The 286,148-nt window shown below is 48.3% G+C and overlaps 7 protein-coding genes across 13 annotated transcripts in view; 3 read left to right on the top strand and 4 right to left on the bottom strand.

Annotated features, from left to right (window-relative positions):
- The first annotated feature begins 20,237 nt into the window (after positions 1 to 20,237).
- On the top strand, positions 20,238 to 43,126 carry FOXN4 (forkhead box N4). Its single transcript, XM_036277105.1, has 10 exons — positions 20,238 to 20,397; positions 21,253 to 21,341; positions 35,104 to 35,249; positions 37,125 to 37,249; positions 37,353 to 37,463; positions 37,780 to 37,907; positions 38,535 to 38,631; positions 39,674 to 39,881; positions 41,925 to 42,317; positions 42,867 to 43,126. The coding sequence occupies exons 2-10, from the start codon at positions 21,256 to 21,258 to the stop codon at positions 43,124 to 43,126; spliced, it is 1,554 nt and encodes a 517-aa protein (XP_036132998.1). The 5' UTR covers positions 20,238 to 20,397; positions 21,253 to 21,255.
- Positions 43,127 to 48,907: 5,781 nt separating this feature from the next.
- On the bottom strand, positions 48,908 to 151,260 carry ACACB (acetyl-CoA carboxylase beta). 3 transcript variants are annotated; one of them, XM_036276378.1, is made up of 54 exons: positions 151,204 to 151,260; positions 144,401 to 145,044; positions 119,445 to 119,577; positions 117,175 to 117,313; positions 113,933 to 114,042; positions 113,645 to 113,726; positions 112,336 to 112,434; positions 110,413 to 110,522; positions 110,199 to 110,309; positions 107,944 to 108,153; positions 107,478 to 107,648; positions 105,261 to 105,422; positions 103,658 to 103,821; positions 101,460 to 101,610; positions 101,262 to 101,365; positions 100,174 to 100,255; positions 97,821 to 97,966; positions 96,578 to 96,728; positions 93,951 to 94,085; positions 92,105 to 92,251; positions 90,254 to 90,442; positions 88,805 to 88,905; positions 86,666 to 86,754; positions 86,456 to 86,580; positions 85,594 to 85,707; positions 85,301 to 85,414; positions 85,014 to 85,055; positions 84,738 to 84,827; positions 81,931 to 82,049; positions 80,208 to 80,345; positions 79,334 to 79,433; positions 79,142 to 79,249; positions 77,952 to 78,008; positions 77,677 to 77,718; positions 76,487 to 76,702; positions 74,951 to 75,106; positions 73,966 to 74,169; positions 72,972 to 73,127; positions 66,976 to 67,098; positions 66,614 to 66,883; positions 65,127 to 65,224; positions 63,774 to 63,894; positions 61,611 to 61,721; positions 60,653 to 60,796; positions 59,975 to 60,095; positions 58,399 to 58,495; positions 56,753 to 56,849; positions 56,102 to 56,237; positions 54,627 to 54,804; positions 53,779 to 53,891; positions 53,356 to 53,510; positions 52,581 to 52,751; positions 52,348 to 52,484; positions 48,908 to 50,365 (listed from the first exon to the last, which is right to left on the bottom strand). In XM_036276378.1, the coding sequence occupies exons 2-54, from the start codon at positions 145,033 to 145,035 to the stop codon at positions 50,239 to 50,241; spliced, it is 7,401 nt and encodes a 2,466-aa protein (XP_036132271.1). In that variant the 5' UTR covers positions 145,036 to 145,044; positions 151,204 to 151,260; the 3' UTR covers positions 48,908 to 50,238. The 3 variants fall into 3 exon arrangements, with proteins under 3 accessions (XP_036132271.1, XP_036132272.1, XP_036132273.1); XM_036276379.1 differs by lacking the exon at positions 85,014 to 85,055; XM_036276380.1 differs by lacking the exons at positions 144,401 to 145,044; positions 151,204 to 151,260 and adding an exon at positions 133,888 to 134,072.
- A 13,783-nt stretch (positions 151,261 to 165,043) lies between these two features.
- Positions 165,044 to 173,852, bottom strand: UNG (uracil DNA glycosylase). The gene is made up of 6 exons (XM_036276738.1): positions 173,385 to 173,852; positions 172,681 to 172,776; positions 170,103 to 170,200; positions 169,067 to 169,155; positions 167,920 to 168,098; positions 165,044 to 165,858 (listed from the first exon to the last, which is right to left on the bottom strand). Exons 1-6 carry the CDS (start codon positions 173,703 to 173,705, stop codon positions 165,718 to 165,720), a joined length of 924 nt encoding a protein of 307 aa, XP_036132631.1. The 5' UTR covers positions 173,706 to 173,852; the 3' UTR covers positions 165,044 to 165,717.
- Positions 173,853 to 176,660: 2,808 nt separating this feature from the next.
- On the top strand, positions 176,661 to 181,113 carry ALKBH2 (alkB homolog 2, alpha-ketoglutarate dependent dioxygenase). Of its 3 annotated transcripts, XM_036276931.1 has the most exons (4): positions 176,661 to 176,675; positions 177,237 to 177,675; positions 179,117 to 179,315; positions 180,564 to 181,113. In XM_036276931.1, exons 2-4 carry the CDS (start codon positions 177,399 to 177,401, stop codon positions 180,868 to 180,870), a joined length of 783 nt encoding a protein of 260 aa, XP_036132824.1. In that variant the 5' UTR covers positions 176,661 to 176,675; positions 177,237 to 177,398; the 3' UTR covers positions 180,871 to 181,113. The 3 variants fall into 3 exon arrangements, with proteins under 3 accessions (XP_036132824.1, XP_036132823.1, XP_036132825.1); XM_036276930.1 differs by lacking the exon at positions 176,661 to 176,675 and having other exon boundaries at positions 176,732 to 177,675; XM_036276932.1 differs by lacking the exons at positions 176,661 to 176,675; positions 179,117 to 179,315 and having other exon boundaries at positions 176,732 to 177,675; positions 180,564 to 180,757.
- A 259-nt stretch (positions 181,114 to 181,372) lies between these two features.
- USP30 (ubiquitin specific peptidase 30) lies at positions 181,373 to 205,342 on the bottom strand. Of its 3 annotated transcripts, none has more exons than XR_004961350.1 (14): positions 205,260 to 205,342; positions 202,337 to 202,446; positions 200,945 to 201,127; positions 197,983 to 198,086; positions 194,584 to 194,682; positions 193,718 to 193,763; positions 192,276 to 192,370; positions 188,048 to 188,107; positions 187,463 to 187,549; positions 186,397 to 186,477; positions 186,082 to 186,301; positions 184,276 to 184,396; positions 182,188 to 183,645; positions 181,373 to 182,094 (listed from the first exon to the last, which is right to left on the bottom strand). XR_004961350.1 is itself a non-coding variant. In XM_036277239.1 (13 exons), exons 1-13 carry the CDS (start codon positions 205,340 to 205,342, stop codon positions 183,381 to 183,383), a joined length of 1,554 nt encoding a protein of 517 aa, XP_036133132.1. In that variant the 3' UTR covers positions 181,373 to 183,380. The 3 variants fall into 3 exon arrangements, 1 of the variants encoding a protein (XP_036133132.1); XR_004961349.1 differs by having other exon boundaries at positions 181,373 to 182,187; positions 182,719 to 183,645; XM_036277239.1 differs by having other exon boundaries at positions 181,373 to 183,645.
- An 8,177-nt stretch (positions 205,343 to 213,519) lies between these two features.
- Positions 213,520 to 280,178, top strand: LOC118640030 (SV2 related protein). Its single transcript, XM_036276805.1, has 16 exons — positions 213,520 to 213,657; positions 228,793 to 228,953; positions 233,857 to 233,942; positions 235,437 to 235,535; positions 238,047 to 238,118; positions 248,274 to 248,398; positions 259,469 to 259,532; positions 261,545 to 261,670; positions 263,998 to 264,126; positions 265,936 to 266,009; positions 268,133 to 268,209; positions 271,648 to 271,755; positions 273,318 to 273,429; positions 274,327 to 274,408; positions 277,085 to 277,174; positions 278,690 to 280,178. Exons 1-16 carry the CDS (start codon positions 213,623 to 213,625, stop codon positions 278,894 to 278,896), a joined length of 1,647 nt encoding a protein of 548 aa, XP_036132698.1. The 5' UTR covers positions 213,520 to 213,622; the 3' UTR covers positions 278,897 to 280,178.
- Positions 280,179 to 285,843: 5,665 nt separating this feature from the next.
- DAO (D-amino acid oxidase) overlaps positions 285,844 to 286,148 on the bottom strand; it is a 12,139-nt gene continuing 11,834 nt past the window's right edge. The window contains exon 10 of the mRNA XM_036276975.1: positions 285,844 to 286,013. Within this exon, the coding sequence (XP_036132868.1) occupies positions 285,882 to 286,013 (132 nt within the window). The 3' untranslated portion in view covers positions 285,844 to 285,881. The remainder of the gene's footprint in view (positions 286,014 to 286,148) is intronic.

Raw genomic sequence — 286,148 nt, 5'->3', positions numbered from 1 at the left:
ATTAGCAAAAACGAGTCCCTTTAGATAAGGAAGATTGATCCATGGCATAACGCCATGCCCAAAGTTGCATTTAAATGATTCTTAAGTGAGCAATCTGTCAAATTATGTCCAGTGTTATAATATTCATTAATTTTGAAGGAGAAATATACAACTACTATCACATGCTAAAAAAAAACACCCTCTGGCATGAACCTGGACAGCCCCGATCTGATGATTATTTGTGACTTAGCTATCCAAGACTACAACTATAAAGCTCGCTGAAACCAAAGGACAGAATACAGCGCGATTTCCTGGAAATCCTACAACGCAATTTCACTTTGAACTTGCAAGCAAATATCCAGGCATGATCTGCATGAAACTGGGTGGCGTTTTGTTCTAGAACCATGGGCCCCAATTAAAAATAATGAGGCCTGTCTCCAGCCGCCAGACCCAATTAGAGGTAATGAGGACTGATAGCTCCTGAAATAGATTCATTTTTCTCTGATGGACGAATTGGGACAGGGGTCTTGGAAGGGTCATTGGGAGAGGCTTGGCAACAAAGCCTGGGTCACCCAGGCTGAAGAAACCCTCACGAATTCAGTTATTAAACAAGGAAGTAGGAGTAACCCCGTAAGACATGCGCCCACCAGCCACTTCCACTCGGCCCCGTTTGGATACACACTGTTAGGTGTGTCTATAAATATTGAAAGCTAGTTATTTTATTAATTTATTTTTGTTACAGATGTTTCTCCTTTTCTCTCATTGACACCCTCCACCATATCCTGCCCCTCCCCCATCGAAAGCCTTTTAATAATGACAAGAACATTTAAATGGTTGTTTAAGAAAACTGAAAAGTGGGTGTGGCTAACTTCATGTGGATGCATTTGTGTGTGTGTATGTTTGTGTGTACGTGTATACACACTTTTTATTGGAAATAATTTAGACTTAGAAAAGTTACAAACACAGTACAGAAGGATTCCGTATACCCTTCACCCAGTTTACCCTAATGTTAAGATCTTTTTTTTTTAATTTATTTTTTTTATTGATTTTAGAGAGAGAGGAGGGGAGAGGGAGAGAGAGCTAGAAATATCGATGAGAGAGAACATCAACTGGCCGCCACCTGCATGCCCCCCGACACTGGGCATCGGGCCCACAACCTGGGCATGTGTCCTGACTGGGAATCGAACTGACGACCTCTTGGCGCATGGGTCGATGCTCAACCACTGAGCCACACCGGCCAGACCTAATGTTAAGTTCTTATATAACCTGGAACGCTGTCACAACTAAGAAATGAAATTGACGTTCCTGCCAAGTAAACTGCGTAGCCTAGAAATGGGAGGAGAGAGATCAAGACTGATGGGATGGATGTAGGGGCAGAGGGATGCAGTAGGGAGTAATGCAGAATATACAATGTGCTGGGACCCGCTCACCTGGACAGGTACAGACAGACAAGCAGGTTGTGCCCAAGGAGCCGGATCAGCCTCTTGGGCAAGGGTCGGTGCATGCCAACAGGACCTCAGACAGCACAGAAATGTTTCTAGACAAGGGCTTTACCCGGTAATGAAGAAGAGTTATCCAGAATGAACCTTTGTGTAAGCCTTAAGGAGAACTGAGGGTCTCTCAGATAGGGTGACACATTTGGAAAGAATGCATTGTTAACCATCATCTTCGCTGCTGGTTCCCTGAGCAAGATGTTAAACTCTAAAAAAAAAAAAAAAAAAATGGACAAGCTTAATATTGTATAAGATGCATTGAAAAGGTGTTATAGCCCTGGCCGGTTTGGCTCAGCAGTTGGAGTGTCGGTCTGCAGTACAGAGACCCGGGTTCGGTTCCCGCTAAGGGCACGTACCTCAGTTGCAGTTTGTCCCCGGCCCTGGTTGGTCGTGCAGGTGGCAGCCACTCGATGTGTCCCTTCACATCGATGTTTCTTCCTCTCTCTCCCTCCCGCTCTATCTGAACAAAAAATGGAAAAATGTCCTCGGGTGAGGATAAAAAAAAAAAAGGTGTTATATTTTGTCAAGAAAAAAATATCTTAATAATAAAGAGATCAAAAGTTTTATAAATAAGTCTGGCAGATTAGATTTTCCAAAGATGATCACAACAGTATTTCCCATTCCATTTGCCCTTCTAGAACTTTCCATTCCCCTATAAAAAGGCTGAGCATAATCCCCTCCCTTGAATCTAGGTAAGCTTGTAACTTGCTTGTAACCATCAAAATGTGACAAAACAGATACTGTGTGGCTTCTGGGGCTGGGTCAAAGCCACAGCTGCCCAGAGGCCGCCATGCTGGGAGGAAGCCCAAGCTACATAGAAAGGCCAAGTGCAAGCATTCCGGTCAACAGCCCTCGTCCCCCAGTCCTCAAGCCATGAGCCAGGTGTGAAAGTGAGCGAGTCTTCAGATGGTTTGAGCCTAGCTGTCAGCTCACTCCCACACCAGGCTTCCAGGCTTCTCAGCTGAGGATCATGACATCAAGAAGCAGACAAACCCACTCATCTGGGCCCTGCTCATCTGCCCTGCGGGAATTCATCACCCACAGGGTGAGTGAGTGTAAGAAAAGGCTGCTTGCTTTATGCCACTGAGTGCGGAGTGGTTTGTTACCTCCAATAGAAACTAAAACGTTGAGGGATATACTCTCTTAACTGACCTCCATGAACCAGATCCAAAGACTAGCCATTGCTTTCATACCCTGATGAACACAATGGCACCCACTCCTGTGGAACTCTCAAAAGCAGCAGGACACCTTCTAGAACCTTGCTATGTATGGTCCAGGAACCAACAGCAGCAACACCATCTGGGAGCACTTAGAACTGCCCATCCTCAGATCCCACACCTAATTTACTGGGTCAGAGTCTGACTTAAGATCCCCAGGGACTTATATGCACTATAGGGCTCTCTGGGACATCCATGCGTTTTTGTCCCCATCATTTGAACAGAATGACTAAGAGTCGCCTGAGTTTGTTCCCAAACCTATTTATGCTTCTTAAACTTGCTATTGTAACTAAGTAATTTATTTGAATATCCGGTAAACTGATAAAACTCAAACTCATGAACATCTCTCAGTATGTCTTACAGATAACAAGGCCTGGGGGCTAATGTTCATCAAATTAGCTAAGGAAAGAAAACTGTAAAGGATTTAGGATAAAAACCTAGATGGATTCTATACGAGCTGCATGTCTATGCCCTCTCCAAATTCATAAGCTGAAGTCCTGAACCCCAATGTGATGGCATTTGGAGGTGGGGTCTTTGGGAGGTGATTAGGTTTAAATGAGGTAATCAAGGGTAGAGCCTCATGTTGGAATTAGTGCCCTCATAAGGAGAGGAAGGGAGAGAGAACGGCCATGTGAGCACAGAGCAAAGGCCCTCACCAAGAACCAAATCTTCCAGCACCTTGGTCCTAGACTGCCCAGGCTCCAGAGCTATGATGTTTTAGTTAAGCAGCCCAAACAGACAAAGACCGATTCTACACTCTGATCCTCAAAGGGTAGTTCCCTGCCATATGGGGCAGCAATTCCACTTCTGGGTATAAGTTCAAAAGAATAGAAAGCAGGGAATCAAAGATATTTGTATACCCATGTTCATAGCAACATTATTTGTAACAGACAAAAGGCAGAACAGGAAACTCTGACACATGCTGTAATATAAATGGACCTTGACGGCATTATGCTGAATGAAACAAACCAGTCACAAAAGGACAAATACCACATGATTCCACTTATATGAGGTTCCTAGAATAGTAAAAAATTAGAGAGACAGAAAGTAGAATAGTGGTTACCAGGAACTGGGGGAGGGAGGTAGTGTTTGATGGGTACAGAGTGTCAGGAAAGTTGAAAGTTCTGGAGGTGGATGGTGGTGATGGTTGCCACACAATGTGAATGCACTTGATTCTACAGACTATGTTTTAAAATGGTTGAGATGGCAAGTTTTATGTTATGCATATTTTACCACCATAAAAAATTAATTCATCCACAAAAAATATCTCTCCATTTATTCATCTTCTTTTGAGACTTTAAAGACATTTTAAACTTTTCTCCGCAAGTCTTTTTCAACAACAATCTATCAGAAAAATAAATTAAGAAATCAATACCATTTACAGTTGCATCAAAAAAAATAAAATAGAATACTTAATAAATCTAACCAAGGAGGTAAAAGATCTGTACTCTGAAAAATATAACACTGATGATAGAAATGGAAGAAACACAAATAAATGGAAAGATGTTCCATACTCATAGATTAGAAGAGTTAATATTGTTAAAATGTCCACACTACCTAAAGCAATCTAGAGATTCAATGCACCCCCTAATAAAATTGCAATGGCATTTTCCACAGACAGAAAAAAACAATCCTAAAATTTGTATGGAGCCATAGAAGACCCTGAATAGCCAAAGGGAGAAAAAAACAACAAAGCTGGAGGCATCACACTTTCCAATTTCAAACTACATTACAAAGCTATAGTAATCAAATCAGCATGGTACTGGCATAAAAATAGACACACACAATGAAATAGAATAGAGAGCTCAGAAATAAACTCACATACATAATAATTTACAACAAAGGAGCCAATTAATATACGACAAAGGAGACAAGACTATATAACAGGAAAAGATAGTCGCTTCAATAAACAGTGCTTGGAAAACCACATGCAGAAAAAAGAAAGAAAGAAAGAAAGAAAGAAAGAGAGAGAGAGAGAGAGAGAGAGAGAGAGAGAGAGAAAGAAAGAAAGAAAGAAAGAAAGAAAGAAAGAAAGAAAGAGAGGGGACCATTATCTTACACTATACACAAAAATCAACTCAAAATGGATTAAAGACTTGAACATAAGACGTGAAAGCATAAAACACCTAGGAAAAAAATAAACAGAGGTAAGCCCCTTGACATTGGTTTTAGCAATGATTTTTTTTTACACCAAAGCAAAGGTCACAAGTATAAAAATAAACAAGTCAGACCACATCAAACTAAAAAGCTTCTCAATATAAAAGGAAACCATCACAAAATGAAAAGGCAACCTACACAATGGGAGAAAATATTTGCAAACCATATATCTGAGAAGGGGTTAATACACAAGGAACTCATACAACTCAATAGCAAGAAAAAACGGGGGGGGGGGGAAGACCTGAATAAACATTTTTCCAAAGAAGACATACAAATGATCAACAGGTAGATGAAAAGATGTTCTACATCTTTTAATCATCAGGGAAATGTAAATCAAGAACACAATGAGATATCTATCACCTCATACCCGTAGGGATGTCTATTATGAAAGAGACAAGAAAGCCTTGGCCAGGTAGCTCAGTTGGTTAGAGCATCATCCCAATACACCAAGGTTGTGGGTTCGATACCCGGTCAGGGTACATATAAGTATCAACCAGTGAATGCATAAATGAGTGGAACAACAAAATCAATGTCTCTCTCTCTCTCTCTCAAATCAATTAAAAAAAAACCCAAAAAAACAAACAGATGAGATAATAAGTGTTGGTGAAAATATGAGAAAAAGAAACCATTTTGCCTTTCAATGGTAAGCAAAGGTTTTCCTAATTTGTACAATTGCTATATTTATTTCCTTGATTAAAGAAAAAAAATGTTAATTTTGGCAAAAATAAAAAACACAACATAAAAATTATCATCTTAACCATTTTTTATTGTTGTTAATTCTCACTGGAGGATATTTTTATTTTATTTTATTTTATTTTTTTTTATCCTCACCTGAGGACATTTTTCCATTTTTTGTTCAGGTAGAGTGGGAGGGAGAGAGAGGAACAGAGAGAGAGAGAGAAACATCGATGTGAAAGGAACACATCGAGTGGCTGCCACCCGCACAACCAACCAGGGCCGGGGACAAACTGCAACCGAGGTACGCGCCCTTAGCGGGAACTGAACCCGGGTCTCTCCGGACCGCAGGCCGACGCTCCAACCGCTGAACCAAACCGGCCAGGGCGAGGATATTTTTTAATTGATTTTTTTTAAAGAAAGAGTGGAAGGGGGTGGGGTGGGGGAGAGATATATTAATTGGTTGCCTCCCACAAGACCCCAGTCAGGACCAGGGATTGAACCTGCAACCTAGGTATGTGCCCTTGACTGGAATCGAACCTGTGAACTTTCGGTCCATGGACAAACACTCTAACTGCTGAGCCAAACTGGCCAGGGCTTAATCATTTTAAGTATCCAATTCAGTAGTGTTAAGTATGATCACATTGTTGCACAACAGATCTCCAGAAGTTTTTCAGCTTTCAAAACAGTCACTCTATACCCATTTAATGGATATAGACGGAACAAAGCAGAAATAAGGACCAGTCACAAACCACCTCTCAAATAATCCTGAGAAGCTTACCAGTGTCCCCTTGAGACAGGAGGCCAAAACCCTTCTGGGATGGTAAGTAATTGGTTCGATAGAGAGGACACAGTTGTTATCACTCAGCTGGCCCAGCACAGTCACAAATCCCTGGGTTTGGGAAAAGCAATACCAGGACGGGGTGCAAATGCCGACCAGCAAGACAGTTTCACCAGTCAGACACGGCCTCCACGTGTACTTCTTCCTTCTCTTTTTCTCTTTATTGATGTTAGAGAGAGAGGAAGGGAGAGGGAGAAAGAGATAGAAGCATCGATGAGAGAGAACATCGATTGGTCGCCCCCTGCATGCCCCCCACTGGGGATCAGGCCCACAACCTGGGCATGTGTCCTGATGGGGAATCGAACCGGTGACCTCTTGGTGCCTGGGTTGACATTCAACCACTGAGCCACACCGGCCAGGCTCCACATGTACTTTAATGAGCTCTACCACAAAACAGTGTTTGGAAAAGGAATACTGAAATACTTAGGATAAACAGTTAATTTAGATAAAGATTGTTTAGCTTTTGAGAAACATGCTCTAAAAAGCCAAGACAATGTGTTAAAACCTTTTAACAATATTTTTTATTGATTTTGAGAGGAAGAGAGAAAGAAAAACATCAAGATGAGAAGGAAACTCGATTGGCTGCCTCCTGCATGCCCTCTACTGGGGATCAAGCCTGTAACCCAGGCATGTGCCCTGACCAGGAATCAAAATGACCACCTTTTGGTGCACAGGACGATGCCCAACCAACCGAGCCACACCAGCCCGGGCAGTGTTAAATTCCATTAAGCAGCCCAGCTTTTTGGTTCTCTTTTGAGACAACTTATTCTGATTGGGAAGTTATTTCTCACCTTGACATCTGAAATCAAGCCAGTGATTCAGGGGAATATCTTTGCATATATCTAAAAGGTGCATGTAAATCTAAATTACTGTTGAAATGGCTGTTATTTAAATTTGCAGCAAACAGTTATTTCAAAATAGAAAAAGTCTTAGTCGCTTAGTTCAGAGACTCAGGCACATGCTGGCTGTTCACTTGCTCTAACACGGTCTGTACTCAAGACTTTAGGTATGAGTGTATCATCTTTATTCTCAAAGTCAAGTACATCATGGGCTTTTCGTCTGTGGCTTCGAGAGATGACAGTTTCAAAATCAGGGGCATTGTAGTTTTCATTTCGGTGCAAATTAATTTCTGATTCATAGAGCTCTCTCCAGCCCCCAGGCCAGCGAATAACTTTCTTTCCGGTGATTAGGGAACGAACGGCAGATACTGGGCACATCTGCCGCATCCTTCCAGCCTGCCCCACTGTGAAGTTTTCTTGGAGACAAATCCTCATGGAATTTAGAAGGGTTAGGTCAAGTATACTGAGAGAACACTTCTGTATCCTCAGTAGGTTTCAAAGCCCACAGAAGTCACTGTGGAATCTTACTTTGGGTAGGTGATGAAATATGGGCATTCTTAGGGACCCGAGCATCCCAAACAAGTCAGGCGCTAGGACCTCCACTGTATTCTCCAGCCGAAGTTGGGGAGGTCTTTTTGTCCGTTACACCCAGGCATGTAATCAGTGATTGTTCCTATTGTGAGTCCCAGATTCACCATCTGTATGCTCCAAAGGGCTGGGTGATTGTTAATACCCCATCCCTATGGGATTAATCTGCAATTTCACACTGAATGATTTTTAAGTATAATTTGTTACAATGATACAACATTACCATTTCTAAAACAAACAGCCAGGATCGTTACCTTGCACAGGAAAAGTGTCCAGGGAATGTTACATTGGAACAAGTTTGTGCTACTGTTTTATATTTACTTCACATTAGACACAAATGGAAAGATATAGGGAAGAAGAAGAAGAAAAAAACCCATCCAGAACCTTGGGAAGGGGTCTTAAGAAACACGTTGCTTTTTGTTACTGGGGGACAGGAGCCGAAGCTGCAATAGCATTAACACAGAGCTCTCTGAGCAGTTGACTCAGGGTTGGTTGGTTGGGGTTTGCAGGATAAAGCTGTTTGCAGTGAAAAATCTGAGTCTGGATTCTTTGTTGAGCAAAGAACTGTTAAAGGCCTTTTTGTGGACAAAGGAGGAGCCCCCCAAACCAGTCTGTGCTGGCTTGAAGCATGCAAAGAATGTAACCCTTATCATAAGGCTCTCTTCTTTTTCACGTGTTAAACAAAAATCAACATCTACAGCTGAAAGTCTCTTTTTAAAAGAAAAGGTTTATTAGGCACGAGAAGACCAGGTCCTGGGGCATGAAGTCCGAACCACAAGCAACATGGCTAGGTGAAGAGATGAGTCCGCCCTCCTGGAGTTGTTGAGCATTTTCATACATCGAGTAGGGGTGGGGGGAGATGAAGCCATTCTGAAAGAATTTACATCAGCGGCAGACAAAGAGGGTAGGAGAAGGTGAAGGGGGCCAGCTCTAGGAGAGGCACAGAGTCAGCGAAGAAGTGTCCACTCCTGTGAATTCGCTGTGGGCAGCAGATTGGAAAATTCATGTGCAAATAAGAAGCGGAGGCTCCTGGGGTCAGGATAGGGAAGGCTTCTGGGGTTCCGGCATGCCTGCCTGTTCTCTTTCAGAATCACGGAAACAGCCACCTGAAAGTTAATCCTCAATCCCAGCAGATTTTCAGGACTGTGAGCGGTCTTTTATCAGAGCTGGTCCGCCGCTATTCACAGGCTCACTGTTCCCCCTCTCTCTCTCCAGCTACTGGGATTTAGAACACCTCGGGTTTCTTTTCTTGTCACATGTCTTAGTTTATGACACAAAAGGTATCACTGTAACCATAACAATGAATTTCAAAACATAGTAGCCAAAAAAGTATTCTTATTTGAAATCAACCCTAACCAAAGCAAAGGATTCCAAACATTGAGACATTTTTTGTCTACTCTGCCAAGAATGAAGACTTACCATTAGATTATGACAAACATCACAATTTTATTATCCCAGACTTTTTATTGTGGGTCCAAATATTCCTTTTGATGGATGAGACAGTTGGGAAGTTAGATCCAGTGCCTTAGTTTTATTTATCTTTAATTTTTTTAATCCTCGCCCGAGTATATTTTTATGTCTATCCTCAGACAGAGTGGAAGGGAGAGAAAGACAGAGAGAAACATCAATGTGAGAAGGACACATTGATTGGTTGCCACCCACACGACCCCAGCTGAGGCTGGGGACCAATCACAACCGAGGTATGTGCCCTTGGCTGGAATTGAACCCGGGACTGTTTGGTCCATAGGCTGACACTCTAACCACTGAGCCAAACCGGCCAGGGCCAGTGCCTTAGTTTTAAAGTGGTCTGCACAGTCAATTTGTTCAACTCTTTTTTTTTTTTCCCCCACTATAATCTACCCCAGAAGCTAAATGTGTGACTTTTATAAGGCCAGTGTGGGTCAGCAATTCCTTGGGAATTGTCCCAAGCCACACATCATAAAAAGAGATGCCTAAAGTGTCCTGCCCATGGGAAGCCACTCAGAGCGGGAAAGCAGGAGGGAGGGGTCCACACACTACTCTGCCCATCCCGTCACCACCAAGCAGGAAGGTCAAGTGAACCACATGGGGTCCTGTCCTCACTCTCCAGGGGGGACAGGAGCACCAGCCTCACAGCACTGTAGGGAGAACTGGCAAGATGTCCGAAGCACTAGGCCCCTGCTGAGCAGAGTGAATTGTCTTAGTATTTGTATTAGTTACTGACAATCTTTCTGAGGGTTTGATAGCAACATGGGCATAAAAACTTTACTTTTGTCTTCACTCTAGCGCAAGAAAAAAAGACCAGTGAGAAACACGTTCAAAGACAAATGGGTCAAGGCTGAGGCACTGGACTGGGTGATGAGGGGCACTAGGACCGGGGGAAACAAGAGCAGGTGACCAGCCCTCTAATAGGGGCAGCTGCAGTCAGTCCTGGCTGACCATGGGGATTGTGGGCCTAGTGTGGGCAACTTTTTACTTTTTTTCAAGAAAAGCAAGAAATCCCAGATGAAAGGATTTGTATTTATTTATTTTTTAATCCTCACCCAAGGACTTTTTTTTTTTTTTTTTTTTGCATTTATCGTCAGATAGAGTGGGAGGGAGAGAGGGAGGAAGAGAGAGAGAGAAACATCGATGTGAGAGAGACACATCGAGTGGTTGCCACCCACACAATTATAACTGGGGCCGGGGACAAACTGCAACCGAGGTATGTGCCCTTACTGGGAACTGAACCCAGGACTCTGGTCCATGGGCCGATGTTCTAACCGCTGAGCCAAACCAGCCAGGGCAATCGAAGGATTTTTAAATGCTGGCTTCTAATTCAGATTCCTTTTGTTTTGTTATAAAGGCCTGGAGCCAAACAAAGCTGTGTGTGGCCTGCAGACCCCTGGTGCAGGATTCCTGATACAAACCAATAGAAAAACAAACGAGGAAAACAGAATATAGAATAGATTGATAGTCACTGTTCTCTCTAATAATGTAGACTCAGAATAGATGTGGGATTATGAATTGTGTCCATAACATAGAGGCAGAGGCTGGAACAATATGCTGTGTATAAAGCGAGCTGTAATCCTTTTGCTGGTGAAGGGTCTTGCCTTCATTTGGTAAAACATGTGACATCTATGCAGCATGAAAAAGCAGAGCGCAACAAGACAGGGTCCTCCGGGCCCATGTGGCTCAGGGGTTGAGCGTCGACCCATGCACCAAGATGTCACCGGTTTGATTCCTGGTCAGGGCACATGCCCAGGTTGTGGGCCAAATCCCTAGCGGGGGGCATATGAGAGGTGGCCAATCAATGTTCTCTCTCATCGATGCTTCTATCTCTTTCTCCCTCTCCCTTCCTCTCTCTCTAAAATCAATAAAGGAGCCCTGGCCGGTTTGGCTCAGCAGTTGGAGCGTCGGCCTGCGGACCAGAGAGTCCTGGGTTCGGTTTCTGCTAGGAGCAGGTACCAAAAACCAACCAACCAACCAACAAACAAAAAAACAATAAAGGAAAAAAAATAAGACAAGGTCTGCCTGTACATGAAGTAGCCAGATTAAATCAATTACAGAATTCAAGGACAAGACAGCTTTCCCCAAGTGGTGATTGCTGAATGGCATTTCCTGGTGGATAAAGCAAGGAAAGGGTTTAAATTAAGGAGGATTGTGGATTGAGGTAGAAGGTAAGGATCTTAAATAGTTAATACCTAAATCAGCATTGTCTTCAGGGAGCAGAAGCTAAGTTCTCCCTGGATGCCAGGAAAAGGCCGGCTCAAACCTTTCCAATGACCAGAGAATGGTTTGGTAAACCCACATTCTATTGGTTTAAAAAGTTGGGACAGCCAGGCAGGTGTGGCTCAGCGGATTGAGCGTCCTCCGGTGGACTGAGAGGTCCCAGTTCGACTCCCAATGAGGGCACATGCCTGGGTTTTGGGCTCGATCCCCAGCAGGGGGTGTGCAGGAGGCAGCTGATAGATGTTTCTTTTTCTCTCTCCCTTCCTCTCTCTAAAACAAACAAACAAAAAAACAAAAAAAAAATAAAAACATATTTAAAAACAAATAAATGAAACATTGGGACAGCTTCCTAAAGTAACTGGATTCTTTATTTTCTCCAGGGGAATCTACCTACACAATGAGAAAAGCCCTTAGAAATGCAAAACCACCTGAACCACAGCCCTTGGGGTGCTACCTCCAAACTTCACACAGCCCTGAAAGATGGATGTTGTTATTCCTTTTCCAGAGAAGAGAGAACAAAGGTATGGGGAACAACACCCACAGCTCCTCCGCAGAGAAGCAAGGGCGGGATTATGTGGAGGCTTGAATCCTGGTTGGCCTCCCAGCCAGGCCCTTCTCCCACGGTACTGCCACCACACTGAAAGAATCTGCAAAACTGGTGCAGCCACTATGAAAAATATTGAGGTGCCTCAAAAAATTAAAAATAGAACTATCTTCTGAGCCAGCAATTCCACTTGTGGGTATATATCCAAGGAAATCTGTAACACTAACTTGAAAAGATACATGCACCCCAATATTCAATGCCAAATGGTTTACAATAGTCGAGATAGAAGTGACCTAAGTGTCCATCAATAGATGAATGGATAAAGATATGGTACATATATACAATGGAATATTACTCAGCCATAAAAAAGAATGGAATCTTACCATTTGTGATATGAATGGACGTAGAAGGTATTATGCTAAATGAAATACGTCAGTCAGAGAAAGACAAATACCATAAGATTTTACTTATATGTGTAATCTAAAGAACAAAATAAATGAACAAATAAAACAGACTCATAGACACAGAACAATTGATGGTGGTCAGATTGGGGGTTGGGTGGGGGGCTTGATGAAAAAGGGGAAGGGATTGAGAAGTACAGATTGGTAGTTACAGAACAGCATGTGAATGTAAAGTACAGCATAGGGAATATAGTCAACAATATTGTCATAATTATGTATGGAGCCAGGTGGGTACTAGACTTATTCAAGGGACCATAAATTATATAAATGTCTAACCAGTATATTGTACATGCGAAACTAATATCAAATAATATTGACCGTCAAGTGTAATTGCGACAGAAAAAGTAGTCTGCAAGAAATGGGTGGTTCTGAATAAATATTCTAATTCGTATGGAATTGCTGTGTTAAGACAGAGATTATTCACTTTCCAAAAATAAAAGATGCTAGTGGTTAAGATTATGCCAAACAATTTGGCATATCTTGATTCAGGAGGTATCAGGGCTGGTGAATATCCACTAGCATTATAATAATGCAGATAATCGGTAACACCAGCAAAGAGACGGCCCAGTTTTCAAATCCATTTTCACTGCAGGAGCCTGTTTTAGTCTCTAAATTCTTTGTTCTGTGCCTTTCAATGTAAGCCAAATAGAAAGATAACTGCCCAATAGTTCCCACAGGGTCATTACTGCGATAAGAGGTATTGAAATGAAATAATCCTGTATCAAGGTTTTTCTCAAAGCACTCATTTTTGCACTGCTTTGCTTTAGTACAATCAGATGTAAATATAGTATTTGTTAAAGCAGTAGAAACTTGACCATCCACATTCGACAGAAAATCTTTGTGATATCAAAGGAAAAGAAAAGACAACCTACTGAATGGGAGATCTTTGTCAATGGAACATCCAACAAGGGGTTAATATCCAAAATTTATAAAGAGCTCATACAACACAACTCTAAAAACAAATGAAAAACAATCCAATTAAAAAATGAACAGAGGACCTGAATAGACACTTCTCCAAAGAGGACATGCAGATGGCCAGTAGACACATGATAGGGTGCTCAATGTCACTAATCAAATCTAATTAAATTAAATGCAAATTTGAACTAGAATGAGATGTCACCTCACACCTGTCAGAATGGCTACTATCAATAAATCAATAAACAAGGGTCGGTGAGGGTGTGGGGGAGCAAAGGGAACCCTCATGCACTGTTGGTGGGGATGCAGATTGGTGCAGCCACTGTGAAAACAGTATGGAGGTTCCTCAAAAAATTAAAAATGAAACTGCCTTATGACCAAGCGATTCCCTTTCTGGGTATATATCCAAAGAAACTCAAAACACTAATTCCAAATAATATATGCACCCCTATGTTTATTGCAGCATTATTTATAATAGCCAAGATATGGAGGCAACCCACGTGCCCACCACTAGACGAGGAGATAAAGAAAGATGTGTGCTGTTAACCAGTGTCATTCCAATAAATTCAATAAAAGGGGGGAAAAAAGATGTACATATATACAATGGCATATTACTCAGCCATATAAAAGAATGAAATCTAATCATTTGTGACAGCTTGGATGGACCTAGAGTGTATTATGCTAAGTGAAATCAGTCAGAGGAAGACAAACACCATGTGATTTTATGTATATGTGGAATCTAAAGAACAAAATAAATGAACAAACAAAACAGACTCATATACACAGAACAAACGAATGGTTGTCAGATGGGAGGGAGGTTGGAGGACTGGGTGAAAAAGGTGAAGGGGTTAAGAAGTACAAGTTGGTAATTACAGAATAGTCATGGGGATGTAAAGTATAGCACAGGGAATATAGTCAATAATATTTATGTCATAACTATGTATAAAGCCAGGTGGGTACTAGACTTACTGGAGGGATCACTTTGTAAATTACAGAAATGGCTAACCAGTATGTTGTACATGTGAAACTAATACCAAGTGATATTGACTGTCACCCTGGCTGGTTTGCCTCTGCGTTAGAGCAACAGCCTGTGGACCAAAGAGTCACGGGTTCGATTCCAGTCAAGGGCACGTACCTCAGTTGCGGTTCAGTTCCTGGCCCTTGTGGGGGTCGTGCGGGAGGCAACCAGTTGATGTGTCTCTCTCACATCAATGTTTCTCTCTCTCTCTCTCCCCCCTACTTCCCACTTTATCTGAAGATAAATGGAAAAATAGCCTCGGGTGAGGATTAAAAATAATAATAATAATATTGACTATCAAGTGTAATTGAAAAAAATACAATTATAAAAAATTTTCTATTTATAAACATGGGCTTGGCATTGAAGTCCAAGGAATACCCTGGCATTTCAGCACTGGGCGGGCCTCAGAGGTGGAATCCAACTTGTCTCTGTTGTGAATCCCCCTGCACCTGTGCTCATTCTCCGCTGGGTCAAGGGCACTTGCTACCATCAGAGGAGACAGGCCGGCCTGGTTATGGCTCTACTAGTTAGAAAGGTGTTTCTTATATTCACTAGAATAAGTCCTGGATCTAAAACCCGGTGATCTTCATCAAACAACAAGTGCTGGCGAGGGTGTGGAGAAAAGGGGACTCTAGTACACTGCTGGTAGAGATGCAGACTGGTGCAGCCACTATGGAAAACAATATTAAGTTTCCTCAAAAAATTAAAAATTGATCTGCCATTTGACCCAGTGATCCCACTTCTAGGACTATATCCTAAGAAGCCTGAAACACCAATCAGAAAGAATATATGCACCCTTATGTTCATAGCAGCACTATTTACAATAGCTAAGATCTGGAAACCACCCAAATGTCCATCAATAGAAGAGTGGATAAAAAAGCTGTGGTACATATACACAGTGAAACACTATACAGCTGTAAGAGAGAGATCCTTTGAGACGACATGGAGGGACCTGGAGAATGTTAACGCTAAGAGAAATAAGCCAATCAGAGAAAGACAAGTATCACGTGATCTCACTTATTTGTGGAATATAATGAACAAAATAGACTCAGACACATGGAAGTAGGGATCAGACTGACAAGCCTCAGAGGAAGGAGTGGGGAGGGCAGGAAGAGATAAACCAAAGAACTGATATGTATATATGCATAACCAATGGACACAGACAAGACTGTGAAGGAGGGGGAACAGGACTGGGGAGGAGGGTGTCAATGGGGTGAAAAAGGAGAAACATCTGTAACAAAAATAATTAATTAATAAAAAATAAACAATATGGCCCTGGCCGGTTTGGCTCAGCGGTTGGAGTGTTGGCCTGCGGACCAGAGAGTCCCGGGTTCGGTTCCCACTAGGGGTAGGTAACAAATAAATAAATAAATAAATAAATAACAAAACCCCCCCGATATTAGTAAAGATATTGCAGCATAGGCACCAAGTTAGACAAATAGGAAAAAAACCCGTTAATTAATTCTTTTTTGTGGAGTCACAGACCAAAATAAGCCTCTGGTTTTTATTCCTTTCACACACACACACACACACACACACACACAAAATCCTCAAAATAAAAAAACCTTTTTCATAAAGAAATGCCTGGACATCTTGCCAAAACTGACAACTACAATGAGGTTATTGTAAAGGGAAGGAGAAAAAATTTGCAAAAAAAAACCTCCCAAACCAAAGCTCCTGCAACTTGCTAGGTGCACATTCCCAGGTCACAGGCTTGAACAGGTTTAATTGCATTGCCTGCTAACCACCTTTCTGAGGACGAAACAATGTCTGAACTGGGCGGAGGCGGTAGGATATTATCAAGAATCAAAAGCAGCACAGTATTCCCTCCCTGGTAACATCCCAGGGTTTAGCATCCTCGTGTAAATAAGATGTGTGACAATTATAAGTGGCAGTTCCTCTACAAGCGCGCTCCCAAAGAGAACCATAATACACTCATCAGTCATGCTAACGGAGCAAAGGAGATCAAGGCCCGTCTTCTTTCATGGTCGCCCACAGGAGAAAACGCGTTCCGTACTCCCGTCCTCAGAAGCTGGGCTGGCATCACGCATGGATTTGCAATGCTTCTGAACCTCCCATCTCAGGAAACCGCAATCAGAAATTCCCTGGAAAGGTGGCATGAACCTTGCAGAGTGAAGACTGGGTAAGCTCTCCGTTGAGAACTTTCTTGTAAGAAATTGCCACTTCACTAGTTTTTAGCAATCGACAAAGCAAGAAAAAAAAATTTTTTTAACCCTGTTAATCTCCAGAGTATCCATTATGTGCCAGCCCTCCCCCACCCGGGGAGGATGACTATGGCCTAAAAGCAGGGGAGGGGTGTTCTAATATAATCATTCATGAAAAAGCACTGATATTTCTGCTTCGTAAACATGGCCTTCAGCTCACTGTACCATCCAGTGGTCAGAGGCGAAGAACGAGAACTGTTTGTTTATTGCTACAAATCCTGTAGTCCTGGTCACACTCCCCTCCCCTCATTACCAGCATGTCAGAACAGCAAGCAAAGCAAAAGTCAGGAACTTAGGAAAATGAAGAAAGGGTTTCGGCCTGTTATAAAATAGAGCTTCTTCTCAAACAAACCCTCCTTTAAACTTGCTAAGTGAGTCAGTAGTTTTTACCCTTACAGTACAAACACTGCCTACACAATGCCTCTGAGGAACTGGTCTTCCCACTTATAACTGAGTTGTTTTAAGCTCATCGGCAACATGGTAAATATTGCTTACAAAGCCACAGGTATCCCAGCTCTGAACAGACCAGGCAGATAACCTAACCGTACCGCCCAACTATTAAAACTTCAGCAACACAGGTCCAGATGAGAGCACTTTCTACTACAGCGAACCACAGAGTAAACAGAAAAGCCATACACTTATTGCTTTTGCTGCCTTCCGCAGAGGTCTGGTGGCCTGGGTTTCTGTTCAGCCTCGTGGAAATCTTGCTAGCACCCAAGCAGCTACTTCTGCAAAATCAGGACCAATCTGAGACTCCCCCTTGCCAGGAGCCAATGCTAAGGTGCTAGTTAGCTATGGAAACAGGTGAGCTCCACCTTTAATTTAAAAAAGAAAAAACGGTGTTGGCCATCTTGACCTTAGTAAGGAGATCACCTGGTACAGGTGCCCACACTTACTTGATCCTAGAATCAGCTGAGATGCTTATTAAAAAATAAGCATCTCAGCGGAGCATTTGAGATCTTGCTTCCCAGCAATTGCCACCAGTTTGGCTCAAATAAGCTCATATAACATTTCTCTACAGGTTTGGATGTTTCTCATGTCGACAACCAGTAGGTGTAAGTTGCGAGATTTCTGGAAGATGATCTATCATTACATTAAGTACCCTTTTATTGGTTACTCTCACAGTGACTGCTGTTTTCCTAATCTTAGATTAGTTAACTTTACATGTTAGTTTCTACCAGGAAATAGTGTTACTTGCCAAACAACATTTGGGGGTTTGTATTCTCTTACTTTGCTATCTTTTTTGCTGGAGAGTCCTTAGAATATGATTGATTGCTTTGATCAATCTACCTTTGAAAAGAGATTAGTGTATCTACCTCTTGATATTGATAGTTAACATCTGAGCCAGCTACTCCAGCTCAACCAACATGCTCAAAATGAATGCGAAATAAGTAAATGACTAAAAAGGATTCTCAGCTCTTCCGTTTTATGTTTCTGATTTCACCCCAGGTGACTTACAATTCAGCAGGCTTGAGAACACCATACATTTATAAAAGGCGAAAAATACTTGAATCTAACAAAAGAAGGGTTTCTGCTATGATACCTGGGTTTTCTGAAAAACTCAACAGTAGATGTTTGAGTGGCAATATTCTCGCCACCCAATTCTGAAGCAAAGCACTCAAAACCTCAATTGTTAGTGAAATGACCATGCTTGCCAACCAAAAAATCCATGCAGAGAAACCAAGTTTGCAAGGAAAGTGGAGCTTTTGAGGACTGCCCAGAACATGCTGAATCTCTTTCTCTTTTTTAAAATGAAGGATCCTTGCTCTTCTTTTCCATAATGCATGTGTCTACAGAGCTCACAGACGGAATGCCTTTTATTTTGAAAACTTTATGGAATCCATCAGCTTTCAGAAGACTTTCTTTCCAAACCGCTCTAAAAGATACAAAATGATCCCGTAATGAAAAGGGCTGTGACTTCAAAAGGAGGTTGTCAAGTCACCCGTTTACTTACAACTCCATTAAAGATTTAAAGAAATAAACCCAAATGCTTTAAATTCCTACAACTTAACCGGTGAATTAATTATAGGTCATTTAGGGATACTGAAGCATTGGAAACGACCTTTATAACCAATTAAAAGACAAAATTTAAATATATACAGGTCGGAGAGAGATGAAAACTGAGAAAGTTTCATGACCAGGACCTTAACTAACATCTGTAAATTGCTTCCCCCACTCCACCTCCTGGAGAATGCAAGCTGATCTATTTACTCCGGGCCTGAAGAAAGGCGTGAGGGAGCCCAGGTGCTACAAGAAAACCATTCAGGACCTGGACCGGTGCCAAGGGCACAACCCACCTGAATGATAAATGAAATCCAGGTACACCCAGCCCAGGGAGCCCCTACCGCAAATGCGGAGTCACATTCCCCTGATCGCTACGCAACACATAACGCGAGGACAGCCTCCAAAAGCTCCAGAAGCCTCGGGTGCTGGGGCCTGAGGTCGCCAGAGGCAGGCGCAGGGGCCTTAGCCTGGTTGGAGTCCGGCCTCCGCCACCTCCTGGCCATGCGCCCTTGGCCCTCTCATTAGGGCTCAGCGCTTCAATTTCCCCGTCTGCAAAAAAGGGGACCATCCGAGCTCCGAAGGGGCTGGTGTAAAGAATAAACGAGGCGGCAGAAATAAGTAAATAAATAAAGGGTGACTATGACTATTATTATTGTTGCGACCATGGCAAATTATTCCAACAGAGGCTCAGAAGTGAGGGGGCCGGAAATGCGAACTTTCTCAGGGGATCAAACTCATTAAGCCTGCTAAGGGGACGGGGGAGACCTTTGTCCGCGCTCGGCCCCGCCCGCCGCGCTCGGTCCGCGCCACCTTTCCCGCGCCGGCTGCGGGGCGGGGCGGGGCGGCCGACACCGCGGGCCCGGCGGCCGGGAAGGCGGGAGCGCGGGCGCACCGGCGGGCCGCGGCCCCCAACGGCTCGGCTGGCTCGGCTCGCGGCTCCGGACCCGGCGCGCCGCAGCCTCCGCCGCAGCTGCTGGCGGGGCCACGACCGAGCCCCGCGGCGCTCGCGGGCCAGGGGGCGCGGCGCTCGGACCTGGGGCGCCCCCGGCGGGCACCGCGCGCAGCCCGCCCCGCCCCCTCGCTGCCCCGGCAGGTGGAGGCGCCCGGCGCGAGCGCTCCCGGCCCCGTTGTCCCCTCCCGCTCTGCGCGCCAGCCCGCGCGGGCGCAACTTTCTTAAAGGGACAGGTGGCCGGAATCCGCGTCTACCTGGGGCCCCGACTCGGCCTCTTGGCCGGTCCCCACTTTAGAGGGGAATAGGGGTTGCAACAGATCTCTCCACCCACCCGCCTCCCTTCCCGCTGTGCAGCGACGGATTGCAAGTTTTAATGCACCCAGAATCCTTTTGCAATTAAATTCTTTTGGCCTAAATCGCCCTCCCACTGCTCCTCAACGCAGGCTTGCGGGCATGCAGTTGTTGCCACTGTGGGCAAAGTTTGAAGAGGGGTGTCCCTACCCCTGCGCCCCACCCCACCTGGAGCCCCGGGGCGTGCAAGGCTCGCTGCTGCTGGGAAACGCCGCTGCAATCCCCTTGACCCTGCCCTGTAACTGACCCTAGGGGAAAAGACGCCCCGCATGGCTACTGCGCATGCTCTGAGCTGGACAGCTCCAGAGAGGGAAATTTAAAAACGGTTCTTGCTGCGACCGCGGCCAAATTGCAGAACGCGAGGGGCGAGCGCGAGAGAGTCCCCCTCGGAAATCCTCGCCCGCCCCAAGAGCGCGGGTGGCGGCGGCCCCGCGAGGATCCGCTCCAGGTACCGCCTTGCAAGGTCGGCTTTGCTCCCTCCTCCCGGGAAGTGCTCCGCATTGCATTTCCAGGGTGGAGACCCAGGCGCGGGGGCTGCCTTATTCTGCTCTTTTTTTTTCCTTCCTGGGAATCCCTGAATGACTTTGGGGAGGATCTGAGAGTCTTTGGTGGGTTTCTGGTTACGTTTCAGGCTTCGAGTTTGAGAAATTTAGGGAAGGTTTCTCTCTCTCTCTTTCTTTCTTTTAAGGCTGTGTTTGTGTGTGGCAGAGGTGGAGGGTTAGGTTGGTTTTCCGACCAGGGCATGTGGCATTTCTGAAGGTATTTACAGGGCGGGAGCCATGTGGGGATTATTCCTTTGGCAAGTGGGAATTTTGCTCCCCCAGAGAAACGTACAAGACACATTAAGATGTCCTTTTTTTTGCTTTTTATTTTCCAAGTAATCATAACTGAGCTGCGCTTGAAAATATTTGGCTTGGGAGGGAATCAGGTTTTTCTGATGTCTAATTTGCTAGTCCAAGTCTTGACTTTTAGATTCTAGAGTCTTCCTCTGCCCTTCCCCCATTCATTCTAAAGAACCTGGAATTTAATTCCATTCTCTTCATTGGCTTCTTAAACCCTGTAGAATTGCCCTGGGAAAGTGACCTGTGATGCCCAGCAATCCTCTAGTATTTTTTTTTCCCTTTCTTCTTTCCTCCGTCTCTTCCTCTCTTCCTCCTCCTCCTCCCCCTTGTTCTCCTTCTTCTTCAGTATACTATTGGTTGTTAGAGCTCCATCCTTTTGAATTGTGGGAAAACTGTGGGTTTCTGCCCTGTCCACATCATTGCTCATGGCAGCTTTGTTTTCTGCTTGTCTTTTCTCTAAGGAGATGATAGAAAGTGACATCTCATCCATAATGTCAGGAATTATTCGAAACTCAGGGCAAAATCATCACCCCTCTCCACAGGAATACAGGTGAGGGCTTCAACAATAACAACTGATATATTTTGCAATTGTTTAAAGTGTATATGTGCTGTTTATGGCTCTTGAAAACTATTGCTACATTAAATTCTGCGATTCTGCAGGAGAGCTAGGAAGTCTTGATTTCAAGGCTGGTCTCTGAGGGTGTTGGGCTTGTGGCCTGGGGCAGTGGGATCACTAAATGCCTGCGGTCTTTTGTCCTTTCCAAGAGAAGTCCTGTCCTGGGTTCGAGACTGGACATCCTGGTGAATGTTAAGATGACAAAAGCAGCTATTGCTTCCCCTCCAGTGGTCCCAGTAGTGCTCCAGGAAATCCCCCCTCAAACTTGAGGGGTTGGCTTCCATCCTCCTTGGGTGAACTCCTGGGCTAAGTCTGGCTATATGACTTGGAGCAAGTCCCTTTCCTCTCTGGGCTTCATTTCCTCATCAGTTAAATGATGCGCTTGAATTAGATGGTCTTAAGGTCCCTTCTAGGTCTCATGTATTTGAAGAATAAATTAGGTGGAGACTAAGGCCAAAGGAAATTACTTCTTGAGACAGGATGAAGGGATGAAGGGAAATACAAGTATGTGTGTGTGTGTGTGGGGGGGGGTGCTCACCTTTTTCTCTTCAAACCTGAGACCTAGAAAGGCCCTTCGGTGGGTCAACTAGTCCTGCCCCCTTCTTTTACAGATGGGGAAACTGAGGCCAAGAGAGGAGAAGGGGTTGTCCAAGGTCACACAGCAAATGGGAGGGATTAGAAGAAAAAAGGAAGGACCTGGAGTCCCCTCCCAGTCTCTCTCCCTTGAGCCCTGGGGGGCCTGACATGGTCCCCAGCCCCACCTCCATGGCAAGTGCCATGTCCATGCGTTGAGGGGGAACAGCTCAGATTAGGAGTTGGAGCATGACAGGGGCTGGCCTGAGAAGAGCACACTGTCACCTCATGTCCCCCTATCTGCCACCAATGCCTTGTAGGGAACCCCTTAGGGGAGGCTGCCTCCTGAGGGCTGTGGATCAGGAGGCTGCTTTCTGAGACCCGGATGAGACACAAATTCAAGCAGATATTTGCTGGGAGCCTGCTGTGGGTGGAGCAGGGACCCCAGATACGGGCCAGGCACACGGCGATTTGTGAGCACCTACTGTGTGCCGGCCCTTCTCTCCCCATTACTCACCTCAGCAGGGAGGCTGCACTGATGAGTCCTGTTGAACAGGTGGGGAAACTGAGGCTCAAAGAAATGAAGTGGCTCTTCCCAAGATCATACAACCAAAGACCTCTGGGTTTCCGTCCAGTGCTGAAAGGGTCCAGGGGCGGGGAACGTCCGGCCCATGGGCCGTATAAGTGCTGTGAAATCAATACCAGCTAACATCATAGGCCTCGCCAAATTAGCCTGACCAAATATAGCAGGCTAATTTTTAAGTTGATAATTTTGTATGGCCCTCGAATGATGCTATAAATATCCAAACAGCCCTTTGCAGAAAAAAATGCTGCCCACCCCTGGAATGGCAGGTGGAGTGGGTAGGGTTCGGAGCTTGGGCTCTGGAGTCAGTTAGAATCCCAGCTTCTCTGGCTGCATGGAGGTCTCTGAGCCTCAGTTTCCTCATCCATAAAATGGGAATGGAAATAGCACCCACTACATGGAGTTGTTCGAAAGATGAACAGTTTCTGACGCTACTACTTGCCAATTGTATGATCCTGGAACAATGGGCACCCGGCCTTTCTTATTCACATGGATTCAGGGTTGTTTTCTTGCAAACAGCTAACATATCCAGAAGGCAGAATGACATTATCATCATCATAATAACTGACGGTTTCTTAACCCTTTATGACCTCTGACCTGTGCCACAGCCACTCCACCAGAGTAGCACTATTGTGCCCATTTGGCAGATGAGAAAACCGAGCCTCAACCAGATTAAGTGGCTTCACAAGATGATTATGGGTAAAGTGAGAATTTGAACCTGAGGCTATTGCACCCACAGGGTATTGTGGCTCCACCCCCTAAACCCCACTGGTGAAGAGGATAGACTATGTGATCCTGGACAAGTCACTGTCCCTGTCTGTTCCTCAGTTTCTTCATCTGGTTAGTGGAGCAATGAGAGAACCAAATTTTGCAGTTACTGGGAGGGTTCTGCGCTCCATCTAGAAAAGGTGTTTAGCCAGGCCTGGGACGAAACATTTGGAGGGAAGTCTTTATGATCATGCAGCAACTCCCCTGCCCCTTCCAACAAACCCCAGTTTTCCTCCCACATAATGGCCCTGGAGAAGTTTACGGGCTTCTCGTTCCCCCTCCCGCGCTTCAGAGAATGGATCCGAGGACCACTCTGGCTGCTGGTCCAGCCTGGCTCCAGCCCCCATGCAGCCCTCCATGAAGCCGTCTGTCTTCCATCCCTAGGGGCTGAGTTTGGCCGTTAACTTTCAATGGTTGTGTTTGGGGGGGTAGGGGAGTGGGCAACAGCTGGAGGCCGCTGCCCTGTCCCCAGGGAGCTGTGGAGAGTCAGTGGCTGGGCCTAGACAGCAAATTGGCAGCAGCCTCCCCGCCTGCAAACTGTGGCCAGGGGCCAGGGGTTGGGGCAGCCCTGACCTCCCGGGCAACGGCAAACAGCTTGTGCTCAACCAGGGTTAGGTGGTTTCCCTTTGGCTCCAAGGCTGGGAGGGACATCCACTCTTAGAAGTGCTGAGAAGTGAAGTCATTAAGCACCTACTGTGTGCCAGGCGCCTGCTAAGCTCCTTAGCAAGTGCACCATCCCATCTCATCTTTATGGTGACAACTGTGAGAGAGGTGCTGGCGTTATCCCAGTTTCTAGACAAGGATGCAGCCAACCAGGGCCACAGCGTGCCCAAAGGCACACATTCAGGAAGCGGCCACACTGCAGATTTTAACCACCTGCCTCGACTTCTGGAATTTATCCTAGAGGTCAAGTCCAACAACCTCCTTCTACAGACTGGGAAACTGAGGATCAGAGAGGTGCGAGAAGGCTGGTGGCTGGCTCCTCGGACCCTCACCTTTTCCCAGGGCCATGCGGTTCAGTGGTCCTCCTTATGATCCTGTGCCAGACCCTTTGTCCCTCCTCCAAGAAATTAGGTGACCTTGGGCAAAACGCCTTCTCTCTGGATGGTGGTTTTCTCATCTGTGAGCCACAGTGCGGGGCACACAGTAGAAGCTTAATAAATATTCACTGGGTGGATGGATGGTTGGGTGAATATCACGTGAGCTATAACACGTCCACGGAAATGCAGGAAGCTATATGCTCGTGATGACAAAATCATGTCGCGTGGACGGGAAACACCACCTGCCTTTCTTCCAAGCCTCCCACTGAGCAGTGTATGGGGCTGGTTTAACCCCCGTGTCAGTGTGGCTCCACCCATCAGTGGTAACCTCCTTGCAGGGGGTGTGGGGGCTCCATCTGTCAGGGGCGGTGACCATCCCAACATCCTTACAATCCTTCACCCTCGCGGTGCCAAAACACCTCCCAGTCTACACTGTGGGCAAGGAAGACAGACAGCTTTCCTGAGGGCTAGCCCTCCTCAGGGTCCAGTGGCTCCACCCCTAGAAACACCCCCCCACACACACACACACACACTCACCAGGGTCCAGTGGCTCCACCCCTAGAAACACACACACACACACACACACACACACACCCTAAGCCAAGTTCTAGAAAGAGAAGATTCTCTTTTCCAAATTCCTACCATAACCATTTCACGTTACACTCGCTCTTGGCCCAGTTGGGAATCTCTGACCTTGCTAAATTGCTTTTAATTTTCTTTTTCCTGGAAACGGTTACAAAAGATATGTTAGCTAAGTAAACACCTCTGTGAGATGCTTAGTCCCTTTTGTGTAAGGGTTAGGTTAGAAACAAGAACAGTTTGTGGTGATGTAACAGTTTCTTGCCGCATCTGGGGGAGGCAGGAGAAACTGCCTCTCGTAACCAGGGTGGAGGTGACCAGACCATCCAGGGAAGCCAGACGTGCCTCTGCACTGCTGGGTGGTTATCTGACCCCCTAGTGACAATACTTTCTGGCCACAGCCCTCCCAGTGACCGTGCACGGCAAGAGGAGAGAACACAAGGAAGAAAGAGGCATGGTTTGAGCACCTCCTGTATGCTGGGCCCTGTCTTTTTTTTTCACTCCTCACCCAAAGATATTTTTCCACTTATCTTCAGATAGAGTGGGAGGGAGGGAGAGAAAGAGAGAAACATCAATGTGAGAGAGACACATTGACTGGTTGCCTCCCAAATGACCCGGACCAGGGCCGGGGGCTTGGCGGCAACCGAGGTACCTGCCCTTGACCAGAATCGAACCCATGACTCTTTGGTCCGCGGGCCGACGCTCCAACCACTGAGCCAAGCCGGCCAGGGCTAGGCCCTGTCTTACAGTTTATCTGCCCTCTATAGTGGGAATCATTATTATTAATCCATTTTACAGATGAGGAAACTGAGGTGCAGAGAGGTGAAGTGACTTGCCCAATGTCCCACAGCTACAAAGAGGTTGAGATGGGATTTGAACCTCCAGCCAATGTCCTTTCCACTGCTCAATTGCTATATCAACTCTTAGGAACCCCAAGATGGGAAATAAAGGGTTCAAGGTGGGCTCCAGACTTCAGCTATGTAGGTGAAGATCCCCACAGAAACGAATCCATCCACAAATACGTGTGGCCCACGCAGGCACCTGCCAGGCTGTTTTGCAAGTACACCATCACATGTCCCCTTTACAAACAGGGCAGTGGGCGTGGGGTCCAGTTCCCCTTGGGTGGACAAATATTCGTCACGTGAAAGAATGAAACCCTGGACTGGTCTTTCTGAGTCTGTATTCGGGTGTAAGACAAAGTTGTCCCTGACTTCCAGGAGTTTAGTGTCTACACGGCAGATGTAGATGAGAAGAGATGCCCGAGTAAAAATAATGGATGCTCTTGGGAGTCTGTGCTCTGTGTAGACATTAATGGCACAAATTATCCCAGGGGATGAAAGACTGGGAGATGCTGGTCTGATCTGGGAGGGCTTCCTGGGGGCAGTGGTATCTCAGCTGGGCAGAAAATGGATAGAGATTGGGGAAAGCAAGATATATTGGAGCTGGGATGGGGAATCTTTCTTCCCCTTTCTAATCCAGCAGGTATGTAATAAATACCCACAGGCTGCCAGGCCTTGTTCTGGGTGCTGAACGAAATACAGGGCTCCCGATCCTTGCCCTCCTAGAGTAAGATGGAAGCGTGTATAAATGAATACCTCACTGCAAAATGAAGGACCACAAGGGTTGAGGGGTGGCCAGGGAGAGCCTCTCAGAGGAAGGGACATTTAGGCTGAGACCAGAAGCATGAGAAAGAGCTAGCCGGGAATGAGGGCATGGAACAGCATTTCAGGCAGAAGGAACAGCATGTGCAGAGAACTTAGACTATTTGAGGAACTAAAAGATAAACAGGTTTGTTAGAGCAGAGGGGATAAGAAGGGAAGAAAGGGAAGGAGAGAGCCAAGGGCCAGGTCATGGCAAGGAGCAGGACTCTTACTCCCCTGACTGGTTGTAAGGACAGTGACAGGTTCTGCTGTCCCTTTTGAAAGGCCACTCTGGCTGCTGGGTATTTCACAGAACACTTCTCTAGCACTTGAGTCAAACACTGCTATATACTCTTCTCATGGTTTACCTACCCTGAACCAAGAAGCAGGCCCTGTTATCATCTCTATTCTGCACAGGAGGAAACTGAGGCTCAAAGACATTGAGTCACCGGCCCAATGACACTCATTGGAAGTGGAGCCAGGACTTGAACCCAGGTCTTCCTGGGCTCTCTCCTCTACTGCCCTGCTCCCCTGGCTTGTCCTCCATTCCTCCAGCAACATGACTGACTGAGGACATTGTTAATTAACGTTGTCAGGTTGGTCCCCCGGTCAGTGTAGGATAGCAGCCATGGATTCCAAGGGTGTCCTACTTTACCCAGGGCCACACAGGGTCCTCCGACCATGGCTCTGTCACCATAGAAGCACCTAGAAGATTCTTCTAAAAATGGTATGACAACGGTTTGCCCTTCTTGTCCCCAGCTTGGTTTATTTCAGCCAAACTGGCAGAGTGGCTGAGTGAAGAGACTCCAGGGTGGGTGGTTTAAATGCTAGCTCCTTTGCTGACATGCTGTATGGCTGACGGGCATCTCGTCCCCTCTCTGGGCCTCAGCCATCCCGCCTGTGAAATGGGTATGATAAGTAGCCACCCCACAGGCTGTCCGGAGACGAGGAAGGTGCAGAGCTTAGAGTTCCAGCAGGAAGGTGGGAGGGGTTGTTCTCTCTCCTTTATGTTCCTAGGTCAGTTAGAAAGTGAGCTCCTTGGACAGAGGAGTTTTGTCTACTTCCCAGAACAGGGCCTGGCAAGTGGACGTTCAGGAAATATTTGTGGAATGAAGCAGATGTTTACTGAGTGTCAGACAGGCTACTTCATGCTGCATCCATCCTCTTCAGAGGACGTTTGCAGTAATGTAGACCTCCGCTGTGCAATGCTCGGTGATGAGCTGGGCACCCTGCATGGTCTCATTCAGTCCTGAAAACAAACACCCTAGGAGATGGGATAGGTGTTAGCACCCCCATTTTGCAGATGAACAAACTGAGGCTCAAAGAGGCAGATGATGGCAGAAGGCTCACAGCTACCAAGTGGCTGGGTGGGATTCAAACCCCGGCCTGGCCGACCCCAGAGCCCACACTCATAACCACTTCCCTGAAATGCCACAAAGAGCAATGAGGGGGGATGTGAGCGGGGCTCCCCGGCTGGGATGGGCTCAGAATGTGGCATTGTGCAGGGCCGGGGCCTTCTGATGATCCCAGAACCTTCTGAGCAAAACCCAGCAGGGCACACAGGAAACGTCGTGATAAGCACACGGGGAGCCCTTGGGAAATGCCGGCTGGTTCCGATGGGGATGATGTTACTCTGGTGTTGATTTTCCTAGGGTGCCACCTCGCTCCTAACCAGGCTCTGCCCTCCAACTAGGACTCTCCATGCTCCGACCCCTTCAGAATGGGGTTGTACCCTTCAGCTTCCCCCATTTCCTGGCAGAGGTGGGCTGCCCACTTCCATAGTCCCCACCCAGGGTGGCCCTGCAGGTCATGGGTCCCAGGGGCAGCCCCACAGAGATGAAGGGGCTCAGCCCCTTGCATTCCTGGTGGGGAGAGGCAGGTACCTGGGGCTGCTGCTGGAGGCTGCAGAAGCACGTTCACCTGGCTCGACCTCACCCTTCCTGTCTGTGAAAGGGGGTGATGATGGCCCATAGGGGTCTGTGTGTGTGTGTGTATGTATGTATGTGTGTGTTTGTGATTGTTTGTGTATATGTGTATGTGTATGTGTGTGTACATGTGTGAGTGTGTATGTGTGTGTGTATGTGTGTTTGTGTGTATATGTATGTATGTGTGTATATGTGTGTGTGTTTGTGTGAGTGTGTATACATGTGTGAGTGTGTATGTGTGTTTGTGTATATGTGTGTTTGTGTATGTGTATATATGTGTGAGCATATGTGTGTGTTTGTGTGTATATGTATGTATGTGTGTTTGTGTATGTGTGTATGTGTGTGAGCATATGTGTGTGTGTTTGTGTGTATGTGTGTGAGCATATGTGTGTGTGTGTGTGTGTTTTAATAAGGAAAAGATGGATATGGCAGGGCTTTGGAAAGAAAGTAGTGCCCCCCAGTGTGGAGTGGGGAGCTGTAGGCGAACTACTGAACTCAGGAGGGAACTCCGAGTACCAGATAGGTCTTTTTCTTTTCTTTTGCCCAACAAGCTGTCTGCTCACTGATGAGAACCCCCGTCTGTGACAAATCCCCTACTTGGTATGAAAAGCACATTGTCGGGGGTCACTCTTGAAACCCTGAGCTAACAGTTTAACCTGCTTTCTCAGCAGAAGACTGGGTGCCTCGCCGAACTGTTCGTGAACAGTTACCACGCTGTCAGCAGCCACGTTAGTGTAGGGGCCGTTCTTATTCCCATTTCGTACACGGGAAGACTGAGGCCCAGGGAAGGCGTTCCCAGGTCTCCCAGCCAGGGAGAGTTCAGGCCCAGGCCCGCCTGCCTTGGGGCCCATGCCTGCTTCCAACCATTGTGCTACTCTGCCTCCCTAGAGCCCCAGCGCCAGGGGTGCCCGGAGGGGACCTCTGCTTTACCAGTGGGGAAACTGAGGCCTCGAGAGGGAAAGGGGCTTGCTCGGGATGAGAAGACTAGCAATGCAATTAGGGGCTTTACCTGCAGGCTACTGCCAAGGGCCACAGGGTCTTTGTGTGAAAAGGGACCTTGGAGGCTGCTTGGGCTCATCTTTCACCCAACAGGCGCCTGACAGGTCCCTCAGCTCCTGCTTGCATGCCCCTGGGACAGAGAGCTCACTACCTTGTGTGTCACCTCAGCACACAGCTCCCGTCTTGGAGTCCTTCCCTGTCACGCCGTCACTGGCGGGGGTGGGCCGGGGAACTCATTAACAAGGAAACATACAAAAACTCAAAATCCGGTGAAATCAGCTCCTGAAATGTCCAAACCTAATTCAGATATTTACTTGTGATAAGGCAATGTAGACACACCACGGATTATTCCATTAAGACTGAAAAGAATGATCCAAACCATTGCCACTTGGCAGAACTTTCTCCACTGTCCACAGTGGCAGCCACTGTCCTGCGTGGCCACTGAGTACTTGGACTGTGGCTGGTGTGAGGCAGAAGCTGAGGCTGTACTCTCTCTTTCTTTCTTTCTTTCTTTCTTTCTTTCTTTCTTTCTTTCTTTCTTTCTTTCTTTCTTTCTTTCTTTCTTTCTTTCTGTTGTTAGTCCTCACCCAACAATATTTTTCTATCGATAGGGAGGGAGAGAGAGACAGAAACATCGATGTGAGAGAGACACATCAATCAGTTGCCTCCTGCCCATCCCGGACCTGGGCCGGGGATTGAAATTGCAACCCAGGTACATGCCCTTGATTGAGAATTAAACCCGAGACTTTTCTGTCTGTGGGCTGATGCCTAACCACTGAGCCAAATCGGCCAGGGCCGAGTCTGTAATTGTAATTTTAGTGAATTTAAATAACCACATGTGCCCTGGCTGGTTTGGCTCCGTGGTTAGAGCGTCAGCCCGCGGACCAGAGGGTCCCAGGTTCGGTTCCTGCTAAGGGCACGTACCTTGGTTGCAGTTTGTCCCTGGCCCCGGTTGGGGTTGTGTGGGTGGTGGCCAGTTGGTGTGTCTCTCTCGCGTCGAGGTTTCTCTCTCTCTCTTCCTCCCTCTCTCCCTCACTCTATCTGAAGATGAATGCAGAAATGTCCTCAGGTGAGGATAAAATAAATAGGTAGGTAGGTGATAGATAGATAGATAGATAGATAGATAGATAGATAGATAGATAAAAAATTAAAAATCTATCTCAAGATAAATACAAAAGTGTCCTCGGGTGAGGATAAAACAAAATAATAATAAATAACCACGTGTAGCTGGTGGCTACCTACGGGCTGGCACCGTGCTAGGGTTGTCTGGATTCACAGAACATAGACCTTCGACCACCCCTTGTAGGGCAGCGGAAGGGACAGTGGGGCTATAATTAACCCTGCCTGTGGCTGGGGTCTCCTGGGCAAGCCTGTGTCCTCCCTGGCCTCAGTGCCTCCATCTGGCAAATGGGAAGGCAGTGATAACAATACCTGCCTGATCAGGCTCTTGTGAATTTAACACGAGCCCAAACACATAACCCACTGTAGCTCAGGGCTGGCCACACATCAGGGGCGTGCCCACCCCAGTCCGTGTCCACAGGCTGCGCCCTGCCTGGCCCTGGGGAGAATAGGGGCGGGGCATCTGGAAACTGGGACTGTCTGCTCATTTGTCCAGTTGTGAGGCTTACTGAGCACCCCTGTGTGCCCAGCTGTGTGGAGCTCTGGGGGCGCGGCTCCTCCCTCGGGGTGCATGGTTCCTGCTTCATATCAGGAGCTACCTGCACCCACAGTGGGCTCGCCTGTCCTGGCTCCCTCCCTGCCAGGCCTGGGGTCCCCAAGACCGGGGGTGCAGCCCGGTCCTCAGCCTGGCTCAGGAGAAGGTGGGGGTTTGTGGCCAAGCAGGGTGCTCCCTGGGGCTCAGAGAAATGGGGGCTCAGGCGAGGGGACACTGACGGTGCAGAGAGGGAAGTTGAAAGGCCTCTGTGAGGGAGCAGAAGACATGGAGGAAGGCACAGCGGAGGTGTGTTCGAGGAGGTGGGATCCATGTTTGGCCCCATCAGGGGCCGACAGTGCACCTGGGCTGCAGGGCCAGTCACCTGAGCTGCTGGAGGGTGGGTGGGGCTGGGGCTCCCAGCACTGGGCATGTGGGCATCATGGCGTGGGAGGGGGCTTAGGTGCAGGCATTGGCCTCATCCCCAGAAGGTGTAACTCGGGGGCTCCGGGCAGCCTGGTGGGGGGCTTAGGACTGACAGTGTGGGATGGAGACAGGTCCAGGGGAGACTCAGAGGCCCCGGGTGCCCACCCGGGGAGACGGCGGGTGTGTATGAAGAGCCTGCTGTGGGCTCTGCCTCCATCGTTGTTACCCCCACTCTGCAGACGAGGACACTGAGGCTCAGGAAGGTCCAGAAGCACATCTGATGTCACCACACAGGGAGGGTGGGGTCAGGGCTTCATCACAGGGACCCTCAGACACGGTGACAGAAAGAGACAGAGTCACACGTATGAAAACACAGAGACGCATTCACAGGGACAGAGCTGTGCCCAAGCCCCTGCCACCCCCCGGGGCTGCCCTTCCCCCAGGCTTGGAAATTCAGCTTTCCGGGCCCCACAGCCCACGGGCGGGACTCCAGGGCCTGGGCTAGCCCTTGGCCTAGGCACCGGGGAAAGGCTAGTTCACACAGCCCTGGCTGAGAGCCCCGGACTCAGCGCAGGGGTGTCTCCCCCGGGGAGTCATAGGAACAACCTGAGATCGGAGCAGGCAGACCCAGGTTCGAGTCCTGATCACGATTTTGCCTTCATCGGTCTGGCCTCAGCTTTCCCGTCTGTGAAGTGGGGCTGCACAGCCCTGTCCCTCTCCTGAGGCTGTGGCAGGAGCTCGAGGAGACAGGATGGCTCTACGGGCACTCGAGGTGCTGCACATGGCGTCCTTGCCACTCTCCACCTTGTGGCTTGGGTCCCCCGCGCAGACACGCAGGCGCTGTGTGTGGGGACACGGGACGGCGGGCTCGGGGCCAGGCCTCAGGGAGGCCGGCGGCAGGGAAGGGCAGAGAGATGGCCCCGGTGAGCTGTCAGCACGCAGGGCGTCCCGAGCCCGGGGCTGGGTGCCGAAGACTCCCAGAGATTCCGGGGCTGGGAGGGCCCACACGGGGAGCCCGGAGCCCCAGGCTGGTCCTGTCTGGTCTGTGAAATTCAGACAAACTGCTTCCCTCCCGCCAGCCTCCGTTTCCCCGTGGCTGAAATGAGGTGGGGTCCGGTAAAGCCTGAGGGGACTTTGGCATCAAGAGGACAGAGGACAGACTTTGAAGTAGCCTTCAGACGGGCAGGTTTGAGTGGCGAAAGGAAGCACAATGGTGTTCCCAGCAGGGCGCCAGCCGCGGCAGTGTGGTGGGGGCCGTGTCAGTGACGGCGGACGGACGGACTCCGACGGCTGCTGCACCTCACGTGTTGGGGGTGGGGCTGACGGCATGGGGAGCCTGGGGGGCCCACGCAGAGCGAGGAGAAATCAGGACAGCACCGCCCACACAGCCGCTGTGATGGGTCAGCCGTGCACGGCCCGCGTGTGGTCCTCACTCTGAGGAAACCAGCTCAGAGCGTTCACGGGGCTGCTCAGGGCTGTTTCTCTCTGCACAGTGGTCGAAGCATGTGGCCCAGGGTCTGGCATACAAGAAGTACTCAATAAATGTTAGCCACTAGAGGTAGCCCAGCATCAGAGCCCAAACCTTCGAAGTTCTTCCAATCCCCTGAGGACCTGAGCCTACCATGAACATTACTATTGATATTAACATTAATGACAGCTAATGACACTGTTCCAAGTGCTTTATGTGCACTAACATTTAATCCTCACAACACCCTGGGAGAGAGGAACTATTTATTCCCATTTCACAGATGAAAAGCTGAGGCTCAGAGAGGTTAAGTCAGTGACCCAAGGGCACACCGGTAAGTGGAGACCAGGATTAGAACCCAGAGCCCAAGCCCTTAACCACCATGGGTACTGCCTATGAGATTTGTTCCACAGTGGTGCCCAGGACCTTGGTTTGTTTACAAGCCACCCCATTGCCATCCGGGGCTCTGATGGGGCCCCCACCTTGAGAAACCTGCCAGCAGTCACTTCACCTCCACTTCTGGGCGTGGCCCCAGCACCAGGCAGAGCGGTGAGGGCAGTGGGAGCTACAGCAGGTTACTGAGCAGGAGTGGGGCTCGCACCACCAGATGCTGGGAGGTTGGCTGGCCTTGGGCATTCCTGACAGCAGGTGGCACACCAGGCTCTCTCTTAGCCTCACTCCATGGTCTCCAGGGGCCCGAGGGGACAGATGGCATCACCCAGCCCTGGGCCCTGGCTGTCACTCGACCAGATGAGTTACATGGGGGGCTGAAGGGGCGGCAGCTGTGGGGGGGCACAGAAACAATTGCATTGAGACCCCAGGACAATGGGGGCCACGTGCCACGGGGGCAACAGTCGTTCGTCACACAATGGGCTGCAGGGGGACAGCAGCCGGGCCAACTGCTGCTGTGACACAGGCTGGCCGAGTTTTCAAATCATTTCCAGGCCCTGTTTTCCTGCAAGGCAGCCAATCGCCGGGGCAGCTGAGTGGTCACCTGATGCCAGCTTGGTGGGCGGAGGGCCCAGGCCCTGCGACAACTGAGCAGCAGTGGCCATGGCAACGCTAATTGTGGCCCTAAAACACAAGGAGAGGGAGAGCAGGAGAGATGGGAAGACAGGGAACACCAGACTGAGGTGGCCCCACAGGTGGCAGGAGGGCGGAAGCGGATGCCCCTCGGTCCACGGTCAGGCACAGAAAAGCAGAGGCTGCGTTTCTTCTTTCTCTCTCCCTCTCCAGCTCTGTGAGGCTCCGAGGCTTAGAATTTGGACCATGGACCTCAGGGCAACAAACCAGACAGACCGTGGTCTGCAGGGTGGCAGGCGCGTGGGCAGCTACTGATGTGGGGCCCCGTGCTGGCAAATTGGCATCCTCGATGGGCAGCCTTGTTCCTTCCCTGGAAAGTGCTGTTTCTGCTCAGGAATCTGTTAAGGGCTGGGGGCCACGGGTCCTACCCGGAGCCTCCGGGCACTGCCTGAAGTCGCGGCGAAGAGCCCGGGCTTCAGGCCACGTGGCCTGAGTTCCACCCACCACTTCCTGTTCCGTGTGGCCTTGGCCTAGTGACTCGGTGCTCTGAGCCTCAGTGTCCCCACCTGTAAGAGGGGAATATGGGCATGTCCCACCTCTCAGCGTTGCTCTGGGGATTGAATGGGACTCTGCTTTTTAAGCACCGACCCCAGTGCCTCAGTTTCCCCACCTGTGAAATGGGAATAATAATACCTGCCTTATGGATTAACTGGAAATGTCAAATGGTTAATACCTCTGAAGGACTTGGTATGGTGCTTGGCACCCAGTAAGTGTTCAGCAAACACTAGTGTTGATTATTTGGGGGTAGGAGTAAGGAGCATGCGCTAAAAGAGTAAACGGAGGAATGATGTGAGGATGTGTGATCTGGCTACGCAAGGGAGGATCCTGGGACCAGGATGGGCAGGTTGAAGGGTGGGGGTGGCTTGGGTGGTCAGGGGCTAAGGGGGAGACTCCAGAGGTAGGGAAGCCCCCTGGAGCTGGCTTGAGCTCCCCGCCCCTCCCGAGCTCCTGCCCCTCCCTGCAGGCTCCTGGCCACCACCAGCGATGAGGACCTTCCTGGGGACCTGCAGTCACTGTCGTGGCTCACAGCTGTGGACGTGCCTCGGCTACAGCAGATGGCAAGTGGCCGCGTGAACCTGGGTGGCCCCAATGCGCCACACCCACACCCAGGTAGGCTCAGGGGCAAGGTGGGACCTTGTGAGGGTGGTACAAGGGAGGGGTGACACCTAGAAATGCCACCCACCAGCTGTGTGGCCATGGCCAGGCCATTTTCTCTCTGGGCTTCAGTCCCTACATCTGTGCCATGTGACGAGTCCTGTCTTCGCCAGAGGATGTGATTCATTCATTTGCTCACCTCTACGTGCCAGACCCCGAACGAGCTCCGTTTCAGTGAAGACTAGTCCGACCTGCCCCTATCATCTGGAGAAGTCTGCAAACTATGGCCCGCGGGCCAAAGGCAGTCTATGGCCTGTTTTTGTATAGCCTTTGTGTTAAGAATGGTTTTTACATTTCTCAAGGGTTGTAAAAATACCAAAGAGGACAGAACAGTGTGCTTGGCAAAGTCTAAAAGATTTGCTATCTGACCCTTTATAGACGTTTACTGACCCCATCTAGAGGTTAAAAGAGAATACCTAGAAAGTGCTGAGCACAAGGCCTGACACACAGTAGGTGCTCAATAAACAGCAGCTACTGCAGTTGCCATTATAATAACAAGTGTTTTAACTGCCTAGAGACACAGAAAGTGTTGGACAGAAACAATCAACAAAAGCAATCATCACAGTGCATTAAAAGTATTAATAGTTGAAAAGTGAGAGTCTAGGAGTATTTCTTTCATTGGACAAATTGTTCTTGGCCAAAACATCTGTAGCAAAGGTCAGCAAACTTTTTCTGAAAAGGAGCAGGTAGTAAATATTTTAGACTCTATAGGCCGTCTGGCCATTGCAGTGCAGAACCAGCCACAGGCAATATGTAAATGGATGGATGTGCTTGTGTGCCAGTAAAACTTTATTCACAAAAGCACGCTGTGGGCCGGATTTGGCCTGCTGGTCCTTGTTTGTCAACCCGTGATGCAGAACCCCTGAGGGGACAGTTGTGTGACCTAGGGCCTGTTCCCTCAGACCTGTTTCCTCGCCTGTGACAAAAGGGTAACAGAACTGTCCTCATGGGGTGTTGTGAGGATTCAGTGAAGTAAGTACCTTGCACACAGTAGGTGTTCAGCAAAGGGTCAGTGAACATGGGGCAACCCCTTCCTTCACTGTGCTGCCCCTGCCTCCCGTGTGCCTGTCACTGTGTTTGGAGCACTGAGACACACACATGTGGTCCCGGTTCTCATGGAGCGGAGGGTCCCAGAGGCTTCCCGGAAGAAATAGCCCCGGGGCAGGATCACCTTGCGGGTCAACTTTGCTTGATTGGAGGCAGCTGCCTAAAATCAGGCTGGTGCACTGCAAATCTGTGATAGATTAGCAATGCCTGCAGGCCCAGCACAGGATGGGGGTGCCTGTACACCTGCTATTCCTGAGCTAATCCTTGGCAGAGGAGCAGGGCTTGGCAAAGGGGCAAGGAGGCACAAAACATCTGGACCTAAACCTAGAGGCACTGGGGAACCAAGGCATGCTTTGGAGGAAGAGAGATGAACAATGAATGGATGTTTTAGCTTCATGAAGGACAGGAGCCAAGGTATTAATCACGTCATCATTACCACGATTATTATTTGTGACTCATATTTACTAAGATATTATCACGGGCCCAGCAGTGTGCTAAGTACTTTATAGACATTATCTCACTTATCCCTCACAAGAACATACGTAGGTAATGTCAGTAGCCTCATTGTACAGATGAGGCTGTACAAAGGGGAAACTGAGGCTGGCCCAAGGTTACACAGCCGGTAGGAAGCCACTCTTCATAACAACACCCCAGGAAAGTGATTTGCCAAGGACCTACTATGTGCCCACCCCTATCCGCTGGAGGTGCCCGAGGGATGGGATGTCCCTGCCCAAGGTCACAGTTCCTCCAGCTCAACGGTGTCTCTCTGTTTCCCTCTTGCAGGTTCCTTGGCTGGGGTGGCTGACCTCCATGTGGGAGCCACCCCAGGGCCCCTGCTCCATGGCCCGATGGGCATGGCCGCCCCAGGCGTGCTGGGCCTGGGCCCCATGGCGAGCCACAGAGCCGGCGTGAGTGCTGCCGCGTGGGCTGGGGAGCAAAGTGGTGTCTTGCAGGTCTGGGGTCTCTTCTGTCACTCTGACCCTCTGTCTCCTCCTCTCCCTGCCCCAGCAGATGAACCCGTTCCCTGTGGGGGGCCAGTCCTCCTCCAGCCTGCAGGGCCCACCACAGATGTACTCTCCAACTTCCCCAGCTCAGTTCCCGCTCGCCCCGGGCACCCCGCAGGTACCAGGGGCTCGGAGGGGCCCTGGACTCAGGAGCAGACACCCCTGACTTCGACTGGCCAGGGACCCCTCTGTGCCTCAGTTTACTCACCTGGAACATGCGGATAACATTCTCTACTGAGTCCAGGTCATGGGGTCCTTCCTTCAGTTCTCCCTAAAACCCTGCTGTGGGTGGAGACCAGACCGTCTCCTGGGGTTGTCAGCCCCACATCTCAGCTTGCTTGTCTAGACTGGGGTGGGGTGGGTTATGTGAGTGACTTATGTTCTCTCTCGCCTTCTCTCTCTGCTACCTGTCCCCTGTCCCTGTCTGCGGGAAGTGCCCTCCTGTGGGCCTCTATGGCTCCCCATTTGGGGCTCGACCTCCCTACCCCCAGCCCCACATGGCTGTGCGTTCATCTCAGGAGCTGCACCCCAAACACTACCCCAAGCCCATCTACTCATACAGGTGAGTCCAGGGTGGGCAGTGGCTGAGGGAGGCTCGAGGAAGAGAGGGGGGAGGATGGCTTTGGGGCGCCGCAGATAGTTGGATGTGATGGCCAGATTCCAAGGGGGAGGTTTGGGGACTGGGGGACCCCCAGGTGTGATATGCTCTCGGGAGGAACCATCATGTGGTCAGTCAGCCCCCAGGGTTGAGAATCCACTCCAGAACTGGGCCCAGGGCTACACTCTGTCGCTCACAAGCTGTGTGGCCTTGGGGAAGTGGCTTGGCCTCTCTGAGCCTCAGTTCCCGCTGATGTCTAAAGTCATCAAAATAGTAGTATTGTGTGCCTCACAGGATCTGGGGAGGGGAGTAAACAGCCTAGTTAAAGTCCAGAGGCCCATAGGCATGAATTGTGGGGAAGAGAGGAAGAAGGAGGTTTCTCAAATCGGTACCAATGTCTGGGCTCAGGGTCAAGGCAAAGGGCAGGGGCTGGGAAGATGCAGGGCCACGAGAAGGCATCTGTAGCTAAGAGCGTATGAGTGTCGGGGCTGGTACCAGTGGGGTCAAGCAGGGCAGGCTTCCTGGCAGAGGGAACCTTAGGCTGTCAGCCTGAGCTGCCTCCATGCCTGGCCTGCCCCCCTTTACCCCCAGCTGTCTGATTGCCATGGCCCTCAAGAACAGCAAGACGGGCAGCCTGCCCGTGAGCGAGATCTACAGCTTCATGAAGGAGCACTTCCCCTACTTCAAGGTGAGGAGCCAGAGCCCAGGGCGGGGCTGCCAGAGCTTCCTTGACAGCTCCCTACCCCTGTCTGCCCAGAAATGTCCCTGAGCCGAATGAGCCACCCTTTTAGGGCCCCCGTTCCGTCTGTAGACCTGTGCGTGTGTGCATACACAGACACGGGCAGAAAAATCCAGAAAGAGAGGAAGTATTTGAGCTGGGCTCTGAGGGATGAAGAGGAGTTCGCTAGGCATCCCAGGGGCAAAGCTGGCGGGGTCAACCTAGTTATTCAGCACAGACTCAGTCAAATATAATGATGCAAAACACAAACCTGGCCAGAGTCTTTGCCTCTCTGAGCCTCCGTTTCCTCACCTGTAACATGGGGAGAATAATAGGTTAGTGAGGATTCAGCATGTAAGGGGCCTGGCAGCTCCTGGCACGTGGTTGGCCATTAGTAATGTTATCCTTGTCGGCATCAAAGCCAAAAAAAGGAGCAGAAGGTCAGAATGTACCAAGCTGTGGGGTCCCTGACCTGGACAGTGTCCTTAGCAGAAATACTGTAGCATAGTGTTGTGTGTGTGTGTGTGTGTGTGTGTGTGTGTGTGTGTGTGTGTGAAGGGGGAAAGGGGGAGGGAGAGAGAGAGAGAATAGGGTAGGGTATGAGGTGCATTACAGTATCTGATTACCTAACAATAAAGTAGGAGCATTTAAAAATGACTGGAATGTGATACACTTGACCAGTCATCCATGTCTTAGCATCATCTCGCTGGCTTGCTTCCTGGGTGGGAGGGACAGAGTGGAAAATCCAGCAGCCTTGGGCCTTGTTCTCGTGTCATAACCAATGGCCGGAGCTGACCTGGAGCTGCCCCTTTAATCAGGGCACGGACCCTCCAGTTTGCCGCAGTCCCCACCACTCTCTCTCGTGTCCTCCCAACTGAAGGTTGAGTTGGACACTGTCACCCCTGCCCCCACTGCACCCTGCCGCTCTAGGCCAGAGCGTGGGGTCCTCCTGGAGAGGCAGGGTCCAGAGGGAGGTCTGGAGGGGTCTCCTGGGTGCCCACTTCTCCCATAGACGGCGCCCGACGGCTGGAAGAACTCAGTACGGCACAACCTGTCCCTGAACAAGTGCTTCGAGAAGGTGGAGAACAAGATGAGCGGGTCCTCCCGCAAGGGCTGCCTGTGGGCCCTGAACCTGGCCCGCATCGACAAGATGGAGGAGGAGATGCACAAGTGGAAAAGGAAGGACCTGGCCGCCATCCACCGGAGCATGGCCAACCCCGGTGAGGCCTGGGCCCGCGCTGGCACCCCCACACCGCCAGCAGGTCCCAGCCCCCCGCGGCCGCGACAGGGCGCCTGGGGACTTCCCTCCCCCCTCCCGGGAAACACCTGCCGTCCCCACCCTCCCCGCGGCTGCTCAGCTGGGGGTTGAAAACGTGAGAAGCTGGTGAATCTCACTGAGCAGTCCCTAGTTGTCACCCAGGAATGCTGGCCTAGCAAGCTTGGGACAGCACCCCTTCTCACCTTCCCCAGCAGACACGCTAACAGCGCGTGGGCCGGGGGGGAGAAGCAGGCCCGCACACGCCCGAGGTGGGGTGGGAGTTGTTCCGCTTTTCCAGGGCAAAGAATAGATCAAAACCCTCTCAACTGGACCCAGTTAGCGGTCCGGCTGTTCCAGTTCCAGCAACTTATGCTGAAGAAATCAAAGCTACGTGTGTATGTGTATATATAAACATGTGTGCATATCTCCGCACTCATTTCCATGTACTTGTATGTATGTGTGCGCACACACACGTCTGTATATCTATATCTATCTAAATATATAGAGAGAGTTGTCCAGCCCAGGTTGCTTGGTGGTTGAGCGTTGACCCGTGCACCAGGAGGTCACCGGTTCGATTCCCGGTCAGAGCACATGCCTAGGTTGTGGGTCCAATCCCCAGTGGGGGGCATGTAGGAGGCGGCCAATTGATGTTCTCTCCATCAATGTTTCTCTCTTTCTCTTCCTTTCACTTTCTCTTGCAACAAAATCAATAAAGAAAAAAGAATTTAAATTTAGAGAGAGAGAGAGGCTGGAAGAAATATACCAAAATCTTTACTGTGAATAGAGAGCACTGATAATTTTTAGATTCTTCATGTTTCTGTATTTTCCAAATTGTCTACCCTATTCATGAATTTCTTTTATATTAAAAAAAATATTGCATCTGCTTCTTTGTAAATTAAGAAGTGTAGCGCTGGCCAGTTTGGCTCAGCAGTTAGAGTGTGGGCCCGCAGGCCAAAGAGTCCTGGGTTCAGTTCCGGTCAAGGGCACGTACCTCAGTGTGGTTCATCCCTGGCACCGGCTGGGGTTGTGCAGGTGGCAACCAGTTGATGTGTCTCTCTCACTTCGATGTTTCTCTCTCTCTCTCTTCCCCTCCCCCACCCCTCCCCACCACTTCCCCCTCCCCCACCCCTCCCCTTCCCCTCCCCCTTCCCCTCCCCCTTCCCCTTCCCCTTTTTTTCCTTTCCTTGCTTTCTTTCTCTCCCTTTCTTTTTCTTTCTTTTTGTTAATCCTCACCAGAGGATATTTTTTACTGATTTTTAGAAAGAGTAGAAGGGAGGGAGGGAGGGAGGGGGACAGAGAGAGAGAAACATTGATGTGAGAGAGGCACGTCAATTGGTTGCCTCTCGCATGTGCCCTGACTGGGAATCGAACCCTCCACCCTTCGGTGAGCAGGCTGACGCCCTAACCACGGAGCCCCGCTGGCCAGGGCTAAGTGTTCTCATTTCTAAAATGGGTGCAACCCAAATAGACCTTGGGGCCCTAGTGGTCTGGTCTCAAAGTGTGTTATAGTCCACGAGATACGAGCCAACAATAAAAAAGAACTGGAGAGTAATTCAGCCTCTTACTCCAACAGCAGTAAGCAGGAGCCGACTGAACCCACAGCAACACCTCTGAATGTCTCTTTAGGAGCAGGGGGGCTAGGGCCCCGTGCGTGTTAATTGTGTCCCAGCCTCATGGGACTTGTAACCCCTGCCTTACCTCCCTCTTGCAGGGCCGTCATGAGGTTCAAGTGAAGTCCTAGTTACAGGGCTACCCTGTAAGGCACTGTCCCCTTGACAGGAGCCACTATTATTACCTGGGGCTCCTCTCAGTCCTCAAAGTTCCTACACCGTTTGTGATTTCACTACATTTCCACAGTAGCCCTCTATAGTCTATGATGCCATTTCACAGACGAAGAGACTGAGGTCCACAGAGTCCAAAAGGTGGCTAAGGTCACACCGGTGGTGATGCTGGAGCCCTGGCACTGCCCAGTGGCTTCTAAGTGACCTCTCCCACTTGCCTGCAGAGGAGCTAGACAAGCTGATCTCGGACCGGCCCGAAGGCTGCCGACGCCCTGGCAGACCGGGAGAGCAGGAGGCCCCGGTGCTGACCCACGCCACCACGGTGGCCATGGCCCGTGGCTGCCTGGCCGTCTCCCAGCTGCCACCCCAGCCACTGATGACTCTGTCCCTGCAGTCAGTCCCCCTGCACCACCAGGTCCAGCCCCAGGCACATCTTGCCCCAGACTCTCCCGCCCCCGCCCAGACCCCACCCCTACACGCCCTGCCGGACCTGAGCCCCAGCCCCCTCCCCCACCCGGCCATGGGAAGGGCTGCTGTGGACTTCATCAACATCAGCACCGACATGAGCACCGAGGTGGATGCCCTGGACCCCAGCATCATGGACTTTGCTCTGCAGGGTGAGGCTGTCGAATGGGTGATGGGAACAGAAGGGGGAGGGGCGGAGCTGGGGGTGGGGCCAGAAAGACAGGAGGACCCTCTGCTTTTACCCCCAGCTCATCCTTCAGCACACTCCCCAGCCACCTATAATAACAAGCGACATCAAGGGTTTAATGAGCGCTTGCTCTGTGCCAGGCCTCTTGCCAAGCATTCACAGGTGGCATCCCCGTTCACCCCACAAAGACCCGTGAGGCCACTGCCACTCCTATCCCTGCTCTGCCAGGGAGGAAGGGAGGCCCAGAGGCCCGAGGTCGCCTGGCGAGAGCGGCTGAGCCAGGCTCAGCCCAGGTGCGTCTAACCCCAAACACTCGATCAGTAACTGCTTCAAGTGACATGCGCCAGCCTCATGCTGGGTCACACTGACCTGCTGCCTGACACAGGGTCATCCCGATACGTAGGAACGAATGAAGGAGTGAACGAGGGGCGTTCAGGTTTCTGAAACGGCTCATGATTCGGACCTGGGTCTGTCTGACGTGAAGCTGGCCCACCTCTGCTTTTGTCTTTGACAGGAAACCTCTGGGAGGAGATGAAGGACGAGGGCTTCGGCCTGGATACGCTGGGGGCCTTTGGAGACTCCCCGCTCGGCTGTGAGCTGGGGGCCTCGGGCCTGACCCCCGTCTCTGGCAACGGCGATCAGCCCTTCCCAGACTTGCAGGTGACGGGGCTGTACACTGCGTACTCCACCCCGGACAGTGTGGCCACGTCAGCCGCCGCCTCCTCCTCGCAGTACCTGGGTGCCCCAGGGAACAAGCCCATAGCCCTGCTTTGAGCCGATGGCCTCGCCTGGCCCAGAACCTGGACCTGGGCAGAGAGCTGACCGAGCCAGGTGCTCCTGGAGGAAGGGCCCCTCACCCTCCACAGGCCTCTGAACCCCTGGGGGGGCTGTTGTCCCCCATGTCCCCCCCACCTCCACAGGAAGCCTGTGGGGCCTCCCAGGTCAGGACAGAGGAGAGGGGACACGCATCCTGACCTCCCCCACTCCCTGACGCTCCTCCGAGACCTGAGGCCTCCATCCACGACCTGCAGCCCACTCGGGGACACCTTGGTGACCATGGAAACACCCTGGTGGGAAGGACGGCCCTTTAATTTATTCTTCTTGGATGAAACATCTGCCGCAGCCTCGAGTGGACAGGTCCTGAGGCCCGGAGCGGATCTGGAGGCCTGTGTAACTTATTCCTCTAGGACTGGCAGAGGCTGAACTCAACGGGCGCCGCCCCAGCAGCCAGAGCGCTTCTCCTGTAGTCAGTTAGGAGGTCTCAGGGCGGTTCCTGGGCCACGCCGGGCACGCTGCCCTTGTACATTTATTTATATTTATTGGAGCCCGATCAAACCACCTCTTCGAATCCAGCCCGCGGCCCTGGAATGAGACCCCTGGACCCTTCCTGCAGCCTGGAATCCTAACACCGAAATGACCCGTGAATCTCGTCCCCAGAATCTCGTCCCCAGCGGGCTCTTCACCCCCTGGCAGCCCTGGGCTGCTATTCAGAACAAATGAGCACTTTTGATACTGTGAAACATCCTCCTTTGAAAAACTCGAGACCAGATAGTTTTCTAACCGTTCAGTCACGATTCAGCCTCTCCCTCTGTGGACCCAAGAGGGGAGGTGCCCTAGCCTGGGGTTCCCGGGGCTTCCTCGGGACAAGTCGAATGGGAATTAAAGGAACAGTGGGGGGCGCTTTGTGCTGGAATTGAAGACGCCCCTCTGGAAAGAAAGCAAACAGCGCCACGGGAAGCTCGGCCCACGCAGCGGGGGGCACGACGCGCCCACACAGGGTACTCACTGGCACTGGTCTGTTTCATCGCCCTGGGCCCCTTCTGATGTGTTTTCTTTTTCCCTTGTGGCCGATTACTGACTCCAAGTGGCAGGTTCTGCACCCAAGTGGGTTGGAGGGGAGCCAGGTGAGTGGCTTGCAGAGAGGAGAAGGTAATCGGGGGTCTCCTAGCTAAGCGGAGACGAGAGACCCAGTAGTGGCTTGTACCACTGTCCCCTCTCAGCCGACTGGATGTCTGAGGGGTCCCGTGGGGGGAGTTCCCCAACCCCAGAGCAGAACTTCCCCGTGGATCCGCGGGTCAGCCAGCCACTGGGGAGAGTTGGTGCTCAGCCCTGCCTTGAAGAGCCATCTGGAACCTCCCACTGAGCACCACTCTGTGTAGACAAGTGCTGCTCTGCTGCTTTGTGGAACACGACCCCCGATGCTAAGACGTTTGAGTTGTTAATGAAGACCCTGTGTTCGGGTGACGCCGGGACTATGAGTGTTAGTATTGGAGAACTCTTCTGTCAATAAAGGCTGATGGCAGCTCTGTGGCTCCAGGGAGGGAGGGGCAGGGAGGACGGCATCAGCACCCCTCAGCGTGGGGAAACTGAGGCCCAGAGAGGCGACACCTCAGTCACACTGAATCCGGGTCTTCTGACGCCAGGTTCCCATCACACCAGGAACTGTCATTGTCAATAAAATCAGCACGGCTGCCATTTACTGTCCCTGAGTGCCAGGCCTGTGACAGGCAGGCTCAGGCAGGGATGTGGGCCCCGCTCACTGCTCAGAAAGTGGAGGCTCAGGAGGTTGGGAGGACTCCAGGCCCATTGAGGAGGCACTGAGCCCACCGTGCCAGGCTGCGGAGCCACCTCGTTGGCGACAGCGGGGGTCAAAGAAGGCTCCAGGTATAAGCAGTCGGACCTTCCCAGCACCAGGCTCGCGCAAGTCCCTGCTGCGAATTAGCTTGTCCCACCTGCATTACAACCCAAACAGGTGTGTTGGTAATTACCCCCATTTTGCAAATGAAGAAACTGAGGCTCAGAGGAATTAAGCAGGTGACTTGCTACCCAAGATAACAGTAAGAAGGGTTAGTAATTAGGAGTCTGTCTAACTCTTAAATCCACCCGGGAAGTGGCTTTCAGCCTCACTGGAGGCCAGGTTCACACCCGTGACAATCAGCGAGGAAGGAGGGTGTGGGGTGAAGGGGCTGTGGGGGGCACTGGGACGTGCTGAGCGGGGCCCCGCAGGGGAGGCCGGGCAGATGGCAGGGAGAGTGCCTACAGCCACCCTGAGCTGCCCTTTCCTCCCAGCACCCGCTTCTCAGCTTGGCTCCGGGTGGCCCTGTGACCCAGGTCACCGAAGGGGGCATCATAGCCTCCAGCTGCCCCCAGTGATTGACTGGGGTCCGAGGGCAAGTTTCCCAGGCCATGTGCATCAGTTAGCGAGCATCACCCCGGGGACCTTGTAGAAGTGATGGGGTGGGGCACCCTCCTGGGGTGCTAAAGTGGGGAGAGGAAGCCTGAACTACGGGGTCACCATGAGAAGAGGGCTGGGGAGCCGAGACTTGACATCCACTCCTCACACAGGCGAGTGGGGCCAGGTCTGCGGAGTCAAGGCAGACACGCCAAGGTCACAGTCCCAGGCGGGGACCGTGCTGACACCAGGGGGCAGGGAGAGGCAGGAGGAACAAGCTTCACTGAGGTTCTCTCGGGAGCCGGGCAACGCACAGGAGACACACACATCGCCTCGTGTGCACCGACTTCCACACGCATCAGGCCGCCTCTCCCTGCAACAGCTCAACCGCCCACACGGTGCGGGTCGGTCCCATTTCCCAGAGAAAACAGGCTCAGAGATGGCGGCCATGCAGCCTTCCCTCCCGCTCCAGAGAAATCATCCACATACTAACAACAAAAGTAATCATGCATGGCTTACTCCATGCTACACACATCACATGTGTCACCTACGCCCCCTGGGCAAAGCTGTTATTAACCCCTGTGGTGGGCAGAGTAATGGCCCCCAACCTGGCCACATCCTAATGCCCAGAACCTGCAGCCGAGTTGTCTATGGGGCACTAAGTGTGCTAGTCGGCTGCCGTTGAGGTAGGGAGAGAGTTCCGGGTTCCCCAGGTGAGCCCAGTGTAACACGGATCCTTATCAATAAAAGGGAGGCAGGAAGGTCAGGATCGGCCCTGAAGGTGGAATGGGGCCGCTAGAAGCTGGAAAAAGAAAACCCAAAAGCAACCAACCAAACAAAAAGAGCTAACGAATCCTCGCAGGCGTGGGGGACATCCGGCCAGCGGGTTGTATAAGGGCCGCGACATCCAGACCAGCTGACGTCACAGCCTCACCAAATGCGCTGAGCAAACAGAGCAGGCCGGCTTCTAAGGTGGTGGTTTTGTATGGCCCTCCAATGATGCCCCAAACCTCCAAATGGCCCTTGGCGGGAAGAGGGTGCCCCACCCCTGCTAGAGCCTCTGCAATGACCACAGCCTGCCAGCAGCGACGTGAGCCCCGCGAGCCCCCTTCTAGACCCCTGGCCTCCAGGACTGGGGACCAATGTGTGGTTTCTAAGCCACTATGTTCATGCAATTGTGATGGCAGCCACAGGACACAAACAGGGGCCCTCTTCCCACCTGTGATGGGTGGCAGAGCTGGGGGTCCAAGGACGCTGCCTTCCCACCTCAGAGGGCCCGCCGGCGGGGCTGCTTGCTGGTCTAAGGGAGCCAAGCCCCGAGTGAGCCTGCCGGGATCCAAGCCCGGGTCTGCGATCTGCCGTCTTCCGCGGCTGCCGCGTTGGCTCAGTAACGCCGGTCAGGGAAAGGGTGGACGCTACGGTCCCAAGTAGGGCTCGAGGTACTGGATCTCAGGGCATCCACGCCAGAAGCAGTACCCCGAAGAGGGGGGGTGGGCCCGCACTGCTTGGGTGCATAGAGCCTTTCCCGTGCCTGGGGATCACTGGGGAAGACTTTCTGGGGTCTGAGTGACCCTAGTTTCCTTCTCTATCACAGTGGTCCTGAAAGATTGCTCTGTCCCTGAAAGAACCAGGACCTTAAAATGCAACCGACCCTGGGCACTTGCAGGTGTAACGCTGTTCTGACTAGTCGTGACCCTCGAGGCCCCCTGTGGTTAACCACGTACAATTTCTACCTGCTGGGGACACTGGGTGTCAGCTCTGGAGGGCAGGAGGGGGCTGACCCGCCGTGGTGCCCCTCACACGGTGCGTGGCACACGGGACGTGCTCGATAGAGCTGGTGAAATACTCGGCTGGGTCCCTCGCTGGCCACTTCATCTCCGCTCAGCTCTGGGGTCCCCGCTGTACTCGGGTGCAGAAGAGCTCAGGACGTGACTCAGAGAGGAAAGCTTGTTTTGAAATGCAAGATAACCCTAGAGAAGCGTACGGATGTCTGCAATCTGCTCTGATGGGTCAAAGAAGATGGACGGACAGAGGGGGGGATGGATGGACGGACAGAGGGGGGGATGGATGGACGGACAGAGAGGGGGCAGAGCAAAGACAGAACCCATCAGTGGTCGCGGGCAGCGGTGGGGACTGACTGGGTGGGTGCGGTAAGTCATTCCACTCTTTGGTGTTTAGAAAATGTTCATAATTCAGTGTCAGGAAAACAGTGACCCTGGAATAAAAGGCCAACTGCCTTTTGGAGCCGAGGAAGAGAATTGGGGGGTCTGGGGGGCAGAAAAGGATGAAGGAGGGGAGGACCAAGCGGGGGTGTGCCACGTTTGGGAGCACCTCACATTCATGATCTGGACAAGCCGTAGGTGCAAGAACACGGGGTTCATCTGAGTGGTTTAGGGCACTCCAGAGTCTGCGTATCCAGGGAGGGAGAGACTTCAGTGACATGAGGGCAGCTGCCCAGCCCCTGGCATGAGGCCTGGCAAGAAGCGTGAGGTTCTGCGGAGGATCTGAGTGACGCTGGCTGAACTAGCCAGGAGGGAGGAGCGGAGCCTCTAGGTGCTCTTCTCGGGGTTCAGAGCAGAACCCCTGCAAAGGCTCAGGATTTATGGAAAGGGAGCAGCACAGCAAGACTGAATCTGGGTCAGCCTGAGAGCTTGGCCCTCCTCTTACCAGCTGTGTGCCCTCGGACAAGTCTGTTCCCCTCTGAGCCAAGGTTTTTCTGTCAATGAAAATGAGGACACAGGGCAGCATGCACCTCGGTGGCTCACGAGGACTGCAGGGGACGGGTGCCCAGTGGCCAGGACACAGGGCGGCACACGCCTCAGAGGCTCCTGAGCACTGCAGGGGACGGGTGCCCAGAGGCCAGGACACAGGGCGGCACACGCCTCAGAGGCTCCTGAGCACTGCAGGGGACGGGTGCCCAGAGGCAGCACCCTGAGCGTTCGGCTCGGACCTGAGCTGCTCACCAAGGCCTCAGTCCATGCTCAGCAGCCTCATTCATCCTCCTTCCCTTTCCTGGAGGCCACCTGCTAAGCTCCCCTGAGGGAGGCGAGTCGCCCGTCAGGGAAGGGACCGTCAGCCGACTGCCAAGGGGCTGAACCCAGCAGCTTGTCCATGTTTGTGACCAAGCTGCAGAGACGAAGGAGCCCGCGGCGGCCTCTGGGGAGGGAGTGGAACCCCAGCTGTCTGAGGGGGTCGCTGCACATCTCCGCTGTAGCAGGAGGATGGCGAGCTCGGGGAATCGCCCAGGGAGGCGGCCGCCTTTTCCCACCCAGAGACTAAGTCAAGGCCAAAGTGCTTCCTTTAAAAAATAATTTATTCCACACATCTGAGGGCAGGTTCCTCTGCCCCTGCTCCCGGTAGCAGCTAGTCATCGACTGGTCTTTCCCTCGGGAGCCAGGGGCGTCCCCCGCACAGAAAACATTCGGTTCCCCAAGCAGCATGGATCCCCCTCCCTAGCCTTGGGATGGGACAACGGATAATTCGCCTGTCTCCCACCCCTCACTGCCCCCTCGCCAGGGATGTCATTAGCTGATGACCAGACTATTTGTTGTTGTTGAACTATGACAGCCTCAAGCATCTGGCTTGCGGGGCTCCCTGGGCAGCCATTGTCCTCCGAACTGGCCAGGCACAACGCTGGGTGTTCTCAGACACTGCCCATCACCGCGGTGGGGGTGGCCAACCCCCTCAGGGCCGGCGCCACCGACGGAGGGGGCGGGAGGGGCAGGCCCAACGCTGTGTGGCCTTCAGAGCCGGGTGCTGGTGTGCGTGTCGAAAAGGCCTCCCTGAGCAAATCGGCGTGGTCCTTGTGGTCCAGTCCCTGGAAACCCACAGCTCTGCCCCTCGGGCTGGATCCCGCCAGGGACATCAAGGCGACAGATGAGAGGGTGGCGGTGACTCGAAGGGGCCTCCCGAGGTGGTGGCAGTCACGGCGGTGATGCTGGTGCGCAGGCTGGGCTGTGAGTCTGGGCAGGGCTGCCCTCCACCTCTGCAGTCCCGACGGGGCAGGAGGGTGCAGGGCTGGCTGGCCCTGTGGTGGGAGAGGGGCCAGTCCGTGTCCGCAGAGGGAGGGGGGGCAGAGGGCTGCGGCCACACAGCAGACATCTCTGCAGCCCCTCGAAGCACCGCTGCAGGAGCACGGAGCGAGGCTGCCCACGGGACACCCCGCCACCCACCGGGCACAACTGAGGAACAGGATTCCGTTTTATTCTTTAATAAAAATCACTGGCACCCTTTCTGGGTGTCTCGATAGTCTCCAAATAGCATTGTTACAAAAATAGGTTTCTCTTCATCTCTCTTCATTTCCTTCCTTGGCCTCTTTGTTCTGCTTAAGTATACAAGATGCTTACAGCAAGAGCTGGTCTCAGAGTAAGAAATAAATAAAAGATTCCATGATCTGGTATAAAAAGGACACCTGGACCCTGCACACCGGGCACTGGAAGGAGAAGGGAACTCGGGCTTGGGTTCAATTCGATTCAGCGATGCAGCAAGTGTCTTCAGAGACAAAACTTCTCGACAACAGCGAGGCGGCTCTTTCTGCCTGGAAGGGGGCGCTCCTGAGCGGCTTGTTGGGACAGGAGTGAGTTGGGAGCCAGCAGCCCTACAAAAATGCCCAGGGGTTTTTTTTAAACGCAAACCCAAGGTCCTGGTGAGGGCCTGCAGCCGGTGGTGCGCGTGGTCTCTCCAGCCCGTGTGCTGCGAGTGGCCGGGGCGGGGCTCAGGTGGAGGCGGGACTGTCCATGGTGGACAGGAGGTGAGCCACTTGAGCCCGCTCGGCCGGGCCGATGTGCTGGCTCATGTACATGATGCAGTCCACGGCCACCTCGGGGTTCTCCTGCACCAGGCTGCGGGGACAGGAGGGAGGGCTGGAGTCACTGCCGCTGTTAGTGCCAGGGGCCCCCGGGCAGCCCGCAGACAGAAGCTCTGCAGGGCCATGTCACCCTCCCGGGGGGACAGCAACCCGGGGCTCCTGAACCTCCCCCTGCTGTGGTCACCATGGGGGGGGGCAGCAACCCGGGGCTCCTGAACCTCTCCCTGCTGTGGTCACCATGGGGGGGACAGCAACCCGGGGCTCCTGAACCTCCCCCTGCTGTGGTCACCATGGGGGGGGCAGCAACCCGGGGCTCCTGAACCTCCCCCTGCTGTGGTCACCATGGGGGGGGCAGCAACCTAGGGCTCCTGAACCTCCCCCTGCTGTGGTCACCATGGGGGGGGACAGCAACCCGGGGCTCCTGAACCTCTCCCTGCTGTGGTCACCATGGGGGGGACAGCAACCCGGGGCTCCTGAACCTCCCCCTGCTGTGGTCACCATGGGGGGGACAGCAACCCGGGGCTCCTGAACCTCCCCCTGCTGTGGTCACCATGGGGGGGGACAGCAACCCGGGGCTCCTGAACCTCCCCCTGCTGTGGTCACCATGGGGGGGGCAGCAACCCGGGGCTCCTGAACCTCCCCCTGCTGTGGTCACCATGGGGGGGGCAGCAACCCGGGGCTCCTGAACCTCCCCCTGCTGTGGTCACCATGGGGGGGACAGCAACCTAGGGCTCCTGAACCTCTCCCTGCTGTGGTCACCATGGGGGGGGACAGCAACCCGGGGCTCCTGAACCTCTCCCTGCTGTGGTCACCATGGGGGGGGACAGCAACCCGGGGCTCCTGAACCTCTCCCTGCTGTGGTCACCATGGAGGGGGACAGCAACCCGGGGCTCCTGAACCTCCCCCTGCTGTGGTCACCATGGGGGGGACAGCAACCTAGGGCTCCTGAACCTCCCCCTGCTGTGGTCACCATGGGGGGGGGCAGCAACCCGGGGCTCCTGAACCTCCCCCTGCTGTGGTCACCATGGGGGGGACAGCAACCTAGGGCTCCTGAACCTCTCCCTGCTGTGGTCACCATGGGGGGGACAGCAACCCGGGGCTCCTGAACCTCCCCCTGCTGTGGTCATCATGGGGGGGGACAGCAACCTAGGGCTCCTGAACCTCTCCCTGCTGTGGTCATCATGGGGGGGGACAGCAACCTAGGGCTCCTGAACCTCCCCCTGCTGTGGTCACCATGGGGGGGACAGCAACCCGGGGCTCCTGAACCTCTCCCTGCTGTGGTCATCATGGGGGGGGACAGCAACCTAGGGCTCCTGAACCTCTCCCTGCTGTGGTCACCATGGGGGGGACAGCAACCCGGGGCTCCTGAACCTCTCCCTGCTGTGGTCACCATGGGGGGGACAGCAACCCGGGGCTCCTGAACCTCCCCCTGCTGTGGTCACCATGGGGGGGGGACAGCAACCCGGGGCTCCTGAACCTCTCCCTGCTGTGGTCACCATGGGGGGGGACAGCAACCCGGGGCTCCTGAACCTCTCCCTGCTGTGGTCACCATGGGGGGGGACAGCAACCCGGGGCTCCTGAACCTCCCCCTGCTGTGGTCACCATGGGGGGGGCAGGCCCATGGGTGACAGAGAATATGGCCTGGGGATCAGATTGGCTCGAGGAATACAGTGGACCTCATTCGTCACTAGTGGTGTGACCTGCGACCTGAATTTCAGCTTCATGCCCCAGACGGAGTCCCAGGTGATCTACTACCTTCCCGGGGACCCCATGGGAACTGGGGGAGCAAATCGTCTAGAAAGGCAGATACCCAATGGGAGCAGCAGCCCAAGGCCTACCGGTTCAGAATATGGGTCCTTTAGCTGCACACCCCGCACAGCATCCCCAGGGCTCTTTGCTGGGGGGCCGGGCCCAGGGCTGTGCTGGGGACCCTGCAGTGTGGTGGACTCCAGTGGCCGCTCCGAGGACCGGCGGCGGGAGGCCGACCCTGCTCCGCACGCTGGGCGGCCCACTCACCCTCGGATGGTCTTGAGGACAGAGTCGCGCTTCAGGCACTTGATGTTCTCGCCGATGGTGGAGCGCAGGCCGTCCCCCACCTGCCAGTGCTGCTCCAGCCACTGCACCACCATCTGGTTGTTGTCCCACAGGTAGGCCTGGGGGGGGGGGGAGGCTGCCTCAGCGAGGGCCCGGGCGGTGCAGGCCCACCCTCTGCACCCTGGCGCCCACCCCCTGCGGCTCCAGCCCCGCACCTTGACGGCGCCCTCCGTCTCCACGAACCAGCGGCGCAGCATGGACTGGATGTGCACGTGGTTCAGCTCGCCGCTGACCCGCAGGATCTCCTGCTTGACCTGGTCCTCCAGCAGGAGGCGGCGCAGGCGCCAGTACAGGAAGGTTCGTGAGGTCTTCCACTCCAGGATGTCCTGCCGACAAGCCCCCGGCCTGAGTCCCCAGAAAGGGCAGGAGCACACACGGGGCGCTGCCGGGCTGAGCCCTGCAGCGGGAGCAGGCTCTGTGACCGTACCCATTTGACAGGACAGGAAGCTGAGGCTTGGGGAGGTGAAGGCACCTACTGGGAAAGTGGCAGAGCCAGGACTCTAGACTGGCTTTCCAGAGGCACGGAGGGCTTAGCACGGGACATGGGGGTCAGGTGACTACAGGATGTCCCCTTGAGGGGAGGGCAGTGGGGCAGGGGTTGTGATGGTCAGTGGCGGGTGAACTCAGGGCAACAAACAATACTTCCCAAACCTTGCTCAGTAGTTAGACACAGAGGTCAGACTGGTGGTTCCCAAACCCTGATGCCTTATTGAAATCTCTTGTGGATTTGAAAAAACAACAACTGATGCCTGGCTCCCACTCCAGAAATTCTCATTTCCTAGGTCTGGAGAGCCACCTGGGCACTGGGATTTTTTGAAGCTCCCAAGGTGATTCTAACATGCAGGGTTTGAGCCCAAACTCTTCCGTGTGTTGGAAGCCATGTGACCTTAGGATGGGCCATTCCCACGGCCCGAGGCTGCAGGCTCTTACAGAGATGACGCCCTTCTCCAGCATCCTGCCGGGCGTGTCGTGGAGGTCGGCGAACTGCACCGCCACCTGGTGGTAGATGGGCAGCAGCAGGTCCTCCCGGGCCTTCAGCCGGCCCTCCAGGTCCTTGCGCTCCTTGTCAGAGAGATCAGACTTTCCTGCGGCCAAGGGCACAAACCAGAGTTTACAGGGCAGTTAACTCTGCTAGCACCCCCAAAGCAAGCTGCCGGTGCAGTGTCAGAAATACACCCACAGTTGCGAGATGGGGCTGACTTGCTACTTGTGAACATTTAAAATAGCTCACAACTTCGTAGCTGGGTTTTGGTATGTCTTCACTTTGTTTTTCCCGTCCGAGCACCCTCCAACAACGAAATGGGCTGGGCCTCTCCTGACCTCCGAGGGGTGGTGCATTTTGGACCCTCTCACCTAATTGTTCCACGAGCTTCTTGTAAGCTGGGTCGATCCTCCTCATGGTCTTTATCAGATCTTTCTTTCGGAACTTAATCTCCACTGTTCCCTCTGGCTCCAGAACACCCCCCCTGAAAAAAGAAGCGGTATGGGTGAGGTGTGAGGGGTCCCGCAGCAAGCGACAGCCAGCCAGGAGACATGGGGGTTGAGGCCAGAGAACCAGGGAGTCTGGGTATCGGTTCTTAGCTCTTTCACTGACTCACTACGTGACCTTGGGCAACTCACTTTCCCTCTCTGGTCATTTGCTTCTATATCCAGAGAATAAGGGACTGAGCCAACTCTAAAATACAGTTTCCTGAACTCTAGGAGGCCCCCTCAGCTCTAAGAATGGACGACTTTCTCCAGCACAGCATAACCTTTCCACTGCTTGGCCACTAGGAGTCACTGTGCTAGGCCCTGGGCTATAAAATGGGATAAAATACAGCCCCTACAGGAAGTCATAGCTTCAGGAGACTCGGAGTATAGAGAGAACTAGATGAACGGTTACGTTTCCCTTTTCATCCTGGCTGCCAGGAAGCTCAGGTGCTTTGGTCTTTCCTTACTTGATCGCACACTTCCTTGGGAAGCAGATGAGTAGAAGATGTGGAAGAACAGACAATTCCTCCACCACCTCTGAGCTTCAGCCACTTGCTCTTCTGAGAAAATCCAACTGAACACTGGATGCTAGTTTCAGGGAACACTGGAAGCTTGCCATCCTTCAGAAACTCAGAGCACCCCGAGATCCCCAGCCAGTGGCCCCCAGGTGACGGGGCCTCAGGTCTGGTAGTGAGAACAAGGCTAAGCCAGGTTGAGGGCGACACACGCACCTGCTCTCTTTGTCTGCGTACAATTCTATGCACAGGGGGTTGATGGTGGGGTCCAGGACCACCCAGGAGCCTCCCCGCAGCTCCGCGTAGGGCGGGATGTAGATGAGGATGGGCTGTTTGTACTGCCTGAGGCTGTCAACGATGTAAGCTCCGAACTTCAGCACCTGGTCATACATGTCTAAAAAGCAAAGCAACTGCCCAGTGAGATGACGTCGGGCCCTGGCACTTGTCCACAGGCAAAGCCTTCGCTGTCCTGGGGGTTCTGGGAAAGCGTGCTTAGCCGGGATGCTTCCTGGCGCCATGAAAAGAGCACGGGGCTGAGGTAGGAGCCGGCCCAGGCAGATGGCTCGACCGTCTGTTTTATAACAGGGAGCTAAGTGTCCGTGTGACCTTGGGAAAGTCACTCTCCCTGCCTGGGCCTCCATGCCCCCATCCAGAGAGGGAAGTGGAGAGCAACCGATCCTGAGATCCCTTCTGGCTCCGACTCCGCCCACTACCCTGTGCCCACCACCCTGTGCCACCGTTCCTGGCACACAGAACCTCGCAGCCCCTTCCTCCTGCCCAGAGGCAACATGGCTCTTATTTCCCAAGGGCCACCAACGTGTGTCCCTCCAAGTGCCAAGCACCCTACATGGTAACAATAATGCAATAATAAAATCAACCATAGCCACGTGCCAGAGATCGGCTCATTGAATCCTTACCTTATCCCCCTTCACAGAGGTGGAAACTGAGGCTCAGAGAAGTCACCCAGCTAGCAAGGACTCATACCAGGTCTGCCCACCTCCCAGGCCAGCTTTCCTGAACACCCCGCTGACAGCCACTGTATCTTGAGACATGATTGGAGACTTAAAAAGCTCTCTTACAGCCCTGGCCGATTTGGCTCAGCATCGGCCCACGGACCAATGAGCCACGGGTTCAATTCCGGTCAAGGGCACGTACCTCGGTTGCAGTACGTCCCCAGCCCTGGTCGGGGTTGTGCAGGAGGCAACCAGTCGATATGTCCCTCTCATAAGAATGTTTCTCTCTCTCCCTCCCTCCCACTCTATCTGAAGATAAATAGAAAAATATTTTCGGATGAGGATTAAAAAGAAATATGACAAAAAAAAAAAAAGGCTCTTACAACGGCCAGGTCATGGAGGCTCAGCAGCCCTTTGAAGAAGGCAGGACAGTCACACCTCCTCATCCTACCTAGTGGGGGTGGGGTGCTGACTGCCCAGGTCCCTTGACAGCTCCTGGGACTGCCCCCCCCCCAGCCCTGCCATTCATGGTGTGACCTCAGGCAAGCCACACCAGGAACCCTGTTTCTTATCTGTGAAATGGGCTGTCACCTGGACTGCTCCCGTCCTCAGGGTTGTGTGGGGGACTCAGCGAAGACGACAATGGGACCATACATGGGAAAAATGGCACCACTGCCCCAAGGGGCTGTCCTGGGTGCTGACGTGTAGCCTCAGGGCACCCACAGGGTGGTGCCTTACCTTTCGTGCCACCAGAGAAACCCCTCCAGTTGGCAAAGATGATCAGGGGCAGCTTCTCCTGGTTGAAATCCTTGATGACCTGGGCCGTCTTGTAGGCCGAGTCCGGGAACCACACCTGGCCCGCCTGCTGGATTATCTGGAACAGAGCCAGCTGCATGAGACTCCTCTGGGCTGGAGCGACCTCGGGACGTGGTTACAGGTGGGCAACCTGCCCAGCATCGGCACCACACCCGAACCAGGGTGCACAGGAAGGGCCCAAGGCTGGTCTCTCAGGGTCCTGCTGGGCCGGCACACTGCAGCCCAAATAGGTTCCTACGGCCCCTTTACAGGCTCAGAGGGGCCCTGAGCTAGTCAAGGCACAGAGTCGGATCCCAGGACCCGCCTCGCTCTGAGCGCCTTCCAGAGGCCCAACCTAGAAACATCCACAGGGACGGGGCGAGAGGAGGACGGACTCCGGGGGAACGGGTCATCCTCGCAGGGAGGAGGAAGGTGGGGTAAAACATTCTGCAGCCCGCAGAGCGCGCTGGGGAAATGGCACTGAGTCCCCAGGCCGGGTCTCCTCCGAGTCTGAGCTGGGAAGGCAGGTAGCGACCACCAGGACCCACTCCTGTCCTGAGCCGCTGAAACAGCAGCCCGGGCTCCCGCCCTCACCTTGGCCTCCGAGTCCAGGTTGGCGGGGTCTGCAGGCACCGCCACCTCCACCGTCCGCGTCTCCACAGCGATCACTCCGACAGGGATGCCCCCCAGCCTGCAAGGCGGAGCACAGGTGAGCCAGGTGCTGGGCGGCAGCCCAGGCAGATCAGGGGGCGGTGGGTCCCCAGCCCCAGCTGACATTCTGCGGGTGTTGTGGGAGTAGGTAGCAGCGCCCGGGGTGGAGGCAGGACAGCGCTGGGGTCACTGGCAGGTTCCTGTACTGGAAGGCAAAGCAGCAGGAGCCTCCCGAGTGGGCAGGCTGGGAAGGTCCCGTCAGTGCCCCTCGCAGGGCCACCATCGCGGGAGGGAGGACCAGGCCGTGTACGTCTGACGCAGCCAGAGCTTTCTGTGGCGATGGCCACGTTCCCGAGCTGGGCTGCCCAGCGCGGCGGCCACGAGCGCACGTGGCCACTGAGCACCGGGAAGGTAGCGAGCACACCAGAGGGACTGATGACCGTCCTCTTCACTTCAGTTCATTTCTACTTGAACTGTCGCGTGTGGCCAGCAGCTACCACACGGGACCGTGCAGGTCTGGGCGCCGGGTCGCAAAGGGGCTTCAGCTCAGGGATGCTGTGACAGCAGTAACTGTCACCACCGGACTGGGCCGCGCCCTGCTGTGTGTCACTGGACCCTCCGTCTTGTCGCCCAGCAACCCCGCGAGGCAGGTGCGGGGAGAGCAGCCTTCAAACAAAGGAAGGGCTTCCCGAAGGAAAAAGGACATTTCGTCTCAGGTTTTAAAAATGTTTTTAAAATGAAACACTTCTGGAGAAGCGACCGGTACCAATACTAGGCTTAGTATTTTAATATTTATGACCAGGAGGTAAATAAGAATAATCATAATCATGATCAATAGCAGCTGCTAACCACTAGGGAGCATTTACGATATTTTTAAAGTGCTTAACACACGTTATTGCTTCCAATCGCAGAACAATCTTTGGGGGTAGGATGATCATCCCCATTTTACAGGTGAGGATATGGCAGCCCAGAAAGGGTCAGCAACAGAGCAGGGGCTTGACCTTGGGGCCACCCAGAGCCTGGACTTGTAGAAACGACATGGTGCCAGGCATCTGAACGGTAGATCGTGAGGGTGCTGCCGAGGGCTCCATAAAGGAGTCACTCTCAGGCCACTGGAGTGACCTAAGACAACGATGGCTACACCGCTGAGGAGTGAGATGCTCAGCTCCGAAAGCAACCAAGCATAGCCTTTCACTAGCTATGGCTACAGCAGGATTCCTGCCCGTGGCCCTCCTGAAATGGAATACAGTGTGTCACTGCAGTTTCCTAGTGAGAGCTCCTAGGGCCACTTGAGTCCCAAAGCGGTCTGTGGCCCCCGTGGCTGGAGAACTCCCTCCCAGGGGTGGACGCCTGGGGCAAGATCCCAGCTCCCGGCATGAAGTTGGCTGAGATGCCTTCCAAAGCCACAGACAAATCTAGACTTCCTGAAGATGTTCACCATCCGGAAAACCATCCCCCAAATTAGTTTTTCTTTTGGAAAATCTTGAGGCCAAGAAAACAGCGTCCCTGGGGCCGCCTGTGCGCGTGCCTGGGCATCCCAGTGGCTGGCGAGGCCAGGTGTGTGCAGCCTGCCCCGCCCTCAGGGTTACCTTGCTCGTCCCGTCACCACGGTCTGGGCCCAGGGCGCCAGGATTTCCTTGAAGCTGCCCTGGTCGAAGAATCCACTCTGCCAGGACCCCTTCAGAGCTGTGGGCGGGAGGCAGAGGCCAGGCTGAGGGGCCAGGGGATGAGGACCCCGGACCCACGGGGGAGGGTGGACTGCTCTGCGGTTTCTCTAAGGATAACCTGACAGCCCAAACATTTTTCTCCCTGAAAAACCACACAGATCCCAACCCCTTGCAAGCCACCACCCACCCCGCCAAAAACAAAAACAGAGTTGCAAAAAAAGCACTAAGTCAGGAATTCGGTTCAAAGAGAACATCCACATCAATGCCCATCAATCCCATCAATGCCCATCAATGCCAACGCATGGACTCTGCTCACAGCCTCGGCCTTTCCTTCCCAAGCGGCGGACCTGATGGCCGTCAGAGGGTTCAGAAAGGGACCCTCTGCCCTGAAAACTCATCCGTGACCCCTGGCCTGCTGGCTGTAGCTTAAGAACCATTTAACGTCCCATTTAACAGAGAAGGTGTTCAGTTCCCCAGTGAGAGAGAGAGAATGTGATGATGCCAGCCACCTCCCTGGACAGGAAGCAGTGACTTGAATCCACACCACGGTGTACATGACTGCAGGCTGGGCACGAACAGCCAGGCAGCAGGGGGGTCTCAGGTTGCAAGTGTGGGGGGCTGGGCACCTGGGAACAGGTGGCCCAAACTCAATGTCGGCCTGAGGGCCGGCCCGCCCAGATGGGGAAGACCATCGGTAAGAAGTTGAACATTTTAAAATCAAGACAAACCCAGCCCCCTTGGTGCTCACAGGTGAGAAAGGCCAAGAGGAATGGAAAAGGGGGGAGCAAGCCCAGGCTGCCAACAGGTACCCCGCCTGCACCCCGCAGCGGGACGAGCGGCTGGTTTCTAAGGTGCAGCCTGTGAAATTCTAGACTCGGGATGATGGTCACAGGGAGCTCAGCTTTCCTGTCTGTTCTGGGTGCTCAGCATGTAATCACATACCTGCAGGGGACAGAGCTGCTGCTTTCGGACAGGGAGACTGCGTGTGTGCAAGTGCATGTGTTAACACGAGTACATGAGAATCTGCACACGTGTGCGTGCGTGTGTAGAAGAGATTAGTGGCTTGTCCTGGGTAAACTCACGGAGAGCTCCCTTGTGAAGGTTTAACCAAGGAGAGAGAGAGAGAGAGAGAGAGAGAGAGAGAGAGAGAGAGAGAGAGCGCGCTAGGGAGAGGGAGAGAGGAAGAGGAAAGTCTCTGAAATTCTGAGGTGTCAGCCCTGGACCTTCCACTATATAACCGTGGGGAGTTGGGGAAGGAGGTCCCGACCTCCGCTGCCCTGCATCTCCATTCATCAGCTCCAGGAACCGGAGGCTGGCCCCATCGTCCCTTGGTTAATAGCTCAGGAAAGGCACAGAGCAGAATCTCAATCCCTTGCTCTCTCTGCCCTTGACCTCGGATGCACCCCCTAAATACCAGTCTTCTAACCCAGTGCTCCTTCATCTCAGGCCCAGAAAGGAAACCCGAGACCAGGTCTCAGGCCAACGCTTGGGGACTTACTTGGGTGAGGCCTTCCTGCAAGCATCCACCGGGGGTCGTAGGGGGCTCTCGATGGGGAAAATTCAATTTCTCTGTCAATGGGGTCAGTGGGTGTGATGATAGGGACGGGGCTGTGGTTATCCTGGAAAAGAAAGCCAGGTCTCCAAGTGTTGTCCGTGCTTGTCAGCGAGGCCTGCGACCTGCCGTGTGAGCTCCTCTCCTCTGACTATGATCGCGGCTGTGTGCACTGGAAGCCCAACCCAAGCGGGCTAATCGTCACAACTCTGCGCAGCACTTGGTGAGGGCTCCAAACGCCACGTCACTTAATCATCACGATAACACTCTGGGGGTAGGACCGTTGCTATGCCCATTTCACAGATGAGGAAACTGAGTCTGTTTCCCCAGAGGGGGAAGTCAGGAATCAAATCCAGCCTGACTGCAGTTTGAGGATTTGCTGGTGTCCAATTACCTCTTGCTGAGAGGTGATGCTATCCCTTCCTAAAGGATCACTCGATAGCACCCGTGGCCATTTTTTTTAAAGCCAAGAACAACTAGTGGGTGTCAGAGAGGAAAGGAGGGAGGAATAAAGGAAAAGTCACCCCGCAGCTGCAGGGCTCCCTGCTCCCTGTGCTCCCACACCACGCAGATGGACTTAGCAGGAGTCTCCAGGCTCTAAGCTGCAGCAGAGGGGTACTGCACCTTTGGCATGTAGGACAGCCACTCCAGGATGGTATACACGCCCTCGAAGTCGTCAGGCACGGTGACGTGGGAGACGCCATTGTTATGCATGATCTGCACGCCGCCCAGCTGGTTGTTGGACGTGTAAACTTCTCTGCCCAGGACCTGCTTCGACACAGCACGGTTAGCAAGGGCGGACCGGGGCCCTTCCTTCCGCCTGGAAGTCATTTCCCTCAGCGGTCCTCAACCCCGGCTGCACGTTAGAATTACCTGGGAGCTTTCAAAATCCCAGATGTCTGTGCTGCACCCAGACTGATTACATTAGAATCTTTGTTTGTTTTAACTTCTAAATAATTCTAACATGCAGCCCAATTTGAGAAGCAGTGTCTTTTTTTTATTACCTTGATTATGATTACTTATGATGACTTGGTCATCTCCAAAGCAAAACCCCACCTCGTGTTTCTGACTCAGCGGGTCTGGGGGCGAGGGGGCTGTTAAGAATCTGCTTTGTACCCAGTTCCCTGGGGGTGCTGATGCTGCTGGCCCAGGGCCCGGCTTTGAGGCCCTCAGAAGGGTTTAGCAGGCACTGTATTATGGAAGCTTTATAGCAATGAGGAATGTTCTCACGGAGTGAAACGAGTAGTATAGCAAACTGCACATTCACTGAGGTTCTAACACGGAGAGAGAGGAGATGTGAGGGAAATACACCAAAATTATAGTTGGAGCGCTGTTACTTTTTTGGATCTTTTCCAATTTTCTGCAAGGTGTAATGCTGTTTTAATCATTTTAATAATTCTCTGAAATTTAAATGTCAGTAATATAGAGCCTAATCCTTTTTTTTGGAGGGGGGGACTCCTAAACGACCCAGATATTTGCAATTGGAAAAACAGCTCTTCCATCAGTAGGAATGACACCGGTTTCACACTGAAACCATCAGGGGACAGGGGACGCGACAAGGACCCCGGGCCCCTCAGGTCACCTTGTTGAGAGCGCTGGCTCCCGTCAGAATGATGTGGGAGTTGTCCACCTGGATCACTCGCTGGCCCAGCCTCACCAAGTATGCCCCGATCCCCAGGGCTCGGCAGGTCACCTGTGGAGACAGGACCCCTCTGAGTCCCTGGGGGTGCCCCGCCCCCACAGCGGAAACCCGGTGGACACAGACAGAAGCCACAGCTTGGCCACTGGCAACCTGGCTCAGGGCCGAACAGCAGGGGCTTGCCTGACCGCGGCCTGCTCTCCGGGAAGAACGCGGTCACCCAAGGAGTGTTTCCGACCGACGGCAGACATGGGGCGTCTGGTTCTCCTTCGGGGGCCTGTGGGGAGCTCTTGTGAGCTGGGCCACGCGCGCTGCGGCAGCCGCTCACTCCCACAACCAGCAGGACGGCTGGGCGGGCGTGTGAGGCGGGGAGACCCAGTGCCGTCTGCAGGGGGCTCCGAGCAGGGCTGGCGTCAGTGTCCTGGTTCTGACAGTGCACTGTGGTCACGTGTGAAAGGCGCCGTCTTGGGGGAGGCTGGGGTGTTCGCAGGACCTCTCTATACTGTCTTGTAACTGGTGAGTCCGAAACTACTTCTAAATAAATAAATATGTACACACACACACACACACACACACACACAGAGCTGACCCCTGAACAATGCAGGAGATAGGGAGCTGACGCCCCTCCCCGTCAAAAATCCACAAATAACTTTCAGCTGCCCCCAAACAATTATTAATAGCTTACTGTTGACCAGAAGCCTTACCAATAACACAAACAGTGGATTAGCACTTATTTTGTATGTTATATGTATTATATACTGTATTCTTACAATAAAGTAAGCAAGAGAGAAAAAAAGTTAATAAAATTGTAAGGCAAAGAAAACACATTTACAGTATTTATTGAAAAAATCTGGTATAGCCCTGACCGGGTTTGCTCTGTGGTTAGAGCATCAGTCCGCAGATCAAAGAGTCGCGGGTTCGATTCCGGTCAAGGGCACGTACCTCGGTTGAGGTTTGTCCCCGCTCCTGGTTAGGGTCGTGCGGGAGGCAGCCAGTGAATGTGTCCCTCTCACGTCGATGTTTCTCCCTCCCTCCCTCCCTCCCTCCCTCCCACTCTACCTGAATATAAATAGAAAAACATCCTCGGGTGAGGATTAAAAAGAAAATCTGGTGTACAAGTAGTTCAAACCCAAACTGTGTAAGAGCCAACTGTGTATATATAAAAGATATATAGGTACTATATTTAAGATATATGATATATACCTTTTGGAATAAACAACGTGTTTTTTGAAATATACAAATATATACTTTTATATACACATATCTTTTTAGTTTATATACTTTAGGTGTATACATGACGTCTAGAAAATAAGCCTATGGGATTCTCCACCTTGGAAACTAAAGATCCACCTTGGAATTCTCCACCTTGGAAACCAAAGATCCAACACTGAATGTAAAAATAACATCCTGAGGAACAGTTGACCCTGAAAGGTTACTATTACTACCACTGTTACTAAAAATGGGGAATACTGTTAGAAAGGCCAAGGGAGGAGGGGGAAGATGTTCATCCAATACCAGTTAAAACTGGACAAAAGTTCTAAATACGCAACACCTTTTAAATTAAGAGGAGATTGGACACTCATTCAAACAAGCCAACTATTAAATGGCGATGGAGGGAGACTTGACTTGGGGTGGCGAACACACAAGACAGTGTACAGATGATGTGTTGTGGAAGTGTGCCCCTGAAACCTGTATAATTTTGGTAACCAGTGTCACCCCAACAAATTCAATAAAAAGGAAGGAAGAAAAGATATTTTTGAGATAACTGTTAGAACTGAACCCAGCTGGGTTCTGATGATATTAAAGAAGCGCCGTTGATGTTGTTGGGGATAATAATAGTACCGTGGCTCTGTAAATTAGGGGGAAAGGCTTCAGCAAAGAGCCACGCTTCGAATTTACAGGTGCAAAGATACGAGAGGGAGTTCGCTTTACAATACTCCGTCGGGGCAGAGGGGCCGAGGGCACAGGAATGGCCACACGTTGGTAATTGCTGGAGCCACGTGATGGGCACATGGGGCTCGGTATCAATTCCCTGTCCTTTTGTGACTACTTTAAAGTTTCGATAATAAAACGCTGAGACAGAAAATAAAGCAAGAGGAGACTCACCAGGCTGATGGTGATGATCTCGTCGTAAGCCAGGGAGGACTCCCCTGCAATCATGCCCGAGCCCCTCAGGTTCTCCACGCCCAGGCCGTCGTCCTTCCCAATGATGTCCGTGATCACATACCTTTGAACCAAACATGAGTTAAAGACCACGATCTAGTCCAGAAAAATCCAAGGTGGGTGGATTTTCCAAGGACCTGAGGCAGGGGGGACAAGCGTGGGGGGGACTAGAAGGTGATGAAGCAGCCAGAGGAGAAATGAAGGCGGAGCCCCAGAGCCCTCACGGGGGGCCCTCGAGTTTCTAGAACACCGTGCGGAGGCTGGCTTCATGAAATGTCACCCCCATGGTGCAGTCCTCCTAAAGCGATCGAGAATACCGTTTGGTCTGCAGAGAGATCACGCTACACACGGGAAGCCACTTAGCTCACAATCAATCAATCAAGACTCCACAGCCATGTAAGTGTGAGAGACACTGTACATCCCAACCCGTGAGAGAGACACACGGCACTTCAGCACATCCGAGGTTCCGGGCAGGCCCTTAGTAAAGATGCTGATGAGTTCTCATGTAACCTAGTTTTTCCTAAACCTATTTGACTACAGACATTTTTCCTCCTTCCCACCTATCACCAACCAACATTCCAGAAAACAGCCTGGGAAATTCTGATTTGGTCAACCTCACTAAAAAAAAAAAAAATCAACCCACAACTTTTGCTGGAAGAGACAGCAGGTAGACCTGATGTTCTCATGGAGCCCACCCTGCCCTGCCCACCCCTGCCCAGCTTGCCAAATCACAGCTGCATCAGTTTGGCTAATTTGGTCATAAAACATGAGCCTGCAGCCCTGGCCAGTTTGGCTCCGCAGTTAGAGCGTCAGCCCAAGGACCAGAGAGTCCCAGGTTCAGTTCCCGCTAAGGGCATGTAACTCGGTTGCAGTTTGTCCCCAGCCCCAGTTGAGGTTGTGTGGGCGGTGACCAGTCAATGTGTCTCTCTCATATTGATGTTTCTCTCTCTGTCTTCTCCCCTCTCCCCCCACCCCTGCTCTATCTGAAGATAAATGCAAAAAAAACAACAACAAAAAAAACAAAAAACCATGAGCCTGCAGCCCTGGGGACATCATGGGAATTCAATCTAATTCTCCCTGTGTAATGTGCTATCTTTGTGAGAGGCGTGGCTTATTCGGGGACGACAAAGTTGGGTTCCCCTCAGAGAACACCCAGGAAGCTCAGGGGTCCCATGTACACACACCACCGCCCACTTGGAAACACCACCAACAGCCAGGAGGCCGAGAGACAGATTCCCCAGTTGTCACTGAAACTGACCCCAGGCAAAACGAGGGAGCCCCTGCTAAGACATTTACCTGGATTCTCCTTCTTCCTCGATGTGCTTACAATGGACGGAGTTTAGGGAGCTGATTCTGGTGTATTCTTGAGGGGTCAGGTACAGGTATTTAAATCCCTTAAAAAAAAAAGACTACAGTGAAGCTATGAATCCAGTTTCCTACCCCTGGCAGCCACTGTATTTTTTTTTTTTATCCTCACCCAAGGACATTTTTCCATTTTTTGTTCAGATAGGGTGGGAGGGAGAGAGAGGAAGAGAGAGAAACATTGATGTGAAAGGGACACATTGAGTGGCTGTCTCCCGCACCACCCAACCAGGGCCGGGGACAAACTGCAACCGCGGTAAGTGCCCTTAGCGGGAACCGAACCCGGGTCTCTCTGGACCACACGCTGATGCTCTAACCGCTGAGCCAAACCAGCCAGGGCAGCCACTGTATTTTTTAAAATATAAATACTGTGGGGTGAATGTTAATAACATGTTAATGTGTTAACAACAGGTTAACATGTCTGACATTAATACCATGTTAACAGCTATAAACTCAAGATCTACTCTAAGTGCTTTCCACTCTTCCGTACACCATAACTCACTTTTTCCTGTCTCTGTTTCTCAGTCATTTCACTATTGCTCCCCTAAGGAGATGTTTCAGACTCTTTTCCTTATTCCCAGCCTCCGCCCCCTCCCACTCTATTGTAGTATGGTGTGTGGTATATATGTGTGTATGCTTTTTACATGAAAATAATGTCTGCCCCCTTTTGGGGGGGCACCATCGTCCTGATGGAAATGCACAATCTGGTTGCAAAGAATGCCTCTGTCCCCTGCATTTTCACATCGCAAAATGTGCTCTTTGCTCTTATATTGACTTTTATTGTAGCTGGTATCTCCACATCTCCTGGACAAACTTGAGGAAATCTCCAAGGCCGGGGACTACGTATCCTTCATCTCTGCCTTCTTAGTTCACCGCATTCGGGAGATATATACTATGTACCTGTGTCTGTGATACATTAGCTCAGCGTCCATGAACTTTGTTCATCACTGTCCCCTAAGGAGCCTTTTTAGACATGTTTTCCTCGTTGCCATCCCATCCCATGAAATTTTTTTTTTTTTTTTTTATCCTCACCCGAGGATATTTTTCCATTTTTTGTACAGATAGAGTGGGAGGGAGAGAGAGGAAGGGAGAGAGAGAGAGAAACATCGACGTGAAGGGACACATCGAGTGGCTGCCACCCGCACAACCAACCAGGGCCGGGGACAAACTGCAACTGAAGTACGTGCCCTTAGCGGGAACCGAACTCGGGTCTCTCCGGACCGCAGGCCGACACTCTAACCGCTGAGCCAAACTGGCCAGGGCTGAAATTTTACTAGCAATGTGCCGCATGCCTGTTTATGTAGGAATATCTGTGCGCTATACAGAAGAAGAGTAATAAGACTCTTCCCGCCCCGCTTGTGGGCGCGATCACCCCCACTGAAAACACAAAACACAAAACACCACGCCGCTTCCTGACGTACTTTGTGGGGGTCTTCTGGGTCCACCCAAGCCACCTGGAACATGTGTTTGATCTCCTCTGCAAGGCCGATCCGGGCCCCGCTGTTGGCTGCGAAGTAGATTTTGGGGATGCCCTCCGCCCGCGCCATCTCGGACGCCCGCAGGTACAGCAGGTCTTCCCCCACACCGAAGGACCCGATGCGGAAGGTGATGTCGTTGCTGATGATGATCAGGTCCCGCCCGTCCGGATACTCCCGGGTCTTCAGCCTCATCTTGAAGGCCACCATGCCCACCTGGTGACAGCACGAGTGCAGGGGAACGGATTGTGTCTTCGGGGGGAATGTTCTGAGAGGGTGACGACAGCAAGGGCCCTGCGAGCTCTCACCTCGTTTCCTCCGGGGAGTCGGTTCATCTCCACCAGCCGGCCCTGAGGGCCCAGCACCAGCTCCGTGTAGGTCAGGATGTCTTTGGGGTACTTGTCTGGGGAGCCCCACAGCTTAAAGAGAGCCTGGGGAGAAGAGAGGAAAAAGAAAAACCTGAGTCATCAGTAGAGAGGCACACTTTCTAGTTCTTTCTCTCTCTCTTTTTTTTTTTTTTTGCATTCGTCTTCAGATAGAACAGGAGGGAGAGAGGTGGGAAGAGAGAGAACATCGATGTGAGAGAGACACGTCGACTGGCTGCCACCCACACGACCCCAACTGGGGCTGAGGACAAACTGCAACCAAGGTACATGCCCTTAGCGGGAACCGAACCCGGGACTCTCCAGTCTGCAGGTCGATGCTCTAACCACTGCGCAAACCAGCCAAGGCTCTTTTTCTCTCGTTTTTTTAATCTTCACGAAGACATTTTTCCATTTTTTGTTCAGATAGAGTAGGAGGGAGAGAGAGAGAAACATCAACGTGAAAGCAACACATCGAGTGGCTGCCACCTGCACGATCCAACCAGGGCCGGGGACAAACCGCAACCGAGGTATGCGCCCTTAGCAGGAACCAAACCTGGGACTCTCTGGACCACAGGCCGATGCTCTAACTGCTGAGCCAAACCAGCCAGGGCTCTTTTTCTTTTTTTAACCACGAGCTACTTAGAGCATAGAAAAACATGCAGAATAATAAATACCCCATCACCCTATCTCATGGTTTTGTCAAATCATAATTTTTCCTTCGTTGCTTAAGATTTAACAAACATATGAATGAACAAACAAACAAACAAACAAACCAACAAAGATGGCCCTTGTCGGTTTGGCTCAGCGGTTAGAGCGTCAGCCTGTGGTCCAGAGAGACCCGGGTTCAGTTCCCGCTAAGGGCATGTACCTTGGTTGTGGTTTGTCCCCGGCCCTGGATGGGTTGTGCGGGTGGCAGCCACTCGATGTGTCCCTTTCATGTCGATGTTTCTCTCTCTCTCCCTTCCTCTCTCTCCCTCCCACTCTATCTGAATAAAAAATGGAAAAACATCCTCGGCTGAGGATAAAAAAAAACAATCAATCACGGATGGCCCAGGCTGGGTGGCTTGGTTGGAGTGTCATCCGGTACACCAAAAAGGTTGTGGGTTTGATTCCTGGTCAGGGCATATACCTAGGTTATGGGTTCATTCCCCAGTCAGGGCAAGTATGGAAGACAATTGATGCTTCTCTCTCACATCAATTTTCTCTCTCCCCGCTTCCTCTCTTTCTAAAAAAAAAAAAAAAAATTATATATATATCTCAATACAGATAAATATATATATCCCCCCGACTGTCAGGTGAAGATTTAAAAAATAAAGATGTGGTTGGAGCCCTGAGTGTACCCCTCCTCCCCCTGTCTCTCCTCCCCGCACCGACCCCAGGTAACCATTACCTGAATTTAGTGTCTACCAGCCCTCTGCATACTTGCATGTTTTTATTTCATGATGTATGCATACATTTAAAACAGGCAGTATTCTCTTGAATGACTCAAACTTTAAATAAGTGGTATCACACTGGGCACATCCTTCTGCACTTGCTTTTCAACTCCCTGATGTGTTCGGGAGATGTATCCATATTCATAAATTTAACTCTGCTTTATTCATTTTTCCCCGCTATTCAGTTGCCCATGGTGTGATATATCACAATGTATATATTCATAACTCTTTTTAGGAACATTTACTTTGCTTCCAATTCTACAGTGTTAGCAATAATGCTGTAATGAACATTCTTAGAGTCTCTTCTTATGAACACATATTTTCACCAGGTATATATACCTAGGAATGGAGTTGATGGGTCACATGGTTTGTGAAATTTCAACTTTACTTGATGTTATCAAATTGCTGTAACATTTTTGGAGACCCTTTAGAGTCCTGGTAAGACTGTGTAAGAACTCCTTTGCTCCACACATACTTGCCAATACTTACTGTTGTCAAATACAGTGATACCTCGGTTCTCGAACATAATTCGTTCCAGGAGGACGGTCGAGAACCGAATTGTTCGAGAACCGAAGCAATGAAACCAATAGGAAAGCGTGACTCCACAAAGCGTGACTCTCTCTCTGCACTCACACTGATGACGCAAGCAAGGCGCGCTGGGCCGAATGAACGCCATTCGGCTCATCTCGGAAGTTCGAGTTCCAAATATTTGTTCGGATTCCGAGACAAAAGTTTCTCGAATCTCCATTTGGTCGAAAACCGAGGCATTCGAGAACCGAGGTATCACTGTATTTTAACATTTACCCATCTGCTGAGCATAGAACTGTATTTCAGAATTGATCTGTACTTCACTGATTATTAGTGAGGTGAGAATACATCATCTGATCCGGTGAGTTTCTTATTTTTTTATCCTCTGTTGAGATAGAGCGGGGGAGGGAGAAAGGGAGGGAAGGAGAGAGAGAAACATCGATGCCAGAGAGATGCATCGAGTGGTCACCACCCACACGACCCCAACCGGGGCCAGGGACAAACTGCAACCGAGGCACATGCCCTTAGCACCAAACCCTGGTCTCTCTGGTGCGTGGGCTGATGCTCTAACCACTGAACAAAACCGCCAGACCCCGGCGAGTTTCTTTTTTGCCAATTTCCTATCTATTTCTGCCTTGGCTTTTAAATAGTTTTGCTTTTTTTTTTTTTTTCTCTCATTGACATATAAGCACTCTGTAGATAATGTAGTTCTAATCCCTTGCTGGGATTAGAGAAATAAGCAGAGAAATGTGTTCTCCCAATATGGGGCTGGTCTTTTCTCTTTTGCAAAAAGAACTTTTACATTTCAAGTATTCCAATGTACAGGTCTTTTCCTGTATACCGTGTGCTTTTTTTAACTGACCCCAAATAGTGTTAATCCTCTTGAAATTTATTTTCGTAAATGAGGCAGAAATTGAAATTTATTTCTTCAGTTAAATGAGCAATGTCCTTGTACCTTTTAGTGAAGTTTATCCCCTTGACTTACAATCCCACCTCTTCATTCTAGAAAGCTCTGCTTATGAGTGGGTCCGAGTCTAGGCTCTATTCTGTCCGTTGTTCTATTTGTCTGGCTCCATTACAATCATACTACACTGTATTAAGTACTGTAGCTTTAAAATCAGCAGTGGTATCTGCTAAGGCGAGTCCTTTGACTTTGTTCTTTTTAAAAATTGTTTTTGCTATTCATGGGCTTTTGCTTTCCCATATGAATTTTTAGGTTTCACCAAAAAATTATGGAATTATACTGAATGTGTTAATTTGAATAGAACTAATACCATTACAATACTGAATCTTCCCATCATTCACAAGCATAATATATCTCCCCATTTATTTAGGCTTGAAGTATTTCAATAAAGTTTTTAAATTCCTTCGTAAAGGTCTTATATGTCTTATTTATTCCTAAGTAATCTTGTATTGATCTTACTATTCTGGCTTTTTTTTTTTTTTTCTAATTTCATTTTATATTTACTACTGATCTATAAGAATGCAATTAAGTTTTATATATTGATCTTGTATCTAGCAATCCCACTGTATTATCTAGTTCTATAGATCCTCTTGGATTCTTATAGACATTTATATTATCTGTAAAAAACACATTTTGCTTTTTTCTTTCTAGTCTTTATATGTTTTTTTATCTTTTTCTTGTCTTATTACATTGGATAGGACCTCTAGTAAAAAATGTTGAAAAAACTTGTGATAATGGCTAATTCTGTCTTCTACCTGTCTTTAAAGAGAATGCCTTTAATATTTTACCATTAGGTTTTATTAATTTTAGGTTGATATCATTGATCAAGATAAATTCCCTTTTATTCCTAGTTTATTAAAAGTTTTTATTATGAACACATGCTGTCTTGTCAAATATGTTTTTTATACCTATTAAGAAATTTAAGTTCTTTCTTAATCTATTAAAGTGGTAAATTATATGAACAGACTTCCAAATATCAAATCATACATGCAGTCATAAGATAAACCTTAGTCTAAATTTTATTTTAGAAATCATTGCTGGATTTTATTTGCTAATATTTTATTTATGATTTTTGTGTCCATGTTCATAAATGAGATTACAAATTTGCCTTCTCCTAATGTTCCTATCTGGAATTAATACTAAGATAATAACCCGATAAAATGAATAAAAAAGCATTCTCTTTTTCTTTTCCTACTCTCTAAAGAATGTGTATGCAAAAGGAATTATCTATTTTTGAAGGATAAAAATTGTTATGAAACCATCTTGGCCCAATTTGAGTGAATAGATTTTTTAAACTGTTAATTCAATTTCTTTCATGTTTATAACCTGTTTAGATTTTCTATTTCTTCTTGAGTCAGTTTTGACAAGATATATTTTTCTTTGAAATTTTCATCTCATCTAAGTTTTCAAATGTATGGGTTTCCTGTAGCATTTGGTTTCCCTATATAAAAGAATGGGGATGGATTTGGCCTGATTTGTCTGTTTCTGATCCTATGGCCCTTGAGGTCAGAGGCAAAAGGATACAATGACATACTTACTCACAAAAAAGTTTCCATTTATTAAGCATCTACGAAATACTTTACATAAGTCTCACAACAACTTTGTGAGGTAGGACTATTATATAAAATGAGGAGCACCCTGAAGCCCAGAGAGGTAAAGAAACTTGCCCAGAGACACACAGGGAGCACAGGACAGATCCAGGATTCAAGCCCAGACCTGTGTGACCTTAAACAGCAGCTGTTCCTACTACTCTGCACCTCCTCTGCCTGAAGGGAAGCGATGCTTCCTGTCTGCAGTGGACCTGGGTTTCAGGAACATCATTCACAAGGCAGTGGAGGGGATGTAACAGACATCCACGCCAATAACGCCAGTGTGTTCAGTCTCCTTAACAGGCCCTAACTCATTAAAAAATAATAATAATAAAGTAGGAAAAATCCTTGAAGGAAACACACTAAAATGGTACTGCAGTCATCAATGGTGGCTAGATTACATATGGGTGAAATTTTATTTGCTTATTCCTATTTTTCTGTATTTCCCAATGTATACCTTAACAATCAGAAAAATATAACAGAGCATTATTTTAAAGCAGTCTAAAAATTCCTCACAGGCGGTGACCCCAGCCCCTTCCTCGTGGTCTATCTTCCCTTAGGAATTCTGCCCTGAAAGTAGCAGGTACTTAATAAGCTGTAGAAAGACCAGAAGGAAACACATTAAAATGTTCAGCCATCTGTCTTTAGGACGTAGAATGATATGAATCACTTTTTTCTTCTATAGTATATTCTGAAGTTTCTATATTATATTCCTTTATCATTGGGATGAAATTGGGTTTATTTTATTTTATTATTATTATTTTTTATCCTTACCCGAGGACATTTTTCCATTTTGTGTTCAGATAGAGTGGGAGGGAGAGAGAGAGAGAAACATCGATGTGAAAGGCACACATCGAGTGGCTGCCACCCGCACGACCAACCAGGGCCGGGGACAAACTACAACTGAGGTATGCTCCCTTAGTGGGAACCGAACCCGGGTCTCTCTGGGCCGCAGGCTGATGCTCTAACCACTGAGCAAAACCGGCCAGGGCAAATTTGGTTTATTTTAGAAAAAAACATACTAGGAAGTCACTGCAAATATCACAGTTGACCCTTGAACAACTGAACCACTTATATGCAGATTTTTTCCAATAAATCTATCCAATAAATACTATAAATGCATTTGCTCTTCCTTATGACTTTCTCAATAACATTTTCTTTTCTCTAGCTTACTTTATTGTAAGAATACAGTATCTAATACATGTAACATACCAAATATGTGTTAATTGACTACGCTATCAGTAAAGGCTTGTGATCAACAGGCTATCAGTAACTAAGTTTTGGGGGAGTCAAAAGCTATATGAGGATTTTTGACTGCACAGGGGGTCAGTACCCTCACCCTCATGTTGTTCAAGGGTCAAACGTGATTTCTTTTTCTTCCGAAGAAGACCCAGGCCCGTGCTGTGTCTCAGCCTCAGGACTTGCCTGCCTGAACATTTCCGGGAAGTCATACACGTAGGTGGTCCCCAGGGACTGGGCCTGGAACCGCTTGGCCTGAAGCAGATCCTTGGTGACGTAGGGAGTGTTGATCAGCATCCCGTGCTGGGGCCCTTGTTTGTTGCCAAAGGAGTTAAACATGATCTGGACCAGAAGGGAAGAAAAATGGAACGTGAGGGAGGCTCATCTCAGAGAATCACACTCCTGGCTGAATTTATTTCTCCCTAGTCCTCAATGAAAACGCAGTGCGGGGAGCAAAACAGGTTGCATTACGTGACAAAGTGAGTGCCTGGGAGAGATCATCTCTTTCCTGCCACTGTGGACAACCAGGAGGAGGGGCAGAAGGAGCTATGCGAGCACAGCCCTCAGAATATAACTATTATAGTACCACACACACACGCAAAACCAGAGAATCTCAAAACTGATGGAACCCAAATGGAGTCTGCATCTGTGTGAACAGTACCGGACCTGTGGCAATTGCCTATCTTGCCAAGGTCCTATGCTTACGCGCAATGTGATCATTGGAGAGTTGGGTGAAGGGTATACGGGAACTTCCCGTACTATTTTTTTCTCTCTGTATTATTTTTACAACTTCTTGAGAATATTTCAAAATTAAAAGTTTATATGTATATATAAAATGATAGTCAATAGGAGGTTTGATTCACTTGATGGAAGTCTGTTCTGAAACATGGCTGGGGAAAAGACCTATTTCCCTACATGAAGCAACGGGAGGCTCGGTCATAATCAGCCATGGCATCACACAGCTCATCCCGAATACGGCCCTGATGGATTCAACGCTGGAATCCTTCTCCTTCCAGGGCAAGGAATAACCTGCATTCAGAGGCTACCACGTTTGTGACAGCTCGGAGGGGCTACCCTGGTCTGGCACGGCAGCCGCTGAGGCTGCTTTCAGCTACGCCTCGCTCGCCCGAGCTGCCCGCCCCTGCTTTGCCGTGGCCTCCGTGACCCGGCCCGGGCTTACATTGCCGGATCTGGGGTCGGTGACTTCTTTGTAGAGGCTGATGTCCAGGTAGTAGCCTGACTCGTTGGTGATGAACAGGCGGATGGGAACGGCGCTGCCGGTGGTGGTCTGGCGGATGTTGATCTTGACCTCGGCCTGCAGCACGCGGAGTTTCCACAGCCGGCTGCCGTAGCGCATGACCATGGAACGCACCGACTCCTCGATCTGCCCAGATCAGCAAGTCCAGCGTCAGTCCCCACTCTGCACACACTCACGCCAGTTCTAGCACTGGTAACGGGGGACGAGGATGCGCTGAATGCAAAGTGCCTGGGACATAGTATGGCTCCAACAACTCTTAGCTAATAATAACCAAAGGCACTTTGCTAAGCATTGAAAGCTCATTGTCTCTTACGTCTCATAATGACTCAGAGAGGCCAGCATTTTTATTCCCCATTTAGATGAGAAAACTGAGGCTGCTAACTGATAGCTAGTGTTCCTCTGGGGCACCACCTAGATCTCCACCAGGCATCTCAAGCCTATGCATCTTCTCTCTGGGAAGTGGGTGGACCGGTGGAGGTGGGGAGCCAGCATGGGCCCTTGGCACCCCACAGATGCCAGGATGAGGTACCAGGACTTCTTTCATCCACAATCACTACCATAAACTCTGCCTGCTCATGAACAGACAGCCAGTGGAGTCTCCAACAGAGCCTGTTTTGCAAGACATTTGGGGCATCCGTGTTGCCCTGAAAGTGAAGCACATTCACGGAGGGTGAACGTCGGAACAGGGATAGTCCTAAGGGTGGTGGCTAAAGCATGGCTCTAGAATTAAACCATGAAGGGTTTGTCTTCCACCTGCAGCAACCGAGGCTCCAACGTGCACAGGCGCATCCTGTAACTCGGGTCTCGAGTGCCAGGAGACAGTACCCAAAGCAGCAAGGCACGAAGAGCCACTGGTCTCCGGGAAGCTGAGCCCAGAGCCGGGTGAGGGCCCCCCCCAAGACCAGACCTTGTAGGGGTCCATGATGACGGTGGGCACGAAGTTGAGGAAGATGTGGTTGCAGTCGGTGCGCACGCTGGTGTTGTTGAACGCCACCTCCAGCTCGTCCATGGCCTCCAGGAGCAGCCGCTCGCCCTCATTCTGCAGGTACTCGAAGGAGGCTTCCTGCCGGAAGTGGGAGGGGCAGCCGCTAAGGCGAAGGGCACGGGCCCGCTCCCAGCTGGCCTCAGAGAGGCAGGGAGAGAGGAAAAGACTCTTCTCCCGAAAGTGTGCCAGGCGAGAACAGCAGAGCCCTGTCTCCAAGGGTGAAGGAGTGCCGGACTGCCTGGAGCATTCACCGTTTTTTAGTTTCTGTTCTGATGCTTTGACACCTGGAGCCTTGCTGACCCTGGAGGGACTGCCCCTTCCAGAGTTAGCCAGGTCCTAGACAGTAAACCCCTCACCTGTGAGCATGCCTTCCGAATGCAAACCAACAAACCCAGAGCCCACACCCCGAGCACCTCCTTCATCAGGACCCACACTCCAGGACACCACCCCCGACCCTCACGGTGCCAGGCTCAGGTACCAGACACCCAGAGAGAGCCCCTGTGCTCGGAGCCCTCCGAAATTACTCAAACTGGCCAATCCCAGGCCTGTTTACCCTGCCTCAGCCACTCCTTCCTGCAAAAACCACAACAAAGGCTCTTGCCCACAGTTCCCCCTTCGCCTTGCTCCTGCCTGACCCCGGTGCTTCCCCTGTGGCCCTCCATGTGTGGCGAGCCCCCTCCTCTTGGGCTCTGGGAATCACAACCTTTCCAATGGCAACTGTCTCCTGATCTGTTGGCCTTACTGTGCCTCAATCACAATAAAACCAATGAAAATACCTACTTGACTGAGGCAGCAAAACACTGAGATCAGGTTAATGTCCATCAACCGGGGATCACTACAAAATTACACACATGGCTACATCCACGCAAGGAACCAGCATAAGTGCATCATCTTCGCTAACGTGGAAAAAGGGCTGTAACTGACTGATCAGTACAGAAACAACACTCTCCACGTGGTTTGTCCCCCTGAGCTCCGTCTGGGACGTTAAACCTACAGTGCTATGTATGGAGGTGTGCCTAGAAAGGGTCACCAACAGGCTGAGCCCTGAGTAGCAGGATAGGACTCTAGGTCCTTTTCTTTGATTTTTAAAAGTAGTTTTCAGTATTGTTTGAAATTTTCACAACATAATCATGAGTTACTTTTCTAAATGCAAAAAAAATAATAAAAATAAAGATCACGTATTCAATCAGCAAATGTCACTTAACAAACCCGTATCTTCTTTCTACCCTCTCAGTTCCCTCTCATGCAGAGATCCACGTGACCGAAGAAATCAATCCACGTGCCACTAGCCAGGGCATGGAGAGGCCACTTCAATGTCCACCTCCTGCCCGCCAAGACTGGCGTGTCACAAGGGCCAGGCTGGGTGTGCTCAGCGCACTGTGATCCCCGGCGTACGGCCCAGAGCCCGGCCCGACAGGGGCTCAAGGAAGGGAAGGCCGAGCGTGGCGACACTTTTACCTTGGTGATCAGGTCCGAGTGTCTGATGATGGCGCGGATGAAGAACCTGTGGTCTATCACTTCCACGCCCTCCTTCACCTTGGCAGCGCCCAGGTAAAGGTGCATCTTGTGGTTGGCGCAGGGCACGGCGGTCAGGTCGAAATTGCGCATGCGGCTGAGCTCCAGCTGGAAGGCCAGAGCGGGCTCCAGGTGACGGTAAATGCGATCTTCTGCAAACTGCAGAGGGCAGACAGACACACAGACATACACCGAGTCTGACACGGGGACCATGAGCCTGCTCGGTCCACACCCTGTCCTGCAGACCCCTGGTGTTTGCGGAGTTAGCATCGGAAATGGAGCAGTTATTATATTGTCTAATTGTGAGCAAACCCCGGGGATCAAGAGATCTGGGACTTTGCAAAGAACCAGCTGTGCAGGTCTGGGTGCTGGCGGAGGCTCTCGGCTCCCAGGTGAGCCCAGCTCGTCCCAGCACCTGCCAGCACTACCAGGCTGTCCCCTCTCTGTCACAGTGCAGTGCTGCTCAAGAAGTCACTGACCCTTGATGTCCTTATGCAAACTGGTCCTCAAAAAAAATAAATAAATAAAAAAGTACTGATAGTGCTTGAGACTGAAGAGAAAATAAAGATGCTAGAGAAAGGACAGGTCTTACCCAGAGAAGGCTTTGGGTAAATTAAAATAACAAATTCTGAATTTGGAGGAGTCTTGAATCTATGCTGGGAACAAGGTCACCTGTTCTGGAAGAGGGATCAGCAAACATCTCCTTAAAGGGCCAGAGGGTGTATCATGGCTGCTCGATTCAGACGCTGGGGTGAGAAAGTCACAGCAGTGACCAAGTGGGCGTGGCTGTGTTCCCATCAGCCTTTGTTTATGAAAACAGGCAGCCGGCCAGCCTGCAAGCCACAGTTTGCCAACCACTGTTCCAGAAGAACGTAAGAAAACCAGGTTGGGAGGACCGACCAACCTGAGTCCCCCAGCAAGTACAGAAGTTGTCTCGTGAGAGGGGCACCTGCAGTGAAGGCTGAAGGGCGTGAGGTGGGGGGTCTGAGCTCCACATAGAAATTCGAGGCTCTCATTGGAAACGTCCCCGAGGAAGGTGGGCGTCCACATGACAGTTGCCTTGTTCTAGAATTTGGGGATCTCCTAAGGACCGGGACAGTCTTCCCGAATGTCAAAGACGCTTTTGGTCCTACCTCATCTCTCGCTCTGAACGTGAAAAACTTGGGAAATTCTTTCTGCAAAAAAGAAAATCCACACAAAAGATAATTAAATCAGGCAAGACCCATTTAAACACACGTACACTTGTTTCTAACGATAACCCCGTCTGCTTCCAGAACGCATCCTTTGAAACGCTGGCTTCTCCAGCGGTGATCCCCTCCACCCCCAGCGGCAGCGAGAACGTCCCGGGAACGGCACCGAGTCTGGGGAATGGAGAAGACTCACTCGACGCACTGAGAATCGGACTGACCTCCTGGGCAATCAGGAACGTGATTCTTCGGAGCCCGTATTCCACGAGGATGTTTTTCTGCATTAAAAACCAGACACATGAGGGAATAGTCTTCAGCCACCAAATGGAATGAAGTCCTGACATGTGTTCCCATGAGGATAAGCCTTGAAAGCCTTATGCTGACCAAGACGCCAGTCACAGAAGACCTCACACTGTATGGTCCCATCTTCGTGAAATGTCAATAAGCAAATCCATAGCATCGGTACGTCAGTGATCTCCTCGGGCAGAGGAGGAGGGGTGGAGTTGAAGAAAAATGGGGAGTGACTGCTAATGGGTAGAGGGTTTTGGGGGGGTGGTAAAAACGTTAAAAAATATAATTATAATGATTGCACAAGTGTGACTATACCAAAAAGCACTGAATATTACACTTTAAATGGGAGAATAGTGTGCTATGTGAATTATATTCAATGTTATATTAAAATATACTTTTAAAAAACATTTTTAATATTCATGAAATCTTTAGTGAAATTGGGGTGGGGAGGACTGTTATATTTAACAAAAAAAAGAAAAAGATGAGTAAATGATTTCATTTATCTTAAATTTAAGAACAGACAAAACTCATCGGTATTGTTAGAAGTCAGGAGAGTGGTCGGTTATCTCCGTGGGGGAGGACAGAGACTAGAAAGGGGCTTGGGAAGGGGCAGAAACCTACGTTTCTTGATCTGAATGCTGGTTGCATTTAAGAATTCACTTTAAAAATTCATCAGGCTACCCATTTATGACTTGTACACTTTTCTGTTTTGTTTTTGTTTTTTTATCCTCACCTGAGGACATTTTTGCATTTATCTTCAGATAGAGTGGGAAGGAGAGAGGGGGGAAAAGAGAGAGAGAAACATCGATGTGAGAGAGACACATCGATTGGTTGCCACCCACACGACCCCAACCGGGGCTGAACCAAGGTATGTCCTCTTCGCGGGAACCGAACCCGGGACTCGCTGGTCCACGGGCCGACGCTCTAACTGCTGAGCCAAACCGGCCAGGGTTTGTGCACTTTTCTGTATGTTAGACTTCAGGAAAAGTTACCCAAGAAAAGCACAAAACTGTTTTTAGTGGCTCTGAAATACTCGCAGGTCTCAGGTGCATGGGACACCTCCCCAAGGCAGCCCGTGCTTCTCCTCTCGGACCCAGGACCAAAGACATGCCCAGTGTACCTTGGACTGTACGAAGGTCCGCAAAATTGGCACCAGCTCATCGTCCTCCAGGTGGTCGGCGCACTGGATGGCCACGTTCAGGATGTGGATGGGCTCTTCTCTGGGGTTCTGGGAGAGAAAAACAAGGGCAGGTGTAAGGACCTGGGGCCCAGCCTGCCCCCTCCTCGGCTTGCTCCCTGCTCAGACACTCACCTTGTTTTCTTCCTCAGAGTACACAAAAGTCTGGGCCTTGCTGAAGAGGGGGGCGTCCTTGGGCACATTGGCAAAGCAGGAGATGACTTCATCAAAGTTCCTGGGGACGCGGGGCAGAGAGGAAGGACTGAGGGGCTGCTCTCCCACGGTCATGGGTCAGGCCTGAGTCCTCCCTTTTTCCCAAACACTACTCAGAGGTCATTCTGTTCCTGACCAGGTCCTCGGCACCACTGATGGGGTCTTTCCCGAAAGGGAAGAATAAGCCCATGTGTTCTGAGATCAAGAATAACAGAAAGGCTGACCGAACCCTGGGGCATCCGCTGGGCCCCCCTTTTACCAGCCAGGAGACCCTCCTACCTCACCCCACCTCTCTGAGTCGACTGAGGACAACAGCAGGAATCACTACAGCTCCTAGCGCTGTGGTGAAGATACAAGATAATCCAAGCACAACGTGAAACACGCAGGGACCGGCTAGAAAAGGGCAAGGATTACAGGACGGACCACTGCCATTTATGGAGCGTGTTAGTAACACACCCACGATACTTGAAATACAGTGTGAATGTACTCTCTCACTGACTTTTTCTGGTGACCCTGGAAGTAGGTCCTTCTCTTACTCCCATTATACAGATGAGAAAAGTAAAGTACAGAGAGAGGTCAGGAGTCTCACAGTTAGGAAGCGCAGAGCCAGAACTTTCGTGCAGGTGGGCCGATGAGCAAGCCCACACTCTTGGCTACAATATTATTAAACTGTGTTATTTGCTGTGTTATGTGTCTGGGCTGCCCGTCCCCCCATCCCATGTGACAGCAGGGATTCTGAAGCAGCTCACTCGACCCCTCTCCTCGGGTATCTGGGAGACCGGGCCGCACTGGGTACCTGGTGAATTCCTCGAATCTCCTGAAGGCGACCATGGCACCCATCCGCTGGCACAGTGGGGAGAAGCCGCTGTCCATGAAGAGCTCAGTGCTGTGTCGCAGCAGGTCGGGATTGGTGATGCTGATGGGCACCGCCATCCTGCAGGGGGACGGGGAGCGGGGATCAGGCTGCTGCTTGCAGACCTGGCCCCAGAGCTGTTCCTGCCCTGGAACCTTTGGTGAACCAGCATTAGACTCTCCCAAAGAGGGGGGCATAAAGTTGGAGGGGGAGTGGACTGAGGTCAGGGCCAGGGCTGAGGACTAAGAGCTCAACAAGCGGATGAATGAATGAATGGTGCATGCATACTAGTCTAGTCCCAACAGGGTCCCCAGGTGGATCCAAAGCAGTGAACTCAGCCGAACAAAATGAACACTGGCAGCGTCAGTGTCTCCTGGGGAGCCCCAGGCCTGGAAGCCTGGTGAGGGGCAGGCTGTTCTGAGAGACACTCCAGCCTCTGCTCCCCTAATCCCTCCTCGGCCACCACACCTGCCAGAAACTAAAACTGGCCCCAACAGCAGCTCATTAGAGTTCAGCTGGCCACTGTCCTGGACTGGCTGCACACCAGGAGCAGATCCAATGGGTGGCTGGGGTCACTAGAACTGGACCCTGGAACCCAGCGAGGAGGGGGTGTTTATCAGATGGGGTGCAGGCACGAGTCAACAGAGCAGACCTGAGGCCGATCTGGAGAGGAGAGCTGCTTACAAGGCTGGCCCTTGGCTGCACCTTCCCTAAGTGACCAGGGCGGCTCACTGTGCCCAAACTGTCTGCAGTGTCGTTTACGCTGAGCCCCTTTCTCTCTGGACTGGGTTTGGGAATGTGCTCAGCAGAGGGCACCGCCCTAGCAGCTCCCACTGGAAACCCTGGGTACTGAGTCTAACCAGCTGCCAGACAGCACTTCACACACGTGGTCACGACTCGCTGCTGGGGGAACGAAGCGTCCCGTGTGACCGCACTGGGAGGAGACTCTGGAAGCGTGTGCCTGGTTTCCTCTGGACTGGGCCCCCTGCCCCTTTATCTTTGCTGACTGTATCTTGTGCCCTGCACTAAGTCAGAGTGGTGAGCATGACTATCTACTGAGTCCCATACATCTTCCTAGCCAATCAGTGAACCTGGGGGTGCTCCTGGGGACCCCCCAACTCAGGTGGGGCAGGGCTTGTGTGTGCCTTCCTGCTGGGTACCTCTGAAATCATCATCCAGGCCCCCTTGTCCGGAGAGTTAAATGCACAGGTAACAAACTGGCACTTGAGCCTAACAGCCTAACTGGTCCAGGGAGCCTTCTTAACAGACAGGGTGGGGCAACAGTAGGTTTACAGTTGTGAGTTTATGGAAGTTTATTCTTGTTATTATTTGTTACTGTATTATTTTCCATATAAACTGTAAACCTCCTTTGTCCACACAGTGGCTGCTACGACAGAGGAACGGAATTTGCAATTTTCATTTGTTTTCATTTAAAGAGCCCACATGTGGGTAGTGGCTACCATACTGGACAGGGCAGGTGTACAAGGCAGGCATTGCTTATCTCCATTTTGCAGGTGACGGAAAGGAGATATAAGGAGATCCCACAGTGGGGAAGTAGTGCCCCTGATGTCTCCCCACACATACTTGCTGGGTCCCTCCAGAGACAGGATGATAGTGGTCAGGGAGAAATGAAACATAAGACCCCCAGGTGTGGACCGCTCCATACCGGTTGGGGTGGGAGGAGGGCAGCATGAACTGGAATTCCACCACACAGGTGCCGTCTGGGAGCTGCCGGTGCTGCAGGCTGTTCAACTCGTAGGCAATGTAGCCCCTCCGCACATAAACCTGATGGAACAGGAGCACAGAGGACAATCCCTCAGGCGTACCGTGGAGTGCCCTCCAAACCTGAGAAAATTCAGGCTGGAATGATCTCTAAATAATCTCTAAGCAGTAGTTAAGAGCAAATTTGCTCACATTTCAGAATGTTATTTTCTCTGCAAAAGGCTGGGTAGTAAATATTTTAGGCTTTGGGAGATATCTGTGTTACAACTACTTAATTCTGCAGTGGCAGCCTAGAGGCAGCCATGAATAATATGTAAATAAATGGGCAAGGCTGTTCCAATAAAACTTTATTTACAAAAACAGGCAGGGGGCCGGATGTGGCCCACTGGCTGTAGTTGACCAACCTCCTGCAGTAGTGCTGTCCAATAGAAATGGAACACAAGCCACGCATGCAATTTTAAATTAATGAAAAATTTTCTAGTAGTCACTTAAAAAAAAAAGGCATCAGGTGAACATAATTGTAATAACTTCATTTTGCCCCCAACACCTAAAATATCATCCTTTCGACAAGTAATCAATATAAAAAATTACTGAGGTATTTTAAATTCTTTCTTCATACTAAAACTTGGAATCTACTTATCCCCCCCACAAAGCTCATCTTACGTCATGGAGAAAAGGTTGGATTACATTCCCTAAATCTGCCGAACAAAGTGATAGAATATGTAAAGCACCCTGGAAGATTCTCTAATGGAAATAAATGGAATTTATTTATTTAAAGAAGGTGGGCTGCCCGGCTGGTGTGGCTCAGTGGTTGAGCACCAGCCCATGCACCAAGAGGTCACCGGTTCGATTCACGGTCAAGGCACATGCCCAGGTTGTGGGCCCGATCCCCAGTGGGGGGCATGCAGGAGGCGGCCGATTGATGTTCTCTCTCATGGATGTTTCTATCTCTCTCTCTCTCTCCCTTTCTCTCTCTCTAAAATCAATCAATCAATAAATAAATAAAAAATAAAAAACAGCCCTGGCCGGTTTGGCTCAGCGGTTAGAGCGTCGGCCTGCGGTCCTGAGAGACCCGGGTTCGGTTCCCGCTAAGGGCGCGTACCTCGGTTGCAGTTTGTCCTCGGCCCTGGTCGGTTGTGCGGGTGGCAGCCACTCGATGTGTCCCTTTCACATCGATGTTTCTCTCTCTCTCTCTCTCTGTTCCTCTCTCTCCCTCCCACTCTACCTGAGCAAAAAATGGAAAAATGTCCTCGGGTGAGGATAAAAAAAAGAAAAGTAAAAAAATAAAATAAAATAAAAAACACCAAGCTGATCTTTAAAAAAAGAAAAAAAGAAGGTGGGCTGCTGCGTTCCATCTGACATAGCCTCCCCTCCCCCAAACAGCCGAGGTGCCTCCACAGTGATCAATATTCACTTCAGGGGCCTGCTCACTCACTCTCGAATCCCCCTGTGAGGTAGGTATTACTGCCCCTACTAAAGCATGAGGATCTCAAAGTCCAGAGAAGGAAAGCAACGTGCCAGAGGTCACACAGCTCCAAACATGCATATGTTGTTCCTAGAATCTCTGCACTTCGCCCTCCCGCCAATTCCACTCACTTTTCAGATGCCTGCTTTCATGCCACCTTCTCACCCCAGCCTGAGCGGACTCCTGGCAAGATCAGGGCCTGCCGCCCTATTCTCACCGTGACTGTGCCCCCGCAGCCCTATCCCACGCGTGATTAAAGACATATTTACTGTGCGTCTCTCTCCAAGCAGAGGGACGCTCCGCTAGGGCCGACACTATGGCTGTTCCTGCTCTATCCCCAAGCCTGGCACACAGTAGGTCTCAACAAATAGTGGCGAAAATTGGAGAGAGAAAAAAAATAAGTACTGAACTGCCGTACTGGGTCTCGCTAATGGAATCAGTGTGGGACCTGAGACTGATTCTTTGAGTTGAAACCAGGGAGGGGTAAAAACTGCAGGCCCAGGAGACTGTATGGCTCTAATATGCTCACAGCCCCAGTGGTCTCCGTGGAAACTCAGTCAACACGGGCACTAGGATGAGGACGCCCCCCCAGAGCCTAAAGGATGTCAGAAAAGGGCGTGGGGACCCCAGAGGACCAGAACTCTAAGATCAGAGGGTGAAGCCACCAGGGGAAGAGTCGGGTAGAAAACGCAGGACATCATCACTGACTTCCTTGAAAGGATTCTGGAAGAGCAAATATCGTGATGCCCTGAAATTAACAAAAACCCTTAGCCCCTGGCTTCAGGCAGACCAGAGCGGAAGCAAGACGACCTGACTCTCATCTTCTCATCTGGCTCCTGCTCTGCCCCGTCACACAGGGCGTTCAGCCTAAACTGTCACCTAGGCTCCTTCCAGCTCTCGAAGTTCCAAACGGAAAAGTCTTTCAAAGGCATTTGGCGCAGCTGAGCTGGGGAGCTTGGACGAGGCGCCCTGGACTTGGATCACAGGGGTTAGTTTAGCTGCGCCCCACGTGGAGGAGGCAGGTATGGCACGGAGACAGCAGGGGCTACCAGCAAGGACTCCGGATAAGGACAGACCTAGTGTGAACCCTGGTTCTGCCACTTCCTAGCTGTGTGACTTTCAGCAAGTTGCTTCACCTCTCTGAGCCTCAGTTTTCTCCTCTGTAAAACGGGGATAGAAACGGTACTACCTTGTCACGTTTCCAAGGTGCGTGGCCGGGTGAGGTGCCCGGATGCTGGGACTAGCGTGTGCGGGACTGTGCTGTTCTAGGGGCCTCTCCCACTTACCTCCAAGGATGCCATGCAAACAACTTTGTTGGCGTGATAGAAGAAAGTGGGCAGGACGTCAAATATGGTCGTTTCCGAGAGTATTAATTTCTACCGGAAGTGGAAGGGCAAAAACAGAAAGTAAATGTTGGTAAGTTTTAATCAACAATCAGATGAGTGGGAGGGGTGGGGGAAGAGCGGTGTTGCTACCCCAAACGCTGCCCGCTGCCCGAAAGGCCTGCCGGTGGGAGCAGCTCTGAGCTGGTGGCAGGGGGCTCCCAGACGCAGAGGGCGTACCTGGAAGCTCGTGAATGAGGCGGAGCAGGAAAACGGGGCGCCCTGGGAAGACGAAGCCCTGACTCAGCCACCTGAGGCTGCAGCTGCCAAAGTTCCATCACACCTGGATTTTAAAACCATCCTCCCGGGCGAGCCTTGCTGCCTGAGCCTCCCGAGGCCCCCGGGCAGCCCTGGCCACACTGGACTAAAACGCTGGTGTTTGTGACTGTGCCCTGCACCCGAGAGCCAGCACACCGAGGCTGGGGAGCCTCGCTCTGTGGAAGGTGGAGGGATGGAGACAGGCTCACCTTGAGGTTTTCCGGGCAGAACTGGTGGCCATACCTGTCGATGGCGGACAGGAAAATGGACTCCACCTGGTTGTGCCTCAGCTCATAGGAGGGGAGGTGGGAGGCAATCAGGACCTGCAAGGAAGGGATGGAGGCGCTGGAGAGCGCCACCCTCATGGGGAGAAGCCAAGGCCCGGCCCATCGGTTTGGACATGGACAGCAGCAGAGGGGCGGTGCAGGTGGGGGCTGAGCATGGTGGGGAGACCGTACCCCGTGACCTCCACGCATGGTGGGGATCTGACCCGCAGCCCTACCTGTCTGGCTCTAAGGGCTACTTTGCAGTGCTCGCTTTTGCTCAGCTGAGTGAGCTCGTTGAGGATGGAGGTCAGTTCCTCCGACAGGGAAGGGTCTGGGCCACAGAGTTCATCCTTTGGGGGACAAAACAGAATCTAAGTGGCTCTTGTCTGCCAGAAGAAAACATGCCAGCACTCATCCTCAGCCAGGGATGCGGCTGCCCTGGCACACCAGACAGCTGCCCAGGCCTCTGAAGACACCTTCTGCAGCTGCTGCACACGCCCTGCCCCTCCCTCCATCCACCAGACAGCTGCCCAGGGCTCTGAAGACACCTGCTGCACACGCCCTGCCCCTTTCCACCGTGCATCTCCCTCCCTCCCTCCATCCATCTATCTATCCATCCATCCATCCATTCATCCACCCAAAACATGCCCCAAACACCTGGTAAGAAAAAAACAAAACACATCCAAGGCTGTGCCTGCATCACTACTAATGGCCAACAATTATGGGGTGCTTACTATGTGCCAAGCAAGCAGCTAGACCCTTGACATTCATCTCCCCAAATTCTCCGAACCCTTTAAGGAGTTGCTATCATGACCCCCACTTTACAGATGAGGAAACTGAGGCTCAAAGAGGCAATATGCCTTGCCCCAATCCTGTCAGGAGTGCCTGGCACACAGCAGGTGCTCTGGAGGTGTTAGTTATGATGTCCCCGGGACACAGCCACGCACATTCACTTACACTGCACGGTGGCAGCTTTGAACAGTCCGGACAGAGACCGTATGACCAGCAAAATCTAAAATATTTACTCTGGCCCTTTCCAGAAAAAGTCTGCAGACACTTGGGCTACCCCTCTGGGCACACGGGCCCTTTCCTGCTTACAATCAGCATGATCACCAGCTGGTTCTTCTTGGCCACCTGTGCGTGGGAGAAGATGCAGTCCAGCACCTGCGACATGTCAGGCTTCAGCTGTTCCCTGAGGTTTATCACGCACTTGTCGTAGTGAGCTAGAGGGAGACAAAAGGCGCACGAGGTCAGGCTCGGCCCCTCCCATCCTGCAGGCTTGTCACCAGCGCCAACGGCGACTCTTGCCTTGTTGGAAATGGTGCTCAACTTGTAAGTATCTTTTCAGGAGATCCAACACCACCGCCTTCATGTAGCCGCGGGTCCCGCTGCGGTACCTGGGGAGGAAGGGAAGGCGGCCTTAGTGATCCGGCCCAGCCCTCGGCACGCCTGACTATTGACTGCCAGGGCTGTTAGGGTTTCAAAAAGCAGAACGCCGATCAAGTACGTGGAGCAACCATGCTCCTCGTCCTCAAGCCTGGGAGGGGTGTGCAATTAGTTCATTTGCACTGACTTTGTGGGACAGAGAGCAGTGACTTGTCCAAGGTCAAACATCAGCCCTGGCAGGTTTTGCTCAGCGGTTAGAGCATCGGCCTGTGGACCGAAGAGTTGCAGGTTCAATTCCAGTCAAGGGCATGTACCTTGGTTGTGGTTCAGTCCCCAGCCCTGGTCAGGTCATGCAGGAGGCAACCAGTCGATGTGTCTCTCACATCAATGTTTCTCTCTGTCTCTCTCTCCCCCTCCCTTCCACTCTATCTGAAGACAAATAGAAAAAATATCCTCAGGTAAGAATTAAAAAATAAAACATCAAACGAGAGGCCAAGCCTGAGCCTTTAGAAGGCACCTGCTCCATCCCCAGAGAGAAGAAAAACCACTTACAGAATTGGGATGCTGAACGGGGTCAGCCTTGTATGTACAATTGAAAAGAAAAAATGTTCAATTAACTACCCAATGTGTAAAGACAGTTTGGGAGAAAAAAAACAACAACAAGACTTGAAAGATATTTACCAAAAGATCTCTGCGTAAATTTCACTTCCCTTTTAAAACCAAATTTTAACCTGGACGTTCCCTAAAGCATTTCCTCTTCTCGATCATTTCTGAACACAGGGAGTGGAGTTTCCTAGGAGGCATGATGCTGAGTTGTAGAGAAGTGGAAACCAGCTTAGCCCCAGCATCACCAAATAACAACAAAAGAGAAGAAAAACCTGTAATGCTCATTTATTCAAATATGATTTTTAAAAATACACAACATAGCCCTGGCCGGTTTGGCTCAGCGGTTGGAGCATCGGCCTGCGGTCCAGAGAGACCTGGGTTTGGTTCCCACTAAGGGCACGTACCTCGGTTGCAGTTTGTCCCCGGCCCTGGTTGGGTCGTGTGGGTGGCAGCCATTCGATGTGTCTCTTTCACGTCGATGTTTCTCTCTCTCTCTCTCTCTCTCTCCCCCTCCCTCCCTCCCTCCCACCCTATCTAAACAAAATATCAAAAAATGTCCTCGGGTGAGGATTAAAAAAAAACAAAAAACATAACATAGCCCTGGTTTCTGTTGCTCAGTGGTTAGAGTGTTGGCCCGAACACCAGAGTCGAGAGTTCGATTCCCAGTCTAGGGCACATACCTGGGTTGCAAGTTCTATCCCTGGCCCTGGTCAGGGCATGTGCAGGAGACAACCAATGAATATGTCTCTCTCACATCGATGTCTCTCTCTCTCTCCCCCTCCCCCCTCCTTCCACTTTCTCTAATAATCAATTGTCATTACAAGTCCCTGGGAGCCAGGGAGTCCCCAGAAAAGAAGGGCTGTCTCCCAGAGTCCTACATTCTCTGCGCCTCTGTTTCTGGAACATGGTACGCACGAGCTTAATTAACTTGTTCCAGTCAGATCTTTGGATTCTGTCTTTGTAAGTCAACTTTTCTTGCTGGGTAGAGTTCTCATGTAAAATGGCATTTCTTTTTATCATCAGAATAGTTCTTCCTGTTCAACAGCTACTTCAGAAAGAATGTAAAATCTCCATTGACTCTCCTTTGCAGTGATGCCCCAAACTGCAATGATCACGTGTAAAGCCCTTCGGGCATGGGAAGCCCCTCCCCCTTTGTCCCGCAATCAGAGCTGCCACAAGGACGCTCCATCAGTACTGCACAAAAACCCATCTCCTCAGAACTCAGGAAGACTTGTTGCGCGTGTTTTCACTCCCAATTTACAAACTGGCAAACTGAGATCCACAAAGTCGAGCGCCTTGCCCGGGGTTCTGCCGTCAGACATGGCTGTGCCGGGACTGTAATCGGGATCGCCCAGTTCGAGCCTGTCCTTAAGAGAACCCCGGAGCCCCACCCTGGCGCAGTACACGGGACCATTCAGCGTGACAACCGCGCCCCACCGCGGGCCCAGCATTCACCTCTGGACCAACTGCACGATGCTCTGTGTGTTCATGAAGAAGACTTCCCGGTCAGCCTTCCGCTGCAGGGTGGCCGCATGGCAGTCCAGGATGGTGGCTATCTGGACGGGAGAAGAGGACAAGTCTGACCACTCACAACCACACAGTCCGGTCACCACACAGAAGTCACCCACGGGACCCACCACAGGCTCCCGTGGAAGTCCTGTCCGAGGCTCATTTGAAAAAAGAATATTCCAACCCCAAAGCCCTCCTGACACCCAGAAACAGCTGTTCACCCCACTCAAGGTACTGCTTGAGGAATTCAAGCGGCCAGAATGATAATGATCCATGAGGATGGACACCCATGCGCATTCTCTCTCCACGAACAGGAAAGTCTGCCAGGAGAGGGCATTTCCAAACCCGGGGAGCATGAGGGCGCTGGGGGGGGGTCCTATTTTTATAATTCGATTGAATGTTATTGGCATATTGCCTTTGGCAACAGAAGTACTTTTAATGGAAAAGACCTGCATCGATGACAAAGTCCTGAAAGGGCCACACAGGTACTTTTCTCAACTGGGGACCTTAGAGCTTTGCTTTGTTTTTGGTTGCTATGTAATTCATCTATCATAACAGTCCCCCGCTTAAAGTATACAATTAATGCTACAAACTAGCAAGACAAACTCACAACTTCCTCTATTATTTCAGCCAGCGTATTTTTGGAAAACACCCACTGTCTGTACCAACTGCTTACTCCTGTTCTGAATCCAAGTTTTCTGGAGTGAGGCCTAATAACTGTTTATGCTTATCAGGGGTGGGGAGCCTTTTTTCTGCCAAGGGCCATGTGAATATTTATAACATCGTTTGCGGGCCATACAAAATTACCAACTTAAAAATTAGCCTGCTGGCCCTGGCCAGTTTGGCTCAGAGGTTAGAGCGTTGGCCCTCGGACCAAGGAGTCCCAGGTTCGATTTTAACCAAGGACACGTACCTCGGTTGCAGTTCGCCCCTGGCCCCAGTTGGGGTCGTGTATGTGAGGCAACCAATCAATGTGTCTCTTTCACATTGATGTTTCTGTTTCTCTCTCTCTCTCTCTCTCTCCCCTCCCTCCCTCCCTCCTTCCCGCTCTATGTGAAGATAAATGGAAAAATATCCTTGGTGAGGATTAAAAAAAATTAGCCTACTGTATTTGGTCAGGCTAATTTGGTGGGGCGTGTGATGTTAGCTGGTACTGATTTCGAGGGCCCTATATGGCCCTTGGACCAGACGTTCCCCACCCCCGAACAGCTGTTGCTTGGGGGAAATGCTAGGTGTCTACAGAGAAGACTCGAAAGAAAACTCCGAACACCTGGGGCTCTAAGTGGGTTTCAAGAAGCCCAACTCAGAGGACAGATGTCCAGCCTACTGGGAGCTGAGTTCCCGAGGAGCCACCTGGCCTGGCGAGGCAACCGGGGGGTGGGGTGGGGCACATACCTGCTGGCTGGGGAACTGGCAGAGCACCGAGGTGATGTTGCTGGCGTACTGGGCCATCACCCTGCGGACGGACTTCTCCACAGGGGCGGGGATACGGCCTGACACGCTGGTCATGATCTCCTGCAGCTCCAGCAGCGGCAGCGACGGGTGTCGGAGGGTCATCATGAGCTTTTGCACCCACTCCTTCAGCTGCAGCGGGGACCACAGCGTGGGCTGAGGCCCTGGAGGGACATGGGCACTGCCACCACCAGGGGGCGCCCAACACAACCCACCCAGGCCCCACGCACTTGAGTGGCCAAAGACCTGGACCCAGCAGACTCTGGAACAGTCCGGAGTGGAAGGGTCCCCTGACCACTGCACTACCCAGTTTCCCCACCTAGGAAGGCCCCACTCCCCCTGCGTGCATCCAGACAGCCGGCGCGGTGTGAGGATGAAACCCAAGGCCACGTGAAGAGCTGTTTGTGGGGGACACCTTGTGCCGGACACTGTCCTAGCACCTTTATCTGCACATCCTCATTCAATCCTCAGAAAAGACCCTACAAAGCAGGTATAATCACTGTTTCTGTTTTACAGACGAGGGAACTGAAACACAGAGAGGCTAAGTAAGTCACCCAAAGGCACCCAGCTAGTAAGAGCAAAGCTGGGATGCTAACGCAGGCCATCTAGCTCCAGAGACTCCCAACAGCTGCACTGCACTGCTTCTGGGCATCCAGGGAGCTGAAGTGTGGACGGTTTTTAAATGAAGAACATAATGGTGCCAACCCCATAATGTGGTTCTGAGGTTTAAAAAGGAAATGCTGGCCCTGGCCGGTTTGGCTTGGTGGTTAGAGCGTTGGCCCACGAACCAATGAGTCTCGGGTTTGATTCCGGCCAAGGGCATGTACCTCGGTTGCAGCCCAGCCCTAGTTGGGGTCATGCGGGAGGCAACCAGTCGATGTGTCCCTCTTACGTCAATGTTTTTCTTTTTCTCTCTCTCTCCCTCCCACTCTATCTGAAGATAAATAGAAAAATATCCTTGGGTGAGGATTAGAAAAAGAAATGCTGCATGCACTAGCAAGTGCAAAGACTAAACAAATGTCGCAATGACAGCAATCGCAACTAAGCAGCCTGGCAGAGGGGTTAAGAGCGTGGACTCTGAAGCCAGATGGCCAGGGTTCAAATCCCATCTTTGGTGCTTTATGGGTGAAACACGGCAAGCTTCTTAGCCTCTCTGTGCCTCAGTTTCCTCACCTGCAAAACTGAAGTAGTAAGAGTTCCTACCTCATAGGTTGTTGGGAAGATGAATGACAATACATTTTAAGTGCTCAGAGTTGTAGCTGGCATAGGGTATACACGAGACAGGGTTGGCCATGTTACTATCTCCACGACTTGCTGTTCAGAGATTGGATGTGACGCTGTATTTATCTCTACTGATGTTGGGCTTAGTAGCATGGGCGCTTCATGGAGGTCTGCAAACGTGAGAACTTACCTCTCTACAGAGTGAGCAGACAGTAGGACCCTGGGATGGTGAACCACGAACAGAGCGATGTTTCTGAACAAAGAGCCTTCCTCCTCCTCTCTTTAAAGGGTGACCCACCTGGACTCCTTTCTTAACTCATTACCTGGACATGCTCAACATTGAGCTGAACTGTCAGTTTAACAACAGTTTATAATCAAAGAGAAAAGTACCCTGATGTGTACGAGCACATTGAGGAACGGGTCTCCTTTATGGAAGCAATGGAGGACTGGCCATTTCCTTGTTCCTTACATCAGTCAGGACCTCTGATCTCATGGAGTAAATCCTGCGAGCTCATCACATGCATCTACACACTTGTGTCGAGTTCACACACCCACCCTTCACACGTGACCTACCTTAATGCTGAAAAAGGGCTCCGGCAGACAGTAGCCGTTCATGATGTTAGTCAGGTTTTCCAGGACAGTGTGGAAGACCTGGTTCAGCTTCTCCCCCATGATGGGCAGAGTTTGCTGGGGAGGGAGCTCTCCTGTGAACGGCCTGGCCTGATGAGACACGAGAACCAGAAGTCAAGGACACGTGGCCTCTCGCCTGGGACAAGCGGGGGCCGAGGCATATCTACCAACATGCACTATGTACAATATTCTTAAGGAGGAAGCCTGAGAACACGAACAGACGAAAACGTAAGTTAAAATTGTTAAATTCACACCCCTGCTCGCGTTTTCCACATGTTCCCCTTTGCAAACATCATAGTGATGTCCCCCAAGTAATTTTGGAGGGGTTAGATGTCTTTGTTTTGCTCTGCTTTCTAACAAGATGATCAGTCTCCACTGTCAGTCTCTCCTGAGTCCCAAAGATAAACACCTAGCAGAACAGACATTTATAAACCTCTCCGACAAAGCTACCTGATTTTTGTAAATCATAACTTTTACATTAGAGGATCAAAACCTAAAACACTTCCCAAGGCCCTGGCTAGGTAGCTCAGTTGGTGTCATCCTGGTACGCCAAAGTTGCAGGTTCGATCCTTGGTCAGGATGCATACAAGAATCAACCAATGTTGTTCCACTTATTTACACATAAATAAGTGGAACAACAAATCAATGTCTCTCTCTACACACACACACACACACACACACACACTCTTTCTTCTCTCTAAAAAAAAAACAAATCAATCAATAAAAATTCTTAAAAAGCTCCCCAAAGGGAGCTCATCTGTCTACGAATTCATTCTGTAAGTACCCACTGAACACCTACTATGTATGAGGCACTGGACCCAGAAGGTCTGGGACATCCATTCTGCTCAGCTTCCTGCCTCTTGCCCCCACCCTCCTCCTCTCATCCTTGAAGAGCTAACTGGAGGGTTTCCTTCTCCACAGTCTGATGCTGGCTTCTGCATCTGGCCGCCCACACCAGGGCCCGGGGCAGTCTCCCTTACGGGACTTCCCGAACCGAATCACCGGGGCTTATCTCCCAGGCGCATGTGCTGCAGGGACTGGCGGCCGGGCCCACAGGACATAGCCCAGCAAACGCTGGCCCCGAGGACTCCGGCTGCTGGCGCGCGGCCCTTCCCAGGGATCTACAAAGGCTCAGTCTGCTTCTAGCTTTGGGAACCCCCGAAAAAGAATAATGAAAGAATGAGAAGAAAACAAATGAAACTAAGGGGATGGTCTGGAGAAAAAAAAACCATTTGACTTTTAAAAATACTTTTCTAGCTTTTTTCCTGGGCATATGTACTAATGATCGTAGAGAGAACAACAATACACGGATGAATGACAACCTACTTCCTGTCTGCGTGGCTTACTTAGAAGGGTGTAAACAGTCATCAGCAAGACCTGTTTTTTCCTGAGTACCCACTATGCCCCAAGCACGCCTGAGAGCTCACTGGAGGGAAGAGGGTGAGCCCTGAAACATCTGGGGGAAGGTCCTCCCAGGCGGAGGGATCTGGCCTGTCTAAGCAAGAGGGAAAGTGAGAGACAATAAAGCCAAAGAAATTGGGGACAGCTTATCTGGGGTCTTGTAGGTCATCAGAAGAACTGGGTTTATTCTGCGTGGGATGGACTGCTGCTGAGAGGGGTCCGAGCAAAGGAGGGCATGTTTGCACCTGTCACGCCAGCTCCGAGGGGGACACACGGGGAGTCAGGAGAAGAGCAGGGAGCCCCGAGTCTGCTCAGCTCACTGAACAGGAAGGTGGAGGCCACGAGCGGATCTGAGCCAGCCTGGGTGGCCGTGCCAGACGCGACGTACCGGGTGCACTTTAGAAGGGTCATCAAGCTCCAGCCTGGCTATCACGCAGCCCGCTTCCAGCACGGCCCCCGGGCGCTTGATGTACTTCACCTGGCCACTTTCCTGCACATTCAGGGTCATGACCATCTTCATCACCTGTTTTGCAGAAAGAAGACATGAGATGGAGCCCACCAGGGTTGGCCTGTGTGTGTGACACCCAGAGTCATTCAGAACTAGTAACTCTGGGGCAGGGCCCGAGCCATTTAAATAGAATGACTCGTGGGCAGAGCCGAAGCTGACAGGGTAGAGGGAAGTAGTGGTTACCAGAAGCCAGGCACAGAGCCCGTCACAAATCATCTCCATCTGCAAAGCCCGCAGAAGGTAGGTTTCACGTGCGCATTTTACAGTCGTGGAAACTGATCTTTATTTTGGAAGTAAAGCCTCCCTCTTAGAACTATAGTTAAATCATATTATGTAGGGGGATTAACACATGTTCCTGCTCCTTTTCTCAAGGCGGCGAGAAAACCCTCCGGGAACTCTGTGAAACGAAGAACGTGCTCACAGTACAGGGCATCGGCTGCCCCTTTAACTGGCCCGAGAGCCTGGACATGTGGACACGATGAGTTTTGTTACTGTGGGTGGACGACACTCAGCACAGCACTGCCCTGGCTCTGCAGGTCACAGTGTGGGCACCCATGTCAGCCAGGCCCAGGCTGCAACCCCAGCACCCCACGCATCACCCTGCACCTCCACTTCCCCTCTTGTAAAGTGAGGGACAACGACAGTCTCTCCTCATAGGACTCTCATAAGAGTTCAGCAAAACAAAGACCGTGGCCCAACGTTCCTGGATTCCCATGGCCATTATCTGTATTACTGTCCTTGGCCGCCAGGAACAGAGGCCGGGATTGAATACTGGCTACACGTGACCTCAAGAGTTGCTTGGCCTGCGAAAGATACAATCATCAAAATGGAAAGGCTACCCACTGTATGGGAGAGCATAATTGCCAATGATATATCAGACAAGGGGTTAATTTCCAATATATAGAGAGTGCTCATACAACTCCACAAAAGGAAGATAAAGAACCCAATTAAAAAATGGGCAGAGGAACTAAATAGACACCTCTCCAAACAGGACATACAAATGGCTAAGAGACATATGAAGAAATGCTCAACATCACTAATCATCAGAGAGATGCAAATTAAAACAACAATGAGGTATCACCTCAAACCTGTCAGAATGGTTGCCATCAACAAATCATCAAACAACAAGTGTTGGCGAGGATGTGGAGAAAAGGGGACTCTAGTACACTGCTGGTGGGAATGCAGACTGGTGCAGCCACTATGGAAAACAGTATGGTGTTTCCTCAAAAAATTAAAAATTGAATTGCCATTTGACCCAGTGATCCCACTTCTAGGAATATACCGTAAGAAGCCTGAAACACCAATCAGGAAGAATATATGTACCCCCATGTTTGTAGCAGTACTATTTACAATAGCTAAGATCTGGAAATAGCCCAAGTGTCCATCAGTAGACGAATGGATAAAAAAGCTGTGGTACATATACACAATGGAGTACTATGCAGCTGTAAGAAAAAAAGATCTCTTATCCTTTGAGACTACATGGAGGGACCTGGAAAGTATCATCCTAAGTGAAACAAGCAAAACAGAGAAAGACAAGTATCATATGATCTCACTTATTTGTGGAATATAATGAACATAGCAGTCAGGAATGGGGTAGTCCCAGAGACATGGAAGTGGGGTACAGACTGACAATCCCCAGAAGAGGGGGTGGTGGGGGAGAGATAAACCACAGAACTTATATGCATGTGTGCATGAACAATGGACATGGACAACAAAGCTGGGGACAGGGCAGGGAGGGGGAGGGGGGAATCAGTGGGGGGGAAAAGGAGAAACATCTGTAACAAAAATTAATTATAAAAAAAAAGAAAAAAAAAAGAGTTGCTTGACCTGCTTGAGCCCTGTTTCTGCAGGTGTCAAATGGGGTCAGAGCAGTGCCATCTCCTAGGATGGCAGGGAAGATTAAAAACTGTCATTAACAAAGGAAAATGCTTAGAATAGAGCCTGCCACGTGCTAAGAGCCTCCCAAGTGTTGGCTGAAGACTTTAATTGCCATTATTAATCAGTTCTCACTCATTTCCAAGGGAGATGTACATTTTGAGGTTTTCCCTTTAAATACTGAAGGGAGCCCTGATCATTCTGGCTCAGCGGGTAGAGTGTTGGCCCGAGCACTGAGGGGTCTCGGGTTCGATTCCTGGTCAAGGGCACATAACTGGGTTGCAGGTTCCATCCCCAGCCCTGACTGGGGTCGTGCAGGAGGCAATCAATCAATGTGTTTCTTTCATATCGATGTTTCTCTCTCTCTCCCTCCTTCCCACTCTCTCTAAAAATCAATGGATAAATATCCTCAGGTGAGGATTAACCAAACAGACAGATACATACACACACACGCGCGCAGGAGATCTGGGCTGAACCCCACACACTGGCTCTCTCAGGCATCTGCAGCCGGTGGCCCAGGTAAGAGGTGAGGCCCATTTGCAGAAGCAGTGTCCAGTGGCCCCACCTCAGGGAGCAGAGGCGGGGGCGCAGGGGAGGCCGCGCTGACCCCCGAGGACCTGCTCTGCACTCACCTCCATCTCAGCATAGCTGTCCCCGGCCTCCACATGGCCCCCGTCCTCCACTGTGTACTGAACCAGCTTCCCCGCCGAGGGCGACCTCAGGACCGTGGGATCATTCTCCTTCTCAAACACACACGTCTTGTTGCCGATGGTAACCCGGTAACTGGGAAAGAGGAGGAGCAGGGAGGGGGAGGAGACTGGAGGGACCATCGAAGCCATGTGCCCAAGTCGGGCTTTCTACAGTATGTCTCTTCCTAAAGGCAGCCCTGAGTGTCACCGAGTTGAGGGGACTCCACTTTCCCAAATGGTGGCATCTGACAGTCACCACAAATATATTAGGAGTGAGTTGGGGGAACAAAGGGTGAGACCCTTTCTGACTGAAAACTAGTTCCTTTTACTGACAATTCCAACTGGCATGAAGAAAGCAATCAATCAATATTGTTCGATAAATATTTACTGACTATAACTCTTCACCTTCTAACTGAGCTGGGGTGAGCACGCGCCATGGGTGGAGCCTACAGCAATCTTGAATATTCTCGGCAGACAGAACATGGGTTAAAGAAAGGAAATAAGTCACTGCTCTGGGATGACTCTAGCGTGCTTCTTGGATTAAGAATTGGGGAGGGAGACTCCATTCTCTAACAGAAGCTTTTTCAGACATGGGGCCTCTGGCTCCCCCAGCCCTCCCCACCTTGTTGGTCACGTGAGCTCAGCGTGGTCAGATTCGCTAGAGCTGAGGGTCTCTGGGTTGATCTCACGATGCCCCTGGGCCAGGTGCCTCCAGGGTATCCTGTACGGCACCCACCTGGGCACACGGTGACCTTCCTGCCACCATCTGCTTGATAGGCTCCACGAGTCATGACCATGGTTCTATCCTAACACCTGGTCTAACGTCCAGTACAAGCAGATGCTCAGTAAACAGGGAGGGCAGCATCTCCTCCAAGCCTGTGCCACAGGGCTGCGGACACGGCAGCCAGACCCGGGCAGCGGCCCCTCGTCACACCCCTCGCAGGCCACGGAGCTGAGCCACACCCTACTCAGCTCTGAACCCTCCCGTTAGCAGGAAGAGCCTTCTGGGCGCCTCCCGTAAATGTCTGCCAGTGCATGGGATTCCAGCCAGGAGATAACCTCTCTCCGGCCCAGAATTACGGGACAAGGCACCTCATCTACGAGCTGGGCTGCACAAAGGGGGGCTTTGTGTTTTCACCCCACAGGAGAGCTGGCCCAGACCCCGCCGGCCTCGCGCCCCACACACCTGTCGACTTCTTCCTTCATGTAGGTCGTGTAGCTGTTACCGTTGTAGGACAGCAGGAGCCCGCCATCATTCAGCCGGTGGGCGTCGATCTCGATGTGACAACCGTTCATGATGAGGACAAACATGGTCAGAGACTGCCGGGCCACCTGCAGGGACAGGTTCAATGCCCCCACCTGACTCAGGATGTCTGCTTGTCCCTGTGCACCCAGGACAGCATCTGCCCCCGCCCCCGCCCCAGGCCAGGAGCTAGAGCTGATGTCCACAGTGGGAGCGCCGGCCCGGGCGCCCTGCCTGTCTGGTCCTCGCTCTCACTCACCGGAGGGAGGAGCTGACGGGACGGAGCCTGGAGAGAGTGACTCCACCTGCCCTGTGGTGGGCTAATGGTTGCACACTAGCTGGTCCCACCAGCCATCTCACCAACGGTGTGCTCTCCTGATTCCTGCTCCCCGCTCCAGCCCCAGCAGGCTGCCCTGGGTAGGGAGGTGGGGGGTGTCTCCCTCCAGGGGAGGCAGCCCTGTGGACTCCACCAGGGTTGTGGCCTAGGGCTCTGCCTCCCAGACACACGAGGGATCTGGGACTCTCGAAGGCGGCACAGGCGGCCAGGCCTCGGCTTTGCCTTTCGATCTGACACACTGGCCCCATCTGGCCCTTAGTGCAATGTGTGCATTCTCGCTCAGAACACAATCGCCCAAAAGGGCTCTCAACCTGTAGAAGACAGATTTTGAGACCAAAGAGAGCAAGAAATATAGGATCACTTACATTCCTATAAGAACCAAACTAGCTATCTAACAACCTCGCAATGAAATACTCTAGGCCTGCACCATGGAATACGGTAACCCCTCGCCACTCGTGGTTACTTACATGTAAATATGAAAAGTAAATAAAATGTAGAACTCAGTTCCTCAGTTACACTTGCCAACAGTTCAAGTGCTCAGACCCTCAACTGCCATTAGAGACAACATGCTAATAACACGGGAAATGATGTGCTGAGATAACATCACATCAGTCCAATGGTATCTGCACCATGATGTCGACTTTGTAAAATCAGTGCATGAAGGAAGGTAATAAATAACTGAACGGAGATGCTACAATGTTAACAGGGGTGCACCTCCAGGTGCCAACGCTGTGGCCTGATGCTGGATGCTTATTGGAAATGTTGAAATGTCCTATGAGCATGTGCACATTTCATGGGGGGACCCAGGCCCCCAAAGGTGGCCAGAAAGCCTTGGAGGCAAAAGGGAAGTGGTTTTTTAGCACACCCCCAAGGACAACACCCTGGTTTGGCTGAACCAAGGCTAAAAATGTCCAAAGCTTGGACGTTCAACCCGTGCTCAGCAGTATTAAAAATAAATTAGAAGAAAATAAAAACTCTGTCTCCAAAGCAGATTTGAACTCCATCCTCTTCCCTCTTAGAATGTGAGACTAGGAAGCCCCAGGGAGGCCTTGGCTTCTTGGGGACACTTTGCCTCCCAACTTGGACCCGGGGCCTCACCCTGCACCTGCACCTCTCAGATGCTCTCTAACCCTCTCTGCTCAGCTGACCTCGATGGCCCAGGAAACTGAATACTTCTGCCAGCAGCCCTGAGGAAGCTGCAGGGACGCCAGAGGTGGCCAGGAAGAGGTCAGAACCCCGCACACTGATTCTTGGGGCAGAAACGCAGGACAAAGCCAGCTTCCCAATCCTTGTGAATGGACCCGGACACCGTGCCAGCTCAGCTCCGCAGTGGGTTCAATAGTGTCCCCCCAAATTCCTTCCCAGCACCTCAGAGGTGACCTTATTTGGAAACACGGTCTCTGCAGATGTGGTTGGTTAAGATGAGGTCGTACTGGAGGAGGGTGGGCCCTCATCCACCTGCCGGGTTTCCTTCCAGAGGAGGGCCCAGGCGCAGGCACAGAAGGAAGACCATGCGAAGACAGACACACGGAGCTGGAGGCGGAGCCCGGGGCGAGGTCTACAAGCCAGGCCCGCCAAGGACTGCCCACAACCATCAGAAGCTAGCAACGTGGGAAATGGGCTCCCCTGGAGTCTTCAGAGACCGGGCCCAGCCACACCTTTTGCGCTTCTGGCCCCCAGAAGTGTGAGAGACTAAATGTCACTACGAAGCCAGCAATTCGTGGTCCTAGGTTACGGCCGCCACCGGAAACTAATACACCCTCCATCGTGCCTCGTGCAAAACGCTCAAGCCTGTGTGTTCTCAAACCCCAAGTGTTCGGGTTCCAAGGTCGTGGGCTGTGTGGGGCATCCTGGGACCCAAGCATGAGCAGATCCACTCCCAGGACGGCTCATCACAGGAATAAAAACGCCCTCCAGACTCCGGAGTGTTGGAGACAGCCAAGAAGCACGGGGCGTTACCTTGAGAATGTACTTAATGCCTCCGTAAATTAATTCCACGTCCACAGTGTTCAGCAGGGAGTCTGCAGGGAGGACCTGGCCCCTGAAAGAGAAGACAGACCAGCAGTCAGATCCAGAGTGCTGACCATTGGTGCCTTGGGCGCGACTGAGAACTCTGCGGCCAGCCCCAGGACTGAGGCACCCGTGCGCCTGGCTGTACCGAAAAAGCGGAATCTGATTAAAAGACAAGAAAACAAGGATCATCCCAAGGAGGCTGACATTCCTCAGAACGAAATGAAACGGCACTTTCCGAAGGATGTGAAATTTCAAAGGGGCTTTACCGGAAGCTAAATCTATGTGGCTCCTTCTCATAAAATTCTGTGTGTGGAAATCCTACTGGCTGCTTGTGATTCTGTCTCCATTCAAAAGCATGACAGCCAAGCTAGAAACTTTCATCCTTTTCATTTCTTTTGGGTATTTTCATTTGCCTATCACAGTGATTCTCAACCGGGGGCAATTTTTACCTCTACCCTTGGGACATCTGGCAACATCTGCAGACACATTTGAATGTCACGAGGCCCCATAATGGTCAGCACTCTGGATCTGACTTGGATTCTGGGAGGAGAGAGGGCACTCTGAATGGCACCAGGGGAGCTGCTAACATCCCGCACTGCACAGGACAGCCTCACAACAAAAAAAAACCCGGCCCAAAATGTCAAATGGTGCTGAGGCTGAGAAGCCCTGGCCCATCCTGCCAGTGAGCACCTGGCCACCTCCGTGCCAGTCTATTGCACTAGGCACCTCCAGATTCAGGCGAGGTCCGGGAGAGACAGAAATACACACCCTATGACTCTGATCGCCTGAGGACGAGGATGTACCGGACACAAGTCCCTATGAACAAACACATGGCTGCCTGTATTTTAACTGCTGCCTTGACCTTGACCATCCAGTCCCCCTCTTCCAGGGCAGCCCAGATTTCTCCGAGGAATGTCACAGGGGCCAGCCTGTCGGAGGGGCTCACGCATCTCCTGGTGACTGACTGGCACCCAAATAAAGCATGTTCTGCTAACACATATCCCAAAAGGGGAGAAGTTACCCACGTGTCCTACCTTTCCAGGGAGTGTAAGAAATCCGTCATGCAGGTTCGGAACATTGCGTCGGCCACATTCAAGGCGCCACACACCACCCCCAGCATGATATCCGGCTTCTCGGCCTAGGAAAGACCCTGCACTTCAGTCCCCGCGGCACCGAGTCCCCAGGGAGCTGGGGCGGGTCTGAGTCAAGGGGAGATGTGCGCAGCGCCTCACCTGCACCTTCTCCGCGATGAGGTGGTCCAGCCATCCGGTGTCGATGTCATTGTTCTGGAAGCTCTCCGTCTCCAGGAGGTTGATGAGATATTCCACTGTGGTCCTGAAGTCGCCCCGGATGGACAGTTCCTTCAGAGCCACCACCATGTTCCTGGAGGGGAAAGGCACACAGATTGCTTTCCAAATTAAGATATGGGGTTCCCACATGGTTCCCAAAGAGCCAGAACAGCACAGGGGTCAAGAGGGTCCTGAGTCAGACATCCCGGGTCAATCTCAGCTTCAGCATTTACTGGTCAAGTAATCTTGGGCAAGTAACTTAACTGCCTGGGCCTCAGTTTCCTCATCTGGAAAATGGGGAAGTAACCCTGACTTCACACAGGTGCTTGTGGATTAAAAATGAAACAATCCAGCCCTGGCCAGTTTGGCTCAGCGGTTAGAGCATCAGCCTGCAGTCCAGAGAGACCTGGGTTCGGTTCCCGCTAAGGGCACGTACCTTGGTTGCAGTTTGTCCCTGGCCCTGGTTGGTCGTGCGGGTGGCAGCCACTCAACGTGTCCCTTGCACGTCGATGTTTCTCTCTCTCTCTTCCTCTCCCTCCCTCCCACTCTATCGGAACAAAAAATGGATAAATGTCCTCCGGTGAGGATAAAAATAAAAATGAGACAATCCATGTAAAGCACCCAGTCACCGATCAAAAACTGTCAACTGCTATGCCCATGATTAGTTACCATGATTATAATTCTAGTCAAGCAAGCCAGTCTCTGCCCCTCTCTCCCGCGGGACCTGTTCAAACCCATGTCCCGGGGCTCCTCTGTCTGGTGTGCCCGGGATGCATCTTCGGACAATTAACAGTTAACCCGCTCAGGGCTTGGCAGTCACCAGCCAGCACGTGCCTGGCTCGTAACCAACTCCCACTTCCCAGAGGGGCTGCCTACCCCTTAACAGGGCTCCAGTCCAATGGGCTGAAGCCTCCACTCCCTGGGAAGTCACAGGGACAGTGTTTTGGGGGAGATGGGCCAGAGTGAGGTGGCCTCAGAGGCTCCTTTTCCTGGGAGAGCAGTTTCACACCTGTCATGGCATTTCCTGCCTGCTGGGGCCATAACTACCCCATTTGGGGGGTGAGAAAAATGGAAATGCAGGGAGCTCAGGTAAGGGTGTCAGTAGGCTACGGCTGTGGAGTGGAACCTGCATCTCAGCGCTAAGCCGCTGGCCTCAGGGTGACCAACGTGTCCCAGTTTGCTCAGGACTTGGCCGGCCTTAGCTCTGAGAAATCCCACAGCCCAGGAACTACCAGACAACTGGTCCCCCCGGACTCTGACTGCGGCACGAAAAGCTGGAAGTTCTCTCTCTGAATCCTGCTTAAATTGCTACTGGTCCTTCATTTACAGCACGAAACAAGCCACAGGCCATTTCATCTGAAGTGAGCGGGCTGGCTGGCCTCCTCCCACCCCGTCAATTCTCAGGTGCTGCCATCCTCCCTGAGGCCAAGGGCCTCCATGTCCTTGCTGAGCATGAGCAAAACTAAGTATTCGAAGCTGTCAAAGAAAGACTGCTCATCAAAACCACCAAACTCAATTTAATTCATGGCGGCTAAGGGCCTGGGCCAGACAGATTTTAATGTTTTTTAAATAAAACGTCCACAGTGCCTTTTGGATTTTTCACTGCAAAGGACACCCACTGACACGAGAATGTTGAATTACAGTGTGAACTGGTTTTGACCTTTTGGCGTCCAGGTCAAGGCAGGAAAAAGGTAAAATGTGTTTCATAACTCGGGGACCCCTTTGTTAACACAGGTTTCTCCATGAACTTCACGTGAGATTTAAATGGAAAGGAGCCCCCTGCCCCCAGTACACACACACACTTTTTTATAAAAAGCTATGGTGCTCAGCACCTTTTAAACTTTTGGAATCACCTGGAACCTTCTTTGGAGCTCCTTCAAGTTTAACCTGCAATAAGCTACAAGAGCAATGACCTTGGTGCGGTCATTTTACTTCATGGATCTCAAATACAGGAAGAGGGCAGACTGAGTTCCTGGACTTCAGCTCAGGGTTTAAACAGGGTCTGCTGTGTGATGCACCTCCCCGGACCTCCTAACCACCTACTGCGTCTGAAGCCACAGGCTGACTTTGAGTTTTTCAGAGGAAGAAGGGGCAGGAGGAGGAGGGAAGGAAGGAGAGAAGGGACGAGGGGAGACACTGACGAAACGGCCTCTTCACGGTTCTCTCCCCAGGAGAAGCAGTGTCCAAACTGGGAATCGGCAAACTCGTGCAAGCCACCCGCGGCGGCCACGCTGAAATAACCCCACACGTTCTTGCTGCTGCGGAAATTCAGTTCCTGGACTGTTCCGGAGCTTGGCTTAAATCCCTGGAGCCCAGGGGAAAAAAAAGAAAGACATCATTACTTCAGATCTATTTTCATCAGAACTAAATCCTAGGAAAACCCAAGAACCCCTGCCACAACCCGAACTTCGCGTGATCAGGAAAACACTGACAGCTCTCACCAGGGCAGTGGGCGGATCTACCCCGTGGGCACGTCATGTCAGCATGCCAATGCATGCAACTATTCCTTTACAAAAACTATTTTTAAAAAATAACAACCAAGTCACGACGGGGAAAGGATGTACAGATATAATAGGGGAAGACAGTGATCGCTGATGCAGCTGAGTAAAGGTACATCCTGATTTTATATGCTGTCGATAATAAAAGGTTTAAATGAAAGAGGACTGGATTTCTAATCCTGGATTATGCAAATTCCAGCAGATAAAGAAATCCAGTGTTAGCCTTGCTGATACTAACACACCTAATTCCCTTTGGGGGGCCCATCCCCACTCTGAGTGTACTCTTGGTAAGGGGGGGGGTGGACCTGGACCCTCTCTCTGGGATTAGGGTTTCTGAAGTGAGTGATGGAGACCTCATTTTGGTAGAGGTGGCTGGAGGTGAGAGACAGAGAGTTCCAGGTGCCCGGGAACTCCATCACCTGGTCCTCCATGCTCCCAGGCACCTGTGAACAAACCACCATCCCTCTGAAAAATTCCCGTGTTGCTTGCTACCACCAGAGTCGGCTGTCTGCCTGCAGCCGAAGATCTCCCTGATACAGCCACAATAGTTTAAATTCTACAGTTAAAAGGGGGAAAGGACAAACCACAACAACAACCTCTCTTACCCCAAGTTTCTTGAACGTAATCATTAAACAATTAGGTGGTGGGAGATTATGGAGATGACGTGAGAATGAATAGTAGGGCACGTAACCTGGGACAGATGACAGCGAATTGGGGTTTTTTTTGTATGTAACCCTAACGGGAACCCAACCCGGGACTCTCTGGTCCGCAGGCCAACGCTGCAACCGCTGAGCCAAACTGGCCAGGGTGTTTTTTGTTTTTTTTAAATGGCACAAGAACAAGTCACAGGGGGACTCCTTACATCGGGCCAGACTGCTTTTAAAGGCAGCAAAACCCCAAGGACCCAGGCTCTTAGCCAGGCTGCTTGCTCATCAGTGGACATGGTTGGCCAGGACCTCAGCAGGTCCCAAGCGTGAGGCATTCGGCAAGTTACCCCAACCTCCTGATGTGCAATTCCGGGTACCAAGCCCAGCGGCAGTAGTGAGCAGCGAGGCAGGGAAGGAATCTGCCTGGCAAACTACGCGTCAATGAATGAACGGTGACCTGGCCCCTCCTACACCTTAGTCTCCTTAACTGCAAACAGAGGAAGCCTGGGGGCGTGGGGGGTCTTGTCCAAGGCTAATGTTGGGGTCTGCTCTACACTGGGAGACAGGAGAGGGCGGAAGCGTGGGCCCCCCCAACTTGCCTCATCGGGGTTTTCACTGGTTATTCTGGCTGCAATGACGTGGCCGCGGGCCAGCGGTGGGTTGGAAGGGGTTTCAAAGGCAATGGGCGTCACGGCCCACGGCGACTCTCCGTACAGAAGGCGGATGTCTTTCAGCCGGTGCAGCGGCACCCCCATGGCGATCTGAAATCAAGCAAGCCATCCCGCACCGTCACTGCCGGAGACCCCTACCCGCAAGCATCCAGTGAGTGACACCTGATACACAGCACCTGACATGCGCACAATGCTGCACGAGGGGGCGGGGAGGCGGAGGGAGAAAACCAGGAGGGCTGGGCTCCGCCTCCGCATTGCAAATTGTGCCACTGGGAACAGAAGCAACATTGTAAAACATCCCCACATGGCAAGAAAATGCGCGTGTTACATACAAGTTACAGATTTTGGTGCTATGGAAGGTGAGAAGGAAAGGTGCCCAGCTCTGGCCAGGTGGCTCAGTTGGTGAGAGCATTGTCTCCATACACCAAGGTTTCGGGTTCAGTCCTCAGAAAGGGCACGTACAAGAACCAACCGATGAATGCATAAATCATCTCTCTCTCTCTCTCTCAAAAATAAATAAATAAAAAATTTCAAAATACTACTGTGGCCTGGCTGGTGTGGCTCAATGGACTGAGCATCAGCCCAGGGACGGAGAGATCCGGGTTCGATTCCAGTCAGGGCACATGCCTGGGTTGCAGGCTCCATCCCCAGTAGGGGGTGTGCAGGAGGCAGCGAATAGATGTTTCTCTCTCACATCGATGTTTCTCTTTTGCCCTTCCTCTCTAAAAAAAAAAAAAAAAAAAAAAATCAATAAAAACATATTTTTAAAAATACTATTATTTAAAAAAGAGAGAGAGAAATAATGAAAAAAAGAAGACTGAGGAACAGTCCCAGATTAGAGACTACTGGATGTGACACTGAAATGGAATGTGTGGTCCTGCATTTAAAACAACAGCCCTGGCCGGTTTGGCTCAGCGTCAGAGCAGCCGGCGTCAGCCCAGGACCGGGCAGCCCATCGGGGTGTGTGTGTCTCTCCCTCCCTCCCTCCCTCCCTTCCATTCTACCTAAAAATCAATGGGAAAATATCCTTGGGTGAGGATTAACAACAACAAAACAGCTACACATTTGGGACAACTGGGGAAATGTTAACGTGGGCTCCAATATTAGCGAGGCGGTGGCATCCATGGTGTATTTCCCGTGTCGTTTTATGGTGGTGTTTGTAACAAAATGCCCTTCTCAGGAGGTCCTCACACTCAAGTACTTAGAGGCCTAGTGGCACAGAGGTGCAAGTCAAAACATTGCTCAAAAGGTTGAGTCAAAAAAAAAAAGAACTTATGTGCAGATATGCACAACCAATGGACACAGACATTAGGCTGGGGAAAGCAGGAGGGAGGGAGCGGGAAGGAGGGGGTCGATGGAGAAAAAAGGGGGACATCTGTAATACCTTCAACAATAAAAATATATATATTAAAAAGAAATTACATATACACACACGGAGAAAGAAGCAAGTGTGGCAAAATGCTAACAACGGGTAGATCTAGGCACAGAGGACGGTGTTAACGTGTATTGTCCTTGTAACTTTTCTGAAAATTTCCAACCACAAAAAATGAAAAGCAGAATGCAAATTCTGGTAGAGGAAGGAAGAATATATTAATTTTTTTAAAAATTGAGTTCCAATTAATGCAAGCATTCCTGCCTCTGGGTCACAAGTTTTCAGTGGGGGTGATACTGCCCCCAAGGGTGCAAATATTTACTCTTGGGGGTGAAAAGAATCTGACTCGTATGTATAGAGCACAGATGCATCTATGGTTCCCAAACAGATATACAGTATATCTAGGTATTAATATTTCATGGGGGGGAAATTAGGGCGAAACTGTCTAAAAAGGCTCCTGAGGGGGATGATAATGAAGAAGAGATGGAGAAACACTTCTCTGGGGCTATCAATGCCCTGAAATTGCATAGAATCTACTTCTCCAGGGAGAAGGCCCATGACTTTTGCCAGTTGTCAAAGGACTACATGGCAGACAAAGGTGACAAACCACATCACGGAACATTCTCAACCTTGGTGGCTGTCAGTGCTACTCACCTATCGAAACAGTCGCTCCCCAGGGACAGCCAGGAAGAAGGGCAGGAAGGTCTAATCAGAGTGGAACAGGGGACCCCGTCCTGGGCAGAAGACCCAGGGCCTGGCGCCCGTTTCCTCACCTGTAGCTGGGCAGCCGGCAGGTTGACGTCAGCAATCATTTCTGTGCAGGGGTGTTCCACCTGCAGGCGGGGGTTCAGCTCCAAGAAGTGGAAGCTGCCATCCTGGCTGTACAGGTATTCAACAGTCCCTGCGCTCACGTAGCCCACGGTCTTGGCCAGGCGGACGGCACACTGCAAAGCAACAGAGACTGAGGGGTTTCCAGTGGTGTTCTCAGGAGTTGTAATAGTGGCTTATAGTTCTCCAGCCAAATGCACACTGAGGACCTCCTACATGTCAGTTACTTTGAGACCACGTAGCTCATACTCCAATAAACCTATGCCAGGCTGAAATTATGTCCATGATGGGCCCTCGGTCTCTCTGTGGGCTCCCACCCCACTTTGGCCACATGGACCATAGGGAGCTTTTGCTGGCTGAGCTGAGACGGCTTCCCTGCGGCTGACCCACACCCAGCTCTGCAGAGCCCACCTGCTCCATGAACTCGAACACAGACGGCGTGGCGATGGTGGCGGGTGCCTCCTCGATGATCTTCTGATGCCGCCGCTGGATGGAGCAGTCTCGCCCAAACAGGGACACAGCATCCCCGTACTGGTCAGCGAGGATCTGCACCTCCAGGTGACGGGCGTGCTTGGCCAGCTTCATGAGAAAGATGGGGGAGCCGGGGATCTCACTCTGTACCTGCAAGGAAGGCAAAGTGGCTAGAACGGGAAGTTCTCCAAAGACAGCAAGGTCAGCCGCGACCTTCTAGTTTTGTTTAACCTCTCTCAAAGACACTGTGTTCTTGTCGTTTTCAACATGTAATGTAGAAAGCGACATTCCCCACAATCCCATCTCCTAAAGATAATATGCTGTTAAGAGTTGGGTACAAGCTGGTTTTAAGAAATTAAGGTGCTGTTAAGAGTAAATGTGGCTGAGAATTAATGCTGCCATGGTACCCAATGGGTACTAGACGTATCAAGGTGATCACTTCATGAGTCATATAACTGTCTAATCCCTGTGTTGTAACCTAAAACTAATACAACATTGTATGTCAACTATAATTGTAACAATTTTTAATTATTTAAAAAATGCCCTGATTGGCCCTGGCCAGTTTGACTCAGCGTTGGAGCGTTGGCCTGTGGACCAGAGAGTCCCGGGTTCGGTTCCCAGTAGGGGCACGTACCTCGGTTGCAGTTTGTCCCCGGCCCTGGTTGGGTTGTGCAGGTGGCAGCCACTCGATGTGTCCCTTTCGCGTCGATGTTTCTCTCTCTCTCTCTCCCTTTCTCTCCCTCCTGTTCTATCTGAACAAAAAATGGAAGAATGTCCTCGGGTGAGGATAAAAAAATAAATAGAAATATATTAAAAAAATAAGATAAAATAAAATAAAAAATGCCCTGACCAGTGTGGTTTAGTTGGTTAGAGCATCATCCCATGCACCAAAGGGTTGTGGGTTCAATTCCCGGTCAGGGCACATACCTAGGTTGTGGGTTTGAGCCCCAGTTGGGGTGCATATAGGAGGCAACCAATGAATATTTCTTTCGTATTGATGTTTCTCCTGCTCTCTCCCTGACAGGCAATTAAAAAAAGTCCTCGGGTGAGAATTAAAAAAAAGAAGAAGACTGTCAGCATAATTTTTTTAAACATTGCCAAAAACAGGCATAATGTTTAATAGCAGAAAACCAGCTATAATTAAGTAAATACGCAATTACAGTTGACCCTTGAACAAATCAGGGGTTATGAGTACCAAACCCCCATTGCAGTCAAAAGTCTGTGTATAACTTGATTCCTCAGAAACTTAACTACTAATAGCTTACTGTTGACTTCACTGATAACATAGTCAACTAGAACATATATGTGTATATTTTATGGTAGTAAATGATAAAATAGACTAGCATCTACATACATTTTATGCATTCGTCACATACTAACTTTCTTAATTTTTTGGTATTTCTAGGTTACACAGTTTGTCTGTGAGATTTTTTTTTTTTTTTAATCCTCACCCAAGGACATTTTTCCATTTTTTGTTCAGATAGAGTGGGAGAGAGAGAGAGAAAGAGAGAGAGAGAAACATCAACACAAAAGGGACACATCGAGTGGCTGCCACGCGCACCACCCAACCAGGGATGGGGACAAACTGCAACCGAGGCACATGCCCCCAGCGGGAACCAAACCCGGGTCTCTCTGGACCCCAGGCCGACACTCTAACTGCTGAGCCAAACCGGCTAGGGCTGTCTGTGAGATTTTTCAAAAGTTGTTGAAAATCTCCAAAAAAATTATTTTAAATAATTATTGGAAAAAAAAAATCCACATGTAATTCAATCCATGCAGTTCAAACCCATGTTGTTCAAGGTTCAACTGTGTAGTTCCTGCAATAAAAACTGATTGTCTAGAGACATTAAAAATACCAAGACTGCTGCCATTTACAAAACATCCCATCTCTCGATAGACAAATATAGTCAGAAACTGACATTCTGACCCTGTATCTCCGAAACCAGTTATAGACACACTGATTCATAGACTTGAACATCAAAGGGAATGGTCCACCGAGGAACACACACCATGGACTTCCAAGTAAAATGCACACGTTTGCTTTGAAATGTAACACAGCACAGCCATATTCCCCGCCTGCACATGTCCTCTCACAGTCGGGACACGATAATGCTAACTGATATCACCTGCTTCCCAAGAACTGCAGAAAGACAATTCCCAAAGCCATGGAAAACGATGCAACAAGATCGGCTCACTTGTCTGAAAAGGATGGGGAAGTCCTCAGCGCTCTCTGCCTTGCGGATTCCCTTCCCTCCGCCGCCTTCAGAAGCTTTGATCATCAATGGAAAACCAATTTTTTCTGCTGCCTGGGGGGCAAAGGACAAACAGACCCCTTAAGGTTAGACATTTGCTGCCACCGCCAGGACAGAAGAAGGTTCTGGCGCCGTGGTCCCCAGGCTCTGTGTTTACCTCCAAGCCCTCGTCGACGTCTTTCACACAGCCTTGCTCATACACGTCTTCCGGGACGCTGATTCTTTTCCCCTGCTGCATGCCGTCTTCTTCCCACTCCACCATCAGACCTGCAGGGTCACAAAGAAGGTCGAGTCCCCCAAGGACGGCAGGGACACACACAACACAGAGACCACAGGGCCGCTCCTCCCAAAGCTGCTCTAGACCCGCCTCTGGGCCACCAGAATCCAGACACAGTTCTTCAGCTTCATTAATTACTGGCTTTTCATTTTCTTAAGGGCTGCCTCAACCCTGAATGGGAAATCAAGCTTAAGAAATTCAGACTGAGCCCAGCTGGTGTGGCTCAGTTGGTTGAGTGTCGACCCATGCACCAGGAGGTCGACGGTTCGATTCCCGGTCAGGGCACAGGGCCGGGTTGCGGGCTCGATCCCCAGTGTGGGGCATGCAGGAGGCGGCTGATCGATGTTTCCCTCTCATCAATGTTTTTAACTCTCTTTCTCCCTCTCCCTTCCTCTCTCTGAAATCAATAAAAACATATTTTAAAGTATTTTTGTTGTTGTTAACCCTCATCCAAAAATATTTTTCCATTGATTTTTAGATAGAATGGGAGGAAGGGAGGGAGAGAGAGAGAAAACACTGATGTGAGAGAGACATCGACTGGTTGCCTCCTGAGACCCCAACCTGGACCAGGGATCAAACCTGCAACCCAGGTATGTGCCCTTGACCAGGAATTGAACCCAAGACCTTTTGGTCTGCAGGCCAGCACTCTAACTGCTGAGCCAAACCAGTCAGAGCTAAAAACATTTTTTTAAAAAGAAAGAAATTCAGATTCAGTCTACCCAAAACACCATATTAACCTGAATCTAAAAAAACAAAAACAAAAACACCCCAGCTAATTCATTTATATGTGAGTCATTATTTTCCAATACCCTATTAAGATTTAAAAAACACATACATGCCTGGCCAGTGTGGCTCAGTGATTGAGCGTCGTCCTATGGACTGAGAGATCCCGGTTCGATTCCAGGTCAGGGCACATGCCCAAGTTTCGGGCTCGATCCCCAGCAGGGGGCATGCAGGAGGCGGCCAATTGATGTTTTCTCTCATCAATGTTTCTCTCTCTCTCCCTCTCCCTTCCTCTCTCTTTAAAATCAGTAAAGAAAAAAAATCAAATTGAATAGGAAACTCCTGAGACACTTCCTATTTATTTATTTAATTTTTTTTGGTGTTTATTTTTATTTTTATTTTTTTGTATGTGCCCCTAGCAGGAACCGAACCCGGGACTCTCTGGTCTGCAGGCCGACACTCCAACTGCTGAACCAAACCGACCAGGGCTATTTTTTAATATTTCTTAGAAATTCCACTTTGAGAAATTTATCCTAAGAAAATGATTAAAATGTACACAGAGATTTAGCCATAAGATGATCAAGGCTCCATTACTTTTCATAGTTTTTAAATTAGAACAAAATAAACTGGAAACCACCTAAATGTATAACTCAAGAGGACTATTAAGTAAATCATGGTACATCTATATGATAAAATCCTATGCAGACATTTTGAATGTTGCAAAGTGTATTACTGACATAGGAAGATTAGTGAGAAAAATTAAGCCTCAAACTGGTAAATACAAGATCTCTTTGTTTTTTGTTTTTAAAGGATGTGCTTAGAAAAAAGGCTGGAAAGGTAGATTGATACCTCAAATGCAACAAATGTTCAACACTGAGTCATACGATTACAGATTATTTCTATTTCTTTTTTGTATTTCTCATATTTTCTAAGTTGTCTACAATAAAATTGTGCCGCTTGTTCAATAATTTTAAATTTTTAAATGAAAGAATAAAAAAAAGCATACTCTTGTCACCCCTCTGTTCCCATTAGCAAGATGTGCCGAGGAGTCCCCCAATGTGGAGCTCGGGGGTCCCTTACCGCTTCCACTCCAGGGCAGGGTTGGAATCTGCAGCGTCTGGGCCACGATGGTGGAGGCGATCTTATCTCCCAGGGCCCACATGGCCTCACTGGGAGGGCCTGAGAGGTCAGGGACAAGGGGGAAGGCAGAATGGAGTCAGCCACAAGTCCCTCACAGCCGAGTGCCGACCGAGTGCACAGGGAAAGAAAAGCATTCAGGTCCAAGCTCCCAAGTTTAACATCAAGTCAGGGAAGAAGAAAGTCTGTTAGTCTGCTGCTTCATCAGTCAACTTTCAACACATGTGGACTGTGAACCTGGTCTGAGTTATAACCTAAGCTATGTGGCATACACAAAATCCACTTTGAGCAGGGGAGGCAAAAAGCTAGACCAAGAGGGCAGGCTAGCACCTCAGAAAACTAGACCATGGGTGAGTGAGCTTTTCCTATAACGAACCAGATAGGAAATATTTTCAGCTTGTGAGCCTGCTGGTCTCTGTCACAAATATTCAACTTTGCCAGTATAGGTGAAAGCAACCATAGGCAATACATAAATGGATGAGTAGGGCCGTGTTTCAATAAAACTTTATTTACAAAAGCAGGCAATGGGCCAGGTTTGGCCTGTGGGCTGGACCACCAACCTCCAGAGGAGCTAAAACTGAAGGATAAGGAGAATCCTGTGTGACAGCCAATCAAAGACCATACAGTGAGCACAGGTCACCAGGCCAAGCCTTGGAATATCAGGTGTTGATTTGCACTGAGCGGCTTCATACGCAAGTTGTGCTGTGGGCCCAGAGGAAAGTGGATGGTAAATGAGTCCCCTAAACCACGAAAGGATGTCAGACAGCATAATTACACAAAGTTTATAAATGTAAGTTCAAATCCTGAACCAAACAGATGCCATAGATAATAAGTATCATTATATCTAATAAATAGCAGAGATGAGCGGCTCTGGTCCCAAGGGGATAGAGCATTCCAAAGGCCTAAGAACAACCTAACAAGGGTGTGGCCTTATCAGAAAGGTGCCCTCCAAACCCAGTGATAAATCTGAACGTGGCTGGCATCTCAGTGCCAACAGGAACACTAGCAGAGGTCTGCTTGCCCCAGCATCATTCTGCTGTGGTAACCATGGTAACGGCTCCATTTCCCTGGGCTGACGGACCTACCCTGGTGCCCTCCCACCCCTAAACCCACTCACTCCTGACAATGAATATGAGGTGGAAATACCAAACTGACTGCCACCTTCCAGGGTTGCGCCAGAAAGAGAATCTGACCCAGAGGAGTGCCCCATCAACACCCCAATTCCCACGTATCTGATGGACACACACTCTACCTAAGAAAGCAATCTCGTGCTTGCACAGGAGCTCTGGAAGTTTGGGGTTTTCGGAAGCATGGCCCCAGCCAGCCCACACCGCCTGCGAACACAGAGAGGGGTAAACGAAGATCTGCCTTCACAACCCGCCCCGTCGCACGCTGGCAGCTCTTTGCTGGGTCCTGTCAGCCCTGGATTTCAGTCTCATAGGACCCGGCTCCTCTGCCCCTTCTGAGTGCGGAACTGAGCTGCTCCAGAGCTCAGGGCATCCCCCACCGTGGGCAGACTGGGGAGCCCCCTCCAACATACCTGCACGGGGATTCTCTTGGCAATGTCCACGATCAGCTCCACGTTGGCGTAATTGTTGTTGTTGGGCCCCCCTGGGACAGGGACGTACTGATCTGCCATCTTGATATACTCTGAGGTAAATGGGAGAGGAAAGAAAAGAACAGAGAGGGACTGAAGTCGACGGGAGGGAATCTACGAGACACAACCACGTGTGGCCAATGAAAGAACAACCATGACGATGCTAAGGCAACGATGGACAGACATGGGGGACACTTAGAGGAAAACTGAATATGACTTTAACTATGTAAAAATATGTGTCTGGCCCGGCCGGTGTGGCTCAGTTGTTGAGCACTGACCCAGGCACCGAGAGGTCGCCGGTTCAATTCGCGGTCAGGGCACATGCCCAGGTTGTGGGCCCGATCCCCAGTGGGGGGCGTGCAGGAGGCAGCCAATCGATGTTCTCTCTCATCGATGTTTCTATCTCTCTCTCCCTCTCCCTTCCTCTCTGTCTCAAATCAATAAAGAAAAAAAAAATGTATGTCTGGCCCTGGCCGGTTTGGCTCAGCGGTTAGAGCGTCGGCCTGCGGTCCGGAGAGACCCAGGTTCGGTTCCCGCTAAGGGCACGTACCTCGGTTGCAGTTTGTCCCCGGCCCTGGTTGGTCGTGCGGGTGGCAGCCACTCGATGTGTCCCTTCACATCGATGTTTCTCTCCTCTCTCTCAGTTCCTCTCCCTCCCACTCTACTTGAACAAAAAATGGAAAAATGTCCTCGGGTGAGGATAAAAAAAAAAAAAAAAAAAATGTATGTCTGGACTAGGCCTAGAAGGAACAAAGAGAGAAGGAAGAAAATTATCAAGATAGTGAGATTAGAGGTAGGTTTTTGTTTTTTTTTTAATTCCTAAACTCTACTTTTACATTGTTTTGCCATTTAAGAATCCTCAGGTGAGGATTTTTAAAAAAGACTACTACTGTGTTTGTTTTTAATCATGGTAAAAAAAATAACATAAAGTTTACCATCTTATTCATTTTTGTGTGTATGGTTCCGTAGTGGAAAGTACATTCATATTGCTGTGAAACAGATCTCTAGAAAATTGCATCTCACAAATTTAAAACTCCGTACCCATGAAATAACTCCCTTCCCCCCTCTCCCCACCCCTGGCAACCACCATTCTACTTTCTGTCTCTAAGATTTTGACCACTGTATGGACCTCACATAAGTGGAATCAGACAGTACTTGTCTTTCTGTGACTGGTTTATTTCACTCCCCATAATGTCCTCGAGTTTCATCCATGTTGCAGCATGTGAAGGCCATTCCTTCCTTTTTAAAGCTGAATATGATACAATGTTTTGATTTTAAAATATCCATGCTCTTTAAGCCAGAAATTCCACTTGAAAGAATATGTCCTGAAAACAAGCCCCTGGGGAGGTCCCAGAGATTATAAAGTGAGAAGTCAAACAAGCACCGTCTCCTGGCCAAGTCTCCCTCTACTGTTGGAGAAGGTGAACAAGAAAACTCACAGACTGTGGTCCCCCTGGGCCAGGGAGATCTGAAAACGGGGCAGGCAGGGGTGGGGCCTGCTGTGCAATGAGCTTCCGGGAAAAATACAGTCAGAAGGACCAGCATGTCCCAAGGCTCTGCAACAAGAGATGGCGAGGCCAGCGCAGGAACCGACAATGCCAGAGCGACTAGGACCCGGGGATGAAGGGCGAGAAGCATGAGATAGGACCAGGAGGCCAGCAGGGGTTGTCATGAGGGGCCTTAACCGGACTAGAGAGGGTCTGGAATTTTAGTCTGAGCATGATGGGAGACCCCACAGGATAAGGCTATAGACTCAGACAGCCCTGGGTTCCAAACCTTGTCATGTCAAAAATAATAATAAATGGAGCCACTTTCAAATGGAGTAGGAGCTGCCAAGCCAGAGGAACTGCCCAGCATGTCTTCTGCCTCAAACCTTTGGAATGTTAAAAAGACCAAAATAACCTTTGGACTGGGCCTAGACAACACTGTGTCCCCAAAACTGTTTGCAAAGATAAGAAAGTGGTTACTATAACTACTGGACTAAAAATTAAAAACATTGTTTAGAATTAATATCACTATACTATCTGCACCAATAGAAATGCCTTCCTTCTATTGATACAATTGTTCCCCTTCCCTTTCTCATAAATACTCCTCGCTTTTGTCTCCTAATCTGAACACTATTCGGGCTTCAGTCTGAATCAGTGTATCCAGAACAGCTATTCTTACTGATCTCAAATGCATGCCGTTTGTATGACCCTGGGTAAGTGATTTATGTCCCCATGCCTCAACTGTCTCATCTGTAAAGTGGTGCTAACAGTCAAACCTGTCCTGTTTGTTGTGAGTTAAAAGGAGGCTGCATCTGTGTAGAACAGAGCCTAGGGCCTGCGCCCAAGGCAGGGAAGTGGGGGTTCAGGGGACAAGACTGAGGCTGCTGGTGCCAGGAACAGCACTGTGTCTTCTGAAGCATTTAAGGAGGGGCTGACAGGACCTGAGCTGTGTTTTTAAAAGATCACTTTGCCTGCTGTGTGGCAAAGGGTCTGTAAAGGGATAAAACTGTTCAGGGAAAGAAGCAAATTGCCCAATACTTATAGAATGGTCTAGGCTAGTAGACATAGAGACAGTAAATGGATAGAAAAATGAATGAATAATTGAAATACAGTACATACATCTGCCAAAAAACAAAAATAAAACATCTGGAGGAAGAGACACCAATCTGCAGTAACATGGACCTTGTTCAAAGATGGAATTTCCGCTTTGCATGTTAACCATTTGCGTTTTTTTTTTTTTTTATCCTCACCTGAGGACATTTTTCTATTTTTTGTTCAGGTAGATTGGGAGGGGAGAGAGGAAGAGAGAGAGAAACATCGATGTGAAAGGGACACATCGAGTGGCTGCCACCCGCACAACCAACCAGGGCCAGGGACAAACTGCAACCGAGGTACGTGCCCTTAGCGGGAACCGAACCCGGGTCTCTCGGGACCGCAGGCCGACGCTCTAACCGCTGAGCCAAACCGGCCAGGGCACCATTTGCGTTTTTATAAGGCACAGGGGTCACTCTTGTTATCAGCAGTTTTAATGAAATGAAGAAGAAAGGGCAAATGAATGCAGGCTCATGAGAGAGTACCCCGGAAGTCTGTTTGGGTCCAGAATAGACTTGCCCAGGTAGGTGCAGATGAAGGTAGGGGAGGGCAGGTAAGGACAGAGCATGACGGGGTGGGAAGGAGAGGGAGTGAAGGCCCAATTACCTGCATTGGCCTTGAGGTCCTCTGGCGTCACCATGACTACAAAGCGGACAGCCCGCTCGTTTCGGAACATCTCATAGGCCCACCTGCGGATGGAGCGCATGCACTTCACGGCAGCAATGCCGTTGTTGGCGATGAGCACCTGGTAAGGAAAAGGAGGAAGGGCCCAGAGCTGCACATCTCCCCGCAATGGAGGCTGCGTGCCACCCGGGGTCCCTCTCATGGCTGCAGAGGCTCCTGCGGTACCTGAAGCACGTCATTCCTCTTTGTATTTCCACAGCACGTGGCCCAGAACAGAGCAGGTGCTCAAAGTCTGCTGGCTGCATGAATGGGTGATCTAACTGATGGGTGATCAAATGAATGGATGCATGGATGGGTGCATGACTGGACGGACGGACAGACGGATGGATGGATGGGTGGGTGGATGGGTGGATGGATGGATGGATAAATACTTTTTGTAAGAAGATGTTTTATTGACTTTTAGAGAGAGAAGAAAAGGGCGAGAGAAAAACATCGATGTGAGGCTAAATATCAACCAGCTGCCTCCTGCACACCCCCTACTGGGGATGGAGCCTACAACCAGGCATGTGTCCTGACCGGGGATCATCCTGGGGACAACGCCGAACCAACTGAGCCACATGGGTCAGGGCTGAATAAATGATTTTTGATGCCTTTGTTTGGCACCATCATGATCACTTAACATTTTTTGAGTGTTTAGGATGTACCAAGCTACAGTACAATGTATTTCATTTCATCCTCACAACAGCCCTTAGACAGAGGTTTTATTATTATCGCTATCGGGAGTTCAAGATGTTAAAACTCAGAGGAAGTAAGGTACTTGCCCAAGGTCACACAGCTAGTAAGCGGCAGAGCCAGGACTCGAGCTCTCCACAGTCTGACCTGTGCTCTGAACTCCACGCCCCACCATGACTGCCTCTGCACCCCTGCATCCTGAAGGTTCAAGGGCCCAACCCGGCTGGTGTGGCTCAGTGGTTGACCATCGACCCATGCACCAAGAGGTCATCAGTTCAATTCCCAGTCAGGGCACATGCCCAGGTTGTGGGCCAAATCCTCAGTGGGGGGCATGCAGGAGGCAGCCGATCGATGTTCTCTCTCATCAGTGTTTCTCTCTCCCCCCCCCCCCCCGCTTCGTCTCCCTCTAAAAGATCAATAAAGAAGAAAAAAAAAAGTTAAAGGGCCCAGATTTGGGGAGGAGGAAAGGCAGTCATGCTGGCTGTCCCCAGCAACAGAGAGCGACAGAAGGGGTCCTGGTTTCAGTTCTTGTTTGTATCATGAACTCGCCGTGTGGCATGAGACAGTTCCTAAAAAAGTAGGTTTACGTTTGTGAGAACGTGAAAGGTTTATTCTTGTGTTGTTATGGTACTAATTATTATTAGCCTACGTTTGCCCACCCCTGTATTTTATGGCCCTTACATCACTGCCTAATCTTCGAGACAGCCCTGAAAGACAAATCTCCCTAGAGATTTGGGATGTGACTGCCTCTATTTTTTAATCCTCACCCAAGGATCTTTTTCTATTTATCTGCAGATAGAGTGGGAAGGAGATAGAGGAAGAAAGGGAGAGAGAGAGAGAAACATCAAAGTGAGAGAGACACACATCACTAGTTGCCTCCCGCACAACCCCAACCAGGGCCAGGGACGAACCACAACCGAGGTACGTGCCCTTGGCCAGAATCGACCCCGCGACTCATTGGTCCGTGGGCCAACACTCTAACCGCTGAGCCAAACTGGCCAGCGCTGAGTGCCTCTATTTTATAGAAGGGGAAACTGAACCCAACGCCATATCCCATGAGTGGCCACAGCAGACAGACGCCAGATCTCTCAGCTCAGGTTTAACGTTCCTTTTCCCCTTTCAAAAGTGGCAAATTTTGGCTGTTTGCTTTCGCCGGTGCCATTCTAGTGCATGGGTCTCCTCTCCTCTAAGGGAGCCGTAACCTCAGGAAAGCAGGGCTGGGATTTAGACTTCCTCCCAATAACCTACAAAGCAGACCCTTGCAAGCAGGCACCTCAGGGTCCTCTGCGAAGCCTCCCGATCTTGCTGAGGCCTCGGTCTCCTCTGTGGAACAGGGTCACGTGCCTGCTGCTTCGGGCCGTCAGGACGTGAAAAGCTCCCGAGCCCAGCACCCAGCACTTCGCAAGTGCTCACCAAGGCGCAGCCCTCGCCCTTTCTCTGCAGTGGAAGCACCCAGGCTGAAGGTGGTTCTCCCAGCCTGCCCCCTGGTCTCACCCAGAGCACCGGGACCCCATCTGTACCTTCTCAATGATCCGATCTCCCCCAAAGCGCATGACGAACTCCGCTGGGGAAGCCACGGTGAAGTCTCTTTGCACGTCCATCTTCTTCTGCTCTCGGCCCCTCTTCACCAGGTGGAGTCCAGACATGCTGGGCCTGCGAAGGGAACAGGCAGACGTGCATGAGCCAGGATGCCTGGGTGCCCGGGAGGAAGTCGGGGGCCCAGCACCTATAAATCAACGTCCACACAGAGACGCTGAAGCCCATCAGAGCTTCTGTCGTCCCTCTCCGGGGTCCCCGAACCATTCACTTCTCAAGGAGACGAGCAGAGCCCAGCACAGAAATAAAGCAGGAGCCGTCCCTGACCTGCCCCGAGCTGTCCGTTTCGATTTTTTTTTTAATCCTCACCCGAGGACATTTACATGTATCTTCAGATAGAGCGGGAGGGAGAAAGAGAGAGAGAAACAATGATGTAAGAGAGACACATGGAGTGGTCACCACCCACACAGCCCCAACCAGGGCCGGGGACAAACTGCAACCGAGGTACGTGCCCTTAGCGGGAACCGAATCCAGGACTCTCTGGCCCGTGGGCCGACGCTCTAACTGCTGAGCCAAACCGGCCAGGGCTGTCTGTTTAGATTTTTAATCTTAAATTATTTTTTACGTGATATGCTCATAATTTAGGAACACAATACTAAGAAGCTTATAACAGAGGCAATAGTTTATGATCAGGGAGGAAGTCACACATTCTAATACTTTCCACGTGTTAAATAGTAGTGAGAACGTTGTGTTTTTCTGTATGTGTGAATCAAAAATTTAAAACTGAAAACAAAAAAATGTATAATAACAATATAGACACCATGGCTGGTTTGGCTCAGTGGTTAGAGTGTCAGCCCGCAGACCAATGAGTCGTGGGTTCGATTCAAGTCAAGGGCACGTACCTCATTTGCAGTTCGTCCCCGACCCTGGTCGGGTCTTGCAGGAGGCAACCAGTCGATGTGGCTCTATCACATCAATGTTTCTCTCTGTCTCTCCCACTCTATCTGATGATAAACAGAAAAATATCCTCGGGTAAGGAATTAAAAAAAAAAATAGAGGTTCCTTGCCCCATCCCCTCCAGAACCCGACCCCAGAGGAAACGTCTTGGGCACTCACACACCTCGAGCTCTGCACAATGCGTGTGTGCTATCTTGTGAGTCATCCATCTGAGATACCATCCGTGGCCTTCCTGCCTTGAGAGGTGAGGAATTCATGCTCTTACTTGGCCATCCCCCCAACCTCCCTTCTCCCAACCTCTCAAAAGGACCCCACTCCAACTTGCCGATTCACTAGTCAGGGCTCTATGAGTCCGAGATCATTCTTCACAGGTGAGGGTTGGGTTAGACCGGATTTTCCTTTCTTTCTGTTTTTGTTTTAGTCCACAGAGTCAATGCTATTTCATGGACTTGGTTTTCCTTGCACATGTTGCTAATTCATTCATTCCTTCTCATAGCCTCCCCCTGCACGTCAGGGAATTGACCCTCCCCACTGTTTTTCCACTGGTGACATCTTTCCCTCACTGGTCCAATTTCCCTGGGAGAAGTCTCTGGCCCTTCTGCATGGAGGAAAGGTTGGTCAGGAGCCTGGGCGGGGAAGAAGGGGGAACTGTTGGGACAGGTCTGGGGGATGGGGCAGGTCTCAGGATACAGCACCTGCAAAGACTGTGGGCCCACACCCTCCAATGTGCCCATCAGCCCCCAGGCCCAAGACCTCTGCCCTTCCCTCAGGGAACAAACCTCCTGCCTTCTGGAGGGCAAGTGGGCAGCCCCCAGCCACAAGGAGCAGCGAAGGGATCTGGAGTCTTTCACCCAAACCTTCTCATCATTTCACTTCCTCCCTTCACCCCAGGTGCAGAGGCACCAGATGCTGCCAGTCCCTGCACCTTCTGGGGTGCAGACCCAGTGGGTTCTCAGCCTTCCTCATGCTGCTTCATGACTCAGCCTTCCTGGTTCTACTAAGCCAGTTACCGCTTGTTCATCCGCTTTCCAACTTCCTAAATGTTGCTCATCTCCCCCACTGTTCTCCCAGGCTCCCGAGTTTTTATCTCTTTTTTAAAATATCTCTTTGGGGCAATCAGCCTCTGCCTGTATTCTACGCAGGGCCACCCGGCATAAGCTACAAAGTGATCTGCAGACGGCTGCTTCTTGTGTTGGGCTTGGAGGTGCCCAGGAAAAGCCAAGTTGTGAATCAAGGCTGGCTGCTTCTAGTGCCAGGACTGAAGCCACTTAATGAGAGGTATGGGGCTCACTGAGACTAGGTGCTGCTTGTTTGAGAGATTTTAGGAAAATCTGAAGCAGGATCCAAGACAGGACATCCTATGGAAAAGCCACTGGAAACAGCTTTGGTGGGCCTGAAGGTTGGGTGGGACAGAGCCTCAGGGAATCACCAGCGCGGGGCAAATAGTATGGGCCAGGTTGCTGGAGTCCCAGATATGGCTTCTGTCTGCTGCCCCAGGGAAGGGCTCACCCAAGGAATAACGGCCTCCAGCAGCAAGTCTGCCCAGGAGAAAGCTGCCCCTCCAGCTCTTGCCCCAGTGCCGAACAATTCAGTTCTTCCCCGTGTGTCTCTGGTGCCCTTCAAGCTGCCCTAACCCTTACCCCAGAGCCAGCACACCCAGTGGACAGCTTCAGACCACATCGAAGCACCACCACCCAACCACCTCCACAAGTGACACACTCAATGAGTGGACTCAGTGGGTACTAGAGCCCTGATGAAGTAAGTCTTGCTCTGTGTGCTGGGCCCCTAAACCGCTGATCATCCAAGGTAGTCAGAGGCTAGTGGTCAGTGGGCACAGCCAGTCCTTGCAGCTGATCAGCCTGAGTAAATCCCTCTCATTGACGTGCCAACAGCAATCAAGACTCAATTACAAAAGAAGGGTATACAGTCCACATGAGGCGTGCACTTCGAGGGTCCAGCTGGGGTGATCAGGGAGTCTGTGCCATTGGACCCTACAGGACACCTACAACAATAGACCACCCTAAGAAGCCTAGAAGACATAGCAACTCTAATACATAGAGAAAAAAACACAGGGAAGCCGCCAAAATGAGGAGGCAAAGAAACATGTTCCAGGAAGAGAACTAAACAAAAAGGAGTTAAGCAATCAATCATATGCAGACTTCAGAACACTGGTTATAAGGATGCTCAAGGAACTTAGTGAGACCTTCAGGGAACTTAATGAGACCTACAAGGAACTTAGTGAGAACATCAACAACATAAAAAAGGACCAGGCAGAAATGAAGGATGCACTGAAATAAAGAATAATTTACAAGGAATCAATAGTGGAGTAGGTGAAGCCAAGAAGCAAACCATCGAATTGGAATATCAGGAAGCAAAAACACCCAATCAGAACAGCAAAAAGAAAAAAGAATCCAAAAAAATGAGGACAGTGTAAGGAGCCTCTGGGACAACTTCAAGCGTACCAACATTCGTATCATAGGGGTGCCAGAAGGAGAAGAGAGAGAGCAATAAGTTGAAAACCTATTTGAAAAAATAATGACAGAAAACTTCCCTAACTTGGTGAAGGAAACAGACATACAAGTCCAGGAAGCACAGAGAGTCCCAAACAAGATGAACCCAAAGAGGTCCACACCAAGATACATCATCATCAAAATGCTAAAGGTTAAAGACAAAGAGAGAATCTTTTTTTTGTTTTTAGGGTTTTTTTTTTAATCCTCACCTGAGGACATTTTTCCATATTTTGTTCAGATAGAGTGGGAGGGAGGGAGGGAGAGAGAGAGAGAGAGAGAGAGAAACATCGACGTGAAAGGGACACATCTAGTGGTTGCCACCTGCACCACCCAACCAGGGCCAGGGACAAACTGCAACCAAAGTATGTGCCCTTAGCGGGAACCGAACCCAGGTCTCTCTGGACCGCAGGCCGATGCTCTAACCGCTGAGCCAAACTGGCCAGGGCCAAAGAGAGAATCTTAAAAGCAGCAAGAGAAAAGCAGTTAGTTACCTACAAGAGAGCTCCCATAAGACTGTCAGCTGATTTCTCAAAAGAAACTTTGCAGGCCAGAAAGGAGTGGCAAGAGATATTCAAAGTGATGAAAAGCAACGACCTACAATCAAGATTACTCTATCCTGCACAGCTATCATTTAGAATCGATGAACATATAGAGTTTCCCAGACAAGAAAAAGCTAAAGGAGTTCATCACCACCAAACCAGTATTATACAAAATGTTGAAGGGTCTTCTTGAAGGCGAACAACAACAAAAATATGAACAATAAAATTACAATAAATACATATCTATCAACAATGGAATCTACAGACAAAATGAGCAAGCAGAACAGAAACAGACTCATAGATAACAGAGAACTTTTTGTTGCTTGCCAAATGGGAGGGGGTTGGGGGGTTGGGTGAAGAAGATGAAGTAATTAAGAAGTACAAATTGGTTGTTAGGCTGATGAACCTCAAAGGGAAGGGGGGAGGGAGGGCGGGAAGAGATAAACCAAAGAACTTCTATGCATATCTGCATAACCAACGGACACAGACAAGAGTGTGGGGAAGGCAGGAGGGGGATGGGATTGGGGAGGAGGGAGTCAATGGGGAGAAAAAAGAGGGGACATCTGTAATACATTCAACAATAAAGATAAGTGTAAAAATAAAAAAAATAATAAAAAATCTCTTTGCTGTTATTTGGTGGGATTTTGACAGAAGCAGAATCCGGCAGGAACATTCAATCCACTCTCTTAATCCAGCCATGGGGTATGAACTGGGAGTGGCCTGCCAGAAATTAGGTTAGAGGTTAACCACCCAGAGGTGTGCCCAGAAGCTGTCCTCGGGCATCTTGGGAGGCTGGGACTGAGTGGGCTCTGGGGGCCAGAAGTTTAGGTAAAAAAACTGACTGATCACAAGGGGCACTGCCAGCACACCACCGTCTTTTGTCTGAGCAATGATCAGCAAGGCTGGAGAAAAATAAGCAGTTGGGGAAGAAAAACTCCATTTTATGAGCAAACTGAGGCCCAGCTAGGTAAAGGGGTATCCAGCAAGTCACTGGGCCTGGGGCTCTTTCCATCACACCAGGAAATGTTGGGTGTGGGTTCTGCTACAGGTTTTTTAGTTTTATTTTTTTGTTAATACTCACTTGAGGATATCTTTTCCATTGATTTTTAGAGAGAGTGGTGGTGGTGGTGGGGGGGGATAGAGAAAGAGAGAAGCCTCTATGTGAGACACACATCATTGGTTGTCTCTCACACGTACCCCAACTGGGGCTGGGGATGGAACCTGCAATCCAAGTACGTGCCCATGACTGGGAATCAAACAAACCCTTGACCCTTCAGTGCACCGGCTAACGCTCTAACCACTGAGCCACATGGGCCAGGGCCATTTTCTGCTACATAGAGTCTCTGTCCAGTCCAGTTTCCCTTGAGAAACCTGCAGCCTGCCCATCCCCCACCCCCAGTGTGGGCCACCAAAGGCTCTGTTTATCAGAGATAAACAGACTTCTAGGCCAGGGGAACAAACAGAAATGGACTCTGCCTCTCAGGAATGCCTGCACCTTTCGCTTCCCCCTCCTCTTCTCCCCTCAGGGTTACCTTTGTCTTTCTCTCTCCTGAGCTCCAAGGGCCCTTCTTCTGCCTCTAGAACTTGTTTCCTGAGGCTGCGCAGCCCACCTGGCCACCTACTACCTCTAACTTTCTTTCTATTTTTTAAATCCTCACACGAGGATATTCTTCCACTTATCTTCAGACAGAGTGGGAGGAAGAGACAGAGAGAAACATCGATGTGAAAGAGACACACCAATTGGTCGCCTCCTGCATGACCCCAACCAGGGCCGGGGACCGAACTGCAACCGAGATACGTGCCCTTGATCGAATTGAACCTGAGACTCTTTGGACCATGGGCCGGCGCTCTAATCGCTGAGCCAAACCGGCCGGGGCTACCTCTGTAACTTGCTAAATAAACTTTCTTTTGTAATTTGAAAGAGAGAGAGAAATGGAAGACAGAAGCCAGTTGGGTTTATACGCCGCTAGAGGACTTGCACTCGCAGTTAAGACTTTCTCCGTTCCGCAGGCCCCCGCGCGGTGCCCGAATGAATGAGCAGGTGAAGATCAGTGATCCTGGCCCTTGGGACGGAGCGCCTCGCTGCCTCCCGTGAACAGCAAGCCGATTTTCTTCTAAAGCCTCCTCGGACTGAACTGCTGCCTGCACCAGGATTCAGAAAGGACTCTGGAAGGTCAACATCATCTTGCAAATGTGAACAGTGCTTTTATCATACTTACACTTCACTGACCAGTAAGAACTTCAGCTCCTTTTTTACAAACTTTATTTCCCTACAAAAACAGGCCGATTTGGCCTGGGGGCCATAATTTGCAGACCCCTGATCTAGGGAAATAGATACCAAAATGCTAACAGCGGTGCCCTGGCCAGTTTGGCTCAGTGGTTAGAGTGTCGGCCCTCGGTCCAGAGAGTCCCGGGTTTGGCCCCCATTAGAGGCATGTACCTCGGTTGCAGTTTGTCCCCCGAGCCCGGCTGGGGTTGCAGCCAGTCGATGTGTCTTTCTCACATCGATGTTTCTCTCTTTCTCTTCCTCCCTCTCTTCCCCTCGCTCTACCTAAGGATGAATGCAAAAATGTCCCTGGGTAAGGATAAAAAATAAAAATAATAATAATAATAAAGAACAAACAAAAAACAGTGCCTACCTCAGGGTGGTTTCTGGTTTCTCTCTCTCTTTGCCTATATATGTTACATTTATTTTCATTAAGAAAAAAGCAATTAATTGTGTAATAGGGATGCAGAAGGGCATGGCCACCGTGGTATCCGTTGAGTAAGGCGCTCAGTTTTTCTATCTCTAAAATGAGGATAGCCCTGGCCGTAGCTCAGTTGGCTACAGCGTCGTCGCGATACGCCAAGGTTGTGGGTTCGATCCCCGGTCAGGGCACATACAAGAGTCCACCAGTAAATGCATGAATAAGTGGAACAAGTCAATGTTTCGCTCTCTCTTCCTTCCTCTCTAAAATCAATCAATAAAAATTTTTTTCATAAATAAAATGAGGATAACAACACGGACCAGGCCGGTTTCCCATTTGCCCACTCCCCCTCACTTGGTCCACAGCCTTTCCCAACTGGCTGGCTTGATCATTTGGCTTCAGAAAGTCTGAAACATCCCATTTCCATACACACGAACACTAAAACTCTACCAACCTGACCTAAAGTACAACAGAGAAAACCTCAGCCATCAGAAGAACCACTGTGTGGGAACACCATTCACGATCTCCATTTTGATTTCAAAACCGGCGACAGAGCCCTTCCCTCAGGTGGGTCCCAAACCCATCACAGCCAAGGAGACAGGTGAGCATACACATGCTGCCCAGTGGCTTTTTAAGGCCCCATCTCTGGGCCGGTGGCTATTTTTACTTGTCTTTGATAAAGTTGGAAGCCAACCGACATTGGCTCAGGAGGGCTGACCTTCGGCTGGCATCTGGCAAGTGCGGAAGGTGACATATTCCATGGTGACTTTGGAAATGGTTTCAGGTGGAATCAACTACACAGCAGAGCTGTTGGCCAAACACCCAACAGTCAGCTGCTGGGGCACAAGACCAGGGCGAGCTGCTCTGGGAGGGAGGGAGGAACATTCTCGTCCCCACGGAGCAAGCGAGGGGGCTTCCCACTGAATCCCACAGCCCTGTGCAGAGGAAGCCATCATCGCCTGCTCACAATGAGGAAACTGAGGCTCAGGGAGGCCCTGACCCAAGTCACCCAGCTGGCAAGCAGAAGAGCTGGGCTTCCAATGCGACTCTATCTGACCCCCAGGATCTAATTCTGAGGCAGAAAGCTATCTGAGATAAATGGAAACACCTCTATTGCCCGGACTTTCAACAAACCAGCACTTAGTTCTGGCCGGTTTGCTCAGCGATTAAAGTGTCGGCCCGAGGACCAAAGGGTCGCGGGTTTGATTCTGATCAAGGGCACATACCTCGGTTATGGTTCAGTCCCCGGCCCTGGTCAGGGTCATGCCGGAAGCAACCAATCAATGTGTCCTCTCACATTGATGTTTTTCTCTCTCTCCCTCCCTCCCATTCTATCTGAAGATAAATGAAAAAATATCCTCGGGTGAGGATTTTTAAAAAATAAATAAAAAACTATAGGATTTATGTAAAAAAAAAAAAAAAAAAAAAAGGCACTTATATTCGAGATACAGTACTATGTGTCTTGCACAACTCTCGAGTGGGGCGGTTTTGCTCTCCAGGGACACACAGAGATGTCTGCAGGCATGTTGGGTTGTCACAACTTGGGGGGTGCTATTGGCAGCTAGTGGGTGGAGGCCAGGGATGTTTTTCCACGTCCTTCAAAGCACAGGATAGCCCCACAGAAAGAATTACAGGACCCCAAAACTCAATGGTCTGCAGTTGAGTCACCCTGGTCGACCAGAGCCATCCTGCCAGGCTTGGAGTTTGGAATCTACTATTTATGACCTGTGTAAGCTTGGGCAAGTTGCTCCAGTACTCTGTGTCTCGGTTCCTTCATAGGATGAAATATTCAACAATATTAATGGTATCCGCCTCATAGAGTGTGTGTCCAGGGTTCATGGCCTGCGGTGAAGAGCTCTGGCTCAGGTGTCTCTCTGCAGGGGAGCCAATATAAGAGCCCCAGGATGGCCCTGGCCAGGTAGCTCAGTTGGTTAGAGCATCGTCCCCATATGCCAAGGTTGCTGGTTTGATCCCCGGTCAGGGCACAGACGAGAATCAACCAACGAATGCATGAAAAAATGAACAACAAATCAATGTATCGATGTTTCTCTCTAAAAATCAATAAATAAAAATTAAAAAAAAAACAAAACAAAAACCCCAATATGGAACCATCAGACTAGGGCCCTGGCACCTACCAGCCCTAAAGTCCCTTACCTCTCTTTTCTTAGTGCAAAAGAGAGGCGATGAGCTAACAGAAGTGAAGGCCTTACTGTTATCACCACACGAGAAGTGACATTGCATAGCCCAGTGCAGGCTAACTTTGACCTTTTCTTTTTGTTGTCGTTGTTGTTTTTAAAATAGGCCTTATTTATTTATTTTTATTTCCTCACCCGAGCGTATTTTTGCATTTCTCTTCCGATAGAGCGGGAGGGAGCAAGGGAGGAAGAGAGAGAGAAACATCGACATGAGAGGGACACATCGATTGGCTGCCTCATGCACGACCCCAACTGGGGCCGGCGACGAACCACAACCAAGGAATATGCCCTTGGCTGGAATCGAACCCAGGACTCTTTGGTTCGCGGGCCAACACTCTAACTGCTGAGCCAAATGGCCAGGGCTCTGACCTCTTCTTTGGGCTCCAGATAAATGGACCCATGGAAATGTCTCAGGCCACCTGTCCCCTCAGTGCCTCCTGGGATCGCCACTTTGGCTAGGCCAAGGGTCAGCCTACGAAGACCCAAGGGCTAAATCCAGTCTGCCATCTGCTTTTGTACCTCCCACAAGTGAATAATGGTTTTTACTTTTTTTTTTTTAATCCTCACCCAAGGATATTTTTATTGATTTGGGAGAGAAATATCAATGTGACAGAAACATCAATTGGTTACCTCTCGTACCTGACGGGGGATTGAACCTGCACCCTGGATATGTACCCTAATCAGGAATAGAACTCACAACCTTTTTGGTGTACAAGAGGACACTCCAATCAACCGAGCCACCCAGCCAGGGCTGGTTTTTACATTTCCTAATGTTTGAGAGAGAACTGTATTTTGTAACACATAACAATTATATGAAGTTCAAACTTCACTGTTCGTAAATAAAGTGTGATTGGAACACCGTCAGGCCCACGCGATCACATATCATCTATGGCTGCTGGTGCAGTAGACAGCAGAACTGAGCAGTTGTGACGGAAACCGTATGGCCACAAAGCCGAAAATATTTACCGTCTGGCCCTTTATGAAAACAGTTCGCCAACTTCAAGTCAGGCAGCGGTTTTCAGCCCTGACTGTACACCTCATCATGTGACAAGCTTTAGAAAAGATTAGCCCCGGCCCTACCTGGACTAATTAATTGGCGTACCTGGGGGGAGGGTCTGAGGGCACCCAGGCATCTACATTTTTCCAAAGTTTCCCCAGGAAATTCTAATGTACAGGCAGGATGAGATCCACAACCAGCATTGCCACACAGGCTGCTGGCCATGGTTCTGAGAATTCCCACGGCAGGGCTGTCAATCAGCATGGATTGGGGGCATTGTGGGACTCACTCTTCTACCTTCCCTTCCCCAACTTTACTCATCCCATTCAACTCAAATCACTTCCAAGAAGCCCTTCTCCAACCACTTTTTTTTCCCTTTATTGATTTGAGAGAGAGAGAAAGGGAGGGAAAGAGAGAAACATCGATGAGAGAGAACATCGATTGGCCGCCTCCTGCATGCCCCCCACTGGGGATTTGGCCCACAACCTGGTCATGTGCCCTGATCAGGAACCGAACCAGCAACCTCTTGGTGCATGGGTCAATACTCAACCCCTGAGCCACACCAGCCGGGCCCTTCTCCAACCACTTTGACCCACATGCATTTCTCCATTCTCTGAACTCTGGCCCTGTTTGCACAGTGAGGGACGCTAGTCAGCATTTGTGATCTTGCCTTCCTATTAGTTCTGGTTCCTTAGCAGACAGACCAGCCTTTAGAACAGGATCCCAAAGGCCTCTTGACTCCACAGACCTCTTTCACAACAGAACTGTCGCTCCTGCTATCAGCTGTGCAAATGTTTGTGCTGACCTGTGACAGCACTCCAGGCCAGCTTCTCCTGAGTGCTGCCCATCAAGCACAGTGCTCGGCTCCAGTGCTGGGCAGTCTCAAGAATCCTGGAAAGGCCTATGAGAATTAGCATCATCGACAAATGAGGAAACTGAGGTCAAAGGGTGGATGGCATTTGCTCATCACACAGCTCAGTGGCAGAGTGGGGCTAACTCCATCTTTTTAGCAACTCTTAAGCTAGAGGACCATGCAGTGACCTAATAAAGCATCTTCATATTAATATAAATGTGGTGACTACCTGGCCTGAATTTGCAGGGACAATTCCAATTTCTTACAAGTTTATTCTTTTGAATTAAAGTGGTTTATGAAAGGTATTTTTTGTTTTTATTTTTAATTTTATTTTTGTTACAGATGTTTCTCCTTTTTTACCCTATTGACACCCTCCTCCCCACTCCCCCCACCCCATCCCCAACTTTGTTGTCCAAGTCCATTGGTTATGCGTACATGCATATGAGTTCTGTAGCTTATCTCTTCCCTCCCCCCACCACCCCCTCTTCTGAGGGTTGTCAGTCTGTACCCTACTTCCACTTCTCTGGGAAAGGTATTTTTTTGGATTCAAGTGTACAATTAAATGTGATTCAAGCCCTGGCCAGTTTGGCTCAGCGGTTAGAGCATCGGCCTGGGGACCAGAGAGTCCCGGGTTTGGTTCCCGCTAAGGGCACGTACCTCCATTGCAGTTTGTCCCCGGCCCCGGTTGGGGTCGTGTGGGTGGCAACCACACGATGTGTCTGTCTCAAATCGATGTTTCTCTCTCTCTCTTCCTCCCTTTCTCCCTCATACTCTATCTGAAGACAAATGCAAAAATGTCCTCGGGTGAGGATAAAAAACAACAACAACAACAACAACAAAAATGTGATTCAACATTTGCCCAGCCGGGTGCTCAGTTGGTTGAAGCATCATCCCATGAACCAAAAGGTTGCAGGTTCAATTCATGAACAGGGAACATACCTAGGTTGCGGATTCGATCCCTGGTCAGGGTGTGTGTAGGAGGCAACTGACTGATGTTTCTCTCCCACATCGATGCTTCTCTGTCTTTCTCTCTCTCTCCCTCTCCTCCTTCTCAAATGAGTAGACACATCCTCAGGTGAGGATTAAAATAAACAAGTTAAAAAAAAAAATGAATGTGATTCAACACTTATGTGTTAGACTTTTGAAGTAAAGAGTTTGATAGATCAGAGAAGAAATGTATCCTTTGTAGGCCATGTAGCCTGCTTTGGGTGTTTTTGCTGGAGGACTTAATTTAGGGCTCTAACTGTGGAAGAAGTGTGACCTCCGTCCATGCTCAACAAAAGACTCCATGCATAAGATCAGAACTGTACTCCCTACCCCTCTGCAGGCCCTTTGCTTAGACGTACACTGAGCGCCCCCAGGAGGGCCCTCCGAAGACTCTGTTAGCTCCTCTTCAAAAGGACCAACTACAAGGTCAGCCTCCCTCCTGGTGGCTGACCACATGCCTGGGACATGTCTCTTGCCTTTTCTGAATGCCACATGAGAGGAATTAAACCACCACTGAGTTCCTTCCAGCTCCAAGAGTCCTGCCTCCCTGGCATGCTCATGAGTTGCAGTGACTAGTTTTCAGCTAAGTTCTTTAATCTTCTGACTAGTCCAACATTAGGAAGGAAGGACTCTCATTATTAAAGCTGTGCTCCTTTTTTTTTTTTTTTTTTTTTTTAACTCCTCACCTGAGGATATTTTTCCATTTATCTTCAGATAGAATGGGAGGGAGAGAGGGAGAAACATCGATGTGAGAGAGACACATAAATTGGTTGCTTCCGGCACGACCCCAACCAGGGCTGGGGACGAACTGCAACCAAGGTATGTGCCCTTGGCCGGAATCAAACCCAGGACTCTGGTCCATGATCTGAAGCTCTAACCACTTAGCAAACTGGCCAGGACTGAAGCTGTGCCCTTAAAACAGTAGAAACTGGCTGCCTATAGAGAGCCCTTTGGACAACAGACTGAGTATGAATGTGGGTTATGTTCTCACTGGTACTGAGAGCCTCAGTTTCCTGGTCTGTAAAATGGGGATGACAGCACCCACTTAACACTCCCTGGTGGTGGTGAAAAGATGCATGAGCGTAAACCTACAAAGCGTTCAGCCTGGCATACTGAAAGCACACAACCAACCAATAGTAGCAGTTATTACTGTTGCACCCCATAAGCCTTGAACTTGAATTACTGAGAAAACTCCCAGCTCCCCCATTGGATGGAGTTCCCAGCAGGCAGAGGTCATATTTCTCAAGCATTTTATTTTATTTATTTATTTTTAATCCTCACCTGAGGACATTTTTCCATTTTTTTGTTCAGATAGAGTGGGGAGGAGAGAGAAGGGGAGAGAGAGAGAAACATCGACGTGAAAGGGACACATCGAGTGGCTGCCACCCGCACAACCCATCCAGGGCCGGGGACAAACTGCAACCGAGGTACGTGCCCTTAGCAGGAACTGAACCTGGGTCTCTGCAGGCCAACGTTCTAACCACTGAGCCAAACCGGCCAGGGCCAGTTTCTCAAGCATTTTAAAGGAATACTATGAACTCAGTAAAAAGCATGATGTAAAACAAAGGCTGACCAATATATTCTGTAAAGGACCAGATGGTAAATACTCTAGGTTTTATGGCCCAGTCTCTGTACCACTATTTACTTAGCTCTGCCCTTGAAGTTTGAAAGCAGCCATAGGTAATACATAAATGATAAGCATGGCCATGTTCCAATAAAACTTTATTTGTAGACAATGAAAGTTAAATTTCATGTAATTTTTACTTATCACCAAACAGTATTCTTTTGATTTTTTTTAACCATCTAAAAGTTAAAAACCATGGTTTACTGGCAAACCACACAAAATTAGGCTGCAGGCCATAGTCAGCTGAGCCAATGGTAGAATACTTAGTGTCAAGTAAAAGAGCAAGTTACAGTACAAGATGTTCTGTATGCTTTGAATTCATACATAAAAACATACCTGCATGGAGAAAAAGGCTGTATGGATGGATACACAGCAACGGTTAATAAACACCATGGGGGTGTTTTGTTCCTTTCTGCTTATCCATAATTGTCTGAATTTTCAACAACAAACGTAGCATTACTTTGGTAATTTTTTAAAATGCAATAAAAAGAAGACAAGGAAGGAAGGAAGAAGGAAGGGAGAAAGAAAGAAAGAAAGAAAGAAAGAAAGAAAGAAAGAAAGAAAGAAAGAAAGAAAGAAAGAAAGAAAGAAAGAAAGAAAGAAAGAAAGAAAGAAAGAAAGAAATCTAGCAGGTGGGTCTAAGAAGCTCTCAACACACAGAAATGCCTACACTAACCTGCTCAGAAAATAAGCTTAAACGTGATGCCTACCCAGGTGCACGTTGATTGGCCCCTGGCTTCACAATCACCAGGTTTCAAAGAGACCTGCCTTCCACAATCATCATCTTTATCAAGGCTATGGGGAGGAAGAGGGGGAAACGTAGCCCTCGCCAGCCAGTCAACCTCGAGGCACCTGTGTGCTTCTGCGTGCCCTCCTCCAAACACCACTGCCAAATCGGGCCTCCTCGCCAACCGCCAAGGCCAGCTCGTGTGTTTGCAAGCGGGCTCCATCTCCCCAGCCGCCAAACTGGGGTGGTACTGGGAGCCTGACTTCACGGCGGGTAGCAGGAAGCGGGGAGAGCGCTGCATTACTTTGTAAACGATAACTTGACGGTCATTAAAAGTGCAGGTTTACTTACTTTACTTTGTGATCGGGGAAACAGACTTTGCACTTGGCGGGACTCATGCTGACCGCCCCGCTGGCCAATCCCACCGGACTCCTGCCGGGGCGCAGAGCATGCGTCCCCCTAACCCCCTGAAGCAGGCCCAGGGCCCGGGGCCCAGCGGGGCAACCAGGTCGCGACCAGGAGGCGAAGGGACGGTCCTAGACTGCCTCTCGGGCCGAGTTGTGCAGAAGCCTGCAGGCGCCCAACTCGGCGCTGCGCTTCCTCCATCCCGAAATGCCTCTTGAGTGCAAGTGTCCGGGGCGGAGGCACCGCCCAGACCCCGCCCTTGCCCCGCCCCCAAACGGACCCCTCCTCCCGGGAAGGCCCCGCCCCTCGGACTCTCCAATCGCAGAGCCGCAGCTGACCTTGGGCGCCGGACGACAGCTGCCCGAGAAAAAAGACGTCTTGGCTAACTGCCTCCCCAGCTCCCCTGACTGCAGGAGCAGACAGAGCTCTAGAACGGCCTCCCCCTGCAGAGTGGCAGCTGCAAAAAACTGGCAAACAGTTAATGTGCTTCCATGCACCTACAGTAGGGAAGTGGTGGAAAATGTGGGTTATCTGAAATGTGAGTCAGCTGTCATCACGTGCCTGGTCAAAGCCCCGTAGTCAACTTTTAGTTTCCAAGTTTCTGAGTTCCTGTTTCCACCTCTACTCCCACGGACACGTTTGCGTCATGCCCCTTCCTCCTCCCAGTGAACTTTCAAGCTCATACTTTGAACCATCTGGGTCCCCTTCTAAAGTGAGGGCCTCCTAGACCAGGAAGGCTCCAGACAACCTGTGACCCCTAACTAAACTTCTTTCAGGTAAGACGAACATTTACTGAGTGCTTTTTTGTGCCTTTGTCTCATTTAACCTTTGCAGCAATCCTATTGTGTTTTTGTTTTTAATTCCTCACCTGAGGATACTTTTCTACTTATTACAGATAGAGTGGGAGGGAGGGAGACAGAGGGACAGAGAGAAACATCGATGTGATAGAGCCACATCAGTTGGTTGCCTCCCACACGACCTGACCAGGGCTAAGGACAAACCGCAACAGAGGTCTGTGCCCTTGACCAGAATCAAACCTGTGACTCATTGGTCCGCGAGCCCATGCCCTAACCACTGGGTCAAACCAGCCAGGGCCCTACTGTTTTCATTCCCATAATGCTGAGATGTATGTTGTCCAAAGTGAGAACTGGTTACTTGAACCCAGGCAGAATGAATGAATGAATGCTTCTCCAAGTAGTCATAATAAATGAAAAGGATCCAAAACACTGCCTAGAAAATACTGCAATAATAACAACTGTAGCCCATGTTCATAGCAAACAAAAAACAGATAATGTAAATGTTTGCCAATGACTCCCTTCAAAAAACATAGCCAGGTCCACACCTCCAGGGGGTGCCATCTACATGACCAGAAAAGGAACAGTGACCTCCCACTGGGGTTGTATTAGCAGCCCTGCCTGAGGGCACTGGTTAGTTGTACTTTGACCATATATTAAATAATGTTTCAACAATAAGTTAAAAATAGGCCCCGGCAGGGTAGCTCAGTTGGTTACAGCATCAAGGTGTGGGTTCAATCTGAGTTGAATCCTCCATCAGGGCACATATAAAAATCAACCAATGAATGCATAAATAAGTGGGACAACAAATCAATGTTTCTCTCTCTCTCTCTCTCTCTCACAAATTAATAAATTAAAAAAATACAATAGATTAAAATAATAAAACATATGAACAAAATTCTTATCGTCTTTTTTTTTTGAACAAAATTCTTCATTCAGAATTTCTAGAACATACTTTGTGGCCTCGTTTTCAGCCCCTCCAAAAAAGAAACCCACCTTAGGCTGATTTTTTTTTTTTAATTTCAAACAAAACCTAAAAAGTATTAACCCCCCCTCCCCTCCATGACCCAAATTTAAATGTAACCACCTCAAAATAGGGAAAACACTCAATCAGAAAATGAAGGTATTTTAAAACACCCTACCCTACCTCCAAAGTCCGTCAGGATCCTGCAGGAGAGAACTCTCACCCGTTCACTTGCATTGCTCTAGGTTTTTATTCTCTATTGACAAAACCCCAACATCCTTTGAACACTGTGTGGATATTTAACTCCTCTGCTCACACATCGTAACACACCTAAGCTTTACCCAGGGCTCTCAAGAAAGGGATTTCATTTAGATGGCCGGGCCTTGCGTGTCAGCAGAGTGCCGATGACTTGGGTTGTTCTCTACCTGCGTTATTAGGGAATGAAAGACGAGAAGGAGAGAGTAATAGACACTGCTGTGCACACCACCACCGTTATACTTGGTGTCTCGTGCTGTATGGCCTTCTCCTCGGGCTTATCAGAGGCTAAATTTGACTTGCTGGTATTGCAGAGGGAAAACCCAGGTTGGCGACAGCATGTGCGCACACGCACACGCACACACACACACACACACAGTCAACAAGAAAATGCACATGGAAGTGACTAGCAGCTTGGTGAAAAGACTTGAGCAATGACTGACCTCAGGCCTGTCCCTACTTGCTGTGTGACCCTGAGCAAACCCCTTCTCTCCACTTCCTCTTCCATAAAATTACTGACATATAATGTGCTTTTGTAAAAAAAATAAAACAAAGCAATCCCTTTCAATATAGGATGGTGGAACTATTACAGTAAGTAGAGAGCAGAAGTGATAAACTTTTCTAAAACAGGATGCCGACGCTTCAGGGGAAAGGGAAAAAGAAGAATGTTTAGTCACTCTGTACCCTGTATTAATTTAATGGCCAACTTCCCGGGGACCTCAATATTCATTCCACAAACAGAACAATGAAAAGACAGGGATCCCCTTTATCCCTGGCTCCCAGAGAACATCTTAGGAGCTAAAGAGATTTGAAATAGGGATTCTGTCAGTCCCTTCCTAAATTAATAAATGAATAAATTAAGACATCATAGAAAGATCCACTGCATTCCATTTAGAGAATATGTATAGCAAGTTTAAAGTTTTATGAGCCGCTCTACTCGGAGCTGATGAGAAGAGGTATGGACAGTGACCATGAACAGGAAGGGGCGGGGAGGTGCCCACTGCAAGCCCACCCAGGATGCTGTTTGGGATAGGAAGGGTGATACAGCTCCCAGGTGTCAGTTTCCCATGTGCCTTCACTCCCTAGCAGGGCTCCCTCCTTCACCTCCAGACCCCATGGACCCTCACTTGCCTTCCCAGGATCCAAGGCGTGCACTGCAAATCTCTAAAACTCAACACTCCCGCGTGGAAATGAGCATTCTGGGAAATGGCATTCTGTGTGCTGGTTTGTATTTTATCCTGTATCAGGGACACTTCACCTGCCTTTTCTTTTTTTTTTTCTTTATTGATTTTTAGACAGAGAGGAAGGAAGAGGGAGAGAGAGATGGAAACATCGATGAGAGAGAACATCGACTGGCCGCCTCCTGCATGCCCCCCACTGGGGGTCGGGCCCACAACCTGGGCATGTGCCCTGACCCAGAATTGAACCGGCGACCTCTTGGTATATGGGTTGACACTCAACCACAGAGCCACACTGGCCAGGCTTCACGTGTCTTTTCAATCTCTCTTCCTCCTCAGTGGACACAGGTTGCTATACCTTAAAAGTATAGTCCTGGTGTGCTGTGCGAACAGCCATGACCTCAGGCAAAACCTTTGGGAGATGCCAACTCAAAGGATGGCAACAGAGGCAGCCCAGGGCCATCCACTCCCAGCACTTCCTCCCGTATGTTCCCAACTCACTGCCAAGGTAGACCTACTATTATCCTGCTTCGACACAGAAGAAAATTGCATCTCAGAGAGGTCATGGGACTGCTCTGAGATTTGAACCCAGACTTGTCTGACTGCAGGTCCTGGGCCCTGATGACACTGTGCTTTGCATTTAACGACAGTGACTGCATGGGGACACTGCTTTCAGTGCTGTGCTCACAGCAACTCAACTAAGCCTGACACTGGCCCAGTGGGGTAGGTGCCACTGTGGCCTCATTTTAGAGGACACGGAGGCGCAGCAAGGTGACAGCTCAGCCCCAGGTCACATGATGGCTGAGTGGAGGAGTCAGCAGGCCAGTCCTCAGTCAGCTGGCCTCCAGTGTGAGTGCTCTCAACCACTCCACCGCCCTTCCCACCTATGAAGGGAAATGTTCTGGGCTCACGGTGTCTCAGTCCTCACCCTGTCCTCCCCCTGAGGACAGGGGCCAGGTCTCATCGTCTGTGTCCACAGTGCCAAACTTAGTGCCTGGCACCCCCCCAGCAGGGCTGCAATAAATGCTTCCAGGCCAATGAATGGAAGGGACAGCCTCAGCTACTCCACTCGACCATTTCATCTCTTAGCTTGTCATTAACTTGCCTGGAACACAGACCCTCCACAGTAATTGGTGAAAGAGAAAATGGTTATAAATTAACATGCTTTTTCCAATTTTGCAGCTGCTCTCTTTTCCCCATCTCCGACCCCCAAGTACCCCTCCACACATAAACAGAAACAAAGACAGTTAGAGTCACAAAGGATCTAGGAGCCATGCAGTCTGGCCCAGAGAGGGTAGTTGATGTCCCCAAGATCACACAGCTGCACGGTTGCCTGATAAAGTGCCCTGTCTCCTGACTCTTCCACTAATGGAAATAACGAGTTGGAAGGAGAGTGGAGGTGCCTTTGTTGGGGCCCAGGTCAGGTGCATCGATACTGGGAGTTTCCAGACCACTTTCTAAGCTGCATCTGGTGAGGGTCTGGGTTCAAATGGTGCTCTGGCCTAGGCAATCTTGCTGGGAGACCTTGGACAGATCCCTGAACCTCTCTGGGACTCAGCTTTTTTTGTTTCTTTGTTTTCTTGTTTTTTATCTTCACCCGAGGACATTTTTCCATTTTTTGTTCAGATAGAGTGGGAGGGAGAGAGAGAAAGAGAGAGAGAGAGAAACATCAACGTGAAAGGGACACATCGAGTGGTCGCCACTCGCAGGACGCATCCAGGGCCGGGGACAAACTGCAACTGAGGTACGTGCCCTTAGTGGGAACAGAACCCAGGTCTTTCTGGACCTGACGCTCTAACCACTAAGCCAAACTGGCCAGGGCTGAGCCTCAGCTTCTAATCTAGGAAGTGAGATGACTTGTTAACTCCCCCCACCCAATAGTTCTTATAATGTTTTATTATTAAAGACTTTTAGAACTTGTTATAACAATATTTACAGCAGAAAGTTAGAAAACACAGGAGAAAATGGAAATTTCTGATAATCATACCACATAGAAACAATGGTTATTAACTCTCTGGAGACACCCCTTCCTGCCACACACACATTTACTAAAGCGCAAGCTTTTTTCCTTTTCTTTTTGCTTACTATGTGCCAGGAATGTTCTAAGCATGTTACATGCACTTGTCCACATCCTTTTTCCAAAATCCCCAGGGCCCCATGGGCTTTGGAATTGGAGACTGTTTTGCCTTTTGGGGTTTTTTTTTTTTTAGGAAGTTACAACTTTATGTAACACCTTTTCACATTAATATTTCTGCAGAAGACATGCATATTCACACAAAATGGGATAAAGATAAATAACTTCACAACTACTCCAGGCAGGTTTGCTATTAAATGAGTTCACCGCCAACTCATGAACTTGAGTTTTGTAACTTTAGAATTCAGGGCGAAATTGCACAATCCTGAGCCCAGCCCAGCCCACGCAGTCCACACCTGCAGGTCACAGGGCAGCACCATAAGGGTGACAAGCTAGGAGGAGGCGGCTTGGAACCTGCTATGTTACCCCAGGCCCACTCTGCCCTAACCACACAGCTGCTTGGTAAACAAAACAGGGCAACCCTGTCTGTCACCTTTGTTTTATAGTATGTGCATATCTATTTTGCCACATGACGTCATGTTCTCATCACCTCTATTTCTAAGGGTTGCATGGGAATTCCAACCCTCGAGGACAGTTTCTGTCCGCAAGGAAAGGCCAAGTCCTAAGCCCTGGCCTAAGATGAACCCAAAAGCAAAGAGATTGGGTTGGGGAGAGACCTGAACAGACAGCACAGAGTCATTGGATCTGTCATTTTAGCCAGCCCTTGTCGGGTAGGAAAATGGATGGGAAGGGGGAGATTACCTAACCATATTAAAAGCAGAAGAAAAATTCAGAATTGGAGTTTAATCCCAGAACTAGTCTACGAAGTCACAAGATTGCTACAAAAAGAATTTTATGCGCACATTCTACATCTGCTAAAGAACAATAGAATGTCTATTCACGCATTCATGCATGCATCCACCCATTCACCCAGCCATTCCCAGACTCATTCATCAAGTGTTCTGCAAGCCGGAAATACAGAATCCTGTCTTGGACAAGCTGGGGTTGTTCATTTCATTCATGCATTTGGCAAACATTTATCCAGAGTCCACGGTGAGCCGGCACTAGGCTAGGTAGCGGGGGATAGCAGAGACCCCGTTTGCATGGAGCTTTCAGAGACAGGTAACAACTAAGTAAACACTTTCAACAATTAAAGAAATAGTAAATAAATAAACAACTAAGTAAACAAATAAGGAAATTAAAGACATCGCCCTGGCTGATTTGGCTCAGCAGTTAGAGCATCAGCCCGAGGACCAAAGGGTCTCAGGTCTGATTCCTGGTCAAGGGCACGTACCTGGGTTGCAGGTTCGATCCCCGCCCCAGTCGGGGTCATGCGGGAGGCAACCAATCAATGTGTCTCTCTCGCATAGATGTTTCTCTCTCTCTCCCGCTCCTTCCCCATCTCTCTCCTCCCTCTCTTCCATTCTATCTAAAAATCGATAAAAACATATCTTTGGGTGAAGATGGACCAAAAAAAAAGATATAATCTCAAAGACTGATGAAGTGTGAAAACAACACATCACATCAAAGCGATGGATCAAGACACTGGAGGCAAGGGGGGAAACATGAAAAGTAGGAGTGGGACAGGGAAGACCCTTGGAGGCGCAACTCTGATAGGCACACGCTGGAGGTGGAGGCAGAACGGGCTACAGGATGTACAGGGCCCAGGGCAACATGCAGAGCCCCTCATCCAAAAGTCAATCATCACAAGACAGTGACAGCAGAGCCCTCAGCCAAGTGCACAAGGCACTGTGGGACTGCACAGGTCACGGCCACCGAGCAGGCCCTGGTGGGAGGTCTACGGCATGAAGAGGAAAAGGGAGTATTTCCATTCAGCGGGCACAGCAAAGACCCAGAAACAAGCTGAGTTGTGAGTATTCTGGGATGGAGAGGGCACAGTGGGGAAAAAAAGGCTCCTTTCGAACCAATTCAAAGAGAGCATCCCTCCAGCCCTGGCCGGTGTGGCGCAGTTGGTTGGAGCATCTTCCTGTATACCAAAAGGTTGTGGGTTCAATCCCTGGTCAGGGCACACACAAGGAGCAACCAGTAAATGCCCTGATAAATGGGACAGCACATTGATGTTTCTCTCTCTAAAATCAATTTTTTTTAAAAAGAAAGCACACTGTGCTTTAAGCAGAAACCAGCAAAGACCCCTCAGAATGGTGGTTGAAGACAGCGAGTAGAAATTTGGGAGACTTACTCCCCTCCATATTTTTATTTATTTTTCCTTTATTGATTTTAGAGAGAGAGGAAGTGAGAAGAAGAGAGAGGCAGAAACATCGATGAGAGAGAACATCGATTGGCCGCCTCCTGCATGCCCCCCACTGGGGATCGGGCCCACAACCTGGGCATGTGCCCTGACTGGGAATCGAACCGGCGACCTCTTGGTGCATGGGTCGATGCTCAACCACTGAGCCACACGGTGCAGATTCCCCTCCATATTTTAACTTACCATTTATCAGGTGCTTTATTCTCTTGCTAAGTACCTTAGAGACAGTAGTTCATCTAATCCTGATAACTTTCTGGGAATCCAAGACTCAGAAGCAAATAATATTATGATTTTGGCAAGGCTTTCTTTGGCTTGCTAAATTCTTAATTAGCACCAGTAAAAATAATCCCCACAGTTGTTCCTTCTTACCCATTAGGGCTGGATCTTCACGAATACAATAGCCAGCAGCCACATGAGGCTATTTCAATTCAAACCAATTAAGACCAACACTTTCAATTCAGTTCTCGCAAGCCACATGTGACTAACGGCTGCCACGTGAGGCAGTACGGTTCTAGAGCACTCCATTCTAGAACGTTCCATGCTAGAAAGTTCCATTCCAGAAAGTTCTGTTGGCCTGCTCAGGTCTCGTTTGAAAGTTTCTTCTTCTAAGAGCTCTTCCCTGACCTGACCGCATCCTTCTAAAATCGAGCCCCTCAGGTATTCCCTCTCCTGTACCGCTTCCTTAGCATTAGACACATTTGGAAACTGTCGAATGGGCTTCTTCGTTTATTTGTACATTTCCCATCTTCCAGTTAGGATGGTCCCTCCTGCTTCCCGCAGCAGCTATTAAGATATTGTGCCAACCCTCTTACTTAGATACCACTTAGCTCCCCCAGGGCACGTCCACTTCTAGCCTACTCTCTGATGTTTGTCAGTCTCGGTGAATGGTTGATTAAGCTGCTGTCCCTAATCGCTGCTGACATTGCCACACTGAGGGAAAGAACGGGGTTCGGAGGGGACAGAATGTTGGACGTTACTGGAGAGAGCACACGGTGGCATGGCAGAACCTGGGGTCTGCAGCCCACCGAACCTGGCCTTGAAACTCGGCTCTGCCACTTCCTAGCAGTGTGATCTTGGGAAAGGTACTTCACCTCTCCGGGCCTCAGTTTTGTCATCTGTAAAATGGGCTCTACCACCAACCTTGTATCATTGTTATAAGAGATACCTGGGTAATTTGTATAAACTGTAGGTAGAAGTGGGGGTAGGAAAGCTCTGGGTAAAGAAGTGGGTGCTGGTGGGCAGAGGACAGGCCGAGAAAGGACCTGGGGAGGAGTCTACTGCTTATTAAGCACCTACTGCCCTGGTCATCATGGCTCAGTGGTAGACTGTTGGCCCTCAAAGCAAAGAGTCCCGGATTCAGTTCCGGCCAAGGGCACGTACTTTGGTTGCGGTTCGTCCCCAGTCCTGGTTGGGATTGTGCGAGTGGCAACCAATTGATGTGTCTCTCTCACGTCGATGTGTCTCTCTCTCTCCCTCCCTCCCTCTCTCCCTCCAGTTCTATCTGAAGATAAATGTAAAATTATCCTCAGGTGAGGATTAAAAAAACAAAACAAAACAAGCACCTACTGTGTATCAAACGCTGTACATACTTTACAAACATCGTCCCTTTTTATCCCTTCAATACTTTGCAGATGAGAGATGGGGGGGTGCCATGCCCAAGGTCACACAGTGGGGGTAGCAGAACCGGGGTTGAACCAGGTGTTCTCTATACCAGACCCTCACTTCTCTTCCTTTAACCCTTCTAGAAGCTCCGAATAGTGTCCCCTGGAGATCGTCAGCTCAGGAAACACTTGCGTTTTCTTTTTTCTCTCTCTCTTACTTCCAGTGACCAGGGTTAAAACTAAGTTCACTGGGAACATGGGCCCCTACTGGAGAGCCCATCTCCTGGCCCAGGTTTCTCTCATTTTGGTAGAGCGAATACGAGAGCTGCTTAAAAGAGCAGCCAGTGAGATGCCAGCCCCGGGGAAGACAAACTGGACGGAGAAAGGAACACTGGAAGGGAGCAAAGCTCTCCCTGGCCTGTGAGGTTATGGTTGGTGCCTCCTGTCTTTGCTTTCCTATGCTCCCCAAGTTTTCTACCTGGATCTACTGTATTCCATTTGTAATTTGGGAGCAAAGGTGACAAAACTTGATAAGAAAACCAAACCGAAAATAAAGCCACCACCTGCATCCCTGGGCGAGTCCCACCCGTAAGGGACCTGTTTCCAACAATCCAATCGACAAATATGATTACAGTATTTGGGTTTCTGCTGTTTAGGCATCCCTGGGGAAAGGCCTGCTTTGCGATTATTAGCTACCTGTTGAGTGAATGAATGGATCAATGAACAAATAAATGAATGTCTCTTTAGGAGGCAGGGAAACTGTCCTGCCCTCCAGGCTCCCATCATCCCCTGTGGCTCTTGCCAGCCTTAGCTCATCTGGCTTCAGTTATAACTAGTTACATGCAGGGTCATCTTCCCCCACGAGCCTGAGATTGTCTAGAAAGCCAGTTCCCTGTACATGCAGCAGATGTTTAAGAAGTGAGTTTGAGCCTGGCCAGTGTGGCTCAGTGGTTGAGTATCGACGCACGCACCAAGAGGTCGCCAGTTCGATTCCCGGTCAGGGCACATGCCCAGGCTGTGGGCCCGATCCCCAGTGGGGGGCATGCAGGAGGCAGCCAGTCGATGTTCTCTCTCATCAATGTTCCTATCTCTCCCTCTCCCTTCCTCTCTCTCTAAAATCAATAAATTAAAAAAAAATTAAAAATTGAAAAAAAGAAATGATTTTGATAGGAAGAAAGACGAGAAGGGTAGTGTCTCCTGCTTTTCACATGGCCACCCTGGAAATGTTGGCATTTGTGGGTGTCTCGACAGAGCGGGGAAGGGTGCAGACCTCTCCTAACTCTGCGCCAACCTGCTGGTTACAAGGACACAAAAGGCACATTACCTCATAGTGGGGACGAGGGTCTCCGAGTCTCCTGCAATCCGAGCAGCCTCCAAGGTCAGGGCCCCCAGGCTGGCCCTGCTGCCCCTGCGGGAAGAGTCCCGGACCGAGCCAGTGCCTGGGTCCTCATCAGAGGAGTTGTCGTCGAAGGAGCCCAGGATGAAGTTAGTCATCAGTTGCCTCTTGATGTGCGCCTGCTTCTGGTCCTCTTTGGAGAGGAGTCTGGATCGGGCCTGGGGCTTGGCTGGCGAGGACAGACCATTGGTATCTGGGGCCTCCAGGCCTTGCGTCCTTGTCCCACTGGCTGGGGAGGCATCACGGGAGGGAAGGGGACTTTTGGGGGGATTCCGATGTGGGGGTGGCCGGGGGGCTCTTTGCCGACAGGCATCTTTGGGGCCCTCTGGGGAGGCTGGCTCAGGCGGGTGAGGAGTCTTGGGCAAAGGGCTGTTGTCTCCCTTTTTCTGCTGTGGCTCCTCTGTGCTGCCGGCCGCTGGGAGGGGCTCCCGGCTCGGGGCAGAGCTCGCCTCCAGTTTACTCTTAGTGACTGGCGTGGAGTCTGTCATTTTGCCCCAGATTTTTAAGCAGGAAAAAGTCAGGCAGGAGAAAATCAGACACAATAGAAAAAGCAGCAGAATCATTCAAAAAACCTGTGAGGAGAAAAGGAGAGATGCTGAGATGCTTTAGCAGTGGTTCTCAACCTTCCTAATGTATGAGGAATTTCATGCAGCTCCTCCTGTTGTGGTGACCCCCACCCATAAAATTCTTTTCGTTGCTACTGTTATGTCTTAGGCAACCCCTGTGAAAGGGTCCTTCTCCCCTCTAAAGGGGTTGCGACCCACAGCTGAGAACCGCTGCTTCAGGGTCTACGTAACCGAGTTATTTCTCTCTTAAAGGAGCCGGTGGGGCGAGAGGCAGTCGGAGTCTGTGTACTGGGTCGAGAGAGCTGGAGGAGAGAAGCATCAGGCAGAGCAGAGAAGGGTCCTTCTCCCGGCTTCTGCCCATCATGTGCTGTGGTCTTGGGTTCTTTAACCCTTCGAACTCTGGGTTTCTCACCTCTAATTTAGGTGTACTAACACATACTCACTGTAAACATGCATGTGAGAGAGAACTAAATGAGATCATGTATATTAAAGGGCTCTGTTACAGCATCGTAATATCCAGAAAGTAGAAACAATCCAAATGTCCATTAACTGATGAATGGATAAACAAAATGTGATCTATCCATACAATGGAATATTATTTAGCCATAAAAAAGAATGAAATGCTGATACATACTACAACATTCAAGAATCTTGAAAATATGCTAAGTAAAATCAGCCAGTCACAAAACACCTCAGATTGTATGTTTCCATGTAGATGGTATGCCCAGAATAGGCAAATTCACAGAGAGAGATGATTACTGGTTGCTGGGGCAACTGGGATAAGAGTGACAGCTAAAGGGCACAAGGTGTCTGTTTGGAGTGATGAAAATGTTCTAAAATTGATGGTTGCACAACTCTGTGAATGTACTAAAAACCACTGAATTATACACTTTACATGAATGAATCTTATGATGTGTGAATCTCAATAAAGCTGTTATCTAAAAAAAAGACTCTTGCCCGGCCAGTGTGGCTCACTGGTTGAGCGTCGACCCATGCACCAAGAGGTCTCCAGTTCAATTCCCAGTCAGGGCACACGCCCAGTTGTGGGCCCAATCCCCAGTGGGGGGCATGCAGGAGGCAGCCAATCAATGTTCTCTCTCATCCATGTTTCTCTTTCTCTCTCCCTCTCCCTTCCTCTCTCTCTGAAATCAATAAAGAAAAAAATTTTTTTAATAAATAAAAATAAGAAAAGACTCTTCACTTGCCCTGGCCGGTTTGGCTCAGCTGTTAGAGCATTGGCCTGCGGACCAATGAGTCGCGGGTTCGGTTCTGATCAAGGGCATGTACCTCAGTTGCAATTCGTCTCTGGCCCTGGTTGGGATCGTGTGAGAGGCAGCCACTAGATGCGTCCCTTTCACTCTGTCTGAACAAAAATGGATAAATGTCCTCTGGTGAGGATTTAAAAAAAAAAAAGACTCTTCACTATATTCTGATCTGTAGATATAAGGGGACTGTGGCTTCTGTCATGATCTTCATCACCATCATCATCATCGTATTAGTACTATAATCATCACAGGAGGAGGAAAGGCAGCTCACCTATTTCTTCATAGCGCTAGTACACCTGCTGTGGGGTATGTTTACAAACAGAATGAAAGCTCAAGGTCAAGGACAGCCTGTTCTGTCCAAGTCTAGAACAGCACCTGGTACAGAGGGAGAGCTGAACAATGGACAGAGGGTCATTGTGTTGAATAAATGGATTCAGACATTCTGACTTCTAACCCATGCCTCTTCCCCCCACACTGACCCTGCCCTATTGATGAGTAGATAATTGTTATTTGAAGGAAATATTGTTATGAAGCTAACAAACAAAAACACAACCTGAACATGTTGAAATTTGGGAACCACGGTTTTGCTACAATTATATGATAAAAGCATTAAAAAGGGATCTCAATGCTTAAGCCTATCAATTTGGTATCTAAAAGGGTTTTTTTCTTTTTTAGTTTCAACACAATGTTCTTTTTCTTTTCTTTTTTCAATCCTCACCCAAGGGTACTTTCATTGATTCTTAGAGAGAAAAGAAGGGAAGAAGGGAGGGAGAGAGGGGGAGGGAGGGAGGGGGAGAGAAAGAGAGAGAGATAGACACAACATGAGAGAAGCATCAATCAGTTGCCTCCTGTACGTGCCCCTGCCAGGAACCAGGGATCAAACCTGTAACCTTTGGTATACGGGGTGACGCTCCCACCAACGGAGCCACCTGGCCAGAGCTCAACATGATGTTCTCCAGGGAAGCAGAAAAGTTCTCAAGATTTCCCAGAACTATATGGTCCACATACTTCTTGCACACTTTGGGCAACAGAATTTGCCAAAATGTTGTTGTCAAGGGTACTTTCTAGGTAATATACAGGGTCAGAAGGTTTTTTTTTTTTCTGTTTTTAAGACCATCAAGTTTTGGTTTTTTTGTTTAATTTTTTTTTTTATCCTCACCCGAGGACATTTTTCCATTTTTTGTTCAGGTAGAGTGGGAGGGAGAGAGAGGAACAGAGAGAGAGAGAGAAACATCGATGAGAAAGGAACACATCGAGTGGCTGCCACCCGCACGACTGACCAGGGCCCGGGACAAACTGCAACCGAGGTACGCACCCTTAGCGGGAACCGAACCCGGGTCTCTCAGGACCGCAGGCCGTCGCTCTAACCGCTGAGCCAAACCGGCCAGGGAAAGTTTTTTTTTTATCCTCACTCAAGGACATTTTTGCATTTATCTTCAGATAGAGTGGGAGGGAGAGAGAGGGAAAGAAAGGGAGAGAGAGAGAGAAACGTCAATGTGAGAGGGACACATCAACTGGTTGCCTCCCGCACGACCCCTGACCCGGGCCGGGGACAAATCACAACCAAGTTACGTGCCCTTGGCCGGAATTGAACCTGCGACTCTGGTCTGCGGGCCGACGCTCTACCACTGAGCCAAACTGGCTAGGGTGTAAAACCATCTTTATTCTAAGGTGCCATGATCCTATATGGAGGAAATCCAAAGAACCACCACCAACAACAAAAAAACTAAAACTAATAGAAATAATTAAACAAAGCTGTAGGATACGAGATCAACACACAGACATCAGCCGCGTTTCTATACTTCAAAAATAAACAATCTGGCCCGGCCGCTGTGATTCAGTGGTTGAGCGTGACCCATGCACCAAGAGGTGGCTGATTCAATTCCTGGTCAGGGCACATGCCCAGGATGTGGGCTGAATCCCCAGTGGGGGGCATGCAGCGGGCGGCCAATCCATGTTCTCTCTCATCCATGTGTCTCTCTCTCTCTCTCCCTCTCCCTTCCTCTAAAATCAATAAAAGAAAAAAATACTTTTAAAAACTCTTACAATGAACAAAGGACTTCAATAGATATTTTATCAAAGTAGATACACAAATGGCCAATAGCTCATGGAAAGATGCTCAACATCCTTAGTCACTATGGAAATGCAAATTGAAACTACAATGTACCACTTCACACCCACTGGGATGGCGGGGGTGGGGGGTGGGGGGGGAACAGCAAGTATTTGGTGAGGATGTGGAGAAACTAGACCCCTTGTACAATACTGGTGGGAATGTAAAATGGTGCAGCTACTGTGGAAAAGTCGGGCAGCTCCCCCCCAAAAGTTAAACATGGAATTACTGCATGACCCAATAATTTCACTCCTAGGTATATTCCAAAAGAACTGAAAACAGGGACAAACACATACATGTACACATGTGTTCACAGCATAAACTTTCCATCTTTCTGATGCCCAAGCCTTGCCCTAACCTCTGTACCACTGACATTTGGAACTGGAGACTTCTGTGTAGTGGGGACTGTCCTGGGCATGTAGGACATTGAGCAGCTTCCCTGGCCTCCACCCACTAGATGCCAGTAGCTCTCCTCTCAGCTGTGACAACCAGAATGTCTCCAGACGTTGCCACATGTCCCTGGGGAACAAAACTGCCCTTGGGTGAGAACCACTGGTCTTATTAACTTTTCCACCTACTCCCTCCCTCCCGCCTGCTTCTAGACCGTGACGTGGGAGCTTCTGGGGACAGGACCTACTTCTTACTCATTTCTTGCACATAGTAAGTCCTCAAGAAAAGCTTAAGAAAGGTCAATGTCTTGACATTGCTGGCTCATGCACGCCCTCAGGACAAATTTTGAAATTAGTAGTTTGCAGATGGCACCAACAAAAAATGTAGCAAAGGCTATTCTGCCTTCCACAGAGGCTGCAACAGGTTGGAGTTCTACCTCCTTCTTTCCCAGGCAGGAAGGCAAGACAGGTAGAAGGGCTGCGCCCCTCTCACGCCCTCTGCTGGCCACCTGGCCAAGTACTTCCACAACTCCCAAGCCTACTCCCACCAGGCTCTTTGCTTAGCCAAACTGGGAATGCCAAGTTCACCAGTGAGTACAGACCTCCACTGTGGTAACACTGACACACAGCACAGAAACGGCCATTCACTGGATTCCCTGGCCAATTCGGGAAGCCTTTATGGATATGAACCAACTGTCATTCATTTCTGGATCCTTGTACCCACCTGGGTGCTTGCTACCTAGTAGTTGCTCAAAAAGTGTGAATGCAAATCCATGCGCACACATTGAGCACCAACTGATGGCTTGAGGTGAGCTGGAATTTTGATTTTGGGATCTCGTTTTGCAAACTGTATCAGGAACACCAGGGGAACAAGCTGGGTGTCTTGTACCAATGCAGCCAATTTTAGGCACATTTTCAGTGAGCTCATCATACATTGTGAGATATAAGAAATAGTGAGTGCATAAAATTAAAATGCTGGGCATCCCTCTACCCCAAAGAGAAAAACATTTGAGTTACTGCTGAGAAAACCAAAGAGCAGCATCCAGGCAACAATGTGCTACTAGCATTTGGGACTTTGTACCCTGAGAATACATTCTTTACATGGATTCTCACTGGAAAACCAATGAAACCAGGCATGTTTTGCATTATGCAAGCTCTTCGGGAACTTGCTCAGGAAATCCTGGCGGGCTGGGGGCAAGGAGGCCTAACTGGGACTGTGGGTAGAAGGATGGACAGGTGGTGGGTACATGGAGAGGGGATGAGTGGATGGGCAGATGGGGAGACACGTGTATGGCAGAGATGGAGGGATGGGGTGAAGCTGCCAAGCTTACATTGATGCCCTCTCTAACTGCAAATCCTTGAAGATCTGCTGTTAGTCTGATAGGGGCCAATGGAACCAACACCCCAAAGCTACCTTGCGAGAGTTACCTGCACGAAAAACCTCAGGGCCTCTCCCTTTTCTTTGTAATGAGGCAGGACCCCAAGGATACCACACAAATAAGTACACAGAGCCAAATGGGGAATTGTTTGAGAAAGTTCCCAAAGAAAACTCTGAGCCTCAGTTTCCTCATCTATAAAATGGGTATACTCATTCTTGCTCCATTTTCCTGCCTCACAATTGCTCTTCAAACAACATAGAAACATACAGCATTTACACATAAAGCGTCAAGAGCATAGAGTGTCTTCAAGCTTCCCATCCTCTGAACAACTTGAAGGGTATTATTATTGCTGTTGTCATCACTTTGGTACAATTCCACAGTTGGTAAACTGTGGTGCAGGGACGCTCAGTACCTTGAGTTCGCTCAAATCCAGGCCCAGCCCACCCCCAAAATGATGTAAATTAATCCGTAAAATGGAGGTGTCTCTATGAGCACATAGATGTGGTTGTGAAACCAGACATCTGTCCGTGTACACAGAAGAGGGCACAGCACAGTGACGGGCACAGTCGTCCGGGAGCACTGTGCGTGTGGTGTGAAGGCACAGGCAGAAAAAGCCAGAGAAGTCCTTTCCGTGAACCTCTGCGGACCACGCCATGCCAAGCAGTGGCCCTCTGCTGAAATAACCCAGCCGACTCCAAAACCCAGCACCGGCCAGTGCTATTTTTATTTCTTGCTAACCAACCCCAAAGCAACAGCTGCCGGAGCGATCGTGGCCCTGCCACCGTGAATACAGGCCATGGCTTGGCTCCAACAGGTGCTGGCCAGCAGCCACAGGAGGGCTTGGGAGCGAGGGGGTCACGAGTTTGTTTTCCAGCCCCCCTCCCACCACCACATCCACACCTAGCAAGGTCTTTGAGGGAGTGAGAGGGAGACTGTCGGCCATCAACCGGCAATCCTGGTTCACACTCGGACTTCTCCTCCCACCAAGATGAGCCCCAGGGAGCCTGATTCCTGCCACTTACCATCACTGCAGACACGGCCACCAGCTGCATTCTCGTCTGGGTCTGCCAGGCACCCACAGAGTGACTAAGGGAGTCCAGCCCTCGCGGTGTCACCTTTTAGCAGGAGGCTGGTGGCGTGCATCAGGCCATGGGGGAGGAGTCTGGACGGCCAGTGTCCCAACACGGGAAAGCTTTCTCCCAAGTCAGCTGTGCCACACACGTTACCCGTCACCCGCAAATAGAAGGTTCTCGCTCAGCCCTCACCTGGCTCACGCTCAGGTACTTCAGAGGCTATCCACGCTCTCAGGGACTTGCCGGCCCACAGGGCACCTCCCCCTGGCTTGCCACATTCCTGTACTTAGGCCTACTTATCTAGTCGTGCAATCACCCCCTTGCCCAACTCTGAGTCTCTAAAGTAAAACGCTCCCATGACCAAGAGCCCGGTGTATATAGGAAAGCCAGCCTGAGGCAGCCTCTCTTCCTTAGTGGGCATCTGACACCTGCCTGCAGGGGTTGGGGAGTCTTAGCAGACCCCGGGTTTGGCCAAGTTGGGCATGACGGAAAGAAGCAAAAGTATCAGGATGAAGAGTGGGTGGTCAAGGACCCTCGGGCTGGCAGGCGATGGTGCAAGATCCTTTGGCAAATTCAGATCATTAGGGTGATAAGAACAACCACATGAGGCCACCAGGGCATTCAAGGCTGACTGGTGGCTGACCACCTTAACCTGTACTCCAGCCCAAAGGGCCAGGGGGATTATAGGTCAGTATTTCCTAAAAAGCCGCCTGCTCCGAACTACCGCCTAAAAGGGGGAACACTTGGCATGTGCAGTGTCCCTCTTTTACAGATGAACAGAGGCCAGAGGTCACACGCGAAATGAGCGACACGGCCATGTCCAGCACCAAGGTCCCAGCTGCAGGCCAGAGCTCCTTCTATACCGAGGTACCAATCACAGCAAATTGCACTGTCCTTGGGCACCTCGTTCGGGCCCCTGGAAACTGATCTGCGTTCACATCTCAGCTCTGGCACCGACAGCGCGCAGGGTGAGCGATGGGCAAGTTCAACATCCTCTCCAAGCCTCGGGCGCTTATCTGCAAAATAGGATGACATGCTCGCAAGACAGAGCTGTGGAGAGCTGGATGCACAGCTCGGCTTAGCCACTGCCCGAGCTAGCCCACCTCATAGGGTTACTGGATCAGCCAAGATCCGATTAGTCACTGAACCCAACCTTCCCCTCGTGTGCGTCAAAAGGGAAAGAACGAGACGGGATGGGGGTGCGGCGTCTGCGGTGAGGGGCCTCCTCTCTGAATGCACTTCCATTTGGTTCACGGTCACCATTAAGCTACTGGTCAGGCAAGAGGCCACCCCTTAAGGATCGGCCAGCACTAATGAGACAGGCAGCTCTCCACATCAGGGACACTCCTGGGACTCACCCCAGCTTCTCGGGGGTCCAGCCATGAGCGGCTTGGGGAGAGGCACCCAGGGCAGGCACTTTTCCAAAGGGGAGCAATCTCTGGGGCTTCAGCGTGAGCCTGGCTGAACTAACTTCTCATCTGTTCCTCTTCCAATGGGGATGTTCCCAAGGACTGTGGGGGAGTGTGTGTGTGTGTGTGGGGGGGGGGATGTCACATTTTGTTATTCAGAAAGGATTTTTAAAACTTATTTTTCAATTACAGTCTACATTCAGTAAATAACACCTCCCCCCTAGGACTGTCCTAGTGACATGTCCCAACTTCTCAACAATCGAGACCTCAGGTTCCCTGCTGTGCCGGCCCGGCCTGCCCAGTCATTAAAGTGCACAACATAGTGATTAGACAATCATATACTTTACAAAGTGCCCTCCCCCCGTATTTCCAGTACCTATCTGGCACCATACAAAGTTATCACATTATTATTATTGACTGTATTCCCTATGCTGTTCTTCACATGCCCGTGACTGTTTTGTAACCACCAACCTGTACTTCTCAATTTCTCCACCTTTTTCACCCAGGCCTAGCCCCTCTGGCAACCATCAGTCTGTTCTCTGTATCTGAGTCTGTTTTGTTTGTTCATTTATTTTGTTTTTTGGATTCCGCATATAAGCGAAATCATATGGTATTTGTCTGTCTCTGACTGGCTTATTTCACTTAGCATAACACCTTCTAGATCCATCCATGCTGACACAAATAGTAAGATGCCATTCTTTTTTATGACCGAGTAATATTCTACTGTATATATGTATATCTTTTCCCCCCCTTTTTATTGAATTTATTGGGCTGACACTGGTTAACAATGCACATCTCCTTTATCTCCTCGTCTGTTGATGGGCAGCTTCTTTATCTCCTCGTCCGTCTTGGCTATTGTAAATAATGCTGCAATGATTATTTCGGGTGCATATATTCTTTCAGGTTAGGGTTGGGTTTCCTTAGGCTATATTTCCAGAAGTGCAGTCATTTCATAAGGCAGCTCCATACTGTGTTCACAGCGGCTGCACCAGTCTGCGTCCCCACCGACAGCGCGCGAGGGTTTCCTTTTCAGAGAGAAGGTTTTTAAAATGCCAACACAGGGGTTAAAGAAGGGAAGAGAGGAAATGTCAGGAGCACTGTAGGGAATAGGATGGGATTCCTAATAAATCACAGGGAGTGTTTTTCTGGGTCATTGGTGTCTATCGATCACGTAGTCTATCATAGCCACTGTGTTAGAGGCTTTACATGTGTGATCTCAACTTCTCCCTGCAACCCTCTGCAGTAGGGACCCCTTCTCACTCCCCCTTTATAGCAGAGGTAACAGGCCCCGTCACTCCCCAAGGTGTCGCTTAGGACCCAGTTGGCCTCACTTGGAAGCCCACACGCCTCGCCCTCATGCTTTCTTCCTCTATGTGCAGAATTTCCCTCCATAGACCCGAGAAAGGTTCCAAGTCAGCAGAGCTGAGACGTGGCTGTCACGGTATACTGCTTTGTTTCTTAGAGCTGTGGGCTTGTTTCTAAATCTCTGTGTCCACTCCCAAGGAACAAAAATGCAACCAAGAAATAAATAACAAAAGCATTCCTCTCAATTTGGGGTCTTCTCCAGGGAAAGACTTTGTGGGAGACAGGAGAGTTCTGCCCAAATAAAGAAAAAGACTTTCAAATCAACATCTAGCCACTAGAATACCAGAATCAGGAAAAGCCACATCTGGAAAGCAGTTCAGGGAGTACTTTTTTCAGGGGTGGAGATAGGTGAGAGGGAAAGCTAAGGGAAGGGGACATCTGCTCTGGGGCTTTGGAGACTGAATAGGAGTTCACCAGATAGCTAAGTGGGCAGGACATCTCAAGCAGAATTTGTTTTTGGCACCATGCTAGCTGGTAAGTTAGTAACTCTACTGGCTAAAGAATGGGGATTCTACCAAAGGTACTAAACCAGAAGCAGCAATTAGCAAATTGGATCTATTGTGAAGGATAATTATTTGTTTTCTTTAATACTTTTACATCTGAAGAAGATATTGTGACAACCTTCAGGTGACAGCGAAGGGAGGTGTACCTCCCTACAAACTATAAAGCTTGAGAAGGCACACACCTTGTGTAATCTAAAAATCTCGCCTACCCCTGTGATTGTTGCCAAGGGTGCTGATGCAATGTAACACACTCTCTCTCTTTTTTATTTTTTATTATTGATTTTAGGGAAAAAGGGAGAGAGAGATGGAAACATCGATGAGAGAGAACATCGATTGGCTGCCTCCTACACGCCTTCCACTGGGGATTTGGCCCACAACCTGGGCATGTGCCCTGACTGGGAAACCAGCAACCTCTTGGTGCACGGGTCAATGCTCAACTATTAAGCCATACTGGCCAGGCACAATGTCACACTTTCTTACCCCAGAGGACAAATGCTCCAGGACAGCAACAGAATTTCAACCCTCACCTCTAAGAAGAGACTCTGCTCTGTTACCCCCTAACTCCAAACACTAACTAAAGCGCCTCACACTAAGGAATGATAACACCATCCGTTACAATGAGTGTCTTGCATCCAGAATCTCACTTACTCCTCATGGCAGCCCTACAAGGGAAGTATTAATTTTATCCATTTCACATCATTATTATTATCCTAGTTCACAAATCAGGCATGAAAACCCAATGCCCAGAGAGGGGGAGTGACTTGCTCAAAGTCACACAGCTTGGAGTACATGAAATTCCAACCTGTTCTGCTCGACCCCAGAGCCAAGATTTGTAACAGGTGGAAGTGATCAGACGGTGGATCTGATTAACTGGCTACCCTCTTAAATGGGTAGAATCAGAAACCCAGACATAAGACCCAGAGTGAGTCAGCAGTTCTCAAATTGATCACATGTCAGAGCATCTGGGTCTCCGGAGAATCCCAGCAAATCCTATTAGCATAAGCATTAACTATCTACCTCCTGGGGTTTTGTGCCAAATCCCAACCACCTGACTCTGGAGTTCAGCAGGTGTGCAGCTGCAGGGGCCACCAATTTGGGAACAGCTTTGAAGAGGAAACACATTCGAGAAAAGTCTGTGAATTTCAGGAAAAGGTTCAGGTTACCAAAAGTCCCAGGGCTCTTCTGGAGTGTTGACCTAGAAAGGTGCGCTTCGGCAGTGCCTGGCACACTGCAGGTGCTCAGTTAATGCCTCGTGAGCCAAACTGAACTTTAAAAAAAACTGATTTGAGAGAGAGAGAGAGAGAGAGAGAGAGAGAAACATTGATTTGTTGTTCAACTTATTTTTTTTTTTTATCCTCACCCGATAAATTTTGCATTTATCTTCAGATAGAGCGGGAGCGAGAAAGGGAGGGAAGGAGAGAGAAGCATCGATGTAAGAGAGACACATTGACTCGTTGCCACCCACACAACCCCAACCGGGGCCGGGGACAAAGTGCAACTGAGGTACGTGCCATTAGCAGGAACTGAACCCGGGCCTCTCTGGTCCGCGGGCAGATGCTCCCAGTGGTTCTCAACCTTCCTAATGCCTGACCCTTCAATACAGTTCCTCATGTGTTTTCCGATGGTCTTAGGCAACCCCTGTGAAAGGGTCATTCGACCTCCAAAGGGGTCGCGACCCACAGGTTGAGAACCGCTGCTAGTAACCGCTGAGCCAAACCGGCCAGGGCTGTTCCACTTATTTATGCAGTCGTTGTTTGATTCTTGTATATGCTCCAAAGGGGTATTGAACCTGCAAATTTGGCATATCGGGGACAACATTTCAACCCAGTAAGGCCTGAAATCAAACTTTTGATGGGGCAAGACTGACTGGCCCAAATGGATCCAGACCGGGCCCTGCCCTGGAGAAATATAAGAGGAACAGGTCTCCTACCTCCAGTGGAAAATTTGTTCCACCATCTCAAAGGCTAATCGGGCTAATCTGTTCCAATGTCTCACTTGAGTCATCCCTGCAGAAAGTGCCGATGTTGCCTGTCCCACGTGCCTGAGGTCCTGGGCCCCCGCCACTTCGTAGATGGAATTCCATCTTCCTCCCCTTTATTCCTCCCGTGCAGGAACCTGCCTTCTTCAACCACTCACTCATTCAGCAGCGGGTGACTCGGAGCACCTGCCAGGCGTGGTGCCCGCTCTGGAGACGCGGAGCAGACAGCGCAGGGATGGCCCTGGCCGCGTGGGGTTACCATCTCCCTGTGTGAGCGCACAGATGAACGTGAGGGCACAGCCCGCAGAACTGTCACCGAGGAGAAACCTGTGCTGTGCATGGAACAGGGACCCAGTCTTGGTCTGCGAGGCCAGGGGAGGTGTTCTCAAAGCAGGATGCTTCTGCTGAGACCTGAGACATGGAGTGTGGTTTCGCCAGGGGGCGCCACCGCACAGGAAGGTGGAGGAAATGCTGGGAGCAGATGGTGCAGGGATCCCCACAGGCAGCCCAGTGTTCCCCAAACTGCTTGGAGACACAGCCCCTTCCCCACCTTCAATGGGTTATCGTCCCAGACAGGAGGGTCCCAACAGCCCCACTTGCCGGGAATGTGGCAACAGGAGAATACAGCCTTCCTGAGAAGGGGGTGGGGGAAGCCTGCTAAGGGGGTCCGTTTCCAACAACACATTATTCCAGTTACTACAGGAGCCCGTGACCCATTTATTTCCAAACAGAAAGGAGAGCGTGTTTGGGGTTGTCCTTTAATGTCACTCTTACCCATGATTTAATCTGATTTGAAAAGGTAGGGGGTGGGCTTCAGTGAGTCCAACCGGAGTGGCACAAAACCTCGGGCTATCTGAAGAGTGTGGCTGTGTTCCGGGCCCCAGCACACCTGAGCACCCTCACGTCGAGAACCCAGAGAGGTCGAGAGCAGCGCCTCTGGCGTGAGGCTGGCCTGGCGGAGACTCTGCTGTGTGACACCTGATTGATCTGGGCCTGTCACAGAAACGCTCTGAACTTTGACTTCCTGGTCTGTGGGGTGGAGTAACACCCTCCCCCCCAATTGTCCTAGTGGGCATGTGCCAACTTCTCAATAATCGAGACCTCAGGTTTCCTGCTGTGCCTGCCCGGCTTGTCCAGTACAAGGCGTCCTGGAGCCCTAGGACAAAGGAACATGGCCTCTTATGCTGTGGTGATGGGCTCACATGTAACACACAGAGCACCATTAGAATAGACTCGAACACACATGAAGTTTGCAGGTAAAACACAAGATTTCTGACCACGCTCCCAGGCTTCCCCAGCTCCAGGTGCATTCTCCTCTGAGGTTCAGGATCCCCGAGTTAAACTTCAGAAGAAGGGTTAGAATAAGGGACCCCAACATTTCCACAGGGACAAGATTTTCAGAAAATCCCTATTGCAGATTAACATGTTGATTTCGCCATAAAGATGGAGTGTCTTGCCCTGGCTGGTTTGGCTCAGCGGCTGGAGCGTAGGCCCGCGGACCAGAGGGTCCCAGGTTCGTTTCCCGTTAAGGGCATGTACCTCGGTTGCGGTTCATCCCCAGCCCTGGTTGGGGTCATATGGGTGGCAGCCACTCGATGTGTCTCTCTCATATTGATGTTTCTCTCTCTCTCTTTCTCCCTCTCTCCCTCCCACTCTATCTGAAATGCAAAAAAAAAAAAAAAAAAAAAATGTCCTTGGGTGAGGATAAAAAAAAAATTGAAGTGTCTTGTGTAATATAATACTCGCATTTCTACCTCAGATTGAAAGGTGATCAAAGTAGGGAGCAGTTTACTCAAGCAGGAGCAAATAAAACTCCTTTGCATAAACACAAAATACTTTCCCCAGCTTTTCAAATATAGGGTATGTATGCACCTCCGATCCCGTGACTGAGAATTGGCTGGGTCTTCCCATTTCGAACTTGGAGAGGTCAGTAAAGAAATCACATCTTGTAAAAATCTCCCAAGACACTGTGAGAAGGAAAACATTTCTAAAACAACGTGTATACGTTGCAGTTTTTGAATGGAAAGACCCGCCTCCTGGGACGTGCCCTCAGTCCTGGGCAAATCTGGGTGGTGGATCACTCTATCTATGGGGAAGCCCATGAATCGAAATTATAATGATGATCAGTGTGAAAGATACAGCCACGTACCAGAGGAATGCGAAGAATACGAGGTCTTCGGGAAACAAGGCATGCAAAGTTGTACACCAAACAGCACACAGCTCCCTCAAGGAGGAGGGACAGGCGAAAGGTTGGCACACGGAGACGCCCCATTTTCATCTACACTGTTTGTCTTTTACTTGGTAAGATAAAAATTAAAGAAAACCATGTCTTTCTAGCAACACGGAAATACTATCAATGCTTAACTCTTAAGAGTCTGCTTTTTCAAAAAATGAGCAAGTCTGAGAAACAGTATACTCTTCCTTAAGACACAAGTTTAGGGGACATAAAAAAAAAAAAAAAACAATCCCAGAACTGCCTTCTAGGGTAAACCTAAACCCTAAGCCATTTCGGCATGTGGAACAGATGAGTACGCACAGGGATTCCCGGCAACCTAACCGTTTGTAGAAGCAAAGAAAGCCCCTTCTCCCTCACCTGTGTTACATTCAGAGCCCTTCGGATAAGCTTCCCCAAAACAGAACAGGAACTGCTGTCCCCCTGGAAAGCTCACGTGCGCACATCGCCCCGGGGCTGCTGTGGCTATGCAGTGAGTCCTGTCTACCTGGACGCTGGCTCCAAGTCCCTGACCCCGGAGGGGTGAGCTCACTTACCACTTCTCTCTCCGCCTTTTCTTTTCCCATGTCCTCTCAATTGTGCACTTGGGGTTACATTTTCCAGGTTCCTTGTTTGCGGAGGGCCTGAGTCTAAGCTGGCTGACTGCTCCCGGCCGTGACTGTAAATGTCACTTTTAGATTAACTGGCCCTTGCCAGTTTAAAAATATCCCGGGTGCATTTAACCTTCAAGGCACCAAAGAGCAGTAACACCCCAGGCGAAGTTGGAAAGGATCTCACGGCAAAGCAGAGCATTCGTTTCCCACCTTTCAATCCCTCCCGTAACTTGCTTTACTTCGAACTCCTCAGACACCTCAGCCACCAGGTATCTAAAGTCCAAGCTGCCGTAAGCAATACAAAGTCATGTTGGCCCTCCTACGACATGCTGAAAATTAACCGCATCCAGGCTGCTGCCGTTTAAGAAATGGCTTCTAGATCAAGCCCCAGGTGAATGGGCTCAAGGGATCACTATCAAAAGATCACCTGGCTACTCTCCCAGGGAAGGATTTTGGTTAAACCTTCTCAACGCAGATGCCACTCAAAGAAATGTTTCCCATGTCTGGGGGCTTGAGGAAAAACAAACCCAAAAGAGTTCCATTCCCACTGGGGGTCGGCTGGCCCCGGCTAGGGCTGGGAGAAGCCCGGCATACAGAGCAGTTACCGAATGTCCTGCCCTGTGGGGACGATGTCCTGCCCCGTGGGGACGGACGGCTGGCGCATGTGGGACAAAGGTCACCTCCAGGTCCAAACTGGAGCCAGCAGGAAAGCAGAGGCTGCACAAAAGGGCATTGTGCTCTGGTAAACCAGGAGGCAAGTAGAAAAAAGGGCGAGAGAGCAGAGTTTATGCCAAACGGTTTACCTGGCAGCTGTGCCAGAGGCAGCCTGCGCCCGGCCGGAGCAGCTATTTCATTTGTGGGCGTTTCCAAGAAGGAAAAGTCATCTGAGAGTGGACTTCTTGGGGTTTTCTCCACTGGACTGATAAGTAGGAAATACACTTCTTGCCTGCCTCCTGGGTCCTCTTGAAGCCTCGGTGTCATCAGCTGTCACCTGGAATAGTGCCACATCCACTTTATAGTTGAAGATGAAACAGTATCGGTCGAGGGCTTAGCACAATGCTTGCATACCTTGAGTTCTTGCTAATTGGCCGCCCCTGTGACTGGGTTAGATTATTTATCAAGACGACTTCATTCTGGAGTAGCTCATGCAATCCTTGCAAAGGGGCACCTTCCAAACTATAGACATGTCCTTCCATGTTTCCTAGAAGAGCCATCCGTGACTCAAGGGAAAAATTTTAGACTCCATTTAAACTCCTGATGACAGCATATAATTATGGTCTGGGCAGAGTGTCAATAGTGACAAGACCACTGGGCTTTGAAACCAGGTTGCCGTGGGCTTGAATCCTAGCCCTGTTACCTGTGGCTTTGGGCAAATGGCCGAGCCCATTTCCTCATTCAATTGCTTCACCACATGGGTGAGAAAATTCAATGGCGTTTAGCATAGTGGCTTGCTCATAACAGGCACTTCATAAAATCAAAGGAACTCCTTACTTTCAGAAAGACTAGAAACACTCCCCACCCTCCCTGCAATCACGCGCGCACACATGCTCAGATTAAGAACTTTTTCTAGTGGCTCTGTCTCCATTGACACTCTCTCCTTAAGTCATAGGCATTTTCTAGAAGCCAAATAGAAGGCTTGAAACCAAAGCTGTTCACACACTTTTGCCACTGAACATAAGAACATTAATAGAAAACTATATTCAAACACAGATTCAAAGTCATTCACATCAAGTTATTTGCCCAAAAAGGGGGTGGGGGGCGGAGGAGATCAACTGATCCCATGGAAAGAAGTTGCCAGTCCTGCTGCAAACTGGTATCAACATGCCTACGTCTCCACCTCCTCCTGAGGGCCAATTAAATCAGAATTTCTGGGAGTGGGACCGGCTTTAATAGTTTTTAAAGTTTCCCCAGGTGACTCTGTGGCGAGGGTTGAGTACTAATTGCTTGTTTGAAGCCTCCTCAGCCTCCTCTCCATCGCCCCCAAAAGGAGGACACAGGAAATACACAACCGGGTGGCAAAGAATGCAAAGTATTGACCTCCTGGTTTGCCCACTCACCAACATCTGTATTTCCAAATAGGCTTCAAAAATTTAAACAGTGGTTCCAACTGAGATCATCAACAGGTAGCTACAGGCTGAGGCCCAGATGAAAAGTGTCAGGACCCTAAATAGGAAGAGGCCATCGCCAGCAGGTGTTCGTCCGTCTTCCAGACCCTCCAGAGTAGCCGAGAGCCCATACCTCGTACATCTCCAGGTTTGGACCAAGATAAAAAGCCACTGCCACACACAGACACACCGGAAAGTTTGCTTCCCCAATCCAAAACCCTTTCTAAGACTTTTGATACCAGGAGCAAAACTGAAGCAGAAAAGTGCATTTTAAAAGGGAGAAAATGTATTATCGTATTTAATAATGGAAGCATAGCCCAGCCGGTGTGGCTCAGGGGTTGAGTGTTGACCCACGCACCAACAGGTTGCTGGTTTGATTCTTGGACAAGGCAAATATCCCAGGTTGTAGGCCCAATCCCCAGTAGGTAGCATGCAGGAGGAAGCCAATCAATGTTCTCTCTCATCAATATTTCTCTCTCGCCCTGGCCAATTTTGCTCAGCGGTTAGAGCATCGGCCTGCAGTCAGGAGAGACCCGGGTTCGGTTCCCGCTAAGGGGATGTACCTCGGTTGCAGTTTGTCCCCGGCCCTGGTTGGTCGTGCGGGTGGCAGCCACTCGATGTGTCCCTTTCACGTCGATGTTTCTCTCTCTCCCCCTCCCACTCTATCTGTGCAAAAAATGGAAAAATGTCCTCGGGTGAGGATAAAAAAAAAAAAAAAGGCAAAATTTTTGCCCTGGCTGGTTTGGCTCAGCGGTTGGAGCGTCGGCCTGCGGTCCAGAGAGACCCGGGTTTGGTTCCCGCTAAGGGCACGCACCTCGGTTGCAGTTTGTCCCCGACCCTGGTTGGTCGTGCGGGTGGCGGCCACTCGATGTGTCCCTTTCACGTCAATGTTTCTCTCTCTCTCTCTTCCTCTCTCTCCCTCCCACTCTATCTGAACAAAAAATGGAAAAATGTCCTCGGGTGAGGATAAAAAAAATATATATATATATTTCTCTCTCCCTCTCCCTTCCTCTCTCTAAAATCCATTTGAAAAAAAAAAAAAGGAAGCATATTAATATGCTGATGCCTATTAAAAAGAGAACAATTCACATTCCCCTATCTTGCCCCGCTGGACTCCGATCACAGATAGTGACTTTGACATGATTATTTTATAACTTGGGGTTCCCAGGACATATTGCACAACTGACTTCCTTGTGTTTCCCAAAGCCCTCAGTAGATCCTCTTCTTGGCTGAGGTGGAGGCAGGAGTCATTTTTGGCCAGGTTCTGACATGCTCCCAGTGAGCCACAGAAACTGCCCGGACAGTGGGAGGACTTGGTAGCTGGGTTCTATCATCGCTGGCATGAGTAGGAGCACCTAGAACAGGGGTCTGCAAACTATGGCCCTTGCTGTCTGTTTTCCTGCGGCTCCTGAACTAAGAGTAGTTTTTTTTTTCTTTTTTTAAAAAATAAATTCTTTATTGATTTTAGAGAGAGAGGAAGAGGAAAAGAGAGATAAAAACATCGATGAGAGAGAACATCGATTGGCCGCCTCCTGCACGCCCCCCACTGAGGATCAGGCCCACAACCTGGGCATGTGCCCTGACTGGGAATCGAACCCGAACTCTTGGTGCATGGGTAAATGCTCAACCACTGAGCCACGCTGGCCGGGAACTAAGAGTAGTTATAACATTTGTGAAATGCTTGAAAAAAATAAAGACAACTTCGTGACATGTGCAAATCATATTAAATTCCAATTTCAGTGTCCATACTTTTTTTCCTTGGGGAAAAAAAACAAAAAACCCACACATTTTTATTGATTTTTTTAGAGGAAGAGAGACAGAAACATTGATGTGACAGAGAAACATCAATGGGCTGCCTCCTGCACATCCCCTCCTGGGGATCAAGCCCAAAACCCAGGAATGTGTCCTGACCGGGAATCGAACCAGCGACTGAGCCACACCGGCCGGACTGTCCATACTTTTATTGGAACACAGCCACACATGTTCACTTACATTTAGCATGTGGTGGCTTTCTCTATAAGAATTGAGTAGGTCTGAGAGACAGGACGACTGCAAAGCTTAAATATTTACTGACCCCTTACAGAAAAGGTATGCTGGCCTCTGACCTACACAGCCAAGATTGCCTTTTATGTTTGGCATACCCAGTGCTATGACTGCAACAATCCAAAAACGTGGAAAAAAATTTACAACCACATAGCTAAAAAGTTAATCAAAATGAGCCTTGTTCCTAAAAGATCAGTGATTAGGCCATTTAAGATGCTGCTCTGTGTTCTGTTTAAAGCATCACTATACTTAGAGTATATATATATTTTAAAATGAGTTTGCTGTTTGAATTCTTTATTGGGATGCAGAGCTTACTGCTTCCTCCTTTCTCACAGCATTGTATTGGTTGGGAAGTGTCAAAACCTAACCCATACAGAAACATTAAAACGCTCATTTCTCCCTTGGATTTCTCGCGGTAATGCTGAGGACCCTCCAGTTACGAGGGCAAATGAAGAATGTATCTTTGTTCAGTCTTCCTTCTGGGAAAGCCTGCTTGCTGATGCAGAAGCGGCACTGCGAGCCTTTCTCTTCAAACATAAGAAAACTGAGGCTTGGAGGGAAAGCGACAGGAAGGTTTCCAACTCCCTGCTTTCAGAAGAAATGTCCCGCCGGCCTAGGTGCCCTCACTTTCTAATCCGCCTAAACACAGGCACGCGTGTTACCAAGCCCTCCTGATCCCTTTAACTCCCTCCACCGGACACCAGGGGCATCCACCCAGCCTTTGCTCTCGATGGGCCACCCCCGCCACTCCACACGTGCGGGCAGGTCAGCGTGCTATCGCGGCGTCTTCCCCGCCTCACTCAACTCCAGATTTCCAGGAAAGTCTGCAAACGCTGGTGGAGGAAGCTCCCCTCGCAGTCCCGGGGTTTGGCAGGACACAGCCCTAACTGGCACACCAAGATCTCTGCAGAAATGTCTTCCAGCTGAAGTGGCCCCTTTAGGGTCTCCGCAGTCCCTGACCCCATCTAGCCTCCCCGCGCTGGGAATCAGGGCACAGCTCCAAGCTGGAACAGGGCCCGGGCTTGGAGACCCCCGCCGTCACCCTGCTCGTGCCCCTCCCTGCAACCCCGCCCAGCGCTTACCGAAGCCTGGCCGACGGTGGGCGGCTCCATCGGGGCAGGGGGAGGGCAGAGGAAGGAGCGAGGGCGGTCGGAGGCGGTCCTTCCTGCCTCCAGTGGTCGCTATGGCGACCTCAGACCAAGGCTGTCCGCAGATGCCCAGGCCCAGGAACTGACTGGTGATGGGCACTGGGCAGAGGGAACTGGATACAAAGCGAAACTTCAACTTTTTATTACCAAACTCGAGCAGGTTTAACTTTGAACCCAGCTAACAGCAAAATAACATCTCTTACAGGATGCAGACCTAATCTAGATGGCCTCATAAACAACGGGTTAAAAAAATACATATATACATCCACATAGTATGTTTTAAAAGAGCAAACTTTTCCAGTGTTGCAGAAAAAAGTATCACGAAGTGAGTTCAATCCATAAACAGTCCTCCACAGTGTGCTGCCCTTAAAACCCAGTTTATTTCCTCTTAAAAAAAAAAAAAAAATCCCCCTTTCTCCTCCTTCCTGTTCAACTCCCACTGCTTATTCCTAGCAAACACCCGGGAGAACAGTATGAAGACCCAGCCCACTTTTCTTGGCCTCTGTGCCCGAAGGCTCAGGTCAAGGATTGTTCCTTAGCAATTTTCACCTCTGCTACTATCAGGAAACGGATCCCTAATTTCTGGGAACTGGCCAGAAAGCAAAAACAAAAATCCTACTTTCTTCAATTCAAGGAGGGGTCTGAGGGCTCTGGAAAGGTTCAAGGGCAGTGACCTGGCCCAGACTGGAAGATCAGGATGTGCAAAAGGGGCTTTTCTACATAAAAACACCCAAAACCTTATAACCTTATAGTTCCACCTACAAGTAAGAACAAATAATTGCTAGACTTATATACCAAAAAAGGTGCTTATCTCCACATCTTTAACCATAAAGAAACAGAGGGAAGGAGAAGTCTGGAGAATTTGACCTCCTTCCCCTTCCAAGAACTGGGATGCGTATTCTAGGCTAAAGCTGCCACTACTCCTGGGCAGCCTGACGCACGGCCACTGAAACTTTCTCGCCTGTATGCAGAGTGTTTAAGAATCACTAGGGAAATTATTTTTTTCAATCTGACTTTGTCACTGACAAATACGTCAACAGCAGCTTCTAGAAACTGCCTGGAGACACCCCTCCCCCAAGTTCAGGGTCACAGATCCTTCCAGTTGATGGGCTCCTTGCCAGACTTCTGCAGCAGCTCGTTGGTTTTAGAGAAATGTCTGCATCCAAAGAACCCTCTGTACACCGACAGCGGGGAGGGATGGGCAGTCTGCAACACGTGGTGGCGCTTCTGAAAGAGAAAAGAGAATGACTGAGGTGGCACACCTGGGACTTTACAGCCGTTGTACTTGAAGACAGCTAGCTTTGCCGTCCCAATCCTCCCACTTGGCTAAGCGCATTTCCTGCCCTCAGCGTCCATACTAGAACATCAGTGCCTCGTCCATGTGTGGAACAACCATCTTTGCTAGGCTGAGGCTGCGGAGCACCAGTCCCAGCCTCCAACTTGGCACCGGCTATGCAATATTTAAGTGAGTATATCTTATGACCCGGCAGGCCCACTGCTGAAAATATATTTGCTGAAGGACATCACGATGCCTAGTTCTACACAAAGATGAAGGTTTAAGGAGGTTCACAGCAACACTGCTTACTCAGGGCAAACCTAACATAAATCCACTGTTAAACAACTGGCTAAAAACATTTTTCTGAAGTTCTTACAATGAACACCCATGGCTACTAAAACAAAACTGAGATATCCGCTCATACGAGAAGACCCCCCAAAACATAACAAAAAAGTGACCATTGCATTAACTTTTTTTTTGTTGAAAAATACCTCAAACTTTTTGTAATAGTTCCTTCAGAAAAAAACAAACAAACCGTGAAAAGCATTAACTTCTATTTTGTACCTCTCATTACTGTTTGAATTGTCTTACCATAAAAATGGAATATTTTGATTTTTACAATTTCAACTGTAGTTAACGTAGGCAGGAAGATTACAGACTTTTGTTTTGATTCTTTTCTGCATTTAAATTATAACCATCTACCAAATAATTGTTTTCAAACACCCCTGCCTTTAAGTTGCTCGGTCCAGGAAGGGTCAAAACTGAAGCCACGGAGCCTGGAGCTGGGCGGCCTGGGTTCAAGTCCTGACTCCGCCATTGGCTGTGTAGCCCCAGGGGAGTTTCTGGGCCTCCCACAACTGCACTTCATTTTTCTCTGTAAATTGGGAATATCAACAGTGCCTGGCTTCTAGTTCCTGTGAAAGAATGAACGGATGATCGTGCGCACAGGGTGTTACGAGAAACAGCGGAGGTCGAGTGCTTATTAGCACCCCGTCTGGCACGCTGCACAGGCCCCTGGAGATGTGAGCTGTGCTGAGCTCGAAGGAAAAGTGTGCCAGCCTCTGGGGACGGGAGGGACCTCTATACTCGGACAAAGGAAGCAGGGCGTTCAGAGGCAGGCAGGGGAGAGGGGCACAGGGGACACACCTGGGAGGTGCGGCCAGCCTGGAGCTGAGCGCGAGAGGAAAGCTGTGCCGGGCGGCAGACCTGGGCCGTGCCCCAGAGCCCAGCTTGTCAGTCCAAGGCAAGGCTTCCACGGGGAGGCATCTGAATGCCCCAGGCAAGGTCTGAGGGCCTGAACCAGGCCACGGTGTCCAGGTGGGGCGGGTTTGAGGGACATAGAGAGAGAAGGCGGGCTGACGGAATGTGGGGTGAGGATGGGGGGCAGGGAGGAGAGGGATAAGGGGGAAAGAGAGAGGTGTTATGAATATCTGATTTCTGGCTGGACAACTGGGTATATCAGCAATTTTCATTCAACCTTTTTCATGGCACACATAGCGAATTACTAAAATTCTGCAGCACCCTAAGGAATATTTTTTTGCCAACCTGATAAATTTTGATTCATTCACACGGGATAGCTACTGTTGTGCTGGTTGTCATTGTTTTTTTATTTGTTAATCTAAGGGAAAAGAGGCCAGTGCCCCTGACTAAATAGTCAGGTATTGCATGTTCTAAAACTTCTTATGACACAGGGGCTGAAAATGGCTGATTTACTGTATTGTTTGTTAAATGAATGGTGGCCGGGGATTTGTGTACCTTTCTATGAATATGGCAGGTTCATGCCTGTATTGGTAACTGTATTAAATCAGAAGTTAACCACTAGGTTTCCTGATACACCACAAATCGTTACTGCAATTTCTCTATATTTTGTTCAATTTTCAATGAGAAACCCAACCCTAATTAAGAGTGATAAAGGAAAATAAGCTTCATTTTATGACATGGATTTTCCAGGACCACACTACAAGGATTCCTAGAATTCTCTAAGCTGGTTTAAACGGTTAAAAACCACATACCCTATCAATGGCACTGCCCTTCTTCTGAGCATAAGAACCCCAGAGCAAGAAGACAAGGCCACTCGAGTTCTGATTTAGCCAGGACACAACCGCATCGGTAAATTGCTCCCAACCTTTCTCCTTATGAGAATTGGCCTGATGCGCCCGGACTGTGAGGACAGCGTTGAGTAGGAGAACACCTACAACACACACCAAAGAAAGAGGTTAAAGGCAGCCTGAAATGAGTTGGCCCAACACCCAACAACAGGGGCTAACCACATGAGGAAAGCATTCTCAGGATGGGATCCAGAGTGGCTGGCTGGCTGGCTGGCTGAAATTCGGTCATAGAGAAAGCATTTCAGCAGACTGCTGGGCACCAACCGAAGCTATCAGAGGGCACTCAATGTTCACTTTTGCACTTACAACACCTTCTGAGTTTGCAACAGTGAGCGTGCATCATATACCATTGGTCACCAGAAAGAACCGTGTTCCTGAGTGATATTAAATAACACCACAAATAACAAAAGGAGGCCAAAGTGTTTCAATGGAAAAAAAATCTAACTGCAAGCAAACCAAAAGGTATATATTCTTTCCTTATCCTGGTTAGAGTTTATTTGTTAAAAAAGAAATATGTCCCATAGGTCAGTATTAAATACATACAACACAACCTGTGTCAAAACGACAAAAGTGAGGCCACCTTCTAAATGGTCCAAGTTAAGGTTAAGTGGGTATATGTAAAATTATAATAATGGGGAACACGCTTTTCAAATTATGATTAAAATATGAAAGGAGCCCTGGCTGGCTGGTGTGGCTCAGTTGGTTAGGTGTCCTCCCGTGCACCAAGAGGTCACTGGTTCGATTCCCAGTTAGGGCACATGCTCCAGTTGCAGGCTGCTGGGGAGAGTACAGGAGGCAGCCGATGGATGTGATGTCTCTCTCTCCCTCTCCCTTCTTCTCTCCAAAAATCAGTAAAAAACAAAAACAAAAACCATGAAAGAAAACATTGGCTGCAGGATAAAACAGAGATACATTTTCTGACTTTTATAAGTTTAACCATTTTCGTACAGCTCTCTCGTTCTTCATGGCTATCTTTTACAAACACAAACAAGTGGACAGAAAAGAGATTGATGAAATCTACCTTAGACACTTGTAGCAGTAATTGGTTTACCTTGCTTGGCCCACCCAGATAAATCTCCATGACCAGGATGAACAAAACCATCTATGTCTGTAGACAGCTCTTTATAAATGTTTTCCAAACTGAAAGTAAACCGGAAGAAATAAAAGACAATCTTGAGCACAATTCTCAAAGTTAGGCAACCTTCAACAGACAAGTGAATTACAGCGTGTAAAGCCAGCCCCAGAGGACAAGGGAGCAAGACATGTTTGTCCTCATGGATTCATGAGGAAATACTACCATTCCTGCTGACAGGTAACCCTGCAAAAGTCCTTCATTTTGGTCTGTGTTTGGATTTAAGGAACAGCACTTCGGAAGACCTGAGTAAATTAGCCCAGGAGTTACAACTCCCTTCTGATTGCTGCTTACTTGCAGTTGTTTATCTCTATATATTTGTTTATAAACACCCTCGAACGCAGTGGTTCTTAACCAAGGGTGATTTCTGTCCCACAAGGGACACCGGGCAAGGTCTGAACACATTTTTCATTGCCATTTTGTTGGAACTCTCTATTCTGGGGTCAGTGCTGCCGGCATCCATGGGTAGAAGCCATGGGTAGTGCTAAACATCGTCCAGTGCCCTGGATCAACCTTCTCCCCCAGAGACACAACCCCCAAACATAAATAGCGCCAACACTAAAATATCCTGCTCCAAAGGCCAGCAAAAGTCCCCCAAACAGGTATACAGTCCCTCCCCACTTCGCGTTTTGACTTTCGCAGCTTCACTTTATCTCAGTTTTTTCAAACATATTCATCAAAAAGTTGATGGAGACCGTGGAAATGATACAGCATGCGCTTGGTTGTCTGAGTCAATTATACACCCCTGTATTACAATTACAATTAAAATTACTGTACGTATGGACTGTAGGCCCATGTATTCGAGCACCCCAGGAATCCTTCAACGCCAGGTGCAACCGCTAGAGCCTGGAATGGATCAACGTCATAAATGAGGGACGACGGCACCCATCATTTGCCAAGCACACATCTGAAAGTAAGCGCAACTGGACCTGAGCAATCTATAAAGCAACTGTACCTGGGCGGAGGTGGAACAGGTCTTTGAACACTAAAGCAGAGCCCATGAGCTTGATTGGGTCCATGATATGGATCCTGTCCCAGGATGACAACCTTCACCTGTGAATACCAGGTGGCAAATTAAACAATACTCTAGTGTAGTCAGTGTAAATGAACACTTAGCTGGCAGATGACCTATATAAAGAGACACGATAACGAGAAGGGTGGCCCCCCCTGCTGACCCAACTAAGAACCTCCAGAAGAAAGCAAGTGACCTGGCATCTTACTTTCCGTTCTCCTTCAGTCACCCTACCACCCTGCCCCCTCCCCTTCTGACACAGGTATTTGAAACAAGCTGGGGTCAACTTTGCTTTCGTCCTTTCCTTTGTCAAATTACAAAAGCAAATACATCCTTGAAAACAAGAACAACCATCCAGACACATACAAAGTGGTTAGTCATCTCCCAGTTATCCTATCCCACCAATCCAACCAGTTTTAACTACCTCCAGAATTGGGGTTATTGTACCCACTGCCCAACATTTTAGTGTTTCTCACACATCTTGGGCATCCTTCAGGTCAATACAGCCCAGCCACTGATGGGCAGTCAGCTTGTTTTGCATTACAAACACTCATGCAGTAAACACCCCAGTACGCGTATCTTTCTACACTGTTGCTTTTTTATTTCTATGGACTATTTATAATAGTGGAGTCGCTGGTCAAAGGGTAAGTATTTTAAATTTTCAGACACATCCCAAATTGCTTTCTGACAAGTTGAAGCCATTCAAATTCCCCACCAGCAGCTTGGAGGGGCCTGTTCCCCTATATTCTCTAAGGAAGGAAACCAGAAGATAATGAGGCCGATCAAGAGCCATGGGAGTAGGTGGCAAGATGCAGTGAAAAGTAATTAGGTTACTATCCCTGGCGGTGTTAAAACATTGCTAGTCCTTTTGATCTGGAGGCTGCCCACCTCTTTCTTCATTCTCATACTTCTGCTCAAGGTGTATCTTCTTAGAATCTTCTTCCACAGCTGACATATACCTTTACCCTTCAAAATCCAACTTTAGACATTCCCATAATAAGGGAGCTTTGGTGGACCTCTCCCTTCCTACTTCTGGAGCTTACACTGTCCTCAGCATGAAGCAATCTGTCCCAGCCCGGAAGCTTTCCAGCTGATCCTGGATAAGAGACAATCTTGGAGGAGCCAGGTTACCTCCCAGTCCCTCCATATGCTCATTTGCAAAGAAGCCACTCTGGGCCACCTGATCCTTAGTTTCATGCTCTTTTCTTATTCTTCCCTATTTACATAGATCACTTGTGTTCAAAACAGGACATACTGTTCAAACAAGGCACAAAATAGTACTGAATTTGAAAGAACTTTTTTTAACTTCAGAAACAAGGAGCTATATCCAAAGTCTTGACTCTAAACTAAAAATTGTGAAGTTTGCTAAATATTAGGTGTTGCAGCCTTAACAAGATGGCTTTTTCACCTATTTCACGTCTATTTAACAGATATTTTGCAAGTCATGAGACTCCTGTTCTCAACTTACAAATGGGGAAGGGAAAAGGGTAAGAACAAAGTGTAAAAATCTCCAGTGTAAGCAAACACTAAACACATTTGGGGGTTTTACAGGAAAACTAGAACACAACGGTGGTGGGAAATAGGAAAGGACACACTGTTCAACGCTGAAGTAAAAGAAGGGGAGGTGGAGTAAGGCTGGTAAGTAGGACGTGGCCACATTCATGCAGCTTTTACAGTTCAGACAGTGGGAAGCCACAGACAAGCTTCTGAACAGGAGACAAACATGGCCAGAGCCCCAGGAGAGCTGCCGTGTACAAAAGCAAAGGGATTTGTTAATAGGTAGCAAAGCTGTTCAGGCCAGAAGTTAAGAGATTAAAAGACAGTGTGGTCAGACCGAAAGGATACTGATACAAGTCAAGGTGGGGTTGACTATAACCAGCTGAAAAAGTCTTAACTGTAAAAATTGGGAAAGAAAAGAGAAAAAAAAAAAAAGACTTAACTGCTTCATGCCCCAGTTTCCTTGTCACCACCACAATAATACTTAACACTGGCCTGGGGTTGGTTTCAGCATTAAATAAAGTACAAGAAATGAGAGCATAAGAATATATGGTCTAAGTACATATTTTTTTTGTGTTGCATCAACAATCCATGGTAAAAGTAAAAAAAAAAAAAAAAGATTCAATAGAGGTTAAAATGCAGCCTGACAAATTTCACAATTTTAGTATTTTATTTATTACTGAATTATGGACAGTGGTTTAACTCCATTGTCCCTAATTAAGAAATATAGCCCTGGCGGGTTTGCTCAGTGGTTAGAGCATCAGCCTGTGGTCCAGAAAGACCCGGGTTTGGTTCCAGCTAAGGGCATGTACCTCGGTTGCAGTTTGTCCCCAGGCCTGGTTGGGTTGTTTGGGTGGCAGCCACTCAATGTGTCCCTTTCATGTCAATGTTACTCTCTCTCCTTCCCACTCTATCTGAACAAAAAATGGAAAAATGTCCTCGGGTGAGGATTAAAAATAAAAAAGAAATACTAGTATTTGAGTCCCAGCCCTTTTACCAAAATTCATCCCCAACCTGTACTTACATCTCTTATGTTGCACATTTGAGTCCATGTGAAGACTTGGTGTGGGGGTGGATACACAGTATAATGTCTTCTTTCTTCCGCAACAAATCCCATTAGCTAATCGAAAGATAAACCAGATTTAAAACCAGACTCTCACTGAATTTAATAAGTTAACTGAAACACTCTCTAACTCTGCTGTTTTATATCAAATTCTTTCTTGCCCTGGCCTGGTAGTTCAGTTGGTTCAAGCAATACATCAAGGCTGTGTGCTGGCTCTCCAGTCAAGGCACATACAAGAACCCATCAATAAATGCATAAAAAAGTGAAACAACAAATGGATGTTTTTCTCTCCCTCTAAAAATCAAATAAAAACACAACAGCAAATGAAAAACAGTACCTGCTCGCCACCAAAGCTGCTCAAACTCTTCAATTCCCTCCCTAGATGTTTTGATTTCCTGTTAACGCCAACCCCTCCCTCTTTTTTAAAGGCGGAGCCAGATTTCACGCAGTCTGATTCGTGGCTTTACCCTGCCCCTCTTTCCTGGAGAGCAGACTGACTAAATGATTTTTAAAAAGCCAATATAAACATGCGGATTCAAAAACACCATTTTAGCCCCTTAGCGCGAAAAGGACACTAAGGGACAGAAAGTGGGCGACCAGGAAAGCAATATCCTACAAACGTGGCCCAGGTCTCCATACGAAGGGCCCGCAGCCTTCTCATTTACCTTTATAAAGTACGGTTTTCCGAACTCTCCGCTGAGGTGCTGCTTCCAACTCTCACCGAAACCCACGGGCACATTGCGAGCCGCGAGTCTGAGCAGGGCAGCGGCCTTGTTCTTCTGGATGCGGACTAACTGCTCGGGGCTCAGCGGCGACGAGGGCGGTGTGCCTGGCTCCTCCTGCTCCGCCCGGGCCTTCTTGGCGGGGCTGGCCTGCGAGCGGTCCCCGCAGAGACGGGTCAGGAGCCGCAGCGGCCCTCTCCCAGGCGCCCACAGCGCCCACAGCTCCCACCCCCAGCCCAAAGGCCCATTGCAGAGGACGCGCATTCGTGGGTTTCAGCCCCACCCGTAAGGTCGGCGCAAAACCGGACTCTGGGAACCCAGGCTTTAGCCCGGACCCGCACTAGCAGGCCGATGTCCCAAATTTCGCGTTTGGTACTAATACGTGGCGGAGCTGAGCGGTTCGCTGGAGAGGAGGCCCGGCAACAAGGCGCCGCGCCCCGCCCCGCCGGACCCGCCACTCGCATCCCCACGTGGTCTTTTCGCGGCAAAAACCCTCCTCCCGAGGTCCCGCCTCTCCCTTCCTCCGATTGGGCGGTGGGCCGAGGAGGGCGGCCCCCTCGCCTCTGGTTGGTGCCGTGGGCCCCGAGGCTCGCCCCTATTGGCTGGCCCCTCAGCATGGCCGCCGACCGGGCACCGCGGCGGCTGTTTTGAACCCATGGAGGCTGTTCAGAACACGTGGAGGTTGTTTTGAACGTGAGACCCCAGTTTACCAAGTTAGGGCCCCGTTTCTGCAACCCGTCGGTCTCGCGGGGCCCGCCGCCTTCCTCCCTGTCCCCTCCCCCGGCCCCACAAGCGGTCCCAGCCGTGCCTCACCGCTGCATTCCCGCTCTCCTCAGCTACGGCCGCCACGCCGGTCCCCGGGTCGGCCGGCTCGGGGCTGCAGGCACGTCGCTTCCTGGCGGCGCTCGGGGAGAAGAAGGAGTAGAGCGTCTTCTGGCCGATCATCCCGAAGCCGAGGGGAGAGCGAACGCGCGCCGCCCGGGGACCCGCGAGGCTAGCGCAGGCTGTGGCGGTCCGAAATTGGCGCCAAGCTGCACGCGCATGCTCCGACCGAAGGGGTGGGCTGGGCAGGGGGCCGCGAAGGGCCCAGTGCGCATGTGCGGGAGGGGCTGCTGTGGGCAGGACTCCCATAGGTCCATTCGTTCCTTTACTCTTTAATTTATTCACTCATACCTCTGCCTCCCTCCGCTGTGAAGAAGAAAAAAGAGAGAGAAAGAACAAAGTTATCTGTCCCGTGAAGTTGTTGTGGGAGTGAAAGATCTGTTTGAAATGTAAATTATATCACGATAATCCCCAGGTGAACTCCTACTGTCTCCAGACGTGCTTGGAAGGAAACCCCAGCCCCTTACTCCGCAGGCAAGGCCGCTTCCCTCTCTGAGCAGCCCCTCCTACAGGGAGTGGCCCGACTGAACCAGGGTCTCAGCATTCACCGGACACCACCGGTATGACGCCCCTGCACGCAGTGTCCCCCTACTGGAAGCTTCAGGTCGCACTTGGGACCATTCCCCTGAAAGGTCTTCTCCTGCACTACTCTCCTGCCCGTTACTCTATTGATAGCTTCCGTGTTACCTAAAATTACCCCGTGTATTCTTTTCTTGTTTGTTTCTGTGTCCATCTCCAAAATGTGACCCGGGTGAGGGCAGGGACTTTATTCTTCTTGTTACTAGGTGCTCCAGCGCCTAGGACAAGGAGCTTGGTGGGTAAGCAAGGGAGAAGCTCATAATTTAAAACCACTTGCGCTTCAATAAATACATATCTATCAACCATTGAATTTATAAACAAAATGAGCAGGCAGAACAGAACCTGACTCATAGACACAGAGAACTTTTTGTTGGTTGCCAGGTGGGTGGGGGGATGGGTGAAGAAGATGAAGGAATTAAGCACAAATTGGTTGTTAGACTGATGAACCTCAAAGGGAAGGGTGGAGGTGAGAAGAGAAACCAAAGAACTTACATGCGTATCTGCATAACCAACGGACAGACACCAGTGTGGGGAAGGCAGGAGGGAGGTGGGAGGAGGGAGGAGAGGGTCAATGGGGAAAAGGGGACATCTGTAATACCTTCAACAATAAAGATAAGTCTTTAAAAATCTATGGAGAAGATTCTAAAATATTTTATATAATTAGTTCTTATAAATATATTTCTCAATATTGATCTATATGTTTCTAAAATAAACCCCATTTAAGATGAAAAATAAATAACTAACTTGCCCTTATAACCACTTTGAAAAAAACAGCTCAGCAGTTTTGTATTAAGTAAAACATACACTTACCAGGTGCCCCTGCAATCCCACTCCTAGGTATTTACCCAAATGAAATTAAACTCTATGTTCATACAAAAGCTTCCACAAGTATGGATATAGTGAGTTTATTTGTAATTGCCCTGAACTGGAAAACAACCCAAATGTCCCCCAGTGGGTGAGTGGGTAAGTGAACTGTCAGGCACCAGGATAATGAAATTCTCAGCAATCAACAAGAATACATCTTAAAAGCATCATGCTAAGTGAAAGAGGCCAGACCCAAAAGGCTATATATTGTATGATTTCATTTATAAGATAATTGTGGAAAAGACAAGACTATAGAATGACAGAAAACAGTGATTGGGGACACGGGGGGATTTTGTGGAGTGATGGAACCATTCTGGATCTAGATTTCAGTGGAGGTCATGCAACTGTGTACTTTTGGCAAAATCTGCAGAATTGTACACTCGGAAGATTCCTAACAAAGCCCACTGGGTGAGGCAGGGAGTAACCAAAATTCGGAGCAGCAATAGAACCTGACATTTGGAACATGAAAGCATTTCACACACGTCCTCTCATTTAACCTTCATGCGCTCTCATGGCATAGGTTTTATAGTTTCCATTATATAGATGAGGCCATTCAAGCCCAGAGACTTTAAGTAACCTGTGAGAGCCACACAGCTAGTGTGGAGGAGACAGAAATGGAAGCCACTGGGTCCGACTGCAGGATTGTTGTCCTACCTGCGACAATGTGTTGGTGGCCCCACTCCCTGTCAGGACACCAAATTAATCCCCAGAGAGGTGCACAGAACAGCAGCTCCCAAACCACAGATGATCCTCAACAGTTGCAGAGCAAAACTAAACACAGTAGTGCTTGCAACACGCACAGAAGGCCAGCAGATGGCGCCCAGAGGCCGCCTACCGCCTTGTTTTGCACATTTGCCTGCATTTCCCAGCTTGCTGTGAGAATCCACCCGGAAGCACTGCTGGGTCGGGGTGAGTGTTTTCTCTTTCCCGCCCCCCTTTCTACCGTTTTTGCGGGATTCGACACTACGCAGGTGCTGAGAGTTTGAAGAGAACCCTCGGCAGCCCCACCCCACGCACGTGTTACAGTTATTTTCTATCAGAATTCTGCATGTTTGCCTGTGGATCGTGTTCAGCTGTTTTACATGTAAATGCAGAATCGTATCCATTTGAGGATCACAATACTGCTTACCCAGTTTAATGCTGGTGTGGGAGTGACAGGTGGCTATGGGCGAAAGGGAGATGGACAGACACACTGCTTTTCTGGATGACTTTTGGCAAGCCCCTTCTGGTGCTAGTTTCCTCTTTTTTAAAGTGAGGGTTTGGATTGTAGTTTCCAAATTCGCCTGCGGTGTGTGAATTTGTGGGGGGAAGGGTGTCTTTAAAAATTCAGGTGCTTGGGGGTGGAGTGCAGGCTTTTGGGGTTTTGCAGGCTGGCCAGCTGCTTCTAGCATAGCCAGGCGTGGAGACTCTGGGCTGGACCGCATCATCTCAACCGGCCATCCCAGCTTTAACCCTCCACTTCCTCTCTAGGACCTGGTGTTAAACGTTACAATGGAAACTTGAAAACAATAAGGAGGGATGCTGCTGTGAATCACTGTGCAGAGAGCAAATATCTGCATCTGGGGCAGAGCCTGGGCAGTGGCCCTCTCTGCCCCACCGCTGACTCCCAGGTCTTTGCTTTGTGGAGACGGGATGGACAGATTCCTGGTGAAGAGGGCTCTAGGGGGCCTTGTGGGAAAGAGGGAGCAAGAGCACACAGGGGGAGGCCCAACAGAGTTGAGAGAAACGGAGGAAGGCACCAGGAAAAGGCTCAGGAGAGAAACCCCCGGGCATGGTGGTGACCTGTCAGGCCTCCGCTGGCGACACATTCGATCCGAGGGCCTGGACTGTGACTACACAGTCCTGTTTGGCAAAGCCGAAGCGGACGAGATTTTCCACGAGTTGGAGCAAGAAGTGGAGTATTTTACAGGTAAGCAGAGGGCTGCAGGGTGTGTGTTGAGGGCTTGTTCAATGAAACTAGTTTGTGTTTAGAGAAATCGGAACTCGGGAGCCATTAATCACGGATGAGTTTGTCAGTTGATTCAGCACATATTCTCTGGACACCGGCGGGTCAAGACCCTCGCTAGGCGCTTGGGGTAAAAACGTAAAACAAAACAGGATCACCTCCCACTAGGAGCTGACAGGTGACTAGAGTGGATCTCCACTGGGAGAACCATCTGGGAAAGTTGAAAAAGGATGCAGAGTTCTGACTGAGATCAGCTGAATCGGAATAGCTGGGGGTCAGCGCGGTATCAGTGTTTTTAGAAAGCTTCCAGGTGATTCTAACGTGCAGCCAGGGCTGAGAACCACTGGTCTAGACAGCAGATGACCAGGTAATTCTGCACTGTTCTCAGCATCGCCTGGAGGACTTGGTTGCTTATGTTAACTCCCATGGCTGCCCCCCCCCCCCACCCCGCCCCGCCCCGCCCCGCCCCGCCCCAGAGTCTAGTGTCTGAGTTCTCAGGTCATGCGGATGCTGCCTGCAACCAGACCACACGTTGAGAACCACCGCAAGGGGGCAGAGCACTAGGAGGCATAGAAAAGCCCACAGGAGACCCCAACCTACCGACTGGGCTGTGTTAGCTCCATCTTTCATGGGGCCCTAGACCCTTGGTCCCCACCATGGGCAGAATCACCCTAGTGTGTAACCTAACTTTGTCTTGTTCACATTTAGCCTCTCTATTCTGCTCCTACATAAAGTTACGGTGTTTTTTAAAAAATTGGACTAGAGCCATGTTTCTCGAAGGGTAGGACAAGAAGCACTGTTAAGTTGGGCAAGCCACAATGACGTTTGAGGAGGGGGTCCTCGGTCAAGTTATTAAAAGTTATTCCTGCCCTGGTTGGGTAGCTCAGTTGATTAGAGCATCATCCCGATATGCCACCATTTCGGGTTCAGTCTCCAGTCAGGACACATACAAGAATCAACCAGTGGACGCATCAATAAGTGGAACAACAAATTGATGTCTCCCTCTCTCTCCCCCCTTCTCTCTCCTTTCTCTCTAAAATCAATCAGTTGTAGAATTTAAAAATGTTATTTTTGCTTTGCCGGTGTGACTCATTGGTTGAGCATCCACCAATGTGCCTGGAGGTCGCCGGTTCGATTTCCAGTGAGGGCATATGCCCAGGTTGTGGGCCCGATCCCCAGTGGGGTGCATGCAGGGGGCGGCCAATCGATGTTCTCTCTCATCGATGTTTCCTCTCATCAATGTTTCTGTCTCTATCTCTTTCTCCCTTCCTCTCTCTCTAAAAAAATCCATAAAGAAAAAAAATTAAAAAAAAAAATTTTTTTAGTTATCCTGAATACCCAGGGAGTGAATGTACAGGGTACCCACCTGCCTGGTTTTCTGAGCTGCCGTGTTTCGTCTGCACAGGTGCACTGGCCAAGGTGCAGGTGTTTGGGAAGTGGCACAGCGTGCCAAGGAAGCAGGCGACGTACGGCGACACTGGGCTGACCTATACATTTTCAGGCCTTACTCTGTCTCCAAAGCCTTGGATCCAAGTTCTAGAGCGAGTCCGGGATCGTGTTTCTTTGGTGACTGGACAGACCTTCAACTTTGTGCTTGTTAACAGGTGATGCCCTACTTGTTTTTTAGGTCACTGCACTGAATTTTATCATCGCCTCTTCCAAAGGGAGAGTTTAGGCATCCACCATATTTATTTGCACAACAGGTAGTTCTTTAGTGCACCAGGGCTGTGGCATGAACAGTCTGTCTTCATGGAGCTCTTGCCACGGGGGAAAGTGAGAGGTGATTAACTGCTGAACAGTTGAATGAGATCATTCCAGACGTTGATAGTGTCTTGCTGATTTGACTAAAAATGGTCTGGGTTCAAGGCAGGGTTTCTCAGCAGCAGCAGCAGCAGCAGCAGCAGCAGCAGCAGCAGCAGCAGCAGCACTACTGAAGTTTTGAGCCAGATAATTCTGTGGTGGGGCCATCCTGTGCATTGTAGGATGTTGAGTATCTACCCACTAGATGCCAGTAGCAACCCCAACCCAGTCATCGCAACCAAAGTGTCTCCAGACAGCGTGCAGTCCCAGGGTGGGGCAGAAATGCACTGCTTGAGAACTGTGGGCTGCAGGGGTTAAATGGTCTGAGCTGGTGGAGATCACATTCACAAGGCAAGGCCAGGACCATTTGGATATTTATAACGTCATTCAGGGGCCATGCAAAATTATCAACTTAAAAATTAATCTGCTATATGGGGTCAGGCGAATTTGGTGAGATGTATCGTTAGCTGGTGTTGATTTCACAAGCCTTATACAGCCTGCGGGCTGGACGGTGCCCACCCCTGGTTTAGGGGGTGCGTTGAGAGGAGAGCTCAGGGACGCTGACGTCCGAGCTGATAACTGAATGAAGAGAGCGTGAGCCACACAGCCATCGGGGGGAACAGCAGCGGGATCTTGGAGTGTCTATGGAGTGAAAATCCCGTGGAGATAGCCGGGAATCAGTGAATGAGGGAGAGGGGTATGGGCTGAGCTCAGAGGTGCACAAGGGCCAGACTATGCTAGGAAAATAGATTTTATTCTAGGTATAGAGAGACCTTTTCATGACAAGGGTTTACGTACGTGAACCAAGAGAACTAGAAGACACAGTTTGAGCTTCTGTTGGTTGAGTTCTAAAGCACTTGATCGGCGAGGCCTGGGTAACTAAGTGAGCGGGCTGCAGGCCTGGCTCCCCGCAGAACCAGGAGAGGCCCCCAGCCTTGCAGGAGCCCAGCGTGCTGGGAGCAGCGTTTCCCGCCGGAAAGACACGAGGCTGCTGCGGCGTCGGTGGGCTTCGGGGGAGGGCTGCTCTGGGAACGTGCTTGCTCTCCCTGCAGGTATAAAGACGGCCGTGACCACATCGGGGAGCACCGCGATGACGAAAGAGAACTGGCTCCTGGGAGCCCCATCGCCTCCGTCTCCTTTGGGGCCTGCAGAGACTTCTTCTTCCGGCACAAAGATTCTCGGGGGAGAAACCCCGCCCGGAACGTGGAGGTGGTCAGGCTTCAGCTGGCCCACGGGAGTTTACTGATGATGAACCCCCCGACCAACTCTCACTGGTATCACAGTCTCCCCGTCCGCAAGAAGATTCTGGCTCCACGTGTCAACCTGACCTTCCGTAAAATTCTGCCTACTAGGAAGTAAAAGTGTTTTTCAGTTAGGACTTCTGGTTTCTCCTTCCCTCTCTACTTGAAGATGGGAGCTGGCATTTCCTTTACCAACAAGAAATGGAAAGGTTTCACATTCCATAACAATGCAGAATTCACAAGATGTTTATATCAGATCAGTCAATTACGAAGGAATAGGCCTGGCCAGGGCAGCTCAGCTGGTAGAAGAATGTCCCTTATGCCGAAAGGTCCCCAGTTTGATTCCTAGTCAGGGCACATGTCTAGGTTGTGGGTTCGATCTGCAGCCCCAGTCGGGGCACATGGTTGGGGTGCATGGTCAGGCACATGTGGGAGGCAACCAATCAATGTTTCTCTCTCACATCGATATTTCTCTCTCTCTAAAAATCAATGAAAATGTCCTTGGGTGAGGATTAATAAAAAATTATGAAAGAATACCAGTTGATTTTTTTTCCTAACAAAATGATTCTTTTATTGCTATAATACACAGCAGATACAAAAGGTACCTTTAGCAAGTACATAAATCAGCAATTATGGCATAAACTACTAGTTTAACTTAGGTTTTTGCAAAAAGAAGCCGTTTTGTAAATAATTTAAAACTAGAAATAAGATTATTTGGTGGCTACGTAAAGCCTGCTAATTTACAAAACGAGGAAGTCTGCTTTAAGTCAGGTTAAGGGACTTTGCAGATATCATTCACATTTGCAACCCTGGCCTCTGACCAACAACCTGTTTACAGCGTGTTCAAAGGATCAGCCCCTTCTGTGCCCGGTATCTCTCTTTAAAGGCAGATTCACAGAGTGAGCAGTGGCAGAGCCAAGGTCACTCGAAGCTACAAGTCTGCGGTGCAGTTTGAGGTCACACGATTGGGCGTTTGTTCCACCGGTAAAACAGGTACGCCGGTTTCAACCTCACAGCCGGGTCTGCAGCGGAAGCAGGAGGGAGCAGCAATGGATGCAGGAGGGGTCAGACGCTTTGGGCTGCTCCTTTCACCCTGACGTCCGTGGCCTGGAGAACCTTCACAGTGTGTTCTGTCAGCAGCGAGACATTCCGAGTCCTCGGGGCGCGTGCTGGGCCTGGCGGTCACCTGGACCTCTTGTGCTTTAGCTGACACGGGCACTGTCTAGAAGTGTCTGCCAGCTCACCCCCACAGAGCAAGCACGGTTCTTAGCCTTACCTCAGGTGGCCTGGACAGGTCTGATTCCAAATCTTATCTCTGAAGAGTCCATATAAATTTGGTGTCCTTTTTTTCAAAAATACAAAATTCTAGCTAAAACATAGGTTCTCCTGTGTCATCAAAAAGCCTTCGGCCCTGGGCTTCATTCACAGCACTTACCTGAAGAGGGAAGAGAGGGCTCACCATAGTCTTTTTGTATCAGGGTGCTGGAAACAAATACATTTAGAATATGGACCTATAACAAAATGACAATACTAGGTGTCAGCTGCATGTTTTAAAAATAACACGCTTCTTGTAGAAAAGCCTGGCTTTTGACGGCCATCGAGTCTAACCCTTCACTTTATAAACGAGGGACCCGAGGTCACTGTCCTCCCTCCCGATGCCAGCTCTCAGACCAAGGCAGTGTAGTCTTCTGGCACGGCCCCGCCCCCCCGGAAATCGTCAGAGCTCCGCACGAGCAGTAAATAAATAGGTGAGAATAACCGTCCAGGGGGACCTGCGTGTGAGACGGCCTCCTGCAGAGCGCGGCCTCGCTAGGGCACGGACGCTGCTCGGTCCGGCTGTCCCCGTGGGTTGTGTCATCACTTAGTCCGGTACACAGAAGCAGTTGAGAGAATTCCCGCAAGGGGCAGATTTGGCAGGTGAGCTCTTACTATATACAAAGAATCGAAAGATTAGAAAAAGACATACAAAAAGGAAAGGCGGGTGTTCTTCAGGCCTCTTGTAGCTGTTGCCTTGCTGGCCACTGAGCAGCTCAGGAGAGAGCCTTTCAAACATTGTTGCTGCGACTCTCAGAGGATGTGTTTTCCCCGATGGACGTGCTACAAAAGCAATCGAAAGTGAAAGGCACTTTTTCTTCTAAATTGTTGCCTTTAATAATTACACTAATTCTTGTCAACAATTTTTTATATGGGCCTGCTTATTAAAAATAAAAGATCTGTGCTGAAACATCAGAGGATTTGACAAAGTGAACTCCTCTCTGAGAACACCTAGCATATTAGAATATAAAAAAGATGTCTTCTGGAGTCTGATTTTTTTTAATTACCAATATCAGGGGAGTAAAAAGATGCTCTAGACATAAATGCTTTCCTAACAGCGACACCTTCCGGTGCACACTAGCAGAGCTGTTCAGGGAGCCGGATTTGGTTTGAATCGGGGCCACTGCTCCCCGGTGGAGCCCGCTCTCAGGACACACCAGAAGGCAAAGGACTCGGGGGCCGCTTGTGTGCACGCACGTGCACGCACGCGCGCGCACACACACACACACACACACACACACACACAGTCTGGTTCTGACCCTCCTGGACAGCTTAGACAGTGCCATGAGGCCTCGCCTTGGGGCCGGGGCACAGTCATTCTTCAGACTTGTACTCCCGACTCTGGTGCTGCATCTTGGAAAGAACACGCTCGTAGAACAGCAGGTAAGCGCTAGAGGACAGGACCTCCTGCAGGCTGGCCTTGCGGACAGTGTCATCGGAAATCCACAGCCACTGGTTGCTGGTTGAGAGAGGGTTCTTGGCCGAAGGTGGGGACCGTCGGTAAGTCACGAAGTGTCCAGAGTGCATGTCCCCATGGTGGACAACAACTGCCATCAGCCGGAAGAGGTACATGGAGGAGCTGAATGGTAGTAACAAATGCCAGTGGTTTACAAATACAACAAAGAGGTTTACAGACAAAAGCAAAACAATCCTAGATATTCAGTGATGGGGCAGATACAATGGTACATCCATATAAGAGAATACTACACAACCATAAAAATACAGACCCGTATTTACTGGTACAATGTCCATTCTAAAAGCGTACATGCATGTGCGTGTGCACACACGTAACTTTACAGAATGGAACACCTTACGGATTTAACTGGTGATCTCTAGGTAGTATCCCAAGAAATTTAAAATTTTCTGCTTTATGCCCTGGCCAGTTGGGCTCAGCAGTTGGAGTGTCGGCCTGTGGACCAGAGAGTCCCAGGTTTGGTTCCCGGTAGGAGCATGTACCAAAAAAAAAATTTTTTTTCTGCTTTATACTTTTCCTACATACAGTCATACATATATGCACATATACATATAACATTTAAATTAAGTGACTTGCATTTTGCACAAAAATAAACAGGAATGCATAATAGTGAATTTCCACCTTAAAATGAAAGAAAGCTATCTCTACATTAATTTCTGTGAATGCTAACTTTGGAAACCAAGAGAAACAGCAGCTTACAAGGAATGAAGACTGTGCCTCTAAAGAGCAGCTCACCTGTAGTCCGGAACAACTGGGAGGGGGAAGGGCATTGGGGCTGGCAGGGTAGGCAACAAAGACGGGGAGCAGGCACCATTCATAAAAATTTGGGTTTTGGGGCCCCCTGGCTGATTCAGAACTGCAAGAGAAAAAGGCCCAAGGCAATTAAAATTAGCAGTGGGTGTGGGTAAGCAAAACATGGTTTTGATTACGCTGAAATTTACCCAATAATGCCACACAAAAAAAACAAATATTTCTTTTTGTTAGGTTGTAAAATTTTCTACCTTTCTGTCCGTTTTAATCCCCAATAGGAAGAGCATATCAAAGTGGTCCGCTGTTCACTTAGACAGCTTTGTAAACCCCTCTCTGCTCAGAGCCCGTGTCAGAGTTAAGCAGTAGCTAATTTACTGGCATTTTGACCTAAACCAAGGTTTCTCAACCTTGACATGACTGACACTTGGGATGGATAATTCTTTGTTGTGGGGGCTGTCCTGTGCATTGCAGGATATTTACTATCATCTCTGGCCTCTCCCTACTAAATACCAGTAACACCCCTCTCTCAGTTGCGACAGTCAGAAATGTCACCAGCCACTGCCCAATGTATTCTGGGAAGCAAAACCCCATGTCGGGAACCACCCATCTAAACACTCTCTTCTTCAATTGTCAGCTTCTAAGGGGTACCAACATGGAACAGTGTAAATAAATGTTTATGGGTGTAGATAAAATAATTATCGAGATATTTACATCTCTTTTCCTTCCAAGTGTCACATGTAAGGGGCTTTACGTACCAGGCAGGTCACTGCTGGCCCTTTAACCAGAGCACCAGGCTTCGAACGCGAGCAGCCCTGCACTCCCACTCGGGGCAGTCGGGACTTGAGCAGGAGCAGCACACAAGTGCTGAGTTCAGGCTTGGAGCCCTGAAGTCGGGGGTTTTCCTCATCTCTAACTCTAAAGAACTCAGCAAACTATATAAGATGCATTTACAGAATTGCCCAGCACTGCCTTCTGGGGCCAGTGCTCTCATTTGCTGTTTGCCTGTGGACCAGTCATGTGACCTCTTGAAGCCTTGATTTCTCCTCAGAGCCTGAGGGCAATAATGGCTCCCTGCTTCACTGGGACCCAATTCAACGAGTGGCCTCAAGTGAGGCTGGTAACGGAATTAGGTCATAAATGAGGCATTCAGTAACGGAGACGCACCAACCCCAATAAGATGTTCCATGATCTCCAGCCAGGACATCTCCTCCTGTTTTCTGTATAAATGAGAAGACTATGCAAGGGGGAAAAACAGAAGACATTCACTGGGCCCTGGCTAGTGTGGCTCGGTCAGCAGGGCGTCATCCCATGCACCGAAAGGTCACTGGTTTGATTCCCAGTCAGGGCACATGCCCAGGATTTCGGGCTCAATCCCCAGTGTGAGGGGGCATGTGGGGAGCAGCTGATCGATGTTTCTCTCTCACATTGATGTTCCTCTCTCCCTCTCCCTTCCTCTCTCTCTTAAAAAAAATAAATATAAACACATAAAAAAATTCACTGGAATGATATGATGTGAGCCAATTACTGCTTAGTCAAAAGACCAGACAGAAATCTTAAGCTTTTTTTTCTATAGTTTTATAACGGTGATATTTTTCAAAACTATATATCTGATTACTATATAGTTTTAACCTCCTTTAAGAAATCTTAATGCTTCTGCCCCCCAGTCTGGCTGTTCTCAAGAATTTCAGCAACCACTGGACAAGCTTTATGGATAAAGGCCCAGAAGCCGGCAATGCCAAATTCCTCTCCTCTGCACCGCAGGCCCGCGGCCTTAGCTCCCTGGGCACACACCTGATCGGGGGGCTGCCAGTCTGTCCTGCAGTTCCAGCGCGGGCCCTGCCTTCTCGTCCAGCTTGGGGCTGTGCTGACCAGGTCTACGGCCGAGGAGGCGGTACTTGTAGATGTCCATCATCAGGAACTCGTTGAACTGCACGTGCTCGTGCCGCTTCAGGGGCGTGCCGTGGCTGGACCAGCTCAGCCGCTGGAGGTGGATGCACAGACACTGAGGGAGCTGCGGGGAAGGGAGGGGACCAAAGTGCTGCGTGTTGGGGCCGGCCACCAGGAGTCGTCGAGGGCAGGGCCACAGGGTGTGTGCTGTGGGCTCACCTTCCCCAGCTTCAACTGCTTAACGAAAGTGGTCCTCTGGTGTTCCACCTTTTCCCCATTCAGCGTCCCTTGGGCTTCAATCTGAAATAAAAGAAACATCTCTGTGCTGAAATTCTTGAAAGGACATCTATGGAGAGCTGCCCATCAGGCTGCCGTCACTTATACCTGTATTCAACTGGCTCTTCACTTCTACCTGCTGAAATGAACTCAGCTGCCCAGTTATTTGTGGGCTGTTTTCAGTTTTATTCCTTAAGAAACAGCGACAGCGGAGGCAAGAGAAACGAAGCAGTTCTGACACTGGCAGGTCATCTGTTCTGTTGTCTTCAAAACTTCTGTTCCACACAGTCCCTCTTAGTTAAGAGGGTGAAATTCAATTGCTTAGGCCCTAAGGGTGGGGAACCTTTTTTTTTCTGCCAAGGGCCAGTTGGATATTTATAACATCATTCTTGCGCCATACAAAATTATCAGCTTGAAGATTAGCCTGCTCAGATACATGCCCAGGTTGTGGGCCAAATCCCCAGTGGGGGGCATGCAGGAGGCGGCCAATCGATGTTCTCTCTCATCGATGTTTCTCTCTCTCCTTCCCACTTCTTCTCTCTCTAAAATCAATAAAGAAAAAAAAAAGTAGAAAAAATCAGCCTGCTCTATTTGGTCAGGCTAATTTGGAGAGGTGTGTGACGTTAGCTGGTACTGACTTCAAGGGCCTTATATACGGCCTGTGGGCCGGACGTCCCCGCCCCGGTAGGGAGTCAGGCAGGCAGCACAGGTAAGGCAGGCTGTGCGACAAGTGGGAATAGAGGGGGTGCAGCAAACTGGAGAGAGGGCATGTCCAATCTCAAAGCACAGTATTCAAATTTCTTCTTTTAACAGTTGGTGGATAAAACAAAACTCATCAGGGAACGCGACCTGGTCCATGTGGAGCCAATTTCCCACCCCGGGCAGAAATGGCAGTGGCTGACAAGCTCCTCTGGGAACAGCCACAAGAGCTCAGGGCCAGTGGGGTGAGAGGTGCTATACCAGGGCATACAGACCAGCGGGGAGATGGCATTTGGGGCTAATGGCCTACCTTTGTACAGTTGTCACATACAACACCCCGCACTGATTCTGATGAAATGAAGTGGTGAAGGCAGTGGTCCAGGGTCAATGGATGACCCTACAGCACGAGAAGAAAACTTGTTATTACAATTCAAAAGGGAGCTACACTGACACGATGAACACATGGCATCATGAATCCCAGAGCTTTGCTTTCACTTATGTAGGCAAAAAAGCATCCCAGACACAACTGGATGCCTCTGAACAAACGCGGAGCTCAAAGCACCCCAGACTTGCTACCACAACGGGGTCAAGGTATGAGGACATAATACTGCAGACAATTACGGACCTCTGCACTGTTTTAGATATTTTCGAATAAGATTAATGTGTGTGCATATGTATTTTTAAAAAAGCCAAAATGTCTGCAGCCAGAGGAAAACCACCCACCTCTGCTCCCCCCAGACTGGGCCATGGTACTATACATTAAAACTAAGACGGGTTCCACCCACCACGGGTCCGAGTACCACATGGCACTTGAGCTACATAAAATGCCTCAAAGCCCTTCCAGATTCGGATGTCTTCAAAACAGACCCCACAGTAACCACAGATCAGTACATACCCATGTGGCAGCCGGGATGCTGAGTGAGAGGCTATCAAAGGTATCAAATCGAACAGGGCTCTGAAACACACATTGCAGAAAATCCAGAAAGGACTGAAGTTCAAGTCAAGGCTTTATAGGTCGGAAGATATATGCTTATTAAAGTTTAGCCTTTAGATGTCCCACATTAACATAATGAAACATAATGTACTTACCTAGAAGGAAATTCTATGAAAAAAGACCTTCAAACAGAAGAGGTACAATAATACTAAAGAACAGCTTGGAAAAACTAAGAGGACACAGCTGACTCGGCCATTTGGGATTTTTAGCCTAAGGAGATAACCATGAACATAACTACAAGGATGCTCATCACAGCATTATTTATAACAGCAAAATGTGAAGGGCTGAAATTTCTACGGGGTGACTAAATAAATTCTATCATGTCCAGAGAGTGGAATACTATGTTAAAAATAGTGTAGTAGAAGAATGCATAATTATGTGGACAGATGTACGTGTTATATTATTAATTAAAAAAAAAAACCACATGATAAAATAGGGTTAAAGTTCCTGTTTTGGGTGATGGCAGAGCAGCTTGGCTAGACTAACTCTCCTTGAGATAACAACTGTAAAATCTGGACTCAAACAAAACAAAACTATTTTACTGAGTGAAGAGCTACCAAAAGCAGGCAGGAATTGAAGTCAAGTCTTGGAAAAAACAGGAGCTCCATGGGTGAAATATTCACTGTGTGGCTTTTTTATCTGAGGGTCTCCCCAAAACAATGTACAAATTTGGTGAAAAACATAAATGTACAGATTTAGGAAATTCAGCAAACTCCAAGCAAATCCAAAGAAAACCATATTTATGCACTGCATGGACAAACTGCTGAAACCCCAAAATAGAGAGGAAATCGTGTAAGCAGCCAGAGAAAAAAATGGCACTTTATATACCAACGGATGAAATGACTGAGGCTGACTTTGCATTAGAAACAAATGCAGGTCAAAAGACAACAGAACAATGCCTACAGAGTGATGAATTTAAAATAAACCAAATGAAAACAAAACAGCAGCAACACTGTCAACCCAAAATTCTACATTCAGCAAAACTATTCTTTAAAAAAAGGTAAAACAGCCCTGGCCAGTTTGGCTCAGCCATTAGAACATTGGCCCGCAGACCAAAGAGTTACGGGTTCGATTCCGGTCAAGGGCACATACCTTGGTTGCAGTTCGAGCCCTGGTCAGGGTCGTGCGGGAGGCAAGCAGTTGCTGTTTCTGTCTCTCTCCCTCTCTCTCTCCCTCCCACTCTATCTGAAGATAAGTAGAAAAATACCCTCGGGTGAGGATTAAAAAAATAAAATAAGATAAAAATAAAAAGGCAAAACAAAACCATTTTCATACAAATTAAATCTAAGTAACTTTGTTGCCAATAGAGCTGCAAGAAATGTTGCAGGAATCTTTTTGGGCTGAATGGAAAAAACACCAAATGGACTTGGGTCTACAGGAAGGACCGAAGAACACTGAAAACAGCAAAGGTAAAGTTGTTTTCTTTTTTATTTCTTTTAAACACAGTTAACTCTAAAGCAAAAGATATGACAGTATTATGGGGTCTGTAATGTATGTAGATGTAAACATATGTGACAAAAATAACACCCAAAGGATGGGGTAATAGAACTATACTTCTGTAAGTTTCCTGTTACATGGAATATAAATATTAACTCTAAATGGACCATGATTAAGTTAAATTGCATGATTTCATCATATCTACTCCCCTCCCCAAATTTAAAAAATACAGCTAAAAGCCAATAGAGAAATTACAACAAAATCCTAAACAGTATTCTAAGGAATCTACAACAAAGCTTCTGGAACCAATAGATGAGTTTTTGCAAGATTTCAAGATACAAGGTCAATATACAAACTGTCAATGACAACTGTATTTCTTTTTCTCTTTTTTTATCCTCACCCTAGGACATTTTTCCATTTTTTGTTCAGACAGAGCGGGAGGGAGAGAGAGAAACATCGATGTGAAAGGGACGCATCGAGTGGCACACAACCCAACCAGGGCCAGGGATAAACTGCCACCGAGGTACATGCCCTTAGCGGGAACCGAACCCGGGTCTCTCTGGACCACAGGCCGACACTCTAACTGCTGAGCCAAACAGGCCAGGGCAACACAACTGTATTTCTACATACTAGAAAAATATTTTAAAATTCCACTTACAATAATATTAAAATACAAATAAAATGCAAAGAAAAATAAAAAAGATGAATGGGCAAATTATAGATGAAAAGATATTTAAGATACATGATTTGTAAACTATGGACCCTTTTTCAAAATGTTTATCCTCACCCGAGGATATGTTTACTGATTTTATCTTATTAAAAATTTTTTTCTTTATTGATGTTAGAGAGGAAGGGAGAGGAAGAGAGAGAAACATCGATGAGGGAGAACATTGACTGGCCACCTCCTGCATGCCTCCCACTGGGGATCTGGCCCCCACAACCTGGGCATGTGCCCTGACTGGGAATCAAACTGGTGACCTTTTGGTGCATGGGTTGACGCTCAACCGCTGAGTCACACCAGCTGGGCATGTTTACTGATTTTAGAGAGTGAGCAAGAGAGAAACATCGATCAGTTGCCTCCTGTATATGCCCTGACTGAGGATCGAACCCATAACCTAGGTATGTGCCCTGACCAGAAATCGAACCCACAACCTTTTTGGCATACGAGATGATACTCCAACCGAGTCACCCAGCCAGGGCTGGACCTTATTATTATTTTTTTTTAAAGAAACCACAATGAGATACCACTTCACATATATTAGGATGGCTATAACTAAAAAGTCAGATAACAAGTATTAGTGAGGACGTAGAAAAATTGGAAACCTTATTCACTGCTGGTGAGAATGCAAAATGGTACAGCCACTTTGGAAAACAGTCTGGCTATTCCTCAAAAGGTTAAACATAGAGTTACCACTTATTCTACTCCCAGGAATATACCCTGGAGAAATGAAAACATGACCAAACAAAAACCTGCGTGTAAATGTTCACAGCGGCATTATACACCACAGCCAAAAAATGAGAACGACCAAATGGCTACAACTGATGAATGGATACACAGAATGTGGTCTAGCCACACACTGGAATACTGTTTGGTAACAAGCGGGAATGAAGTACTGACTCTGCCACAACATGGGTGAGCCCTGGAAACACGATGCTGAGGGCAAGAAGCCAGGCACAAGGGACCATGGGTTGTAGGGTCCGCTTATATGGCCTGTCCAGGGTAGGCAAATCCACACAGACAGATAGATTAGTCCTGGCCGCGTGGCTCAGCCAGTTGGAGCATCATCCCGTACAACAAATGGTTTCAGGTTCGATTCCCTCTCTCTAAAATCAACTAAAAAAAAACAAAACATATCTGAGGGTGAGGATAAGAAAATTAAAACAACAACAACAACAAAGAAAGTAGGTGAGTGGTTGCCTAGAGCTGGAAGTGTGTGCATGAGAGGAGGGGAGTGGGGAGTAACTGCTAGTGGATACCGGTCTTTTTTGTGGGGGGGAGTGATGATGATGAAACTATCCTAAAACTGTTTGAGGTGATGGTTGAATAATTCTCTATTTCTGTATTATGTTAGAAAATTTCCAAATAGAAAATTATTTTAAAACCTCAAAAGCAAAACACAGAACAACAGCCCTAGAATCTGTCATGTTCACCATCAGTACAGACCCACACTCAGGACTCGAGTTCTTGCCAACCCACAGTGGGTCCACTGTGCTCGGCACAGAAGGTGCCACCTGAGAATCAGATGACATGTTAGCACTGACCACAGGGGGGCAGTCCATCCACTAAGTGTGAAGAGCCCAGGCAATCACCAATGGCATATACCAATGTCAGTCCACACTCTCTTGATTCTTCATGAATCTTAACTTAAAAAAAAACCTCCCACCCTGTTGGTGTGGCTCAGTGGACTGAGCGTCGGCCCATGGACTGAGAGAGGTCCCAGTTTGATCCCCAGTCATGGCATGTGCCCTGGTTGCAGGCTCAATCCCAGAAGGGGGTGTGCAGGAGGCAGCCGATTGATGTTTCTCTCACGTCGATGTTTCTCTCTCTCTCGCTCCCTTTCTCTCTCTCTAAAATCCAATAAAAACAGAGAAAGAAAGAAAGAAAGAAAGAAAGAAAGAAAGAAAGAAAGAAAGAAAGAAAGAAAGAAAGAAAACCTCCCAAGAAGATATAAAACAGTGGTATTGCATTTACCTGGTGTTCACAGTGTTTGCAGACCATGTTACTGGTAAGTCTTCCGTGGAAAGGGTGCTGAGATTTCCAGTGACTGGACGTGGGATGAGGTGCCCCTGGAACACAAAACACCGTTTGATTTGCCACCTCTAGCCCCCTTGCACCAGCCTCAAAACTCACCCTCCTTTTTAGCACGGGGCAGCAACTCCTTCTTTAGAAAAACTGCCCTTGAAAATGAAATTGAAATAGCTTTTCTTAATGACCTCCATCAAAAAGGCCAGCCGTTCCCTTTACAGGAGAACTTACATAGGTCCTTAAATGTGGTTTCTGTATAATGGGCACAGCCACAGATAAAAAAGGAGTTTGTGTTTAGTAATGTCTTTTCATAAACATAAGCTTCAGATGTCGGAGGTGTGAAGAGAAGGGTACCATAAGTGAGCACTGAACAAAGTAGGATAAACTTCTGAAATGTCATCAGAATAAGCAGGTTCTGAAAAACTTTCTTTTGGGGGGGGGGATAGAATGGGGGTCGGTGCAATAAGCACAGTGTGTGTGGTACGCGAGTGAGAAACCCAGGCCCTAGAGTCTGGTGGCCCTGGGCTTGGGCTGGCTTGGCTGCTTATTAGCTATGTAATCCGAGAAATCACTTCATCCCTATAAGCCTCGGTTTGCTGGAAGTGGGGATAATTACTGTCCCACTATCCGCAGTATTATCAACTTCATAGAGTTGTTGTGAGAGTTAAATGGGATAATATAGTGCCTGGCACATAGTACAGGCTCCAAAGATAATCATTCTTATTGCTACTAATGCACAAAAGAATGGATGTGTTCTTCTTTTTTTTAAGTCTAAGCCCTAAGAAAACAATGATTTCCTTCTGAGGAGGACTGTGATCATCTGCAGTAAAAGTTGGCCACGGTGGAAATGCTGAGAACGTGAGTTTCCTCTTAAGTTCCTCACAGGACCACTTCAAGAAGGTAAAAAGAAAACTCTTGTTTGTAGTAGAAATAAGTCCCTTTGGAGGAAACTGAGCAGGCGAAGGTGTGAGCTCACCAAGGGAACAATTTCAAGCTGTTTCCAAAACACAAATTCCTTTGCAAGTACACAAAATTCAAGCCAGATTAGATATTTTAAAAAAAGTTTTCTAACAAGCAAATTACTGTCATATCTAAAAAGTACCCATCTTGTATGTTCAATGGAAAATGACTACCTAGCCCTGGCCGGTTTCGGCTCAGAGGTTAGAGTGTCGGCCTCCAGACCAAAGAGTTGTGAGTTCAATTCCGGGCAAGGGCACGTACTGCAGTTGCGGTTCAGTCCCCAGCCCTGGTCAGGGTTGTGCAGGAGGCAACCGATCGATGTGTCTTTCTCACATCAATGTTTCTCTGTCTCTCTGTCCCTCTCTCTCCCTCCCACACTGTCTGAAAAACAAAAAACAAAAACCCATGGACCAAAGGAAAATGACTACCTCTTGTGCGGCAGGTTATTTGCTTGGGAGTTATTTCCGGCTGCTGCTGTAGGGGGAAAAAAAGAAACAGACTGAAAACCCTACTGAAATCTTTTTATCACCTTCACCTCACTCCGGCATCTTACACGTTTCTGTGCTGACTGCGCCATCAAACCAACTTTCAACAAAGGTTTCTAAAAGGAGCCTTCAGCCCTGGCTGGTTTGGCTCAGCGGCTAGAGCATCGGTCCAGAGAGACCCGGGTTCGGTTCCCGCTAAGGGCATGTACCTTGGTTGCAGTTTGTCTCCAGCCCTGGTTGGTCGTGTGGGTGGCAGCCACTCGATGTGTCCCTTTCATGCTGATGTTTCTCTCTCTCTCTCTCCCTCTCTCTCCCTCCCACACTATCTGAACAAAAAATGGAAAAATGTCCTCGAGTGAGGATAAAAAAATAAATAAATAGAGGGAGCCTTCATTCTCCTCTCTGGTTGTTACTGTGCCTGTTCCTTCATCACGTGCAGTCAAAGCACATTCCTCTCTCCAGAATATTGCCCCCTTCCCTCTGCTAGTTAACTTTTATAATGTTCCAGGGAAATGGAGATTCATTTAGCATTCCCAGGGCTCTGTGCTCCCCTGTATTAAATAGGGGGGAAAACACATTTTTCTTTTTCAAGCCAATACAAATTGCAGCCACGAATCATTCTGGAGTCTTCCAAGTCACCATCTGCAAAGTATGCAGTTTAACACCCTCGCCTAGACCCACCCCCGCTGCCGACTGTTGCTGAATCTGACTTGTGAGTTCAAAGTTGTACAAAAATTATGCTTGTGGTCCCTACACCTATTAAACATGCACGAACTGCATTCAATGTATTGGGAATATTAATGGTTTACCTCCAAGGAATGCACATCAAACAAGTGTGTGACCCGGGGCTGGCGGTCCCGCTCATCTTCCAATGACGAGGTGATGACGTGGAACAACTCGTGGGCATCCTGCCAAAGGGTAAAGCATCTTCAGAGAGGCCCAGGAGGCCAGGGCAGCATCTGAACCACCCTGTGGGGACCCCTGGGCAGTCTCCCTCCAGCTAATGTGGGCAGGATTTGCTTTTCACCTTCTCAGGCCCAGCTCACTAAACGGAAACCGTCCGTCCAACATTTTCACAATAAAAACCCTGCACTGGGAGCCCCGAGGGGAGAGAGAAGGAAAGAAGGTTGGTGGCTGCCTTCCTACTAGCTTCTCTGAGCCTGTTTAGCTTTATCGGGATGGCCCCGACCTCCACTCAACTTGACTACTCTTTTCATTGTGGGAAAATACACAGATTTCGCCACTTTCACCATGTTTGCCTAGTGTTAAGTATATCACACTGTTGCGCTACCATGAGCACCATCCATCTTCAGAATGACCTTCCCAAACTAACTCCGTGCCTATTAAACACTAACTCATTTCCCTGTCCCCTCCCGTCCCTGGAGGTCACCATTCTGCTTTCTGCCGCTGTGAATTTGGCTGCTCTAGGAACCTCGAGTACGCAGACTCATACGGTATTTGTCCTTTTGTGACTGGCCTATTGCACTTAGTATAATGTCAAGGTTCATCCATGTTATAGCATGTGTCAGAATTTCCTTCTTTTAAGAATGAATAAAATTCCATTGTGTGTGTGTATATATATACACACATATTCCATTGTGTGTATATAGACACACATATACATATATGTGTGTACACACACACACACATTTTGTTTATCCATTCATCTGTTGATAAGCAGTCACTTGGCTTACTTCCACCTCTTGGCTATTACAAATAATATTGCTATGAACACAGGTGTACAAATATCTGTTTGAGTTCCTGCTTTCAATTATTCTGGGTATGTGCTCAGAGGTGGAATTGCTGTATCATGGCAGGGGGACGACTCTTTAAGGATCAACTCAATCCCTTCTCCTCTCCCATCATTCACTGTGCCCTAGTCCTTTTTTTCCTTTTCTTTAAATAGAGGTGACAATGGGCCCGACCGCTGTGGTTCAGTGGTTGAGCGTCGACCCATGCACCAGGAGGTTGCCAGTTCGACTCCCGGTCAGGGCACATGCCCAGGTTGTGGCCCAATCCCCAGTGGGGGACATGCAGGAGGCGGCCAATCGATGTTCTGTCTCATTGGTGTTTCTCTCTCTCTCTCCCTTCCTCTTTCTCTAAAATAAATAAAGAAAAACATTTTTTAGGAATAGCTGTGTGGCTTTGGGCAAGTTACTTCACTTCTCTGGACCTGTGTTCTCATCTGTAAAATGGGAATAATCACAGTAACTCCTTACAGGGTTGTTGTGAGGAGCAAATCTCAGACAACTCACAAGAAGCAAGCACTCACCCAGTGCATCTCCCACAGCTCTACTGCAGACGCTGAAAGGCGGGTGAGTGGAAGTCTGCTGCTGTGACTAGATTAATAGTGATCGCGATGTGGACAAGAGCCCGTACTAGATGCTCTGAATGCCTTCGAAGGGGAGGACAGACATACTCGGCTCTTTTACACACACACACACACACACACACACACACACACAATAGCACTACCTGGCTCAGCGACTGCTGTGTGCTAAAGATGGAAATACTTCCAAGGAGTAACTGGGACTTCAATGGACCCCTGACAGAGAGCAGGACTTTGGGGAGCTATCTAATGTCCTTGGGGACTACCTCTCAGTTTGGAGAAATGAAAGATGCCACTAAATAATTCCAGTTAGAGGAAGATTTTAAAAGTACTTTCTAGATGAAAAAATATTTCACACCATACAGTGGATTAATTGAGGTACACTGTAAGAAAGTACGACACTGCCCTGGCCGGTTTGGCTCAGTGCTGGTTAGAGTGTTGGCCCGCGGACCAAAGAGTCACAGGTTCGATTCTGGTCAAGGGCACGTACCTCGGTTGCGGTTCGGTCCCTGGCCCTGGTCGGGTCGTGTGGGAGGCAGCCAGTCGATGTCTTTTTCTCACATTGATGTCTCTCTCTCTCTCTCTCTCTCACTTTGTCTGGAGATAAATGGAAAAATATCCTTGGGTGAGGATTCAAAAAAAAAAAAAAGAAAGTACAGACATCATCAATGTCATGTTTTTGTTTTTTGTTTTGTTTTTTTTATCCTCACCCGAGGACATTTTTCCATTTTTTATCCAGATAGAGCGGGAGGGAGAGAGGAAGAGAGAGAGAGAGAAATATCAATGTGAAGGGACACATCGAGTGGCTGCCACCCGCACAACCAACCACGGCCGGGGACAAACTGCAACCGAGGTACATGCCCTTAGCGGGAATCGAACCCGGCTCTCTCTGTACCGCAGGCCGGCGCTCCAACCGCTGAGCCAAACCGGCCAGGGCATCAATGTCATGTTTAAAAAGTAACACATACAAGGCCTCAGAGTAAAGTGGAAACAGATTATCTTTAAAAATAAGTGAAGCTAGAAAGCCTTCCCACCTCACTTTTTAGAGCTTTGAAATGCTTTTCTTCTCAGCCCCAGAGTTTTGGGAACCCAAAGGCCAGCTCCCATTTCCTGGGTCCAGAACCAGGATGATGCAGGCAGAAGCAGCCAACACAAAACTGGACAGGCTATCCTGGACATGTGGCCAGTGAAGATGGGCACTAAATTTTTGGTCCCTAGCACTCATCTGTGTCAGCCTTGGCCTCAGACTTGCCATTGGTCTGGGAGGAGGAGGAAGGTGGCCAATACCAAAGAAGACGGTGAAGCTGTATTTGCGGACAAGGAAGAGGAAGTGGCTGGAACAAGGCCCTGGGGTGCACAAAACAGATGGCTCCCAGTCTGGGGCCACTTTAAGCCAGACTCTGAAGGCTGTTTTATTTTTTTTAAATGAGGGCGTGGTTCTAAACAGGGCCTTGCCGGAACCTCTGAGCCCCTAGTGAAGTTGCCTGCCTCTCTCTAAAGGACCCAGCTGCCCTATCGTCCAGTAAAGTGCAAACTCTCTCAAGAACGAAAAAGATTTTTGCTCTTTGGCAACTGTGTTTATCCCCTATCCTGCTAACCTTTCTTCCATCCATCAGGAGAAAAAGCTGCATTTCCCCTCTGATCACAAAGGCAGGAACAAAGCTCTAATCTAGCCCAGAACAGGAAGGCTGTCTATAATGTCACAGAAATGCTGGTGAACTTAGTAACTGTGTTACCTTTTCTGTTTCCAGCTTTAGGCTAGGCAACTGCAAGGCCAACACTGACATCCATTCTTCCCACTGCAGCAATGTGAGCTCAGACCCCAACTCATTAGTGGGAAGGATTCTCTAAGTAAACCTGTTTTGAATGTTGTGTGCACCTGTTCTTCAAATGAGGAGATCTGCCACCTGTACATTCTTAAGACATCCAACAAGCAGCTTGCATCCAAGACCTCATCATCAGTCACTTCTTGGCAGGATAAAGCTGGAAACAAAAGAGGTAACACAGTTATTAAATTCACCAGCATAACAACCAGGAAACCCCACAGCACAACTTATCAAAGCTAATTAAGAATTCTGTAAAGTTCTCCTTGGAATTGTATCTCTTTTATCATTCTCCCTTGTAACCTTAGTACACTATTAGGCACTTTGTTGAATGAATGTAATTTTTCATAAGGCTGCGGCATTTAAATAAAACAACTGCTTTTCAGTTATCTCAATTATCACCAACATAAATTTAATGTTGCAAGATTCTTACTGAATAAAATAATTCTAACTCACAACTCTCAGGGATGGGAGGATCCTTAAACACTCATCTAGTCCAACCCCATACTCAGTGCTTAACTCCTCTCCATAGTCACAAGGCCTTTGCTAGTATTTGTCTGCACGTGAGTGGGTTTCTGGTTACCATGGCAAAGCATCAAGCTACACATGGCAGCTTAAATAGGTCTGCTAAGTTGTTTACTTTTCAATCATAAGTAGAATCAAGCCTAATAAACAAAAATAAAAGTCTGATGGGCTTTCAGGCCAGAAGGGATTGGCACAAAATACTCAAAGTGATGAAAAGCAAGGACCTAAGAACAGAAGATGAGAAAGAGCTTCCCAGACAAGAAAAAGCTGAAGGAGTTCATTACCACCAAAACAGTATTACAAGAGATGTTAAAGGGACTTAGAAGGAGGAGAAGAAATAAAAAACATGAATAATAAAATGGCAATAACTACATACCTATCGAGAATTACTTTGAATGTAAATGGATTAATGTACCAATCAAAAGACAGGGTAGCAGAATGGATAAGAAAACAAAACCCATACACAGCCTTCCTACAAGAGACCCACTTCGGAGCGAAAGACACACACAGACTGAAAGTAAAGATATGGAAAAAGATAGTTCATGCAAATGGAAACAAACAAACAAACAAAAAGCAGGGGTAGTAATACTTATTTCTGACAAAATAGACTTTAAAACAAAGGCTATTAACAAGAGACAAAGACAGACCCAGCAGTTCCAGCTCTGGGTATTTATCTGAAGAAATCCATAACACTAAATCGAAAAAACATATGCACCCCTATGTTCATTGCAGCATTACAGACTGCTCTTTTAAACTTAATATTATAGCTCATGCCCTGTCCCAAATTAGAAAAAAAAAGACTTCATCAAGTTGATTCTGAATGGCGCTTAATCATTCTACAGTTGGACAACCACATTCTCTCCTCCCCCACCCCATTATAAGTAGGTGTTGAAGATCTTTGTGCGTATAGCAGCATTTTCCAAATTGTGTGCTGTTGCATGTCCCCAGGATTTTAACAAATGTTAATGTGGTGGGTAGGAGCGGGAACCGCTCTGCAGTCAAAAACAGTAGTTTAAAAATGAAGTTAGGCCCAGCTGGTGTGGCTCAGTGGCTGAGTGTCGATCCATGCACAAAAAGGTCGCCGGTTCAATTCCTGGTCAGGGCACGTGCCCAGGTTCTAGGCCCGATCCTCACTGCGGGGCTTGCAGGAGGTGGCCAATCGATGTTCTCTCTCATCGATGTTTCTCTCTCTCTCTCCCTCTCCTTAAAATCAATAAAGACAATAAATTTTTAAAAAAATGAAGTTAGCCCTGGCCGGTTTGGCTCAGCGGTTAGAGCATCGGCCTGCGGTCCGGAGAGACCCGGGTTCGGTTCCCGCTGGGGGCATGTACCTCAGTTGCAGTTTGTCCCCGGCGCTGGTTGGTCGTGTGGGTGGCAGCCACTCGATGTGTCCCTTTCACGTCAATGTTTCTCTCTCTCTCTCTCCCTCTCTCTCTTCCTCTCTCTCCCTCCTACTCTATCTGTGCAAAAAAAAAAATGGAAAAAAATGTCCTCGAGTGAGGATAAAAAAAAAGAAGTTAGACTAGTGGCTTCTTAAAATCCCACATATATTGTGAACTCCACGTCAGGCTAGTATAAATCCTAGTCCACATTTCTAACTACTTCCATAAGAAGGACCCCAGACAAGGCATTACGAAGTCAAATGGTACAGAACATTTGACAAGCCATAGCTATGTAGTCCCAAACTGCTTTTCTGAAAGTTACTCTCTCCACCCCCACCAGTGTGTGTGAACATGTCATCCAAAAGCTGGTCATGATTGTGGATGTTTTCCAATCCTTGCTGAAAGGAAAAAAAAACATGGTGCCTCACTATTATTTTTTTATTTTTATTTTTTATCCTTACCCGAGGACATTTTCCCATTTTTTCTTCAGACAGAGTGGGAGGGAGAGAGAGGAAGAGAGAGAGAGAGAGAGAGAAACATCGACGTGAAAAGGACACATCGAGTGGTTGCTACCCCCACGACCCAACCAGGGCTGGGGACAAACTGCAATCGAGCTACGCGCCCCTAGCGGGAACCGAACCCGGGTCTCTCTGGACCGCAGGCCGACGCTCTAACCGCTGAGCCAAACTGGCCAGGGCCTATTATTTTATTTGTATTTCTTGGTGACACTTAAGTTCAACATTTGAGTGTCTGTTAGATACACTTTGTATCTATTAGTATACAATTTGTATTATTTCTTTTGTGAATTACCTTCCAATAAAAAAAAACCTAAATGTTTCTGAAACCAGAGTATTCTATAATCAAAATGGTAATGTTGCAGTGGGTTTTCTTCTTCCCTAGAAATCTGTTACTAAACTGATAATTTGTAAAATAGTTGATAAATATTTGATTTCTTTTTTTATTGTAGCTGTTTGTATCTATTGAGCTCTTAATGTGTTTTTCCCATAATGATCTGTAGGATCTTTTTCTACACAGAGGCTATTAACCCTTTGTCATCTGGGCTGCTGCTCTGAAAATGCACACAGTCCCCCTGAAATTCCCAGCTAGATACCTTTCAGGAGGTGCAGCAGTGTTAAGGATAAATACTGGTGTTGCGGGGGCTCCAACTGATCCCCGGTGTACTGGGTGGTGAACTCTTCCAGCCACTTGATGAAAGCGGGGCAGGCAGACAGGCCTTGCAGCAGGGAGTTCATGAAGCAGGTGTTCCCCAAGTTGACAAGGCCAGGCACAAGCCCTAGAAAAAGTGGGACAGGGATGAGAACAGCAAATCATATCGGACCAACTCTTTCATTCTCTCCCATGAGCGACCCAGAGTGTCTGCACCGTAGCCTTGAATTTGAAGTCCGAATGTGAGAAAGTCCTTATCCAGAGATCTGGAACCAGGCATTCTGCCCATGCTGAGGCCCTGACCTAATACTGTTCCTTCAGGAGACTGTAGCGACAGAAGGACGGGTCCCCATTGTGTGCTACTTTTGAAACCCACCAGTGTCTGGTACAGTTTGGTTTACACTGAATGTACAAAAAAACACATAGTAACATCCTTCTCTTTCTCTCCCTCATTCTCTTTCCCTCCCTCATTCGCTCTCTCCTTTGATAAGAAAGCGATGTTTCTCAGCACAGAAGAAAACAATTGTTCTGTTGTTGCTCCCAAGACAATGATTTTGTTCTTATAATCAGTGGGAAGGACACTACAGCAATTTGGTCTTTCTGCAAAGAGATCAACAAAATCTGACATACTTTCCTCTTCTGCTGAGATTTTTGAAAACCTTTTATTATGCAAGTTCTCAAACATGCACAAAAAAAGAGAGGGTATATAATAAACTCTAATTATAACCATCCTCAGATTTAACAATGATCAACATTTTGCTACATCTACCCCCCCCCCCAAAAAAAGGCTGACTTTTGATCAATATAAGTAGAGCAACATTTACAAAAGGACATGATTTTAAAAATAAGGAAATACATTTTTGTATTAATAAAGAAACTAATTTGAAACATTTACTAGTGACTACCAGCTAGTGAAACCACAAATGCATCACATAATGAGTCGGTTGTTCTACTAAAAAAGAAAACTGCCGTATTAATGAGAACACTAGGCAATTAAGCTTACACTTAAATTTTTCATTGCAAAGCATGTGTCAAACCCAGGACTTGAGGTAAAATGCAAATCCTTTTACTACAAGGTATAAAACCTGGATCATATAAATATTGTTTTGATCTCACCTGCTGGTGATACTAGGGACTCTCTCTTACAACTACCAACATTTTCCTAGAGTCATAACTGACAGGATGCAAAAAAAGTTAACTTCTGTTGGAAAGAAAGTACCATTCAAAACCTGAAGATACAAGAGAGCCAAAACTTCCCTCCTCTTTTTGTACTGTTTTTGGGAAATAAGGGTTTGGATCAAGTCTACGGACCATGATGCCATGGCCTCCCTCTTACCTTTTCTACGCTTCTTTCTTTCTGTGATAGGACCCCAAATAACATATATCCCTGCTGCAAGAGCAGCGGCGAGTCCACCTATAACACCCCAGTTCTTCATGACTTTATATCTAAAAAAGAAAATCAGTTTACTGTCTTCCCTCATCACAAGCACATTATGTGTATATATGAAGAAGTAACATTTCGTCAAAATTATCCACCAGCCCACCAAATACCTACCTTTCCAGTTAAAGTAATATGCAGCATAGGATTATGTCTTAAAATCAGCACATTTAGGATTTAAAACCTAAGTCAGAGCACAACATTCCAAAAGTCCCATCTCACTCAGAGAAGCCAGTTTCCTCCTACTCTGCCTCTCACTCCACCACCACACCGGCTGTCACACGCCCGTCTCAGGGCCTTTGCACTGCTGCTCCCTCTGCTAGGTATGCTCTTCCCCCAGATCACTGCTTGGCTCACTGCCTCACTCCCCCTTCACTTCTAACAAACTGTTAGCACCTGCACTCCTGGTCCCTTTCATCCGGTTTTACTTTTTCTTTTCACCTTCTAATATAAAATCCACTTATTCACTCTGTTTATTGTCTATCTCCCTCAAATGGAATGCAGAATCCCTCAGGGCACTGATCTCTGTCTATTTACTCATCAACACATCCCAAGTGTCTAGATCATACTTCACACCGAGTAACTTCTCAATAATATCCACTGAATGGTTGCGTATTGGAGAAAACATAGAAATGGATATATCTTTTAGAGTACTAATGAAGGGCCACAGGATAGTATGTAAGATCTTCTAAGTATTCATTAAAGGTTATTAATTTTAGGCTTGTCTGGAACACTGAAGTTATTCTTTTACTAAACATATAGAAATTTCACCAGCAATTTAAAACACTATTTTTATACAAAGTTATGCATTTCCAACTGAATAAAGCAAACCATATATATGTGTATATATGTATATATATATATATATATGTAAATATATGCATATGTGTATTAGATATGTGTGTAATATATTCTTATCCCAGTATTTGGATCTTGTAAATATTGTTTTTATCTTAGCTACTGGTGATACTAGGGACTCTTATCTTAGAATTACCAACATTTTTCTAGTGTCACATTAATAAGATTCAAAACTGATAACTGAATTTCAAGTAAATCTTTGTTTTCCCAAGCAGAGTCAGTAGTGCACAGAACTTGGTTAAGAAAGTGGAATCGCATTAATCTGGTCCAATTCTGGCTCTGCTATTCCCTAGAGTATCATTTCACCTTCTGAGTTTCAGCTTCCTAATCTGTAAAATGGGGACATTCATGAGACCTACCTCATAGGCTTCTGGTGAGGATAAGACAAGCACTAATGCATATGGTACATAGTAAGAGCTTAGTAAATGTTAGCTGCTGTGATTATTAACTATTATAACCTTAGTTTATTTATAAAAATTATTCTTAGTTTCTTAATGCATCACTGTGCTGACTTTTATATAATACGTGTATTCACAAAAGTGCCTGGAAAGATGAAAAAAGACCATCACTGAAATGGTGAAGCACTTATACATATGTTGTCAAACCCCCTATTCAAACACTAACATTTCCCTATGTCGGGCACCGTAATAATCTTAGCTCATCCTCAAAACAATCCCACGGAGCTAGGTCCCATTATCATCTCCATATGCACAGATGAGGAAATTACGAGTCATAGTGATCTTGGTCCAAGTGGGTGAGGCAGTGTGGATCTGAACTTCAGCCTGTCAGGCTGCCAAGCCTGTGCTTAAAACCACAAAGCTCACGAGGAAAAGAGTGCTGAAGGAGTGGGAAAGAGAACTGGCCATGTCCTTAGGGCATGGACAAAAAACCCAGGGGCAAGTAGTGACTTTGGAAATGCCATTCCTCTGCAAAGTGAGAACAAGAGAAGAATATGTGCCCTGGGACTGAAGGATCTGGCTTCTCCTCCCAGCTCTGCTATCAGATCAGCTGTAGGACCATAGGCAAGGCCGTCTCAAGACGCCTACAGAATGGGGGCACTGGACAGGATGGCCACTGATGGCTTCCAGCCTGGGATAACAAGTTCTCTGACCTGCTCCAGTTCCAGAGGAGGGAAGCTGACCAGAACAACAGGTCTTGGTCACTTGGGGACAGTAATGAAGGCGCAGTGCTCAGCTCCGAAGCTTGCAGCCCATGGAGGGTGCATCAGAGAAGGGAAACAGTGGCCCTGACAATTGGGGACAATACTATTGGGAGTGGGGTGGTCCTAGCAGGAATGGAGGACCTTAGTAGGACTGGGAGCTTTAACAGGTACAGGGGTCCTGACGGGTTTAGGGACCCTTGCAAACTAATGAATTAATAAGATTGGGGACCCAGACAGAATAGGCAATCCCTAGCATAACTGGAAGGGGGACTGACAGGAATGGGGGGGGACTAAGGGGCCCCAGGCACTTTATAGGATTGAGAACCACGGCAGGGCTGGCGAGCTTGATCAGAATGGGGAACCCTGGCAGGCCAGGAACTGACATGGCGGGATCCTATAAGGACTGGGGGTACCCTAAAAGGATTAAGGGCTCCTGGAAGGCCTGTGAGCACTGAGAGGTACCAGGGGCATTGACAGAATTCGGAGCCTTGACAAGCCTGAGGGTCCCTAGAAGTCCCAGGATAATGACAGGACTGGCGGGGGCACTGGCATGCGTGGTGGGGCTACTGATCAAATCTGGGGCGCGAGTAGAACTGGGGAGTGCAGACAGAACTGGCGCTGCCGAAGCCCTGGAGGCCCGTCGCCCCTCCCGCCTCCGGGCCGGGGCCTCCAACCCCGCAGGACGCAGAATGCTTCCTGCGGCCCCCGGGGACCCTGACGAGGACGTGAAAGCGCCGCCAGAGGCCCAAGCTGGGGACTTTGTCCCTGGCCTCTCCGGCCGCCCCGCCCCCCAAAGCTCACCTGACGGCCGCCCCAGTCCGCAGGAAGCGCTGGATGGCCCTGTCGGCCGCGCTCATGGCCGCCTGGGCCCGGGAGCTCAGCATCGCGGCCGCGCGGAAGGCCCGCCGCCGTCCCCGCGGTCTCCGCCGCCCCCGCCACCCCCGCCGCCGACCGGCAGAAGTCTCCGAGGGCTCCCGCGGCGGCGGAACCTGCAGTTCAAGTCCCAGCTCTTCGGGGAAGGAAAGCCTGAAGGACAGGCTCCCCGGACGACCGGAAGCAGCCGCGGCCGGAGAGGAAAAGCCGACGCACCACTTCCTGTTTTTCTTTTTCCCGGGTAGTTAGGGCCCTGGCGTCGGTTGCTAGAGGATGCTCTGCGGCGGGGGAACGACTTGTTTTCAGGTTTTGCCAGGGCTACGTTCATGAATACAGATACCCCACTTCCAGGAGGGGGCCCGTGTCATTTTAATCTTTTTGGTATGAAGAGTTCTGTATCTGGAAAAACTATCCTTTAAAAATGAAGGCGGGAGGCGGGTGGGAGCGGGGAGTAGGGGATCAATGGAGGAAAAAAGGGGGGACCTCTGAAATACTTTCAACAATTAAAAAAAATAATAAAGTGGGACTATAAAATAAATACATAAAAATGAAGGCGAAATTAAGACATTCCCAGATAAGCAAACACTAATATTTGTCAATAGTGACTTTCTTTACAAGAAATACTAAAGAGACTCCTTCAGACTAAAATGCAAATACACTAGACTAACTCAAAACCACGAGAAGACATAAAGAGCTTCAGTAAAGGTGTCAGTATAGGTAAATAAAGAACATAGAAAAGTCATTTTTTGTTTGTCTTTCACCTGATTTGAAAAAAAACAGCATAAAGCAATAATTATAAATATATGTTGATGGGCACACAATGCATAAAATGTTATTTGTGACAATAAAAGCTTAAAAGGGGGGAGAAATGGAGATATATAAAGTTTTCTATAAACTTTAAAGCAAAGTTTTTTGTTTTGTGTTTTAATCCTCACATGAGGACATTTTTTCCACTTCAGAGTGGGAGGGAGAGAGAAACATCAGTGTGAGAGAGACACATTGATTGGTTGCCTCCTGCACGACTCCAGTGCAACCAAGGTACATGCCCTTGACCGTAATCGAACCTGGACTCTGGTCCACAGCCCATGCTCTAAACACTGAGCCAAACTAGCCAGGACAAAAGCAAAGTTTTTGTATACTATTGAAACTAAGTTGGTATTAATCCAAACTAGATAGTTTCAAATTGAGATATTAATGGTCATCTCCAATGTAACCACGAAGAAAATAACTAAAAAATGTATAGTAAAAGAAATGACAAGGGAATTAAAGTGGTACACTAGAAAATACATATTAAATACAAAAGGCAGGAGTGGAAGAATTGAGGAACAATATAGACATAAGACTGAAAATAATAGTACAATAGCAATGTAAATTCTATATAATCTGTGATTACATTAAATTGAAATGAATTAAACTCTCCAATTAAAAGCCAGAGATTTGCAGAACGGCAAATCTGACTATATGTCTACAAAAGCCTTATTTTATTTTATTTTAAAATATGTTTTTATTGGCTTTTAGAAAGGAAGTGAGAGGGAGAGAGAGAGACAGAGATAGAAAGAAACATCTATCGTATGGAGCCCTCAACCGGGGGCATGTGCCCTGACCGGAATTGAACTGGAGACCCCCTTGGTGCATGGGATAACGCTCAACCACTGAGCCACACCAGCCAGGCTATAAAAGCCTTTTTTTACATTCAAAGACACAAATAGGTGAAAAGTAAAAAGGTGGGGGAAGTTTTGCTGTGCAAACAGTAATCAAAAACAGCAGGTATAACTATACTATCAACAGACAAAGACTGTAAGACAAAAATTGTTACTAGCGACAAATAAGGAGATTTTATAATGTTAAAAGGGTCAAGCCACTAAGAAGATATAACAATTGCTAGCAGACATGCATTCACAACAGAGCCCCAAAATACATGAAGAAAAATAGGACAGAAATAGACAATTCAAGAATAATATTTGGAGACTTCAATATCCCACTTTCAATAAGGAATAAAACAACCAGACAGATCAGCAAAGAAAGAGAAGCCTTGAGGAACATGATAGACCAACTAGATCTAATTTTCTTCTCAAGTGGACAAGGAATGTTCTCCAAGATAAAACATATGTTAGGCTGTAAAACAAGTCTCAAGAAATTTAAAAGTCAAAATACCAAGTATGTTCTCTGACCACATGGAATAAAATTAGAGCTCAATAACAGAAGGAAATTTGGGAAGTTCACAAAAATGTTGAAATTACACAACACATTCTTAAATAATCAATGGGTTGATAAAAAATAATGGGTCAACAAGATAAATTTTAAATACTTTGAATGAAAATAAAAAAACAACACAATATTGTGGAGAGAAGATCAGCATTTCTTCAATGACAAGACATCTTGAACTACTACTGCTTCATAACCTCTTCACTATATCTCAATAGGTTTACTGGCTACTGATTCACCTCAACCCCTTGCTGATTTTACATCCCTCCAGAAACATTGTCTGAGGAATCAGTTTCATTAGGAGAGTTTCAGAGTTTGCCTCTCAAGCCAGCTGCACAGATTTTCTCTCTGCCCTCTCTGGTCATAGATTAAACATCTTGTATTTCACGGCAGAATGGGACATGTTACCAAAGTACTCTTTGAAGTTGTATGCCTTGACATTTTAAAAATTTATTTATTTTTACCTCCACCTGAGGATATGTTTTTATTGATTTTAGAGAGAGAGGACGGGGAAGAGAGAAAGAAATGTCAAAACATCCATGCAAGAAAACATTGATTGGTTGCCTCCTCTATGCGCCCTGACTGGGGATAGAACCCAAAATCTTTTTGGTGCACGGGTGGACATTCCAACCAAATGACCCACCTAGCCAGGATGCCTTGACATTTTTTTTTTAACAAGGTCTTAACCTCCTAGCCAAGCCTCCCGTTTCTGCTGGTTCCTATGGTAAAGTCAGGAGGTACTTACACCTCCCAGCACAATGCCAGGGACTTGGGAGTGACTCCAGGTGGCAGTGCCATCCCACCAGCATGGCTAGCAGAGCAGAGATCTATCACCAAAGTTTTAGTTTTCCCTTTTGGTCTTTTATCCAATGTCAGATCTCAAAAGAAGAGGGACAAGTCTCTTTATGAATTTAAACCCATGGGCTTACTTTTTAAAATTAGGCACCATTTTTATAACTAGTAGAATAATGTCATGATAAAAATAGGTTTTAAAACTCAGTGGAGCCCTGGCTGGTATGGCTCAGCAGTAGGAGCATCACCCGCGGACCAAACTGTCCCAGGTTTGATTCCAGCCAAGGGCATGTGCCTTGGTTGCGGTTTGTCCCTGGCCCCAGTTGGGGTTGTGCGGGTGACAGCCAGTTGATGTATCTTTCTCACGTCGATGTTTCTCTCTCCCTCCCTCCAGCTCTATCTGAAGATTAATGTAAAAAAGTATCCTCAGGGCCCTGGCCAGTTTGGCTCAGCGGTTAGAGCGTCGGCCTGCGGTCCAGAGAGACCCAGGTTCGGTTCCCGCTAAGGGCACGTATCTCGGTTGCAGTTTGTCCCCGGCCCTGGTTGGTCGTGCGGGTGGCAGCCACTCGATGTGTCCCTTCACATCGATGTTTCTCTCTCTCTCTCCCTTCCTCTCTCTCCCTCCCACTCTATCTGTACAAAAAATGGAAAAATATCCTCGGGTGAGGATAAAAAAAAAAAAGTATCCTCAGGTGAGGATTAAAAAAAAAACAAACAAGCTCATTGGATTGGAGAACCACGTGTACATAGCAAGCACATGCTTTTTATATTCAGTATTTCAGGCTATGGGGCAGCTTGTCAGTCTCTATTCCAGCCTCTATTTTAATTTTTTAAAAATCCTCACCCAGTGAAATTTTTTTTATTGATGTGAGAGAGGAAGAGAGAGAAACAGTAATGTGAGAAAAACATCGATCGATTGCCTCCTGTACATGCCCCGACTGGGGATTGAACCTGCAACCTAGGTATGTGCGCTGACTGTGAATTGAACCCACAACCTTTTTGGTATACAGGATGATGCTCCAACTAAGTGAGCCACCGGGCCAGGGTGCCAGCCTCTGTTTTAAAATAGTCACTTAAAAAAAATCATCTAAGGGGGGAAATCATGGTGCATTACACCGATGTGAAATAAAACCCATCTGGCTTTTGGCATGCTCCATTTCCCAGACAGATGGATAATGTGGTTAGCTGGAGGCAACTGCCTTTATAATATTCCTATCTGCCCAAGGATGTCTCAAAGATCAGAGGTATAAAAATATGAGCCATATTTTTCTTAGCTGATAATATCATCCAGATGTAACTTTAGAACAGGGATTCTCAATTCTCAGCAGCATCATTATCACCTGGGACCCTGTTAGAACTGCAGATGCAGGCCTCACTCCAGACCTGCTGAATGAGAACTCAGGGAGTAGGGCCCAGCTATTTGTGTATTAACAAGCCCTCTGGGGGATGCTGACCCACACTCAAAGGTGAAAAACCACTGCTTTAGAAAAATATAACTGCATTTCCAAGAAAGAAGAGAAAACATTACATTTTATAAATTAATTAAAATGTTACATATTAATTTAATTCTCTAAGTTTTTTTCAATGCCTATTATGTACTAAGTACTGTTTCTCCTGTTTTCAGGGGGTGCACCTCAAAAGTCTCCAGAGAGCAGGCAGGAAATATAAATATGCAAAGCTTGCTATGGCCTGGCTGTTGCGTGGACTGTTTTGAGGCCCCAGTTGCTAGTGGCCAGAGAGAAAGGAAGACACAGTGGAGAAATGCTGCCTCCCCTTTTCCCAATAAGCTAATAATTCTATTACATAAATCTCTCTATTTAAATGTTGGAAAAATTGGAAACCAATTCTAAAAGTATTTTTTAAATAAAAAGAACAGCTTTATTGAGATTTAATTCACACATCATATAATTCATCCTTTTGAAGTGTACAATTGAATGTTGTTGTTGTTTTTAGTACAATTAATATATGCAACTGATTTTGGAAATTCTGTAAAAGAAATCTCACGTGCATTAGCAATCACTCCCCACTGAACTAGGGGAAAATTTTGAAGGCAGGGATTGGTTCAACTAATCTTTGATTCCTCAGCATCAGGGCTGTAGAAATCACTTAATAATGCTCGGTGGATGAATGAATGAGTGCTATTTGGCCTTCTCATAATTACCTTACATTTTTTCTTTTCTTTTTTAACTTATCTTTATTGTTGAATGTATTACAGATGTTCCTCATTTTTCCTCTATTGACCCCCTCCTCCCCACTCCCGGCCCCCTCCTGCCTTTCCCCACACTGTTGTCTGTCCATTGGTTATGCATATATGCATATAAGTTCTTTGATTTATTTCTTCCCACCCCCCCACTTCCCCTTCCCTTTGAGGTTTGTCAAATAACCAATTTGTACTTCTTAATCTCTTCACCTTTTTCACCCATTCCCCCACCCCCCTCCCATCTGGCAACCAACAAAATGTTCTCTGTATCTATGAGAATGTTTTTGTTCTGCATGTTCATTTTGTTTTTAGATTCAATTGTCATAGGTATGTATTCATTGCCATTTTGTTTGTTCATATTTTTTATCTTTTTCTTCAAGAAGACCCTTCAACATTTCATATAATACCGGTTTGGTGGTGATGAACTCCTTTAACTTTTTCTTGTCTGGGAAACTCTTGATATGGCCATCAATTCTAAATGACAGCTTTGCAGGATAGAGTAATCTTGGTTGTAGATTCATGCTTTTCATCACTCTAAATATTTCTTGCCACTCCCTTCTGGCCTGCAAAGTTTCTTTTGAGAAATCAGCTGACAGTCTTATGGGAACTCCCTTGTAGGGAACTAATTGCTTTTCTCTTGCTGCTTTTAAGATTCTCTCTTTTTCTTGAACCTTTTGCATTTTGATGATGATGTGTCTTGGTGTGGGCCTCTTCGAGTTCATCTTGTTTGGGACTCTCTGTGTTTCCTGGACTTGTATGTCTCTTTCCTTCACCAAGTTAGGGAAGTTTTCTGCCATTATTGTTTCAAATAGGTTTTCGATTTCTTGTTCTCTCTCTTCTCCTTCTGGCACCCCCAAGATGCTAATGTTGGTACGCTTGAAGTTGTCCCAGAGGCTCCTTACACTATCCTCATTTTTTTGGATTCTTTTTTTTTTTATCATCACCAGAAGACACTTTTGCATTTATCTTCAGATAGAGTGGGAGGGGGAGAGAGGGAGGAAGAGAGAGAGAGAGAGAAACAGCGATGTGAGAGAGACACATTGAGTGGTTGCCACCCACACAACCCCATCCGGGTCCGGGGACAAACTACAACCGAGGTACGTGCCCTCAGGACCGCAGGCCGACGCTCTAACCGCTGAGCCAAACCGGCCAGGGCGAGGTACGTGCCCTTAGCGGGAACCGAACCCGGGACTCTGGTCCGTGGGCTGAAACTCTAACCGCTGAGCCAAACTGGCCAGGGCTGGATTATTTTTTTCTCTTTGCTGTTCTGATTGGGTGTTTTTTGCTTCCTTATGTTCCAAATTGATGGTTTGCTTCTTGGCTTTACCTACTCTACTATTGAATCTGTGTAAATTATTCTTTATTTCAGTTAGTGCCTCCTTCGTTTCTTACTGTGCATCCTTCATTTCTGACTGGTCCTTTTTTATGCTCTTGAGGCCCTCATTGTGTTCATTTAAGTTCTCACGAAGTTCATTGAGCATCCTTATAAGCAGTGTTTTGAACTCTGCATCTGTTAGATTGTTTATCTCCATTTCACTTATTTTCCTGGGTTTTGTTCTGTTCTTTCATTTGGGACCTGTTTCTTTGTCTTCTCATTTTGGCTGTCTCCCTGTTTTTTTGTTTTTTTGTTTTGTATTACTTAACAAGAGGTATGGGGCTAGCTGAGACCAGATGCTGCTTGTTTGAAAGAATTTAGGAAAACCTGAAACAGGATCCAAGACAGGCCAATCCTATGGTAAAGCAACTGACAACAGCTTCGGTGGGCCTGAAAGTTGGGTGGGGCGGGGCCTCAGGGAATCCCCAGGGCAGGGCAAATAGTGTGAGCCAGGTTGCTGGAGTCCCTGATATGGTGGTCACCTGCCACCCCAGGGAAGGGCTCACCAAAGGAACAAAGGCCTCTGACAGCATCTCTGTCCAGGAGAAAGCTGCCTCTCTAGCCCTCGCTCCAATGCCAAACAGCTCAGTTTTTCCCTGTATGTCTCTGATGCCTTTCAAGCTGCCTTCCCCACGCTGGAGCCTAGAGGGAGCGAGTCTGAGTAAGTCCGTGTGTGAGCCTTTAAGAGAAGCTGCCTGGGGGCTTTCACAGCCTCAGCCTCCCTCAGCCTCAGTTCCTGCTGGTTTTACAGCCAGAAGTGATGGGGATTCTTTTCCTGGCACTGGAACCCTGAGCTGCGGGCCTGTGTGGGACGGGGACCCCCTCAGTCCTCAGGGAGGACCTTCCCAGCCAGGTGTCCTCCTGATTTTTATCCGCCCCACGTGGATGTGGGACCAGCCCGTTAGCCTCCACCCCTCCTACCCGTCTTGATGTGGCTGCTTCTTTAATTCCGTAGTTGTAGGACTTCCATTCAGCTTGACTTCAGGCGGTTTTGAATGATGGTTGTTCTGTAGTTTAGTTGTAACTTTGATGTGGTTGTGGGAGGACGGGATACCGCGTTTACCTCCCCGCCATCTTGACTGGAAGTCTACATTTTTCTTGATTTGTTTCACTAGACTTTCAGCTCGGTGATGACAGTGACATGTCTAATTTGTTCTCTGTCATTTGCCCTGTGCCCGTTCCATTGCCTGGCACACAGCAGGTGCTCAGTAAACAGTACTTTAATGTATGAATATATTAACAAAAATTTATTTTCATATTCTACATTTGTTACGGCAGCCTGAGTTTCAAGAATATTATCCCCATAAAAACATTAACGAGCCCCTACAGATAAACATTTAGAGAGGCGTCGTCAACCAGAGTGCTCATTGGTACCTCGACAGCCATTTCACAGGCTGGTGTGCCCAATGGGCACCCCCTGGAACATCACTAGCCACACAGACTAAATTCTTCTAACCAGAAGGGCTCTCCCCGCCCCCTCTCCCCGCACAGCTTGCTCTACCCTCCTCCTCTCCGCCCACTCTCGCCGCGGTCTCCTGGCGGCGGCGGCTTTGTCTCGTGGGCTGGTCCCTGGCGGCTTCCTCCCCCGAACAGCTGCCGCCAGAGGGAGGAAGCGGCGCTGGAGCTGTCCAGCACCCTGGTGCTGAAACCCTTCTCGCTCGTCATCCACCACTACCATGTAAGGGCCATGAAAAGGGCTCGTCCAGGCGCAGCACGGACATGGAGGAGGACTTATTCCAGCTAAGGCAGCTGCCGTGAGTACCACAGAGGCGAGTGAGAGGCAGGCAGGCAGGCTTTCCTTTAAAAAATGAACACCTGCAGGGGGGCATCGCTGCATGGCTTCTTGAATTTAAAGGAAACTGTTTCAGAGGAGAGAATTGGGCCTGGAGGAGAAAAGCCATTTTCCTACCCCAGGAGTCCAGCCTCTGTATCTCTGACTCAGTTCGATTTTTCAGATCAGGAAGAGTCTTATGGGGACCTACAGGGTGTTATGTTTTCTCTTCTAATTGCTCTCAATTCTAAAGGGATTTTGAGGTCTGTGTTTTAAGAAAGCATTAGCTGCTGTTTTGAAATGTGGACTGAATTTATGAGCCCATGCAGTGACATCGGTTATTTCCAGCCCTTCTCCTATGCTGTGCAATTCCTTTTTTTTTTTTGCAAGGTCTTTTGGAAGGGATGATAATGGATGTTGCAAACTGGTTTCTAAAAAGCTAAGCTGCCTTCCTAGAGGGGAGGTTTGGGCAAAGTCCGGTTGTTTACCAAGTGTGAATGAGAGGGCTGTACACCCTCGCTGAAGCCTCTTGATTTCTTCTGAATGGAAGGTTTTTGTAACAGCTAGAGTGAGACAGGCTGTCAACAGCTATCCTTGGGAACATCAGGAATGCACTGCTTAGAGGATGGGCATTTTAAGCAATACCAAATCTGTTCTGAGAATCTTGAGGAAATACAACGAAGCAATGGAAAAGACAAGGAGTCTTGTTGAGGGGCTTATGGATTTCTCCTACCACAAGCCCATGGTGATTTGTTAAGCAAATTCCAAGAGTATGAGATGGGGCATTAAAAAGAACATTAAGGGGGACTGTTGTTTTAAAATTTTAGAAGCATTAGCTATTTGGATGGTAGCAGTAGAAACCATTTGCATTTGCTGGGAAGGATACAATATTATTTGTATGTGTGTATTTCCTTTTCTTGAAAATTTTTTTCTCTCTCTAAGCCACTGAGGAATTCTCCCAAGTGACTTTTAGTGTGGCTGATACAGCTCTCTGAGGCTCTGAGTACTGAAGGATATTGCAGCATTTACTTCTCAATCAGTGTAAAATTAATTTTCATTTCAAATTTTAATTAAGTCAAAATTTACTTTTAAGCTTTTATTAATTGATCCACAAATAGCATATCTTATGTAATACAGCATTATTTCACAAATGCTAAAGGATGCCCAGTTATCATATCCAGAGGTTGATGTACAAATACATAAAAATGGAGATATCTGAGTGCAAATCCCTCATGGAAAACACACCACTTTCATTGATTAAGTATCATGTTAGAAAATCAACCTATTATCTCAAAATAAAAATAAAATTTAAAAACTGAAATATGAAATTTGGTACTCACAATAACAATACGATTCATATTGAAACTGCAGTTTTACTGGGATAAATTTTCAAATAATGTGAGAGCATGTGAATCTTGCAAATTACTCAAAGATTCGTGTATATTTAATTTACTAGTATACAGGCATGACACTACTGTGATAATTTATTAATTTAAAAAGGACAAAGTAATAAGAGGTTTTTACTTATTTAAATTTAAAAATTAATTTTAGATTAACATATAAGATCATGTACTATATCATCTATATAGGGTAAAAAAAAATTTTAAAGCACAAAAATGAAAAGTTAGTCTCTCTTTTCCCAAACCCCAGTTTTATGTTTCCTGGATATTCTTTCTGATATTTTGTGCACATAAATACATACAATATCTATTAGAGAGACCAAATTGTGCACTGGTTAAGAGTACTGATTCTCTCCTGACTCTGCCAATTCCTGGTTATGTGACTTTGAGCAAGTGACTTGACCTTTCTGATTCTCAGTTTCTCAAGCCATAAAATGGGAATCACAATAGTACTTGGGTCATGGAATTATTGTGAAGCTCAAGCGAAATAATGTGTGCCACAGACATGACAGATACAAAGCATTTCATACATCTTAACTATTATTATTATTACATCTGAAAGATCATTGATTAAAAATGCAGAATATATAGGCTCCTTATGTTGGACTTCCAAAAACTGTCATCTAAAAACCCCAAACAACATTTGAATAAATTCAAAATTAGCCCTGAAATGTGTTTACCTCAATTTATTTAAAATAAATAAAGTCAAAGGAACAGCCATATGAATCTGAGTGGGTTACAGATCACAACTGAGATGGTTTTAAACCACAGATTGCAGGTAGCAGATTTCATGAGAGCAATATGGTTTCTAAAAATCAGAGCGCCTTGGAGAGGGTTGGCAAGAGTGGGGTTTGGAACAGGTTCAGTCCTGTGGGAGGCCAAGTGTTAGTAGAATATAAGCCACTAAATAGTTTACAGGAGAGGGGGAGGGGTAAAGGGGATGAGGGTGCCTAAGAGAACAGTCCTTCCTTATACTTGGGGGCTCCTTCATCTAGCTCTAGAATGGTTCTTTTGAAACCATGAACAACCCCTGATTTTCACCTGCTGTCCACTCGGGCACAGCACCAGGTATAGGAGATTCAGGAGGCTGAGGTTTTATATCTAGGTCTGCCTTATTGTGTGAACTTGTGCAAGTTAGACTTTTCTGGGTCTCTCCTTTCTAGGATGATTTCTTGAAAGCAAGTTTTGAAGACCACAATGATTGATTGATTGGTTGATTCAATTTACTTGGACATCATCCTTGATACAAGAGATGCTACAACTGAATAAGATAGACATTACCCTTGCCCTCGAGAAGCTTATAATCTAAAACTGCATTGTCCAATACAGTAATCACCAGCGACATGTGGCTATTTAAATTTAAACATAAATCATATCATTTGCATGTGAAATAACTTTAATAATATAAAAATAGTATCAATGTAATTATAAATAAAATATGAAATTTGAAAAATTATTTCTCAGTAGCACTAACCACATCTCAGGAGCTCAACAGCCACATGTGGGTAGTGGCTGCTGTATGGGACAGCTTAGGCCTGAAACATTTGCATAACTGCAGAAAGTTTTATTGGACAGCACTAGTCCGGTGGGAGAGGCAGACACTGAACACATACCTGCACAATGATTAGGAAAATTTTCTTAGAGGCTACAAAGGACAAGTTCAGGATGCAGTGAGACTAATTCTAGAAGGGGGAGGGAGAGGATCAGAAAAGGCTTACGTGAGGAAGTGACATTGGAGTCATTCAGGACAAGAGATGGGATGAGGAGCGGTCCAGACAGGGGGACTGTGTGGGGAAAGCGCAAAGTCAGGCCAGCGGGGCATAAAGAGCAAGTGGCTGAGGGAAGGCTGCAGGGGATGGCAGGAACCAGGCCATACAGGACCCTGCAGTTTGTGACAAAGAGTTAGAACTTCATCGTGTTTGCTGAATCCACTTTCTCTGTCCTTTTCTACAAACCCCGTCTTTCAAGACTGAGCGTAAGCCCATCACTTTGATGAATCTTCGGACTTCTGGTTTTAATCAGCAGCAGGGGTAAAACTGTGGGCTCTGGATTAGACAGGTCTGGGTTCAAACCCCAGATCTGCCACTTATTATCTGGGTGGCCTTGGGGCCAATGACTTTATCTCCCTAAGGCTGGGTGCTCCTCTGTAAAGTGGGGATAATGACAGGAAGATCACCATTGGGTAGCTCTCAGCACAGTTCCTGGCTCCGAGTAAGGGCTCAGTCAATGGCACTGATGTTATTTGTCTTCTTCTATGTTGGATTTGTTTTCCTTATCCTTCAACTTGTTCAGGTATTAAAGCACCTGGAAGCCATGGTCTCCCTTTTAGAACACTAAGAAAATGTCCTACTGAAAGCTAAGAAAGTACGTGTCCGAACTTGAACTCCTGATCTTTCTCTACCCTGCTCCTCGTTCAGCTTCACCCATCTCAGCTGATAATAACCCCATCATCCCACTGGGCCCAAAACATTGGAGTCAAAATTGACTTCTCTTTCTCTTATATTTCACTTCAGTCCATCAGGAAATCCCACTGGTCTTGCCTTCAAGCCACATCCAGATTCCAATCACTTTTCTCCATGTCTACTGCTGTTCCTTGGTTCAAGACCCCATCATCTCTCACCTGCATGTATTGCAATGGTCACCTTACTGGTTTCCTGCTCCTGTCCTTGTCTCTCCATGGCCCCTTCACAACACAGCAGCCAGAAGGATTCTTTAAAAGTCAGATCATGTCCCTCCTCTGTTCAAAACCTTCCCATGGCCCCCCATCTCACCTCATCTCTTTCCCTCTCCCACCCGCTCATTCTGCTATAGCCACTCTGGTCTCCTTGCTGTTCCTCAAACGTGCTGGTAGGCTCCTGCCTCAGGAGCCACTGTTCTCCATATACAAAGCTCTTCCCCAGGGTATCTCCTTCACTTTGGTCATGTCTTGAATACCATCATCTCACCAAAGCTTACCCTGACCACCTTCTTTAAGATGGTAGCCCTTTCTCACAACTATTAGCATGGCTACTATCATGAAAAAAGCAAGTGTTGACCAGGATGTGGAGTAACTGAAATTCTTGTGTACCATTAGTGGAAATGAAAAAATGGTGCAGCCTCTATGGCAAACAATATGGTAGTTCCTTCAAAAATTAAAAATAGAACACACAAGCCCTGGCCGGTTTGGCTCAGCGGTTAGAGCGTCGGCCTGCGGTCCAGAGAGACCCGGGTTCGGTTCCCGCTAAGGGCACGTACCTCGGTTGCAGTTTGTCCCCGGCCCTGGTCGGTTGTGCGGGTGGCAGCCACTCGATGTGATCCTTTCACGTCGATGTTTCTCTCTCTCTCTGTTCCTCTCTCTCCCTCCCACTCTACCTGAACAAAAAATGGAAAAATGTCCTCAGGTGAGGATAAAAAAAAAAAAATAGAACACACAATCCAGCAATCCCACTTACGGGTATATACCCACAAAAGAGTGGAAAGCAGGTCCTGAAGAGATATTTGTACACCCCTGTTCATAGCAACATTATCTGCAATAGCCAAAAGGTGGATGCAGCCCAAGTATCCTGTCTCTTGATGGATAAGTGGATAAACAAATGTGGTCTATCCACACAGTGTAATATTACTCAGCTTTAAAAAGAAAGAAAATTCTGACACATCTAAACATGGGTAAACCTTAAGGACATTCTGCTAAGTGAAATAAGCCAGTCACAAAAAGACAACCACTGTCTGATTGCACTTAAATGAGGTACTTAGAGACAGAAAGTAGAGTGGCCGTCGCCAGGGGCTGCAGAAGGGGGGACAGGAGAGTTGTTTAATGTGCACAGAGTTTCAGTTTGCATGATACAAAGAGTTCTGTGGCTAGATGGTGGTGGTAGTTGCCCGACATTGTGAATGTACTTAATGCCACTGAACTGTGCTCTTAAAAATGGTTAAAATAGATAGTTGAATCTTATGTGCATTTTACCACAGTTGAAAACAATGCAGCTCTCTTCCTCCATTATCCAGCACCATGTTCCGTTTTTCCTTTTTCATAGCACTTATCACCTTCTCACACACCATCGAATTCACTTGTTTATTGTTTAGTGCATGTCTGTCCTCACTAGAGAAAAGCTTCACGTGGCAGGGGTCTGATGTATTCCAAGTACTGGGACATTACCCAGAGTCCACCTGATACTAGATCCCAGTGTAGACCAGTATATGTAAGCCAAGAGATTTTTTTGAAACTTTATGAATGAAAACCCAGAAGAATCTGTTCATTGCCTTAATAATTCTCCTTGCCATGTTGCCCCACCCCCTCCACCCCCCCCACCCCCGCCCCTGAGATTAAATTGGGCAAAGGAGGAAGATTCCTGTTCAAGGAGGAGAAATGGTTCATTGTCACCCACTTCAGGCAAAAAGTAGGGATAGCATTTTAAAGCCTTGAGTTCAAGGCCACTCATACCTCTTTAGCTGAAACACATGCTAGCTAACTTCTCTCTAAGGTTCTCAACCTGTGGGTTGCGGTCAAATGACCCTTTCACAAGAGTTGCCTAAGACCATAGAAAAACACATATTTCCAATGACAATTTATAACAGTAGCAAAATTACAGTTATGAAGTAGCAACAAAAATAATTTTATGGTTGGGGGTTCACCCCGACATGAGGAACTGTATTAAAGGGTCGTGACATTAGGTAGGTTGAGAACCACTGCAGTCTAAGGGCTAAGTTTCAGTGATTTAAGGGAACAGTCTGGAGGTCAAAGAAAAAAGTCTCCTTGCAAAGGGGGCATTGCTTGGGCGGCCTTACATCTTAAGGGGGATGGCTCCAGAGCCTGCTGGACCAAACAATGGCTTTACAGCCCCAGCCAAGCTCTTCTTTAGGCTGTCTAAAGGAATTATGGCAGGGCTGCATAAATCACCGTGATCTTGGGCAATTCATTTAAATTTCCTGAAACTTAAGGAGGTGCCTGGGCCACTTTCAAGGGCATTGTTAGCTTTAAAAGACTGTGATTCTAAGCTCTCTAGATGGGTATGTCTGGTACTCTCCTGGCCTATGGCAGTTGCTCTGGTGTAATCATTAATAGCATCGCTTTCCGTCTTTAATACAGGGTTGTATTAAATCTCAACCTTGACACTATTCACACTTTAGACCAGATAATTCTTTGTCACAAGGGGCTGTTCTACGCATTATAGGATGTTTAGCAGCATCCCTGGCCTCCACTTACAAGGTGTCACAACCACCACTCCTCCTACCTACTGAGTTGTGACAGTCAAAACTGTCTCCAGACATTGCCATTATCCCCCGGGAAACTAAATCACCCCAATGAGAACCACCAATCTAAAGGGTTCTAGTTTAGACAAACTATTCAGTCTCTATTTCCAGAGCATCTTTGGATCTCTAAGCCTCGATTCTCTGACCTTAGTCCAGTCAAGACCCTGGTACATGTTCTACCAGCAACTTGGGCCTCTTCCTGTATCCTCAGTGTATCTTTGGTAAAAGAATATCGACTCCATGAGGACAAGAATTCAGTGTGGCACATAGAAGGCCTGCATGCTGATGAATGAATGCGTGAATGAAGAAATTGCAAACTACCTGGAAAGCTATAGTACAGGCCTTCTGCCCCCCCACCCCTGAAGTTATCCACCCTTCCCCCGAGGCCATGTCACAGAAGGATTAAGGTCATGGGCTCTCCACTCAAGCAGACCTGGATTCAAATCCCAATCTTCCTGCGATCTTAGAAGTTAACCTTGGGCAAGTTACTTTTCTTCTCCAGGCCTCAGTTTCATTATCTGTAAAGTGTGGCTAGCAATGGCACTATAAGGGCATAAGGCTCATACAGTGCTTAGCAGGACTACTCGCACATGGTTAGGGCTCAATGAATGTTAACTATTACTTATTTATGATCATTACCTTTTTTCCGGAATATAAACTAGGGGCCCACTATCCAGGGAATAAGCTCAGTGCTATTCGGGCCAGTGAGGGTGGCAGGAAAATACAAATGAGCAAAATCCACAGAAAACTAACATTTCCACCAACTATAGACTTCTGGATATTCAGAAATGGAAGAGAACGTAAATGCTGTTGCATTCATCCCCTCACCCCTTCTTCCCAGTTCTGCAGGAGGCCATCAGGTGGTGACTTCTTTTTTTATTTTTTATTTTTATTAATTAATTTTTGTTACAGATATTTCTCCTTTTTCCCCCACTGATTCTCCCCTCCCCCTCCCCCTGCCCTGTCCCCAGCTTTGTTGTCCATGTCCACTGTTCATGCATACATGCATATAAGTTCTGTGGTTTATCTCTCCCCCACCACCCCCTCTTCTGGGGATTATCAGTCTGCACCCCACTTCCACATCTCTGGGACTACCCCATTCCTCAGACTGTTATGTTCATTATATTCCACAAATAAGTGAGATCATATGAAACTTGTCTTTCTCTGTTTGGCTTGTTTCACTTAGGATGATACTTTCCAGGTCCCTCCATGTAGTCTCAAAGGATAAGAGATCTTTCTTTCTTACAGCTGCATAGTACTCCATTGTGTATATGTACCACTGCTTTTTTATCCATTCATCTACTGATGGACACTTGGGCTGTTTCCAGATCTTAGCTATTGTAAATAGTGCTGCTACAAACATGGGGGTACATATATTCTTTCTGATTGGTGTTTCAGGCTTCTTACGGTATATTCCTAGAAGTGGGATCACTGGGTCAAATGGAAGTTCAATTTTTAATTTTTTGAGGTAACACCATACTGTTTTCCATAGTGGCTGCACCAGTCTGCATTCCCACCAGCAGTGTACTAGAGTCCTCTTTTCTCCACACCCTCGCCAACACTTGTTGTTTGATGATCTGTTGATGGCGGCCATTCTGACAGGTGTGAGGTGATACCTCATTGTTGTTTTAATTTGCATCTCTCTGATGATTAGTGATGTTGAGCATTTCTTCATGTCTCTTACCCATTTGTATGTCCCATTTGGAGAGGTGTCTATTTAGTTCCTCTGCCCATTTTTTAATTGGGTTCTTTGTCTTCCTTTTGTGGAGTTGTATGAGCACTCTATATATATTGGAAATTAACCCCTTATCTGATATATCATTGGCAATTATGCTCTCCCACACAGTGGGTAGCCTTTCCGTTTTGATGATTGTATCTTTCACTGTGCAGAAGCTTGACTTCTAAATGTCTGTGGCCACCATCAACATCTTGTGAAAACTCAGGCCTGCTCTGCAGAGATGCAAAAGGCATTAGGTGTGGAGATTGGCCAGGAACCAGCATTTTAATAGGTTCCCTAGGGGTATTCAGTTAGAGAAACATCAGCTGAAACATCAGTTAAGATCATGGGGGCTGGAGCCTCTCAGGCCAGGGATCTAATCCACTAACATAACATCTAGGGGACCTGGACCAATTGGTGTGCCTCTCTGAGCCTCAGTTTACTTGTCTATAAACTGGGGATATTAATACCATCTCACTCCTAGGGTTGTTGAAGGGATCATATAAGATAGTAAGTAGAGGCCTTGGCTGGGTAGCTCAGTTGGTTAGAGCATTGTCCTGATACACCAAGGTTGTAGGTTCGATTGCTGGTCAGGGCACATACAAGAATCAACCAATGAATGCATCAATAAGTGGAATAACAAATCAATATTTCTCCCCCCACTTCTCTTTGTCTCTAAAAACCAATTAAAAAATATTTTTTAAAGATAGTAAGGCCCTGATTGGTTTGACTCAGAGGTTAGAGCATCAGCCCGCAGACCGGAGAGTCCTGGGTTCGGTTCCCGCTAAGGGCACGTACCTCAGTTGCAGTTTGTCCCCGGCCCTGGTTGGGGTTGTGTGGGTGGCAACCACTCGACATGTGTCTCTCTCACATCGATGTTTTTCTCTCTCCTTCCTCCCTCTCTCCCTCCCACTCTATCTGAGGATAAATGCAAAAGTGTCCTCGGGTGAAGATTAAAAAAAAAAGATAGTAAATAGATACAGCACTTGGGCATGCCCCTGGCATTGAATTGCTGCATATGAAGTATCATTACTGCTGAGTCCACTCATGTGGATGCCTGCTTTTCCTAGATCACCTCTATGAGGGGGAGCCCACTGCCCCCTATAGCAGCCCTTCCCCTGTCTGGACTTGCCTATCTCTGGACTTCTCTGCTTCAGAAAGCTCCGTATACTGAGTTGAAATCTGCTTTCCTCTTCCTTATACCCAGAAGTTCAAGCTCTGCTCTTAGGGTCAAAGTTGAACAAGCACCTTCTTTCACATTCCGGAACTCTAAATATTTAAAGGCAGAGGTCCAGTCCCAGAGAAGACTCTTCCCAAATCATACTCATTGGAGAGTGCGCCCGTCTTATCTTGAAGGAAGCAAAGCAAATTCATTTTTCAGTGACCTTGGCAGTTCGTGCTGCTCTAGATCCACAGTGTCTGACCCCGTTTGTCAATAGGTTTCAGAGTCCAAAGAAGCCACACTGTTGCATAGCTGAGTACCTGGGACAAAGCTGAGGGAAGCTGGTCATCAGAGTTCTCCAAATATGTGGACACATTAAAACTTGGCCCTTTGCTGACTAGCCTCACAGATGGACCTCCCTGTGAAGGTGTCTTTTTCTACCAAGTGGAAGAGTGGGATGGGGTGGAGGAATAATAAAAGCTTCAGCCCCCACCCCCTACCACCGCAACCATCACTGTTAACCCCTCTAGTCCAAGTCACCATCATCTCACTGGCTGACCACACAGCCTCTTCCGTCTCTCCCTGCTTCCTCTCTTGACGTCTTTCTGTGTTTACATGCCTGAACTTTTTTGTATTCTGATGTCTTAACCTCTTAAGGCCTTGCGGACTATGAAGGGACTGTTCCTTCCAGGGTTAAATAGTAAATAACGTGGCTGTCTCTGCACTTTTCATTAGAAACTAACCAGTCCAGAGCCACTATCCACCTGCCCTGGTTACCCCAAAGCTGCCAACTACCAGACAACCAGGGGCAGCCCGTGCTCCAGAGCCCGCTGAAATGACCCCGCCTCACCTGTTCCTTCCCGTGGAAACCACAGTAAGGACTCTTGTCCACATTGTCCCCTCATTCCTCCGGTCCCTGGCAGACTCTGGTGCTTCCTCATATGGCCCCTCGAGGTGTGAACAGCCCCCTTCTCTTGGGACCTGTGAGTATAACAGAGTATGTATTTTCAATGGCATTTGTCTCCTCATCTCTTAGCCTTGCCATACCTAAAAAATAATCTATATTTTAAAACACTCTCCACAATCTATTCCTCTTCTGGTGGAAAAATGTGCCTAAGTGGTCGCCTCAAGACTCAACTCTGATCATCTTCTACCCTCTCACCTTATTTGAAATCTTTCAGTGACCTCCCGCTGTCCTCATGATAACATGAAACATCCTCACTGTGGTTTCCAGAGCTTTGCATGATCCAACCTGAATCTCTGACCTCCTTAATCCTACCTCCGGGCCTTTGCACTAGCTGCTCTCTCTACTCTACTCCCTTCCGACATCTGCGTGTGACTCTCCTTGTCCCCCTTCTTGACCTCAGCCTCCTCAGGAAAGTCTATCATGACTGCTCCTCCCTACAGTTGTTCTTTATCTTTGTCTCCTCCTCAAGATCCATTCATTTGCAGATTTGTTTACTTGTATATTAACCATCTCCTCAACTAGAGCGTCCACTTCTCGAGGGCAGAAGGTAAGTCTATTTCGCCCCTTGTTGTATCCCAGCATTCAGTGCATACTTGGTCAGCACCCAGTAAACACTTGGTGAAATAATGAATGCCTGTGCCAAGCTCTGCATGATGCTTCCTCTTTGTTGACTCCTTTCATCTCCATGGCAACCCTGTGAGATAAAGATTTTCATCTCAAGTCTACTGGGAAGGAAACACTCAGACAGGTAAAGTAACGTACCCAGAGTCACATAGCTACTGAATGGCATGGGCTTGAAACCCTGATCAATGTGTATGCCAGAGTTGGGCTGTCTTCTTTCCTAAGGCAGACCACCTCCCCTCACGCGAGACTTTAAATGGCACCCTGAGATAATCACAATTAGGTGTAAGCTTCCTTTTCAGTCTGATAGATTCATGAACTCAGGGAATAGAAGTCCAGAAATTCAGATGAAGAGAGAGAGAAAACACAAAAAAACAAAAAACAAAACCACTTTCTTATCTAAAATACCCTAGTCAAGTCTCAGACCCTAACTGAAGGTAGAGTTGAATGAACTTCCTGTGGGTACAAACAAGATCTTTACATCGACAGCTATTTCCTCAAGCCTGCCTCTCCTTTAAATAGCAAAATTATGCAAAATAAATGTTCCCAGCTATTTTGGTGAATTATATGCTATCTATACCCCACAAAATTCACGGAGTTGTCAGCCAGCCTGTGTGGAAGCCCTCGTGTACTTAACATATGCCACAGCTATTTCCTTTCATAGTTCTTTCTTTTTCCCTTAGAACTCTTGGCCTGTGTAGTTGATACATGTTTTTAGAAACCCGACCCATTCAAAATGTAGCCGGGCCTTCAGAATCTAATTTAATGTCAAAGGTCTCCTTTTATGTCTGTCTTAAAACAAGGGTTCATGAACAAAGGTGCCCTGGCTTCTTGGGGTTTGCCAGGGAAGGAGTGTGGGCAGGTCCTGGTTTAAAACTGCAGGGAGCTGAGCCACTTTCTCAAAGTCACATTCCACGAAGGTCAATGTCCTCCGTGCTCAGCGCAGAAAGGTGGCTTGAGGGAAGGCGGGCGGGAGGGAAACTAATATTGACTCAATGCCCACGGTCGCCAGTTCACCAAGCTCAGTTAATCTACGGGAAGGTCCTGCAAGCTGGTCATGGTCCCTGTTTCACAGAGGTAACATGCTTAGCAGATGCTGCCTGATCAGCAAGAACTCTGCACCTAGTCGCTGTTGTTTATGTGGGTTTATTATTAAAGTATAGACGCCCAGGTTAAAAATCACAAAAAATCACAGAAGGCTCCAAAATAGAGAGCAAAGAATACTTCCTTTTCCTCAAAACACCCCATTTCTACCCAGTCTTCCTTCCCAGAAGCAACCAGATCTCGGCTCTTATGTATCCTTCCAGAAGGTCCAAGCTGTGGAAGCATAAATAATCTACAGCAGCACACTCAGACTTAAACCTGCACACGTTGCCTGGGGGCCTGGTTAAAATGCAGATGCTGATTTAGTAGGTCTGGGTCAGGGCCTGCATTTCTTATAAGCCCTAAGGGGATGCCAGGCCTCTGGTTTGAGACCACACATAAGTCTCCATAGCAAGGACCTAGATCATGGGATCTTATTCTAACATATTTAATGAAGAGCCCCAACAATTTTTTTTCTATTGGCTCTTACAGATCAACTTGTGTGCATGTTTCATGTCTGTGCGTATATTGTGGTAAAATATACATAACATAAAATTTACCATTTTGATCATTTTAAGTGGATTTAAGTGAATGTACATTAGGTACATTCACATTGTTGTGCAACCATCACCGCTATTCATCTCCATAACTTTTTCATCTTCCCCAACTGAGATTCTATACCCATTAAATACCAACTCCCCATCCTCTCCTCCCTCCAGCACCTACTTTCCATCTCTGTGAATTTGACCATTTTTGGCCCTTTTGTGTAGGTGGACAATATTTGTCATTTTGTGTTCAGTTTATTTCACTCAGCGTAATGTCTTCAAAGTTCATCCATGTTGTAGTATTTGTCAGAATTTCCTTCCTTTTTAAGGCAGAATAATATTCCATTTATGGATAGACCACACTTGGTTCATTCGTTCACCCATTCATCCACTGATGGACACTTGGATTGTTTCTGTCTGGTTATTGTGATACAGATCAACTGAAAACATTAAAAAAAATTCTTTTTTCTGAATTGGATATGCCATAATCTCTAGCATTATTCCTCTCCCGATGATTGTTCCTAGTTTTGTTAAGACACCACACTTAGTTAATAATTATCAAATGCAAAGCTGCAAACAGCCTACAAGCTTCAGAGAAGAGCACCAACAGAGTGGCTGGGAGTGAGGACTGTGGGAAATCAGGTGGCTTTGCCCACGTCTGACTTAGACACCCTCTGTGTGACCTTGGACAGCTCCCAGCCCTTCTGTGCTTGAGTGTCCTCATCTGGAACACCGGATAGTGAACGTGAAAGTTAAATAAGATAATCAATGTGAAGAGCAAACCCTGGACCTGACCCATGGCACGCTAATAATCTATACCAGCTGTTATTTGTGTGGTAAATCACTGCCAACCTGTGTCTATCCCTACAGTGAATTGCCAGCATGACCATTCTAGGTGGGCACACTTAGCGTTTTACTTTTTTTTCCCCTCACCCGAGGACATTTTTGCATTTATCTTCAGACAGGTGGGAGGGAGAGAGGGAGGAAGAGAGAGAGAGAAAAACATCAATATGAGAGAGACCCCACAGGACCCCAACCAGGTCGCCACCCGTAGGACCGGGAACAAACTGCAACCGAGGCACGTGCCCTTAGCGGGAACTGAACCCTGGACTCTCTGGTCCACGGGCCAAAGCTCTAACCACTGAGCAAAACCGGCCAGGGCAGTGTTTTACATCACAAATTACCTTCCAAAAAGGTTGCAGTTGCCCTGGCCGGTTTGGCTCAGCGGTTAGAGCGTCGGCCTGCGGTCCTGAGAGACCCGGGTTTGGTTCCCGCTAAGGGCGTGTACCTCGGTTGCAGTTTGTCCCCAGCCCTGGTCAGTCGTGCGGGTGGCAGCCACTCGATGTGTTCCTTTCACATCGATGTTTCTCTCTCTCTCTCTCTGTTCCTCTCTCTCCCTCCCACTCTACCTGAACAAAAAAAATGAAAAAATGTCCTCAGGTGAGGATAAAAAAACAAAACAAAAAGGTTGCAGTGGTTGCTACTAGTCACAGAAAGAAGTATGGAGCCCTGGACAGTCCTTGAAAAGAGGATGTGATAAGAACAGTAGTCAAGGAAAATTATCCGGCCACGTAGTCATTTCCTTCTCTGATGTTACCCTCAGAGTTGAGGGTGATCCATGGATCTTTCCTTCATTTCTGAAAGTGAAGTGATAATGTGCATAAATGTTCATGTCCTTCCTCTGCCTGATGCTTACCTATGTTTTTATCTTGTGCAAGTACCTTGGGGGGACTGTTTATGTTTTTATTTTGGGGTTGCTTCTTAGGGTCAAAGAGTCTCTTTCTGGAACCCATTTCACACCACCCCTTACTCAGTGGGTTGCAGCGTTGTCCAATCTACAGGGACAACATTGGCCAGATGTAGCCATGCTATTCCTTTAGACTTAGAGGAAAAACTGCCCCAGATGGTCAGATATCCTACATTTTAAGAGACATCAGAAGTCTTGCTTTTTATGTGAATTCTTTTAATTTAAAACAAAAATGGCATCCACCTAAAAAATACCATTTAGACAACTTTTTGTGGACATAATGTACCCTTTAGGTGACCAAATTATCTCTGTTATAGAGGGATGAGTCTAAATTCTGAAACATACATGCTTCCAAACAGTATTCAAGTCTAGAACAAAGATATCCTCATTCCCATAGTCTGCCATGTGAATACAGTCCTTTGGAGTTGTGCAGTGCCCAACCTATACAACTGTACGTGGCAGCCCTCATACACACCTTTTGAAGTTGTCTCCCCTACAGTCCAACTCAATAGAAATGCCAACCTCCTACCCATTCAACTCCCCTGACCATGCAAAAGCCTTTTACCTGTCTTGGGCACAAGAGCTGTGTAGCAAGGCTGTTGAGGGGGAGTTCTAGCCTTCATGACCAGATTTGCTCTGTCCTCTAGGGTGGTGAAATTTCGTCGCACGGGCGAGAGTGCAAGGTCAGAGGATGACACGGCTTCGGGAGAACATGAGGTCCAGATTGAAGGGGTCCGCACGGGCCTACAGGCGGTCGAGCTAGACGATGGGGCAGCTGTGCCCAAGGAGTTTGCCAATCCCACTGACGGTGAGGGGGCCTTGCATTTGAGGCATCAGCCCAGGCCACAGTCAGGGGCTCTGAGATGCCAGGGTTCCCTCCCCAAGTGCCACTCTCAGAGGGATCTCATGAAGGGGCAAGAAGGAGGGCCCAGAGGGCCCAGGGCTGATACTGGAAGGGGAGCTGAACCGACATGGCTTACTTCAGCAGGCAAGGTTACATCACAATCCCTGCCATCAGCTTCATTGCATAACACTTGGCAGAGGACAGTGCAACAACAATAATGATGATGATGATGATGGTGATGACAGTGGTGGTGGTGATGATGGTGATGACAGTGGTGGTGGTGATGATGATGACAGTGATGATGATGATGGTGATGACAGTGGTGGTGGTGATGATGGTGATGACAGTGGTGGTGGTGATGATGGTGATGACAGTGGTGGTGGTGATGATGGTGATGATGGTGATGACAATGGTGGTGGTGATGATGGTGATGACAGTGGTGGTGGTGATGATGATGATGATGGTGATGACAATGGTGGTGGTGATGATGGTGATGACAGTGGTGGTGGTGATGATGGTGATGATGGTGATGACAATGGTGGTGGTGATGATGGTGATGACAGTGGTGGTGGTGATGATGGTGATGACAGTGGTGGTGGTGATGATGGTGATGATGGTGATGACAGTGGTGGTGGTGATGATGGTGACAGTGATGATGATGATGATGGTGATGACGGTGGTGGTGGTGATGATGGTGATGATGGTGATGACAGTGGTGGTGGTGATGATGGTGATGATGGTGATGACAGTGGTGGTGGTGATGATGATGACAGTGATGATGATGATGATGGTGATGACGGTGGTGGTGGTGATGATGGTGATGATGGTGATGACAATGGTGGTGGTGATGATGGTGATGACAGTGGTGGTGGTGATGATGGTGATGATGGTGATGACAGTGGTGGTGGTGATGATGGTGATGATGGTGATGACAGTGGTGGTGGTGATGATGATGACAGTGATGATGATGATGATGGTGATGACGGTGGTGGTGGTGATGATGGTGATGACAATGGTGGTGGTGATGATGGTGATGACAGTGGTGGTGGTGATGATGGTGATGATGGTGATGACAGTGGTGGTGGTGATGATGGTGATGACAGTGGTGGTGGTGATGATGGTGATGATGGTGATGACAGTGGTGGTGGTGATGATGGTGATGATGGTGTTGACAGTGGTGGTGGTGATGATGATGATAGTGATGATGATGATGGTGATGACAGTGGTGGTGGTGATGATGGTGATGACAGTGGTGGTGGTGATGATGATGACAGTGATGATGATGATGATGGTGATGATGGTGGTGGTGGTAGTGATGATGATGACAGTGATGACAGTGGTGGTGGTGATGATGATGATAGTGATGATGATGATGATGGTGATGACAGTGGTGGTGGTGATGATGATGATGATAGTGATGATGGTGATGACAGTGGTGGTGGTGATGATGATGATAGTGTATTAATGAAGTGGTGATGATGATGGTGGTGTGATGGTGATGATTATGATAGTGATGATAATGGTGGTGGTGGTGGTGATGAATGGTGGTGGTGGTGGTAATGATAATGTAATGACTGGTGATGATGGTGACAGTAATGAGGATGGTTGTGATGAAGGTGATGATTATGATAATCATGATGATAGTGTTGGTGATGGTGATGATGATAGTGATGATATTGGTGATGATGGTGGTGGTGGTGGTGGTGATGGTGATGATAATGTAATGATGATGGTGATGATGACAGTAATGAGGATGGTTGTGATGAAGGTGATGATTATGATAATCATGATGATGGTGGTGGAGGTGGTGATGATGATATTGTGATGGGAACAGCTGACACTAGCTGAGGATTTACTCTGTGCCAGGCACTGTTGTAGGCATTTTATGCATATTACTCATTTAATCTTTACAACATTTGTAATTGGAACTATCACAATCCTCTTCCCCATTTTGCAGAAGAGAAAACTGAAGCACAGAAAGGTTAAATATCTTGCCCAGGATCACACAGCAAAAAGTAACCAAGCTAGATTTACCCAGGTGATCTGATCTTGGTATCCACATTCTTACTCATGACCTTGTGCTGCCTCTGAGTAGAGCTGGTCCAACAAAGAGACCTGAGGCAGTGCTGTGGTGTGTCTCCCTTCGTCACGTGATGCTGATGGCTGAAAGCATTCCATGCATCCCTGAAAGGCCCCAGATTGCCAATAGGAGAGAGGATTAATGACTTGAACCCAAGGCTGCGGTGGGCAGAGCTAAGGAGGCAATGACTAGGGAGAGGAGAGGCAGCGGTTAGGAGCAGCGGCTTTACTGTCAGGCTGGTCTGGGCTCAACTCCCAGATGTGCAGTGTGCCAGCTGTGTGCCACTGGGAATGTCCATTTCCTCCTCTGTAAATGGGGCTAAGACCCGGCCTTAACGAATGGTTGTGACGGGGACTAAATGAGATAATGCACGTCAAGCTCTCAGCACAGTGCCTGGTGCGTGGCGAACACTCAACAGTGCACGGGTATGTCCTTACCACTCTTCATGTTACTGATGATGTGGTCGGGCTCCCTCTGCTTTCTCCTCAATATTAAAATAAAATTTGTTTTTCTTTTATTGATTTTAAAGAGAGAGGAAGGGAGAGGGAGAGAGAGAGAAACATTGATGAGAGAGAACATCAACTGGACACCCCCCCCCCACTGGGGATCGGGCCCACAACCTGGGCATGTGCCCTGACTGGGAATCGAACCCACGACCTCTTGGTGCATGGGTCGACGCTCAACCACTGAGCCACACTGGCCGGGCTCTCCTCAATATTTTTGCTAGAAAAACACAGACACCTGCTGGTGTGATGAAGACCAGCTCACACTTCTGGATAACATTATGGTTGACATTAGAGGCCCATGATTGAGCATCCAAACAGCTAGCAACTGCCAGCAGGCACTGCTGAGACCCTGAGAAGCAGCCCACAGACGGGCCGCCAGATGCTCCTTTAGTATTTTTATTGCTTTTTACAAAATATGCTTTATTAATGTTTTAGAGAAAGAGGAAGGGAGAGAGAGTCAGAAACACCGATGAGAGAGAGAAACATCAACTGACTGCCTCCTCACACCCCCCACCAGATACTGAGCCTGAAACTCGGCATGTGCTCTTGACTGAGAATCAAACAGGACCTCTCAGTCCATACACTGAACCACGCCAGCTGGGCAGTGTTTTTATTGTTTAATTAACTTTTTTTTTTTTTTTTATCCTCACCCGAGGACATTTTTTTGTTTTTTGTTCAGATAGAGTGGGAGGGAGAGAGGAAGAGAGAGACAGAGAGAAACATTGACGTGAAAGGGACACATCGAGTGGTCGCCACCCGCACAACCCAACCAGGGCCAGGGACAAACTGCAACCAAGGTGCATACCCTTAGCGGGAACCGAACCTGGGTCTCTCTGGACTGCAGTCCGACGCTCTAACCACTGAGCAAAACTGGCCAGGGCTAATTAACTTTTTATATTGGAGTCATTATAAATTTAGAGAAAAGTTGCAAGGATACTACCAAAAATTCCCTTACACCCTTCATGCAGTTTGGCCTCATGTTAACATCACACCTAACCACGGTACATTTGTCACAACTAAGATAAACTCTGGTGCAATCCTTTTCACTAAAACCCACACTTTTTTCGAGTTTCGCCAGTTTTTTTTAGCATTATTGTTGCAGGATACAGCCCTCCACAGCACATTGTACTTAGCCTTTTAGTCTTTTTCAAAAGACTTGTTAGATTACAAATTATGTCATTTTTTTGAGCATACAAATAATGTGTTTATTTGGAAAGCATCCAGACATTATAGAAATGTACAAAGTAGGTAAGTGAGCGCTGGCCTCAAAGATGATCCTGTGGCCACTCAGTCTTACTTCCCCTGCGTGGCACCTGCTCACACACGCATGTCTGATTTTATCCCAAAGACAGTTCTTATGGTAGGTGCCTCTCCACTAGTTGTCTGTCATGTAACAATAGTGTGGATATCTTTTGCAGCTGATGAAATTCTACTTTTACGAAGTATTTTTTCCCGACTGTGGCAGTAATACATTGTAAAAGGGAGAAAGCTAAAGTCTCAAATGATGTCTCCCTTCCTCCCTCCAAAGACAACAAAAGTAAAACCATAATGTAAAGTTCTATATACATTCCATGCATATTCACATATACATATACATATACATATACATATACATATACATATACACACACATGCATCCATTTCCAAGAAGAGAACCATACTAAATATTTTGTTTTCCATCTTGCTTTGTTTTTAAAAATGAATAATATATTGTGTGCATCTTTCTACATCAGTACATTCTTTTTAAATTTTTTTTTTTATTGATTTTTAGAGAGAGAGGAAAGAAGAGGGAGGAAGAGATTGAGAGAGAACATCGACTGGCCGCCTCCTGCATGCCCCTCCCCGCCCCCCCGCCGAGGATCAGGCCCACAACCGGGGCATGTGCCCTGACCGGGAATCAAACCAGCGACCTCTGGGTGCATGGGCCGACGCTCAACCACTGAGCCACACCGGATGGGCCAGCACATTATTTTTTAACAGTTGGGTCAAATTTCATAACGTGGATATATAAACCTTTATATAAAATTATATGTCATTTATTTAACCAACCCCCATGGATAGACATTCTGTTTACCAGTTTTTCCTTTTGTAGACAATGTTACAGTGGATTTCCGTAGCGAGGTGTCTTTTCACACTTGTAGGGTTGTTTTTCTGAGATAAATTCTAGAAGCAGCATGTGCTGCCTTTAAAGAGCTTGGCTGGGGACCCCCTGAACACCCCACTCTAGGACAACTATAAGATGCCCTGACTCCATCCTCCCCTCCCCCTTTCTCCTTCCCAGATACTTTCATGGTGGAAGATGCGGTGGAAGCCATTGGGTTTGGCAAATTTCAATGGAAGCTGTCTGTTCTCACCGGCTTGGCCTGGGCAAGTATTTCTGGGGCAGTGACCTCACATTCAGTCTCCAAGAAACCCTTGCTTAGGTTGCTCCCCTGGGTTTCCATGATCTATAAGGAAGGACACTGTTCTTCCCACAGAGAGCCTTGGCTTGAGTCAATAAGGTTTATGTTGAGTGACCCAAGTGGCAATGAAGGTCAGTACTTTGGGGGGGGGGGTTGGGTAATGTTGACAATTGCCCTCAAGGAGGAGTTGAAGCTTCTAGCTAATTAAATGCTTCTCAATCCTTTGGGGCTCAGGCTTCTGTGAGATTATGAAGTCATCTGTGGAGCTCACCCTAGAAAAACATGCACAGATTAAATGAGCCCTTTGCTTCACGAGGCTCATGATCTCTTGTTAAAATCCCCTCACCTTCCTATTGCAAATGACGCACCTAGACCATTAACATGACTAAAATTGATTTTGGGGGGTGCAAGAGGGTGACCTAACTAAATGCTTTTCCAAATAGATCTTCAATTTTCCCACTCATTTTTTTTAAAATCCTCACCCCAGGATATTTTTCCATTATCTTGAGATAGAGTGGGAGGGGGAGAGAGAGAGAGAGAAACATTGATGTGAGAAAGACAAGTCGATCGGTTGCTTCCTGCACAACCCCGACCAGGGCCAGGACGAACCGCAACTGAGGTACGTGCCCTTGACCGGAATGGAACCTGAGACTCTTTGGTCCTCAGGCCAATTCTAACCGCTGAGCCAAACCGACATGGGTCTGCTTCTGGATCCTCATTTCTGTCCCATTGTTTTATCTAGTCTCGTAGAGGATGTTTAATTATTGGGGCTTCCTAGTATGTTTTAATATATAAATATTTTAAAATACGTTTTTATTGATTTTTTAGAGAGAGTTAGGGAGACAGAGAGATAGAAACACCCGTGTGAGAGAGAAACATCGATCATCTGCCTTCGGCGCGACCCCCACTGGGCACGGAGCCAGCAACCTGGGCATGTGCCCTGACTGGGAATTGAACCCGGACCTCTCAGTCCATGGGACGATGCCTAATCCATTGAGCCACACCAGCCGGGCTGTTTTAATATATTAAAAAGTTACACTTGTTAAATAGACTAAGAATTCTACATGAACAATAACCTCTGAACAAAAGACAAACTAGTCTTTAGTTGAACTAAAGAGAAAAGATCCTTGTCTATCTCTGCAAAAAAAAAAAAATGTTTTTCTCAGATTTTTGAAATACGATTCTTTCCCACTTCATTCGGGGAGTGCCTATATGTATTTAAATATGGAAAAACATACCTAGAAAAAGAACGTTGCAGGTCTGGTTGTCAATTCCTGCATAGTGCCACACCGTTTCAACTACTAGAGACTTTCGGCTGCTTTGATGTGTGGGAGGGGGCACTCGGCAGGCCATTGCAGAGGGGTTGCTACACGCTCTCTTGAGGGTCAGTGAGCCAGGGGTCAGCTGTCCCCGCACTAGGCAGCATCCTGGCCTCATGACATTTACTTCCTCCCTGCAGATGGCCGATGCCATGGAAATGATGATCCTGAGCATCCTCGCGCCCCAGCTGCACTGTGAGTGGTGGCTCCCCAGCTGGCAGGTGGCATTGCTGACCTCGGTAGGCAGCTGGCAGCTCTCTCCTGCTGTGCACAGTTCTGGTCCTGGGGTGGTCTGTGGGGTGTCCCCCTCCCCCTGCTGCAGCCAACGGCTCAGCAGAAAAGAATTAAACTCTGCGTGGAAACGCCATGATCTCAGCTTCCTTTAGTCCCCAGTACGTTGGCAGCCAACTCTACCGCACCCAGGGGTCCAACTCCCTGGGCGCCCCAGACATCCCTGCTCAACTGCTGGGAAGTTGAAAGCTACCTGGGCATATCGCTTAGACTTTATACACCTCACTCATCCAAAAAGGAGATGCCAACACCTCTCACATGAGGGTGACTTGAGGATTGGAAACAATACAGTGCCTGACACATAGTAGATGCTCAATAAATGATAGGGAGCTGCTGCTCCCTGGAATTAAGGCTTGAAAAAGAGTGAGGCAGAACCATCAGTTTTTGCTAGGGGGGAGTTCAACAGCAACCTTCTAAAAGAGGGGAATGGCCAGGCTGAATGAGAGGATAGTAATACTCACCAAGTTAATATTTATTGAGTATTTACCTTGTATACAAATATATGCATAATATACATTGTGCTCTTTAATCCTCACAACTCTTGAGGTAGCTACAATGATTAGCTGAGGAAAATGAGGCACAGAGAGGTGAAGTCACTCATGAAAGGTCACACATCCTAGCTAGTGGCAGAGTAATCAATTGCTCACTGGGAAGGCCTCCCAGAATGCTGGTCTTCCATGGGCAAATGTTCTGGAATGGCCTGAGTGCCTTCAGCAAGCAGGCCTGGTCTGATATTAGCAAGAAGGTTGTGTAGCTCAGTGGGAGGAGCTTCATAAGCACAGATACCTGCATTATAAAAAAAACAAAACAATTAGGCTCTCCTTCAATTTGGTTAAAAATAATAAAAAGGAATTGGACTCTGGATAGCTGACTAAAGGATTTGTCACAGGGTCATTGGTGTCCCTTTGAGGCAGCCTGAGGGTTTAACCTCAAAGCAATGCAGTGTGAGGGGGTGCTGGTGGGACTGGGGTGGAGAAGTGGGGGAGGGTGTTGAGAAAGGGGCAGCGGAACAGGGAGCAGGTGCGATCTCTGACTTGTTCTCAGGAAAGAGTGTGTCTGGAAGTTAAAAGCCTGGAAATTAATTCCTTTAAAATCAGCCACGTGGGCCTCTCTCTCGGAAGGCCTCTGCGTAGCTAGTTTGCAGCCCACTGCCCGAGGACATGCCTGGTGAATGCTTTTGGGGTCCGACCACACTGGGCACGCAGTGCTTTTACCTCTCTGAGCCTCAGTGGCTTTATCTGCAAAATGGGGATAATACAGCGGCCCCCTTGTAGGGCTGCTGTGAGCATCAGGTGAGATGTGTGTATAAAGCGTCTAGCGCGGTGTTGAAAGTTCTAGAGAGCCTGCCTGGATTGGAGACCCGCTGCACCCTCTTCTCCCTGGGATACTGAGCAAGTCTCTCTCTCTCTTTTTTTTTTTTTTTAATTTAAATTATTTATTTATTTAATCCTCACCCGAGGACATTTTTACATTCATCTTCAGATAGAGCAGGAGGGAGAGAGAGAGGAAGAGAGAGAGAGACACATCGAGTGGTCACCACCCACACGACCCTAACTGGGGCAGGGGACAAACTGCAACCGAGGTACGTGCCCTTAGTGGGAACCGAACTCGGGTCTCTCTGGTCCGCGGACCAACGCTCTAACTGTTGAGCCAAACTGGCCAGGGCTTTTAAAAAAAATTTTAGAGAGAGAGGAAGGGAGAGGGAAAGAGAGATAGAAACATCGATGAGAGAGAACATCGATTGGCCGCCTCCTGCATGCCCCCCACTGGGGATTGGGCCCACAGCCTGGGCATGTGCCCTGATCGGGAATCAAACTGGTGACCTCTTGGTGCATGGGTCGACACTCAACCACTGAGCCACACCAGCTGGGCCTGAGCAGGTTTCTTAACCCTCTGAACCTCAGACTCCCCATCTAGAAAACGGGTATGATGATTCCAACCTCATTAGCTCCGTTCAAGGATTAGCAATGTAACAGTGACTTTGCCTGGCACACAGTCTCTTCCTAATGGGTTACAGCCCCCATCCCCACCTCCTGTGTCCTGTTTTCATACTCTCCAAACTCTATCTTGCAACCTTTGATATTTTCTTAGCAACAGGACGAGCTATGTCTCTGGAATGGCTAGAAGTCAGTCAAATGCGACCTCTGGAGTTCGGCCTGCTTCCAGCCCAGGCTGCACCACTTACAGATGTGTGACCCTGGCCAAGTGACCTCCCTCTCTGAGTCTCAGCTTCCCCATCTGTAAAATGGGGACAGTAACTGCACCCACCCTCTAGGATTGTTGTACAGTTTCAACAGTAGCATAAAGCACAGAGCATGGTGTTTTCACCTTAGCAGGATCTCAATGAATGTTGGCTCCTTATTATTACTAGGGTGTGACGTCACAGGTTCAATCTGTTGTTCCTTTTCTCTGCTATATTCCGTGTCCTGGTCTAACAGGATCCCTCTTTCTACCCACAGGTGGTCTTTGTCGGCATGATGTCCAGCTCCACCCTCTGGGGAAACATCTCGGACCAGTACGGCAGGAAAACAGTAAGGCGACCTCTCCTAAGTGCACGTCCTCTAAGTTGCTGCCATGATAATGGCGACAAGTAGAAAACTTACGCTGCTTGAGCACGTGGGAAGCCTACTTAGGGGCTATGAGGCCGGGCTGTGAGAAGACATTGCTCTGAGGCCACTGTGGATTCTTGAAATCACACACTCCCTGGGGGCTCCGGCATGTGCATTTCACAGTATAGAAGATGCTGTCGGCCCCCATGGGATCCCCTTGGTGCTCACCATTCACACCAGGCTGGGGGAAGTCAAGGGTTGGCAGAGAAAGACATCAGCTTTCTTGCCCTAAAGTGGATCATGTCTCAGTCCCAGCAGGACTGAGCTCTGGGGCCACCAGGGCAACCTGCTCAGTAAGGCACCCTGAACTGTCCTCCTTCCCCACCCCTCCTAGGACTACCACCCAGAAAACAACAACGACGTGCCCTAGTATTCTCGTCTCAGCGTCTGTCTTGGGGGAAGCCCAGCCTCAGAGATGACATGAAAGGGATTTGCAAACTAGAAGGGAATGGACAGGTCTGGAATTGTATCGAGGGCTTACCCTTTTGTTACTTCATGGCTCTGATGGTCTCCTTTGTATTTTAGTAGCTCTTGTTTTGCTGGACCGGACTTGGGCTGTTTGGTTCTTTCGTTGCGGGAAGCTACAGTCCTTCCAATGATAAACCTAGGCCTTAGGGGAGAAGAGAGCTTTATAGATCCTGGCTTTCTTCGTCTCTTCCGTGGCCTCTGCTCACCGGCCTGCAGTTTCTCCAGAGGCAGGGCAGTGTAGTGGTTATGTGCTTGAGTTCTGAAGTGGACCTGGGTTCAGTCCTGACTCTGCCACTCCTGGCTGTGTGACCTTGGGCAAGTAAGTTGACCTCTCTGAGCATCAATCTCCATATCTGTATAAAGAAGAAATAACAGCATCTATATTGGAGGGTTAATTGAGGCCATGGGTGTGAATCGCCAGGTACAGGAGCCACGTGAGCTGGCTTTGCCATACAGTTGGCCCTCATTTATTGCGGTTAATCCGTTCCAGACTCTAGCGGTTGTACCTGACATTGAAGGATTCCTGGGGTGCTCGAATACATAGGCCTGCAGTCCATACGTGCAGTAATTTTAACTTTAATTGTAATACAGGGGTGTATAATTGACTCAGACAACCGAGCGCGCACTGTATCATTTTCACTGTCTCCATCAACATTTTAATGAATATATTTGACAAAACCATGGTAGAGTGAAGCCGCAGATGTCGAAGCACGAAATGGCGAGGGATGACTGTAATAGCATTTCTAACACGTTCCCAGGTGATGCTGATACTGCTGGTCCAGGACCGCACTTGGAGAACTACTGGCTTAGACTAATAAAAATCTACTCCTGGGATTAGGACTGGGGTAGAGATCTAGACACACTCGGAATTTTGTCAGGATGGGGGAAGGGACACGTGGCTGCCGGGGAGGTAACAGACGAGGTCCGTTACAACCCGCAGGCCATGGACTGCAAATAAAACGGTGCCTCGAGGGGCAGGCACTGTACGTGCATGATTCCTGCATTTGCTCACCCCACCGCCATAACAACCACTGAAGTAGGTACTGTTTTCACTCTGATCTCACAGCAGTGGAAACTGAGGCACAGAGCGTGGGCAGCTTGCCCAAGGCCACTCGGTTTGTGTGTCACAGAGCCGGGTCTCACTCACCCTAGACCGTTAACCGTGATGCCAGTGGCTTGAATCTGTAGGTGCTCAGTAACCGTACGTTGGCTCCACAAATGAATGAATGTTTGGACAGTGATGTACAGGAAGTAGACTCCGGCTGTAGCCCCTCCTTCCGTGACTGGACAGAAAGCACGTGGCCCAGCAGATACCTGGGAGGCGTTGACTAATAAACACTAATAAACCTCGGGGAAGTGGCTGTGGCAGGCGGGGCCGGAGGCAGCAAACTTGGGAAACTAGCTGCAGCCATCGTAGCCAGAGGACCCTGGGTGGCTTTAGGGGCTGGAGAGGTTACGTGGAAAGACCTCTCCAGGCCTCCTGGAGGGAATAGAAGCTGGACTCCTGTGGTCTTCAGGGGGTAGCTTTCTAGACTCTGCCCCCGTCACCCTCCCACCCACTTCCTGTTTCTGGAGGGCGTGGGTCACTGCTTCAGTGATGTTCTGGTTGGAGGATAGAGCAGAGTGAGATTTGGAGAGGAAGAGAGGGAGGGAGGAAGGAAGGAAGGGAGGAAGGAAGGGAGGAAGGAAGGAAAAGCTGAGGAAGGAAGGAAGGGATGAAGGAAAGAAGGAAAGAAGGAGGAAGGGAGGGAGGGAGGGAGGAAGGGAAGGAGGGAGGAAGAGAAGAAGGAAGGAAAAGAAAAATTGAGGAAGGAAAGAAGGGAGGGATGAAGGAAGGAAGAAGGAAAGAGAAGAACCTCTTACAAATCACAGAGAGCTATTTCTACATGGAGCAGAGCACCGGCTGAAGGAACCAAAAACTGCTGGACCTGATGTTAATCTTCAGGCTTGTAGAACAACGAAAGGACAAAGTTCTTCCAAGGTCTTAGCGTGGCTTCTTCCTGCGCAGACTGGGCGAGGGGGTGGACCCTCGTTCCTCTGTCTCTGGCTGAAACGTTTTTATCTGCCTGTTCTCGAGGCAAACGTGCGTGTGCACAGCAACGCCAGCATCTGTCATCAGGAGTGTCACTGGCCCCAAAATCTGTTCTCCAGCTGCTGAATACTGAAGGAACATGGGGGAAAGGAGTCAAAATACCTTGATTTGGGGCCTGAATCGGCCCAAACAAGTCAGCCCCCCACCTCAGTTTCCTTTTTTATATCGAAGCAGATTGGATTAGATAATAGCTGATATTAACAGCTACCATTTATCGAATTCCCCAGACTAAAGGGCAAATGGGTTTGTGTGCCCTTGAGTCTGTTTGAATCGTTCAGTAGGGCGTGTTGGGAACATGGATTTGAGGGGTCAGAGGCCCAGTGGGACAGTGCTGTCATTGATTAGTGATGTCTGTCACGGGCACAGGACAGGCGAGTTTAGTGAAGTCCCCAGGACAGGGGCGGTGCCTGCTTGTTCACGGAGGTGGCCCCGGCGCCTGGCACAGCACCTGGACTCTAGCAGACACTCAGTGAACACTTCTTGAGTGAGGAGCTGGCTGAGAATCAGATCGTGCGTCTATTTCCTGCCCTCCCCTTCTCTCCAGACCATCAACTCACTTGACTGATGAATCGTCTTTGTTTACCCGAAAAGTCCACGCAGGATCTGACTCCGCTTGGAAGAGTATGTTTATCCTGCCGCCAAGGGCAGTGATTCATAGTGTTCCCAGGGGGTTGTCCTCTAGAATATAGATGTCCTCGTGTTTATGATGGGCCTCGGAGGAGAAAGCTATAAGCTTGGATTTAAAAAAGATTCAGAGGTGGGTTTTCAGTAATGCTGTCTATGGAACCTTGTGACTTCTGAACACATCTCGGTACCTTCTAGAACAGTGGTTCTCAAAGAGGGGTACATTCCCTCCACCCCTCTTTAGTGATGTCTTCAGGTGATTTGGGTTGTCACAGCTGAGGGGAAGGAAGCCCCTGGTATCTAGCAAGTAGACATCAGAAGCAGACATTCTGCTTGAAATCCCACAGTCCACAGGAGAGTCCCCACCATAGACCCAGATGTGAATGGTGTCAAGGCCGAGAAACCAGGTATCGAGAGGGAATGTGCAGACGGTACCAAGTCACCTTGTCTTGAAGAGTTAGTTCTTCATCTTACTGTATCGCCTGGGGACTCTCAACCCTCACTTCAGTATTTGCCTAAGGTCTCATTTGGACATAGGAGATATTGGCATAGCATCAGTGTGACATAGCATCAGTGTGAGAAAGCATGGGCTCGGAGGGCAAACTGCTTCGGTTCAAATCCCAGCTTCTCCACGTAGGGGCTGCGTGACCTTCAGCAAAGGACTCAACCTTGCTGTGCCTTAATTTTCTCATCTGTAAATGGGATACTGATAGTTTCTCTCTCTCTCTTTGGGCTCTTATTAGAAGTAAATGGGCCCTTGTACAGAAAGCTCCTGACCCAAAGGAAGCATTTCAAAACTGTCCATTATTTGTTCTATCATTTGCCAAACTCATAGTGCCAATCAATGGCAATGCCAGTGTTAAAATGCAGGTGTGTCTGGCTCCACAGTTGACATCCTCCCCACCCCCACCCCCCAGACCTGGACTGTTGGGAGACAACTGAATTATCCCCAGAATTCAGTCCGTCAGTGGGACCTTCATCCATCTCAAACAAATGAAGCTTGGGGGGCTGCCAAGGGTATTTCTCCAGCTCTGCTGACCAGCTTGCTAAATCCCACAGCCAGCCTGGCTTGACTAGAGAAAGAGGAAAAAAACACCCCAAGACTGCAGCGCCCCCTTATCTTCTGTGGAGTCTGGCCCCATCTCAGGGAGGCTGGATCCGGATCTAATTATAACTTTCCCCAGAACTCCCCAGGAACAGCGGGCGAGCTGGGCAGCTGGGAGCTTCAGCGAGCGCTGAAAATCTTAGCTCCTTGGTCCGCCTCCGCCCACCTGGGAGGTTTCTGTGAGGGCATCCGCTGTGTGACTTTGTAGGGGAATCACAATTGGGGCTGAGACTCAGTGGGTCTCAACTTGTGGCCACTTCAGTTCCTACAGAAGTTTCTACAGCCTGGGAGCTTGGGGCAGCCACAGAAAGGAAGGGCAACTATGGGTGTGTGGTCTTGAAGGGATGGAAATAAACACATCCGGGTTCAGAGCCTAGAGACCCTTGAGCAACTTACTTCACCTCTCTGAGCCTCAGGATCCCACCTGCAAAATCGAGGTGGCAACAGTAGGAGCTCATAGTGCTGTTACTAATGTATGAGGCATTATACTAATGTATAATGTATAAGACAATGCGTGTAAGGCACTTAGAACCGTGTTTACTGATGCGTGGTTAGCCCGTGGTCAGTGGTAACTGTTACTGGTTGGAACTCAAAGAGAGACTGTTTCAGAAGATGATCAGGTCACCAGTTCAATAGCTCTAGGTCCATGTTATTCCTAAGGAGGGGCTGGCAGGCACTAGGCCTCTCATTTCTATACAAATATAATTTTCTTTTTATTTTTTCTTTATTGATGTTAGAGAGAGAGGAAGGGAGAGATAGAAATATCGATGAGAGAGAACATCGACTGGCCGCCTCCTGCATGCCCCACACTGGGGATCAGGCCCACAACCTGGGCATGTGCCCTGACTGGGAATTGAACTGGCGACCTCTTGGTGCATGGGTTGACGCTCAACCACTGAGCCACACTGGCCGGGCCCATTTCAATATTTTGAAGATTCTGCAGGTCTCCTTGTCTTGTGACTCTTTTCGTTGTACTTGAGCATGATTGGAGACCACCTGGGGGTTAAGAGTCGGAAAGTCCTGCAGGTGACTGAGCAAGGTTCATGTCCTGTGCTCACTATGATGACACCAGCATGCTCTTCTTGGAGGTGGCAAGTCTGTCACCCAAGTGGTGGCAAGACTTTCAGCTTCTTGGAGGAGGAGCTAGAAGCTTCCCGAGCTGCAGGTTGCAAACCGATGAGCCACAGCCCATTATGGCTCAGGTGTGTTTCTCTATCCCATACAATGCTTTCTAGGGTTTCGAGTCAGTTGCCTACATGTCAATACTGACATATTTTGCATAAAAATAAGAGTTATGGTCATTGTTTTGTTTATTTTTAATTGGACTATCTGGCAGCCTGGGATCCACATTCCATGACAGTAACTTTTGGCCAGAGCAGAGTGGAGCCCAAGGCAGCTCAAGTTCTCTTTCATTTCACCCAGACTCGCCTGGTCCTTCCTACAGTTCCCCTGCATAGTGCATGTATGTTCCCTGCCAGAGGTAATGGGGAGCCATCAAAGGCCTTGGAGGTGGGGAGTGAATATACTATTCAAAGTATAGCATTTAGGGTTGGAAATCCTGGCTCCGGTTTTGACTCTGCTGATCCTGAATAAATCACTCAACTACTTTGATTGTTGCGGTACTAATTTGGAAATAAATATAGCAACCTCTTTCAAAAGGTGACTGTGAGGATCCAGCAATAATGTAATTTTTAAAACACAAATGAAAGTTCCATGAAGTCAGAGACCCTGGCCGTCATGTTCCCTGCTGGACAAAGTCCAGCAAACAGTAGGCATTCAGTGCATGCATACTGAATAGATGAATGAACAAATAATGGTACTTTGACAGCCAGGCACACAACAGGTGCTCAATATATGCATAGTGAACAAGGGAGTGAGTGATACATATCAGTGCCTCTGGCGCAGGGCACACAGCAGGTGTTCAATACATGTATATTGAATGAATACTATGTATCAGCACTCTAGTGACTGGCATACAGCAGGCACTCAATACATTACTGTTGAATAAATAATCGAATGAGCCCTGGCCAGTTTGGCTCAGCAGTTAGAGTGTCGGCCTGCAGTCCAGAGAGACCTGGGTTTGGTTCCCACTAAGGGCGTGTACCTTGGTTGCAGTTTGTCCCCGGTCCTAGTTGGGTCATGTGGGTGGCAGCCAATCGATGTGTCCCTTTCATGTCGATGTTTCTCTCTCTCTCTCTCTCTCTCTCTCTCTCTCTCTCTCTCTCCCTCTCCCTCTCTCTCCCTCCCGCCCTGTCTGAACAAAAAATGGAAAAATGTCCTCGGGTAAGGATAATAATAATAATTGAATGAGCAAAATTAATGAATGTATAATGTCTGTGCATCTAGTTCTAGAGCCTGGAATACAGGGGATGCTCAATAAATAAAGATGGAAAGAAGGAAGGAAGGGGCCAGAGGGAGGGAGGGAAGGAGGGGTTAACAATCTGAAAGACAGAACAGATGTTAGATAGAATGACATGTCTAGTTAATGAGAAGCCCAAAGGACATTCTTACAGAGTCCCAAGCAGTGCTTGGCTGGGGCTTGCGGGCAGTGCCCGTGGTTTTGCAATAGCCATGGCAGTCCTCACAAATGGCTGCTGAGTTCTCATTTTCTGGGCAGCTGGGAAGCCCTGGCATCAGAAGACAAATGCAGAGCCAGCTGCAATCTGCTGTGACCCGACAGGACGGGTCAGCGTGCCTGTCTATGGTGCCTGACATGCGGATCACCAGTGACCTCATTGGGATCGCACAGGCGGCCCTGTGAGGGAGGCTTAGCTTCCATGCCCCAGTCTGGGTGCTCTCTTCTCTTCTCTTCTCTTCTCTTCTCTTCTCTTCTCTTCTCTTCTCTTCTCTTCTCTTCTCTTCTCTTCTCTTCTCTTCCCTTCCCTTCCCGTCCCTTCCCTTCCCTTCCCTTCCCTTCCCTTCCCTTCCCTTCCCTCCCTTCCCTCTCTTCCCTCTCTTCCCTCTCTTCCCTCTCTTCCCTCTCTTCCCTCTCTTCCCTCTCTTCCCTCTCTTCCCTCTCTTCCCTCTCTTCCCTCTCTTCCCTCTCTTCCCTCTCTTCCCTCCCTTCCTTCCCTTCCTTCTCTTCTCTTCCTTCTCTTCTCTTCCTTCTCTTCTCTTCTCTTCTCTTCTCTTCTCTTCTCTTCTCTTCTCTTCTCTTCTTCTCTCTCTCTCCTCTCCTCTCCCTCTCCTCTCCTCCTCTCCTCTCCTCTCCTCTCCTCTCCTCTCCTCTCCCCTCTCCTCTCTCTCTCCTCTCCTCTCCTCTCCTCTCCTCCTCTCCTCGCCTCTCCTCTCCTCTCCTCTCTTCTCTTCTCTTCTCTTCTCTTCTCTTCTCTTCTCTTTTCTTCTTTTCTCTGCTGCTAATGGTGTTCTGTTTCTGATTCAAGACTCTTTGGGTTCCAAGGAAGAAAATCTCTATTGAGTTATCTTAAGCCAAAAGAAAGGAATTAAGTATATGTGTGGCAGGTACCTACTTCATAGTCATGGGTTTAGGGGTGCATAAGTGTTGCTTTATTACTATTGCAATAGATCAGGGCTTCTTACTGTAATGATTCTTGTCCTACTGTTCCCTTATGTACATAGTATCTTTATTTGTATCAACTATTGGCTTTTTTTTTTTTTTTTAATGAAATGAATTTTTTTGAAAAAGAAACTTTACAGAGTCTTAAATGAGAAATCAGCCCTGGCTGGGTTGGCTTATCGGTTAGAGTGTCGGCCCACAGTCCAGAGAGACCTGGGTTTGGTTCCTGCTAAGGGCACGTACCTCGGTTGCAGTTTGTCCCCGGCCCTGGTTGGGTCGTGCGGGTGGCAACCACTCGATGCTTCCCTTTCATGTCGATGTTTCTCTCTCTCTCTCTCTCTTCCTCTCTCTCCATCCCACTCTGTCTGAACAAGAAATGAAAAAATGTCCTTGGGTGAGGATTTAAAAAAAAAAGAAATCAGTAACAACTACCCTAAGGAAATAGCTACAAAAATAAATACAATGAAGGTAAAACAATGTTATTAAATTCTGGCTGATTATCATTGCCCAGCTGCTCTGTGTTAAAAAGAGAGATGAGTAGGTGGTCACCCAGGTGTTCAAGACAGACTAGCACCACCCGGATGCTTCCTTTTGGACATCATCAGAAAGTGAATATTGAAATGAAAAAGAAATCACTTTCGTGCAAGGTGATTCAAAATTATTTAAAATATTCTCTCTCCTACTTAAAATAATTTCCCAAAAGACCCGAAATCATCTGGTAGACTTCCAAATTTCCTCTCTAGTCCTTTTAATTTAGTTTAAGGTTTTATAGCTAAAATCACATGCTTCACACTTTTCCCCTAAAGAGTCCCCAGGGGCTGGAGAGTGAGCTCAACCCTGGAGATGTGGGAGGAGCTTCAGAGAGAGACCTGCCCCTCATTGCAACTCTCAAACCCTCATAAATTTGTGTTCTACTCTGTAACAGGTTTGCTGTTGGTCGTTAGGTAAACACTATCATTTAAACTATGTTGACCCTCAGTTCTTTCTCCATCTCCAGGAACACACGCCATGTTTTTCTTGCAGCACTGGGTCCCCAGGTAGTTCTTAACCTTGTCAAACACAATGTCCCCTTTATTTTTAAAAGTGTTATTGAATTTTTAATAAGGTTACTTAATTACCCAGCAGTAATTTCAAAGATTAAATGAAATAGCCACTCACATAATTTAAAAAAGAAATTGGTTAGAATGTCCTCGCTATGCTCTGAGGGAGGGACTTTTTGAAAGGAGATCATTAATAATGGAAGATGTATTTTCAAAATGCAAATGTTCATGCACAACTCTGCCTAGATGATAAAAGGAAGGAATGAATATCTGCCCCTGATTATAAATAAGCTTGAATTTCACTGAATCTTGTTGATGTTTTTTCTTTAGAGTTGACACTTGGGAATGAGATTCAGAGGAGGCTATTCATAGGGACACAGTGAAGCCCTGTGAACGCAGCTGAGATGCTCCCTCTGCGACTCAAACGCTATACACAGTGTTGCCACTGACAACACGGTTTTCTGAAATGAACAGTTTTGTCAACTTCCAGATAAAGCAAAACACAATCTTCCTTTGATTTACCTGGACGTTGTCTTCCTGAAAAATTAAGTATCGCATATTCAAGTTAGACCCCTACCAAAAGCCTGTTTATACGTAAATGGAGCAGAGATCGAGGTGGAGATAACCCCAGTGTTTTCAGCGGCTGATGGTTGGGTGGGGAGTTTGATTTGAGCTGGTGTAGAAAGCAGGACAAGTCTTATTGGGTCTCATGCACGGTGGGACATCTTACACCTCTGAGCCCTGCCTATAAATGCCAATCATTGGGACAACCAAGAATGCCCCACAGTTTTGTCACATACCTCCTAGGGGTTGGCAGCACCCACATAGAGAACTCTTGGTTATATAGGTTACCCTTTAACATGGCCCTATTGGTGACTTTATTTTATCTTATTTTTGTTAATCCTTACCGGAGGATATTTTTCCATTGATTTTTAGATAGAGTGGAAGGGAGGGAGGAAGGCTGGGAGAGAGAGAGAAACATCGATGTGAGAGAGACACATGGATTGGTTGCCTTCCGCATGACCCGGACCACGGCTGAGGGGTTGAAACCTGCAACCAAGGTGCGTGCCCTTGACCGGGAATCAAATCCCAGACCTTTTGGTCCGCAGGCCGACATTCTAACTGCTGAGCCAAACCGGTCAGGGCCTTGTTGGTGACTTTAAATATGTGGGGGGCATGTGACCTGGAGGTGCTGAGAAGCCCTGTGACTTGGTGTCTCCCTTCTCTTTAGGGGCTGAAGATCAGCGTGCTCTGGACCCTGTACTACGGGATCCTCAGTGCTTTCGCGCCCGTGTACAGCTGGATCCTGGTGCTCCGGGGCCTGGTGGGCTTCGGGATCGGAGGGGTCCCCCAGTCGTAAGTAAATACCCAGCTCTGGCCTTCCAGCCATGAGCTCGAGGGATGCGATGATGGCTACAGCTGGGCTTCTGGCATCAGGGAGCCATGTGTAACCCGAGAACAGCATCATTCTCGGTGTTGTAATGGTTAACAACAAAAGCAGCACAATAGCTGGAAGGTCGTAAATGTGAAATAATAAAAAGAATAGATCCAGCATGGATTGGACTTGACTCTATGTCACATCACAGCAGCTCCAGGAGGTGTGTTATTGAATTATCACAATCTTCATCTTACAGTTGAGGGAACTGAGGCTCAGTGGGCGAGGATCTGGATATTGCACCCCTAAGAACAGTTCAGTGATTGACGTCTTTTTTTCTTTTTCTTTTTTTTATTCCTCACCCGAGGATACTTTTCTATTTATCATCAGATAGAGTGGGAGGGAGAGAGACAGAGAGAAACATTGATGTGATAGAGCCACATCGACTGGCTGCCTCCCTCACGACCCGACCAGGGCTGGGGACGATCGCAACCAAGGTACATGCCCTTGACTGGAATCGAACCCGCGACTTATTGGTCCATAGGCTGACGCTCTAACCGCTGAGCCAAACCAGCCAGGGCCAGCAATGGACTTCTTGCGCCTGTGAATCATCACTGGGGAAGCCTGGGGGAGATGCTCCAGAAGAGTAATGTTCCTGCTGCAGTAGTGTGGCTAGACCATGGGCTCTGAAACCAGATGACCTGGTTCGAATCCTGGCTCTGTCACTTCATAGCTCTGGACCTTAGGCAAGTCACTAAACCTTTCCACCCCTCAGCTTATTCATCTCTACAGTGGGGATGATAGCACCCCTACATCCTGAGGGCACTTAGACTATTAAATGACAACACAAGTAAAGTGCCCAGGAGAGTGCCTGGCAGAACACTCAGTAAATGTGAGCATCCATCTGGTCGGCTTTGGTAAGAAGCTCAGGAGCTCGTGTGGTGGACGATGGACTCAGTGTGTAATTGTGAGCAAAATAAATGGGGATGGGAGGAGATGGGACCACAGGGATTGAACACAGCAATAAATCCCCGGACTCTTCCTGCACTGAGAGGCTGGAGGGACAGTGAGTGGCTCCCAGTGCTCCTCGTTCCTTCCCTCCCTTCTCATCATTGATCTCTGCATGGCTCTGCAGAGCAGGCATTTGCTGGATCCTCCTGGATCTGGGATGAGCTAAAACCACTGGAGTGGAAGCAGAGGCCATTAAGCCAAACCCATAAACCTGGGCTGGTGGGGACTTGTGGCCCGTGCACTCCGCTTCAGGCCCAGCCTCAGGAATTCCTGCAGACACAGCCGCCGCCCCATTCACGGGCAGTTCACCGTCTAGGGCACAGTTGTCCCCTAGAGGCCGGGAGGAATACAATCACAGAAGTCCACCTCAGATTCCTTTCGCTGGGATGCTCGGGGAGGTGACAGCAGAACCAGCCTCCAAACAGCCACCTGGATTTTCTTCCCCCATGAGGGCAAGGAAGAGAATTTCGTGTTCTCCATGCCCACGGTGACGCTTGTTCAACACGGTGGGATGAGAAGCACTACTTTCGCCTTCCTCCTCCACGTTTTCTGGAAATGGCATAAAAGGAATAGGAAATAGGAAAGTCTGCCCCGGTGCTGGAAAGAAGGAGGGTGTCATCAGCACACCAGAAAACTTGAGGAACCTCTGGAAGATTGTAAGCAGGGACTCCAATGGCACTTACCAGAGGAGAGAGAAACCACCTCCTCAAACTGCGAACGGGAGAGATCTTTGAGGAGAGAGAACAGGACACAGGGAAATAAAATAAAGAACACAGAGTGGCTGGGAGGGCCTTTACCCCTACCCTTATGTTGTGAGGGTCCCCAGCTTACCTACCTGCTCCCTGCCCCCACGCCCCCAATCTCATGTCTCTCCATTTAGCTGTTCATTTCCTGAACACTGCTATAGCCTTCCTGTTGGTTTATTGAGCTATTACTACACACCAGGTACTGGACTATGTGCTTTATACATGTGGGCATTTAAAAACTCATAAAACCTTAAGACATAGAGCCCTGGCCGGTTTGGCTCAGCGGTTAGAGCGTCGGCCTGCGGTCCTGAGAGACCCGGGTTCGGTTCCCGCTAAGGGCGCGTACCTCGGTTGCAGTTTGTCCCCGGCCCTGGTCGGTTGTGCGGGTGGCAGCCACTCGATGTGTTCCTTTCACATCGATGTTTCTCTCTCTCTCTCTGTTCCTCTCTCTCCCTCCCACTCTACCTGAACAAAAAAAAAATGGAAAAATGTCCTCGGGTGAGGATAAAAAAACAAACAAAAAAACCCCTTAAGACATAGATATTATTATCTCCATTTTACATGTAAGAAAACTGGAGCTTTAAAGAACTTTAGTAACACACCCAAGGTCACACAACTAGTAAACCACAGAGCTGAGATTTAAACATCACTTGATCCTCCAAATGTGTTCCCTTAACAACTTTATTCTGTAGCTCTTTTGTCTATGAGGAAAGCACATAAAAACCATAAACAATCCTGGCTGGTTTGGCTCAGTGGTTGGAGCGTTGGCCCGTGGACCAGAGAGGCCCGGGTTCGGTTCTTGCTAAGGGCATGTACCTCGGTTGCAGTTTGTCCCCGGCCCTGGTTGGGTCGTGTGGGTGGCAGCCATTCGATGTGTTTCTCTCACATCAATGTTTCTCTCTCTCTCTTCTTCCCTCTCTCCCTCCCACTCTATCTGAAGATAAATGCAAAAATGTCCTCCGGTTAGGATAAAAAAAAACACAAACAAAATTATAGAAATAACCACCAAGAGAGCCACTGGCTTCCCAGCTTTTTTACTTCAGCCATTTACATGAAAATGATCGTCTTAATTATACAATGTTCTTCTCCAGTTATAAAAATGGCTCCCCTAAGTTCATTATTTGGAAACTTTTAGTTGAAGACATTTTTATGTAATTAAATGTAACTAAGAGTCTCCATTCATTTAGAATAAATAACTTTACTCAATTACACCACCTCACAAAACCAAATGAGTAGAACTGTGCTGTACAAATTTTATTTATTTATTTTTAAATACATTTTTTTCTTTATTGATTTTAGAGAGAGAGGAAGGGAGAGGGAGAGAGAGATAGAAACATTGATGAGAGAGAACATCAATTAGCCACCTCCTGCATGCCCCCCACTGGGGATCGGGCCCACAACCTGGGCATGTGCCCTGACCAGGAATCAAACTGGCGACCTCTTTGTGCGTGGTAGTCGACGCTCAACCACTGAGCCACACTGGCTAGGCTGCTGTGCAATTTTTAAAAGCCCAACCATCAGCCCTGGTCAGTTTTCTCAGTGGTTAGAGCATCAGCCTACAGACTGGAGAGTCCCAGTTCGGTTCCTGCTAAGGGCACGTACCTCAGTTGCAGTTTGTCCCCGGCCCTGGTTGGCGTCGTGTGGGTGACAACCACTCAATGTGTCTCTCTCACATGAATATTTCTCTCTCTCTCTTTCTCCCTCTCTCCCTTCTGCTTTATCAGAAGTCCTTATAATATACTCTGAATTCTCAGTATAAATACAAATTATATTATTTAAAATATTGTAATTAAATTTTTTCCTTTTAGTGTTATTGATATATAATTGACACACAGTGTGCTGTAAGTTTAAGGCATATAGCATACTGACTTGACTTACATATCTTGCAAAATGATTGTGCCTCAGTAAGATATGGTAACATTCATCATCTCATATACAAATTAGATGATTAATAAGGAGCCCATCCCTCTGCCTTGCTTTGTGCTTTTCTATGTTTCTCCTTCTCTTTCTTCTTTCCTTTTGTTCTTCCCTCAAAGTTGGTGTTCACATTGGTTTTTGGTGATAGCAACGATGATAGCATTAATAGTGATGATGATAATGATGATAATGATGATGTTAATTCAGTGCTTGCCAGGTGCAAGGCCTGGCTAAATGCTCTTTTCACACTACCTTATCTTGTCCATTGAACAATCGATTATCCCCATTTTACGGATAAGAAAACTGAGGCTCAGAGATCGTAAGTGCCTAGCTTGAGGTCAGATCGTTATTAAGTGGAGAGTGGGAGTTACTTTTGCTTTGTAACAGATCATCCCAACACTTATGGCTTAAAAACAATGATTTATTTGACTTGGATTCAGCAGGCAGGCAGTTTACTTGTTCTGGTCTCAGTGGGGCTTACTTACGCGTCTTTAGTCAACCAGTGAATTGAATGGCAGCTGGCGAGGCTAGCGTGCCCACAGCTGACTCCTCTGTGTTCCACACGCCTCTCATCCTCCAGCTGGCTAGCCCAGGCTCCTGGTCACGTGGTACCAGGGCAGGGGTCCACGGGTAAGCAGAAGCCACAAAGCCTCTTGAGGGCCCAAGCTTGGAATTGGCACAGTACCACTTCTGCAACATTCTGTTGATCAAAAGCAAGTCACAAAGCCCAGATTCAAGGGCTGGGGAAATAGACCCTGGATGGAGTGAGCTGCAAAATCTCATTGCAAGGAAGCACAGATACAGGGAGGAAAAATTGTAGGGCAACATTTGCAGATGACCTACTGGTTCAAATCCAGGTTGCCCAATGCCAAAGCTCTTTCATTAGAACAAATATTGGGAAAGAGTTCTGAGCTTGCCCAGTCAGAGGCCCTGGTAAATCATTAATGTCCATGGGTCCGGAGTACTGATTTGGAGATGCTTCTGGGGACGTAGAATGGGCAGTTCTGAGCAGGGGCTTTTTTTTTTTTTTTTTTAATTTTTAAAATTGATGTGAAAGAGAGAAGAGAAAACAAGCGAGAAAGACATCAATTTGTTGTTCCACTTATTCATGCATTCATTGGTTGATTCTTTTTTCTTTTTCATCCTCACCTGAGGATTTTTTTCCATTGTTTTTTAGATAGAGTGGAAGGAAGAGAGAGAGAGAAACATTGATTCAAGAGAGACACATCGACTGGTTGCCTCCCGTACTACCGCCACCAGGCCAGGGATCAAACCTGCAACACAGATACGTGCCCTTGACTGGGAATCGAACCCTCGACCCTTTGGTTTGCAGGCCGATGCTCTCACCGCTGAGCCAAACCATGCAGGGCTCATTGGTTGATTCTTGTATGTGCCCCGAAGGGGGATTGAACCCACAACCTTGGTATATTGGGACGATACTCTAATCAGCTGAGCTACCCAGCCAGGGCAGGTACTATTCTTTAATTAAAGCAGGAAAGGGGAATCACATTTAGTATACCAAATAATTCCATTTTCTGTCTATGAAGGAGCATTAAAAGAAAGAGACTTGAATTTAAGCAAGGGAGTTAAATATAACTTTATTTTTATCCTTACAAACAATACATTTTTGTTTAAGAAAAAAATTTTTCAATGCAAATAAGCATTCCCCAACTCACCCCAAATAATCACCTCTAATTGCACCTACCACCCCCCCCACACACACACACACACACACAAATACTAGACAGAGGTGGGCACCCTGGAAGATCATTTCTTATTTCCAGTAGAGGGTGCTGTGTCCTTCAGCAGAAATGTCACTTTCCTAAGAGCCTGGCTGGGAACTTTCATTAACCACCACCTGACTTGTGTTTTAGCCGCTCTTAAAAATGCATGCACACCCCAGGTAGCTGACCACCTGTTCTACCTTGAAACTTGCCTCAGAAGGTTTTTCAGATTGGGGTCTCCAATGAGCTTGCTCACAAACCTGTGCTTGGCAGAAATGCCGAATGGAGATCACAGGTCCTTTCTAAGCGTGTGATCCAAGTGGCAAATCTCTAAGTGCCGAAGAGCTATAAATGTGATTACTTGCAGTTTGGGGGTTTATTTATGCCAGTATCAGCTGCTTCTTGGCATTGCTAATTTTGTTGCTCATTCTTTTATTCTTCAGTGTAATTGTAATAATCACCACACTTTGGATGAAGCTCAAACAGCTCGTTTTCATTATAAACTGCTATGAATAATGGCCAAGTTGGGGGCACACAACAATTCCAGGAAAAGATGTTTCTTGTGGCATAGGGTGCAAAACCAGGAAACTGCAAACAGTCGACGTATTCATCCACAGGGTTGTAGCTCTTAATAAATAATGTTGTAACCCTGGCTGGTGTGACTCAATGGTTAAGAGTCGGCCCACATACTGAAGGGTTGTGGGTTCGATTTCTGGTTAAGGGCACGTACCTGGGTTGTAGGTTTGTAGAGTCAATCCCCAGCCCCAGTCAGGGGCGTGTGCAGGAGGCAACTGATTGATGTCTCTCACATCAGTGTTTCTCTATCTCTCTCCCTCCTCCCTCCTTCTCTCCCACTCTCTAAAACTCAATGGAAAAAACATCCTTGGATGAGGATTAACAAAACAAAACAAAAAAATAATGATGATATAGATTTATGTATATTAATATGGAAAGATTCCCAAATTGTTTTATTGGAAGCTTATCCAACACAGATTCAAGAACAACTACCCTGGCTGGTGTGGTTAGCGTTGGCCCGTGCACCAAAGGGTTGTGAGTTTAATTCCCAGTATACAACTTTTGACTCCCCAAAAGCATAACTACAGTCAGCTTTTCATATCTGCAGGTTTCACATCTGCAGATTCAAGTAATCATGAATAGAAAACAATCTTCTCCATCCACAGATGAGAAACTGCTGTTAGGAATGAGAAAATAACTTTTGACCCGAGGTTGATTGAATGTGCGGATGTGAAACTGAAGGATATGAAAGGGCTGGAATCGCATGTAAGTGGACCCACCTGATTCAAATTCATGTTGCTCTGGGAGATTCAGTAGCACACGTCTCCAGACTGTCCCATTCAAGGGACGAGTTAAGGGCTGCTCCTGGGACATAGAATTTCTTTGGCAGCGCTGGTCTAGCACACAGGTTGGCAAAGCAACTTTTAATGACCAGAGAAAGCACTCAGAGAAGAGTTGTAGGTACTGGCAATTGGAAGTTGGAGTGGCATGTACGGTAGTGATGAGAGCTGGGGTATTTGGATGGGTGGAACACTGACAGTATGCTGCATGTATTAATTAAAGGGAGGAAGAAAAGAAGGAAGGAAAAAAGGAAGGAAGGGAGGGAGGAAAGTAGGAATGAAGGAAGGAAGGAAGGGAGGGAGAGAAGGGAACAGAAGAAAAAAGAAACATACCTCGTTTCTTAAATGTATTTATTTACATAGAGAAGGGGCTGAAAGGTTGCTAAGCAAACTGCTGGTAATAATAGCTTTGAGGGAGGAGAATGGAAAAAAGATTATGAGAAAGAGGAAGGATCATCATATATCCTGTATATGTGTGTATTGCTACACTGTTTCACAATGAGCGTACATCCCTGTACTACTTCTTCTTTTTTAAAAATAATTTTTCTTTATTGATTTTAGAGAGCGAGGAAGGGAGAGGGAGAGAGAGATAGAAACATTGATGGGAGAGAACATGGATTGGCCACCTCCTGCATGTCCCCCACTGGGGATCGGGCCCACAACTTGGGCATGTGCCCTGACCGGGAATCAAACCGGTGACCTCCTGGTGCACAGGTTGATGCTCAACCACTGAGCCACAGCAGCCAGGCCATGTACTACTTCTTTAATGTAAAAAAAAGACTGCATGTTATAGGTTTGTTATAGAAAGAAATCCTTGACATCTAAGGCAGGAATAGCTTTGCTGTTAGAATATACTTTTGTACATTTTTGCATGGTTAGTAGTTTGGCTTTAATTTGGTGGATGAAAGGTAAGCGTGCTTCTCATTTTATTATTATTGTTACTGATTTTAAAACAATGTAAGTACACCTTTTGAGAATAGAATACAATTTCAAAGAAGTCATTCATGGTGATCACTGTAATCTTTTGCAAGCGCTGTAATCTTGGTCTTCATTTTCAGAGTTGAGTTAATGAAATTCCTAGTAGTTTTTGTTGAAAAAGGTAATTGTAGAAATATAATTGGAGCAACTTTTTTGGGAAACACTTTAAGATATATATATATATATATATATATATATATATATATGGTCTCACAAGTCTTAAAAACATCCATACTCTTTGACTTAGATTCTACATACAGGGATTTATCCTACGGAAGCCCTATAAAGACAACCATTTCAGCCTAAAGATGTTCATTAAAGTATTGTTTATAATTGTGAAACCACCCAAATAGGGGAATTATTGATGGGATGCACAATATAGATAGACTTGAATTAAAATTCTGGCTCTTCTACTTACTTGCTAGCTAGCTGTGTGACCCTGGTTGAGTAACAACTTGTGTGACATAGATAGATGTAGATATGAAAATGGGAGTTAAAGATATGCACACACATAATGGAAATTATAATTACCTACCCTCATTGACTTGCAATGCTTATTGATTAGATAAGCCATGTAAAACATGTAGAACAGTGATTAGCGCATAGTAGGTCCTCAATAAAAGGTAGCTATTATTCATGCATATGATAGAATATATGTAAGAGGATTTAAAATTGCATGGAAGTGTATATAAATAGAATAAAATACAGGGTTCATAAATTTTTAGTATGATCTCAGGTAGAGGTTGAGAGAGAGAGAGAGAGAGAGAGAATGAAAATGAACCATGTCAGAGAGAGACACTATACTAAAATATGGTATGAGATGAGACTAGGTGATATTGACCTTTTTTCATAATTTTCTCTAATGAGAGTGTATTTGAACTACTAAAGCCCCAGCCTTTCCTCTGAGGCTCTTAAGAATCCTTCCTTCTCTGGACAGAGATGCCTTCTGTCATAACTCTAAGGACTTTTACTGGTGACAGAACAGTTTCTAAATCTCCAGAGTATCACTGAGGCCAGCTTTTAAAATGTCAGCTGCTCTGTAGGACACTGTTATAGGTTGAATGCCACAGAAGCAGACAGACTGGGGCAGAGGTTCTCATACAGAGGTGATTTATTCAGGGAATGCTCTTAGGAGGAGCCTGTAAAAGAAGGAAAGATGCAAGAAACATGAAGGGAAGAAGTTAAGCAAGGATATGGTTTCAGGTGAAGTCTAGACTCAGCCTGATCCCACAGGGATTGCAGGAGTGGTCGTTATCCCACAGGGGGTTGTCCCCAGCACCAGCCTGCAGCCTGCCTCTGGAGAAAGCATGTAGCTCCCAGGTACCTCTGTGGCGAGGCAGCTCCAATTGCTTAGGAGCGATTGGAAGACAGGGCTGCAAGTATGAGCTGTTAGCAGCAGCTGGGAGGTGAGCACACTGACCTAGTAAAGAGATTCCAGGAGACCTAGATGGGTCACGAGCACCATCTGCCTCAAAAGGGTTCATGGAAATTAGCTTCCCTCTATCCCCACATTCTTTATGAGGAGCCAGGAGAGTAACCTGAGGCCATCAAGTAGCTTGGGTGCCTGGATGAGGTGGGAGATGAGGGGAGAGAGCGTGGGGAGGGGGTGCTCTAGAAGTTTCCTTCTCTTCCCAGCCCATCCAGTGGCTGAGGAAGTGAAAGGGTGGGGAGGGGTGTGGAGGCAGCGGGTGGAGGAGGCTGCCAGGGCAGTTAAGACATTGGCTACATTGAGCAAACAGGTAAGTGCACTGACCAGACGCATAAATATATTGAGGACAATGAGACCCAGATTTCTCAATGTTGGGGAAGGGAATTACAAACATGAAAACTGGAAGGTTAGAAGGAACCCTAACCTTCTGGTTGGACTGGAATTGAAAGTGCTTGGACTGGAATTGAAAGTATCAGTATGAACTCATTGTTTTTTTTAAAAGACATATGCATGGGTATACAGATATAGATATATAGATATAGATATAGATATAGATATAGATGTATGATGTGTATGTAGGGGGAGAGAGAGAAATGGACAGATATGAATAGATAGATAGATAGATAGATAGATAGATAGATAGATAGATAGATAGACAGATAGATAGACAAATAGATAGATAGGCAGATCTCTTAGCTATGTTCACTGAGAGGGCCTAGAAGCAGTGAAATCCCAGTAGCAATGAGCGCACCGAGCACCCAAATCTTGGTTTCTAAATACCATCATCTGCCAAAAGGAACCAGGGCTTCTTAGAAAAATGGCTCACACCAGGGCTGAGCCAAGGACATCTCACTGTACCAGTAAGTAAGAAAGAGCTCATCGAATCAGAAAAAAGACACAGAAATCAGCTTCGGGGGCTTCCACTGTCCAGATCCAGGACAGTTGGGGCATCAGAATAATAATGGCAGCAATGGGTTACAATCCATTGTAAAGTAGAAATCCACAAGTCCTTATTGATTAAATTTATAGGTAGGTGAGTAGATAGGTAGATATAGATAAAAGGGAGCAGGAATATCTCTTCCTTGTAGTAGAATGTGAACTAATAAATGTAGACAGAGTAATGGAAATAAAAATACCATTTGTTACCATCATAGGGGTGATTTATGCAGGCAGAAAAAAAAATCAATAGATGGGATGCTTAAACTGGTGGGTAGAGGTTCTATGGGTAACAGGATTTGGGTATAATCTCTGAGTGTTCCCTCACAGACTATTTATTAATCACAAATGGAAAAATGATCACTTTAGGGTGGAAAAATCTGTCAGACACCAACTTGATCCGGAGATGGAAGTATCACCCATGATAAGATGGGTTGACATCATGTCCCCTGATATCAGCCACTGGGGAGAGAGGCATTACTGTGGGGTTCCTGCCAAGAAAACGAGGCCTGATTCTGGTCACGAGGAGACATCAGATGGATCCGGGATGAAGGTCACCCTATAGAATGAAAGGCCTCTACTCTTTAAGGTTACTTGGGACTTCAGTGATGGAGAAAGCCGGAGAGTGGTTCTAGAATGAAGTTGTCCATCATCCCACCATCCAGTTTCCCCCTGGGTTGTGGAGAGGGCTTAATAAACGCATTATTAAATTTGAAAACCATTTGGGGAGTTAGTTAGAAATGCAGATGCCAGGGCCCCACCCCTGAAAATCTGTTTCTGAAGGTCTGGGGTGGGACCTGGGGAATTTACATCTAAAGTCATCATCCCAGGAAATTCTGATGTAAGTGGTCTACGGACCACACTTGGTGGAATGTTGGCCTAGAAATTCAGAAAGCTGTAGCCATCCTCCCGCTCAGTCCTGACCTTAACCCCCTTTCTGTCTCTGCTCTCCCAGGGTGACGCTGTATGCCGAGTTCCTTCCCATGAAAGCCAGAGCTAAGTGTATTTTGCTGATTGAGGTAAGGAGGTTGACTGGGTTTCTGGAGAATTCTCAGCCTCTGGCATGAGGTTCTCAGGTGTCTTGAGCCACAAGACAAGGAAAAGGGAGTTTAAGAAAAATACGACAGACTCCGTATGCAAAGACTTCAATGGATCAGTAATGTTGATTTTGACATGGTTGTTTTGAAATACGGATACGTTCTTCAATTGACAGGAAAATTCAATCTACCATCCCTTTAAAAAAAATGGTGGTTGCCAGGTGGTATGTCCTTGAAAATCTGAGAGTTGGTGCCGAATGGCACAGCTTGAGAGGACCCTGTGCCCGTGTCATCCCATTCCAACTCACCTGTGTCTTGTCTGAGATCTCCATTCAGGGCCACCTCTGTGGCCTTATGGGCCGCTTTAAAACTCTCTTGGTCCAAGCCCTCCTTCTGCCAGGGTCCTGTGACCCATTTTTCAACCATGATCTGGAAGATCTCAGGGCAAATTTAGAGCTGTCCAATGGCCCCTCCTCCACACAGTGACAGAATGGTATATTTGTCCCCACTGGACACTGATGTCCACAATGATGACTGCGATGCCACTGACCTCCCTAGTCACCATGACTTACTTCACTGATGATATTGATCACATTGATCCCGTAGCCCAACTTCACCGTCCTGACTGCATCCAACCCTGACCAATCAGGATGGTCGTCAGCTGGTCCACACCGTGTGGATGAACCAGTTGTTTAAATATTGAACACCATCTGTGACAGCTGATTCTGAACCTTGACTACCCCTCATCACCTGACACCTTGTCCTGTCTTAGGATCCCCCCCTCTAGAACTCTTCATGACCCAGCAACTAAAGAGTTAACTCCTGGCCTAGTCAGTGGTGGTGGAGAAAGTGTATGACCAGTGTCCATTCTGATCCGTCAGTGCCATACCAGTAGTTAGGCATTTTGACTGTCACCCTGATTGTCAGCGACAGAAACGGACCGTGGATAATTTAAGCAAAAGGAGATTTAGGAAGGTTCTTGGGGGCCCCCAAACTGTTGGGATAGCTGACGGACCGCTTTTGGACTGGACAATAGTTGTAAAGTCAGGGTCGCAGCAGAAAACAGCATGCTCAGATGAGGGATATTTGAAGAGGGTTTCACAAAGGGACTATTTTTAAAGGCCTTGCAGGGGCTATTAGCACCCAGGCCTGAAGGTGACCACCTGCTGTTCACTATATTTTGGTGGGGAAAGGGTGGAGGAGGGCACCAAAGCCACCTTTAAATTAGGAAATGAGACAAAGGACCCGGGCCTGAGGTAGGCTCAGTATGGAGTACTTGGTTTCCTCCAGACCAACACTGCTGGGATGTTTGGGAGTAATCAGCAGCCAAGAGAGAGAGAGAGAGGGCGGGGGCGGGGGCGATGGGGTGGGAGGGAGGATTGTTAGATGGGAGCTATAACCTTCAGGTGAGGGACGCAGCCAGCCCATGACTGCCCTGCAGAGAGGGATCCAGAGGGATGAACCCCGATCTCTCTTTATTTCTGCCCTCCTTCCCATCCCTGTCGGGGTCCCCGTTGGCTGCACCCAGTGGGAAGCCAGAGGACTGGGAGCCTGTGGTGCAAGTTAAAAAAGAACGGAGAGCGACTGGGAGAGACAGCAGAGAACACGCAGCCCACAGGAAAGAAGCAGTTCTGGTGAAGGATACGGGGCACTGCTGGGCAGGGGGAAAGGATGTCAGTGGACAAAAACTAACGTGTCCACAACCATACCGACCTCACACAATACTGATCCTATGAGCTCCTTAACCGGAGATGCCAGAGCACACAGTCCAGTGAGTGCCATGCAAATATTACATATCGTGCACGGTGCCCTCAGATGGACAGTGTGGGGGCTGTGGCCCAACATGTAAACCACAGGAAAACTATGGCCATTCTGACCTGCCGACCCCAAGGACCCTGTACCCACGTGGATGCCCTTGTCTACAATGGCCCTGAAGTGGCTCACTGTGTGGACCAAGCCTGCCCCCATCACTAACCCCCATTCTTCTGCGCCAGGTGTTCTGGGCCTTCGGGACCGTGTTCGAGGTGGTCCTGGCTGTGTTTGTGATGCCCAGCCTGGGCTGGCGTTGGCTGCTTCTCCTCTCGGCTGTCCCGCTCCTCATCTTTGCTGTCCTGTGTTTTGTAGGTATCCTTAAAAAAATCCCAGCCCTCGCTGCGTGACCACCTGCTGTTTGCTAGAGTTGGGTGGGGAGGGGATAGAGGAGGGCACTGAAGCCACGTTTTTCGATTACTAATTTTTTAAATTAGGAGATGAGACAAAGGAACCGGGCCTGAGGTAGGCTCAGTGTGTACTGGTTTCCCCCAGACAGTGAGATAACAGGGGATGGAGGGGTACCTAGGTCCCACCACTGCAAGATACACAATTAAGGTAACTGTATTAGAATAGCTGGGACTCTTAAGTTGCAAGCGACAGAAACCCAACCCAAACTGGCTTGAGTAAAAGAGACAGACACATGACAGAGGATTAAATATTTGCATGGTTGGGTCCAGAAGCTCAAATGATCTCTCCATCTCAGCTCTGTATAAACGACACCCCCTCCCCACGAGATCATGCCACATCCTTTATCATTTCATGTGTAGACCACAAATATGACATACTTTAAAGCCAGTGAGTCCCAAAATAAGCTTTTAGGTGGGTAGGTCTCATCTATGGTAAATAATATAATAACTCCTGGTCATGACAATAGGTATTAATAATTACTGAGCATAACTGAGTAGCAGGCTCTGTGTTAGGCTCTTTACATGCATTATCATATTTATTCCTCCTAGTAACCATAGGAGATGAAATTGTGATGAAAACCTGTATTGGTTAGGATAATACCAGATGCTGTAACAAATAAAGCCCACATATTTAGTAATGTAATACAATTGTTTCTCACTCAATAGTTCAGAATGGGTGCTCCTGTTTGGCAAGTATGGTTCCCAGTCCAGGTTCCCACTAGCTTGTTAATCCTCACTTGAGGATATTTTTCCTTTTTTTTTTTTTGAGATAGTTTGGAAGGGAGGGAGGGAAAGAGAGAGAAACAATGATGTGAGAGAGACATATTGATTGGTTGCCTCCTGCATGCACCCTGACTGGGACTAGGGATCGAACCTGCAATGCAGCTATGTGCCCTTGACTTGGAATTGAACCCCAGACCCTTTGGTCCTCAGGCTGATGCTCTAACTGCTGAGTAAACTGTCCAGGGTGTTCCTGTTAGCTTGTAGCTCTGTCATCCTCTAGATCTTTGGAATCATCTACATGCAGACTGGGGAAGGGTGGATGGAGATGCACATACACTTCTTAAATACCTTTGCCAGGAATATTCTGCCCATATGCTATTGGTGAAAGTATGGCCTCACCTAGATGCAAGGGGGTTTGGGAAATGTAGTTCCGGGCTGGGCAGCCATCTCCAAGGACAACTCTATACTATGGGAAAGGAAGCATGAATTTTAATAGACATTAGCAATCTCTGCTACATTGTCACTTTACTGATGGAGACATGGAGGCCCAGAGAGGTTGACTGACATCAAAAGACACACAGCAAACATGCAACAGAACTAATAAACAAGTTGAACCAGATCTTCTGACCTCAAGTCTCACACTCTCTCATCTCACAAATTGCTGTTGCTTCATTTTATAGAAATATATGTATCTAGACACTTGGGGTTTAGACTCTATTAGGTCTAAAGGGCTTTCTGATTTCTTAGACTGAGTTTACAAGATGATGCTGAACACTGGCGAGGTCTAGTTTCTGATGGGGATGCTGCTGATGGTGGTGCAGTGGCAGTCTCTCTCTCTTTCTGTGACAATCTTTTTTTTTTTTTTTTTTTAATCCTCACCTGAGGACATTTTTCCATTTTTTGTTCAGGTAGAGTGGGAGGGAGAGAGAGGAACAGAGAGAGAGAGAGAGAGAAACATCGACGTGAAGGGACACATCGAGTGGCTGCCACCTGCACAACCGACAAGGGCCGGGGACAAACTGCAACCGAGGTACATGCCCTTAGCGGGAACCGAACCCGGGTCTCTCCGGACCGCAGGCCGACGCTCTAATCGCTGAGCCAAACCGGCCAGGGCTTCTGTGACAATCTTAATTTAATTCAGCCTTCACCTGGAATTCAGACACCAGAAACAGTAATAGGAGCAGCAACAGCAATAGCTAGGTTAACCCATTCCAGGCACTAAGCGCTGTGCCTGGGTCATTCTGTTTAATGCTCTCAACAACCCTAAGAGGTAGGATCTATTGTGATCCTCATGTTATGGATGAGGACATATTGGCACAGAGAGGTCAGATAATCGCTCAAGGTCACACAACCAATATTCTCAGTGGCAGAGTCAGGATTCAAAGCCAGTCCTTTGGCTCCAGAGCCCCCACCCTTAAGTTCTCCACACACAGATGAATGTGAGGCTGGAACCCAGTGTTCTGCTCTGCCCTAACCTGCCACATCTGGGTCTCCTGTCCTGACAGTGGCTCCCGGAGAGTGCAAGGTATGATGTGCTGTCTGGGAACCAGGAAAAGGCCATCGCCACCCTAAAGAGGATAGCGACAGAGAATGGAGCCCCCATGCCGCTGGGGAAACTCATCATTTCCAGACAGGTCAGTTACTGGTCCACTGACTGTGGCTCACGTGTCCCTGTGTGTGCACAGGCGCGCGTGTGTGATTGTGGTGTACATGGAGTGGGTGGGGGTGCAGAGGGCAGATCCTGCGAGGGGAACCTGGCAACTCCAATCAGTGTATTTTCACTGCCAAGTCCTAAAAGTGCCACCTGGAGAATTTAGCCAGTGATTAGGGAAATGTAACGCAGCATCCGCTAGTGATCCCGTAAGGACTCCTGCTTTGGCTTCACCTTCTAGCACCGACGAAGTCTGATGAGCCAAAGCCTGGGCAAGAAAACCAATTAGAAAGTGCCATGACAGGCTCAGATACAGGGGGCTAAACGGTGCTTGAAAAACGTCTTTAATGGATGGTGCATTGCTCCAGTGGCAACACCGTCAGGGGATCCACCCCAGTGAGAATTAATGAGCACCTTCCGTGTGTGCACGCACAGGCACACCAAGCACGTCGGGGGAAGGCAGGCCGATTAAAGGCTGTGGTGCCTGCTCTCACCCTCGACAAATACCAGTAAGCAAATAACAGACCTTACAAGGAAATTATCTTTTAAAATACAATTGCATTTCTGATTGTTTGTATATTATGCAAAACGGACTGAAGGAAATTGCACCAGATTGAGAGGAGGTGTTTTGCATGATCTGGTGATATACGGGCCAGGAGCCACATCCAGATGCACACCCAGGTCCACTGGGGAAGCACGATGGCCCAGGAAGCCTGGGGAAAGTGGCGAATTTTGAGAGGAGCAAAAGGAGGAGGGAAGGGCTTTCTAGAAGCAGACCAATTTTTTAAAAGCAAATTTTCCTGAATTAAATTGCCAGTGTATCAGTTTACCAAAAACATGTTTTGAGGATTATTCTTTTGTAACATATTTAGTAAATAGGGTATATTTTTCTCTATGTATATATTAATATATTTATTCACCAATATATTCTATCTAAATATTCCAAAATATAGTCCATAAATACAAACATCCTCAAGTATATTTAATAAGGATATCTAATGGATGCTGTCTTTTTTGTTTGTTTGTTTGTGGTACGTGCCCCTAGCGGGAATCCAACCCAGGACTCTCTGATCTGTAGGTCAACGCTCAACCACTGAGCCAAACTGGCCAGTGCTGCTGTCTTTTTATTGAAGAATATATTACAAAAATATTTTTATTCGTGAAGGCAATACTCATAGACTAAACCTCCTATGGTCTGTAATTTCTTTTTCACTTTTAGCATGTTTAAATGAGTAAGCATTTCTCAAACTGCTACTAAAAAAAATGTGAATCCAATATATCTAAGAAGAATATAATCAGTCATAAACCATATTTAAAAAAATATTATAAGACAAAGATCTGATAAACGAGCAAATCATATGAAATCAGCAAATGGGTCATTTAGCTCATCTATTTTTTGGCAAATGGCTTTTGGTGAATCTATTGTCATATTAATTTTCATCACCTTGGGGGTGAGATGTGATATGGTTGGAGACCTTAGACTGCTTTTCTGTTCCCTGGGTCCATGGAATTACCTGAGAGGTGTCAGGGGGCCCAAGCTCCAGGGTCTACTTCCCAGCTCCAGGATTCCAGGTTGGGATGGGGGTTCAGAATGTCTCCATCCTTTGGAATCAAGCCTCTGGACATTGCTGGGTCCTGGCTGGAGGGGCAGGATTGGCTGCACTGGGCTGGAGACTTGAGTCCTGGGTTCTTGGAACCGGAGTGTCCAGCTCACAAGAAACCTCCCTCTCGGCCGCGGGTGTCCAGCCACCAGCCAGTACCCGCACATCTGCATGTTTTTGTCTTGAAACAGGAAGACCGAGGCAAAATGAGGGACCTTTTCACACCCCATTTTAGATGGACAACCTTGTTGCTGTGGTTTATATGGTAAGAGCTATTTCTTGACACTTCGATCCCCTTTGTCTGTGCCCTGTTTGGGGTTTTGTTTGAGCACAAAGCACAGAGAACTTTTTGATCTTGGGCAGCGTTTGCAAAATTCACTAGCCTGAGAATCACTTTCCTGACCTCTGCCTTACCCAGATATCAACGGTACTATTATTTTCCTAGTTGTTTTCTTTAATTTGATTTACTTTTTACTCAGATAAATGTGTTTGAAAAGGAAACTTTATATGTCTTCTTTAAAGAAAAAAAAGAAACCCACCTTAATTCCAGGCCATAGATAGAAGGCACTCTTAAAGATAAATACTGTGAAAAACTGCCAGATTGATGGTTTGCCAAGGCACTGAGTGGCTGAATTAAAGAGAGAGCGAAACAGACATTGAGAGGAGATACTAAGGACTCATTAATATGAGTAACTCATCACTTAAGTAAGACTGAGATACAATCAAAAGAATTGAAAGGAAACTTCAAAGGGAATTTTTTCGCAGTGAGATTTCATATTGATGCTATATCAGTTCCCAGCTCCACCCATATTGCCTTGGGTACCACTAGTGGCACAGGGCCCATATTTTGGGAACCACTGATTTGGTCAACATGGGTATTCAGAACTTTCAGTCCCGATCATGTTCTACTTTTCTTAAACAACTGTGATTGGCAGAGGCTGGAGGGGGAGGCATTGAACTCTACAACTAGTCAAATTTCAGCTGTTCTTTCAACTCTCTTCTTACCAAATCGTGTGCACAGCAGTAACAGTGCAGGCGGTTGGCCTGAGTAAGGCTTTGTGCTCTGTTTTAACCAGTTCTCCCCTTTCCTATTCACCTTTGAGCGGAGGTGCTAATGAGCAGGGGAGCATCAGTGAAAGTGGTCAATTGTAGGGAAGAGGAGGGAAAAGCTGCAATACTGTACAGAACTGGGCTCCATTCACAGAACTCCATATACGGAACTCTGCCCCTGCATTCCTGAGAGCTGAATCAACTCACCCGGCGTTTACTAAACACCTGCTGTGTGCCCAGTACAAGGGTGGAGTCTGTAGGATTTGTAAAGGACTGGGGGGAGGGTACAGAGTTGAGGGTACCTGTCTTGGAGTGCATGTGATTCTGTTGGGCCCACACTATTCCAATATGAAAGCAATTAAGTAGAGGCTAATTTTAGCATACTATAGAAATCACGAAATCTGCTGGCACATACGGTAACCCAAGGAGATCAATCACTGGCACTGGATTGTGACTGAATTCCCACATACTGTGCTGCAGTAGATGAGAATGTTCTGGTCTGACAGACTTGAGTATTCCAGTTCCTGGGACAGTCAGGAGTTAATTAACTGCATCATTCTAGTGAAGTCTGCAGACTCCACATATGTACTAGGCACACAGCCGGTGATTAATAAATGCTTGGTGCATTGATTTAGCTCTCAGGAATTTGGGGAAGAGCTGGAGCCCAGTTCTGTATATTATCAAAGTTTCCATCATCCCTTCCCTATTCAAGTTGACCAGACTAACTCAACGCAGAAGCCCTGACAGGTATCAATACTGCGCTTTCTTCCAAATTTTGGTCCCCCCATTTTCCCCCTATAGCCAGTTGAGTAAACAGCCTGAGGAGGGTGATGACGGTAGAGCAAAATGATTTTATTGCATGCACCTGAGTGCAGGTGGGCTGAGCCCAAAAAAGGGGTCAGCCTCGAATAACAGTTGGGGTGTAGGTTATATACGCTGCTTCTAGCTTCCGGCAGTTGCTGCTGACGTACTCTGCCTGGCCCATTGTCCACTGTGCAGTTGGGCTGCTCTGGTATCTTGTCCTGCATCTCCTGGGTGATTCATTGTCTTGTGGATAATCCAATAATCTGTACTAAACAAAAGGCTGAGCAAAGGTCATGCAAGCAATGCATTTTACATAGTTTCCACCTTTTGCAAACTTATGCCTTTACCCTTTATAATGTTATTAACCCTTTCAGTGGCATGTCTGTGATATAATATAGTGCTTGATCTTTTAAAGGACACAGGATTAATTCCCTCTATATCACATCACTGTGGTTTGTACCTGCCAGTTTCCTGCTTTCCCAGAAAAGCCCCCAAAGGCCTATTTCATTACCTTTCTTGCTTCCTTCCTGGCAGGTTTTCCAATGCATTTTCTTACTATGGATTAGTTCTGCTCACCACAGAGCTCTTCCAGGCAGGAGATGTCTGCAGCAGTGAGTATTGAAGCCCCGTTTACCAGTTAACCACCCCTATTCCCAACACACGCGGCCGCGCACACACTCCCACCCCAGGTTCTGCCCTACAGGGCCTGGCCTTGCACAGGTCCCAGTGACTACCCCACGGGCTCCAGGGAGAAAGTCTCTGCAAAATCTGAGCATAGACGATCTGGGTGTGGTTCCCAAGGCACTCTACAGAAACCTGGATGATCTTGTCGCTATAGAAGTGGCATGACAGCAGAGTTCCTTCTAGAGCTCCATGAAGCGCAGCACTGAGGGTGACGGCTGTGACCCCGGGCAACATTTGTCAAGTGCATGTTGAGTCTGAGAACCAGGTGGGAGCTCAACCTTGGCCACACAACACAATCCCTTGGGGGAGCTTTTAAGCAATGCCAGTGCCAGTTAAACAATGCCTTGACCAATGTAGTCTGCATCCCTAGGGGGTGGAGCCCAGGCATTAGGGGGTTATCAAAGCTCCCCAGGTGATTCTGTTGTGCAGCTGGAAGCGGGAACCACTGGACAAAAGGAATGAACACAAAGCCAAGTCTATCTGCCTGATGCCTGGGCTTTGGAATCATTCTGTCTTTAAAGAATACGAACTTCCTAGCATTGAACCCGGGGGGGGGGGGGGGGGGAATAAAGGGATCAAGTTCTTGCTTGTCTGCAAGAGTTGCCCAATTATCTTTTTTGTATCAGGTCTCTTTAATCTTAGTTAATAGTGTTGTTTATTGGTAAGGATTTAGTGAGATGGTGGAGTCACATGTCACTGGGGGTTGTGGGAGTCTACATTAAGTGCTCTGAGGAAGCAGCTCAGTTGTAGATTTGGCGTTTGGTATTGATGGAGCATAAATTGCATGCCCTTAACAGTGGACCTGCTTAAGCTAAGCAGAGGAGCCAGTGGGGTGTTATACAGCGGGGTAGGCAACTTTTGCTATGAAGGGCCAGAGAGTAGACATTTTGGGCTTGGTGAGCCATGCAGCTCTAACACCGGAGCAGTGAAGTAGCCATGGGCTACGTGTACATGAAAAGCATTACTTGTGTTCCAATAAAACCTTATCTGTGAACACAGATTTGAATTTCATATCATTTTTATGCCATGAAGTGTTAATCTTCTTTTGGTTTTCAAAAATAATTTTTTTAAAAATATTTTTTCTCTATTGATTTTAAAGAGGAAGGGAAAGAGAGGGAGAGAGAGAGAGACATCGATGAGAGAGAACAATTGGCGCCTCCTGCATGCCCCCCACTGGGGATCAAAAATCATTTTAAAATGTAAAAACCACTCAGCCCTTGGACCAGGCAGAAACAGGCAGATGACAGTTTCCCAACCCCATTAAAAAGCTTTCTCTTAGGCCCTCACCAGTATGACTCAGTTGGTTGGAGCATCATTCCATACACCAAAAGGTGGCTGGTTTGGTCAGGGCACATACCCAGGTTGCAGGTTCAATCCCTGGTCAGGGTGCATATCAGAGGCAACCGATTGATGTTTCTCTCTCACATTGATGTTTCTCTCTCACATTGATGTTTCTCTATCTCTCTCCATTTTTTGGGGGAAAAAAAGGCTCTTTCTTATATCTGGGTGGGAAAGTAATTCTGTGAAACAAGCCCACAGACAAAAATCAGGAGCCTGAGTTCTAGTGCCAAGTAGCTGGGGGACCTTGGGCAAGTCATTCATTCATTCAGTGTTTTCTTAGCACCTTTTAGGTACTGGTCCAGGTGTTAGGACATATAAATGAATACAAAAGAAAAATATCTCTGCTTTGTGATCTTAAATTTTGGTGTAGGGAGAGGAAAAGGAGAGAGAGAGAGAAATAGCTTAATAAGTAAGGAAATTATATAGTGTGTTAGGAGGTGATAAGTGTGTTAAAGGGAAAACTTTTTTTAAAATGGCAAAATCATGCCTTTCATACAAATATAAAATGAACACATGTCAAAGATGAATGAATGGACCAGTTGTTAAGGACTGAGATTTTTACCTATTTGCAAGCTAACAAATTAGCTTTTCACAGTTTGCACAGATGCCAGCAGAAGACATGACACTCCTGGGTCAGAGACAAAGGACTTTATTACTCACAGTAATAGCAGTAGTGAGAGTATCAGCATTTTCTTACCCCTATTCCTTGAGCCCCAATTCCCACAGGGCGACATAAAGAGCGGCATGTGAAACCTGCAAAGGCAGTGGTGTGTGTTACAAGAGAGGACCCCTGAGCTTAGGGCACCCAGATCTTCTATAATGGATGGTAAGCCTGCCTGCCCACCCTTTGCCTTGCAGGGTGACCTGTATCTTTGAAGGCTCTGAAGAAACCTGCCCCTTTCTCCAAAGGGAGATACTCTCTATCTTTCAATACTGTTTGCTAAACAAAGGTCCTTGACAAGATAGTCCAGAGCAAAGGCAGTCAGTGCCTCTGCGTGTATAACATGTGAAACCATGAGTGACCCATGGGGAATTGTCTATTAACACTATTAAGAGGCCACAGATGGTTCAAAGGGGAATTCAAAACACACGTGACTATAGGCAATCAAGAATGCTGAGCGAGCGAGAGATAGAGAGAGAGAAGGAGAGAGAGAGGAATCAAGGAAGTATGGGGACCAGATAATATAGGTGGGGCTCATTGGGGCCACCCTAGAGTCTAGGTGCCACAAGAACACCTAGTATGTGCCAATTCAGGGCAAAGTACATTCCTATGCACAGCTTGCTTTCATTGTCTTGTCTTGCCCAGTTGTTTTATTAACCCTAATTTTTTTAAAATTTTATTTTGTATCCTCACCTGAGGATATTTTTCCATTGATTTTTAGATAGAATGGAAGGGAGGGAGGGAGAGAGAGAGAAACATGGATTGGCTATCTTCCACATGATCCCAAGCTGGGCCAGGGATCAGACCTGCAACCCAGGTACATGCCCTTGACTAGAATTGACCCCGAGATCCTTCGGTCCTAAGGCTGACGCTCTAACCACTGAGCAGAACCAGTCAAGGCTACATAGCTATTTTTTTTATCCTCACCCGAGGACATTTTTCGATATTTTGTTCAGATAGAGTGGGAGGGAGAGAGAGAGAGAGAAACATCGACGTGAAAGTGACACATCGAGTGGCTGCCACCCACATGACCCAACCAGGGTCGGGGACAAACTGCAACCAAGGTACGTGCCCTTAGCGGGAACCGAACCCGGGTCTCTCCGGACCGCAGGCCGACGCTCTAACCACTGAGCCAAACCGGCCAGGGCTTAGCCCTAATTTTTTGAGGAAACTGATACTCAGAGAGATGAAGCTATAGAATATTGGTTGAGATTCAGACCTCAGTCTGTTTGACTCCTGCATCTGGGCGCTTTCCACAGTGTGCCAGTCGAACCATACTCAGAGAAGAAGGTACGGGGAGCAGCAGGGTGTGATTCAAGGCTCTGTACTTGACTTACCCTCTTTCTCTGTCTCCCCCTCCCAGTTTCCAGCCAGAAGAAGGCAGTAGAGGCAAAGTGCAGCCTGGCCTGTGAGTACCTGAGTGAGGAGGACTACATGGACCTGCTGTGGACCACCCTCTCTGAATTCCCAGGTGAGGGGCGTGTGGGAAGTGGGGCTGGAACAGGAAGCCTGAGGGTGTGGCAGATGTTCAGCGCCACATTTCTGGTGCCACCTGGAAGCAAATCCCACTTCCAGGGCAACAGGGGATTATTTTTTCAACCCTGAACTACAAATTGTCAAGAACTGTGAAGGGGCTGAGATCTTACTCTACTTAAAGGCTAACAAGTTAAGCTGCCCAGTTTCGTGCTTGCTGGCAGAAGACATGAGACTCCTGGGTCAGAGGCAAAAGATTCGAGAGCATAGCACCCTGTCCCAGAGCCTGTTTCTTGGAAACCCAACTAAGAAACGGAGGGAGACCTGCATCGGCCAGAGCTCAGCCCTGTGGTCCCATCCCAGGTCTCAGAGTCCTTACTCTACGACACCGTCTGTTTCTTGTAAGACCCTCTCCTCACATAGCTCAGCCAGGAGGAGTGAAGACTGTGGAGTTCAACTCAGCATTCCAATGGCCATGTCTGCAACTTCAAGCATTGACCATTTCTATGATCTAATCTTTCTAAAACCGACTCTCCTTCCTTATCTTTTATGTTTATTATCTCATTCTTTGTTTTGGATCACTGACACAACCTCAGTTCCTAGAACAGTTCCTGACGTACAGCAAGCAGACACGTAATGCAATGATTGACTCAACGTGGAAACTGGGGTTATTAAGAGCTGTTCTTTTAGAGGGTTGCTATGATGATCAAACAAGATAACAGATGTAGAAATGCTTGACCCAGATTTAGTTATTATTAAGAAGAAGAAGAACTATGTTATACTGCCTCTACAGACGTAGGGAGTGTTATTTTAATGTAATCCCATTTTACACAAGAAGAAATTAAGACTCAGAGGAGGCAAGGGACTAACCCAAGACCACATGACAAACGAGAGGAAAGATGAAGCCTTAGAACACATGTGTTTCTGATTCCCATCCCAGGTGTCTACTGCCTGGATTCAGTGAATCCGACTCCCCTTAGTGCCTGTATTAGTTATCCATTACAGGGGAACCAGTTACCCCAGGTGTGGGGGGCTTAAACAACGCATGTCTATTACTCACACTTTCTGTGGGTCAGGAGCCTGGGAGTGGCGTACCCGAATCCTCCACCCCCGCATGTCTCACAAGGCTACGGTGATGGTGTTGGCCTGGGGTTTGCATCTCATCTGAAAGCTCATCTGGGGCAGGATCTGCTCCCACACCCACTCATGTGGTGGTTGGTAGGCTTCAGTTCCTCCAGGGTCCTTGGGTTGAGGGCCTCACGTTCCTCATTGCCCGCTGGCCAGAGGCCACCTTCAGTCCCTTGCCAGGTGGCCAACAGGGCAAGTCCATGAGAAGAGCCCAGGAGAGTGAGAATACCAAAACATCCCCAAAGCAGTCACAGCCTTTTATAACCTCATCTCAGAAGTGACATTCCTCACTGTTGCTGTATTCTAGTCGAGAAGAAACTCACTACGTCCAGCCCACTCTCAAGGGCACTGTACAGGGTGTGACTACCAGGAAGTGGGGGTCATTGGGAGCATGTTAGAAGCTGCCTACCACGGTGCCCTGCTCCCTTCCAGGTGTCCTTGTGACTCTGTGGATCATCGACCGCCTGGGCCGCAAGAAGACCATGGCTCTGTGCTTCGCGGTGTTCTCTTTGTGCAGCCTCCTGCTGTTTATCTGTGTTGGCAGGTGGGTGGTGAAACCAGCTCTCTGGCCAGGAAGGCTTCTCTCCCAGGTCGTGGTCAGTGGCTCTTTGGGCCTGCAGGTTGTAAATTGCACCCCTGGGGGTCATCTGAGGGATTCCCTCCAGCCCCTCACTAGGACTGAGGCTCTTGGCTGCCTTAAAACTGACCTAAAGATCAGCTCAAAGTTGGGGCCTCTGATGGGGGTGGGTGGGGGTAGGAGGGCACTTCGTCCAGGTTTTGTTCCAGTACCGTCACATTTAGACTTTTGACATTATCTCCCAAAGAGATCATGCATATAGCTGTTCAATTTATCTATGGATTAAAAGTGTTCATTTGCTTCATAGAAATATTCTAAATCAGCCCTGTTTTATAATTCCTCTTTGGCTTAAAATATGGACATGGCCTGTGCCTCTCTTGACCTGTGAGAGGCCCCAGACAAAACCTGATGAGGAATCTGGGGAAGGTCTGAAGATATAACTTAGACCAGGAAATGTCGATATTCCGAGATATTCATGAGAACAGTGGAACAAAAGGCTGGGATCAGGATTATCCTAAAAATACTGAATAGAAGTTTACTTTCCTTTGCTCAGCTGGTTGGCTAACTGCCTGCCCCCACTGGGTCCTATCTGGACTTCTGATTACTTATATCACTTCTCCCCAAACTTGCCTCCAACCTGGGCACCACAGATGTTTCCATCTCTCAGCCTGGTGCTTTGGAAAAGCGGGCCTTTAGCGAGGGCACTGGGCTGTGAGTACCTACATGCCTCAGTGGTGTTGGGTGGAGGTGGGCTTTGCCATTTTCTGGGGTGTAAATTCTGCCTGGACAGGTAGGACTTTGCCGAAACAAGCCGACAGAAAAAAATACCTGCTCATCTTTTTTTTTCTTTAACCCTCTCCCTAGAACTATGCTCACTCTGTTACTCTTCATCGCAAGAGCGTTTATTTCTGGAGGCTTCCAAGCAGCCTATGTTTACACGCCTGAGGTAGGAGGGATGTCGGGGAGCAGCGGGGCAGTGAGGGAGGGAGCCTGGGCTCCTTGCTGGAAAATGTGTCCTTGGGTCTGAATGACAACTATGAAGCCCTTCATTGTGTCAGACTCTCTCTCTCTCATGTTCCGTGTAAAAGTTCTAAATGTTGCAGAGGTGTATAAACCAAAAGTTAAAGTCCCCCCGTTCCCCTTTCCTAGAGACAACCTTCTTGAATAGTTCAGTGCCTGTGCTTCCAGGTTTTTCCTAAGCATTTACTAATACATGTTAGTACATGTATGAAATGGAGTAACTAGGCCACTGAGAAGAGTTAGTCAAGGGCCTCATTAATGGTCTGGGCGGGACTCAGGGAAACCGACGGTGATAGAGCAGCACCGCAGAGCCTGCGGTGGCGTGGGGGTGGCTGGGGACACTGCTGGCATCCAAGGCCAGAGGGGGTGTTACAAGGCCCCAGGAGAAAGCTGTGCAGAGAGAAGCTGGGACCTTTAGTTGCAGGAACAGGTGGCCTGAGACAGCCTGGAAGGGAAGGAGCAGGAAAATAAATATCCCGGCTTCTTTTTCACACATCTCCTGCTCGTCTCCCACTGGGGCTTCCCATTGGCCGAACCAGGCGGAAGCCAGCGGGCCACGGAGCCCTCTTCGGTCCACATAGGCCAGCACCAGGTAGAGAACGAGGTGGGGAGCGTAGAGACATTCTGGAGAGACAGATGGAAGCCAATGAGCACAGAACATACAGATCTACTTCGTTCTTTCTAACAGCGACTCTACTATACTGTGCTGTACTAGACTGTATTATACCATATAGTACATATATACAGAATATATTATATACTCTGCTCCCTGAATAGTATATATACTATATATTATATACCGGGCTTTACTATGTACTATATACACCCTATTATATACTTACTATACTATATAATGTATATGCACTCTATACATTATATATTGCACTATACTATATAGTGTGTATATAGTATACATTATATACTGTACCACACTATATGGTACATATATACTATATATTATATACCATGAGTCACTATACTATATATACTCTATAGACTATATATTATATTATCCTATGCACTATATATCTTCTATGTTATATACTATACTATATATAATTATATGTGTTAATTATTAATTGAGATATTAACATATAATTACAAATCACATGTTATATTTATTATATAATAGGATATATAGTTCTAGTCTAATACATATATACATATGTATGTATGTATATTAAGTTATAATGTTCATCAGTTGCTGCTGAACTGGAAACTGGAACGTGTAATCATGGAATACAATTACAGCAGTTAAAAAGAATGAGTGAGGTAGCTGTCTATACACTGATGTGGATAGGATTTTAAGGCATATTGCTGATACGTATAGTATGATCCCATCTATGTTTTAAAAACAATGCTATATATTTTCTATACGTACCCCTATTTTTTAACAGATCTGGGAGGAGATGTCCCAAACTTCATAATAGTGGAGTCCTATGGGAAGAGTTTTCCTGAGAGGAGAAGTGGATTAATAGGGAATTTAGGTTTTTTACAAGAATATATGTATATAGTTATATGTTTGTGTAACTGAGTGAATGAAAATATCATGTATAAAGGCATATGGTATGCACTCAAAAAGTACGCGTTGCGTGAATAAATAAAAGAATGAATGTGTGGATACCAACACAGAAGAACTAGAGGACTATACGTGGGAATGTGACGGTGGGCTCAGTGTTGGGATCGTGCGTGCGTTTGGTTTTGCCTCTTGGGGCTTTTCATTCTTTTTAAGCTTTCTGCCCCGGGCGTTATGCTTGTTAGAAGCAGGCCGCCCCCTGTAACTAATAACCCCGCCCCGAACAGAATGCGCTGACTCAGCAGAAGTTTCTCACTCAGGACACAGTCCCATACGGGTGTTCCAGGCTGACGGACAGCTTTCCTCCCCACAGTGCTTCGGGGACCCAGGCTCCTTGCATCTTGTGGCTCCCTCATCCAGTGATTGTGAACCAAGGGTGATTTCTGCCTCCCCGGGCACATTTGACGATCTTGATATATTTTGGGTTGTCACAGCTGGGATGGCAGGTGCAGAAGTGTGACCACAGCTGGTGGGTAGAAGCCAAAGATGAGGCTAAACATCCCATGGTGCACAGGACAGGCCCCAGACCGGAAGGGAGGGCAGAGGACACGCCCACGTTGTAATCCCCAGGTCCTGCAGGCCGCACAGTCCCTCTCGCTTTCCCCAGAGGAGACTAGGCGCGTGGCCACCGAGAACCCGTGTAAACATTTCAGTCTCTCTCTTTATGACATGCCTTGAAAGTCATGACCAGAGCTTCAAGGTCAACTAGTGGAAAGTGGCAGGCAGGACAGTACCTGGATCCTGAACAGAGTTCCTGGCAGAGTCTTTGGCCACCACCAGGGAAGGAGGACCCCCTTACTGAGTTCCCACCCACAGCCCAGCCTCTCGCCTTCTTTCTCAGTTGAATTCCCTGCCTCCTTTGGGATAGGAATCTTCACCCCAGGAACCCACCCCTTAGTGGGGTCACCCGCACCTGAGGGATCCACCCTAACTTCAGGCCCGCCCATGGGGGTCAGTGCCGTGGTTCCTGAGCTGGAGCGGGGGGACCTGCATTGTTTCAGGGCCACGCTGGTGGCTGTGTTTCAGGTCTACCCCACGGCGACGCGAGCGCTGGGCCTGGGCAGCTGCAGCGGCATGGCAAGAGTGGGCGCGCTCATCACTCCGTTTATTGCTCAGGTAGGTGCTGCCCCAAATGCAGAGAGGATGGATGTGACAAAAGCCATTGTGTGGCAGGTACTTACTATACGCTGAGCCTCTGCCAAGCCCTCTGTGTGTATTATGTTATCCCAATAACCCATTTTACGAGAAAAGAAATACTGCTTGCAGATGAGCAAACTTAAGCTCAGAAGGGTAAAGGGATTTGCCTAAGCTCACGCAGCTCCAAGTCGAGAAGCTGGGGATCAAACCCAGGCCTTTCCCACGCAGAAGACTCCTGGGGTGTCATATGACTTGGCCAAAAACAATTTCGATGAAAACAAGTCAGCGAACATGATTCTGAGGGGAACAAACGTCCCCGTCCCTGGTTTCTGAGTTGGATAATTAGGTGCAGGGGTAGAATTTTGCAACTCTGTGTGTGTCTTGAAGCATTTCTACCTATTTTTAGGGATCTTATTTTGTAATCTTTTGAAAAAAATTTTGTTTTCTTTATTGATTTTAAAGAGAGAGGAAGGGAGAGAGAGAGAGAGCTAGAAACATCAGTGAGAGAGAACATCGATTGGCCGCCTCCTGCATGCCCCGCACTGGGGATTTGGCCCACAACTTGGGCATGTGCCCTGACCGGGAATCTAACCGGTGACCTCTTGGTGCATGGGTCGACGCTCAACCACTGAGACACACTGGCTGGCTTATTTTGTAATCTTTTTACTTTTTAAATATCTACGTTTTTCCCCCCTTTTTTAAAACCACTTTTTAAAGTTGAAATAAAAGTTACATCACACAAAAATTAACCATTTTAAAGTGAACAAATCAGTGGCATTTACAATGTGCAGTCACCTCGGCCCTAGCTGGTGCCAAAACATTTTCATCATCCCCCAAACACTCAGTACCCGTTAAGCAGTCACTCCCCATGTCTCCCTCCCTGCAGCACCGGTCTGCATTCTGTCTGTGCAGATTTTCCTCCTCTGGGCGTTTCATGTACATAGAATTTCTACACGCGCTGTAGCCGAGTAGTTCTGTTCCTCGCTGCTGTGTCGGCCATTGTGTGTCACTGCTAACTAACACTGGTTGAGAGCTTGCCATGTGCCCGCATGATGCCAAGTGCTGCTAAGGGATCCTCTCATTAGGAGGCGGACACTGCCCTTCTGCCCATTTGCCAAATGAGGAAATGAGGTTCAGCCCTGCTGTGTGATTTGCCTGGTGCCTTCAAGCTAGGAAGTCAGCAGAGGTACTGCCCTGGGAGAGAGTGTCATTATAAGGAATACAGACGCTTGGGCTTGATGGGGTCTGGATTCAAATCCCAACCCCACCTTTAATATCTGTATGAACTTGGATATGGTAGTTAACTCTCTTTTGAGCCTCAGTTTTCCCCTCCATAAAATGGGGGCAAAGAACCTACCTCCTGGAGTTGTGATGAGGACCCAATGGGACAATCACACAGTGCTTACAAGGGGGCCTGGCACTATCAATACCCTCGGAATGGTTGGTGGTCCATTCAGAACGGATGCTCTCACTGACATGCAGCTTCCTCCCCAGGTGATGTTGGAGTCCTCCGTGTACCTGTCGCTGGCAGTTTACAGTGGCTGCTGCCTCCTGGCTGCACTGGCCTCCTGCTTCTTGCCCATTGAGACCAAAGGCCGCGGACTACAGGAATCCAGCCACCGGGAGTGGGGCCAGGAGATGGTCGGCCGAGGGACGCATGGCACAGGCGTCACCAGGTCGAACTCTGGCTCTCAGGAGTAGTGACCTATGGGGGGCTGAGCTGGTCTTTGAGTCTGTGGAGTGCGGGGAGCTGGTGGAGCCCGTCTGGGGCACCGACTGTCACTGCCGACACCAAGAACTCACCACCCAAGAGTACAACCCGGACCCCGGTTGCTCATATTCATTGAGACCCACCTGCAGATGGGGAGGCATTTGCTCTGGGGGTTTTCTGTATGTGTGGGTGGAGGTTTGTTGATAACCTGTGGATCTGCATGGGAAAACGGCCACACTGGGAGTGCCTGGTGACACGGGTGGCCGACCAAACACCATCCAGAGTCAGGCGGCCACACCCTTGGCGAGCACCAACCAAAAGATCTCCACAAATACAGTCCAGGCCCAGACCCCATGAGACCTGCCGCCCAGCAACCAGACCTGTTCAGTAGGTTCCTCCTACACCCCAAGTCCTCAGCTTTCTTCTTTGAAACTGCAGGTGACTCGGGTGTGTTTTAAGCAGCTTTGTCTTGGGCTTCAGAAACCCTCCCTCAGAAGGGGCCTCTCGGTTTGCCTCCCTGGGCTGGGACTGACTCATGGAGACTGGCAGAGGGACATGCGTTTGAATTTGAGCCACGTGCTCCACCTGGTCCCCTTTTGAGTTGCAGTCTCTGGATCCAGGGGATCCACGTGTGTCCATGAGGACAGCTGGGCTCGCATCAGATGGCAGCCCCCGAAAGCTGTTACCCCGGGCACTGGGCACCGAGGCCAAAGGGAGGCAAGAATCAAGCCCAAAGCCAGAACAGGGTCCTCTCTTTCAGAAGCAGTGAAGGTCACGTCAGGGCTTCTTTTCTTGCCCCCTCCTTGGCCAGGCAGATTGGTGACTCGTGGGGAGAGAAAACAGTGAACTCAGGTCTCAGCGTTTGGGGTTTTGAGCTCGGGTGGACAGAGAAAACACAATGACACGACGCCAACTGCCCACTCCCGGTGGGGTCAGGGGACCAGGAATCCTCCCCCACCCGTTTCTCTGCCGCCCTTGCTCGCAAGGGTTGGCTTGGTCTTTACGCAGCAGCAGCTCTTGGGATTCCAGCCACGGAAGCCGTGGCACGGATGCCATGGGGTGGGGAGAAACGGGAGGACCCCTTTATGTGAAACGTGTACATTTTCCAAGGAAGAGAAGGGAGGTCGTTTGGGGTTGGGGTTGGCCTTGGAAGGAAGGGCCGATACCATGTCTCGGCAGACAGCGTCCACCTCCTGGATTTGGTTTACAGGAGCCTTGTCACCATCATGAAGGCAGGGACCCTAGAGAAGGAGGGAAGACGCTGCTGGATCTCATCAAAGGCCGGAGAAGCTTGACCCTCTGCTTGGAGAGACCTGCCTGACGTCAACATTGCGAGGAAGCCAAATGTGTGCGTTCATCTCTTATTAAAACATGTTGGTGATGGACATCGCAAGGGGCGCAGTTTGTCCATTTGTCATAATGTCTCAGTGACAGTTCAGCCTAATGGCCTCACCAACCTTGTCCAACCAGCATCATCTCAACGCTTAAATATGCTTTTATCTAATCATCTTTCCCATCAGGGGGAAATGGTGTACCGCTGGCCCCAGCATTGTGACTTCGAGTCTGTCGGAAGCAACCCTTTCTTGTAACGGTGTTGAGGTCACTGGGGGCCACTTCTTCAGGCTCAAGTCCTAGGTCGACTGCAAACACTCCTGTGTCCCTGGCACATGGGCTGCAGCCCCCTTGGCCCGGGAAGTCAGGCAGAGAGGAGGCGGCTTGGCAGAGCTCCTGTCCCTGGCAGTGTGGGTGTATCCTTGAACCCCGAGTGGCTGGAGCTCTAATTACTTCTGGTCTGCTGAGCTCTCGTGGGTAACACAGAACCTTCGCTTGTCTCTTTTTGCCTCCCAGCTGGCCAGACACTGCCGGATGAGCATGTGCACTCCCTTTACCCTCAAATAACCTGCAGGAACAGGGGCTGGGACGGGGAAGGAGTGCTTGGTGGGCAGAAATGTTTTCCTGGGGCTGGGGCAATCGACAGCACTCTCTTCTAGAGGAAATGAAAGTTAAAATTTCCTTGCCTTCTAAATTGCCTGCACTTAAAAAAAAAAAAAAAAAAAAAATCAATATCACTGAATGACACAAGAGGTGCCACAGAAATTGCCCAAGCCATTAGCTGAGATGTTTGTGTCTAATTTTGAACTATCCAAGAGCTCCCGTTTCCATTAATGGAAATGTCTATTTCTCCGTGTGCTAGGAAAGATTTCAGAAAACGGCAAAAGACATTCAGTGTAGCCGGGGTTATATAATTTCTTTCCCTTACTTCAAATACTCTCAGGAATGCGTAAATGACCCTGGCAGCGTTGGCAAAGAGATGAAAGACTATCTTAGGACTTTGAAATGAACATGGACAGTCATTATTTTTAAATAATATTAAGCAACAGAGAAACTTGAAGGATGAGATTAGGAGTCTCCCTTCATTACTACTAATAGACATCAAAGGACTGTATACCATGATCTGCAGTGAAACCAGTCGATGGTAGCTTAAACTATTAAAATATTACTTGTTCACTTAGCAGCAAGCCCAAAGTCAGGCAGTTCTAGGAAAGGTTCAGCAGCTCAACAATGGCATCAAAGACCCCACTTCTTTTTGCCTTTCTTCCCTGCCATCTTCTGCATGTTAGCCATTTGAAACCTCGTGATCACAAGATAGCTGCCAAAGCGCCAGACATCATATCTATTTTCAAAGGAGGTAGAATGGGCAAGGAGCAGTCCCAGAAGGTTTTCCTTCAGACAGGTCTATTGTTTTTGGTTAAAAGAGAAGCCCTTCAGCAGATTTACCATTGCTTTGCATTGGTCAGACCTGGGTTCCATGCCCATCCCAGCATGAATTCTTCCCTGCAGCTGGGGGGAAAAGGACCCCCTTCTCATTGGATCATGGAATACCCATGGCCTCTTGAAAAAAAAAAAAACTGGATTCTGTTTGCATGGAAGAAGGGAGACCATGGTGGTGGGATGGGGGATGACGGAGAGGAGCTTGCTGCAGAGTTCTCATCAAGGTTGTTTTAATAGCGACTGGACTCAGATTCATTCAAATTAAGAAGTACAGTTTTATTATAAGGCAGGAATCAGTAGTTAGTTTCCTACAGGGGGTGTCCAGGGAACATAAAAGAGTGAAACAGAAGTAGAGGGAGCAATAGAAAGAGGGGAGGACTGTGGTAGAGTAAGGAGCACAGGCCCTGTCTTTCCAGAAAGGGGGTGGCAACTACTCAGCTGTGGCTGACCTTTGTTTTTTGCATGATGGGACCTCCCAATTTTCAAGATAGGAATCTGGATTTTTATGTCAACTCTCCAAATTTTAATATGTTGGGTCAAAGGTGTTTAAATGACGTGTGAGTCCAGTAACATTCATCTGCAGGCCAGGTCTGGTTGATGGGCTTCCAGTTTGCAGCCTCTGAGAGGTGAGAAAGATCTTGGAAACAAAGTAGAGCCTGGCCTCCCACACAAATGGGTCTGTGGCCCCCACTTCCACTCTTCTTTGTGGACCACCTTCCTTCTGCTTTCTGTGGCTGCTGGACATGCCTAACTGTGCATATGGCTTCCACTCACGGTGATGGCTCAGCTCTGCAAACATACCTGACTCAGCTGTTCAGTGTCCCACTTCCGAATACTCAGGGGAGGAAGCTGATTGGTCCAGTTTAGTGTTGGTTCTAGTCCTGGTCCAATTAAGATGGGCCTGGGGGGTTAGGTCAAGAGGTATACAGACATGGTGGCTTTGGCCTGCTCTTTCAGCTTGGTGGCACAATTACAGGTATGTCTGAAATGCACAGCGACACCTATGCAAACTCTTGAGTCTGTTCGTCATCACTATTCCGGATCGTGTCATGGTATGTGGTCAGCATGCATGGAGTCTCCACCATGCATCAAGCATGATATTCAACACTGAGGATGCAAAGAAGAATAAGACTCGGTCCTTATCTTCACGTACTCACAGTGCAGTGGGGAATCCAGGCGTAAACAGGTCATTGATGTGGGTGCTAATGGAGGAATGCGAGTATTGTGGGAGGCACACAAGATGTTCACCCTGCATTGACCCATGTACCAGGAGGTCACCGGTTTGATTCCCAGACAAGGCGCATGCCCAGGTTGTGGGCCCAACCCCTAGTGGGGGGCATGCAGGAAGCGGCCAATCGATGTTCTCTCTCATGGATGTTTCTATTTCTCTCTCCTTCTCCCTTCCTCTCTCTCGAAAATCAATAAAGAAAAAAAAAGATGCTCACCTTGAAGCTCTAGAAGGTCCTGAGGCCCCTTCTTACTCCTCAAAGACTCAGTGGTTTCAGTTAGACTTGAGTCACTGGTGAGTTTAGTGGATTCTAACTCTTTGACATTTGAATATACATCACATACAACCATTCTCAGTTCATCAAGAATATTACTTCAAGTGCCCCTCCCCCCACCATGCCAGCGAACAGAGGGCTTTCTAAATTCACCAGTTACAAAACAATCCCACTCAGAATAGCATCAGAAGGAACAAAACACTTAGGAATATATCTAACAAAAGGAGTGCAACATTCTTACAAAGTACAAAGCATTGCTGAAAGAAATGGAAGGTGTCAATAAATGGAGAGACAATCATGGATCAGCAGTCTTAAAATTGTTCAGATGTCAATCAATACTCCCCAAATTGAACTATAAATTCAACACAATCCCTGTCAAAATCTCAGCTGGCGTTTTGTGCAAAAATTGGCAAGCTGATTGTAAAATTCATACAGAAATGCCAGGGACCCAGAATTGCTCTAAAACCCACACATATATATTGAAACTTACTCCAAAGCCTTAGTAATCAAGACAGCGTGGTACTAACCTACAGACAGACACACAGATGAAGAGAATAAAACAGAGAGTCCAGCAATAAAGTCATACATTTATGGTCAACTGACTAAAAGAGATAATTTTTTCTGAATTCCTCAAGCTGTCAATTCATTGAAAACGCAGTTGTAGATCACCTTCGGGGAAGGAGCGGGCACCTCAGCGAAGGGAAAGGGAAGAAATCAAACATTGCCCCATCTCCCGCAGCTCCAGGAGCAGAATTTCCCCATGCGCCTTCTGCTCTGAATTTTAGGACAGAATCAAGACTCGAGGAAGCCACATTGCAAAGAGGTCCTCACCGCTTACAAAAAGATCAGGAGTGTCACTCTGGGTCTGAATGTGAACTTGACTAGCCCCATACATTTTTGTGAGTTCACCGTGTTCTGAGTCCTATCGGGGTCCTGATGACAACTAACGTTGACCGCTTTGCCTGGGGAATTTTAGGTTGGGTGAAGAAACAACTTGGGTCAAAAAAAACTGAATGCTGTGTTCCACTCCCAGCTCCAGAAAAGGCTCCCACCTAACTCGTGAGCCTGTGAGTCTCCTAGTCTTGGCTAGGAGGAGGAGAGATCTAGCTCCTTCTCAATGTGTTTGCAGAGAGAGTTGGGGAAGCAGTCCAACTGGTGGATTATAACTAGAGAGTCCCCCACCGCCACCCAACCTGGATTCCATGTTGTGTGATGGTTGAAAGTGAGGTACTAGAATCACAATTTCTGGCCCCGAGTCTCCATTCTGTCCCTTTCCTGCTCTTGACCTCATTCTGCCTCTCTGCCTTGGTCTTTCCTTCTATGAAATGGGAACAAAAGCTATTTCATGGTGGGGGGAGGAGCAGAGGGGCTGTGAGGATTAAATGAGTCATGTGTGCCAGAGTTTAGCACAGAGCTTGGCACCCAGTTAGAATGCAACAGATTTCAGTTATAATAATCATTATAATTATTCATTATAGACACGCCTCAATTTCCAGTGGGGTTATGTCCCAATAAACCCATCATATGCTGAAAACTACCGTAACCCGAAAACACATTTCATAGTTTACTGAACATTAATTACAGCTAGGTGTAGCCTACCTTACACATGCTCAGCACACTTTCGTCAGCCTACAGGAGGGCAAAATCATCTGACACAAAGCCTATTTAATAATAAAAGTATCAAACATCTCCTGTAATTTATCATGTGTATTGCTTTTGCTCCGTTGTAACATTGAAAATTTGTAAGTCAAACCATCATTAAGTCAGGGACTGTCACTATCATCATTATTATTATTGTTGTTGTTGTTGTTGTATCCCTCCAGTGGTCCCTTCTCAAGGGTTACATGGTGCCCCTGGGACCACTCAGTGGGCCACTGATGAGTTTGAGATCCTGGATGTGGCACAGGCATCAAATGTTACTGGTTTCATGCCTCATCTCTCTGCCCCCTCCGCACTCCACTTCTACATATAACTTCCTATGAAACCTGTTACAGCAACCTCTCAGGTTCGTTCTGTGGCATCTGTGTTCTGGGCAAAAGTTTTCCATGGGCAGCTAGATTTAGGAAGACAACACCAGATACACGTCTTTGCTGCAGGACTTTTCAGAGCCTTTAATATGTTAGTGCGACTTGTCATCAAATGACTTAACTTCAACTACCTCATTTTTCTGCTTGTCTCTTTGATTTTCTGAGCTTTCCTTTCTTCTGAGGACTCATGGAATAAGTTTTAGTAATGTCAGGCCCAGGGAAAGTGGACAGACCTCAGAGATCAGAGTGCCTGCCTCAGATGGGGCCGAACTCACCTCTAGGAACTGATCTTGTGGTTCCCTCTCACCTCATGTTTCCTTTTTTTTTTAATCCTCACCCAAGGATATTTTCCCCCCATTTATCTTCAGGTAGAGTGGAAGGGAGGAAAGGGGAGAGAGAGAGAGAAAGGGAGAGAGAGAGAAACATCGATTGGTTGACTCCCACATGACCCAACCAGGTATGTTGAGGTATGTGCCCTTGACCAGAATCAAACCCGTGACTCTTTGGTCTGTGGGTTGACGCTCTAACCGCTGAGCCACAGGGCACCTCATGCTTCTTGTGGACAGGGGCCGGGGGAGGGGTGGGGGTAAGCGCCTGCTCAGAAAGGAGCACACTGATCAGTTGGCCAAGGAAAGCGGGACGTCCTTGTGGGGGAGGGGTGGTCGCTGGCATCTTCAGAGGTGGGATGGTGGCATCCTGAGCAACTTCCTCTCTTCCAGGACCTTCCCAAAGAGCTTGGCCGCCTCCAGAGCGCAGCCCCAGTGGATGGTGAGCCCGTAGCCTCCGTGGCCATAGTTGTGGATGACCTGGGAGAGGAAGAGAGACGGTGCCCTGGCCTGCCCTGGAAGATTCCTGAGCTTTCTGGACGACACCAGGACTCTTCTCAGCATCCTGGTGGGAGGGCGGGGTCCCCGGAACAGCAAGAAGGAGAGTGGGTGCGG

The sequence above is a fragment of the Molossus molossus genome, unplaced genomic scaffold (assembly GCF_014108415.1).
Source record: "Molossus molossus isolate mMolMol1 unplaced genomic scaffold, mMolMol1.p scaffold_m16_p_22, whole genome shotgun sequence".
Lineage (NCBI taxonomy): Eukaryota > Metazoa > Chordata > Mammalia > Chiroptera > Molossidae > Molossus > Molossus molossus.
The sequence above is the reverse complement of the archived record's forward strand: the minus strand, read 5'-3'. Positions and strand labels throughout refer to the sequence as shown.

Coding starts and splice junctions, on each gene's coding strand:
- FOXN4 (XM_036277105.1), top strand. CDS start 21,256: ATGATAGAAAGTGACATCTCATCCATAATGTCAGGAATTATTCGAAAC. Junction 37,464..37,779: donor TCGCCCCGGGCACCCCGCAG/GTACCAGGGGCT, acceptor GTCTGCGGGAAG/TGCCCTCCTGTGGGCCTCTA. Junction 38,632..39,673: donor AGCACTTCCCCTACTTCAAG/GTGAGGAGCCAG, acceptor CTTCTCCCATAG/ACGGCGCCCGACGGCTGGAA.
- ACACB (XM_036276378.1), bottom strand. CDS start 145,035: ATGATTCTGCTGCTTTTTCTATTGTGTCTGATTTTCTCCTGCCTGACT. Junction 77,719..77,951: donor CGTTCCTGATTGCCCAGGAG/GTCAGTCCGATT, acceptor TCTTTTTTGCAG/AAAGAATTTCCCAAGTTTTT. Junction 60,096..60,652: donor GGCTGTCCTACATGCCAAAG/GTGCAGTACCCC, acceptor TTTCTTTTCCAG/GATAACCACAGCCCCGTCCC.
- UNG (XM_036276738.1), bottom strand. CDS start 173,705: ATGCGCGTCCTCTGCAATGGGCCTTTGGGCTGGGGGTGGGAGCTGTGG. Junction 170,201..172,680: donor AAATGTGCAACATAAGAGAT/GTAAGTACAGGT, acceptor TGGTATTCACAG/GTGAAGGTTGTCATCCTGGG. Junction 169,156..170,102: donor CCTGTTCCACCTCCGCCCAG/GTACAGTTGCTT, acceptor GTTTACTTTCAG/TTTGGAAAACATTTATAAAG.
- ALKBH2 (XM_036276931.1), top strand. CDS start 177,399: ATGGACAGATTCCTGGTGAAGAGGGCTCTAGGGGGCCTTGTGGGAAAG. Junction 177,676..179,116: donor AGAAGTGGAGTATTTTACAG/GTAAGCAGAGGG, acceptor TCGTCTGCACAG/GTGCACTGGCCAAGGTGCAG. Junction 179,316..180,563: donor AACTTTGTGCTTGTTAACAG/GTGATGCCCTAC, acceptor CTCTCCCTGCAG/GTATAAAGACGGCCGTGACC.
- USP30 (XM_036277239.1), bottom strand. CDS start 205,342: ATGCTGAGCTCCCGGGCCCAGGCGGCCATGAGCGCGGCCGACAGGGCC. Junction 192,371..193,717: donor AATAACCTGCCGCACAAGAG/GTAGTCATTTTC, acceptor TTTGTGTTCCAG/GGGCACCTCATCCCACGTCC. Junction 186,478..187,462: donor TATGTGACAACTGTACAAAG/GTAGGCCATTAG, acceptor CTTTTATTTCAG/ATTGAAGCCCAAGGGACGCT.
- LOC118640030 (XM_036276805.1), top strand. CDS start 213,623: ATGGAGGAGGACTTATTCCAGCTAAGGCAGCTGCC. Junction 233,943..235,436: donor TTCTCACCGGCTTGGCCTGG/GCAAGTATTTCT, acceptor TCCTCCCTGCAG/ATGGCCGATGCCATGGAAAT. Junction 259,533..261,544: donor AGTGTATTTTGCTGATTGAG/GTAAGGAGGTTG, acceptor CTTCTGCGCCAG/GTGTTCTGGGCCTTCGGGAC.